The sequence below is a fragment of the Pinus tabuliformis genome, chromosome 2_1 (assembly GCF_031772625.1).
Source record: "Pinus tabuliformis cultivar Carrire ecotype Pingquan chromosome 2_1, CPIR1, whole genome shotgun sequence".
NCBI classification, from domain to species: domain Eukaryota; kingdom Viridiplantae; phylum Streptophyta; class Pinopsida; order Pinales; family Pinaceae; genus Pinus; species Pinus tabuliformis.
Genome location: NC_142299.1, coordinates 842,966,239 through 843,254,596, shown reverse-complemented (window position 1 = coordinate 843,254,596; position 288,358 = coordinate 842,966,239). Strand labels below are relative to the sequence as shown.

General features: G+C 37.8%; 1 pseudogene; it reads left to right on the top strand.

Moving 5' to 3' along the window:
- The first annotated feature begins 158,367 nt into the window (after positions 1–158,367).
- LOC149203285 (11-beta-hydroxysteroid dehydrogenase pseudogene) lies at positions 158,368–159,075 on the top strand (annotated as a pseudogene).
- Positions 159,076–288,358: the final 129,283 nt, after the last annotated feature.

Sequence of the window (288,358 nt, the reverse complement as noted above, 5' to 3'; positions counted from 1 at the left end):
TCATGGAAGTTTTTGAGAAGCCAATTCACTTTAATCATAATTATTAAGTTATATGAAACCCACGGTGTATGCAGATGGGGTCTTACCCCCCGTACTCTTTTCATCTTATTTGGTCTACAGTGCTAATGCATTTATTAGTGTGCATGAAATATCATATTTGCAACACCAGACTTTTTAGCCTCAAAACAGATAAAAGCATATAAACATTGATACTCTGGTCCCAAAACATATACACATACATGCACATGGGCATGATACCCCCACTAGCCTAATATTTGCATGTACATGTTCTTTACAATCGAGGGGTTGGAATTGGGGTGTTAGAAAAATCTCCAACATAGACAAAATTTAGAACCTAAAATACACTAGAGGATGTGCTCCACGGTTGGAACAAGGTAGTTATATTTATCTAATGCTTTATTGATATTTTTTAAATCAATGAAAATATCGGTTTCTCCATTCTTATTCCTAAGAGGGACCATATTGGATATCCATAGGGAATGATGATAATAAAAAATATTTTTCCTCTTATATTCAATTTCATTTGTTATTATATTGTTGAATACATATCTAAGAATGTTTGTTGAATAGGATTATATATTTCTTGAATGATATCACATCCTGAATGATTTTAGTGTCATGGGTCTTTTAATCAGTGTAATTCTATGAGAAAAAATTCTTTATAATTCCTGAAGGAAATGAAAAAATGTAGCCCTCTCAATAGGCACGTATCCAATACCTAGATTAATATTTTGTGGGTATTATTTGTTACAAAGATTTGAACCACATATTTAAGAAATAAGTTGTCACTCTTTGGTTTTTCATCTAGAGGCAATATATCAATTTGTTGATCACAATGTCAATTTTCATCAATGGTTGATCCCCTAAAAGTATCTCCCTATGTGAGCAATTCTAAAATAGGGGCATCATCATCAAAAAATATCTAGTTTGTAATATTGTTTGGTATAGAAGGTCTGGAAATTGTTCATTAGAAAACTTGTCCATATAAAAGTTTCCCAACTAGTATAAATATAGGAGTTGTGTTTGAAAGTAAATTTGCATTTGCATTTTGACTTCAATGTACATAATTAATATTGAATGTTTCAAAATTAGAAATAATAAATGATGCCTCATGTCTATAATTCTTAAGGTGATTAAAATACAATGAATTGAATTTCCTAAATGTTTGATAACTATTTGTAAATCCTTATTAGTTGGAGTTGTTTAACATCCAAATCTATCACTTTTTTAAGGCATTGTATCAAAACCTCATACTTAGTGACATTATTTGTGCATGGGAAATACAAGCAACAAGACATCAAATATTTGTATCCTTTAAGATCTCTACAAGTGCATATACATGTTCTTACATAATTACACTGATAGGCATTCTCTTTGTTGGCTTGGGGTGGGAAAACATTGTTCACCCCTGGCCAATGGGAAAGCTTGAATTTTTCCCTTATAACCAATGGAAATTTTCCATTTTTCCAAATTGCTTTCAGCATGCTTTCTTCTACCTGCGTGTTTCTATAGCTCTTTATGGCATCCTACGCCTTGTTTTGAAACCTTCTACTCCTCTATAGCAAGTTGCACCTGTTAATTTTAGGTATGTTTTATGCTAAGAGCAAATTTACTTCAATTTTCCATATTAACTCAATATTAATTCCAGATTAGCAGTCACATTTGGCATGATAGTAAAATGCAGATAACATAAACAGAAATAGCAGAAAACAAGGCGAGACAAGAAGACACAATATGTGGCACCATCCAGGGACAAACCCCAATGTGCGGAAACCCTTGACCAATTCTTCTTATGTTCTTCAATAGTTTAGCAGAGATCTTCACTAGGAAGATAACACATCAGGTAGCTGATTTGAACTCGGTTGAAGGCATACTGCTTCAATTGATTCTCCAAGGTGATTCCATCACCATGCTGCACCCATCACAATGTTGCACCCATCACTGTGCTACACCCATCACTAAGTTGTTCTGATCACTGTGTCGCTCCCATCACTGAGTTGCACCCACCACTGTGTTGCACTTCATTACACTGTGTTGCACACCATTACACTATGTTGCATTCATCATACTACATAAAATGATAATCATGCTACACCCACCATGCTGCACTTCATCATCACTATGTTGCACTATGTTGCACCATTCATCATCATTGTGTTGCACCATTGTCATGCTACACTATGTTGCACCATTCATCATCATTATTCTGCACAATTCATCATCACTATGTTGCACCCATCATGTTGCACTTCATCATCACTACGCTGCACCATTCATGTTGCATGTTGTTGTACCATTCATGTTGCACTTTCATTCAATACTATCATGGAACAGCCTTACCAGCTTGCTATGGCTTGCAGCCTAGCAAAGTAGGTAGCTACCAAGTTCTTAAATGGCAGCGATACCCTCATACTTCTAATATAGATACAGTTGCACCCAACTTACCTATGCCTTAGAACAGTTGTAATTAACATTGTTGTTGTTAGGCTTCCTTTGCAACGTTAGCTATATTTGTGCTAGCAAATTAAATCTTCTTCAGGCCTAAGATTAGGGCCTCTTCTAGGCCTCCTTCTTGCAGCTTAGGGTAGTGTATGAGTAGCATATAGAAGGCTAAGTATATTCATCCTCCTTGACTACGGCCATAGTGTTTAGGGCACTCAAGGACAACGTTAAGGTGACTGTGTATTCCCTATCATTAGGTCAACTTATAGATCTCAATTCAGTGGATAGAGTCTCCATTATGACAACAGACATTAGGAGTTGTTCAGACATCAAATTAAGGCTCTCTTTTACCACGTTTTGAGGGTCTCTTGTAACAACAAATTGTGACCAGCGCCTAGGGCATTTAGGTTTATCCTTAACCTAAGTGTTAGCCTCTTTTATGAGGGCTTACACTTCACTGCCCTCCTTTACATCATTGTGTGTGCAGCTAGGGCTCAAGACTTTAGGGCAGTGTTAAAATCCTATCTTCATAACTATGTTAGGCCTTCATATCCATGCCAGTGTTAGGAGCTAGGGCATCTTCTCTTAGGGCAACGTATTCTCTTAGGAACTCTTCCTTCCACTAAAACCCAAACAAGTGGGGAGGAAGAGATCACAAGAGGTGTGAGTGTGTGTCTCAAATGACTTGAAAACCTCTTCTATTTATAATAAAATGTTGAAGATAGATGGGGTAATTTGGTTGTTCATCGACCTTGACAAATTGTCACATAACACAATTAAATTCATATCTCCATGAATACATGTCGGAATCAGATGATTTTTAGATCAATCCTACACCTCTTAATGAGAGGAATCTAGGAAAAATATAAGCTACCATGAATAAGTAGACCCACATGTAGTTTGGCCCTAGTTGCCAATTTTAACAGTACCCTTCTCCTTCTTGTTGGTCAGTCTATCATTGTCCGCCATACCATACCTTCGGCATTGAATTATTGCACTGGGCATAGGGTATTAGTTCCAGGTGCCACAGAAAACAATGGAAAACAAATTGTAGCCTAACTCTTATCCAAAGGATTCAATATCAAGGTTGGTGTCTGAAATGTGGAAAGTGCCAACAACATGGTGCTGTTTAACTGAGTGAAGTAATGGGCAATGTTGAAGCTGCCATCTAGGCAATGAGGTTACGCTCTTTTTGGGATTTTCTAGCTCCTTTTTTATGAATGCCAGAGTTTACATCTCTATCATGTTTGCAGTTTTTACTTAACAAAGCGTGGATGTGTTAGAATTGTAAAACATTGAAAGACCTAAGTTCCTCTTCTCCCCATTAATTACCTCTATCTTCACTATTCCAGAGCTCTGACACAGGTGCCATGCATAAGGTTAAGATTTTTTTCATCATAAGATTTGGATTCCCAATTTCCCATTACTCTTTTTGAGAATTGCAATTGATAGGTTTAGCAATCTCAGTTTTTTTGTATCTAGGTACTCAACAAACTATTTATTTACTGTGTGAAAAGGAAGTGGGTCTAATCAAGCACGTCTTCTGCAGGATAGAATGTGGGAGGGTTTTCATCGGATTTGGGCACCTGTGGTTGTTTCGCATGTTGGGGAAATTTACCCCCTTCTTTTCCTTGAGGGCCTAAATACCTATTTTGTGATACATTTTTTATTGTTTGGCATGCTCGGAAAAACTGCCCCCGTTCTTTTCCTTGAGGGCCCAAATAACCCTTTTGTGGTACATTTTCGATCTGGAAAAATGACCTACTCCCCTTATCAGTTCCTTGTTTCTTGAAACCCTTTGCTTCCCATGGTAATCTCTCCTTCTACTACTATGTCAATCTCTTCCTCTGATATCAGCTACAGAAGACAGCTTACTATGAAATGCTATAATGTTACTACTAGTGTTCAGGATTTAAGAAAGGTTTGGTGCACCTAGTTTGGTAATAAAAACATGCGTAGAAAGTAGTGCTTTTTCTTTATATGCCAATTTTGGTCCCTTTAATCCTAATATAACATGCATTTAGTTTCAAATGACCTTGCCTCCAAAGAAAAGGGAAGATAAAAGAGTCCTAGATGTTGAAGCCCTAAAGTCCTTATAATTTGTTCTTGAGATGAAGCAGTGTTTGGCTGCGAGGTTTAGTTTGAGATTAGGAATGAGGCCACATGGTGTAAGTTTCCTAGGTAGCGTGAATATAATATACCCCACTACTAAATTTTCAGCATATAGATAGGTAAATATACAAATAATGCAAATCCAAATTGTGTCATAGCTTTCCTTCCTGCAGTGAGTCAATTGGATTAAAAGATGCCTTGGTTTCAGCAAATAAATGACACCTTTTCAGGTGCATGTAGAACAAACAGTTGGCTATAGAATTTCCAAGACTTTCTAGTGTAAAACTGATGGTTATGTTCTGAACTTAGAATAACCGTGTAAACAAAGATAGAAACCCAAATCTAAAGCCTTATAGCCAACATAAAAGTACAGACATGAATACTGTTATGTAGATGTAAACCAATTCTTTTAAGAATTTTGTAAAATAGTTTTCATTCAAACACGTAACAACTTCAGAGTTATAAATTTTGAGTCATAATTAAGAGAGGATTCTTATTTCCAGGCATTAAAAAAAATTCATAAATGTTTACTTTTCATCTATAGTCATCATCAAAAGAATAAACCAACTTTGTTGTGCATGTACAAGAAAATTCATTCAGAAAATTCATAAAAATTTAAGTCTCTTGTCTAGCCAATTACGACCAGTTTGTACTGGTTAGGTACCAGTCTAGTCAGCAGGTTGGTTCAATACCATGCCCAGTCCAATGGGGCAATTTGACCAGTTCTGATTCTAACAGGACCTACATATGAAAAAGCATTCAAACAATTGCATTGCTTTCTTATGTTGAATAATAAGACCCTGGTGCCTGTTTCTACTCAGAAAAACCACTAGAACACTTGCATGATAAAGATGGGATAAACACCAAGGGGGTTCTATAGAAAATTCTCAAGATCTAAAGCTAAATTACTGGCACTTTTCATCGTTTGAGACTGAGAAAGGGAAGCAAAAACACAGACTGAAATTTCAAATTGTAAACAATGAAAAAACATGGAAAGTCTTACTTCTACTATCACTTCAGTGATCAAGAAACAACCTTCTTCAGTCTCTTAAGAAGACCCTCACGTCTGTCCAAGACTTGTTAGTGATTTTCCTGCCATATCTCTCAATGTGGCTCTCAAAGGTAGAGAGTGTAATATTGATATGGAAATATGCATGGGTAATGAAATTTCTTGAAATAAATATGCACATTCATCACCCAGAAGCATCGAAACCCACAATGGAAAGCTCACATATAGGGAAGATATTTCCTTGTATGACTGGAACAAAGCATGTTGTACAATATGGATAGGACACATCCTTTTGATTGACCATGGTATATAGGTGTAAAAGTTGCTGCACCACCAACAAAAGGATTTTTGAAGTCAAAATCATAATTCAATTTTTTGGCATCCTGCAGCTGTCGTTCGCATGCATGCAGAACTTGTTGTACCTTTGTTGAATGGTGGCAAGGGTTCACTTTCCAATAGTTATCAAGCCAAGTTAGCTGTTGTACTAAAGATCCATCCCTTATAAAAAACACCCATGGTATTTGGCAAATCCAACCTCAAATGGAATTTTTGAAGGTTGCTATGACTAAAATAAACTGCAAGCTCTTTCTGTTGAATAGTATCATCCTTAACTTCCTTTCTCTTGAACTGCATCTAAAGACCTAGAACACAACTGCAAACTCACATATAGCACATAGATTTACCTTTATGATTGGAATAAAGTGTGGCGTACAATGTGGACAAGACACATACATCTAACCACAGAATAGAGGTGTAAAAGTTGCTCCAAAAACAACAAAAGGATTTCTGAAGTCATAATTTTGTGTTTTTTACATCCTGGAACTGCCTCCCACATGCTAGCAGAACTTGCTGGGCCTTTGTTGCATGGCTTGCAGCGAGGTCATTTTCTAGAAGTTATCAAGACAAGTTAGTGGCCCTGTGGAGTTCCGTGCAGGGGGGGTGACAGCGTGAACTTGCTACAGCAAGGTGGCTGAGGACTAAAGGAGTAGTCCAAGGCTTTGAAGTATGTTATTGGAGGACTGAGGAAGCAGACCATGGCCTACATGATGTAGCTGAAGAATTTCTAGATGGGTAGATTTCTAATTGAATGTATATGGGGCATGCCAGGAGGGCTGCCAAGTCACTAGGAGCAGTCCAAGGTGTCCAAGAAGTTGTTTTTTGAAGCTACTAAAGGAACAACAACTATTGCATGTTGGGGCTTCAATTTATATAGAGCTAACAGCTGTGAGTATTGTCTCGTATTTTTCATTTTGTGCAGGGATTGTAAAGGGCCATTATCCCTAGTGAATACAAAAGAAATTATCATTGGTGTTTTCTTTCCAACTGGAATGATGATATGGTGAAGACCTTGTTGTTGTAGTTAAATGTACTGAAAAACCAAGCTTTTATGTTTTGGAAAACTTGAATTTCCCTAGCAAACACCTATGGTGTTCAGCAAAGCCAACCTCAAATGGACTTTTTGAATGTTGCAATGAGTAAAATAGGCTGCAAGCTCTTATTGTTCGACAGTATGATCCTTAACTTCCTCTTGACCCCCATTTGAAGACCCAGAACACATTCTTTATCAATTCTAATCAATTTCTTCACCTTCTCAACCTCCTAAAAGAAATCTACATCAATAATTGGAATGGTGTGCAAGATTGTAAGAAATAACCTTAATGCTTCACTAAACTTCCCTTCTGTTGTGGCTTTGTAAGCTAACTTCCCATCTATTGTGGCTTTGTAAGCTAGTCTAAGTTTCTCATATAATAGAAAAAGCTTAAATACCAAAGCTCATGGACCTCTGACATTTGAGCTAGCAGTCTCACTCTAGCCTCCCTCTATTCCTAAGAAGACCACATTGCAGAAACAAATGTAGGGAGGTATGTATGTCTGCCCATGTAAAGATCCAAAAACAAATGTTTTAACTTTTAATGGAGTGAAATTCTTAACACCAAGTTTTTGACTTGAGAGTTGCATCGCCATATTAATGTTACTAGCAATTGCATTCTCACCTGCAAGAAAAGATTTTTGTATCCATATTTGAATTACTGGCATACGTGGTGATGGCGTAACTAATGACATTATGAGTTGTACCTACAACATTTGCAGCTTAGACATCTGTAGGGAGGTTCAAATATTCTACATCCCATCCTACCTCATCGTCATTGTCTCCTCTCACTTCTCTATCATCGACCACTACAACCTCGACATTTTTTTTTTCAACTCCATAAGTGTCAAGGTCTTAACCCCTAGTGGTTGCAACACCTTCATCCTCTTCTTCATGGACTGCACCCCCTGCATTATCCAACCCACCATAAGTGTCAAGGTCTTAACCCCTATTAGTTGCAGCTCCTTCATCCTCTTCTTCATGGACTGCAACCCCTGCATTATGCAACCCACCCTCAAAAAGGCCTTTGGTAACCCTCAATAACAGCCATTCACAATTGCGACAAATTGATGGAGGAGGCACAATAAGTGATGATTTCTTTCTTGATGGTAGAGTGGGCATATTTCCACCTAACTATTGAGTACAAGCATATCAGCAATCTCTGTAAGCCCATGAACCACTACACTCACATATGACCATTTTGAAACTGACCCATAACATCATTTTATATTTATGCAATCCCCAACATCTTCAAAAACTTATCAATATTGTCCATGACAAGATACAAAATGGAAGCCTTTCAAAATTCTTTAATCTTTAAGCATATTCAACAATGGTAGCATTTCCTTACCAAAGGGCCTCAGTTCGAAGTGTATACCAGCAACCTTAACATCTCTCTATTTTACAGAAGCAACATCAACTTGAATAGTTTCACCCTACACTTCTAAGTTAAATCATGCCTTCTCGTCTTTGAAAAAGTGAAGAGCCGCTTCTGGGAAGCCCTTTAGATGCATCTATGAAATCACTACCTATCCACAAATCAGTTCCTAATCATGCTCATGACATTGTCATACTTCCTTTTTATCAGTGCCAGCTGGAATATATATGCATGCATCAATCTGTATGACACGGTTATTTCCAACTCATTCATGTGATTGACAGAATTCTCAAACACCTTCATTATACATACTTGAACATCAAATGTTCCAATAAGGCCACCATTTCTATTTGGAAGACAGAAAAGTACAATTGTCACCCCGAGCACCACTCTTAAGTTTTAACACAAATAATCTTATGCAGAGAACAATATACAAGCTCCTTGCTTCCAATGACGATTGCATTCTTGCTCAACAAGGCTACATTTTCCATGTCATCTGACTGAATGTATTTAAAAAATGGAATATGGAGGTCCCTAGGTACAATCCTCTGTTGCAAACCAAGGTTGCTGTCTTTTCTTCCTGCATTGTGTCACTCTTCTATCCCAACACTATCTTCTAGCCCAAGAAGAAGGTTTTATGTTCTTGCACAGAATATTGTATCCACAGTTACTCGACAAATAGACTTCTTGATCACCTTATTTCTATGATTTTTATCACTTGGTTATGACTCATGCCAGTGATTGTCAATTGATTACAAGCAAAAAAGGCAACAGGTCCTCCAAGTCACTGTCTTTTCTTCTTGTATTGCATCACTTCTCCCAAGTCCCAACACTATCTGCTGGCCCAAGAATAAGTTCATATCACCCACCATCAACATCCAAATGTATTAGGACAACATTCTCCATGTGGCTAAACAACAATGATCATCATCCTTGATCCAATTCATGGGTCCAGCCCTTCTTATCTATACAAGTTGAGAGTATTTTTGAGTTTCAAATTGATGAGCAAACAAAAATTGGTCATTGTTGCAGTATAGGGTGCCCTCATAAACAAAAAAAAAAAATCTTTCTCTTTCTAACTTGAAAACAATCATCCCACGTTCATGCCCAGCAGTAAGAAGATTCATATCAAGATGTGCTAGAAGGATCCAGAAGCAATCATGGTCTCTACGAAATATTTGGACACCTCTACAATACTTGGATACATCTCAAACTTAGATACTTTTATCTTCTAAATTTTAACAATAATGTCATGGCGTGGATGGAACACCACATGGGACATATAGTTCACATGCCCTCTTAAAAGTTAAAATATCAAACTTCCCAAGCTTGCTACCTGAGAAGAAAAAACATACTAACTTTTCACAAGTGAATTATCTACAAATTTTTCACGTGCCCTCCTAAAGTATTCAAATTCCCAGGCCTTAATATCTAAGAACAAAACTAAATTTTCACAAATGAATTCTCTACAAACTTTTCACATGCCCTCTTAAATTATCCCACTTACCAGACCTTGGTATTCGAGAACAAAACAAACTAACTTTTCACAAATGAATTTCATGCAAACTAAGATGCTACTCGAGAAAGAGGAGTAACAGAGAAAAAAAAAAGGTTAATATATCTCTAATGAAATAGATATAACTTCACCAAGCAATTGAATCTACATGCCATTCAATTTGCTTGGTGACCATCTGCTCCTGACACAATCAATGGCAAGCTGGGATGACAAGCCCAGCACTCCATGGTCATGACATTCCTCATCAATAGCATCACCCTCTCCAAAAATATCTGTGTTCATTTGTGTTAACCTTAATATCATCAGCAGACAGTTTTCCTCCTCGGAGCACAAATATCCCATACACAATCAGTTTGATCCAAGGGGCTTCAAATGACCAAATCTTCCTTAGGATGAAAAGAAACGCACATTACACAAAAAAATGTCACCAGTAAGGTTAGGTACAAGTTCAAGATTAACAATTCCATATCGTTATTGTTTGTTCGTCATTGGCATTGACAAGCTAAGGATACTCATTGTGGAACTTAACTCTTCGAATATAGGCAACGATGCATATTGTAGTTCCATATATTGATCTTAAAGACATTCCCTGTAACATTAAATTAGAGTTATAACAACTTTTCTAATTATATTTTTTACTGTTATGTCAGATGACTTACAGTGAATATCATTTACAATCGAAGGCACTACCCTTTAGATGTCCTAAATATACGCATAAAATGTCTACATAAGAAGCTACATGGCTGGGAAGCTTCGCTAAACCTACCAATTCTAAAATAGCTTTGTTCCTTGGATGGGAGAGGGCGGGATTTTTTCTTGCAGCTCTCCTTTGGCTAAGTGGCTGCACTATGAGAGGCATTTCTAAGTCTACCAAAATCACTAAGGACTTGTCATCTGGCCCAATCTCTGCCCATTCAGAAGGTTTTAAACTAGGTATACTAGTTTGATTACCTTGCAACCTTTTTCCTTGCGTGTAATTTCTCACCCCACCCTCCATCCAATAGTGATAATAAGATATTCCTCATAGCTCCAAACAACAATTGAATCTATTCCTCATAGCTCATGAAGAAGAGCTCCAAACAACAATTGAATCACAAACATGGAAAGATAACATTTTCTTCCCAGCCACCCAAGCTATAGACCCAATTGACACCACTACAAAACTTGCCACTAGACGTGTGTAATTTCCAGACATTTCATAATACAGAGAAAGTAAAGGTAATCTCCTAGTTGATCCATGAAAATTTTGTCAAAATACATGAGGGACTTACACAACACCAATGTGTTCAAGACCCTCTCCATGTCACCAAGGTGTTAGACACCCACCATTCCAAGATATAAAAATGTATCCATTGAAACCCATATCAATCATCCAATTGATGGAACTACTGAAAAATGAACCTTGGTGATCAGTTTCAAAGTGTTGCTCAATCTTTGAAATACATAAAAAAGAGGTTCACATGGACCACAAAACATGCAATAAATATCCAAGCCAGTTGGCTTACCTATAGACATAAATTTACTCCTCTAACCGACCCATCATGCTCATCAAATCTATCAATGTTCCCATCTGATAATGCCATTGTTAGTGTTAGTCTTTGCAGTCTTCCACCAATGATCAAATATGCTCTTATAAAGTGGTCTTGGGGTGTCAAAAATCAATTTTTTTTCATTTCAGTGAGTCTTCAAGTAAAATTTGGTCACTAGGTATTAGGTCTAGGATTGTTTTCACTCCTTCCAAAGTTTTCCAAGTACTGGTCCATGTTGTCATTTGGTTGAGTGTGCCATCATTCAAAGAGTTGTCATCATTATTTCAGGTTCCAATGGGTCATTTTACACCTTGTTTGTGCTTCAGTTGTGCTTAAGTAAGGCTCATTTCCCTCTCCTAGGGTTTTGAAGGTATTTTTTCTTGGATGGTCAAATCATCAAAAAACCTTATATCATGATGTTCATACACCTTCCCCTATCCTTAATATACCTTCTTAAACACTTCCCATCACTTATATCCCTCAAATTCATCATTTTCCCACAAACCTTAGCCTATTGCTACAATTTAACACTTTTCTAGGTTAGGCCTATGTTTTTCCCTTTTAGACTCCTTCCTCTCACTAAATATTTGAAATTATACTTTCCCCTGCTTCCTAACATTCTTCCCTACTTCCAAAAATTTTCTCAAGAAATTAGAAGCCCCTCATCCCCTTCATTTCCCTTCATTTCTACAAATGCCATGTTCCACACATCGGGATAGGTTTTATTCAAATGATGTTTGTAAGAAAGAAAAGATGAATTTGAAAAAAGTGAGAAATATTTTTTCCCATAATAGAATCAAGAAGAAAAACCTCCTTCAGTTTTTACAAAAGTCTCATGGTTTGGGAGAAATGTCCAAAACATCATTTGCCTCGGGAGGGTTGCTGCATTTCTGGAGTGACTTTGGGAAAGTCAAGATTTCTACTAGCTAGATTGACCAAATGACTTGCCTGATGAGTCAAATAATAATTAGACACAAAGATATTTCCATTGAGCTATCATGAGCTCAATTTGGAGTTGAGGAAGACCTCAAAAAGTTGACTGAAACATCACTCTGCATTTTGGCAGCCTCATTCTGCACATTTTGACTAGTGTTGGGAGATTGGGCTTTCGATAGGAAAATGAGCTCCAAATTGAAAAATTAAAAATTTTCTAGAAAGTAGACTTGACAAGATTTCCAACGACCTATCCCGCGCCCAATTTGGACCCCAGGAAGGCACTTAAAATTTTATTTGAATTTGGCATTGCACGTTTCCTTAACGCACTACGCGTTTGTCCAGGAGAGGCGCTGCACGTTTCCTAAAGGAGTTGCGCACTCGACAGCAGCCCAATTTTTCACTCTCCTTGGTTTTTCTCTTTTAACCTATGGGATTTTAATCTTTCCACTAATTTAATGTAAAATCATGATGTAATTAAAGTGTGTTTATGTTACCTAGGGTAGATACATTAGATGAAAGCTTAAATGAGATGAATGAATTAGTTTGCTTCATACTAGGAATGTTTCAGTTTCAACATCCTAGTCTTCAGCTGTTTACTCAAATTTTTGTGCAACTAACTCCTCTCATATAATTAGACCCCCAAGGCTAGGATTAGTTGTTTGGGGGTCTATATCATGTATTTTCTCAGTCATTGTGTGGGTTGGACTCACTTGGATGCTCAGAGCTTGATTATACATCATTGTAAGCAGTTTGACAAGGAGATTAATAAGATTTGCAACTATTTTTATGGGATCCCTATGGTATGGAGTTTTAGCACAGTTTCTTCTTTTGTAATCATTTTTTTACATGTTTTATGTATTCCATAATTCATTTCATTACTTCTTATTGAATGTTATCAAGTTTGATGGGTAGAATGCATCGTAACAATGCTCTGCCTTGTGAAATCATTCAATATTTCATGTTTTCTACTGTTTGAGAAGGATCCATGATTGTCACATGCCCTCCTCAGCTCCTCATCAGTCTTAAACACCTCACACCATTAAGCCTAAAGTGCTAAAGCCTATGGCTACCTTGCCCCATAGAACACCCTGCATTTATGACCTAATTTCCCAGACCTAAACTACCCAGCACCATCTGATCCAGCAAAACACCAACAAATTCAATCAAAACCTTTTGTGATACTATACCTAGCCTAAAATCCTTTACCTGATCCAGTCATCTTGAATGAGATCCTTACGGAGAGAGCCCTATCGCGGCCTATAGGGATAGATATTAGGCTAAGCTTGGTTTGTGGTTACATTGGCATTGCCTCCCTTCAGCCTGAGGTCAATCTAGGTGATAACAGTCATAACTGAATAAGCCCACCATGAAGACTGGCCAGGATCCATGGCCTTTTCATATAAAAGCTCAACCCCTTCACCCAGTTACTCTGGCACTCGAATTTAGTCGACATTGCAAATGATCTTCCAGCCTATATGCCATAAAATGGGTTGAATCAGCATAAAGAACTAGTACAAACCCTAGACCAAACCCCACATGCAATGTCATGAACAATCCAAACCATTTGCCCCATATTTATGTGGTATTGTAGTGATGCATTATTATTTCTCCTTTAAGATTCTTATTTATAACAAACGTTTTGAGGCATTCCCCTCCTTTATGGGGAGAAATTGCTTAATGTGAATTTTATAGATGGCCTTGCTCTCACTAAAAATCTCATTCAGTTGTTTAGTGGAGGGAATAACACATTGTCTTGATACTGTCACTACATCAACATGCATCATGGTTAATTAAAAAATGATAGAGGCCTTTATTATTTCGGCAGGAAGACTTTCTAGATTGGCTTGTCAATTACAGGATTATTGTTTCTTAAGAGAACTTAAGGTTGGGTTCCCTCACTTGCCTTGATAGTTCCTCTTCATAGAAACTTGAGGTAAGTGAATTCAAAGAAACTCTTCAAGTTATGATCATTTATGTATTATTTATGTTGACAATGCATATGTTGGTAATGCAATTAGTGTTGATAAGCAAAATTTTGTAGCTCTCTCGATAAAGGAAATCATTTTCCTTTTCTACAGGGAAATCCCTTTACTAGTGAGTGAAGGATATTCCTTTTCTCTAACTCAAGGAATCAACTTGCCAGTATAAAATGAATGTCCTTTTCTTACAAAATATTAGAGAAGTATAAATCTCAAAAACAATTAAAAAGTAATTTGAAGAACGAACTTGAGAATTGGTTGAAACATGTTCCTGAGAGGAGATCCTAGAAAGAAGAAAAGCATAGTTAATCATTAGAAAAGAATGACTTCTGGAGACAAAAATGATAACTACTAGTACTATAAAAAATACTTCTGGTGGGGCAGTATGTTGCCTCCAAAAGTGGGAATTAGAAGTGTTTTAACATTAGTTGTAGTTTTTTAAACCCTCACTCACCCCCACCCTGCGGCCCCTAAAAGTGTCACCTCTAAAAGTAAAGCCTTTTAGGGGTGGTTTTTTAAGAGAGATGAATTTCTCCCAAATGTGTCACCTTTTAAAGGGGGTTCCAAACTTGAAAAGTGACTTTTGGGTGCAATTTTTTAGACCCCCCCCTCCCTTCAAATCATCACCTCTAAATGTCAAGCCTTTTACGAAAGGTATTTTAACAGATAGCATTGATGGGTAGCCCAAATGGTTGGTTGAAGCCCCCCTGCCAACTCATTGGCCCTCTGTTATGAGGCATTGGTTCAATTCTCCTTGGCTTTGTTAGGGTGAAGCCCTAAAAGTTGGGTCAATTAGGTGTGAGGGTCCTTCAGGTGGGCTAGCCTAAGGGCATTGTTGGGACAAATAAAAAGGTCTTTTAAGAGATATAAACCATCCCCAAAAAGTGACTTTTAGGGGTGATTGCAATATCCCTCAAAAGTCATCCTTCAAGGTTGGTTGTAAATCGCCTCCAAAAATTCACTTTTGGGGGCGATTTGAAACCCCCTTGAAAATTGACCTATGGGGGCAATTTAAAACCCCCGTCGTAGCAACCTACAAGGGTGACTTACAACCCCCCTTGTAGCAACTTATTAGGGTGGTCTAAAACCACCTTGTAGCAATGTTTGGGGACGTTGGGAGCCCCCTCGTACTAACATTTGAGGGCATTAAGAGCCCTCGTTGTGGAAAATTGTGGGGGCATTAGAAGCCCCCCTTATAGTAGGCTATACATACTTTCAAATTTTTAGATTGTGATAATTTCACACTATTATTTTGGGCACGAGTGAAGAGTATCAAAAAGTTGGGTAGTTGTATCCAATTGAGGTTGGCTTACACGACACGTCATTGAATTCACCAAATCATGGAGAGTTTGAAAATGGCATTGAATTATCTTTGCACAAACCTTTATTCAAGCATACGATCATCTCTTCACATTCACTCCATAATGAAAGCACTAAATAAAATTGATGATGTCATTGGATATAGTGTTGATCCCGATGTATTTTATGGGAATCTTAAGAGGTGTTTGGGAATGTTCTTTCTTTTGTTGTTGATTTGTGCTAAAGGGCATGGAATTATCAAATCATGAAGGGGAAAATGCTTTGCATATTGCCCAATAACAACCAAGCAGGTTGAAGGACCAATCCCGCCTAGCCTAGTCCCTTTACCTCTTTGCATTATGTTTCCTTGCCAACAAACTCCTGCACTTTATTTCGATAGCCTTTGGCAAGGAATCACTCATAGTAGAGTTTGTTTAATTCTCAAGGAGCTTTGTCCCCTTAACACAAAGACATGTAGGTATATTTCCATATAATGAATTTTCATTTACTATCTCGTGGTTGGTTTGGTCGCTAACTCTTTGAGTCTTTAGTCTATTGGGTTGTTAGTGCATCTATCATATTTAATTTCCCTCCAAAGTGCATCCCTCAAGTCCAATATTTTCCCTAATGTTCTTTCTCCTCACTCTTTCATCGCAAGGGAGAAATGCAAGGGGTGGTCAAGGTCATAGCCAAGGCCAGGGTTGTGGTTGTGGAAGAACTCAAGCTCAATCTCGAACCACCTGAAATTGGGGTCGTAGAAATAACAATGATTTAGTCGTGGAAGCGACTCGGCCTTATAGACTAATGCACACCCACAGGCTCATTATATTATTTCGAGTTGGGACAATGAACTGAAGCAACAAGCAAGAGATAATGAACTAGAGCTAAATGAATGGCAGGATCTCATCCCTGACCCCGATACCAAAGGTTGATACACCCAGGTCCACTAGATCCTTTACCTTTTCTGGATGATGAAAAATCTCTTGGAGAAAGCTTTAATGCCCGCCTTTGCAGGAATTTTGGAGTTGGAAACAAAAATACTAGAAATCCACAAGGAATTCTAGCTCATTCGGCGCCATATTCAATAGCAAAATGCTCATTTAAGTTGTATTGAGAATCATATTCCCTGCCTTCCACAAACTAAATAAGGACACAACATCCCTTTTATAAAGTAATAAGGAAAAAAATGGAAATTATTTTTTATTATCAAATTGATAATTAATTGAGTTTGTATTGAATAATTGGAAAATTTTTGTCTTAATGACTTGGAACCTTGTTATTAAATATAAACATAAACACACTCAATATACGTGATAAAATTTCTACGGTTTTGAATTATAAATCTATTTTTTCTACACAACCAAAAAGGTGCACCTTTCCTACTTTAATGTTCATAATGATAAAGTTTGTTACCTATTTAGCTGAATGTCTAAGATATTGCTCAAGAAACCTACTCCCAAAAACTAATTTTATTTTTTTGTTCATAACGTGATTATTTCTCATTAATTATCACTTCCCAGTTTTCTTTGGAGATTGAACAAATACAAATGAAATACAAGACCATAGCAATCTCAATTTTGGATTTGAACATTTAGAACTCACTCTTTTTGTTTGTTTCTCATCAATTATTCCAAAGCAATTAGATTTCTATGAGGAAGTTTTAAATATCCCATAGCTTTCATGAGAGAAAATAGATTTATGTACTGAATTTGCCTATGGATTTGAAAATTGAAGTTGCCTCCTCTTATTAAGAAACCTAGTCATATGCTTTGTTGACCTCCAAGACGGTAATAATTCCATTAACTACTGATCACATAAATTTTGTTTCTCACGCCCATCATCTATCGCATTCTCGATGATTTTGAAAAAGTGATTCTCAAAAGAATCTCCGAGAGGCCCTCAAAATAGAATCAAAAGATCCTCTATGCACAAAGATCAAGTTGACCTTCATGAAGGGGTAAGTTAGCCTAAAGAGAGAAATTTGTACCCCTCACAAGCCTATAAATAAGAAGGAACTCAACCTCATTGTGACTCACCAAACAAAAAGGTTCGATCTTCTCAAGATAGAAGTTGGTAAAAGGACAAAAAGGAAGGCAAAGAACTAGATCTAAGTTTTTGGGCCTCTCTCTCTCATGTAAGCGTTTCTACATTTGATGGATAGAGGAATTTGTTGGGGAAGTCGAAGTTGCAGAAGAATTTGTTGGGCAAGTCACAATTACATAAGAGTTTGTTGGGCATATCGAAATCGCAGAAGAATGTGTTGGGCAGATTGAAGTTCCAGAAAAATCTGGTGGGCAAGTCGAAATTGCAGAAGTTGCTGGAATCAACTTCTTGTCATTTTTCCTGTTTCATGCAATTTCATAAAAAGTCTACCCCAAGTTTCTGGCACTTTTTGGACTGTTACCCTACCCATTTATAGAAATTCGTTGCTTAACATTTCCTAATTTTGATTTCCTTCAGTTCCTTGATTATTTTGATTTTGACTTATTTGGGGTATAATGATGGGATTTTTAACTTTCACATTAACAGTAAACCCTTAAAAATAATCTAAATCCTGTTACAACCCTTCATACTAGTTTATCATTTGGTTTCTCATTATTTTTTTGCTAAAATGGAACACTTGAAGAAAGAAACTAACAATCAATTCCTTGGTGAGGAGCATACAATGATCTCTTTGATTTCGGTGGGAACAAGTGTCAAATAATACACAAACTCCTCAACATTTTTGCTATAATATTAGTGTTGACGAATGTACAGGAATGTATCAAAATAACTAATAACACAGTTAAAACCTCAAATTCATCTACAACCCTTTGGAAACAAAATGTTGTTCATAAGTGCATCTGGATAACTAGCAACAGAAGGTAAAACATAATGTATTTTTGATAACCCTCTCGATAAAAAAAAGCTAAAACCTACTATATTTTTGGCAACCCTTCAAAGTTTGGACCATACTGATCCTACCAGCCATTCATGTCTTGATAACGCTCTTAAGCCACTTTGGAAATGAAACAGAAGAAACCCCCACTAAAACTGAAAATACAAACTTAATAAAAAAAATTCAAACGCTAGTTATGGTCATTTTATACTCGAAGGAAATTTTAAGATTATTTCAAATAGTGTCATTTGAATTAGTAAAATGAGATAGGCTTCCTATAAGAAACCATCCATTTTGCATGATGTTATGTAATTTTCGTCTTAATTCCAACAAATTTTATTATTCTCTTAAAATAGCTCCCAAGGTTCTTTAAGAAAATTATTTACCCTTGCAAACCGCCAAGTTCAGGGACTGGTTGCCAAGTTATTCAATCTAATTAAAGTACCACTACAAAATGGCAGTTAAGCAACCCTATCTACTCAACATGGAAACTTATTCTTCGTCATGGGGTTGCATACAGAACAACATTGTCATTGTCAAAGCTTAAAATAAACCAAAAAACTGCAAACCCTAAATTTATCAGACCGTGATGATTTTAATGAGACCTCCGAAAAAAACATATGGAAAACCACAGTCTATTCCAAAATAGTCTATTTACTTAAAAAATAAGATTGAATACCCAATACATTGTTCGATGACTAAAATGCATAGCCAGAAATGGCTCACTTCAGACAACTTCACTAAAAATATTGGGTATGAAACCTCAAACTAAGAAGAAAACATGAAGATACGAACCTCACATCTAGAGAAATATTTTTGACCAGAAGGATAGTGGCCAGAGTGGAGCACATGTCTTTGAACCTATCTCACTCCATGTATTGATCACTATCCTTGCAATCCTAGTAACGTCTTCTATGAGGAGGGCTTCGTCTCCTCTTAGGGATGTCACTTCAGTTGCGTCTCCGGTTTCCTCCCATTTCACCCCCTGCGGAACTGTTTGATACAAATCAAATGTGAGAGAATCTATGAACAAGTATTTACACTGATAGCTTTTGCTCTATCGCTTGTTGTGGCTATCTAGATGATGTGTCAAATGCTTTCTTGCAAGTATTGTGACAGTCCTCGGCTTCAAAAATGGAGAGACGACAAAGGAATGAACATGTGTGGGATAATAATGGCTTATCTGAATTCTTTAGCTTACATTAAATTGATATAATTAATATTATACATAAATAATTTATAAATTAGGTAATTATTTATTATTAAATTGCGATTTTATATAAATTATTTATTAATGTTGATTTATAGTGATTTTTAATATATTTTTGTTAAATAGAATTATTTGAATTATTATAGTATCAATATTTTTTTTTTTCTATTATTATATTTTAATTTGCTTTAAACATGTTAAAAATATGCTTTCATCTTCATATGTGGAGGTTATCTACTTGCATATTCAAAGAGTTTTTTTTACCTTTATATGTGGAGGTTATATATTTGCATATTCAAAAGGTTCTGATGTAGCTTTTGCCTTAAAAAATGACTATTGTGACTCTATGGTGAGAAAGTAATTTATAAATAGAGGTAAGAGTTATTTAGAATAAATAGGAGATTCTTTCTCATTATCTATGACTAATCTTTGAGATAATGGGTATACATTCCCTAATTATCACATAAACAAGATTTTAACCTTGCATTTAGTGTTTTATCTCCATGGAGGTTCGTTGAACAAAGGGAATACCTACTCCTATGTGGCATTGATTATCTCTCTGATGAGCCCCAAAAGTGGATAATTATTTGGGCTCATTCAACCTCCTAATTCGACTTAATCCACCATTCTCATTAGTTTATTGCATGTTTTTTATTATATTTATGCTAATAGGGTGAATTGGGTTAGTCATTATGCCAACAAGCCTAATGTGTGCTTTGTGTAAATGAGCACTTGGCAGCCAAATTCGTGGGAGAACAACGAAGAGGATTTGTAGGAAGGTGTCCCCTTCATTTATGGGCCCTTACCTCGAATTATCCACCATCAGCTCAGAGTTCAAGGGCCACCAAATCAATTAGCACAAGGGCAGCCAAGCAAGTCAAGTAGGACTTCTGTTAACTGCAAGTTTTGGGCAGCCGGGTCCCTAAAGTTTAGGAGGATTGTTGGGTCCTCAATTTGTATAAATAAGAGGGCTTAGGGCCTCATTTCAGTTAGTCATTTTGGTTATCTAGTAGTTGACCAATGGTTAGTCATTTTGTAGGTAGAAGTTAGCTAGTTTGCATTTCATTTTTTAGGCAATAGATTAGCTTTGCTTTCAGCACATTTTCAAGTTTCCCTTGTGGACAGTTTTGATGTAACTCTTCTTTTCTTGCTCAATAAAGATGAATCCAGCTTTGCACCAGCTCTAAATCTCTCTTAGGAGGCTGTAGCTCTTGGGGTTGGGCCCATCTCAAGTGCCCAGTACCTCCTTTGTTTATACTTATGTTTTTTGCTGCATTCTTAGAATAAAATCTGCTATTTAGATTTAAATATTGTGTTGTTATTTAGGTTGCTTTCGATGATTAAAAAGGTTCTTCATGTTCAGATTTACTTGATAGGTTAATCACATGGAATATATTCAGAAAAAGGCTACCAAGTACTTTGGATCTCACCTCCCCTTCAGTGGAATCATGAGCTGGGACCAATGTAACCTTGTTGCCCACAGAAACACATTCTTTGCTTCACCATGCAATTATTAGTGTTCGAATCTCATTTGCAGAACTTGATATCAGTTTTGGATGCATGTTTAGGTTTATGATTGCTTAGTTGCATAGTTTTTTCACATGGTTTCCTTGCAAATAAACTTTTGTTCATTTCCTTTTGCTGTTAGGTCAGATTAGAGTGAAGTAACTAGGTCATAGGTTTTATAAGTGTTTGTTTGTTTAGCTTGAAAAACCACTTGCTAAGTGACTATTACCCTTCCATACCTGCACATACTCCATCCAACCTACCTATTTCATCCTTCACTCAGAATCCTTACCTTACATTTGCCTCATTCGCTTACTTTGCGATGATTCTCATATTCTTGTGCAACATCGTTTCATCCCTCCTTGAACAGATCTCACCATCTACGCTACTCCTCAACTCCATCCTCCAAGTCTTGAACTCCCCTACACCCCTATTTAACCTCCATACTCCTTCCTCCAGCTTTTTTCCTCCATCCATGCTTCAAAACCCCATTTCTGAACATCCTATATAAAAATTACAGAACATCCTGTAGAAATCCTAAACATCCTGTAGAACCCCTGCAGACTTCCTGTAGAAGTTCATAAACATGGTTTCTTGGCAGCCAAACTTTGTGAAACTCTCTGGAAGGGTGTTAGGGACCCCTTAGACCCTCTCTGTACCTTCCCAACCTTTTCCAAGAATTTCTCCTCCTTGATCCACCTCTGCACAGTAAAAAGCTAGTTAAAAGCACATGCATGATAATTCTAATAACTGATTCAAAAATACAAAAAGATGTTTTCTTCAGGTAGAGGTAGTCTAGACACATGTATTTTACCTTCATATAAGTAACGGCATCTCTTTTAGTAGTTTGCATTCTCATATTTGCATCAGTAGGACTAGCTGGTAGAATTAGGGTTTGGTAGGGTTTGCGTTTCTGTTTGGATTTCAGTTTCTTTCCACAAGTAGATTAGCTTCCTTTTAGTTAGCTTTCATCCATCGATTAAAAAGGTTCTTCTAAGAGCTCATAGAAGTTGGCTTAAGCCCCTAGCGGACTTGTGCCAGCTGACTAAGTGACGGCTGCGGCAAGAGCTAGTACTTGTGCATACAGCACTGTCGCTTCCAAGTTTGTTACGAACTGTCGGGTTGATAAAATTAAAGAAGGGAGTTCCAGGAGTTGTAGCATTATTGCTACAATACTGGAGCCCACCATCTTTTTGGCGCCATTGCTGGGGAAGCATCAGAGTATTGGTGATTGCTGCTTTCTTCTATTTTCCACTACAATCTTCTGCTAAGTAGTTTATTTCATTTCCATTATGCAATTTCGTTTCTACAAAAGTAGATTAGCATGTCCCGCTTTCATAGATTAGCATTTCAATTCCGCAATTTCATTTCTGTAAGCGTAGATTAGCATTTCAATTCCGCAACCGTAGCCTAGAATTTCATTCCTGCAATTTCAAATGAGCAAAATAGATTAGTCCTTTCCTGCTTTCATTTCAATTCCGCATTTTCATTTCAGCAAGATAGTTAGTTGCAGTTAAATCTATTTTAGTTTTGCAGGTACAAGAAGAAAAATACAAAAATCAACCAAAAAGATTTCTTTTCATGCCTTGTAGCAGTAGAGATAAGTTAGAAAAATGATTGCACAACGCCCCCACTGCTTCACACAGTCAACCTTCTCTCTTCTTCGACGGCTGTGATTAAAGAACCCTTAGGTGGATAGCAAGACATATTTGAAGAACCTCAAGGGAAGAAGAAGAAGAAACCATTCCTCTAGAGAAAATGGCTACAAGCAAAAATGTTGGAAGTAGTCCCTTGTCCAAAGACGAATTTGAAGATCAGATAGAAGATGTCAAGAGCGAGATGAGGCAGTTTCTTGCCATGCAACTGGATACCTTGCAGATCCAAAGGAAGCAAGAGGAAGCCAAGAGGGCTTTGGCCATTTTCTATCCCAGGTGCATTAGAAAGCATCCTAGGAACGAATGTCCATTGTACTCTATAGAAGTGTGTTTTGTTTGTGAACAATACCATCCTACAGATCAGTTCCCTTCCTTGCCCGGAATTAAAGCTACATATCAAAGGGCCAAAGGTGCCACTGAACCACTCTATTATATGAACCAAAGGAGGCTGCATGGACCTAGATCTTACCAACAGGAACTGCAAGGGACATTCGAGACCTATTATTACCCCTATCAAGCCACTTTCATGCCTTCTTGGGGTCCCCCTGCTCATCCTTCCTGGTTCACACCTCCTCGTTCTTCCTTCATAGATCCATATTATGCCCAACCAGCTACTCATTCATTTCACTCTTATTCGCAGCCACAGCCTCAGTGGAATGCACCTCATCAGGGGTGGAGGCCCCAATACAACACTCCTCCCGCTTCTTTTCCTCCACCACCTGCTCGTCCACAACCATCGCCTCCTGCTCCACCAAGGCAACCCCAAATTCCTGCCCAACCACAACCCCATCCGCATCCATCTCAAATACACACCTCCACTCAACCAACCCATACCACCATTTCCAAAACCATACCATGGAGCATCTCAACACAATTGCAATGCTGGGACACAACATGTCCAAATGACTCTTGAGCTCAGTGATCTTCACCATAGCTCAAGAAGAGTATTGAAAAAAATAGACTATATTGAAAGCATTGAAGGACCACATCAGGCAAAAGAAGATTCAGAAGAGGAAATCAAAGAGCCATGGGATTTACTTGATGAAGAGAAGACATCAGAAGTAGAGATAATGAAAGATCCCTCATGGTTACCATCAAATATTCCATGTATTCAAGAGAAAGATCAACAAAAAGAGGAAGATGAGAAAGTCATGTTAGAAGGTGACATGAAACATGATCCAGATCAGCAAAAGAACCAAGGATATCAGAGCTATATTGAGATATGGTTTCAGAAGGTCACTAAGTTGCAACAGCGCTCTCTTCTTCAGCTATGTTTGATCCCTTCAAAGTCAAATCATTTGGTCTCTGAGATTCGGATAGCTGTCAAAGCATGCATTTCAAGCCTCCACATCAGTTTATCTCTAATCTCGATGTGCACATGGCTCCATTGGAAGTATTCTTATACTTAAGAACGATTTTGTTTTTCAAGTAGGGTAGGGTAGAAAAAAGAAAAAAAAAAAGAAAAAAGAAAAAGAAAAAAATGAAAAAAAAGAGGAAAATATAAATCTAAGGTGAAGACCTCCTTGGAGGCGCCTTAGATTGGCTCATTGATTGAAAACCTTCATGAGGCAGTCAATGGGTTGGGAAAAAAGAGAAAAGAGAATAAGATCTCTGGGTGAAAACCTCCCTTGGAGGCGCCCAGGGCAGGCAATTAGGGTGAAAACCTCCATGAGGCGCCCTAGTTGTTTTTTTTTTTAAACAGAAAAATAAAAAGAAAAATAAACCTAATTTCCGTTGGCTAATTGCAGGTTTCAAGAAGGACATTTCAGGTGAGGAGGATCACTCAAAACAAAGACAAAGGAATTTTTGTGCTTCTTTTATGAAAACTCTGTTTTCTATAGGAAGTTTTGAATTTCTACAGGAAACATCCTGTAGAACCTTTTGACGAACCAAATTCAATTCTAAAATGGAATCTGATGGTGGGAATCTATTGGTTAGGCCTGCAAGCACCTCCGTGTCCATCCCTTGCCTTTCTCCATCATTTTTCCACCTCATTGTGCTTCTAGAGGAAGTTCCTGTAGAAATTGTAGGAAGCTAGAAATGGATTTCAAAAAGGTGGTTTGGTGAACATGGTAGCTTCCTCAAGGGTTCAGAAGTCCTCCTGCAATCTTCAAGCTCCTCCTCCATCATCTCCATACCTGCATCATAGCCCAAGTTCATTTTTCATACCATGCAACAAAATTGCAAAATGACTTGAAGCAAAAATACATAGAACAGAATTTGTTTTTGCCTTAACTTGAAAACCATGCATCCATTTGAAAAACCATTTTATAGAGAATCATACAGGGGTGATGGTAACATGCTTGCACAGTTTCAACAAATTCCGGTCCACGGTTTTGCATGAAATCAACCTCCATCACCATCAGCCATTTTTGCATTTTCTCCATATCCTTGCATCCGTTTCAAAACCTGTTTCATGGGGAGATGCATATGGGTGATAGTAACCTACCCAAGCAGTTTCAGCCAATTCCGATGCACGGTTTCCGAGAAATTGATCTCTAAAATCTTCAGCCATTTTCCATTTTTCTCGCAATCTGTGCATCCATTGATCACGGTTTTGATATGGGAGCTGCATCATGATGATAGGAACATTCTCAACAAGTTTCAGATCAATCTGGTTCACTGTTTGGAAGCAATGGCGAAAACAAGTTCTGGTCCGGTGAAAATTCAGTAGCAGCAGCTTGAAGGTGCAGATTTGAACGTGGAAACAAATGCATGCAGCTTAGATCTGGTCAGAGGACACTTGCACAAGGAAAAGCGACCAAAAATAATCATCCAAGCCCTCATGTAACCAAAGGATACAGGCATGCAGCAGCAGAATATGAGCATGCAGCAGCAAAAAGCACTTCACAGCAGCCATTTGACTTCAGGTACGTGACTAAAACCTGTTCCTCTATTGCATGAATCTAATTAAACAAATGCATGAACGAATGGAATGGTGAAATTAAGCCACGAATATAGCAAGGTTAACTTGACATCCAGTTCTCTAACGCTCAAGGAAAAATCACGCAGCATACGTGTATGGTCATTCATGAGAAATTTGAAAAACACAGTTAGTGGTAGATCTGTTGAACTCCAATGCACAAGATGTCAAATAATTAACAGATAGAGGAGAGCATACAGTTTATAACATCACTTTAGTTCAAATGAAGACAGCACACGTTTTTTCCACCTCACCACAAATCACGCAGTAATTAAAGGAATGCTCGGCTGAAGACTCACGTTAACTGCTGATTCATTTACATTTGCAAACCTTTTCGGCCGAATCCTCTGCCTCTGAATTCTTTCTAAACTGACGTCCTTCAGCAAGTTTTTCGGCTTGTTCAAAGTTCTCCTGCATACCAAGATCATTCAAAGGCGCAAAGACACCATACAGGCGTTTCTAAAGGAAGTCTTCTACAGGAAACGCATAAAAAGACCATGCAAAAAGAAAACCTGGAATTTTCGGTGAATTTTAAGCTCCAAACAAGGTAGGAGTGGGGAAGCTTCGTTGTGCATGATTTGTTGGTGCACAATGGTGAATTGAACATGGAATTAAATTTTAAAAATGAGAGGCAAAGTCTGCCTGCACATTGAAAACATGTGAAAATTCTGCTTGCATATTTTCTGAGTTCTACACAGTACTTTTTTCCTCTGCATTCAAAGCCTGGCTTCTCCCTTCTCACCTTCTTCTGACAAGAGAGATGCAACCATAGGAACTAGGCTTGTGTGAAAGAATGAATTTGCAAGACTGACCACTTTCTAGAAGAAAAAACTATGTTATTTGGTCTCTGTTTTGTCAAAAAAAAAAAAAAATGATTTCTTTTCAAAAACTAAGTAGCAAATTCAGGTTGGAAAGGTTTGAAGAGAGAAAAAATTGGAATTTGTTGTTGTGAAAAAAATGAAAATTCCAGGAGCAATAACAAGTTTACAAAAGGGGCAATGAGCTATCTTTTTAGAAGAAAACACAGGTTTTTGCAAAATTCTTGGCTTCAAGAGAAGAAGAAAACAAATAGTTGTATTTGTTGCATGTTTATACAAAAGCAGCGATGCAATTCTAGGGAAGAATCAGGCCTGGAGAATGTGAAAAAAACCTATGATGAGGGAGCACAAATCATTCAAGCAGAGGGCAAAACAAAGGTAGAACAGAGAAAAAAAGGCTACAGTAGAGAAGGCAGAAGCTAAACAAGATGAGAAGAAAGCCAAAACAGAGCATGAGGAAGCAAGCTAACAGAGGCAGAAAAGACCAAAGAAGAGGAAAAAATGAGGAAGAGACACACCATGAGATATTAGTGACAGTAGACCGAAACAGTTTCTACAGGAAGACATAAAACGACCACTATAGGACTTTCTACAGGAAGTTTGGGGAAAGGGCAGCAGAAGGAGAAATTGGCCGAGATTTTAGCTAGGGAGGAAGTACCTGTGTTGGCCACCCTAAGCACATCCATTCCCTCCATGAACGCTCATTTTTTTCAGGGTTCGGGCACAATTTAGTCATGGTTCAACCTTCTACAGGAAGCTACAGGACTTTCTACATGAAGTTCTGTATTTTTACCAGAAACATCCTGTAGAAGCCTTTGGGCAGGCCAGAATCAATTATGGAGAGGGATTTGAAGCTTGAAGTTTGTTGAGGAGGCATGCAACCACTCTTTTCTTGCATCCTCCACCGGTTTCATCTCCTTTCACCACCACTGCCACCATCAGATTGAATATACTTACACAATCATACCAAAGCTAAGAATTCTCTAGGAAAAGGAGCAAGTAGTGGGAAGAAGCAAAGAGAAAAGCATGGTTTCATGACAGAGAAGAGGACATCACTTCAGAATCTTGGCATGACAAGGAGGCCGCCAAGTCCATCAAAGATGAGGAGATAGATTGGTTGCTCAGAGGATGAGCAACACTTTCAGTAGGGGGGTGATGATGAGCCCCAAAAATGGATAATTATTTGGGCTCATTCAACCTCCTAATTCAACTTAATCCACCATTCTCATTAGTTTATTGCATTTTTTTGATTATATTTATGCTAATAGAGTGAATTGGGTTAGTCATTATGCCAACAAGTCTAATGTGTGCTTTGTGTAGCCTTTTTTGTCAATTTGGAGACAAAATCAAAGGTGTAAATGAGCACTTGGCAGCCAAATTCGTGGGAGAACAAGGGAGAGGATTTGTAGGAAGGTGTCCCCTCCATTTATGGGTCCTTACCACGAATTCTCCACCATCATCTCGGAGTTCAAGGGCCACTAAATCAATTATCACAAGGGCAGCCAAGCAAGTCAAGTAGGACTGCTGTTAACTGCAAGTTTTGGGCAGCCGAGTCCCTAAAGTTTAGGAGCACTGTTGGGTCCTCAATTTGTATAAATAAGAGGGCTTAGGGCCTCATTTCAGTTAGTCATTTTGGTTTGCTAGTAGTTGACCAACGGTTAGTCATTTTGTAGGCAGAAGTTAGCTAGTTTGTATTTCGATTTTTAGGCAATAGATTAGCTTTGCTTTCAGCACATTTTCAAGTTTCCCTTGTGGACAATTTTGATGTAACTCTTCTTTTCTTGCTCAATAAAGATGAATCCAGCTTTGCACCAGCTCTAAATCTCTCTTAGGAGGCTGTAGCTCTTGGGGTTGGGCCCATATCAAGTGCCGAGTACCTCCTTTGTTTATATTTATGTGTTTTTGCTGCATTCTTAGAATAAAATCTTCTATTTAGATTTAAATATTGTGTTGTTATTTAGGTTGCTTTCGATGATTAAAAAGGTTCTTCATGTTTAGATTTGCTTGATAGGTTAATCACGTGGAATATATTTAGAAAAATGCTACCAAGTAATTTCGATCTCACCTCCCCTTCAGTGGAATCATGAGCTGGGACCAATGTAACCTTGCTGCCCACAAAAACACATTCTTTGCTTCACCATGCAATTATTAGTGTTCGAATCTCATTTGCAGAACTTGATATCAGTTTTGGATGCATGTTTAGGTTTATGATTGCTTAGTTGCATAGTTGTTTCACATGGTTTCCTTGCAAATAAACTTCTGTTCATTTCCTTTTGCTGTTAGGTCAGATTAGAGTGAAGTAACTAGGTCATAGGTTTTATAAGTGTTTTTTTGTTCAACTTGAAAAACCACTTGCAGAGTGACTATTACCCTTCCATACCTGCACATACTCCATCCAACCTACCTGTTTCATCCTTCACTTAGAACCCTTACCTTACATTTTCCTCATCCGCTTACTTTGCGATGATTCTCATATTCTTGTGCAACATCATTTCATCCCTCCTTGAACAGATCTCACCATCTACGCTACTCCTCAACTCCATCCTCCAAGTCTTGAACTCCCCTACACCCCTATTTCACCTCCATACTCCTTCCTCCACCGTTTTTCCTCCATCCATGCTTCAAAACCCCATTTCTGAACATCCTGTAGAAAAATTACAGAACATCCTGTATAGATCCTAAACATCCTGTAGAACCCCTGCATACTTCCTGTAGAAGCTCATAAACGCAGTTTCTTGGCAGCCAAACTTTGTGAAACTCTCTAGAAGGGTGTTAGGGACCCCTTAGACCCTCTCTGTACCTTCCCATCCTTTTCCAAGCGTTTCTCCTCCTTGATCCACCTCTGCACAGTAAAAAGCTAGTTAAAAGCACATGCATGATAATTCTAATAACTGATTCAAAAATACAAAAAGATGTTTTCTTCAATTAGAGGTAGTCTAGACATGTGTATTTTACCTTCATAGAAGTAACAGCATCTCTTTTAGTAGTTTTCATTCTCATCTTTGCATCAGTAGGACTAGCTGGTAGAATTAGGGTTTGTTAGGGTTTACGTTTCTGTTTGGCTTTCAGTTTCTTTCCGCAAGTAGATTAGCTTCCTTTGAGTTAGCTTTCATCCATAGATTAAAAATCTTCTTCTAAGAGCTCATAGAAGTTGGCTTAAGCCTATAGTGGACTTGTGCCAGCTGACCAAGTGACAGCTGCGGCAAGAGCTAGTACTTGTGCATACAACACCGTCGCTTCTAAATTTGTTACGAACTACCGGATTGATAAAATTAAAGAAGGGAGTCTCAGGAGTTGCAGCATTATTGCTGCAATACTGGGGCCCACCACTCTCCCTCTTAAAGGATTGCTAAACATTAATAATTGAATCTTCGTTGCTTTAAAGATGCAGTCTTGTCGAAAATACCAAAAACATAGTAGGATTCTTTCATTGTGGACAAACTCAAGTACATGTTAGAGGGAAGTATTCCTCTATGGATGGTTAACAAGTTGATCAATAACTACAATCAAATGCTTCAATCTATATATTTAATGATCTCTAGTCATCATCTAAGGAGTTCAAGAATCAAATAAATTCCAACCTAGCTTCTAAGTATATACTAAGCTTGTACTTTAGAGGTTCTATTATTGTAAAATTTGACAATTATGGAAGTAGTGGCAAGGTCTTGGAGGAGGGACTGTCATTTTGGAGAAAAGCTAGCCTCTTTTTAAAGGATTGTTTCTAAAATTGAACCCATATTCAATGTTTGTCTCTTCAACCCCACTCTAGATTTGAATTTTCAATATCCCCCTACTTATTTTTGGATGAGGCAATCTTTCAAAAGCCAACATAAATATATTGGGGATGAATAACAAGATACAAACCAATCAAGGAATGTTATACACACATGCGCTAAAATTTTCATTTAAGTTGACTTGAGAAAAGGTATAGCAATGCATATTTAATTAAATATTCATGATTTTAACAACCCATCCATTTGATTACAATAATGATACTTTATGCGTATCTATGTGCAAAGAGAAGATACTCGAAAAACACCTTCCCAACAACCAAATGATTATAAGAAAAATTGAAAAATAACAGCTAATGGGTGGTAGGATTGAATGAAGAAACAAAGATCATGAAAGAAGAGGTGTCCAAGTTTGGTACCAATAAAATATTATGTGACACACTCCAAGGAGTGTGTTATTAAGAGTGGCACAAACATGATCATGGATTACATACCAAAATTGTATGGGAAAAACAGGAAGCAACATGAATGAGATATTATGGATTTCAAAGAGAGCATTTTATTCAATCCACTAGAAGCAAGGAGATCCTTATAGGGTTAGGTTTTAAGTATGTGCCTTATAAAGGAGATCCTAAGCCCTATAATTATTGTCGAAACTTGGGTTCCATGTGATCTTTGAAGAATTAACCTTGATAGTGCATGGGACCACACGGGACCAAGTGGACCCGAGGTTTAGTCAAGGGGATAGGATTTAGCAACAAATGATATGCTTGACCTAATTAGGGAGGGGAAAGGGATCAATGAATGAATTTTCAATGAAAGACAATGCAAGGATACCAATGATGTTTCTAGTCTAAGGAAAACCAAGGGAAAAGATTGGTCTTTGAGCTATGGCTTGCGATATCTCAAGATCCCACCATCAAAACCTCGTGAAATTTTGGAGGGCTTATTGAGGAAACAAATGTATGCATATGTATTGATTGTATGCATATGGTGTCACAATCTCAAAGCTATGTATGGTGAACTCTTATCTAGTGGGTATTTGATCCAACCTTATGAAGGCAGAGGAGCATAGAAAATTTTAGGGGCAAATGTGCGCCCTTTGGGGCAATTAAGGGGTTTTAAATTTTTAGTGGGAGAATCTTTTGTATCATAGCACATTTTTACAAATCACCTCAAATAACCCACCTTATTTTAAGGGAGAGGGTAAAAAAGGTAAATTTAGCCCTTGAAACTAGGAGTTACAACCTTCCATTGGCCCATTTTCAAGAATAAGTTTTATTTAAGTGAATCCATTAGCCCATTTTCAAGAATAGGTTTTATTTAAGTGAATCCATTCACCCATTTTCAAGAATAGGTTTCATTTAAGTGAATACTATGGGCCAAATACCATATTTATAAAAGAGGTATGGTAAATTAATAAAAATATAAATAAATGAGAGGTATGGTAAATAAATAAAACATTTTTTATATTTACTCCATAAGTCACCTTATATACATGCAAGGGTGTAAACAAATAAAAATATAAGTAAAGTGGAGGTATGGTAAATAAATAAAAATATAAATAAACTAGACCTATTGTAAATAAATAAACCCTCTCTTTATATTTAGTCCATAACCCTCATTCTATTTATGAAGGCTTAAGAAAGAGGATTTATTTAAGTGAATCCTATGGGCCAAATACCATATTTGTAAAAGAGGTATGGTAAATTAATAAAAATATAAATAAACGAGAGGTATGGTAAACAAATAAAACATTTTTTTATATTTACTGCATAAGTCACCTTATATTTACGAACACTCAAAAAATGTGTTATATTTAGGTGAAACCTATGGGCAAAATACTATGGGACAAATACCATGGACTAGATTGTTATTAATACCATGAAAAAAACATTATTAACCCTAATATTAGTATTAATAAAAATAAAAATGGCACATGGTATTGACCCATGGTATTCACCAAAATGGAACATGGTATTGACCCATGGTATGCACCAAAATGGCACATGGTATTGACCCATGTTATTCACCTGGAATGTAGCCTCTTTAAATTGGGGAATTAAACTGGCATAGATCCATCTTTACTCTGGATCTACTAACCCCGGAGAGGTATCAAATATCATGATATGCAAACTAGCATAGAGTGAAAAAAATATTTGATCCCTCTCGGGGCTTGGTGGATCAAGGGGAAAATTGGATGTTGTAATTTAATGTATGTTAAACATTTTAGCTTGGTTAAAATAAAAAAAAAAATAAAATTCAACTATTAATTTTATTAATTTTTATAAATTACTAATAGTAATTTTTAAGCTCATGATAACCCATGGTAATACCATGGCATTCATGTGAGCATAGACTAATTAAAGGGGAAATTCTATCATCTTAGATCCATCTTAATTCTGGGTCTACCAAGTCCTCACAGGGATAAATAGATTTCATCCCCCTAAGAGTGGTAGATGTGGAGTTAAGATGGATATAGGTTGGTTTTTATGATAATGAAGATATTATATAGACTTAGGAAATTATATTGTAAAAACATCTTAAAGTCAATGGTTAAAGCATAGACATTGGACAAGTATATTTGTATACTTCTATTTTAAACTCAAACAAATCCAGGGCTAAAAGGAATGGATTGATTGCACTAGTCATCCTTCTAAAACTTTCCAACATATGCTAGAGTAAACAGATTGTAATTTGGGTAATTTTTCTAACTGCAAATAGGAACATACCTAAGAGTGGTAGATGTGGAGTGAAGATGGATATAGGTTGGTTTTTATGATAATGAAGATGTTAAATAGACTTAGGAAATTATATTGTAAAAACATCTTAAGGTGAATGGTTAAAGCATAGACATTGGACAAGTATATTTGTATACTTCTATTTTAAACTGAAACAAATCCAGGGCTAAAAGGAATGGATTGATTCCACTAGTCATCCTTCTAAAACTTTCCAACATATGCTGGAGTAAACAGATTGTAATTTGGGTAATTTTTCTAACTGCAAATAGGAACATACTTGTGTATTGGAAGGGTGGTTACCAAGTCCCTAGAAGTGATGGATTTGAATTTTTCATTGTTTTATATATGGTATTAGGTTTTTTCTCGTGCTTTCTATGAGTGACATGGGTGAACTTTATCCTACACCCACTAGGTTATCGATATGTAATTTTAGTAATTTTAGTTTCAAAAGATATTTTAAAGAAATGCAATGATTTCATTTGTGTATTCAATAAACACAATAATCTAATGGAATTTTGCATTTGTGGTTTACCTATATAGATTCCATGGAGAAGTGTTAGTGGTGTGACATCAATTGTCCTCAAGCAGAGGCTTTAGTTTTACTCTTTTTGGAAGCAAATACTTTCTTCCAACATTTTTGAGTTCCATGAAAAATTTGAAAGTCCTAATAGTATTCAATTATGGGTTCAAGAGAGACATAGTATTAAATTATGGGTTAAAAAGATCCACATTGAATGATCTATCAGCCTTATCTTCACTTAGTTTAAGACTATTCACTTGGAGAGCTTGCATGTGCCCCCAGTTCAAGAGTATAGTAAAGTCATGTAGAACTTATAGAGGCTATCTTTAAGCTTTTAGTGAAGAATGGAAAAATTTCTAGGTTTAATAACAACCAATCGAGCATTAAGCTTCCAATAATGCTAAATTTTAACCTGGAGCACTTTTGTGATTTGGAGGAGATGCCCCCTCGTATTTGTGACACATCTTCAGTTGTTAATTGGACTATTACTAACTATCATTTCCTTCGAAAGTTACCTGATGACGTGGGGAACCTCAACTCTTTAAGAATGTTAAGGAAGGAAAGAAAGTACATTATGCTAAGTTATCTTATGCTTTTCAAGTTTTTCTTGGATATCTACAATGTTTCAGGTAGGAAAGCACATTTTGTTAATAAAAATTTGTCTTGATAGAAAGGTCCAATTTGAAATTCTAATGCTTTCAAAAAAAATTTATAACTGTAATGTTTCTAGAAGGAAAGCATATTTTTTAAATTTAAGTATCGTGATCCCATATTCCAACATATTTTTCGGTAACCCATTAGGCTTCGTAGCTTTGAATAAATCCATGTCTTTTGATAAGATCCTCTTCCAAATTAGAACGCAGTTTCCTTTTGGCAATAACCACATAGAATATCTTGATTTTGTTATTGAGAAAATAGAGGTTGTGAAACAAGCTTGTGCCATATAAGGACTTGATTCATTGATTATGTATCAATTATGGCTCTTGATGTAACAATGTCTTGATTTTGTTGCTTGAAAATAGAGGTTGCGCTTTACTATTTCACAGAATTTCTTACAATCTTTCCATAAGCATTGATTTGTAATCTCGGTCACTGAGGGATGACAGTAATGACAAAGGTAATATTCCATGGTTTGAAGTTACCCTCTTATTAAATATTTAAATATATCAACACAATTTAACTATTAGTTAACGTAATTGTATTTGATTTGTAAACAATTCATTGTTTGATTTATAGATTTTGATTTTTTCCCCTTTTTATTTTTTTCTCAGATTTGGTATGAGATATCTTCCAATATTTGGGTTCCCTAGTTTCCCCACCATAGCTATGAGTTTCAGATGCTATCATTAAATATTCTTAGGACATTACAACCTTTCTAGTAAGTGTGCTTTGAAACATTGTTGTTGCTTTTCCATGGTGTTAATGCAAATAAGCACTACAACTAGTGCCATTATTTCGATTAAACGCTGAAATCTAGGTGGTCTTGTAATGATGGAGTGATTTTTTTCTAGCTACTAAGGCCATATGCATTTTTATCTCTTATGTTGTCCTGAGATATTCAAATTCAAATAAGAATTGAGGTCTCGTTTCCACTGTAGATTGCAGTCAGTTTCTTGAACATAATATATAGTAGAATATATTTTACTAATCAATTGTGGATGTGATCCCTTCCAGGAAAGGAAATTCAAAGTGACTTTGATTTCACATTGATTTGTCAAAACATCCACACAGGAAAGGAGATTCAAAGTGACACTGATTTCACACTGATTTGTCAAAATGGAGGCAAGATAAAAGGAAACTTTGTATTCAACAATGCTCTTAATTTCATATGTACATGCACAGACATATTAGTAGAAAATATTGAAGGGTTGCCTAAGTAATATTTTCCATTCCACTACATTCGTTACAGCTTGTAAATAAATAACTCGAAACAATTCATTACACTACTTGTTATTCTTTATTAATCAATGGTTAAGATTTTGATATTGAACTGGCTAAGATTTTTCTTCCTTCTGTGAAATTGTGTGTTCTATAATGCTTCTTTTCCATTCACTATGTATAGCATATAAAGTGTTTCGAATGGAGTAGGAAGATTGGAAAGTCTTGTGATCCTTGAACTATGTTACAAGTCAGAAACCCAACGGGACAAGGTAGCTACATCCCCACAAAGGGGTCATAAATACCAAAGGTTGTATTGGCTAGTGCCTTGAGCTAGAAAATTTCCTTTACCCTTGTATTAACAGTGAATCCGAAGAGGATTCTAATATTATCTTTATAAGATTTATATTAGTTAAGATTGATGAATAAAATTCATGAGACCTGAGCTAGGATGTCCTTGTAAGGTGGTTGTTGATTATTGGAAGCTATGATGGCCATTATGTCAGACTAGGTGGTTGCACTCCCTTGATCGTGAGCACAATTGTGATCAAGATGGAAGACTTCATAGTCTAGATTGATTTTTTAGCAGTGATAATTAGTGGGCTCATTTACAAAAGCTTTTATTTCACTAATCCTTTTTATAGAGTTGTCAGATTCAATTTCCAAAGGTTTTAATTACACTATAGAGTTGAGTTCTGAGAGAGTTGTGATTCACAATGTTAAGTATAACAGCTATGACACTTGAATGAAGATAAGGATAGTAGATGTATCAGACTCTGTTATAAGCTTACCTGCATATTATAAGGGACTTGGCTGGAACTTTTATAATTTTATAAACAAATTCCATTTCGTGGAAATGTGAAAAGAACAGTGATATTGCCACCATGTGGCTCTTGTCATATATGGTTTTATACTTTTTCAAAAAATTCTCTAAGAGTTCACAATGCTAAGATTCAGTAGGACCTTACAAAGTTTTATTATTTAGCGAAAGACTCACCAAGATCTTACAAGATTTTATAATTGATTAAAATATTCGCCATGCCTGGTGAGAGATTCACCAAAAAATTATATATACATATTATATTATTGATAAAATCGCCTTCCATTTTTCCTATATACCATGGAGATTCGCCCATTTATTATACATATAAATTTAGGGGGGTTTCTTAAAATTTTCCCTGCAGAGGAGCATTAGTCATCATGGTTGATCACATGACTTAGAGGCTTCAAATGTACCTGAATCACTTCGTACCTTATATGATTCATTTACAAATTTGTGAGCATTCTTTTTAGATTTATGTATAAACCATGTGAGGGACATTGGTTTGCTACAAAAAGAGTCATGAGATACTTAAAGGGGACTCAAGATTATGGGCTTAAGCACACCAAGGTGGATGACTTCTGTCTTATTGCACATTCTAATTCATACTTCAATGGGGACAAGGAAAACATAGTATCAACTTCAGGATATCTCATGAGTCTTGGATCAACAATGTTCTACTGCATGGGGCTTCACTCAATGAACCTCTCACATATCACGTGCGCTTGTGGCATACTAAACGATACCCCTAATTTCATCACATATTGAAAAAAAAATGTTTAACTCACATTATATAACCCCATTATGAATGAATGCGGTATGGTAATGTTCCCCAAATGAAGCCCTCGTGCTCTCCTAGAGGTCACGCAAACAATCAGTTTCGATAGATTGAACAACAAAAGAATAATATGTGGCATTCGCATAAGCGACAAAGGAAATTGCGTAGCTCAGGAAAATAATTGGCGGCGTGCAAGAGAAACAAGTAAACTCAACTCCTTTATGTTTAGATAATACTTCTGCAATCAAGTTCGCAAAGAACCCAAGATTTTGATTGAACCAAGCACATCAATATGAAATATTATTTGATTCGATATCATGTAGAGGCCAAAACTATTCATCCAATACATTTTTCTACGACTAAGCAAATTATAGACATCTTCACCAAAGCTCTAGGAATGGAAAAATTTGAAAAGTTAAAAATTATGCTTGGGCTAATAAAAACTCCTTCAAATTAAAGGGGAGAATGTTAGAAATTGCAATCCTTCAAGATTATAGTTTAAAATAATTAGATGTAAAATTAGGTGAGGTAATGAATAATGGGTTGGGTTTTAATAATTGTCTTTTAATGTGATAAATTTGTTTTCATTTCTCAAAGAATGACCATTAGAACTATTCGATCGTCAAAGAGTACAACCTTTCAAACCCATTTCCTTTTTATCTTTCCTAAAAAAATATCCTTGCTTAAATGACAATGAGCTTGAAAATAAATACAAAAAAAAATAAAGCACTCTTTAATAGTCAAAAACTTCAAAAAATAAATAAAAAATACACAAATTTTTTCCAAAATTCAAATTTTAAAATTTTACATTCTCTTGCACCTTCCTTGTGTGACCACAATATCTCCACAATTTGAGTAAAAGAAAAATAAAATCTATTTATGAAAAATGGAGAGTATAATGATTCTAAATTATTTCCTCCAAATTTACTAATTTGAATTATTGCCTCCAAATTTAGGAATTTGGTCAAATTTTCACAAATCACTAAATCGTTGTGCAATCTGAATTAAACCATGTGAAGAGTTTCAGATTTTTCCCCAATGAGGGAGAGGACTCTATGGTAATTGGATCCCCTTTCCCCCTTCCCCCATTGATTCTTGTATAATGACAATATGAGGGTAGTGAACTTGATTAATCTGTTTATACTAAGTTTTTTGTAGGGTTGGGTAAGGACTTGCAATTCAAGGATACGATTTTCATTTTGAAAGAGATTCAATGCTTGAAGCTCTAAGGTGCAAAATTATATATATATTCATAGAGAAAATTTCAAAATTTGCATATTTATGTTTCATTGATAAAAAAGGATTTTCCCCCTCTCTTGGGGACATTTAGATGATCATTGCTATGAGGCCCCAACCCTCTACCAGAGTATAAAAAGGGGATTTTTTATGAGTCAAAGAAGGGGGAAACAAAAAGGCGAGCAGAGTATCATAAACTGTAACAAGGAGGGAGGCTAATGAGGAGGACGGTAGCAAGGAAACAAACGTAATAGGGAGAGAAGGGGAATAGAGGGGAGGGAAGGTATGAAGCAAAAAATCAAGGAGGAAAGAGAAAAGGAGAGTATTTGGAAAAAAATTAAGTTGTCCCTAAGATCCAAGGGGGAGGAAGTGATTCATGGAAGGACACTAAAGCACAAAAACACAATAAGAGATAGGCAAGGAACTAGAAAAAGGAGGTTGTTGCTTGGGGAGGGAGGGCCCTACTATGAGGTTGGAGGAGCTTATCTGATAGTGTCTAGCAAACTCGATTAAACTTGAAGATCAGGAGCACTCTTCCATGCATGACACAATGGAGAAAAAGAGGCTCTATATTATGATATTCAAGGAGACACTTGAATGTGTGGAGTTTTGAGAGTTTTGCCATTGATGCCAAAGAAAGGATCATTGCCGAATTGGAGGTAACCCTTAATATGTTGCGTGTATCATGAGTCTTATTGAGAAATTTTCAAGCCTTCTTAAAAGGCTGCCACCAAGGAATTCACTATCCCCTAAAGTTGACTATAATCCCTTGCCTAAAAGAAATCAGGATCACACAGTGTGCTATGCAAAATCTTCAAGCCTCTCATAATGCGAGGAATCAATTGCATAGTAAAAATGCAATAGAGTATGAATAGTGTAAACATGTGCGTAGATCAATAAATAATAAACATATGTATGTCTATGTGTTGATTGTATGCATATGGTATCACAATGTCAAAGGTGTTTATGGTGAACTCTTATCTAGTGGGTATTTGATCCAACCTAGTGAAGGCAAAGGAGCATTAGTCATCATGGTTGATCACATGGCTTACAACCTTCAAGTGTCCTTGAAACACTCTGTATTTTACACGAGTCATCTACATTCCTTGCATAGAAGATGAAAATTGAGGTAGTGAACACATTATGTGATGATGGTTGGATGTCATTGTCAAAACATGGTTTTGGGGATGTCACTATTTCTATAAAGTCTTTGTCAAATTACATAAACCATATATCATCATTAAATAGCCTATGTTCAATAGACATGAGCATCTTGAGTGTAAAATCTTCCCTTCTTTTACAAGAGGTTTATATGGTAGACATCTTGAACGAATGATTTTGAAGTATTTTGATAAAGTTTGTTTGTTTTTTTTTAAGTATAGTTAAAGGCTTCAACCGAAGAGGATTGGTGTCCTCATATTGACTAGGTTGGTGCATGGATTGGCCTAAGAGGCTTTTTGTCCTCATTCAAGGTTGGCGCCTCGAAGAATTAAATAACTTATATTACAAGTTGGAGCCTATATTTATAAATGAGAATCAAAGTCCTCATTATATTTAATAAAATTATTATTTTTGTTCTACTTCTTATGTTCTAGCTTAACCATTTAACTAACATACTATAACAATTGTAAGAAGTATCAATTCACCCCCCTAGTATTTCCAACAAGGGTTGAGGCATATTTTGACATACCAAAGCCCATGATTATGTTGTTATGTGACAGATAAGTATTTTCCACCTGCGTGTCTGCTGAGACCCTTCTCTGGCACTGTAATTCTATAATGGTTAGTAATGGCAGCAAAACTACATGTACAAACTACTTGCAATATGTTTCAAGATATATTATCCTAAGTTGATATTCAGATCTGTGACTAGGTAATGGAGATATTTTGTACTGATTTTTCAAACGATTTATCATTCATAATTTCAAACCCTCATCATATACCCTATATCAACAAGCTCATCTGCTCTCCAAGGTCACCTTCAAATAATTAGGAGGTTGAGAATAAGGGAGTGTTCCACAAATATATTTTTTGACCTCAGAGTGCAATGTACCAATTGTGCTCTCCACATACTCTCGAGGTGGGACATTCCTTCAACCAATCTAACAAACTCTTCAAAATAGAAACATGTGCCAAGATGGTAGCTCTCATTTAATAAATCCATATCTATTTATATTGAGTTCATGATAAACTCATTAGATTCTACTTATAATGGTTGTTCTAGCTTACACCTCAAGCCTTGAAAATGCTCTTTCTAAATTCAACTCAGCTGGTAATCCTCTCAACATTGCCTCAACTATGGTGGATGTTTAAGGGTTTAAAATAGGTCTATATTGGTGCATTTCTATTCTCAAACTGCTTGATTCATCTTCCAACTTACGCTGAATCCAATGATAATTATTAGCATAAATTATTGCCTCCAATAGACTCCCATAAAAGCACCTAAAGCTGGGCTAGTGCTTTCATTCCCTAAGAAAATCTAACAATTTCGAAAATACATCTCAATTTTTTAATTTATATATTTTACTAAAAATATATTTATATTATTAAGATATTTTTTTTAAATATATATAATTAATATATATTGAATCAATAATTTTTTATTGACCCGTTAAATTAAACAAAATAAAATAATTAATAAATATTAAATCAATAGATTTTAATTAACACATTAAAATTATGTAATTATTCCATAAGTCAAAAATCGATTGGCCACTTTTCAAACAATATGGTGGGAAATTTTCAAATTTCAAGCGCTTCTGGAGCAATTTGGTGTTGAAGCATTTTGGTACACTTTTCAGCAAATGGATAAACCATTCAAGGAGCATTAGCTGGTGCACACATTTACAGATAGATGATTAACTCCACTATCCTCGGGGAGTATCGTGGAGCATTAACAGGTATGGTGCTTTTGGCAATAACCCTTCCACACCATAAGACATGTTTACAAGCTATGTAGTTATAGCCATTCCTTCTGCGAGGCTTGATCTTCCGTGGATTTTGCAAGTCCTGATCTTCCATGGTTTTTGCCTAAAACAGGTAATTTTTTCTTCTTCTCAAAAATTATCTCTTTGAAGAAATTATCATCTCTAGTAGGTGAAAACGGAAAATGTTTCTCCGGTCTCTCCTTGATAAGGATTACGCTTTTTCCCTGTAGAAAAGATAGGTGGTAGAACTGCATGGCACTTCAATCGAAAATTTTTCCTTTAAGTTAGATTGAATACACAAGCAATTTCTCCCACTAATGGGAAATGTAATGCTTGAGACAATAACAAGGGTCAAGCTAATTGACCTGAAGTTTAACCTTCAAAACTAGGACACCAGACAACCTGAACTTTAACCCTATTTTCAGAATAGGACACCACGCAGAAGACACATTGGTCTAGATATGCTCTTTAGTAGTCCATGCCACCCATATCATCTCTCATACCTGGGACTTCCCTCTTATCCTTCAGAATCACAACAATGATGCACTCTATTGTGGTTAACAATAAAGACACACTTGCAGCATCAACCAAAACAACTCTGATCACTTTCAGGGGATCAATAATCCCTGCCTTCACCTTATCAATTTATTCACCTTAGTCAGCATTGTAGCTAATGTCAAGATTATATTGCTGAGTAATTTCCCAACAAACACTGCACCTTCCACACAAACATTTGCAACAATTGTACATGAAAACACCTTCAATCGTATATGCAGTTTGACCTTCCTAAGGCAGAGTTCGCCATTTTTTCCTGAGGTAGGATTTGGACCCTTTCCTGAAGTAATTTGGGCCTTCAATTCCTTATTTTTTATGTGATACCAATTCATGCAGATCTGGAGACTGAATTAGAACATCCTTAACAATACCTTAGAGATCATTTTCTTTCAAAAACAATGCTACATTGGCTTTTGATGACACCTATCTGGAGGCACCATCTAATTTGTCCTCAAATCTGAGACTTGATGCTTCTATCTCTGAGATGTATTTTACAAACTTTTCAGATACGAAAATAAAACAACAAAAATATACCTACAACAGTGGTTAGTCCTTCAAGCAACAATAATGAAACCCTCTAACTGTTGGTCTTTGATTCTGGTAGTTGATCTATTGTTGTAAACCCTTGAGGATCTCAATTAGAGATGATCCTCTTATACCATTTGAAATTTTTAATATTCAAGAGGACAACTGTCTTGTGTTTCTTTCTCAAATAACTAAGATCTTGAATTACTTTAATAACTGAATTAAATTCTTAACATGCAACAGTCACACATATAACTGGAAAACCTAAACAATGGACTCATAATAGCTTTTCAAGTACACACATAATTCTGTCCTTCAAATTAGCTTATCATTAATGATCAAAACTTACAAGTACATGTCAAAACTGAGGTTTTTAGCTTCCTTAACACTCAGATTTTCTCTATCTCCTTACTAGATACTCAAACCCGCACTTTACTGAATTGTTGTACAACACTGTTCAATATGGATTCTGATCTGACCTTGGCTCCTCTCCTGTGCTTTGAATCCTCTCAGGTGATCTTTCTCTGATCTCTTGTCTTTTTGATGTCCAAAAATGTTTACATACAACTTCTCTCATCTTGTTCTATTTATGCTCTTAGACTCTAAATGAGAAAATTAATCTCCCCTATCTTAGCAACTAATCTCTTTAATTTGAGCAACCACCTTTTCTCAACAACTATGTGTATAGCTAAGATTAGATCAAGTACAAATCATTAATATTCCAAAAATATCTAGAATATTTCATTTATATTTTGAAGAGTTAGGAGATCTAGTGAAATTGATCTCTCACTTTAATTTACTAAGTGAAATTACAAGATGGTATTATTTCACAGTTTTACTAGGTGGTCACCAAAAGTTGTCTTGAACCACTTCTCACACATTCACACCTTACATGCGTAAGAAGTTCCTACATGAGTTACACTTATCGACATAACCTATATAGCTTGTACCTAGTTCCAAATCAAAGCAAAGGTCTTAGAAGAATGCCATTTCTCACATGCTGATGGTCACACTGGCTTCCTTAAGACATATAACAATAAGAGTACTTTATTTTAGAATGGACTCGAATAAGAGCTGAAAAATATTTGTTGCTTCATGTGAGACTTATTAGAGGAATAAAATAGAGACTGTGAGAAGTCTAGGACTAACGTATGCCTTGCCCATTTTGAATAAAATGTGAGAATCCATTAACATTGTCTTTAGAAGTTTGCCTTAGGCCAAAGGGAAAATCTCCATATTTGTTATTTCTAGGGTGCTACTAACAAATTCTCACATGTTTATGAACTATTCATGCCACATGTTTATAGGCTTCATGGATTTAAGAAAAATCAGTTTGGAGTTAGAAGAGCCAACTAGGTTTAAAGAGAAATTTAAGGCTGAATGGCAGCTTTAGGGTAACAAAAATTAGTGGTATTAATTTGAAACTTTAACAAAATAAATTTTATTGTGTAAAATTGGTTATCCCACATGCAAGAGATAAGTGAGACTGCATGAAGGCTTTAGACGGGCTCTTAAGCCTGATACAAAAGTATATTTGGGAATGTTTTCATGTGGGTAATCTGTGAGAAACAGATTCCTAGGTCAAGTGAAGTGTCCATATTCCTCTTGGATAAGCATGGATTCACATCTAAACCTATCTAGGAAAGCACTTTGGGGTAATGCTTCAAAGAATGTGCCTCGAGTGGTTTCACCATGGAGAAAACTTTCATTAGCGTAAGGAGTGAATTTTGAGGGGTATTTATTGGCGTAAGGTGTGAAATCTGAGGGGTATTTATTCTGTAAACTCTGAGGGGTATTTATTCTGCCAAAATTGCTTAGGACATGCACCATGGAGTAGAGTTTCATTATCATAAGGTGTGAACTTGACAGGTATTTATTTTGCCAAAATTTATCAGGACATACACCCAATCTGATTTAATTAAGATCAAAGTGAGAATGGAACCCTGATGGACAATAAAACACTTGTTCACCTCACCAATGAGTCAATCGCCCATTGGCAAGAAAATCCATTTTATCCTATATATTGTTGAAGCATTTTCTTTTTCATATTAATAAAGGCTCTGTTTTGAGGGTTGCCCACAAATATTTGAATGCTATTCTTCTTTGCTGTCAAATATTCAACATTTTATTCCAAAATTGAGAATTTTGTTTCAGATTTCAAGTATTTCAAAACATTTTCTTTTTTCGTGGGGAAAAGTATCCTAATTTTCATTATCAAGGAAAATTACATGTTTTAAATGCCATAGGAATATGCAGAAAAGTGATCGTGATCATCTAAGAACTATTTTTTACTGTAGAAATCTATACAAAAGACCCAGAGAAGGGTGTGTTGATAGTATCTGATCATATACATTATTATTTACATATTCAATTTTTTTCAAAATTTCACCGATGGTGATTACTGTTCTGTAGACAAAAAATAAATAACAGAAATAGATAAGTTAGGGCTTTTCAACCCTTTGTAGTTCCTGATCCATGCATGGTCTATGGAAATACTAGTAGATCTATTCTGGTGTGTGCTCCTTGATCAACCATTCCCCTCTAGGATGATGCATTGCTGCTTTTGAAAGCCGGTCCGCGGGTTCATTGCACTTCCTGTAGATATGAGCACACGAAACATGATCAAAATGTGTTTTTAAAAACAAAAAATCATCCAATATGGTTATGAGTGTATATGCATTGCATGTAGAAATGCAGTTGAACTAGTTAATAAAAATCTTGGAGTCCCCATAAACTTGTAAATATCTACAGTTCATTTTTATAGCAAAATATAAAAGATGATGAAGTGTAAGAAGCTCCACAAAGTTATTTGCGCTATCTCCCAACACCATACAAATATGGAAATAATGTGTCTCAGATATATGGAGGATAATGCCACTGCCACAACCCTGTTCCTATGTTGATCCGTCGAAATAGGCCCAAGGGTGCGATTTGTCTATGACCTCTGGGGTAATGGTTCAAATCTTCGCAACCTATTCATCAACTGGAATTTCCATATAACTGTTACAAATCTTAGGAATAATCAAAGGCCAAACTATATGCTTCCCATGAAATATATTGTTGTTCCTGCTCATTCATATGTGCCAACACACCATTAATGGAAGATTTTGGGATCTTGGGTTTGGAGCTTCAGCCCACCATTGGTTCCAGGAATTTAATATACCATTTCCAGCCCATGTAAGTGATAAATTAACAGCATGTAACACATGCACCCAGACCTATTGTGTTGTATGGCAGGAGATAAAGAGATGGTGATTTGATTCCTCCTCCTCACGACATAATACACACCATGTAGGTCCCTAAAAATATTGTTTTTTGAGATTATTTCCGGTCGGCGTTTTGTCCATAATGATGTTCCACATCAAAAGATGAGTACCCAACAGACCTTTTAGCTTCCATATGCTGCTCCACCAACTATCCAAAGAATCAAGTTTATGGCTAGCATGGATGATAGGATACCAACCTTTGGAGTGTAGATCCCCTTCTGTGAAAAACCCCAAATCAGTTTGTCATCCTCATCCCTTAGTCTCACATGGGATTCAATTAAAGCGGCCAAATATCTCCTCCACTCCATATGCCACTGATCTGGTATATCCAGGGCCTCCACTAGTATATGTAGTGTTGTATAGGTCCTCGATCTGTGTGATGTTTGCCACTCCATTATGATTTAGGAAGGCAATCAAGCCAAGAGGGAGATGGTATGAGTTTCCGCAACCAATCCATGGATCAGTCATAATGCAGATAGACATACTGTTGTCAATCAGCCAAGACCCCTTCTTATGATGGGAAGGGTATATATAACAACCCTCCAAATCACTGATATTCCTTTCCTGTTCCAAGTAGGTAACCATAACTAGTCCACGACTGTGTGTGACCAATGTATTTATAGGTAACCACCTCTAACCAAAGGCTCTTGTGCTTCAGGAGAAGCCATCCTAAGTTGGCTGCAAGTGCTTGAGGAAAGGTAGAGAGTTTCTTGAGGCCCCAACCTCCCCATTTTTTGGGAGTTGCAATTCTAGTCCATTTGACCCACGCATAGGGTTTTCCCTCCTTGTGACCGTTCCATAAGAAGTGGTAGCAAACTTGTTAAATCCTTTGTAATATACCTTGGGGGATCCATGCTAGAAACATATAGAAGATTGGTGTTGGTTCCAGAACTGATTTAATGAGCACCAGTCTACCTGCACTGGGTAATAGACGATGGCTCCAAATATTTAATCTTCTTTCCACCTTGGGAATCAACCAGGTCCAATATACAATTTTGTATCCATATGTTTTTATCCTGAAACCAAGTACTTCAATCCATCCTCCATTGTTAGGTTTTGGAAGGGGAAGTTTTGGAGTGCATGATAGGTGTCCTGTTGAGTACAAGATGAGAGAGATATAGTGAATTTGGCCCCTTTTATTTCCATCCCAATTGCAGCACAGAAAAGATTTAGCATTTTAGAGAGAGTGTTGTTGTCTTGAATGCCTCTATGTAAGAAGATGAGCATGTCATCCAGAAAGAGAAAATGTGTTAGAGTGCATTTCTCCATGATCTTGAGACCCTTGAGCCTCCCAGCTCTTTTTTCTGATGCAATCAGCCTGCTTAAGCCTTCCATCACAGTAAGAAAAAGCAATGGGGAGAGAGGACACCCCTGCCTGATTCCTCACTCCGCCTGAAAGGAATGGGAGATTGATCCATTGATTAAGGTTCCAAAGGATACAAATGTAATGTAGCACATTATCCATCTGATAAAAACCAATGGAAAGCTCAGGTGAGTAAGGATCATCCTTGAGAATAACCAGCTAACCCTGTCAAAGGCCTTCGAGAAGTCAATCTTGAGCATCACCCGTTTAAGCTTCTTTTGTTTGATGGAGTGTAAGGCCTCTTGTGTTGTGTCGATGGCCTCATGGATTTTTCGGTTGTGTAGGAAGGCAAATTGTTCTGAGGAGATGTTGCTCAATAGGATCAACTTGATGCGGTTAGCAATGATCTTCGCAATAATTTTGTATAGACAGTTACATAGAGATATAGGCTTGAAGTCATTGAAGGATGGCGGTATTTCCATCTTGGGAATGAGGGCTATATAGGTGGAATTTATAGGTTCATACATTATGGCCGATGTACGACATTCCTCGATCACATCGGGTAGATCTGGTCCAATAATTTCAAAGAACATAAGATAGAATTCTGCGGACATGCCATCTGGCCCCAGACTTTTTTCCTTCTTAAACCACTTCAGTGTGCGCTCTAGTTCCCCCATAGTAACAGGTTTTATGAGATCCTCCACCAAGTCAGGTTCCACAAATCTGGGAAAATTCCTTGCAATGCAAATGATATCAGCTAGAGGTGTGCCTGGTAGGACTTTGAACAGATACTTGAAATGAGCGTTACCCAGCCATGTCAGTTGATTATAAGTTTTAGAAATCAGACCCTGTTTCGTAGGCATCCGCTAGATAGTATTGCTGGCTTTCCTTCCATTTGAAAATTTATGGAAGAATTTTGTATTGCCATCCCCCACTTGTAACCAAATTTCCCTACTTCTAGGTCTCCAAGTTTCTTCCCGATCTAGCAGAATCCTTGATCTCTAGGTTTCCAAGTCCACAAGGTGTAGTTTTGCTGCTATATAGGTGTACCCTCTACCCTGTTCATCCATTAGAGTGGCCAGCTGATTTTCAATGTCACCAAGGGTATGTTCCTCCTTGGTTGTTTTCCTTCTGGCCCAATCTATGGATAATCACTTGAGTTTGATCAGGTTACTATAGAAACCCTCAACTTTCCTCTGGACATTTGGTAAGGGATGGGCCTTCCAAAATTTCAAAACCAACCTGAGATATTCAAGGTCCTTTAACCAGGTTGAATTAAACTTAAAAGGAGCCCTAGGTTTTTTGAAGGAGCCTACCACTTCCAGATAAATAGGGGAATGATCTGATATTCCTTTAGTGCCCACCCACTATCTGTAATTTGTGAGGAAATTAAGCAGATCTTTGTGAATGAGATACTTGTCTAGTCTCCTGCCCAGAGCTTCATCTCTAGTCCTTATATTGTGCTAGGTTGGCAGCTCCTTGTTCATAGGGACATCCATAAGACCATGTTGCTCCAAGAGGATGTTGAGCTGATCCAAGAGTGGATCCAGCTATGAGTGGTGTCCCTAGAATTCTTCATGTCCGATGGAGAAATTAAGATCTCCCCCTAGAATAGTGGATTGGTCTATTAGGGGATTCTCAAGGAGTTGCTACAAGAAATCTAATATGTTGAGATTTGGTTGATAAATGTTCATAATACAGAGATTTCCACCCAATTCAGTTGAAAATATATCAATACCTAGAAAACCCTGACCTCCCCAAGCCGATGTAACCTTGATGGTTTGAGGGTTTTACATTTCATAGCACTAATCATGTTCCAAATAGTTACCTAGTGCATTGCCTATGCGCTTAAAAATGACTGGAGTCCAATATTGCATTGGAAGGCTTGGTAATCGAACCCAAATCAGCCCAGCTCCCATCTGTTCCCTTTCAGGATCAAATAAGGGATCCCATATTTTCAACAGAACAAGGGCTAATTCAATGTGCCAGGATCTAGAGAGTATCCAGTCCATGTACTCTTCCCGATGGAAATGAAGGGAAAACCATCCTCGCACAAGCACCCGAATGGTGGGTAATTATTTGAGTAAAGAACCCAAAATCTCCGAGATCTAGTGACGAAATCTCTCCATAGTATAGTTCCACCCTTGAACTCATCCCACTAAGATCTTCTTGGCTGTATCAACAACTTCTCCCATCGAGAGGCCTTTGCCCAAGGATAGGTTGATGTCCCTGTCCACAGCTTTTAGGAACCTTCCTCTCTTCAGCTTGTCAGATCTGCGAGTCATCAGATAGTCCCAAAGATGTCCCTGTATGCCCTAGTTAACCATCTGTGGGGTGGATGGGGTCAATTTAGGGTTTGCGACCAGGGAACTGAAGCATCAAAAATAGATAGGGGTGTTGGAAGATGGGCCACCAAGATTAAGGGTGCTACCAGATAGTGTAGGGACAAGGTAGGTAGCAGTCCCAAGAGGGGGGATGCCAGAGGAGGAAGGGTTATAGGGCAGGGCGGAGATGTGGGGTAGACAGGGCAGTGGCATGTTGAAAGTGGGAAATGGTTGTAGGTAGGTACCGAGGAGATTCAAGGTATCTGGCGAAACAGTGGGCAATCCAAGCTGGAGGCATCTTCGATGTTGACAGAGGGCAGAGGATGGGGCACAGATGGCCCAGGTTGGTCTAGTGCAGAGCTAGGCATTGATAGAGGTCGCAGAGATGTAGCAAAGGGACCAGAGCCCGACACGGCATGATGGCGAGACCAAATGACCTCATGGGGATTGGGGTCCTCGGTATAGTCCACCTCGTCCAGGTCCATTGCAACACATGGGAAAATGGTCAATGGTGGTTAGGGACTAGAAGGAAGGTGGGAGGACCATAGGAACGAGAAATGCTAGAGAGCCCATGGGAAGGAGGTATGGTTGGATGGAGTCTAGCGAGTCGTGGAGGTTAACTTTTACCGTTAGGTGCCTGGAAACAATGCCACAATAACTCCATTATCGCTGACCATCAGAGCTCTGCTAAGGTTTCTTTTCCTCTTCATTTTCTTCAATTTTCAAAAAAATTATTTGTTTGTGTTCTTGTCTATAATTTTTTTGGAATAATTTATAAAGATGTAATAGTTAGGTGGTTTCAGATTTTATATGTTTCATCAAGTATACTCCAGTATAATACTGTATTCCATATTTGTTTATAAGACATTATTTCTTTAGGAACCTGTTGTGGCCACCAACAACCCCCCTCCTTATTTAGTATTAGCAATAACACTAGGTAAGTGGGGACCCTTAGTAAAAAATTCAAAAAATCAATTAAGGCTCTTGTATTTTTACTCCTTAAGAAACATCGCATCGCATGAAGAATGATAGGACATTTCCTTATGAGTAAAAATGATAAACTGTGAGATCGCGACGCGAACTCCATCGCATCGCATGCATTAATAAAAACTCACATTGGAAAACCTTAAAATAAATCGCCGATATGCAATATCGCATATCGCATATTGCAAATTTACATGAAAAACACATAACGATTTAACGATTACAGCGATCTGTGATTTTGCGATACTGCAATACTGCGATCTGCGATCTTGCAATAGCGCGATCAAGCAACCTTGCGATAACACATCACGATGAAATTGCAAATGCGATACAACGAAATGTGATACTGCGATGCAGATCATAAAAACATTCCATCGCAAATTTTCCTGGCTCAATATTCAAGAAACGTTTTCCATAAACCAAGAACTGGATACGCGCTTTAATGATAATTAATGAATTATACGCCAGTTGTTAATGAAAGATGGTTTTGTGTTGTTCGAAGAGTCAGTTTACGTCAGGTGGCATGTTTTTTCATATCCGTAGCATATAAAGCTTTCCTGTCGATTTTTATTATCATTACTCTCTCCTCACTTGTGAACTGCAGGAACGAAAAACAAAAAGTTACACAAAGAAATGTGCAGGAAGCTATGAGGAAAAAGGTAAAACTCCAATGTTCAAAGACAGAGAAAAGATGCCTGCATGCAAGAGAACCGCAGATTCACAGAATGCTGTTGAGCCATCCATTACAGACCTTTCATTTACAACCATGGTTGAATGAGGATGCTGGTATCAATAATCAGTTTAATGCTCAAGGTCAAGAGCTCATGAAAGCATAATTTTTACAAATTTTGAATCTTTATACCTAGTGAAGAAAAAGGCGCCAAAGGCGAAAAATGCATTAGAGAAGCCCGGATCAAAGAACGGAGGCAGTTTCCGATGCGCGATTAGTGCCTAGCGCTAATCGCGCATCGCTGAGAAAATTGCTCAGAAAGCAAAGCCTCTAACTGCTCAGTCACTTGTAAGCCCGGAAAATGCATGAGAGCAATGGTAAAGAACAAATTGGAAACATAAAGCTAAAGAAAAGGCAAAAGCGATTCAAGGGTTAACCAAGTTGAACTTGGATTATTACTGAGCATCCGTGGTGAAGCCACATAGTCAGAAGATGACTCTCGAGTATATCATTGATTTTGCTAAAAAGATGGTGCCAGCTCTTTCCATTTCTGTTTTCTTAGCTCAACCAAGAGTGGAAGACAGTCAACCGACTCTCCCAAGCAAATACTGAATGCTTGCAAAATTAAGGAGCAAATGGAGAAATAGTTAGATATTAGATTTAATTTTTAGAAATAGTTTTGCTTAGAAAAAGGGCGGTCATTTAAAATGTATCCTGAATCTGTGTAAATAAGTTATTTAGTTAGTAGTATTTAAACCCTTCTCATGCATTTAGAGAAGGGTCCATAAATTTATCAAAAACTTGTTCTCAGAACATGAACTTTTGCACCCTAAGAGGAGGTTTTGGTGAATGAATGGATCATGATTTGTTGATGTTTGCATTTGATATCTACTACTGATGTTGCACTTTTGTACTCTTAGTGGATGTTAGAGTAAGGATAGATAAATCATTGTCGCTTGAAGCTTATGAGTAAGACTAGTCATAAATGGTACCTTTATCTCTTGACCATTTCTGCTTATATGTTAAAGTGATATATATTTTCTAGTTGTTTATGTATTATTGCATGAATGCCTGAGTTATCATTTGGAACATTTGTAGGGTGATAGCTATTTATTTATGCTTAATGTATGAATAGCTCATTATGCGATATGTTTTTCACAATTGTTTCGTCTAACTTTTTAAGTGAAGTAGTTCATATTTATTGATTTCGTTTCTTATAATCGCATAATGATCTTTATTACGAGTTGTTATTTGAAATCTCTTTAGATCACATAATAGAAGAATTACATCCCAGGTTACTATAGACTTATATGTAATGTTTATTAGATTACAATAGCATAGAATTATATTAAAGTTAGAATTAGAAAATCTTAATTAGGAACTATTAGATCAGCAACATAAAATTCTACACAGACACACACTCATTGATTTGGAAACTAGTCCCATTATCCCCAGTCGGACCCGCTATACCAAACAGATAAGGAGCTGCCAACCAAGGTCTGGACCGGGTGGGTATCCCCCTTGTTGTCGACCTGATTTTCGGGGCTTCAACATATTTAGCACTAGAAGGAGGGCTTGAAATATGAATGGAAAGTAAATTCAAATATGAATACCATTCTGAGAGTAAATCACCCTCACCATCTCCCACGACTTCTCCATTACACTTAAATCCAGAGTTAGAAGTCGCTCGAGTATCAACTACTGCTACACACCCTGACATTTCAGAACAATCTACCGTTGAACTTCCTGAAGTCGAATATCTGATTCACAAACTTCAACGATTTTCCATTTCTCCTCAAAGGTCTGATAAATCTCAAGGCAGCATGACTTCGCATTACAATCCTGCTCATCCCCTGACCAGGCTAAAGAGTGAAAATTTTGGCATTCAGCCAACCGAATCACCTCTTCCCACCAGGAAAAGAGCGAGGAAATCACCTAAAGAATCTGACAGCGAGACTCTTTCGTCAACATCGTCTATCTCAACTTCTTCACCACGAAGTCAACCACCCACTCCACCACTCCAGATCATCTTCCATCCATCCACTAGAACCCCCAAAACTCTTTCTCAATAATCGACAATTGTCATATCCTCATCCTCCCAGCCACAGGGATCATCTTCTGCACTTTCCTCTGTTAGCAGTTCAACAATGGCCCAGTCTCCATGGAATAACCCTGGGGAAGTCTTAATGCCTGCACCCTTGAGTCAAATACCGACCCATCTTGAGAAATGGCTGCCTAAATTTAATCCCGAGGTAGGCATGCTAGCAGAAGAGCACATAAACAACTTCATGCTATCCATTAATCTCAATAGGGTTACTAATGAAGATCCAGTTGTTCGGATTTTTCCTTATACTCTGCAAGGAACAGCCGGGTCATGGTATTTTTCATTACCCTCCGGATCCATCACTAATTGGGACATCTTCCAGGAGTAATTCCTAACCAAGTTTGGTGATAACAGGTCTACAACGACGTTAATCAATGACCTATCCAACCTTAGAGCCAAAACTAGAGAGCCTATCAAGGATTTCAATTTATGTTTCAATAAAATCTTCAACAAAATTCCTACTGCTTCCCAGCCCAGCAAAGAAGTACGATGTGAGTGGTATATCACCGCTCTACCATCGAACATAGCAATCTTCATGAACAGGGCCAATAAAACAACCTTAGCCGATAACATGAAAGAAGCAATAGTAGTAGAGAAACATATAATAGCCCTCGAAAACAAATCCGTGATAGAGGAACGTAAATCCAAAAAATTAACCTTCAAGGAAGAGTCCAAGAAGAAACAAGAAAAAGATCCATTCGATTTGGAAGGATTACAAAAAGTTCTAAAGACCATGTCCAATGAAATGGTCGACATCAAAAAGCAAGTAGCAGAAACTTCTTCAAAAAAGCCCTACAGATATTTTAAAAGAGGTCCTTCAATGGATTCAAAGCCACCCAATGCTATTTCAAATGCTGAACCCGAGGAAGAGGTAGAGGAAATTGCCACTAAAGGGCAGACTGATGAAGAAGAAGTTGTGGAATTACAAGGAATGTGGGATTTCATCCTCCCACAAAAAGAAGATCAAGAAGTATTTCCAGTTAGCACACTAAGTAAAAATCAGCTTGATCCTCCCCAAACTATCCCTAAGCCAAAGAGCGCAAGCTCTGAAATAAAGGATAAAGTCGCAAGAAAGAAAACGACATCTAAAGCGACTCAAACCAGCCCAGTCCAAATAGACGAAACAACTCCATCTAAAACACTGATTGTGTCGGATGAAATGGAGTACAATATTATAGACGACATGAAGAAGACTAGGGCTAACATCACCCTTTACGAACTGAGCAAGTTGAAGCATCAACAAAAATAATGATGAAAGAATTACATGCTGTGCCAGTTGCACCTTTGCTTGCCGTTGTACTTTCTCAAGCTTCCCATAACATGGGAAGACCTCCAACTAACTCAATCAATAAGGTTGATCTGAAATACATCGCCCTAAAAGGAGGAAGATCAGGATCTCACACTCCCCGTTTCTCCTTACTTATGAAATCTTCGATAAAAATGTGCACAATTGTTTGGTAGATTCTGGTGCTTCATCGAATATTTTACCCAAACCCATATGTGCCAAGTTAAACGTTAAACCACAGAAATTCTTTGTGCGCATAGTTCAGCTAGATCGATCTCAAGTCGAAGTGATTGGCGAACTAAATCAAGTAACCATAAGGCTATCATCCAACCCAAAAGTATGTCAAGTTATTGACATTTTAGTTGTTGACGTTCCTGAATTCTATGGCTTAATTCTTAGCAGCGATTGGTCAGAAAAACTTCATGGATATTTCGCAACTGATTGGTCGCACATGTGGCTGCATTACAATGGTAAACTGAATCAAATAAAAGTTGAACGAGAGCTACACCAGAAATACATAGTAACAGAGTTAGAGGGGGAAAATGAACCAGTAGCATATAACAGCAACATTATTGGCAATTACTTGGTAGATTCTTTCCTCGGCAATTTCAATGCTCATGCATCACCCTATTTAGAACACTCTGTTTTGTCCCAAGTCAAAAAAAAATCTCGAACTGATAGTTCGAATTGTATCATTTTTTTAGATAAAACTATAAATAAATATTTGTTTTGGAAATTATTTTTTGATGGTTCTAGATCTAACGAAGGAGCAGGAGCAGGATGTGTTTTGATTAGTCCAGAAGGAGATAAAATCATGCTCACATGCAGGCTCGAATTTGATTGCACCAACAATACAACAGAATATGAGGCTTTGGTCCAAGGCTTGTACAAAGCAATCGGGTTAGACGTCAAGTATCTTCAAGTTTTTGGAGATTTTGAGATTGTGGTTAAACAGGTACGTAACACTATACATTGCTTATCAGGTCATTTAAAACATTATCAATCCTTAGTTCAAGATCTGACTGAGCATTTCATAGTGTTTAATATCTCTTCAATCCCCAGACTCCAAAACACAAGTGTAGACATTTTGGCTAACGTAGCTTCTAAGCTTATTCCTTCAGAAGATTTTAGTCCAGATAGATTCTCAATAGAATTAATCTTTAGACCATCCATTCCTGATAACATCACAAATTGGAGAGTATTCAATGACGATCCTGATATTGTAAATTTCCTCACATCTAAAGGATCCTACTCCAATCAAATAATTGACGAAGACCAATATGATCGTTAATTGCAACAAGATAGCACTAATAATGTTATACCTAAGTCGGTGGTCAAGTTAGAAGACTTGTACGATTTGAAGGATCGATTTAAGAGGTCTACCAATTCAAAACTCCAAAGTTCAACCTTGAACTACGAATTAGTAAACCTAGGAATCGATGCCAAACCACAAAACATTAATCTAGGCCTCGGCCTAACCCCTTAACAAAAACTAGCGTATATTCATCTTTTGAGACAATATAAAAATGTTTTTGCCTAGAATTATGATGATCTGAAAACATACGACACTTCCATCATCCAACATACTATTCCCATGATCGATAATGAAAAACTTGTCCAACAAAAGCTGAGAAAGATCCACCCCAATTTAGAAAACCAGATAAAAACTGAGCTCAATAAGTTATTTAAAGCTAGAATAATCTTTCCCATCAGACATTCCAAATGGGTCTCCAATATGGTACCTGTTAGAAAGAAAAACAGAGATATTAGGATTTGCATTTACTTTCGAAACCTTAACAAAGCCTTTCAAAAAGATAATTTTCCTTTACCACCTATGGAACAGATACTGCAGGTAGTGGCGGGCTCAGAATTAATGTCTTTCTTGGATGGATTTTCAGGATACAATCAAGTGTTGGTACATCATGATGATCAATTGAAAACCACATTCAGAACTAAATGGGGCACATACTCATATCGAAAAATGCCATTTGGTTTGATTAATGATGGTGCCACATTTCAGAGAGCCATGGACATCGCATTCAAAGGTTTAGTCAATAAATCTGTAGTAATTTATTTGGATGATATAACAGTGTATTCGAAGAAGCAAAGCAACCATCTCAAAGACCTGAAACAAATCTTTCAATGGTGTTTAAGGTATGGAATTTCACTTAACCCAAAGAGATATTTTTTCACACTAAGTGAAGGAAAACTTCTAGGATTCATAGTGTCAAAATCCGGTATTCACATTGATTCTGACAGAATCAAAGAAATTTCTGAAATATCCCTACCTCACAACAAAAAAGTTGTGCAATCTTTCCTTGGTCAGATCAGCATTGTAAAGAGATTCGTTCCAGATTTTTCACGAATCGTGTCTCCTTTGCAAACCATGATTAAAAAGAACTCAAATTTTAAATGGGACCAAGATGAACATGAAGTATTCAACCTGATCAAACAAGCTATTATTAATGCTCCACCTTTAGCAACTCCAAATTTTTCAGAGAATTTTATTTTATACACAATTTCCTCAGATAAGTCATATGCTGCGATATTAACTCAAGCAAATAAAAAAAAAAACGGAGGCTCCAATTGCGTTTTTCAGTTCAAATTTACAGGGTGCTGAATTAAATTATTCAGATGTGGAGAAACATGTTTATGCCGTTTTCAAAGCAGTCAAATACTTCAGACCTTTCTTACATAAAACCCATACTAAGATTATAGTACCGTTTCCAGCGGTAAGGAACCTTCTAGTATAGAAGGATGTGGGTGAGAAAAGGGCCAATTGGGTTACTGCCTTACAGGAATATGACATTGAGATTAAAGGAGCAAACATTGTAAGAGGTCAAGGCTTCTGCAAAATGCTGGCTGGAGCATCGCAAATTTATGAAATTCCATCTGAAGAGGTACAAATGTGCGAGGTAAGCCTAAACGATGCAAAGTCATTATACGCTGATATCATTTATTATCTTAAGAACGGGTATGCTCCTTCACACCTCGATCATACTAAGAAAAGAGCTCTAAGGTTGAAAGCCAAACAATATCAGCTCATAAATGATATTCTTTTTAGAATAAATTATGATTTTGTTCTCCTTAGGTGTCTTGTGAAATCTGAAGCTGAAAATGTTTTGTAGGAACACCACGATGGGCCGGCAGGCGGACACTATGCTGGAGATGCTACTGCACATAAAATCTTGCGCGCAGGATATTACTGGAAAACGTTATTTAAAGACTTGCATAGTTACGTGAGGAGATGTCGAGTCTGCCAAACTACTGCTGGAAGACAAAAGAAGCCATCCTTACCACTATAGCCAGTAAACATTGAGCAACCTTTCAGTCAGTGGGGATCGGACATAATAGGTGAGATCATTCCTCACTCTTCTAAGCAGCATATATACATCCTCATAGCAACATATTATTTTACTAGGTGCGTAGAAGCAGTTCCACTCAAGATGGCTAATGCTAAAAATATCATTGAGTTCATAGATCAGTTTATAATCACCAGGTTTGGATTTCCATCCGCTTTAATGTTTGATAATGCATCATAATTTTCTGGAAATGCAATGACTGAATTCGCACATAAAAGAGGATTCAAACTTAAATATTCGGCCAATTACTACCCACAAGCCAATGGGTTTGCTGAGTCCACAAATAAAAACCTAATCAGGATTATTAAAAGAACAGTTGACCAAAATCATAAAAATTGGCAGAAGGCTTTGATATATGCTTTATGGGTAGACCGAATAATGCAAAAACCTTCTATCGACACTTCTCCCTTTAATTTAGTTTATGGGAAAGAAGTGGTTCTTCCGACTCACTTAGCAATTCCCTCTTTTTCTTTAGTTCAATACATTGATTAAGTACCCACTTCCTCCTTACAACTGAGACAAATGGAAATAATTAAATTAGAAGAACAACGAGAACAGGCTAGGAAAACGCATGCTCATCATCAAGCACTAGTAAAATCCCCTTTTGATTCAAACATGATGACCAGAAAATATTTTCAGATGGGAGATTTAGTTTTAAAGTGGGACAAGGCTCATGAAGAAAAGGGAAAACATACAAAATTTCAAAGAATGTGGCTTGGTCCTTTTCAAATTGTAGAAGTCATAGGTCCATCAACGTTTGTGTTAAGGGATTTAGAAGGTAAGAGGGATCCTTTGCCTGTTAATGGACAAATTCTCAAGAAATATTTTCCATAGAACTAGTTGTGAGTGGTTGCATTAGGCATTTACGAAAAAGACACCAATTCTCTTTCAGATTTTGAACTTTTCGCTTGTATAAATAGAAAATCTTTTGGAAAATTGATCTTTATTATTGATAGATACAGCTAAAGACTCTAGCTCAGATATGATACTAGTTTCAACTTCAAAAAGTTTGATTAAAACGACCTTTAGTGAAGAAATTGTTTTATATCAGTACAACGAAAGGTATCAATAACAAAATAAAGATTCTCTGTAGAACAACTGTTTCCAAAAACTCTATTATTGTCATCCAGAGCTATCTTAAGGAGAAAATGACTTCCTCCCTACTAAGGAAATCACAACTTTCAAAGAAACAACCCAAGGATACACTTTATCTTGAAGAATAAGAGGTCTCATCACGAGCCGGCTTATCATTATCATAGATATTATAACTTGCTAACTTTGCCAATACTGTACACCACAACAGGGCAATGACTCAAGATTGTTGCAATCAAAAGACAAGGGGTCTCATCACGAGCCAGCTTGTTCAGCAAAGTTATAGATCAAGTGAATGACTGTGTCATAATTTGGCTACCAAACCAAGACATTATTATTTAAGAATAAAAAAGAAAATCAAAGCAATAAGTGTGGATATGGATTTTTCTTTGAAAGTTGTAGGTTGCCTTAAGTAGGATATAGGATCATTGTTGGGTAACAGGTAACCCTGTCAAGGCTATAAACGCCTGCTGGCAGTAGAGGCTCTACCTACGACAAATGAGCATATATAAAACTAGTTTACAGAGGAGACTTTGTTTTATCTTTACAAGACCAAGTAATGACTGATGTAATTACAAGGACTAGCCTGAGGAAGCAAATAATCAAAGTGGAAAATGGTTGAAACAAAATATCATTGACAGGTTAGAGCATAATGTACTTTATCTTTCCATAATAAAGTTTAATTTTCTAAAAAAAATTATGTTTTGGAAGTTTAGAAAATTCAATAGAAAAACAGAGATAACTGGTTCTTCCAAGTGAATCGCCAATTGTTGTGGCCACCAACAACCCCCCTCCTTATTTAGTATTAGCAATAACAGTAGGTAAGTGGGGACCCTTAGTAAAAAATTCAAAAAATCAATTAAGGCTCATGTATTTTTACTCCTTAAGAAACATCGCATCGCGTGAATAATGATAGGACATTTCCTTATGAGTAAAAATTATAAACTGCAAGACTGCGACGTGAACTCCATTGCATCGCATGCATTAATAAAAACTCACATTGGAAATCCTTAAAAAAAATCGCCGATATGCGATATCGCATATCGCATATTGCAAAATTACATGAAAAACACATAACGATTTAACAATTACAGCGATCTGCGATTTTGCGATACTACAATACTGCGATCAAGCAACCTTGAGATAACACAACACGATGAAATTGCAATAATGCGATACAGCGAAATGCGATACTGCGATGCAGATCACAAAAACATTCCATCGCAAATTTTCCTGGGTCAATATTCAAGAAAAGTTTTCCATAAACCAAGAACTCGATATGCGCTTTAATGATAATTAATGAATTATATGCCAGTTGTTAATGAAAGATGGTTTTGTGTTGTTCGAAGAGTCAGTTTACGTCAGGTGGCATGTTTTTGCATATCCGTAGCATTTAAAGCTTTCCTGTTGATTTTTATTATCATTACTCTCTTCTCACTTGTGAACTGCAGGAACGAAAAACAAAAAGTTACACAAAGAAATGTGCAGGAAGCTATGAGGAAAAAGGGTAAAACTCTAATGTTCAAAGACAGATAAAAGACGCCCGCATGTAACAGAACCGCAGATTCACAGAATGCTGCTGAGCCATCCATTACAGATCTTTCATTTACAGCCATGGTTGAATGAGTATTGAACGATGCTAGTATCAATAAGCAATTTAACGCTCAAGGTCAAGAGCTCACGAAAGCATTATTTTTACAAATTTTGAAGCTTTATACCCAGTGAAGAAAAAGTTGCCAAAGGCGAAAAATGCATTAGAGAAGCCCGGATCGAAGAACGGAGGCAGTTTCCGATGCGCAATTAGTGCCTAGCGCTAATCGCGCATCGCTGAGAAAATTGCTCAGAAAGCAAAGCCTCTAACTGCTCAGTCACTTGTAAGCCCGGAAAATGCATGAAAGCAATGGTAAAGAACAAATTGGAAACATAAAGCTAAAGAAAAGGCAGAAGCGATTCAAGGGTTAACCAAGTCGAACTTGGATTATTATTGAGCATCCGTGGTGAAGCCACATAGTCAGAAGATGACTCTCGAGTATATCATCGATTTTGCTGAAAAGATGGTGCCAGCTCTTACCATTTCTATTTTCTTAGCTAAACCAAAAGTGGAAGATAGTCAGCCGACTCTCTGAGGCAAATACTGAATGCTTGCAAAATTAAGGAGCAAATGCAAAAATAGTTAGATATTAGATTGAATTTTTAGAAATAGTTTTTCTTAGAAAAAGGGCGGTCATTTAAACTGTATCCTAAATCTGTGTAAATAAGTTATTTAGTTAGTAGTATTTAAACCCTTCTCTTGCATTTAGAGAAGGGTCTAGAAATTTATCAAAAACTTGTCCTCAGAACATGCACTTTTGCACCGTCAGAGGAGGTTTTGGTGAATGAATGGATCATGATTTGTTGATGTTTGCATTTGATATCTGCTACTGATGTTGCACTTTTGTACTCTTAGTGGATGTTAGAGCAAGGAGAGATAAATCATTGTCGCTTGAAGCTTTTGAGTAGGACTATTCATAAATGGTACTTTTATCTCTTGATCATTTCTACTTATATGTTAAAGTGATATATAGTTTTTAGTTGTTTATGTATTATTGCATGAATGCCTGAGTTATCATTTGGCACTTTTGTACGGTGATAGCTATTAATTTATGCTTAATGTATGAATAGCTCATTATGCGATATGCTTTTCACAACTGTTTCGTCTAACTTTTTATGTGAAGTGGTTCATCTTTATTGATTTCCTTTCTTATAATCATTGAATGATCTTTATTACTAGTTGTTATTTGAAATCTCTTTAGATCACATAATAGAAGAATTACATCCCGGGTTAGTATAGACTTAGATGTGTTGTTTATTAGATTACAATAGCATAGAATTAGATTAAAGTTAGAATTAGAAAATATTAATTAGGAACTGTTAGATCAGCAACATCAAATTCTACACACACACACACACATAGATTGGGAAACTGGTCCCATTATCCCCAGTCGGACCTGTTATACCAAACGGATAAGGAACTACCAACCAAGGTCCGGACCGGGCGGGTATCCCCCTTGTTGTTGACCCGATTTTTGGGGCTTCAACATAACCTAACATGTCATATTTGGCCATGATATAACTGTTTACTATTTTAGTATTATAGTGAATTGATCAATGGAAATACGGTGCTTGTAAGAGATTAACTGCATACATGAGATACATTTTGGGCCTGTTTGGGTACACCAAACTTTGTGTATAAGATCTCCAATAAAGAGAGTTACTTTACTTCATTATTACTCCATAATGAAGTCTTTTCTCTTAACATGTGATTAACTCTGTCAGTTTTAAGTATTTAACATGTTCTTTAATTTTTTTAAACCATCAGTAGATTGTTGTTATAGTTGGTGCATTTTTATTGGGAAGATACCATTTTGTTTGAACGCTTTATTTAGTTTATTTTTTACATAAACGTTCTTATGACAATATTTCTATGGATGTCACGGTTTGCTAAAAGTGAGGACTCATAAATAGTGAGCACCTTATTCACATCCACCTACTCATTCTTTAAACTTTATATTGAATCACAATGCAGGAAATTCCAGGGATGCTCCTCGCTTTAGTGCTCTATTCTGATTACCGAAAGAACAGGGATCTTGGCAATGATACAAAATTGGTTGTTATGAGGGGCTGCAAGTATTTTTGGCATGCACTTTTAGGATATATGATTGGTTTGATTGCTATTCTTGCTGTAGGAATCTTGACACGATTACCATAGCCTGAACTTTTGTATTTGGTAATGATCAGCATCATGCACTTTAAATTGGATAACTTGCAAGTTAAAAATATATTTCTTTGGCATCTTCATTGTGCTCTGGTATTCCTCAGTTACAAACTAGAAAGTTTTCATGTCATTGTCTACTTTGAGAATATGAATGAACTTGCATAGATTCACTTTGAGAATATCTTATTGGGAACCTGTTTTAATTTTTTTTTGTCAGTTCACTCACTTATTTCTTCCATTTTCTTTTTAGTATCATTTGATGAAATGACATTTCTTAATTTTTGGAATGGGTTATAGTTGTTAGGAAGTATTGAATAGTTCATAGAATTCCTTCCTTCGTGTATGAATGTAGTTGTTTACCTCTGGACACATATTAATGGAAAGTGTATTATGTATCCAATTAAGAGATTTTTGGAATTGCCTTGCACTATATTATAATCAGAATTTTGACCTTTAATCAAAATGAATGAGTACGTCTTCCATAATTTTCCAGGGTTCTAACATTAGAAAATATTCTGACTGCATTTGATTTCGTGTATAAAATGTATTTTCCCGTTGGATGTTACATGGTATTTCTGATGCCCGCCTCTAGTATTGTTGTCATCTAGAGTCAATGAGTTTACACCAGCTTCTTTGTTTAGAGACTTGAGGTGTATGGATGCTTCTAATATTATGTAATTGAAGTGATGAATGGACTGATAAGTTTGACCCAAGTAATGGTACAAAACTTTTTTTTAAGGTCAATTTTTGTCAATTTAACTTCATCCTATTGCCATTGAAAAATTAGAGCCTTCAAGTTCATGCACATTTGATCTAGAAGACCAATAATACCCACAAATGGTCATTTCTCATTCAAAAATTGAACACACAATGAGGGGAATTAGAAAGATGGACCCTGATTATTTTATAGTGGTCCACTATAAGTAACATCTTAGAGTCTGTTTATGAAATATAATGCCAGAAATTGATACATAGACACAACACTTCATAATGGTGCTTGTATCACCATCAAACCCTAAACCCCATAAGCTGAGTGGTTTGAGCAGCCAGATCTTGTTTATGACTAGGTTAAGGAAACATCCTCTTGCTGGTTTCAAGATCATTTTGACCTATATCATCGATCATTCGAGAGTGCACCTTTTCCAGGCCCCAAAATTGTCCCTCGGCATTGACTTCATGTAGATTTGTTAGAGGTTCGTTGTCTACATTTCCTTTGAAAAATATAGTGCATGAATGATTGTCCACATGTTCATGAAGAAGAGAACATATTTGCATTTGATGTGGTCCAGAGAGAAATTTTTCATTTGTTCAAGCCTGTATTCTTCATCAATTATTTTCTTGACATTGTTTTCATTCTCGGTTCTATAGTTGTATATGTCATCGAGGGTTTCATTACAGGTTTCATCAATATTCTAGGTTTTCCAAATTTATTATTGTAAACAATATAGCCATCTATAGGTGGAAATGGATCTTTATGACTGAAAGCTTCAATAATTGTGTGTTTATAACATACCCTTTGTTCGTCTACCAAGGAATATCCATCACATATGTCAATAACATTTTGTTCCATATGAGTATTGACAGTAAAAGGAAGAGACTTCCCTATCACATCAGGCTTGAGGAATAAATTTAGATTGTAGGCATAAAAAATAGCAGGACTGTTGGATTCCATGATATAGGATCTTTGAGGATTGAAATATAATATTAATTGTTTCTTCAGTCAAATCATAATAATGGTCACATTATTACTTTGCTGGCTTTGAAAAACCTTTCGAGTTTATTGACCTCAAACTGTAGGAAATCATGATTACTTCGATTTATTTCTTACATGATCATGATTAACATCAAAGTGCAACGTGGGGGTTACATTATGTTAGGCCCCTATACTACTAGTGTAACCCCTTATTGTTATTAGTACAACCCACTGATTATATTGATGTACCCATGTAGTGCCCATATTGTTACTATCGTGCCTCATAGAAGCCCAAGATAGATCAACACCTTAGAATTCATCCTCTTCGAGGGGGCAACCTCTTTTACATTACATAAATGAAAAATTCTTGGATGATACAAATGAAGAGACCTCCTTTCTATATATAGGAGTCTAAGGGATCATAACATAATCAAAGCCGACATAACAATAATATTGTAAGGGCACAGTAATAACAATTGTGGGCTTCTATGGGGCACAATAGTAACAATATGGGCACTACATGGGTACATCAATATAATAAGTGGGTTGTACTAATAACAATAAGGGGTTACACTAGTAGTATAGGGTTCTAACATACCCCTCTCCTTCAAAAAGTGTTGTCCTCAACGCTTGAGTAGTTCTTGCTGCTTCTGTATAAAATTCTTGTCCTCCCATGTGGACTCTTCAACAAGTAAGCTCTTCCACTTGATGAGATACTCTGAAATTGATTGATTTTGTAGCTGTCGTGTTCCTTTTTCTGTGACTGCTCCAGGTTCCAATATGATTTTTCATTCCTCTTCAATTTTTTGAAATATTGTTTGAATTGGGACCTTTTGCAACTTTTGAATAAGTGGCCAAGACCGGTGTGCAGTTCCTCTTTGCCTTGCTATTCTGCTGTGGTGTCCTTGGAGGATGTACCTGTCCCTGCCCTCAGCTCCTATAGCTGCAATCTCAGCTTTTGGTTTTCTTCATGTAGGAACACTCGTTGGCAATTTGCCACGTGTTTAGCCATGGAAAATTCACTTCTGGCCTCCTTCAGCTGCTCCTGCAAGGGACCTATGTCCGCCAAACCCTTTGACTTGGCTATTTTCATCCACGTGTGTGTACGGACTCTTTCTTCCTCCAATGCAAAAAACAGTGGCACAATAAATTTCTGAGGTATAATTTTGCCAGCCTCTAAAAAGTTGTAATATGAACTCAGACTCGGCTGAGGGCTGGGCTCTGGTATATGCTCTGTCTCCACTTCTTTTGGTGGCTCTACTTCGCCCTCCCTCGGTGGTGATAAGGGTGCTTTTCCTTCCATTCTCTCAGTTTCTTTAAGCCTGGCTAAGGTTTCCTGTAGAGCATCTTCAGCATCATGTAGCCGAGCTTTTGTAGTCAATTGGTCTAACCTTTCTTGCCATGTAGTATTCTTCGGGCTCCCCCTCTCATAGGTGACTGATATCCTCGAGGGGGACCTTTCCTTGGGCAAAGTAGGGGCATCTTCAGTAATGATTGGGCTGCTGGACGGACGTTGTGGCTTGCTCGTCTTTATTCTCACACTTCTTCTAGCTTTAAAATATAGAGGGGTCTCCCTCTTTCTCTTCTCCTTTGGCTTCGGAGGTGTGCTGAGGGCTGCCAGCACAGCTGATGCCTCCCTCGCAAGAATGTCAGCTTTATTCTCCTTGGGTTTCACTTTTTCAGGGCTTCCTGTAGAAGACCCTGTTTTAGTTAATTTCGGGCTTCCTACAGAAGACCCTTTTTCAGTTAATTTCGGGCTTCCTGTAGAAGCAGGTTTCAGTTTTCCTGTAGAAACAGGTGTCACCGCTTTGGTTTTTTTTGCTGCATGAGTTTTACTTTTTGACTTGGTTGCAGTTGTTGTCGAGGCACTTTTGCTGATGTGGACCTTCTCAGCCTTGCCCACTCTGCTTTGCAATCTTTTCTCTCTTGCCATCAAAACAGGTGTGTCATCTTTCTCTTTGTCACCCTTTTTCTCTTGTTTCTTCTCTTTCTTTTTCTTCTGCTTCGTGGTCAGGGTCTTCTGGCCTTTTTCTTTCTTCGCTACGGGCACTGACTCTTTCTCCTCACTGCTAGATGAACCAAGCTCTTTGGTCAGCATCTTTATATCACCATCCTTGGTCAAATTTCTGAAGGCTTCCCATGAGAGAGGAACCTTGTATGTGTGGAGCGCATCCTGCACGAGGAGTTTGATGAGTCCATGGTGGGCTACCTGGTCTGGTGTGCCTTCTTTCAACTTGGTTGCACACTCAATCAGAGACTGTAGTAGAAATTAGGGGAGACTGAGTTTGTTTTCTACAGGTAGATCCATTTGGTGCCTTAATTCAGTGAGTAACCGAAAATGGTACCCATATACAATGTTAAAACGGCCTTCACAGGTGATGTACTTCATAATCTGCAGGCTAACTTCATTCCACGGTGGCAGTAAACTAGTTCTATGAAACCCATTTTTATCTTCTGAGAATTCCTCCTCTGGTGGAAAGAATTCTTTCTTAGCTTGTTGGCCCAATTTCCTTTCTTCTTTATCCCATGGTAATCCCATTGGGAGCTCAGTAACTCGGCTGATGAATTGTGGGGTGAGTTTGAGACTCAAACCCCTGAAGTTAACGGTGGCCAATGTTTTGGATTTCGGCCTCAGAGCTTGCAAAAACTCCTCTGCCACCTTGTCATCATAGCCCTACAATTTGTCACAGAAGGATATCCATTGCGCTCGCGTGAAGAGCTCCACCACCTCAGGATTTTCTCTTAACTTCGTTGAATCAGTTGGTTCCCTTCTGATGAACCCACCCGGCATGGTGAAACACTGCTGTGTTAGCTGGAGGTGGCGAATGTGGAAGAAATTTTGCCTACTGGGATAGAGCGTAGAATTACACCTCTGTCATGCATATAATTCACGAAGCTTATCTCCTGAGGACCTTAACACAGCTTAATTACACTGACATCCTATAGGACAACAATTCATGCAACGGCAGACAATATTTGCAAAAATTTTCTACGACCAGATTGTAGACGTCGATTCTGCCACCCTCAAAACCAATTGCATGGAGAGTTCAGGCTTACCTTTTTAATCCACCACCTTCTGACGTGAGGAACCCAATTTCCTGTAGAAACAGCTTTCCTGTAGAAGCAACGCGTGAATTCTGGAGGATACTGCAGTGGGTCTGTGCTCTTGGTGTTGCTTAACAGTCGTTCGAATGGCCAAAGACTTGGAGTGTCGAGCGGAAGAGGGATCTGGATAATCACTCGAGTTCCAAATGGTGAATGATAAATGCATGGGGTGGCAATCTAGCCGATTAGATTTGAATTCGGCGGAATACGTGGCGCAGGGGTGGGCTGTCCCTGCCGGACCGTTGGACGACGTCACTCCATCATTCATCTGCGAGTTCCCTTACTGCCGCATCATTCCCCGCAGATCCGCCGCCGTCTCTTCTGTTTAACGCATTTTTCCCGATGGGATGGCTCTCACGTTTGCACTGCCCGTTCCTTTTTGCCACGACCACCGCCCAAACATCCGACTAGACCACCAACTGGTCGACGTGGCCAGTCGAATGGCCATACAACCGCTCAACCCATTCACTTCACACTTGCAAACATTTTCAAAGTTAAATTCATGCAATTCGATGGAAGAAAGGGTCGAGGCACTTACTTGTGCGGCCGCAACATGATTTTTCGATTCTTGGACGACGATGAGTGGATTTATTTGCTGCTGGTGGATTTGCACAGGTCCAGTGGTTCATATTCACAGGCTACTGACGATGAATTTGATGCTTCGGCTGCATGCACCCGCGTTTTCATTGCATGTGGCAAGCACAGTGAATGGTGTACACTCTAGCAGGCTTAACTGTTACGGCACTCCTGCAGGATGTCCTGTAACAGTTTTTTCCTCCTCGGGTGCATGTTGCACGATGAAGGCAGTGGCCTCACAATCACGCTTACAGAGCTCATGGATGGCTGGGATGGATACGGTATGACATCTCAGCATTTTTTTCTTAAAAAAAATTACTTTCTCTTGATAACTCAATGACCTGCTTTGATGGTGCAGGTATCTTCATTGCATGTCGATAGGGGTGGTAGAAAGAGGTGACAGCAGTGTGTAAGGGTGACAACAGTAGCTTGCATGCGTCCAAACCAATCCTTGGTCGTTAGATCTCCTCATACAATGAATTCTGGGCCGTTTCGAACTTCTACAGGAAGTTTCCTGTAGAAGTACAAAACTTCCTGTAGAAAGTTTGCACCTTCCTGTAGAAAGTCTGCGCCTTCCTGTAGAAGACTTAAGCTGTGCTGAAATCGTGCCCATACCTTGGAGAAGATGAGTATTCTTGGAGGAGGTGCTGGTGAGGTCTCCTGGCAGCATGATAAGGATCCTTGGCTTTGAGTTGAAAGACCTCCTCTCCTTCATAGAACACCTGCAACCTGCATGCATTTCCACATTATAAACTTGTTGTCCCTGTCTTTTTTGCATATTGTTTTTTCTTTTTTCTTCTTTTTTTTGAAAGATAACAGGGGCGCCCCAATGAGGTTTTCACCCTTGCCATCTGCCTTAAGTGCCTCAGAGAGGTTTTCACTCAAGGATCTTTTTTCAAATCTTTTTTTTTAAAAGACAATAGGGGCGCCTCAATGAGTTTTTCACCCCTACCACCTACCTTGGGAGCCTCATAAAGGTTTTCACCCAAGGATCTTTATTTATTTTTTTATATCTTTCAGTGTATGCCCAAAGCAGAGGTAGAACCCTTCTCTATGACCAACACTGATTTCTCCATAGTTTTGATGAATTCTTGTCTTGAGAGAGGTTTCCTGTAGATCTTCAATTGATGCCCATTGACAAGCATGGGGATGGCTTCCTCATCAATGGTCCGAATAAGAACAGATCCATTGTCATTGCATTTTTCCACTGCATATGGTCCCAGCCATCTGGTTCTCAGCTTCCCCTTGAAATCTTTGTGCCTGGAGTCATACAACAATGCCCAATCTCCTGGCTGGAATTGCTTGTCATTGAGGTGTTGGTCATGCCACACCTTTCTCTGAAGTTGAACCACTTCTGAGTGAAGGAGGGCCTGCATCCGGTGCTCGTCCAGTCCATTCAGCTGCAATAACCTTTCTTGTTGTGCATGGTTGAGATCTAGCTCTAGCTGAGCTGCCATCCTCAAAGTGTTGTATTCAAATTCAATGGACAACAAAGCTTTCTTCCCATAGACCAGCTCATAAGGTGTGAAGCCGGTGGTGGTCTTCCAGGTGGGGTTGTAAGCCCATGTGGCCTCAACCAGGCGATCTGCCCAATCTTTCCTACTGCTGCTCACCACCTTAGTCAAAATCCCTTCCAATGCTCTGTTAGTGACTTCCACTTGCCCATTTTCCTGTGGATGATAGGGGGTCGAAGTCCTATGCTTGATTTTGTGATGAGCTAGTAAGTCTTCAATTAAGTTGGAGGTGAACTGGCTCCCTTGATCGGTGACCAGCTCCCTTGGGTAGCCAAATTTGTAGAAGATGTTCTCCCTTAAGAACTCAACCACCTTTTCTTCTCGTGCTACCTTGATTGCTTTAGTCTCTGCCCACTTTGTCAGGTAGTCAGTGCACACAATGATGTAAGACCTTTGCCTCGAAGGAGGGTTGATTGGACCCACAATATCCATACCCCACTTCTCAAATGGCTCAAGAGTCACTTGAGGTTGGAGAGGCATCTCATCCCTTTGAGTCGGTTTCCCAATTCTTTGGCATCGGTCACATTGGCTGATATACCTTCTGACATCTTGATGAAGTGTGGGCCAATAGTAGCATACCTGCAGGATTTTGAAGGCAGTCCTCTTTGCTGCAAAATGTCCTCCACAAGGCCCATCATGACAGGTGAGGAGGATATCAAAGACTTCGTCCTCCCTTACACAACGCCTTAAGATCTGATCAGGGCCAAGATTGAACAGATTTCCCCCGATCCAAGTAAATGAGGCACATTTTCTGATGATTCTTCTCTTCTCTCTTGAAGATAAGTGCGGAGGGAACTGTGCTGAAACAAGGTAGTTTGCTATATCAACAAACCATGGAGAGAGTACTAAGATAGCAAATAGATGTTCATCAGGCATCTGGTCATCCACTGTTCCATCCTCATCTGCAGACAAATCCAATCTAGATAAAAAGTCAGCAACGACATTTTCTTTACCTGGTTTGTCAACAATGGTCAAATCAAACTGCTACAACAAAAGTAACCATCTAATAATACGAGCATTCACATTTGGTTTATTCATTAAATATCTAATTGCAGCATGATCCGTATGTACAAAGGTTTGATAGCCAGTAATATAATGTCGGAACTTGTTCAGTGCATGGACCACAGCCAAGAATTCTTTCTCGGTTACAGTGTAATTCAGTTCAGCTTTGGACAAGTTTTTGCTAACAAAGTAAATGGCATATGGAAGTTTTTGTTCAACTTGTCCTAAAGATGCCCCTATGGCTTTGTTCGAGGCATCAGTGTGGATGTGGAAAGGTAGGGCCCAGTTTGGACCTCTCAAGATTGGGGCTGACACCAACTTGTCCTTTAATTCATTCAAAGCCCTCTGACAATCGTCAGTCCATTTAAATTCCACATCTTTTGCCAACAGGCCAAACAATGGCGAGGCTAGCTTGCTGAAGTCTTTAATGAATCTCCTGTAATACCCTGCTAATCCTAAGAAACTCCGAACATCCCTTACCTTTTGGGGAGGTGGAACCTTCTTGATGAGAGCAATTTTGTTAGGATCCACTTGTAAACCTTGGCAAGAAATGGTATGGCCTAGCACGGTCCCTTCAGTAATCAGGAATTCACATTTTTTAGGACTAAGGGACAGGTTCATCTCAATGCATTTGGTTAGGACCTTTCCCAGATTGGACAATGCTTCCTGGAAGTTGGACCCATAAGGAGTGAAGTCATCCATATAGATTTCCACCGCATCATGGACCAGCTCCGAGAAGATGCTCAAGACAGCTCTCTGGAAGGTAGCAAGAGCATTGCATCGCCCAAAGGGAAGAACTTAGTATGCAAAGGTACCCCAAGGACAAGTGAAGGTGGTCTTATCTTGGTCTTCTGGGCTGATTTGGATTTGGTTGTATCCGCTAAACCCATCCAGGAAAGAGAAGAACTTCTTTCCTGCCAGTCCATCCAACACTTGATCTATGAAAGCTAGAGGGAAATGGTCTTTCTTGGTAGCTTTGTTCAGTTCTCGGTAGTCCACACAGATTCTCCACTTCCCATTTTTCTTGGGAACCAACATCAGAGGGGAAACCCATTCACTATCTGAGATGGGGTAAATGAATCCGGCATCCAACAGTTTTTGCAATTCTTACTTGAAAATGTCCTTAAGGGTTGGATTCATTCTCCTTTGAGGTTGCCTAACTGGTTTGCAATCCTCTTTGATGTATATGTGATGGGTACAGACCGAAGGATGGACTCCTTTCACTTCCTTATAGCTCCAATCAAAAACATCTAGATTACTGGCCAACAGGCTACACATATCCTTTTCCTAGGAAGGAGATAGGGAGGAGCTGATCTTTAACGTTCTCTCAGGGCCGAACTCCACATTCTTGACTCTGGGAGTGACAGGGTTGGTGGCACAAAGGTCCACTAAGGTGCTGGCTTGGGCATCCTCCACCAATTTCTCTAAGGATAGTGCACTGGAAGGTGGATTCTGGATCAAGGTCTCAATCAAGTCATCCTCGGTTGGGGAGTCTCTTCTAGTGGTGTCTAGGGTGCACAAAGGTGCTGAGTACACCTCATCCTCTTCTCCTTCCTCCACCCACAATGGTAAGTCATGCTCTAAGGAGGGTTGGGCAGGAGGGTATAGGACTAGCTACTTGGACATAGGACCATTTTTGATGGTCATGTTTCCTACACGGCAACTTATGTAACCATCTGCACTGGTTAACCAAGGCCTTCCCAAAATAAGAGGATATCCAGTAAGCTTTGCCTTGGGTTGCAGAACCAAGAAAACTGCAGGGTATTCCCAAGAGTCGATAGAGACCAAGACATCCTCCACAATCCCTTCGGGAGTCACGGTGGAGCGATCTGCTAGTTGCAGGACTGTCGAGGTCTTCCTCAAGGAACCCTGAAGATTGAGTTTGAGCATGGTATCCCTGGTCATCACATTAATGGCAGACCCCAGATCAATCAAGGTGTGAGGTATGATGGTGCCATTGATGTGGACATCTACTACAGGACTCCCAGGATCTAGGTACTTTGGGCAGATGACTTGTCCTAACATAAGGTCAGACAGTTGCCCTAAGACATTGATGGTTGAAGCATCTCTCTTTTGCCTGCCTGGGTGTTTGAAGCACTTTTCCTTAACCAGTTTGTTGTATATTGGGACATCCTTGATGGCTTGGAGAAGTGGTATTTTCACACACAACTGCTTGAGCTCTCCCAGAAGCTCATCCTCCTCTGGGTTGGGTTGTGTGGTGGATGTTAGTCTCTCAGGAAAGGGTGAAATAGCCTTTGATTCACTTTCCTGTTTGTCCTCCTCGTCCTTTGGGGGAGGAGGTTGGCGATCCGGAAGAGTCTTTCTAGATCGAATATTGATCTCCTGGATCTCCACAGCATATGTAGGGCATGATGTTTCCCCAGTGTATACATGCTGGGCCTGTCTATTGTTGGGGTTCGGGTTCGGTTGAGCAGGCATTTGAGGTTGCCTTGGAGGAGCAGGAGGTAATGGTTGAGGTTGAACTGGTGGTGGAGGCACAATGGCAGGAGGAGTGTTGTAATGGGGCCTCCACTCCGACTGAGGTGCATTCCACTCAGGCTGTGGCTGGGCATGTGAGTGATATGAATGAGTAGTGGACTGAGTAGGGTACTGAGGTGGATAAGACCATGGAGGAGGCATAGACCAGGAAGGATGAGCAGGAGGACCCCAGGAAGGCATAGGAGTCGATTGGTTGGGGCTGTAATAAGCTTGGGGTGCCCCTTGCATCCCCTGCTGGTAAGGTCTAGGTCCTTGTGGCCTCCTTTGGTTGAGGAAATAGAGAGGTTCAGTGGGGGCTTCTGTCCCTTGGTACATGGCTTTAAGCCCAGGTAAGGTTGGACATTGATTTGTGGGATGGTCCTCCTCACAAACGAAGCACACTTCAACCGAATGCAATGGGCATTCGTTCTTAGGGTGTCTCCTTGTACATCTAGGGTAGAAGATAGCCAAGGCCCTCTCAGCTTCTTCCTTTTTCTGCTGGATCCTGAATGTGTCAAGTTGCATGGCAATGGTCTGTCTCACCTCACTCTTAAGATCTTATAATTGATTTGCAAACTCATGCTTGGACAAAGGAATACCAGCTGAGAGGAGGTTTCCTCTACCTCGTTTCCGGGCTACCCTAGAGTGGTTTCTAAACACAGTCTTGATGTCCTCATAAGGCAGTTGGTAAATAACTCCCCCAGCTAACATGTGAAGGGTATCTAAGAGGTCTTCAGGGACTCCTCGGAGCAGGACCAACTTGAGGGATTCAGGGTCAAGTGTGCACCTGGCCCGTTTATAGCTAAGTTGGAACCTCTCCTCATAATCCTCTAAGGACTCATCATTTCCCATGGTCATCCGAAAGATTTCTCCCTTGGTTTCCTTGGACCTATAGTAGTCCTGGTACTTGGTATTGAAAGCTTGCTGCATCTAAGCCCAAGTGGTGATACTATTCCCAGGTAAGCCCATGAACCAGCGTAATGCTGCATCCTTAAGAGTCGAAGGGAATAGTTTCAGCTTCTGCTCATCTTCAGTATAGTCATAGGTTCGACAAAGGATAGAAAACTCAAACAGGAAGGTATCAGGATCTTCAGTAGTCAGTCCATGGAAGTGAGGTAGAGCGGAGGGACTAATGTTTTTCATTTTCATGTCTCCATTGGTTTCTCGGATGGGGAAAGCACCTTCTATTTTCTCATCTTCTCCTCTATTGTCAGCCATAGCTTCAGATGGGATGGTCTCTAATTCTTCTTCTGCTATAGGATCTTCGTATATCTTAGGAGGTTCACCTATAGGTTCTTCTGGATCACTGTCACCGAAGAAGAGAGAAGGGTGACTCAGTGATGTGGTGGGGGTGTTGGGTAAGAATTTGCCTGTTTTATCTTGATTCCTACGAGGCATGAAATGGAAAGACTTTTTTGATTGCTTTTGTTTTTTTCTTTGGTACCTGCAAAACTGAAACAGATTGATCTACAACTAACTATCTTGCTGAAATAAAAATGCAGAATTGAAATGAAAGCAGGAAAGAACTAATCTACTTTGCTCAAATGGAATTGCAGGAATGGAAATGCTAGTCTATGCTTGTAGAATTGAAATGCTAATCTATGCTTGCAAAATTGAAATTGCGGAATTGAAATGCTAATCTAGGAAAGCAGGAAATGTCTATGCTACTTTTGCAGAATGGAAATGAAATAAACTACTTGGCAGAAGGCGAGAATAGGAAAATAGAAGAAAAGAAACAATTACTAATACTCTGACACTTCCCCGGCAACGGCGCCAAAAATATGGTGGGCTCCAGTATTGTAGCAATAGTGCTACAACTCCTGGAGCTTCCTTCTCTAATTTTATCAACCCGGTAGTTCGTAATAAACTTGGAAGCGACGGTGCTGTATGCACAAGTACTAGCTCTTGTCGCAGCTGTCACTTGGTCAGCTGGCACAAGTCCGCTAGGGCTCAAGCCAACTTCTATATGTTCTCAAAAGAAGCTTTTTAAGTGATGAACGAAAGCTATCTCAAAGGAATTAACATACTTTGCAAGAATGAACTGAAAGCCAACAAAGCATGGAAACCCTAGTAAACCCTAATCTCACCAGCTTAATCCTTACGATGCAATAGTGGGAATGCAACTTTTAAAAATGATGCCATTACTTCTAGTGAGATGAGATGCATGAGTTTAAACTAATTTTATCTGAAGAGAACATGTTTTTGTATTTTTGCTCAAGTGGTTGGAGTTATTATGACTGTGCTTCTTACTGGGTCTTGACTATGCAGGGGTAGTTCAAGGGGAGGAAGGCTTGGGAAAGGTCAGGAGGACTCTGAGAGGTTCCAGGGGATCCCTAACATCATTCCACAGAAGTTCACAACGTTCAGGTGCCTGGCAACCGTGTTTGCAAGCTTCTACAGGATGTCTGCAGGGGATCCTACAGGAAGCTCGGGATTTCTACAGGAAGTCTGCTAACTTATACAGTATGTTCTGTAGTCGGAGTTTTGGGTGATGGAGGAGTGAATGAGCTGTATGGGTGGATAGGTAGGATGAGGGAGGAGCTTGTGATGGCCTATGGACAGAGAGATGAGATGGAGAGAGGGTGTGTAAAGCTGGTTGGTCGATAGAAGGGTAGAGGCAATGGAAGGCCGAAAAGATAAAACAACGTGGATAACAGAAGAGATGGTGGGCAAATGATCTAGCTGGGAGGTAAGGAGATGGCTTAGGCACGGCTGAGGAGGATAAGGACGTGATAGAGTGGTGCTGCGCAGTGTAAATGAAATGAATCACCTCTGTCTTGCACAAAACCGAGAATTCATCAACCTATTCTAACTGTTTTTATTAAAAACCAAAGAACAATGATGGAAGTTAAGATAGAAATCGTGCATGGTGCTGAAACAAGGAGTTATTTCTCAAGATCTAAATGCATGGACACTTCTACCAATGGGCATATGACTTTAAAACTTGCATGAACATGTAAAACTGTGTTTTTTGGTGGTTGGCACGGTCTACACTCCCAATCTCTAAACAAAGGTGGAAGTGAGTGTACGATCAACCTTTATTCGAACTCTGATGAATTCTAATCCTCCTACTCTAATATAAGCTACTGAAAGCACTTTATCCATACAACTAACCTACTTAATCACATCAAGAAGTTTGAATCAGCAGACTGTGTTTTCCAAATGCATGTCAAAGCAAAGAAATGAAATGCTGAAAGCAAAGACAAGTAACAATACATAGAAAGGAGGCCTATTGCTCTTAGGTTAGGCCCAAACTTGAGAGCTATAGCTCCTCTAAGAACTCAGGATTGAACTCAAATATGCCTGCCTTTTATTAAAAGATCATAATCATAAGTCTAACAACATGCCAAAAATGGTTTACAAAGAGCAAAACAGAGCTATAGCTCGTGATTCAAAATCTGCAACAAAGGTTCAAAAGTCCCCATCAAAGGCTACAACCTCAATATTTATACATTATGAGGGCCAATCTGGCCTCCTAAATTAGTGGGGCTTGGTTGTCCAACTAAAAGTAAACTGTTGTTCCTGTAGAATCCGTTGGCTGCCTTCTAGGTCGGTGGTGATAGCTGTTGGAGCTCGGAGTTGGGGTAGAGATCACAAGGAAGGTCATTCAAAGCTGTGGACAACCTTCCTACAAACCCGAAATGCCACCTTGGCTGTCTCCTTGCCTCCATATGCGTGGTCTTTGCTCCATTTAATGTCAAAAAACCTGAAATAAACGTGTATTAGCCACATAGGCATAATGACCGCCCTCCTTCCTACAAATAACATGAATATACTAAGAAATGATGCATAAGTGATAAAAAATGAAGGGTTGAGCAAGGTAAGTAGGCCAAATGAGCCCAAAATGTTACCAAAATTTGGGGCTCATCAGACATCTCGAAAAGCAAATATACATTAAAGGAAATTTGCATGCATTATATTGTATCACCTTTCGATGATCGAAGATATTTAAAGCAAGTTTTAAAAGCCTTCCCTTTAAAGATAAAGATATGAGAGATCATGCAGAATCCCGACTGCGATATATTAATTGGGTGGACATCTCAAAAAGCAAATATACATTAAAGGAAATTTTCATGCATTATATTGTACCACCATTCAGTGATCGGAGACATTTAAAACAAGTTTTAAAAATATAAGACACGGTAAAAACAACCATTCGGCATATAAACCATGTGATGGACATTTATGAGGTTATTTACCACGATTGAAAATTTAAATGGCTATTCAATATTGCAGTTAAGGATGGATCTTTCAAAGGATTTCATCCGTGGTAATCGTTAACTATATTTTATTTTATGCCAATTGACATGATTCTATTCATATTGAGTTGCAACAACATTTTTCTGTATCACTGTTTGCAACTGATTGTGCAGAATTCTTCTGAAACCAGAGAACTAGAGAAAATGGGTAAGAAATCAAAGAAGTCCACAGCAGCAGCTCATCCAGTCAAAGATCCCAGACCAAGCAAAAAGGGATTAATCTTAGATAAGACGTGCCTTGGTCTAGGAAACATGAGCTGGGAGAACATTTACAATCTGATAGAAGCAGAGGAGCACGAGGAATTATCAGAGGAAGCCACAGCCGATTCAACTAACAAATCGGAAGGAACTCTTAAAGAATTGGCTTGTTCCTATCTTCACAGGATAGCAGTGCGAGCTAAAATCCTGCCATATACTGATGTAGTGAGATGGGTAGTAGAGGAAATTCCAGTCTCGGATAGAACATTTTGTACATTTGATGGGAGGATATTCGGCTCATTTCAGCCAAAGGATCTCAAGAAAATGTATCGCTTACCTTAACCTAAGAAGCGATACAACAAAGTGTTCTTGGAGGCGTTTGCAAAAGAGAATGATTGAGTCAGTCCCAATAAAGCAATGGAGACATTTTCCCGAAATGCACAAGCACGTGTCATTGGATAAGTACTCAATTGACTCTTTGGCTTCCCCTTATTGTTATGCCGGGGCTATGATGTGTAGGATGTGGGGAATACATGATTCAACCAAATTCACCATAGAAATGGTACCCCTAATGGAAGCTGCAATCAATGGCTATGTGATGGATTGGGGAAATATTTTGTCTGATAAACTAGCCACAACAATTCTAGAGTACAGGACAAATGCACGTAAAACTACCAGGACCATTCCCCCTTTCTATTACAGTGCATACATTATGGATACTATTTGTTTCAATTCTGAATTTCCATTACTCGGATGGAGATGGACTCCCCAAGACCCTAAACCAATCCATATTTATCATGAGCAGTTATGGAAGGCTCACCACAAAAGTCACTTATATAAAATTTGTAATGGTTTTATTTTGCCTGTGTATTATTCTATTTTCAATAAGCCTGCCCCCAGAATTTCCCAAGAGGTAGGGATTGACTTGACTGCAGTAGGTAATTAGTTCGGGGAAGAAAAATTCACCTATGTAAGGCTTTTTGGTAGCTTTACTAAGCCCCGTGTTCTCCCCTTGTATGTGCCTAATAAATTATTAGCTCGGGAATTAGCTTATCAAATAACAATAGAAGGGACATCAAAAACCCTTAGAAATTCTAAGAAACATGTATGGCCTATATTCCCTTTACGATGCAGTGTTTCACTCTTCATGATTACAAACACACATAGAAGGAGGCAGGAAAGATACAAATGTTCAATCTTGCCACAATTCCTAACAGGCAATATGATCCAAGAAAGGTTGCCTGTAATGTTCTTGAACAAGCCAAACTTACAAAATTCGATCATGAGAAGGATTAATTCGATGATCTACTTTCTTCAGCTGAATCATTATTTTAGGTTAAATCATTGGCCAGGATCAGGTATCAAGATGAAGGGCTAGAAACAATTAATATGCTTAGAGATCAGAGATTGCAAACTCTTCCTCTAGACCTATTAGCCACCACACTAACAGTCCAGTCAAGCGAAATTGAAAAACAAACTGTTGACAAAGCTCTTGCAGTGGAAAAAGTTCCTGAGAAAGAAAAAACACCAGAGCAGGAATAAGAATAGGAAAAGGGCAGTGAACTCATTAATATATATGTTCATACTAATCCTAAACTACTCAAAGAATGGCAATAGTTTGACTCAATCATAAGTAATACTAAAAGTATAAAGGGATTTAGCATGCCTAAAGTAACAACTGGTCAGAAGACAAATACTAATACAGTTTCCACTGAAGAAACCAGCAGCCCACCCATGACTCAAAAGGATTTAGAGATGATTCCAAAAGACCCATCCAATGAAATTGTTCTAAATATAGAAGAAATACCACCTTTGGATGTCTTTTATAGCCCTAAGCATAGGGTTGTGACAAAGAGGCAAAGGAAAAAAGAGAAAACTCGATCAATCTTCTATTTTGCCTGCACAGATGGAAATAACTAATGTGGTATGGAGAGAGGAAGTCAACCCTTCTACCTTACTAAACTCTCTCGATATGTCGGTGCATATATAGAAGCTACTATGGACAAGGCATCAGAAGTCAACAATTTGCTTAAAGAAAAGGATCAAGAAATCATCTCACTGTAGAGGATAGAGTAGTTAGAGCAGGAGTTGGCATCACAGCAGCAATCAAACAACCAATTAAATGAGCAACTGCTCAAAGAGAAACAGAGGATAGATCAAGATGTAGTTCAGAAACAAAAGGATCTATCTCTAGCATTGAACAAGGTTAAGATAATGAATGAAGAGTTGAGAAAAACAAAAGATGAATAAATTGCTTAACTGTCATTTCAAATAGAGAGGTTCAAAAAAATTCCTCAAGTCGAGGAATTCAAATCGGAGGCTCTCCAAATAACTAAAGCATTATCTACTCAGTTCAACTTGTTATGTAATAATATTTCTCTTGTTCCTCCCTTCTGTGAAATTTCCTCGTCTATGATTGATAAGTCGGTTGAAAACAGACAAAAGTTGTAACATGCAGATGAAACACTAACAAAGTTTCTTTCCTAGCAAAAAACCAAGGAACGACAAGCTGCAAATCTGCCTCAAATTCTAGAATCACACAAGGAAATCCTGTTCCTTGAGTGGCAAACTCAACTGATGAAGGCAGAAAGGGCGACATCGAGATGCAGATCGACGACCGGTAATCTAGTGGAATTGATTAATGATACTCTATATTTGTCAAACTTAATCTCAGAATGCACTCCAGGGAAATTACCATCAGTCAAAGAATTGGAGCATACATGGGAAAAAGAGTTAGAAAAGAGGGAGAGATTAATTGCGGGCATCCATACTTTTACATGGGAAACCTTTTGGTTCTTCCTTGTGAAACCATATAGTCAAAGGATAGCAATCAAATGCCTAACCGATGCAATCGGTTGTATGATTCCTGAAATTACTGATGCCACATATACTGCACAACTACATTCATGAATGAGTCACCCTCCAGAACTGCAGCCGATGCTCACCATATGCTAGCACAAGCCAATGAATAGTCAGCCGAAACAATGAATCATTCTTACCGACTACAAGTATGTCTATTTTGGGAAGATTTTCATATATTTATGATTTGGATATACCAGCTCACAAATTTTTATTTCATAGTTAGTTATTTTAGATAGTATTTATAGACCGTTTCATGTTTTTAGAAAGGGTCCTCAATTTTTGTATTAAGACTTGGATCGGGAGTTGCACTATTGTGCTTCCGATATATATTTTTTATGAAGACTGGACTTGAATTCTGAATTTTAATGAAGAGTACTTGTATGGGATATGCACTACTGTTTTTTATGAAAGTATTTCTAAGTTGAAGGATGGGATCTAACTGTGATTCATATCGGAGAGGATTCAAATTACATATGGTACTACTATCTATGTCTTTGTTTCATACTTTTATATGAATCAGCATTTATTCATTTTTGCTATCATTTGATATATGTATGTGCTTTCATAACAGTCCTTTAGCTTATCACTATTGAATGTTTAAGGATTGTTACTTATTCATTCATATTTATGTCAATGGTATATGAAGAATAATGCAATAATGTTTTAATTATTACTTTGTTCAACTACTTGAACAAAGTAATTATCATATGAATGAATATTTTTGTTTAAAAGTAGAGTCATCTACATGCCTACTTTTCAATAAGAATCATCAAGAGTTGAACTATCCAAAGATTTCTTGGGATAAATTAGTTGTTTATATTCTACATATTAGGACAATTCATCCATCATTACCATTAGATAATATACAATCAATCACTTGTCCATCCTATTTACAAATCATTGGGAAACTGGTCCCATTATATCTAGTTGGAGCCACCACACCAAACGGAAAAGGAGTTACTTTTAAGGTCCGGATCAGGTGGTTTTCCCTGATGTTGATGCAACGATTTTAGAGGCATCAACATTTTTGGCACTAGAAGGAGGGCATGAACTGTGAATGGTTAGCAAATCCAAATCTACAATCCATTCTGGGATTAAGTCTCCCTCCACCTCACCTCTGACTACTCCTTTGCATACTGGAACTCCAGTCTTCAAGGAAGAAGTAGAGGAAACAATTACCACTGCTCAACCTCAAAATATCCCAGATAAATTAATTCCTAAATCTCTCGAAGAAGAGTCTCTTATCCACAAACTTCAAGGATTCTCAATATCACCACAGAAGTCTGAGGTATCTCAAGGCAGTGTGACCTCGCAATTCATTCCTTCTCACCCCCTCACCAGACTTCAGAGTGAAAAGCTTGGTATTGAACCTACTGAGTTACCTTTGCCTAAAAGGAAAAGGGCAAGGAAAACAACTAAAGAATCTGACAGTGAAACTTTCTCATCATCGTCCTCCATTTCATTTTCTCCATTGCCAAGTCAACCATCCACTCCCCCACTCCAAATTGTCAATCAACAGGGAATTGGAACTTCAACGTTGGCCTCTCAACTTTCTGGAACCTCAATATTTGCTTCCCAACCATCTCGAACTTCATTGACATTATCATCTATAAGTAGCTTGACAATGGCACAAAACCCATGGAACAGTCCTGGTGCAATCACTATGCCTACACCTTTGCACCCATTGCTAGCACATCCTAAAAAATGGTTGCCAAAATTTAATCCAGATGTAAGTATACCAGCATATGAACACATTAACAACTTTATGTTGTCAGTTAACTTAAAAGGAGTTACAAAAGAAGATCTGGTTGTTAGGCTTTTCCCTTATACCCTACAAGGATCAACTGGGTCTTGGTACTTTTCTTTACCATCAGGATCCATTACTAGTTGGAATATTTTCCAAGAATAGTTCTTGACTAAATACGGTGATGACAGATCTGTAGCAACATTAATCAATGATCTTTCAAATATTAGGATAGAATCCAAAGAACCTATAAAAGAATTCAATTCATGATTTAATAAACTCTTGAATAAGATCCCGTCTCCCTCTAAGCCTAGTGAACAAGTTAGAAGTGAATGGTATATAACAGCTTTACCTTCAAACATAGCTATCTTTGTAGATAGAGCCGGAAAACCTGCTCTAGCAGAAAATATGAAAGAGGCAATTGTTGTGGAAAAACGTATCATTGCCTTAGAAAAGAATGTTGTTCTTGAAGACAAAAAATCTAAAAAAGACTCTTTCAAAGATGATTCAAAGAAGAAAATGGCTAAAGATCCATACAATATGGAAGGTCTCCAAAAAGTTCTCAAGACTATGTCAAACGAAATGATAGAAATTAAGAAGCAAGTAGCTAAGACTTCAACTAAAAAACCATTTAGAAACTTCAAAAAGCCAGAATCAAAACCTTTGAATGCTATATCTAATGTAGACTCAGACCCCGAAGAAGAAGAACAAGAAGACGAAGAACAAGAGATAGTCTTATCATCTGAAGAACTAGAAGAAGAAGTAACTGTAGAATGTCATGGGATGTGGGACTTCATTTTGCCTAATTCTGATACAGAAAATGAACAGGAAGATTTCCCTGTAACTACCAGAAGTAATGGCACTCCTGAACCTGTTCAAGTAAATCACAAGAAAAGGAACATGGGTACCACTACAAAAGTGAAAACTCCCATAAAGAAGTCTATGGCCGCACCTTCTCAAAATCAGCCATTAGCTTCAAATCCACCTACAACAGCTAAAACATTAGTAGTTACAGACTCTATGGACTACAACATTATTGAAGACATGAAGAAACAAAGGCAAATATCACTATGTTTGAACTTAGTAAACTCAAACATCAACAAAGGTTGTTGCTTAAGGAGTTAGACGCAGTACTTTCTTCTCCTCTTCCTAATGTTGTGTTATCCAAAGCTACTAATGAAACAGGGAAACCACCTGCTGGTAGAGTAGAAGCTACTGATGTTGTCCTAATTGGAGATAGATCAAATTCCCATACTCCTTTTCTCTTAACCTACGAGATCTATAATAGTAATCTACACAACTGTTTGATTGACTCAAGGGCTTCTTCAAATATAATGCCAGCTTTAGTTTGTTCCAAACTGAACATTGAACCCCAAAAGTCTGCAATCCATATTGTCCAGTTGGATAGAAATAAGGTCCAGGTATTAGAGGAAATAAACTCAGTTGCCATTAGGTTATCAGCTAATCCAAGAGTGGTTTAGAGAATTGACATTTTAATCGCTGATATTCCTGAATTCTATGGTTTGATTTTGAGTAGAGAATGGTCTGAGAAAATTCATGGTTATATTTCCACCAATTAGTCTCATATGTGGCTACCTTATAAAGGAAATCCAAATTAGATAAATATTGATCAGGAGAAACATATGACTCATACTTTCACTGAGTTTGAACAAGAAAACCAACCAATAGCATTCAACAACAACATTCTCGGTAATTACTAATCCGAACTATTCTTTGGCAATTTTACTGCTCAATAATCACCTTTCTCAGTTAATAGTTTCACATCTCAAATTGAAATTTTTTATCAAACAGATACATCATGGTGTTTTAAAATTACTAAGTAAACTGTAAATAAAATTGTAGATAAATATTTGTTTTGGTCATTATATTTTGAAGGGTCTAAATCTAATGAAGGTGCAGGAGTAGGATGTATTTTAGTTAGCCCTGAAGGAGAAAAGACCATGTTATCATGCCGATTAGAATTTGAATACACAAACAATACTGCTGAATATGAAGCCTTGATTTAAGGACTTTATAAAGCAATTGGTCTTAAAGTTCAATATTTGAAAGTGTTTGGTGACTATGAAATTGTTATAAGACAAGTCATAAATACTATACATTGCCTTTCTAGTCACCTTAAACATTATCAATCCTTGGTACAAGACCTTATATCTCATTTTTTAGCATTCAATATTTCTTCCATCCTTAGATCCCAGAATGTAGCAGCAGATTTACTATCCAATGTTGCTTCTAAGCTCCTTCCATCTGAAGATCATTGTCTCGATAGATTTTCAATAGAGTTAATTTTTAGACCATCGATCCCTGATAATTTCACTAACTAGCAAGTGTTAAATTATGATGATGATATTTTAAATTTATTAACTTTTGATAACTCCTATGATGATCAAATTATTGATGAAAGTGAGCATGATCTTCAAATGAAAGAAAATCTTGAAGAAAACTCAATACCCAAACCAGTGGTCAAACTTGAAGATCTTTACGACATCAAAGATAGGTTTAAATAGGTTACTAATTCAAAGCTCCAAAGTTCTACTTTGATATTTGAATTGATAAACCTTGGTACCAAGTACAATCTACAAAACATAAATTTGGGATTAGGACTTACTTCAGAATAAAGGATTACATTTATCAGATTATTGCGTAAATATAAAAGTGTCTTCGCTTGGAAATATGATGAGTTGAAAACATATGATACATCTATCATACAGCATACAATTCCAATGCTTTCTGAGCAAAAACCAGTACAACAGAAATTAAGGAAGATTCATCCTAACTTAGAGAGTCAAATAAAAGTTGAATTAAACAAACTCTTGAAGGCCAAGATAATTTTTCCTATTAGAAATTCGAATAGGGTGTCCAACATGGTCCCAGTAAGGAAGAAAAATGGTGACACTAAAATTTGTATTGATTTCAGAAATCTTAACAAAGCAAGTCAAAAGGATAATTTCCCTCTACCAACAATGGAGCAAACTCTCCATTCAGTAGCTGGCTCTGAATTAATGTCCTTCTTAGATGGTTTTTTAGAGTATAAAAAAATCTTGGTGTAGCCCGATGACAGACTTAAAACTACTTTCAAAACCAAGTGGGGAACTTATGCCTATCAAAAAATGCCTTTTGGGTTAATTAATGCTGGAGATACATTCCAAAGAGCGATGGACATAGCATTCAAAGGTCTAATCAACAAATCAGTAGTCGTCTATTTATATGACATTACTATTTTCTCTAAGAAAATATCAAGTCATTTGCATAATTTGAAACAGATCTTTGAGCATTGCAAAAGGTATGGCATTTCACTCAATCCTAAGAAATCATTTTTCACTCTTGACCAAGGTAAAATCATGGGCTTCATTGTTTCAAAGGATGGTATTTATATTGATCCAAATAGAATTAAAGAGATTTCTGAAATTCCATTCCCATATAATAAAAAATCAATGCAATCATTTTTAGGTCAAATTAACTTTGTAAAAAGATTTGTTCCAGATTTCTCAGAGATTGTTTTACCATTACAAACCATGATCAAGAAAAATTTAGTGTTTAAATGGGGGCCTATAGAAAAGGAGGCATTGATTCCATCAAACAATCAATCATAAATGCCCTTGCTTTAAGCACTCCTAATTTTTCAAATCATTTCATTTCATATACTCTCGCCTCTGATTCATCTTACGCAGCAGTGCTGACACAAATCAATGATCAAAACTTGGAAGCACCAATTTCATTTTATAGTTAAAACCTTCAAGGTGCTGAACTTAATTACTCTGAAGTTGAAAAACAAGCCTTTTCTATATACAAAGCCATTAAACACTATAGAACCTTTTTCTTAAAGGCTCACACAAAATTTATAGTCCCTTTTTCAGCACTAAGACAGTTACTAGTTCAAAGGGAATTGGTAGAAAAAATGGCAAATTGGGTCACATCATTACAAGAATACAGCTTAGAAATTAAACCAGCAAAGATTGTCAAAGGCCAAGGTTTTTGCAGGTTGTTAGCAAGTGTTATAGACATTTTTGTGCCTTACAGCTATAAGCATGAAATTTCCATAATCCAAGGGATCCAAAGTCCCTAAAGATGTTGTTACAACTCCTAAAGGAACAAGGTCAACCAATGACAGCTTCTCCCAAAAGTTATCCACCAAAAACCACTCAAAAACAGTCAATTCAGGATCAATTCAGATGCTCTACTAGCTGCCTACGTTGCAAAGCACCCAAATGCACTGGCTAGGTACGTTGCACTGCACTTGGATACACTACCCAGGTGCGCTGAGCGGGAAATGAAAAATGGCAAGCTCATTCAACGAGGTGGAAAGACCATGGAAGCTTCCAGAATCTTCTCCAGTGACACTTGCCTCAATGAATTCGACTAGTGATGAGTAAGAGGCTCTCAACCTCCAAGTGGAAGCAAGAAATGACAGAGAGAAGCCACAAGTAAAAACATAAGCTAACTCATCCTCTCTTCTTACATCTATATGTGGATCCCTCATCCCAGAGATCCAGATAGAAGTGAGTTCCGATAGAAGTGAGTTCCTTTCTCCTCATTTACATTTCATAAAGAAGAAATAATCAAGTAGTTTTCCTTGTTTGTTGCTAAGGCACTGTCACACCTTAGAGTGGGATAGGGGCATTCCGAATGGATAATTTTCCCAACAACAAATTGGCGACTCCGCTGGGGAGCGTATCTAGTTAGTCTATTTGTGTTTCTATTGTTGTTCTTCTCATAAACTTAGGAGTGTTGAATCGAACTACATTTGCCATTTACAAATGCAAAGTAGAGATCTGTCACTCTAGTCCACTCACTGGGCATGTTTATGATCTGAACAAACTGATCCACAAGTGCTCTAACAACCCTTTGTGATAGATCTTAGTCCTCCTTTAAATCATCCTCCTAATTGTACCTAATTGATAGCTTTTATCCGGCCAAAAATTGTAGATTAAACTACAAACCGTGACCCAGAACCCAGAGACAATTCTCGTTTTTGCTTGAGTGCAGGCTCTGTGAAGAGGTTCTGCATTTCAATGCAGGTCCCGAAAGGGCTACCTGCGCTGAAGTTCAGTTTCTTTTTCCTGGGGGTGCGCTGATCATCCTTTGCCTTGTGCAGCTATGGTTCCCTGCTTCCTTTTGCTCAGTTTTATCTTTGTTTTTGCAGCCTGTTATCAGTGTGTGTACCTATCTGAAACCCCTTTTCTTTGCCTCAATTCCACCTCAGTTGTATAAAGAAACTATATTTGTTCTTTGTGTATTTGTTACATCATTTGCAGTTTCCCATTACAAAAGTAAACTAGTCATACTGTCGCCCTTAGATCTGGACCTGTCATAAGTGTCGTTTTGATCTTAGGAGTAATTTTGTTTGCTGTTGACAGTTGATTGCGCTTTTACTTTCGTCTTTTGGTTTGAATTTGTGAATTTCTAGTGTCGAAACAAGTGTTTACTTCAAAATCATAAAATGTCGTAATCGTCTTTTTGTTTTCAAAAAGAAACTTGTTTATGTTTTCACTTGAAATCGAATTCAAATTTGTACAACAGCTTTCTTTTTAGGCATCAATACTAAGAAAGTGAAAACAAATACATGCATTTGTGAATTTGCATTTGCATGCTTTGATTTAGGAAAAAGTGCATTTACGGTGTGCTCTATGCTCTTTGAGAAAAGATTGTGTCTTTCTTTTCCCCTTGTAGCTAGGATTTTCATTGTTGAAAAGATATAAAAGCTTGCTTATCATCTTTAGACTGCATTTGGGAATTGTATCATACATCTCATGGTGATCCAAAAAGGAAAACTTCTAAGAAAGATCAACCTAAAATAAATTGAATGAAGTTAACAATGCTTTGTAACTTAACGCACAACATAGAGGTCTAGGCTAGAGACGTGTTCTGGCGTCGTAAAACCTGGTCACTGGTTGCCTCACTGATGGTTGGGTGATTCCTCCTGAGAGACGATAAGTGCCAGTACGGATTGTGCTCCCACATACCGTCGAGTATATATTGGGAGACCCCTATAGGCATAAAACCTTTATCCATAGGAAGCCGTGTCGGCCGCCCTACTGATCGCAATGCACTGAACACAGCATTCGGGAAGATTGACCGCCCGTACCTTAAAAAGTATTATGCGGTTTTGCGAAAATTTTGGCACACCCTCTACCTAGAACTCTAGAGCAGTTCCTTTTGGCCTTTTTCAGACTCTATAACGGAAAAAATCCATCCGAGCATTTGTCACTTCGGGCTCGTTAAAACATCGAAGGTGACTAGAGTCATCTTTTGCTTTTTCTCGACTCTTTAAAATTGAAAAAGCAATTTGTGTCTAAAGCGTCTAAAATTCATTTAATTCGAAAACATATTTCCCCTTTTTGTATTTTAGTTGATCGAGTAATCCGCAATCGTGGAAGAAAGTCAATTGATACCCCATCGTTCGCAGAGGCTTACAAGTCAACCGTCTTTGTCTTCGGAATCGAAAACAGTACGGACAAAGCGAACTCGTTTAACCGGTTCGAAATCTCCTATTAAAGTTAGAACAAGTGTTCCAACAACATCCGAGATTCCGGTTACTCCAAACATTTTTGGAAACCCTACCTCTACAGAAGAAGCTCAACAGCCACAGAGGGACAGTGATACTGATCCTAGTCTGAGAGCAAACACTTGTGTTACTGAACCAGTTCCATCTGCAACCGGTTCGGAGAGTCTTGCTCCTCAAACATCTGTCGCTATCGATTCAACCCCTTCTTCGGCACCAGAAATATTTTACGGACCTGACGGTCTTCCCCTTCCACCTGGTTTGATTGCGATAGAGGAAATTGTAGAAGATCCGCAAGCAAGTACTCCAACACATTTTGGAGTCAGGGTCACTCTATTTCCTTCGACATCAGAAGTTCGTCTACCACCAGTGGAAGTTCCTGTAGAATCGCTAGGTAATATTTTGGATAGACTCAAAATGTCTGAACAACCGTCAACATCTAGGACTGTGTCGACTGACACAGCGACATCAGAACTCCCTGTCGTCACTCCGACAATGTTTGTCGGCATACCATCTGTCCCGACTAGCTCACAACTGCTAGAAGGAGTCCATCCAGGGGCTATTTCGACAGTATGGTCCGTTCCTGTTTGTTCCTCCAGAATGATATCCGGCAACTCTTATGTTGAGACTCGCCAAATTGATCCATTTGGAGGTCAATTTGGGCAATCCAGTCCCCAAGGGTAAACAATCCCTTTGAGCTCTGGATTGCCACCGTATGGGGGGCAGTATGCCCTTTCATTACCCCCTCCGGGAGGATATCCATACGGGAGTTCACAACAATATTCAGGTTATACTGGAGTTACGTCAAGTGGTTGGGTACCTATGCTACCTCAACAACCAAGAGTTGTATATTCTATGCAACAATGTGTACCTATGTCAAACATCCCGACAACACCAGCTATTGTAACAGTGTCACAAGTTCAAACGTTGCCTGTTGTATGTCAACCTCAAGTTTCTCAGGTTGTAATGCAACAGCCCCTTGACCCTGTGACTCAACCACAATCGCCAACTGGTGGGACGACACAGGTCCAAACGGGTATAATTACCCCACACCTTGGTCCAACAGTTAGTATAGCACAACAGAGCATGGCTTCACAACCGTGGCTGGTGCAATACCAACAACCACAATTCCAACAAGTGTACCAAGGTTCTGAGCAGCAGATCTTTGTGAACAGTGGACAGTCATACATTCAAAACGGTCAAAATCAACCACTTTACAGTGGTCATATCCACCAACCGTATCAGTCGTACCAGCATCAATTACATTATGCTGGTATGCAAAGGCCAACTGCTCAAGAAATTCCATCATATCTTGGGTATGCTTCACCTAAGCTGAATCAGCAGTTACCATTCGTGGCAACTTTAGAGTTACCTGATTTACACCGGTTAACAAACGATCCAATTGCTTACGCCCCTTGGTGGCCAGCGGTCCCTCACAAACTTCCATCAGACATTCCTAAATTTAATGGAAATCCGGGTGAAGATCCGTCGAATCATGTGATGACATTTCATCTGTGGTGTTCATCAAACACCCTAAACGATGATTCGATTAGGCTTCGCCTTTTTTAGAGGACGTTAACGGGTCTAGCGGCAAAATGGTATATTGAATTTCCTAGAGCTTCGTTCGACAACTTCAGTACCTTAGCCACGACTTTCTTAACCCATTTTCAATTACCAATAAGGTATGAAACGGGAACAGAACTCCTTACCAACTTCAAGCAGACAATGGCCACTCACATATCTGATCATATACATGAGTGGCGATGTCGTCGCAGGATGGTAAAAACGTACGTTCCCGATCAGCTATTAGCTAAATGGTTTATCAAGTCGTTATTACCTTCCATCACGGAAGATGTGGCAAAGGGGGGAGTCGTAATGGAAGAGCAAGTTATAGCTTGTGCGCAATATCTAGACTTGATCTATACTCAGTCTGGCACGCTCTACGACAAAATACCTGACGCCCCTAGACGGAATTCTCAATTCCTCCTCCTCCTAAAGCAAACAATGACTCTCACACCGTCGATGGCGTGATTGGTGCAACAGACACGAAATCGACAAAGGCTACATCTAAAAAGCCCCATAAGATTTCTAGTCAAAATGCAAATGGGGAACTTCTTCCCTCAGAAGTAAATGCCGCATCGACCGACAAGGGCAAACAACTGAAGAAACCAGGGGGCAAGAAGAAAAAGAAAGGGAGAAAAAGGAAACCCCCTGCGAGGTGTCATATATGCGATGAGGATCATTGGATGAGAGATTGTCCACATATAGCTGAAGTTAAGAAACTCTTTAAGAGTTCAAAAACCTCAGCAGTATTGACTGATCCGTTTCCAAGCCCGGGAACCAAACTAGTTGCTAATCAAAATGCTTCCCGATCCCAAGTGCTTATGTTGTCTATCTCAAAGCAGCAAAATGATGCTTTGGCAAGGAATAAATATTACGGGAATCCACAGGTGTCGAATAACAAGGCTAATGAACAACCTAGTAGTTCGACAACAACTTTGACCAAAGTTGTGCCACCCATCATTCCTGAACAAATGATAAAGTCACCAAAGGGAGTAGTACACAAGTCGACATTTAATCCTCATGCAAAAATAGCACAAAATTATAATATAATAGAGGACCTGGCCCAATCGCCGTCCGCTATTTCGACGCTTGAGGCACCGCAAAATTGCCTCTCCCAAGAGCAAGCTTTATTATCAGCAATAGGTGGGATTGACCCAATGGATTCCAATCTTGTGGCCTTTAATCATAAAGGATATGACCCTCAGTTACCAGCTCAACTAGCTTTCCTTATTCAAGTGAAAGCCCTCAACAAAATTGTTCATCGAACAATTATTGATGAGGGGGCTTCTACATGCATTATGTCGATGAGTTGCTGGAAAACTTTAGGACCTCCAACCTTGTCGCAATCTTCGATGAAATTAAAAGCATTTTATGGACGGACATATACCCCATATGGTATTCTAAATAACTTGAAAGTTGAACTAGGAGGGAAAACAGTAGAAATTGATGTTGAAGTAATCGACGGAAACCTTGATTACAACATCCTATTGGGAAGACCCTGGATATATGCCATGGCCGCAGTTTTGTCGACCTACTTCAGGAAGATTGCATTTCCCTTCCAAGGAGGAATTACAATCGTTGACCAACAAACATTTCTCCCCAACAGTTCACAAGTTACGGGAAGCATTCCAATGATCCATGGAAGCAATCATTCGCTCCAAAATATCGGAGTAGGTCTCCTAAAAGACCCTTCCTTAATGGGTACTTTTGCCCTACCACCTCCGAGTAATCTGGCGGAAGTGGCCACAGTGGAATATGAAACCTTATATATCTAATGGATTTGGACTCCGAGGACGGTTCTTATCTCGTGTCAACCTCGTTAAAAAATGAAACAAGGAGTCATGAGGATAGTTCTTTTACTGTGTCAACCTCATTAAAAAATGAAACAAATCCCATTTTTTAATCTCAAAGGTAAACCTTCATTCCAACCACCGAGTTGAATGCAATGAAGCTTCGGGGGCATGCACCTCGATTTGCGTTATTATGCTGGGGGCATACAAACTTATCATCGAGCAGTTTTAGCACATAGTCAGGCTCGTTAAAAAATAAACATAAGATCGAGCAAGTGTTTCAACCCGCGTTTAAGCTCGTTAAAAAATGAACTATCTTCCGATAAATGACCACCGTGAATGTAATGTTATCAGCCATTAAAGCCTTGGTCGTGTTTGCACCGTCACCTCCACTTTTTCATTGGCCGATCATTCACCTCCATATGATTGTTTACCCATTTTGAGGAACAGCTGCGAAGAGTGATTTCACTAGCCATCCTACACTGCCGTGCTTGGAAAATTCCAACCCTTACCTGGAATCAGATGCTACCCATTTTATCACTCGTTCCTCAAAAGATGAGTCTTCTTTAAGCTCTTTTCATTTGACTCGTAAAATATGAAAAGATTGCCGAGTTTTGGCCTTCCAGCTCGTTAAAGCGACCAGAAGAGCTATCCCTCCTCTAGATTTTAATCTTTTTGGACCTGAGGGATTATTGCACAAAAATATCGAGCGCTTTTTTTGTTCGGCTCGTTAAAACTATCGAAAATTCATCCCTTCTGTATTGTTTTATACTTTTTCGGACTTAAGGGATTAGATGATGAAAAAGAAATTTTGGAGTTAACTTTACGTACCTTTTCAGACTCTCTAAAAATGAAAAGGACCGAGTTATCTTTGTCGTTAGACTCGTTAAAAACAGTAAATAGCGACAAACTTGTCTTTAGACGAGAACGAGTTTCACTATCGCTAGGCTCGTTAAAACATAGCGATGGGTTTGCCCGAAGGGAAAATTATAGAACAAGCATATGTTATCCTCCTCAAGCTTGACAAAAATAAAGAGGTACTAGTAAGCAATGACTGGGGAAAATTGGGAAGAAACTCAAAGAACTTTTATTGGTAGCAAGTCGCTCTTGAACATGACACTTTCGCTCCGTGCCTGAGTCGGGTTGGGTTGTTTCATTCACCGGTCACATCACCATGGTCTCGCCATACCATCCAACTTTGGGGTAAATGCTACCAATCCATCACATAAGTGTCGCCGATATGTTCAAGAGAAGTCATCCAGAGAAGTCAACCGTGTCCCATCCACTACCATACATTATCCTTCATTCTTTCATGACCGCCACCCTGAACCATATATCATCAGATCGTTTTCACCTCCATCAAAATCATTTGCTCCGTTCCATGTCACTGATGTGGGATACATCAAGGCCCTCCTTTGACAGATCGCTTCTTGTCGACATCAGCTCATTATCCAAGAAGTTGATCTAGGAACAATCCCTTCAGTACTTTGAAGCTTGCATGCCTCAATGGCAAGTTTCTCACTTCCGGCGACAGGTATACATCAATGACCTTCGACCGAAAGATTTTGTGTGGTGTTCGATGCCAAGTCCTCTATTCACACCACGTGAATTGTACTGCAGTACCTTGAGGGTCATTATCATTATCGGTGATTCCTCTCGTGCTTGTTAACAGTTTACATCATTGACTGGTAATCAAGCGATGTCTTTGCATGTTCGACTTCAAAACATTTCTCACATGGATCGACTTGTACTTAAAGTGAAGATCGGACGAGATTGAAGACACCGGATCTCATTTCATCCATCTGGGCTGCGATATATATTCAGGAAAAATAAAGACATTGACATGTACAGCACTGCAGAACAGATAATTATCCTACCACAAGGATGATGATTTCATCACAATCATCAGTCTACCATCAGACGATTGTCTGTCCTATGTACATAAAATGAATTTATAAAGCTGAGCATGGGAATGCCCGCCTCAGCTAGATCATGAAAACAGTATGAAAAATAATGTATTGTATTGTATCTTATTACAGGTCTCCTCCCAGCATTGAATGAACTTTGGATCCTCCTAATAAAGCATTTCACCCGATAAACGGCCTCATACTTTAGGGGGCAACTGTTATAGACATTTTTGTGCCTTACAGCTATAAGCATGAAATGTCCATAATCCAAGGGATCCAAAGTCCCTAAATATGTTGTTACAACTCCTAAAGGAACAAGGTCAACCAATGACAGCTTCTCCCAGAAGTTCTCCACCAAAAACCACTCAGAAACAGTCAATTCAGGATCAATTCAGATGCTCTACTAGCTGCCTGCGTTGCAAAGCACCCAAAAGCACTTGCTAGGTGCGTTGCAACGCACTTGGATACACTACCCAGGTGCGCTGAGCGGGAAATGACAAATGGAAATCTCATTCAACGAGGTGGAAAGACCATGGAAGCTTCCAGAATCTTCTCCAGTGACACTTGCCTCAATGAATTTGACTAGTGATGAGTAAGAGGCTCTCAACCTCCAAGTGGAAGCAAGAACTGACAGAGAGAAGCCGCAAGTCAAAACATAAGCTGACTCATCCTTGTTGTTGGGAAAAGTATCCAATATGGAATGACCCTATCCCACTCTAAGGGTGATAGTACCTCAGCAACAATCAAAGCAAAGCTATCTGAAATTACTTCTTTATGAGATGTAAAAGAGGGGAGAAAGAGATCCACTAACCGATGTCTTCTGCTAATGATTGATCCAATCTTCTCTCCTTGCTGCTTGCTCCCAGCTCCTTGTTCTTTCACTGGCCCAGCTACACCAAGATCCTGCAAAATGGAAAAAGAGGGAAACTACAAGAAGCATACATTCATAATTGATTCAAGGATTAGAATAAATCAAATACACAAGTATAACAATACATCATTGAGACACATGCATATAGAAGAACCTCAAATGCTTTATTAATGGAAGAAGTAAAGTTCAGGAAGTGATACAACCATAAGAGGCCCAATCCAGCATCACCTTCCCAGCAAAAAGAAATCTCCTCTTCACCTCCTTCAAAGCAAATCACCCAATAGTTCTAAACTCAAACCAACAACAATTCTTTACATTCACAAGATTCCAGCCTCCCTAGACCTCATGAGAGAGATCTATATATAGGAGTTTTGGAGAAAGGATGAGTCAGCTTGAGGCTGGCATGAAGCTGACTAGTGTCCTCTCTCACTTCAGTTATTCTTCAGTTCTTGAGTCCACTTGGAGGTTCTTGCTTCCACTTGGAGATCTAGACCCTCTTACTCAGCACCAGTTGAATTCCCTGATCCAAGTGTCATTTTGGAAGCTTCCTAGGCATTGACACCTTGAGGAATGACTGTGCCACATGTCCCAATTCGCCCAGCGCAGGTAGCCTTCTTTGCAGTTGAAATTCAGCGTAGGTAGACAGTGGAGCAGTTGACATTCAGCGCAGATGCTCAGTGGAGCAGTTGACATGATCCAGAATTGCCTTGTTTTTGAGTGTTTTCAGGTGGAGAACTGTTATTCAGTGCTGTGGTTTGCTGACCTTGTTCCTCTAGGGGTAGGAACAACATGTTTAGGGACTTTGGATCCCTTAGATTATGGACATTTCATGCTTCATGCTGTAAGGCACAAAAATGTCTATAACAGTTGCCCCCTAAAGTATGAGGTCGTTTATCGGGTGAAATGCTTTATCAGGAGGATCCGAAGTTCATTCAATCGCTGAGAGGTGACCTGTAATAAGATACAATACAATACATTATTTTTCATACTGCTTTCATGATCTAGCTGAGGCGGGCATTCCCATGCTCAACTTTTATAAATTCATTTTGGTACATAGAACAGACGATCGTCTGATGGTAGACTGATAATTCTCTGCTGAAATTATCATCCTTTGAGTAGGATGATCATCTGCTGCAATGATGTACATGTCAAATGTCTTTATATTTCCTGAATATATATCGCAGCCCGGATGGATGAAACTAGATCCGGGGTCTTCAAACTCGTTCGATCTTCACTCTAAGTACAAGTCGATCCATGTGAGAATTGCGCTGAAGTCGAACATGGAAAGACATCGCTTGATTACCGGTCAATGATGTAAACCGTTAACAAGCACGAGAGGAATCACAGATAATGATAATGACCCTCATGGTACTGCAGTACAATTCACGTGGTGTGAATATAGGACTTGGCGTCAAACACCACGCAAAATCTTCTGGTCGAAGGTCATTGATGTATACCTGTCGCCGGAAGTGAGAAACTTGCCATTGAGGCATGCAAGCTTCAAAGTACTGAGGGGGTTTGTTCCTAGATCAACTTCTTGGATAATGAGCTGAAGTCGACAAGAAGTGATCCGTCAAAGGAGGGCCTTAATGAATCCCACATCAGTGACACGAAACGGAGCTAATGATTTTAATGGAGGTGAAAACAATCTGTGAAATATGATTCAGGGTGGCGGTCATGAAAGGATGAAAGATGATGTATGGTAGTGGATGGGACACGGTTGACTCTTTCTGAACGACATCTCTTGAACATATAACGACACTGATGCGATGGATCGGTAGCATTACCCCAAATGTGGATGGTTTGGCGAGACCATGGTGATGAGATCGGTGAATGAAACAACCCAACCCGATGTGATACGGAGGAAAAGTGTCATGTTCAAGAGCGACTTGCTACCATTAAAGCTTTGAGGTTCTCCCAATTTTTCCCCAGTCATTTCTGACCAGTACCTCTTTATTTTTGTCAAGCTTGAGGAGGATAACATATGCTTGTTCTATAACCTGCCCTTCGGGCAAGCCCATCGCTATGTTTTAACGAGCCTAGCGATAGGGAAACTCGTTCTCGTCTAAAGACAAGTTTGTCGCTATTTAATCATTTTAACGAGTCTAACGACAAGGAAAACTCGGTCCTTTTCATTTTTAGAGAGTCTGAAAAGGTACATAAAGTCAACTCCAAAATTCCTTTTTTGTCATCTAATCCCTTAAGTCCGAAAAAGTATAAAACAATACAGAAGGGATGAGTTTTCGATAGTTTTAACGAGCCGAACAAAACAAGCTCTCGACCTTTTTGTGCAATAATCCCTCAGGTCCAAAAAGATTAAAATCTAGAGGAGGGATAGCTCTTTCGGTCCTTTTAACGAGCTAGAAGGCCAAAACTCGGCAACCTTTTCATATTTTACGAGTCAGTTGAAAAGAGCTTAAAGAAGACTCGTCTTTTGAGGAACGAGTGATAAACAGGGATAGCAACAGATTCCAGGTACAGGTTGGAATTTTCCAATCACGGCAGTGTCACAAGGATGGCTAGGTGAAATCACTCTTCGCAGCTGTTCCTCAAAATGGGTAAACAATCATATGGAGGTGAACGATCGGCCAAATGAAAGTGGAGGTGGCAGGTGCAAAACACGACCAAGGCTTTTTATGGCTGATAAATTTACGATCACAGTGGTTATTTACCGGGATAGGTTCATTTTTTAACGAGCTTGAATGTGCCAAAACACTTCTCAATCTTATGTTTATTTTTTAACGAGCATGAACTATGTGCTAAAACTGCTCGGATCTCACTTTTCTATTTTTTAACGAGCATAAATTCCGCGGTAAAACTGCTCGATCTTATGTTTATTTTTTAACGAGCATGAACTATGTGCTAAAACTGCTCGATATACCAGTCATAAGATAAGAAATGTCCCCTGTGAGATCTCTATTTTTTAATGAGTTTCATCTTCACTAAGCTTTACTCCATATCCTTTCTTTATGCAAGTTCGGAAACGACTAATCCCAAAAACAGATAAATAACCGCTCTTAGCTTGCACTCCAAAAGGTTTGCATGCCCCCAGGTATAAAATACAATTTCAAGGTTGCCCCTCCTCTCCCCCACCTCCGCTTTTCTTTGGGTTTTCACAGCTACTTGTCGTCTTGCTAGTCTAATGTTAACGATACTTGTCTTCTCGTTATTTTTAACGGGTCTTATGCGGTACTTTTCTTCCCGTCAGCCCAACTTTTAACAGATCTTTTGCAAGATCGCAAGAGAACAGCTACTTGCGACAAGAGAGTAGCTACTTGCGACAAGAGAAGAACACTACTCAAAGACAAAACATTTGTGTTATTGAGGGAGGCTTACCTCTTTCTGGTTACCCAAAGATTGTTTCGTTAACTTTTCTAACAAAACACTTCCTCGGCAATGTCTACCGAAATAGACAAGGGTGAATGACCTTTGTCAAACATGTAACTTTAACAAAAGAATCTTATTCTAGAACAACCCCTCTTCCACCCTCGGACGGGGTACGGACTAGTCATATTCTCTCGCGAAAATTCTACCCTATACCCAGAGTTTTCTCTGCCTAAAGCAGACCAGGATGCATGCCCCCTGGGTTCTAGTCCCATCTTTCCGAATCAATCGCACTCATCGGGAAGGAGGACTGGGGGTGGAGACATTTCTTGATTGAATAGACCATTTAGGGTTGGTATGTGACTATTTGCGATGCGTGATCCCGGAAATGAAAGTTGGTCTACGAGCTTGACCATTCTTCCTTCGTGTGGAAAACACATTACTCTAAAGAGTGAGGAGACTATTGCTCCCATGCAATATATATAGTCTCGTCCAAGGAGTAGGTTATAATCCAAGGGTCCTTGAACGACCATCACGTTCATTTGAACGGTCTTCCCTTTCAATGTAACAGGCACATTGGGGAGGATCCCTAATGGTCGACTGGTTCCTTTATCGAAACCCGAGAGATTTCTTATCTCAGGCAAAAGCGCCGGGGAACCCGGTGCTTTCCAAGCAATAGAGGAAAGGATACTCACAGATGCCCCTTCATCAATGATAGTGCCAGCCATTACCATTCTGTATATTTGGACCATGATTCTGAATGGTATACTGGCTGGCAACCGGGGTCTGCCTAGTTGGTTCCAATCAAAGGATACAACCAGGTTGCTTGGTGGTGGGACCGAATACACGGCCGGATATGACCCTGACGATGTTCCTTCCTGCGATAAAGGAATGGGCGCATTGCCCTGACGCTCATCAGGGTCTGTGTTGATGAAAAGAATCTGGATGGTGTCATCCTTATTCTCTTCAGTGAGGGTGTCATTTGAAGATGAATCTTCAGTGACGGTGTCATTTGAAGATGAAACTTCTGAAGGGAGAACCGGGTCAACTGCCGTTTCGACCTTTGGACTTTCGTCCGGTCTGGATTCAGTAGGTTCATTTTCAATGACTGACGCTTCAGCCGACCACTTGAGCGGGCCAGCTGTATTCTCAACCAACGAAGGACTTGGCACGAGTTTTTTGTATCCAGGAGGAAGTCTCAACGGTGAAACCGGACGATCTTCCAAAACTCTCTTCGCTTCGTCTAAGAAGGGACAACGGTGGATGGCGTGATCGCCTTCACACAGTCTGCAGGGGGATCTCGCTCCCCTTCTTTGTCTTGAACCTTCACTTTCGCTGGTTGGCGGTAAGCATTCAACATGGTTATCAGAGGTTGATGCTCCCGAACTGTGCAAACGAGGGGACCAGTCCCTTAGTATCCGTGGAATACAGGGACAATCTCTATGGAAGTGGTCTCCTCTACATATGACACATGGCGATTTAGGCCCGGTCTGTGCTGTGTGTGGATTTTTGTCAGATGTCTTTTGCTTGCCCCCAGTCGCCTTAGGCTCCTTCTTCTTCTTCTCTCTTCTTCTTCTCCTTCTTCTCCATGGGATCTTGGCTTTTGCCGGCTCTACCTTGCGAAGATGAAGGATTGGAGGAAGAGTTATAGGAAGTAGAAGGCTGGTGGGCAGCTCTAGACTGATCTAACTGTTGACTCGACTGTTCAGGAACCATGGTGTTCTGAACTACATTGGTTGAGAATAGCCAAATTGGCAGGCCAATTGTCAGTCCTGGAAGCGACAATGTGGCCATGTGGGGCGCACCAACTTCTCCCCAAGAGGAGAAAGGACTAGGATTTCCATCATGTGGAATTCCTTGGTTGGTGCGTTCCATGTTCTCGACCTACAGATCAACGCAGGAATAGGAGGTGATTATGTTCCGTTTAAAATAAATTTTATAACGACGCTTTAGACACAACTTGCTTTTTCACTTTTTAAGAGTCGAGAAAAAGCTAAAGATGACTCTAGTCTCCTTCGATGTTTTAACGAGCCCGAAGTGACAAATGCTCGGATGGACTTTTTCAGTTATAGAGTTTGAAAAAGGCCAAAAGAAACTGCTCTGGAGTTCTAGGTAGAGGGTGTGCCAAACTTTTCGCAAAACCACAGAATACGTTTTACGGTACGAGTGGTTGATCTTCGTGAATGCTGTGTTCACTGCATTGCGATCAGTAGGGCGGCCGACACGGTTTCCTATGGATAAAGGCTTTCTTCCTATAGGGGTCTCCCAATATATACGCGACGGTACGTGGGAGCACAAGTCCGTATTGATACTTATCGCTTCACCGTGGAGGAATCACCCAACCACTCAACGCTAAGATATCACGTTTAACGACGCCGGAACACGTCTCTAGCTTAGACCTCTATGCGTTTGCGTTATGTTTCAAAGCATTGTTATGTAAATTCAATTTATTTTAAGGTTGATCTTGTTTAGCAGTTTGCCTTTATGGATCACCACGAGATGTATGGTACAACTCCTAAATGCAGTCTAAGATGATAAGCAAGCTTTTCAATCTTTCAACTTTGAAAATATTAACTACTGAGGGAAAAGAAAGACATCATCTTTTCACACAGATCATAGAGCACACACTAATGCACTTTTTCCTAAATCAACATGCAAGCTGTCAAAATGCACATGCACAATGCAGGTATTTCTTTTCTCTTTCTTAATGTTGATGTATTACAAAAAGAAAGCTGTTGTATAACTTTGAATTCAATTTCAAGTGAAAGCAAACAAGCTTTTGTCCAAAATCAAAAGACACCTTAAGATTTACTTGTTTCAACACTAGAAATACATAAATTCAAACCATATGACGAAAGCAAAAGCTCAATCAGCTACGAACAGCAAACAAACTAACTCTAAAGATCAGAACGACACTTATCACAGGTCTAGATCTAAGAGGTCACAGCAAGACTAGTTCACTTTCGTTATGGGAAACTGCAAATGATGTAAGAAATACACAAAGAACAAATACAGTTTCTTGATACAACCGAGGCGGAATAGTGGCAAAGAAAGGTGGTTTCAGATAGGTACATTGACTGATAATAGGCTGCAAAAACAAGGATGAAAACAGGGCAACAGAAAGCAGAGAACCCCAGTTGCACAAGGCCTAACTGGTTCAGCGCAGGTAGTACACTGTCAGTTTGACATTCAGCGCAGGTAGCCCCTTCGGGACCTGCGATGAAATGCAGACTGCCTTCACGGTGCCTGCAATGAAGAGAGAAACTCTCGTTTTTCTCAGGTTCTGGGTCACAGATTGCTCAAAAATCAATAGTTTTTGGCCAAATCAAAGCTATCAATCAAGTACACACTAAAGGATGAAAAGCTATCACTAAGAGCTATTCAGAGTCCTTGTGGATCAGCTCTTCAAATCATAAACATGCCCAGAAACTGAGCCAGAGTAGCTGCCCTCTACTTTGCATTTGAAAGATTCAAATGCAGTTCGATTCGGTACTCCCTGTGTTTAGGAAATGAATAGCAAAAACACAAACAACCAACAAGATACGATCCCCAGTGGAGTCGCCAATTCGTTGTTGGGAAAAGTATCCAATACGGAATGACCCTATCCCACTCTAAGGGTGATAGTACCTCAGCAACAATCAAAGCAAAGCTATCTGAAATTACTTCTTTATGAGATGTAAAAGAGGGGAGAAAGAGATCCACTAACCGATGTCTTCCGCTAATGATTGATCCAATCTTCTCTCCTTGCTACTTGCTCCCAGCTCCTTGCTCTTTCACTGGCCCAGCTACACCAAGATCCTGCAAAATGGCAAAAGAGGGAAACTACAAGAAGCATACATTCATAATTGATTCAAGGATTAGAATAAATCAAATACACAAGTATAACAATACATCATTGAGGCACATGCATATAGAAGAACCTCAAATGCTTTATTAATGGAAGAAGTAAAGTTCAGGAAGTGATACAACCATAAGAGGCCCAATCCAGCATCACCTTCCCAGCAGAAAGAAATCTCCTCTTCACCTCCTTCAAAGCAAATCACCCAATAGTTCTAAACTCAAACCAACATCAATTCTTTACATTCACAAGATTCCAGCCTCCCTAGACCTCATGAGAGAGATCTATATATAGGAGTTTTGGAGAAAGGATGAGTCAGCTTGAGGCTGGCATGAAGCTGACTAGTGTCCTCTCTCACTTCAGTTATTCTTCAGTTCTTGAGTCCACTTGGAGGTTCTTGCTTCCACTTGGAGATCTAGACCCTCTTACTCATCACCAGTCGAATTCCCTGATCCAAGTGTCATTTTGGAAGCTTCCTGGGCATTGACACCTTGAGGAATGACTGCGCCACATGTCCCAATTCGCCCAGCGTAGGTAGCCTTCTTTGCAGTTGACATTCAGCGCAGGTAGACAGTGGAGCAGTTGACATGATCCAGAATTGCCTTGTTTTTGAGTGTTTTCAGGTGGAGAACTGTTATTCAGTGCTGTGGTTTGCTGACCTTGTTCCTCTAGGGGTAGGAACAACATGTTTAGGGACTTTGGATCCCTTAGATTATGGACATTTCATGCTTCATGCTGTAAGGCACAAAAATGTCTATAACAATCCTCTCTGCTTACATCTATATATGGATCCCTCATCCCAGAGATCCAGAGGCTGGAATTTTGTACTTTGCAGAGAATTGTTGTTGGTTTGAGATTGAGATTAGTACATTGGGTGATTTATGCTTTGTTGGAGGAGAGGAAGGGATTCCTTTGCTGGGAGGTAGATGCTGGATCGGAACTCACTTGGTTGTATCTCCTCTTGGACTTTCTTATTCTATCAATAAACTATTTGAGTTTCTCCTACATGCTGTGTATCAATGATGTTTTGTTATACTTACATGTTTAGCTTAATCTAATCTTGGGCTTTTTACGAATGTATATCTGTATCTTCGTGTAGTTTCTCTCTCTTGTGATCTTGCAGGAATTCGGTGAAGTTGGGCCGGTAAGGGAGTTGGGAGCTATGGAAGAGAGGAGCAATTGGATCGACAAACTAGCGGAAGACACAGGTTAGTCACATCCTTTCTCCTCATTTACATTTCATAAAGAAGAAATAATCAAGTAGTTTTCGTTGTTTGTTGCTAAGGCACTATCACACCTTAGAGTGGGATAGGGGCATTCCGAATGGATACTTTTCCCAACAACAGCAGGAGCTTCTAATATTCAGGAATATGAAGGTACAAATGATACTGAAGAAATCAATCAGATAAGTACCACTAATCCTGAATACCAATATGCAGATTTGATATTCTATTTGAAAAACGGATATGATCCTTCTAATATTTCCTATAAAAACAAGCGTGCTATAAGACTATAAGCAAAAAACTTCATGATTGTTGATGATGTGTTGTTTAGACGCAATTATGATTCAATTTTGTTAATATGCTTAGAAAAACCTGAAGCGCAAAAGGTCTTGCAGGAGCTACATGATGGTCCGGCAGGAGGACATTTTGGAGCTAATACAACAGCGCACAAAATCATTTATGCTGGATATTACTGGCGCACCTTGTTTAGATATACTCATGAATATGTAAGGAAATGCCAAATATGTCAAACTACTAGTGGAAGACAAAGGAAGCTAGCTTTTCCTTTGCAGCCAGTCAACATTGAACAACCTTTCGAACAATGGGGATTCGATATCATTGGAGAAATCACTCCACATTCATCCAAACGACATAGGTATATCCTTACAGCTACCAATTACTTTACTAAATGGGTGGAAGCAATTCCTTTGAAGACAACAAACTCTGAGGCAATCATTGAATTCATCGATCAATTTATCATTACCAGGTTTGGTGTTCCAAATGCTCTTATTTTTGATAATGCATCTTACTTCTCTAGTAATTCTATACTTGAATTTTCTATCAAAAGAGGATTCAAATTGAAATATTATGCAAACTACTACCCTCAAGGTAATGGTTTAACAGAATCTACCAATAAGAATCTTATCAAAATCATTAAGAGAACTATTGAGCAGAATCATAAAAATTGGCATAAGTCTTTGATATTTGCACTATGGGTAGAGCAAATAACACAGAAGGCCTCAATAGGAACTTCCCCATTTAATCTAGTGTATGGAAAGGAAGCTGCCATACCATCAAATTTAGTACTTCCCTCACTAGCTTTAGTGCAGTTTATTGAAGAAAATCCCTCATCTTCTATTCAATTGAGACATGATCAGATCCTGAAACTAGAGGAAGAAAGGGAGAAAGCCCGAGTTACACATGCATAACACCAAAAAATTATTAATTCTTCCTTTGATACAACTTCAACCGGCTCAAAACATTTACAAATTGGTGATCTAGTTTTGAAGTGGGACAAAGCCCATAAGGATAAAGGAAAACATACTATGTTTTCGAAAATGTGGCTTGGACCATTCCAAATCAGCGAGGAGATAAGCCCTTCTACATTCATATTGCAAGATCTATTAGGAAAGAGAGACTCTCTTCCTATTAATGGGCTCATTCTGAAAAAATTCTTCAATTGAGGAGGTAACCCCTTCTCGCTTTGTAAATATTCAATTTTCAGCAGGATTTGTGTGAATAATTAGTTATTTTTCTCTTTGGAATTAACATTGTGAATAGCCTTCCATTGGTCTTTACTATATTGAAAATTTTTCTCAAAAGAAAATAGTTTCAATATTTACTTTTAAGAAATGGAAGCCTTGAAGGAAAAGGAAAATTCTAGGAAATTAGGTGTAATTAGATTCTGAAAACCCCATTTTATTTTTGTAAAATCTTCTCAAAACTCAGAAATACTATAAATCATTATAAAGTTTTAGAAACCTAAAAATGGTTATCAATACAAAACAAAGATTGATTCAATATTAGCATCTTCAACTCTTAAAAATGTCATCTATGTTCTCTTAAGGAGAAAATTGTTCATCCCATCCATCAAAGTTTTTAATTTTTTAGAGTGTAATTGTAAAATATATTTGATATAAAAGATAAAAGGTCTTATTACAAGCCTACTTACCATAATCATAGGGGAATAGTTCAACTAACATTACCAACACTGCATACCAAAATAGGGTAATGGCTTATAATTATAAGACAAGGGGTCTCATGACGAGCCAGCTTGTTCAGTTAAACTATAACCAGTGAATGGCATTGTCAACAGCTGGCCACCAAACCAGACAATGGCTTTTTATCTTACAAAATAAAGAAATAAGGAATAAAGAAAATACAATACAAAAAATGTGGAAACGTATATTTTGGATTCATTCTTTTAAATTATACTCTGAAAAGGATGGGACAATGAATGATTAAATGGTTAAAAGGTAACCCTGCCGAGACTATGAAATTTGCTGGCAGCAACGGCTCTACCTATGACAAAGGAGTCATTATACAAGCTAAGTTGATGAAGTCTTTTGTTTTATCATTATCAACCAAGTAAGGTTTACTTAAAACTTAGAATGTATTTAATTTTGAGATAAGAGAGAAATAGCAAAAATAGTCTTCATTATATTCAGAATTTATGATTACCTAGTTATATTAGATTTTCTCTATCTATTAAGGATTTCAGATTGAGAAAGTTAAAGTATTATATTATTTTCTCAGAGATAACTGTTTCTTCCAGTGAATCGCCAATTGTTGTGTTGTACAACAACCCCCCATTTCATTAAAAAACTTTACACAAGATCATAATATGAAATGGGTCCCTTTTAAAAAATAAACCTAGTTAAATGTGTATGTACCTCATCATAAGGAAAATCCTTGTTAAAACCCCGATGTAAATAAATCATGTTATACAAACCGTTTAAATAAGAAATAAAGTGTTTCTTTATAAAAGTAAAAAATCATTCTATATTTCGATAAAGTGATCGGTGATCGCATATCGCAATATTAAAGGAAACACACATAAAACCACATCACCCAATCCTTTGACCCGAAAAGGTAATCGCTATCGGAAAATCGGGGAAAACAAATGCCGACGCACAATAAAGCAGAGCCCCTCAACTCCTCCGATGCGATAAAGCAAATCACAATCGGCAAATCGGCGGTGTCAATGATAAAGGAATATATGTAAAGAGGCCTAACCAAAAAACTCCCGATGCGATAAAGCTAATCGCAATCGGCAATTGGCATTCAGCGAAGTCACATGATAAAGGTATGAGAGATCATGCAAAATCCCAACTGTGATCTATTAATTGGGCGCACATCTCGAAAAGCAAATATACATTAAAGGAAATTTTCATGCATTATATTGTATCACCTTTCAATGATCGGAGATATTTAAAGAAAGTTTTAAAAGCCTTCCCTTTGACATTCCCAATCGCCGATCAGTGATTTATCGCTGATCATCGATTAAAAAATCTAAGACACTCTTAAAACAATCATTGGGCATATAAACGACGTGATGGACATTTATTAGGTTATTTACCACAATTGACAGTTTAAATGGTTATTCAATATTGCAATTAAGGATGGATCTTTCAAATGATTTCATTTGTGGTAATCCTTAATTATATTTTATTTTATGCCAATCGACATGATTTTATTCATATTGACTTGAAACAACATTTTTTTGTATCACTGTTTGCAACTGATTGTGCAGAATTCTTCCGAAACCAAAGAACCAGAGAAAACAGGTAAGAAATCAAAGAAGTCCACAACAACAACTCATCCAGCCAAAGATCCCAGACCAAGCAAAAAGGGATTAATCTCAGATACGACGTGCCTTGGTCTAGGAAACATGAGCTAGGAGAGCATTTACAATCTGATAAAAGCAGAGGAGCCCGAGGAATTATCAGAGGAAGCCACAGCCGATTCAACTAACAAATCAGAAGGAACTCTTAAAGAATTAGCCTGTTCCTATCTTCACAGGATAGTAGAGTGAGCTAAAATCCTGCCATATACTGACATAGTGAGATGGGTGGTAGAGGAAATTCCAGTCTCAGGAAGAACATTTTGCACAGCTGATGGGAGGATATTCGGCTCATTTCAGCCGGAGGATCTCAGGAAAATGTATCACTTACCTCAACCTAAAAAGCGATAAAACAAAGCATTCTTGGAGGCGTTTGCAAAAGAGAATGATTCAGAGTCAGTCCCGATAAAGAAATGGATACATTTTCCTCAAAATCACAAGCACGATTCATCAGGTAAGTAATTTGTTGACCATTTGGCTTCCCCTTATTGTTATGTCGGGGCTATGATGTGTAAGATGTGGGGAATACATGATTCAGCCAAATTAACCATAGAAATGGTACCTTAAGGGAAACTGTAATCAATGGCTATGTGATGGATTGGGGAAATATTTTGTCTGATAAACTAGCCACAACAATTCTAGAGTACAGGACAAATGCACGTAAAACTATCAGGACCATTCCCCCTTTCTATTACAGTGCATGCATTATGGATACTATTTGTTTCAATTCTGAATTTCCATTACTTGGATGGAGATGGACACCCCAAGACCCTAAACCAATCCATATTTATCATGAGTAGTTATAGAAGGCTCACTACAAAAGTCATTTGTATAAAATTTGTAATGGTTTTATTTTGCTTGTGCATTATTTTATTTTCAATAAGCCTGCCCCCAGAATTTCCCAGGAAGCAAGGATTGACTTGACTACAGTAGGTAATTGGTTCGGGGAAGAAAAATTCACCTATGTAAGGCTTTTTGGTAGCCATACTAAGCCCCATGCTTTCCCCTTGTATGTTCCTGATAAATTATTAGCTCAGGAATTGGCTTATCAAATAACAGTAGAAGGGACATCAAAAACCCTTAGAAATTCTGAGAAATAGATATGGCCTATATTCCCTTTATGACGCAGTGTTTTCACTCTTCATGATTACAAACATGTAGAGAAGGAGGCAGGAAAGATACAAATGATGAATCTTGCCACAATTCCTAACAGGCAATATGATCCAAGAAAGGTTGCCTATAATGTTCTTGAACAAGCCAAACTTACAAAATTCGATCATGAGAAGGATGACTTCGATGATCTATTTTCTTCAGCTGAATCATTATTTCAGGTTAAAGAATTGGCCAGGATCAGGTCTCAAGATGAAGGGCTAGAACAATTTAATATGCTTAGAGACCAGAGGTTGCAAACTTTGCCTCTAGACCTATTAGACACCACCTCGACAATCCAGTCAAGCAAAAATGAACAACAAACTGTTGACAAAGCTCCTGCAGTGGAAAAATTTCCTGAGAAAGAAAAAACACCAGAGCAGGAATAAGAATAGGAAAAGGGTGGTGAACTCATTGATACAGATGTTCATATTAATCTTAAACTACTAAAAAATGGCAACAGTTTGACTCAATCATAAGTAATACTGAAAGTATATAGGAATTTAGCACGCCTGAAGTAACAACTGGTTAGAAGACAGCAACTAATACTGTTTCCACTGAAGAAACCAGCCACCCGCCCATGACTCAAAAGGATGTAGAGATGATTCCAAAAGACCCATCCTGTTAGTGTTCGAATCTGCCTCAGGCTGAGGAAGGCCAAACTCGAGGCCACATCAAACCACGCTCAGCCTCGTAGCTAGCCCTACGAGGACAGGAGAGGGCTCTCTCTGGGTCTATCTCGGCAAAAGGTCTTCAAAGGGGCTGAGATGACTCAAATTTAATACTGATTTTAGGCTAGTAAAGAGATAGGAATGTTTGTTTTAGTTTTTTGAGTTTTTTGTTGGAGAAATGGGAAAACAAATTTTGGGTGCGGGGATTGAGGTCATATTTTTGCAGAGATCGAGTTTGGGCGAGGTAGGCAATAGTCTTGATGCCTTTTGATCAGGTGTATGGATGGATCAGAATTACAAGGAGTTGAAGAGGGCAAAAGAGAATATGGATCCTCTTCAAACTGACGAAAACATGGAAAATTAAACAAACTTAAAGGCATAGCATAACAATCTATGGATTCTACCTTAACATTTCATTTGTCCAATTGCAGAAGATGAAAGAAGGAAAATGATACATATTAACAACTTACAATTACAGAAAGAAACACACCATCAACATCCAAAGCCACAAGGATCCCAACAGGTGCTGCAAAATCTCTGATCTTTCCTTAGCCAAAATATGAAAAAATATGTACAATAGTGTCCAAAATCTTCACAGGAGTCCAACCTCTGCTACTGAATAAAAATTTACATATATAGATCAAGCTAACCTCATTCCCTAACCTCTAGGGGTCAAGCTCCTCCTTCTAAGAGCAGTTTCAACAAATTCTAAACATGGAGCAGGAATCTAGGTGACCAAAACAACCTGCTTCTGAAAAGAAGGAAACTGATTCATTACATTAATTGTTTGCTAATTTGCAAATGAATCATCTAGAAGAAGGTAGATAGGTGCCATGTTACCTTAAATACATCAAATTACATCATTTTGGGTCAAAAATCACATCAAGGAGTGAAACTGGTGAAAATTGGCCGAATTCCTGAGCTGGAGGATGAAAACTGGACCAAAAACCCCAATGCGTAGCGCCCTGATCCCAATGCATAGTGCACATTTCATCCTGTTTTTGGGGCACTTCCCGACATCCAAATTGAGCTCATGATAGCTCGTTGGAAATCCCTGTATGTCTAATTTCCAACCCAAGTGGAATTTCCAATTTGGAGCTCATTTGCCCCTCCAAAACTGCATTCTCCCAGAAGTACTTCCTGTTGTTGCAAAAGGTGGCAGCAAGGTGGTTTTCATGGTGTTTTTAGGCCTTTTGATCATCCAGAATTTGATGAAATGCCTTGGAAATAACTGAGCATGTATAATTCACCATGAAAAACAAAAAAATATAAGGTTTTTCTCCAACAAGTGCCCCAATCAAAAGAGAGCGCGCAGGCGCGCTACCCATAGAGCGGGAAAAACCTGTTTTTGAGACCAAACATTTCAAAATGACAAAAATTTCTCCGAATTTGCTCAAATTCAGAGAAAACACCCTCCATCATGTGTCATGCCCATCTAGTGAAGCCTCGACCAAAATCTGGAGTCTATCCTGCCTTTTTCGATGTTTTAGTGTCCTTCTGGTGCATGCAGTTTCAGTTGTAAAGTCACTGTCTATCCGCCTTCATGGTGTTTCAAAGTCTGTTTGGCTTTCAATGAGATGAAGAATGAGAGTTTGGCACAATTTACAAATATTTCACATGTGTATCAAAGTATCATAGGAAATCCACAATGAAAATAGTTTTGTCAAATGAGTTTGCATGAAAAAACAGTCATTGCTTTGATTATGAAGGAATTTGACAAGTGTGTAGAAAAGAGGTGGAAATGACAATGGCCATAACAATGACAGCAGGGTTGTAATGGAAAAAAGAGAGTATGAGGCTAAGGTTAACAATGAGCATGGACACCACTGAAAATAGATGACATAGGCATATATTAACCCACACAGTCCCTAATATTTGTTTCAAACCCTAAGAAGTGAATTTGGAAATAAACATAGGGTTTTACATTTCACACTTGTTTCTCCACTTCAAAACACCATAATCATGTCTAAAATTCACTGAGAAAACATAAAGAACCTACTTGCAAGCAGTTGGAGGCAATTTGACATGAATATGGATGAAGGAGCAAAAAATTTTACCCAATGCATAGCGCACACCTAAGTGCGTAGCGCCTGTGTATTTTTACACTGGCAGTGAGGCCCAGTGCGTAGCGCCCATCTTAGTGCGTAGCGCCTTTTACAGGAGGCTGTTGGAGGCCTTTGCGGTGTCAAAATTGGGCACAGGATAGCTCGTTGGAAAGGTCTCTGAGTCTACTTTCCATTACTTCTAGAATTTTTCAATTTGGAGTTCAGTTTCCTTGTCAAAAGTCAAATCTTCCAAGACTGGTCAAAATGTGCCAAATGAGGCTGCCTCAAGGAAGAGTGTTGTTGCAGTCAACTTTTGAAGGCCTTTCTCACCTCCAAATTGAGCTCATGATAGCTCATTGGAAATCTCCTTGTGTCTAGTTATGATTTGACTCATCAAAAAAGTCATTTTACCAACCAATCTAGGAGAAAAATTGATTTTCCCAAGGTCACTTCAGAGGTGCATCAATTCTCCCGAGGCGATTGTATTTTTGACATTTATCCAAAACAATTATATCTATGTAAGAATTAGGTTTTTCTTCCTTGTCCTATTTTGGACAAAAACCTCTCTCAGGTTTCCCAAATTCATCTTCTATTGCTCAGAAACATCATTTGAGTAAAACCTATCCTGATGTGTGAAACAAGGGATTTTGTCGAAATGAAGCGAAATGAAGGGGCTAAGGGGCTTCTAAATTCTTGGGGAAATTTTTGGAAGTAGGGAGGGATGTTAGAAAGTAGGGGAAAGTGGAATCTAGGAGATCGAGTGAGGGGAAGGGGTCCAAAAGGGAAAAACACAGGCCCAACCTAGAAAATTGCCAAGTTGTAGCAAGAAACTAGGGTTTGTGGAAAAATGAGGAATTTGGGGAATCTCAGTGATGGGAAGTGTTTAATAAGGTACATGAAGGATAGGGGAAGGTGTATGAACATCTGGATACAAGTTTTTCTAATTATTTTACCATCCAAGAGAAATTACCTCCAAAACCCTAGGAGAGGGAAATGGACCTTACCAAGGCACAACTGAAGCATGAATAAGCTGTAAAATGACCCAATGGAACTTGACATGATGATAAAAGCCATATGAATGATGATAGACTCAGCTGAATAGTGACATGGACTAACATTTGGGCAACTTTGAAAAGAGTGAAAGCAAACCCTAGACCTAATGCCTAGTGACCAAATTTTGCTTGAAGACTCTTTGAAATGACAAAATTGACCTTGACACCTTAAAATCACTTTGTACGAGCATATTTGATCACTGGAGGAAGGATACAAAGGCTGACACTAACACATCCGATGGAATTTTTCTGAGTATAGAAGAAATACCACCTTTGGATGTATTTTATATCTCTAAGCATAGGGCTGTGATAAAGAGGCAAAGGAAAAAGAGAAAACTTGATCAATCTTCTCTTTTTCCTGCACGGATGGAAATAACTAATGTGGTATGGAGAGAGGAAGTAAACCCTTCTGAAGACCTTAATAAACTCTCTCAATATGTCGTTGCATATACAACATCTACTATGGACAAGGCATCAGAAGTTAGTAATTTGCTTAAAGAAAAGGATCAAGCAATCATCTCACTAGAGACACAGGTACATGAAAAAAAGCAGAGGATAGAGTAGTTAGAGTAGCAGTTGGCAGCACAGTAGCACTCAAACGACCAATTAAGCGAGCAACTACTCAAAGAGAAACTGAGAATAGATCAAGATGCAGTTCAAAACAAAAGGAGCTATCTCTAGCATTGAACAAGCTTAAGATAATGAATGAACAGCTGAGTAAAACAAAAGATGAACATATTTCTCAATTGTCATTATAAATAGAAGGGTTCAAAAAATTTCCTCAAGTCGAGGAATTCAAATCAGAGGCTCTCTAAATAACTAAAGCATTATCTACTCAGTTGAACTTTTTATGTAATAATATTTCTCTTGTTCCTCCCTTTTGTGAAATTTCCTCGTCTATGATTGATAAGTCGGTTGAAGACAAAGAAAAATTGGAACAGGCGGATGAAACACTAACAGAGTTTCTTTCTTGGCAAGAACCAAGGAAGGACAAGCCGCAAATCTGCCTAAAATTATAGAATCACACAAGGAAATCATGTTCCTTTAGTGGCAAACTCAACTGATGAAGGCAGAAAGGGAAACATCGCGATGCAGATCAGCGACTGGTAATCTAGTGGAATTGATTAATGATACTCTTTATTTGTCAAACTTAATCTTAGAATGCACTCCAGGGAAATTACCATCAGTCAAATAATTGGATAAGACATGGAAAAAAGAGCTAGAAAAGAGAGAGAGATTAATCGTGGGCATCCATACTTTAACATGGGAAACCTTTTGGTTCTTCTTTGTGAAACCATATAGTCAAAGAACAACAATCAAATGCCTAAACGATGCAATTAGTTGTATGATTCCTGAAATTACTGATGCGACATATACTGCACAACTACATTCATAAATGAGTCACGCTCCAAAACTGCAGCTGATGCTCACCATATGCTAGCTCAAGCCAAAGAATAGTTAGCCGAAACAATGAATCATTCTTACCGACTGCAAGCATGTCTAGTTCACGAAGATTTTCATATATTTATGATTTGGATATACCAGCTCACCGCATTTTTATTTCATAGTTAGTTAGTTTAGATAGTATTTATAGACCCTTTCATGTTTTTAGAAAGGGTCCTCAATTTTTGTATTAAGACTTGGATCGGGAGTTGCACTACTGTGCTTCCAATATATATTTTTTATGAAGACTGGACCTGAATTCTAAATTTTAATGAAGACTACTTTTATGGGATATGCACTATTGCTTTTTGTGAAAGTATTTCCAAGTTGAAGGATGGGATCTGAATGCGATTGATATCGGAGAGGATTCAAATTACATATGGTACTACTATCTATGTCTTTGTTTCATACTTTTATATGAATCGGCATTTATTCATTTTTTGCTATCATTTGATATATGTATGTGCTTTCATAACAATCGTTTAGCTTATCACTATTGAATGTTTAAGGATTGTTACTTATTCATTCATATTTATGTCAATGGTATATGAAGAATAGTGCAATAATGTTTTAATTATTACTTTGTTCAAATACTTGAACAAAGTAATTATCATATGAATGAATATTTTTGTTTAAAAGTAGAGTCATATACATGCCTACTTTTCAATAAGAATCATCAAGAGTTGCATTATCCAGAGATTTCCAGGTATAACTTAGTTGTTTATATTCTGCATATTAGGACAAATCATCCTTCATTACCATTAGATAATAGACAATCAATCACTTATCCATCCTATTTACAAATCATTGGGAAACTGGTCCCATTATATCCAGTCGGAGCCACCGCACCAAACGGAAAAGGAGTTGTCTTTAAGGTCCGGACCGGGTGGTTTTCCCTAATGTCGATGTAGTGATTTTCGAGGCATCAATAGGTCTCTATTGAAACAAATACACACTGCATGTAAAATAAAGTCTCTGGTATAATACAATGATTACTTAATGGGAACCTCTCAATACTGAATGCAGTGCTTTAAGTATTTCCCATTGATACGCAATGAGGAATATTGTCCCTCCAAATTCTATAGGTTGAAAGTGGTATTGTCCCTCCAGAGGTTGTTGAACTTGCCATGTTTTCATTTGTCGTCTCTTCTAGCATCCCATCTTAGTACCAAATCACCTTCCCTAAAATCTCTTTCCCTAGATTTCCTACAAACAAACTTTTCATTTTATTTTGATATTTCTTAAGCTTGTAATGAACTTCTATATCTTCATTTAGTTCTATGATCTGATTTATTCTTCGAGAGAAATCAGCAGGCTCTTCATTTTACTCTTGTAAAAACTTCATGACATGAAAAGCTAAATGTGTGGGAAATATAGCTTATTTATCATAAATGAGCTGAAGAGGAGATTTACCTATTGATATTTTTGGTGAACTCTTGTTGGTCCAAAGTGCATAAATTAGATGACTGTCCCAACTCCTTTATGATCCTCCAATGTTTTCTTTATAACTTTAACCAAACTTTTGTTCGAGGACTCTACCAGTCCATTTCCCTATGGATATTATGGAGTAGAATGATACAACAAGATTTGATATTTCTAACAGAACTCAATCATCTTTGTACTATTGAAAGTTATTGCATTGTCTATCACTATTTGTCTGGGGCATCCAAATCTAGACAATATGTTTCTTTAATAAATTTGATAACAACAATATCAGTTGCATTTCTAAATGTAATGGCATCTACCCATTTGGTAAAGTAATCTATAGCATTCAATATCCATCTATGATGATTGCTTGATGGAGGATGAATTTCACCAATGAAATCCAATCCCCATTGAAGGAAAGGTGCTTGGACTAGTACTAGAACCAATGGAAGCACTGCTAATCTCTGCTTTCCAGCAAACATTTGACATTGTGTACAACTTCTAACCTTTTCTCCCACTTGTGAAAATAGAGTAGGCCAATAAAATCCTGCCCTTAAAATCTTATATGTTGTAGCCCTCCAAGCATAGTTCCTCCACAAATACCTGCATGAAATTGATCAATGATCCCTTCTATCTCATTTTTTGTTAAGAAAAGTAAAAGGATGTTAAGAGGATCCTTCCAATATAGATTTACATTAACAATACAGTATTTTATGGCCTTCAACTTCAGTGTTTTACATTGATTCTTGGTAAATTCAGATGGAGATTCAAATTCTCTAAGAAAATTCACAATATCAGAGTACCAATATGATAATAAAAATTTCTCATCAATGTGAATTGGAATTGACCGATCTGATGTAGAAGGTTCTTGTGGATTCTCCTATGTTGGAATTTCATAAGGTTCTTATGGATTCTTCTTGATTGGGTTCTCAAAAGGTTCTTGTGGATTCTCCTGTGTAGGGGTTGTAGAAGTTTTTTTTGGATTCTCCTGTGTTGGAATTTCAAAAGGTTCTTGTGGATTTTTCTCAATTGGGATTTCAAAAATAGAATTTATTCCTAAGATCTTATAATTGGACTCAACAAGGAACTTAGCTAGGCCTTGACCTTTTACCAGCTTGGTAGTCTTGATAACGAGATCATACACTAAAATCTTTGTTATCCATCTCCCTATCCTTCCATCAGTATCAGGCTGAGTTAAAACGGTTTTGATAGCACTATTGGGTACATAGGAATAATAGAAGAGTGGAGAAGATAGACTCTAAAGGCTTTCAGATCTTGAACTAAATAATAGGCATGTTTTTCAATGATGTCATACTTTAGCTCAACATCTCTCATGACTTTTCTAAAAAAGGAAATGTGTTGGTCATCTCCATCTTTATTCTTTTTCAAAATAATGGAAGCTAAGGCAGTTTCAGAGGCAGAAGAAAAGATACTAAATGGTTAAGAGTAATCTAGACTAGCTAAAATGGGAGCTTCTGCAATGGCCTTTTTAATCTGATCAAATGCATACCTTGTAGGAATATTCCATTTAACTTCATGATTCTTTTTTAGCATATCAGTTATATCCTTAACTATTTTAGCATAATTAGGGATAAACCTTCTTAAAAAAATAATTTTCCTAAGGAAAGCCTAAATCACCTTCTTATTCCTTGGTAATGTAAGTACTTGTATAGCTGAGACTCTTTTAGGATCAATGACTACTCCTTCTTTAGAAATGATGTGGCCGAGTAGTTTTCCTTCTTGGAGTGTAAACAAAGACTTCTTGGGATTAAGGGAAATCCTAAATTTTCTACACGTGTCAAAAACCTTTCTCAAATGCTTTAAATGCTTTTGGTCAGAATTGGAAAAAACAGTCAAATCATCTAAATAAATAACAACAAATTTGTTTGTCTTACCCACAAATTCTAAGTCCATAGCTCGTTGAAATGTATCTCCAGCGTTAGTTAAAGGAATCTAGGCATACATGAATGTGCCCCAAGGAGTTGTGAATGCAGTCTTTTCTCTATCCTTTGGACTAACCATAATATGAATCTATCAAGAAAAACCATCTAACATGGAAATTTTATTATCTCCTTAAACTTTCTAAAGTAATTGATCCATTTTGGGTAATGGATAATTATCTTTCAGAGAAGATTTATTCAAATTCCTAAAATCCATACATAATCTAATTTCACCATTCTTTTTTCTCACTGGAACTAGATTAGCTACCCAATCAGAATATCTCAATGGAACTATTATTTTAGCATCAAGTAGCTTCTTAAGTTCATTTTCAATAACCAAAAGAAGGACAGGATTAATTCTCATCAATTTTTGCTTCAAAGGTTTTGCCTCTAGTTTTAATGGAATTTTGTGTTGAATAAGAGATGTATCATATGTTTTTAATTCATTATAAGACCAATAAAATACATCTTTCTCAACTTTAAGGAGGGATAAATATTTTTCTTTGGCTTCCATTGATAGGGATGCAGAAATTTTAACATTTCTGATTTCTTCAGAACTTCCAATGTTACATATTTCAATATTTTCCTCGGGTGAATTTGATAGAGGATTTTTGGGAACATCATTATGATCAAATATCTTCTAAAGAGGGACTAACCCTTGTGGAATAAAATTGTTAGATAATTGAATAATGCTATGATCAACAATTTTTTAGTCAAATTGTGGTGTTTAATTTTCATTGTAAACTTCAAGATTATCAGGTTGTTCTTCCTCAGCGTGCAGGTTTGAGAATTCATCAGTGACTTGCAAAATGGATTTTAGCTACTCGTCATAATCAAATATTTTCCAGTGCTTAAGATTTTTAGGTATAGATGGTCTATACTTGACTTGAATTTTATACTAGATAAGCATTTGATCTGGAACTTTATAAGAACTTGAAAAAACAGCCAAGGAATCTGCATGAATGTTTTGATCTCTAGGAATAACAGTGATATTGAATGTAAGAAGAAATTTTCAATGAAATCCAAAATCTCATTCCTATAAGATATAAGTCTATGGTTCTTAGTTTGACATTAATTCCTAACTTGTCTGACAATAAGTTCAGAATCAGAAAATACACTTAAATTATGCACCTTAAGACTTCTTGCTAATTCCAATCCTAGCAGAAAAGCTTCATACTCTGATACATTATTAGTTACATCAAATTCAAGCTTATATGATTGGGCAATATTTTATTTATATGGTGAAATTAATACAATTCCATATCCTTCTCCTTCCTTTGAGAAAAAATCATCAAAGTACAATTTCCAAATATCATTGTTGATGGTTTTAGGATTGTCAACAATGTTTTCAATAGTAAGCTAAGTGTTTTGTGAATTATTAGCTAATAATTCAAAACAACCACAGTCTTGGTCTACCACATAAATAGAATGATCCCTAGCTTGATCAGATTTAGAAACATTATTCATAAATCTAACTTCTCTGTATAATCGAAGATGCTCACCCCAATATACTAGAATAGTGGCAGTCTTCCCCCTAATTTTTCACATCAAGATCTTGATAACATCATGACAAACTCAGGAATGATGTCACTGACTACAATGTCTAAACCACACTTTTGATAGGGATCTAAGCTAAAGTAATCAACAGATATTTAATAACGCCAAGACAAGGTACTTTCTTGGAGTCGAAAGTGAAAATATCATGATAAGTTCGAGTGACATATAAATGTAGCTCATCCATGATTACCTTTGGCATCAGTTATGGGAAGCCCTAGAATCTAACATGCATTTATATAACAAGAAATCATGAATTTTCAGAGTCACATAAAAAGGTGGTACATTCTCATCAATCATGTCTGAGCTAGGACCAAAGACTACTGAGGGTTTTTCATCTTGCAGGCTTATCACATCCCCTTCAGCATCAACACTGGATGACTGAATCCATTTAGAAACTTGGGTTTTATATCCTAGGTTATTTGACAGTTCAGATAGGGGAATTAGTATTTTAACTCTTTCCAATTCTCTTTCAACATTGAATGTTGTCAAAACAATTTTATCAATTAGACTTGTTTCAGTTGCTTGATTCAATGGTTGAATGGTTGTTGTTTGAGTTTCAGTAGATTTGATCTGAGGTTCATTTACAGTGGGAATTTTTGGAGGTGTACCAAGCCCTGACCTAGGTCTTAGATCATATCTCCTATTCAATTCTACAATTAAAAATTACAAAAGTCCTGATATTTAGAAATTTGAGAGTCTTCTTGATCTGATTTAAAGGGTGAGAAACAATAGAATTTTGTACAGATGTATGATCTAGATTATTTATATATTTAGAAATTAAAGGTCCAATGTCATCTGGTTGTTGGTCATCAATCATCAATGGGGGTTGGATCTGTTGATCAATATTCGGTCTCTGCAAAATTTGAGTTTGAGGGGCTCTTCTAAATTGAGTTTGAGGTCTAGCAGCAGTTTGTTGTATCGTTCTAGGCTGAGTTTCTATCTTATAAATCCTATTAGAAAGGTTTCTAAGTAATTATGTTATCTCATCGATCTTTTGATCTTCATTTTTAGTTTTTTAGGAAGATCCTTCTTCCTTAGCTTTCCTTTTTCTTTCATCCTTTTTAGCCTTGCCTTTAAGTTTAGATGATGCTGAACTATTAGCCTCAACTTCTATAGCGTTAGTTTACATGTCTTGTAAGGTAGGGGATGTCCTTTCCCTAATCATGACTGCAAAGTCATCATCAAAGGCTTTGGAAAACCTAACCTTTGTTGTTGTATCTGTAGGTTTACAGTTAAGAGGCATCTTATGGTAAAGTTTATTGAATCATTTAATGAAATCTGCCACTGGTTCACCATGGTTTCTTTTAAGCTCTTCAAATTTTGTAAGATAGTAAATTGGATCCTTTTTAACACCCCACTAATTCTTTAATATGGTAGTTAATTCATTCCAAGGACAAATTTAATTATCTTTTAGTTGTCTAAACCAAATCCTAATGTTTCCCTCTAAAGATTCTGTGAGTAAGTGCATATCTACATCCTCATGGTCTATGTTCATATTATCAACAAAATCTAAAAAGACAGTTAGATGATCTTTTGTAGACAAACTAGTTTCCCCATTAAACCTTGGTAGGTGTTTTGATTTAACTAATATTTCCCCATTATTCGTAGCTTGATCATATTTAGAAACATTATTCATAAATCTAAATTCTCTGTATAATTGGAGATGCTCACCACAATATACCAGAATAGTGGCATAAGACATGTCCATTTGCAGTCTTCCCCCTAATTTGGCACAGCAAGATTTTGATAAAATCATGCCAAATTTGGGAGGGATGTCACTGACTACAATGTCTAAAACGACACTTTTGACAGGGATCTGAGCTAAAGTAAGCACTAGATCTTTAATAAGGCCATGACATGGTACTTTCTTGGAGTCAAAAGCGTAAATATCATGATAAGTTCTAGTGACTTCTAATTGCAGCTCATCCATGATTACCTTTGGAATCATATTATGGGAAGCCCCAGAATCTAACATGCAATTATATAACAAGAAATCATGAATTTTTAGAGTCACATAAAAAGATGGTACGTTCTCATCAATGATGTTTGAGCTAGGACCAAACAATACTAAGGGTTTTTCGTCTTGCAGGCTTATCACATCCCCTTCAGCATCAACACTGGATGAGTGAATCCATTTAGAAACTTGGTTATTATAGCGTGGTTTCTTTGACAGTTTAGATAGGGGAATTAGTATTTTAACTCTTTCCAGTTCTCTTTCAACATTGAATGTTGTCAAAATGTTTTTATCAATTAGACTTGTTTCAGTTGTTTGATTCAATGGTTGAATGGTTGTTTTTTGAGTTTTAGTAGATTTGATCTGAGGTTCATTTACACTGGGAATTTTTGGAGGTGTACTAGGCCCTAACCTAGGTCTTAGATCATATCTCCTATTCAATTCTACAATTAAAATTCAAGAAAAGTCCTGATATTTAGAAATTTGAGAGTCTTCTTGATCTGATTTAAAGGGTGAGAAATAATAGCATTTTGTACAAATGTATGATCCATATTATTTATATATTTAGAAACTAAAGGTCCAACATCATCTGGTTGTTGGTCATCAATCATTAGTGGGGGTTGGATATGTTGATCAGTATTCAGTCCCTACAAAATTTGAGTTTGAGGGGCTCTTCTAAATTGAGTTTGAGGTCTAGCAGCAGTTTGTTGTATCGTTCTAGGCTAAGTTTCCATATTAGAAATCCTATTAGAAAGGTTTCTAAGTATTGATGTTATCTCATAGATCTTTTGATCATCATTTTTAGTTTTTTAGGAAGATCCTTCCTCCTTAGCTTTCCTTTTTCTTTCAGCCTTTTCAACCTTGGCTTTACGTTTAGATGATGCTGACCTATTAGCCTCAACTTCTATAGCATTAGTTTACATATTTTGTAAGGTAGGGGATGTCCTTTCCCTAATCATGACTGCAAAGTCATCATCAAACGCTTTGGAAAACCTAAACCTTGTTGTTGTAACTAGAGGTTTATAGTCAAGAGGCATCTTATGGTAAAGTTTATTGAATCGTTTAATGAAATCTTCCACTGGTTCACCATGGTTTATTTTAAGCTCCTCAAATTTTGTAAGATAGTAAATTGGATCCTTTTTAACACCCTAATGATTCTTCAATATGGCAGTTAATTCATTCCAATAACAAATTGAATCAACTCTCAGTTGTCTAAACCAAATCGTAAATTTGCCCTCTAAATATTGAGAAAATAATTGCATATATACATCCTCAAGGTCTACGTTCATATTATCAACAAAATCTAAAAAGACAGTTAGATGATCTTCTGTAGACAAACTAGTTTCCCCATTAAACCTTGGTAGGTGATTTGATGTAACTAATATTTCCCCATTATTCCTAGCTTGATCAGATTTAGAAATAGTATTCATAAATCTAACATCTCTTTATAATCGGAGATGCTCACCCCAATATACTGGAATAGTGGCATAAGACATGTCCATTTTCAGTCTTACCCCTAATTTGGCACAACACAATCTTGATAACATCATGCCAAATTTGGGAGGGATGTCACTGACTACAATGTCTAAAACCACACTTTTGACAGGGATCTGAGCTAAAGTAGGCACTAGACATTTAATAAGGCTATGACATGGTACTTTCTTGCAGTCAAAAGTGTTAATATCATGATAAGTTCTAGTGACTTCTAATTGCAGCTCATCCATGATTACCTTTGGCATCAGATTATGGGAAGCACCAAAATCTAACATGCATTTATATGATAAGAAATCATGAATTTTCAGAGTCACATAAAAAGGTGGTACATCCTCATCAATCATGTCTGAGCTAGGACCAAAGACTACTAAGGGTTTTTCATCTTGTAGGCTTATCACATCCCCTTCAACATCAACACTAGATGACTGAATCCATTTAGAAACTTCATTTTTATACCCTGGGTTCTTTGACAGTTTAGATAGGGGAATTAGTATTTTAACTCTTTCAGTTCTCTTTCAACATTGAATATTGTCAAAACATTTTTATCAATTAGACCTATTTTAGTTGTTTGATTCAATGGTTGAATGGTTGTTGTTTGAGTTTCTGTAGATTTGATCTGAGGTTCATTTACAGTGGCAATCTTTGGAGGTGTACCAAGCCCTGACCTAGGTCTTAGATCATATCTCCTATTGAATTCTACAATTAAAAATTAAGAAAATTCCTGATATTTAGAAATTTGATAGTCTTCTTGATCTAATTTAAAGGGTGAGAAACGATAGCTTTTTGTACATATGTATGATCGAGATTATTTATATCTTTAGAAATTAAAGGTCCAATGTCATCTAGTTGTTTGTCAGAAATCATCAATGGGCGTTGAATCTATTGGTCAGTATTTCGTCTCTGCAAAATTTGAGTATGAGGGGCTCTTCTAAATTGAGTTTGAGGTCTAGCAGAAGTTCGTTGTATCATTCTAGGTTGATTTTCTATCTTAGAAATCCTATTAGAAAGGTTTCTAAGTAATGATGTTATCTCATCGATATTTTGATCATCATTTTTAGTTTTTTAGGAAGATCCTTCTTCCTTAGCTTTCCTTTTTCTTTCAGCATTTTCAGCCTTGGCTTTAAGTTTAGATGATGCTGACCTATTAGCCTCAACTTCTATAGTGTTAGTTTACATGTCTTGTAAGGTAGGGGATGTCCTTTCCCTAATCATGACTGCAAATTCATCATCAAAGGCTTTGGAAAACCTAACCTTTGCTATTGTAACTTGAGGTTTACAGTCAAGGGGCATCTTATGGTAAAGTTTATTGAATCGTTTAATGAATTGTGCCACTAGTTCACCATGGTTTCTTTTAATCTCTTCAAATTTTGTAAGATAGTAAATTGGATCCTTTTTAACACCCCACTGATTCTTGAATATGGTAGTTAATTCATTCCAAGAAAAATTGAATCATCTCTCAGTTGTCTAAACAAAATCCTAATGTTTCCCTCTAAATATTGAGCAAATAATTGCGTATATAATCCTCATTGTCTATGTTCATATTATCAACAAAATCTAAAAAGACATTTAGAGGATCTTCCGTAGACAAACTAGTGTCCCCATTAAACCTTGGTAGGTGTTTCAAATACCCATCAGGAAAATTATTGAGTTGGTTAGGAATATGTAAGGCAACATACATAGCTTGAATAATAGGTTGAAAGGCCATATTTGAAGATGAAGATGAAGATGATTCAGTAGAAGAGGTAGGAGATGATGTAGTGGAGAATGAGGAGGAAGATGGTGAAGTTGTAGGTGAAGTAATAGTAGGAGGAAGAGGATGGGAAAGTGGAGGATCCATAAATGTTTTAAAAGGTGTTTTAATAACTAACTTCTAAACCTCTGTTTCAACTTGTTCTTTATTTTCAAACAAAGAGTTTGAATATACAGAAAAAGTTTCTTCAAGTTGAGAAAAAGTAGATGGAAATGTATAATGAGTGGGGGAGATAAAATCAGTAGGTTTTATCTCTGGTAAATGTACATCTACTTCTTCATATGACTTGGGTGAATTTGAAAATATTTCAGGGAGTTTATATGATTCCAAATATTGGAGTACGAGAGTTGACTGCAGATCAACTCCTTTATATAATAGTTCTAAGTCCATAGGTGTTAGTTCAGCCAAATCTAATTGGGATGGAACAATGCTAAAGGAATTAAAAGTTGAGATATCTTCAGGTTGTAAAGGTACAGAGGAAGAAGAAGAAGCTTCAAGTCTCCTTATGCATGAGGCTTCTCTCACCAGTCTCTATGGATCAAATAAATGAGAAACAATTTGAGAATCAGAGTGAGATCTGGTATGTTTGGAAGGACCCAACTTGGTCTTGTGGAGTCACCAGGTGAAATATTTTAACCTACAATTTCTTTATTAACCTTAAAGAAAAAGTCTTAATTGTTGTCCCAGGGAAAATACTTCAATTTTCGCTCCCTGGCAAAGGCGCTAATCTGATGTTGTCCCTAATATGAATCTATGTTAGTTAATCATGCCGGAGCATCTAAAATGTTTTGTTTGTTTTTTAAAGTTTTTGGATGACCAATGTTATGAACAATTTGAAAACATGTGCTTAAGCCTTAATAGTTACTAAGTTGGATGAAAGGGTTGTCTATTTGTCTAAAATAGTTAACTAATTTAAATTGGGTGAATAGCATAGTCTTGATAAAATATAACTTGCTAAATATTCAGATAGAATATTTGATTTTTTATAAGAAAAGAATGCAGGCAAAAAAAAATTCCTGTATAACAACATATATTTAATCTAATGCAAATGGGTGTGACAATTAATTTATATAGAGGAGTTTATAATAACATATTGTTTTATAAACTATTCCCTAATTATTGTTTATAACTTCACAGGGTATTTAAGACTAGCTGATACTCAGTATGATCTTACCCAGATTTATGCATAAAGGCTTTAATACATGAAGAAAGACATAATGAAATAATAACATACGAAAAACTTACAAGGAGACAAACTATAGGAGGAAAATTCAAAATCCTTTCATTAACTTGAAGAAAATCTCTGGCTCGATTACAATTCTACTTTGAAAGTTCATCCAGGGGTTCAACCCTTAATAACTCGAAGGAGGATTTATTTATACAAAACAAAAGTTCTTCTAGATATTTTTAAACAAAAATACAAAAATAGGACAAAGCTATTGGAATTTTAAAACTGCTAAGTGATGGTAGTATCTTTCATGAATTTGTTGATGATATGGTCCCAAAAAAGTGCTGCCCAATTGTCTGTCAGTTGATTATAAAAGTTACTCGATAGTTTCACATAAGTGATCCCACCTGCCTTGACTTGGTATAGAAAGATTTACCAATTTCCTATAAACTTCATTAACCTCATTGTACTTTTCAAAAGTGGGCTTATTTACAAAACTGTGTTTAATCTCATGCTTAATTTTCAAATCAAAATCTAAAGCCTCTAACATTTGTTTCCCACTAATATTGCTCTTTACACCTACAAAGCTAGCTTTATCAGTTGCTATTGTATAAAGCTTCTGACAATATTCCTCCAAACTAATCAACCTTTCATGTGGTGCCACTAATCCTAGCAGTCCTCTCTGATTGAGTAAGTTGAATTTAAAATGAAACCCTTAAGAAACAGTCTTCAAGGTTTGGTACTTGGTCTCTAACTAACTCATGAGGTTCTTTTTCTGCAAAACCTTCTTAATCTCCATAACTGTTTCTGTTCTGTCCAAAATTTGAATCTACTCCAACTCGCCCTGGTTTTTGAATTAAGAATTTTGATCATGTCAATGGCTTCACTTGTTTTGTATTTAAGAAGTTCTTTAACTTATTCAATAGCTATCTAGCATCTATTTATAAGTTCTTTTTGCTCAAAAATGATCTGTATGGAGAGCCATACTTAAGTTATGGTCTGGCTAATATCTGCCCAAATGTTTTTCTTACCTTGGCCCAAGGCCTGAGCCATTAATGACTCACATTCCAACTCTTGTATTCTTCTGGTCAAGATGTGGGTCTTTTGCATCTCTTCAGCATAAAGACTGGTATTTTTAATCTTTTGAGTCTCTATATTCTTCAATCTTTTGTGAAGCCCTTCATTCTCTTGTTTCTGGTGAATCAGCTCCAGTAAGACATTCTTAAAATCTCCTACTGTTGATGTAGATTATGTTTTTGTTGATGTTGATACCTCGGTTGTCCTTGACACTATAATAGGTATAGTTGTGATTGGAGTTATGGCTAGTTGAGTAGATTGCTCTTTTTCTTTAAGAAATTTCTCAATTTTCTCTTCCATTGTCTTTATGTGTACATTTTTCTTAATGACCAGATTGAGCATCTCTTCCTTTTGTTGTTCACTTTCTACTATCTCCTTGGTTTGATGATCCTCTGTAGAAGGTAGTCTGAGTTGTTTCATTAATGTAGAAATGTGTGCATTCTTCCTTCTAATAATGTCTTCTGCATCTTTAACATCAGTGGGATCATACCTAATTTTAATCACTAAGTATTCTAATGTTTTGACCCTATTATCCTTTGCCAAAGAGGATATATTTTCTATCTTCAATTGTGATTGTACATTTGAAAGAGTTTTTTTTATTTTTGATAATGCCATAGCAATGTTTGTCATGGTAGAGAAAAGTATCTCACCAGACTGCCTATGGATATCCATTTAATTGATTGGATGTATCTGGTTGGCATCAAAAGAAAATACAGTCTTCTTATAATCTAAAGAAGCCTTTGGAAAAGGCACTTGGGCTTGAAGGAATGCCATTTTCATCCTGCCTTTCTCACTGTCAAAAGTTGTCAATAACCTGTGTTGTGAAGTAGATGTTTGTTTCCAAAACTGAGCATATACATTTTCCTTTAAAGATTCATTCTTCTGCTTAATTTCAAGGAAATTAGTGAAGATGTTTGACTCCTCATGCTCACTTTCTCCTAGAGACTAAGTGATCTCCAATAAATTCTATGAAACTGAAGAGGAAGATGGAGTAGTGATTGTAGCTTCTTCTGTCCTTGTAGAAACCTGTGAATCATCCAAATTGATGATTATAGGCTCCTTCTAACCATGAGTAGTAGTAGTGTTTTTGGAGTCAGTCCTTGATTTCTTCTGATAATGAATAAATTCCTTTTCACCTATGGTTGATGATGAAGATCCTTCTTTGGGCCTCTTGTCCTGCTTGGTTTGAGAAGTAGGAGTCTGGAGAGTAGAAGGAGGTAAAATTTGTTCTTCTACTTCTTGAAGTGTACTCTCCTCCCATTGTTCTTGATTCTTATACTTCTCAATCTCTAGTCTTGGTGTATGATTGTAAGGTGTGGTTTTGAGTTCCACCCTTAATTTGGAAACAATATTGAATGGATCATAAGACCAGGTGAAACTAGGTTGAAAACCCATCTGTTTTAGGATTGCATCTGCTTCAATACCTCCTGATCTTGTATTACAAATGAATGATCCTATCTTTGTCTTGATCTTAAACTGATTTTTCCTCTTCCCCAAAATGAAATTAATTTCATCCATATTAATCATTTGCCTAATATATTCCAGAGAGAAATTTCTGATTGGAACATATTTGGGCAATATATTTGGGGCCAATTCCCAGCCATGTACTCTAATCTATCTACAATTCTGGTAAAGGTATCGGTCTCCTGTTCTAGCTTGATCACTGAGGTGTAGGATCCTTTTGATCTCTAGGCTTATCCTGGGCTCACTTTGGCTTTTGAGAAGCTATGCAACTGGGTGAATGAAACATCCAATGAAGTTTGAAAGTTTGAACTTAGTTGAGTTCCTTCTGATCAATGAGGTCCACAGTGTGACTGCTTAATTCACTTGTTTTCTATCCTTCTTGTGTAGAACAATAGGTAACCTATCTCCCTGCTGAAAAATAATCATATGTACTATTACAGAGGAACATTTAACACTCCTTCAGTAGTGATTTTCATCAATTGCTCATGAATAGTCTCAGCCAAAAATTGACTGTAATTATGCATCAAGGCGGGTTTTTTTTCCTTTAGAGATAATGGATAGATAACCTAGGATAGATTCATCTAGCCATTGCTCTATTTGGTAGCCTAACAAGAAAGAAACAAGGGAAATTATGTGTTTAGATCTCTTAGGGAACATGGATGTTGGATAGGGAGGATTCTTTTTAGGAATTTCAACATCTTTTGGCAGAAAGATCTCAAAGATCTGCGCTCTTCAAGGGAAGGTAAGCTTATGATACAGGTCCAATAAAACAGAAGTGGAGAAAAAGTTAAGGGAATTATTTCCAGGGATCAGAAGCATCTTGTTGATAATTTCTAGAGTGATAGATATGATAATGTCTCCATTTTAAGGTACTATAGTTCTCTGCAAAGGGCTATACTTAACTTGGCATCAAATGACTAGATCAAGAAATGAATGGGTTTGAGGAAACATATACATGGGAAAAAGGGATTCCCATATATTGATTTCTTCTTCAGAGTCAATATAGGTCTGTTTTAGCCAATTATGCAATTCAAACATGTCGAATTTGCACTCTATATCTTTGATTTTGAAGAACTGATCAGCCAATGGAATGTGATCCAGGTCTAAGGCATCATAGGCCTTTGGGTTTTCCTGTAATGAAGATGAACTGGTAAATGGTTGATATTTTCTCTTAGGAGCCATGATTACAGAATTGCAATGAAAAGATAACAAAAAATAGGGATACAAATACCTCAAGGTGATGCGTTCTCGTAGTAAACTCGGTAGTGGCGTAGAATAAAAATAGGAAAAACTAATCGTATGAAACAGTGAATCAGGATTAAAGACGAATTATAGAAAAGATCTAGCCTAACGGGGGTGAGGAAATTATTTATAACTTGGATAAGTAAACGTTATAGGAAATTCGTTACTGATCAGGAGATTGGCATTAATGGCAAAAGACATAATAGTAACGACAGGCAAAAATGGATAGCGACAACGAATAGGGACACATGGCATGCAATGGTTGGGAATGGAGGGCACGGGATGGATATTACCATTGGCGAGGTATCATAGGGTTGGGGTGGTGGTAAGCAGCAATTAGTGAGGGGGGTGCGAAGTGCGGAGGAGGTGAGACATAACAAGGGGCCCATAGGAATGAAACTACTTTTCAGACCCCCTTACCGTTATCACATAACATAGCAAGGGGGTGCGAAATGGATTCCCCACAATTGATCTGGAAGGGGAAACAAATAGTCATTTGATTGTGTTCGACCTTTAATACTTCACGATAAAACAATTTAGTCCTTTTTCGACTTTGACTAAAAGTATTTGCAATGTTTATTTACATAGAAATTAATCACCAATTAAAGGTAATTAAATCCTAAACAAATCTTAATATAGCTTTTTGGCGCATTTGTACTAGCAACCATTATTTTGCATAGTTTACTTATAATCCCAATCTAATACATCTATAGCCAAATTTTGAGCATATTAGGCCATATTTATTCTATTATAACCTATCTAATAATTTTCTACTAAGATTAAACAATTTGGTGAACTTATTCTCTAATCTAAAACATAAATTTAAATGATTTGATCGAGATTAAATTGTATGGTTCAAATCAGAAGAAAAGGTTGTGGAATTTAAACAAGCTACACATGAAACCTTAATTTATTACAATGCAATTTATTTCTCTGAATTGGAATTTAAATAGGCACACTTACACAAATTTTGATTTTCTTTTGATGGGGTTTTATTTCAACTCTTTTTTTATTTTCCATTTTTTCATATTTCCATTTTTATACTTTATTTTTTTCATGCACTCTTTTATAAATAAAAACTAACTTATTGAAAATAAACATCTTACAACAGTCACAATAGAACTCCTTAAAATTCCTCTTTTCCACCCACACAGAGCATCATGGAGCCATTTATGAAGTAGATAAGTGGCACATCACCCTTAGGAAGCAATCCATACACTCCACTAGCAGTAGATTGGACATAGGGAAGGGACTTGCACACACAACAAAGTTATCAGTCAAACTACCATCAAGTTATAAAGACCTGAACATAAACAAGAAAAGAAAATCAACACCCTTAAGATCACAATGTTATGTGATCCAACTCTAGCATGAAAGCATCTCCAGCAATTCGAGGCATAGGTAGGCTCAAGTATGAAAACCCTCACCTATTTCCTATGCATATAATACTAAAATGTGTTAAGAGTCACGAAAGGAATTATAATGGGCTAGAGGTGGCCAGTGAACTTGGCCACCCTCGACTAGTAAACTCAAGTTCATTCAATCATACATGCAACGTGGAAATGTCAACTCAAGTGAGGTGTTGATTACAAGGAGTGAGGTGATGATAATGAGTAAGGTAATGATTTCAAGGAGCAGGGACAATGGTTAAAAAAAGTAAATTTGTGTATGATCCATGTAACCAAAGTGCTCTAAGCCTTTACCACAACAGGAAATATTAAACACTAGGCTCGACTCCATTTTCACAATTGCTCATTTATAGAAAACAAATTCATTAAAGGATGAGTTAGTGGTATCAGACATCCTAGGGTTCCACCGATCTACTTTGAACTATGGTTGTAGGTGTTATAAGAGAAGCCACAAGAGGAGCTAAAAGAGGGAATTGAAGGGTGAAAGAGAGCCAAAGTGACCCAAAGTTGTCCCTAAACGCTCATGCACATGAAAAAGCTATTTTTAAAGGAGTAAACGGATTTCTCCCTCCTTTGCCATGTAATAAACAATTGAGAAGTAGTTCCTTTTGGAAATTTTTGTGTGTAAAGGCAAGATAGGGACAAAAGAAGAATTTTCTCTGATATAAATTCTAGCATCCTTCTCCCTCACTAAAAAAAAGGAATTTGAACATTTTTTCTACCACTGAGATTGCTTTGAGGAAACTTTAAAATTCACACCTAAGTAACACCAAGAAGGAGAAGTAGAAGAAATGGGGGTTGGAATCAATAGAAGAGAACCTAGAGACACAATGAGAATTCATCATCACCCACATGTAGTAAAAAATTTTCTAAGACATTAATGGATGGGTTTCTTTAAAAAGCTGAAATAGTATGATGATGACATTACTCAAGAATTTTATATAGAACTACAATCTCAAGGAGAAGATAGTGCCACTACTTTTTTCAGAGGATTGGCTATCTCATTAATTCCTGGAATCATAAGTAGAGTGACCACCTAACCCTTATGGATTCAATGGAGCAAGGAGGAAAAAGAAGTACGTGTTACAGCTAGGAAAAACTTTTTCATTCAAAGAGGAAAACCTGTGGAAGATAAGAATGGAGTAAGAAGAGAAATCCTACCTTACCCATGGGATGAAGTGTCCTATCACATTCTCAAATACATATCTTGCAAAGGGAGGCTGAGCATTGTATATTCCTATATCAAGCTACTCCATGATCTGAGATTCAAAGAATATTTAGCAATCCCACAGAGACTACGTGTTCCCCATTTTCTCCTACAATAAATCATTGAAATGAGCCAGAAGGTGACAGAAGGGAAGCATCAACACATTTCCCACCATGGCCTCATTAATTTAATTAATATGGATGCTTTAAGTCACTTAAGGAATCCTATGCTATGGACTAATTTTGTAGACGTGGATAGGGAGGTCTTCATTGAAACCCAAGGAATCACACTTGGAGAAACACCAAGCTCTAACCTTTGAGATAGGGGAGGAAAAATAGAGGAAGAAGAGGCAGGACAAACAAAGGAATAAGAGGCAAGAAAAATGGAGGAAGTGGAAGCATAGGTTAAGGAAGAAGAAGGAGAGAAACAAGTAGAAGAAAAAGACATCCTTGAGGAGACTTCTAAGCCCTAAGAGATAGAGAAGTGGGGACATTAAACAAGTCTCTCTCCCGGGAGTAATGAGTAAGAAGTGGCTACAACATTGTCTACATTGAGAACACCTATAAATCCCAAAAGGAGGCAGCCAAGGCAAGGTCCCCTATACTTCAAAACAATAAAGAGAACTCGGATTAGGTAAGGGAAACCACATCCTCCTTCAAAAATCCCTATCACTATTGATTATTCACCAAGAAAAAAGGAAGAAGTAGGACCTAGTGAAGGGAAGATTCAGGAGGTTACCTCTCCTAAGGAAAAAACCAAGCCACCTATGATACTTGTGGGAAGACCAAACACTATGAAAATCACCTTCAAGAGACTCAAGAAACAAACAACCATTGGAAAAGAAGAAAAATGGTAGCTACGGGAGGAAATAGAGTAGCTATAGGAGAAATAGGGGCTCCTACAAGAGAAATAAGGGATGATGCAGCAGAAAAAAATGGAGCTACCAGAAGGAGAAGCCACCTCAATAAAGGATGAAAAGAATCCTCCAAGGCTATAGAAGCCTGAGCAAAACCCAATCTATAATCCTACTACAAATTTGTTGATGGAGGAAGGATTGTACCAAAGAAGTTCTCCATCCCACTCTTCTTTCAATTAGAAAAGGAAAGAGGAAGGACACATAGATGTATGAAGATTTCCAAATCCAAAAATGTAGAAGATGTGGGCCTAATGGAGGAAAATATCAATGAAATGGGCAAGGAATTAATTGACCTAAAACTAAGGGAGTCAACCATGAGGGAGAAGCTACAGGAAGAGAACACAAGACTAGAAGAAGATTTGCATGAAAAGGAAACACAACTTACTACTATAGCAAGTCTCTCTATGGAAGTCATGCAATGCAAGCAACCATGCAAATCATATGCTCTTTTCCTCAAGGAGTAGTAGCATCCATTCCAGATAAAGACACTAGCATAGTATGGGTATTTTCCTTTCCAAGACTATAGGAAATTTATTAAATTTTACAAAAAGGTAACTATGGAGGAGATGACAAAACTAGGTTAGTTTTATATGCATAATTTGATCCTAACATATCTGAATTTTTGCGACCCTAATTCAAGATTGGGAGACATGTAACACATGGAATTATCATCTTGGATAACACATGAGGAAACAAGCGATGAAGAGGTAAATAAGGTAAGGGAAAAGGAAGAGAAAGAGACCTTATACATCATAGTTGAATTAGTAGGCCCTACAACTGTCATCAACAATCACAACCTCATCTCCTTTGATTCTGATTTAGAACATCAGTTCATAGAAACTAAAGAGAAATCAATTCTACATTTTGAGGATATTGTTATCACTCGGATTTTCCTAGAAGTTGTTGGGAAGAGGAAAGGGGTCCGAGGTAACCACAAACCAACTTTTAAGTACATATTCTAGCGAATCTATACTCAAGAGGGCTCTCTTTATATGATTTAGCTTGTTTTTTAAAAGATATTAGGCTAGTTGTGAAGTTTGGGGTTTTTGTTTGAGTTTGGGTGGTGAAATTGAATAGCAAAGGGGTAAGACTAAGTAGCTTAGTCCATTGGGCTAATGGAGTAAAAGAAAATTGCTTAACTAGAATTGGTTTCTTCACAAAGGATGGTTTAACAGAGCAAGGTAGTCAAATAGGGAGCAATGAGAGACTGAAAAATGGAATGGGCTTAAAGGGTTAAAGGGCAACTAAGAATCCTTTAACATACTTTAAATGAGTAGAATATGACTAACCATCAGTAAAGAGAAATTAAGAATTCTTCACTAAATGATTAAAATGAACAAACTAGGAAACAAGAGCAATCAAGAATTCACTGTTTATTCTAGTTCAGAAGAAAACATTGAGAATAATAATGATTGAAAACAGAGTGCAGTTAAGCAAATTCTGAGTTACTCTTTTTCGTTTATCATTTAGATGTGAAACATAGATGATATTTTGATTAAGGAAAATTGTAAAACACAAGGTATATATGAACTTATTGATCCGGTGTTTGATTCAAGAATTATGAGAAAAGTCCTTAGCTCCAATTCTTCATCCAGCAAGACACAACGTTGGTCCAAAAAACACATTATTCCAAAATAGTCAATGTGACAGCAATATCTAAGAATCCACACTCAATACTCCAATTGAGGGGGTATTTATACAAAAAATCTTTACAAAAATATCTCATAACAGAGTGAGATATATTCTAGTGATGACTAAATATTTTTACAAAAAAATAGAGACACTTAGTCTCAAAGATAGGAGAAAAGTGAACTAATGATGTGCTATTCCTATTCTCATTGAATATGCTGGAGGCAAGCCCTTTTATTTGGCTTGTTGTTGTCCTCTTTAGTGACGCTGTGCTGGCTGCCTTGTTTTGACCAATACTTTTCACCTGTTCTGATACACTTCGACCTGTTTGACCCCTTTTCATCTTTATTCATCTTGCTATGGTAAAATTCCAAAATTTACCTTTTACCAAAAATAAATTTACAAAATTCTCAATATGTCTTCCCACCATTTTTGCTCTAGCAATCTGTGTTTCTGGAGTTTCCTCAGAGTCTTATCAGTTTCTGTATATCTAAAATAATTAGGCTGGAGTTGAAACAAATGCTTTACCTTATGCTCAATATAGAATAAGTTCTCCAAGCTGTCATACAAAACTCGGCCTGTAGGAAGTGCTTTTATTCCTAATGCATTTGTTGTTGAACTAGCTTGATCTCTAACATACTTATTCAATTTATCTACATAATAAATGTGCTTCATTAATCTTTCATTGATGGCCAAAGGACTTGGTAGCCCTTTATTCTGCAAAAATGTGAACTTCTCCATAAAAGAATTGATTTCCACCTGCATATCCTGGCATCTTCTCTCTAGATTCTGCATCAAAGTTCTTTTAGTTAGCACCCTTTTGATTTCCAAACTAGTGTTAGTCCTGTCAGGGATGCCAAGTGCTTCCAGTTGTTCCCTGTTTCTGTTATTTAAGAAATGTATAAGCCTGTTGGCTTGTTCAGGCATTTGTCCTAACTCTGCTCTTGTTCTTTGAATTTCTCCATGTGCTGCTTTTACTAAATCAATCTGTTCATAAATCACTTGGATAGATGCCCACACATCATTTATATATTGAATTATGTTGGCCCAAAGGATTTTCTTGATCTATGCTAAAAGCTTGTCAAAAGTGAGCTCTTGTTCTAATGTTTTAACTTTCCTTTCTAAGGCTTTAATCTCCCTGGTTTTTTCTACAAAATTTATTTTTGAGGCATCATATTTCTTTTCTAAATTAGCAAATTGTTTTTTTTCTTGTTTTAATTCTGTAACTTGTAATTTCAGTTCTTCCATGCCCTTTCTCAATTCTTCAGTGCTCATATTAGTACTGCTGCCTGATGTTCTTCCTTCTATTGATGTACCTGTAATCACCTCTGTTGTTCCTATTGGGATGTTTGGAGGTAATGTTTTTCCAACTACAAAAGGGACTATTGTTGATGTACCTGTAGGAATTACTTCAGGAGGCTGGGAGGTCGACTCTCCCTGCTTCTCCTTCAGTGCTTTCTCTAATGCCTGCTCTGTATCATTCAATCTTTCATTAAGTTTTAGGAGCAAGTCCATCATATCTTCTTCTGATTTCTGTTGTACAACTTTTGCTATCTTAAGATGCCTTGAAGGAGGTAGCTTCAGCTGTTTCCTCAGGGCAGCAATGTCCTCTTCTTTCTTCTTGATCAGAGCTTGTATGCCTTTAGTACCTTTGGGATCATGTCCCAATCCAATGATGATCTCTTCTAATGATTTTATTTTGTTATCCTTGGCTAGGGAAGAGGCTTTTTCCAATTGAAGTTGAGAAGCTGTATTATCCAAGGAATTTTGTAGCTTGTGGGCCATCATTGCTTTGTTAGTCAGTGTGGAATAGACCATTTCCCCAGTTTTCTTGTGAAGTTCAATCTGGTCCATAGGATGAATATCTTTGGCCAGGAACTCCAAATTTATTCTGATGAAATCTGCTGTTGACTGGACTTGTTGCACGTTTGGCTTAAAATGACTCATTATCATTTTTCCTTCTTTAATATCATAAGCTGACATCAATCGTTGCTGCTTTGAGGGGGCCATCTTCAGATACTGATTGTAAATTTGAAGCCTTTCTAGATCATTCCTGGCTTTTATCTCTGTAAATGTCTTCTTAATGTCTAAGACCTATTTGCTTTGCAGTCTAGTGGATGATACTTCTACATTGTGATGTCTTTCTAGCTCCTGTCTTTGTGAGCTAAGAGATGTTTCTCCCAATGGAGAAGTTTGCTGGCTCACTGCCCTTTCTTCTCTGTGGCTGTCTATAGTCTCTTTCAACATTTCCTCTTCTGACAGAGGATTCGATATTTGTCTTTTAGTCCTAGGTTTTTCCATGGATCCACTCGTAGGAGTAGTGGTTTCCTTGTCCCTCTTTTTGCCTCTTTCCTCATTTAGAGGATTTTGCAACACTGGAGTTTCTAATGCTTTAATTTGAGGTGGAGGAGTTGGTTCTTGACCCTTTTCTTTGGAATTTTTAGGTTGTTCTTTCATTATGGGCTGTTCTATGGTTCTACTTCCTTCCCTTTAGGTGTGCCTGTGACTCGTATGTTGACTTCTAGTGGAGGTTGTTGAGAAGTTGCAGCACTGGATGCCCCCTTTTCTAGCCCTTGAGATAGCTTGAAAAATACCTACCCAAAAGAATCTAGGTCAAGGGTTTTCTCAAGATCTCTCATAGCATTTTCCATCTTTTCTTGTTGACTAATCTCTTATATTAGGGTCCCTTCTACCCATTCATCCTGATTTGCAAACTATTCAATTTCTGGGATCCTATGATGTATATAAACTGATAGCTTGTTTTTTGTCCTTCTGTCACATATGAAACTATTTGGGTCATATGGCACCCACCAAAAAATTTCTTCAATCTAAGGTGATCTTCTAAGATATTTTCAGCTTCTTGCCATGCATCCCTAGAATTGATTACAAAAGGGCCTAACTGGTTCTTGATTCTTAGCTAAGCGTTTTTCTTTGTGCTACAAAAATGGGCTAAATCTGCATTTATAAGCTGTCTAAAATATTCTAGTGCAAATAATCTCATGGGCACATATTTAGGTAACTTGAAAGGGCAAAGTTCACACCCATACATTTTGATTTCTGTGTGATTTTGATACAGGTACCAATCACCTATCCTGTACTATTTAGAGAGCTGCAGATGTCACCAGTGATCCTAGGAGGGGAAACTCCTATCAATAAAGCAGCTGCTGGATGTACAAACCAATCAATGAACTCACTATAAGTATAAGGGGACTCACTTGTTTTATCAAGATGGAACTCCAAAAAATCACAGACCTTCGATTTCCTTTTGAGTCCAATTTCTTGATGGGGAAAGAAAATTTGTCTGGCTGATGATACAACAAAAGATGGTATATAAAAGATGTATATTTGAAGACTCCTTCCCTATCCAAACTTATGAATTGATCATGGATTTTGTTGGCAATGAAAGTGGCATAATCATATCTGACAGCAGGGGGTGGTCCTAGATTAAATATTGATAGTAAAACTAAGGTGATGTCATCAACATATTCACTAGAATTGAATCCCATGATCAGGGATATCATTTCAACAATGAGCCTGCCAGTGTCAGTGAAAAAGGTCTATAGATAAGGAGGTGGACCTTTAGGCTGGTGCTTTGGTAGCATGAAGGTCTGAGCAATATGGGTTATCTCTGATGTGGGCAATTGAGATTCTTTTTCAAGTAGATACCCCATGGAAAGAGGAGCAAGGGGCTCAATGGAGTGGAACTCTATCATTTCATTAATGGACTTAGTAGTTATGGTAAAAAGGGCAGTTTGGGATGGAGACATAACTGCTCTATGGATAGGGTCATAGTTGGCACAACAATGATGAATTATTTCTAGGAAAACATGGACTGAGGGGAGGAAATACATGGGAAGATTAGATTCCCACAGTCCAAAAATGTCAGACTTGTTCAGATAGCTATCTCTAACTTGGCAGAAGGCCTGAAGATGGTTTGAATCACCAGATAAATCTTTTATTTGAAAATATTTATCTACAAGAGGCATATAATCTAAGTCTTTGTGAGGAGCATTAATGGGTGCGACATTCAGGGCTATAGGAGTTTCCATGTTTGGTTCTTGTTTATTCAAACTGGAATTGGGGCTGTTTGTGGAAAAAATGGACTAAACAACAGTTTTGGGGTCTTTTATGGTAATTACAGACTGTCTTTATCTTGAAAGTTGGCTTTCGCTGGTAGAATTCTCGATGGAAACTAAAATTGCAGGTTTACAGGGTAAAATAGATAAATACCTGGATTAAGGAGAAAAACTGTGTAATTTCAGGTTGGTTGGCAGACTGCAGAGCACAACACCACATTTTCTTGGCCAGGTGGTGGGCCGAATGCTCGGACAGTCGACTGAACGTTAATTTGCATGGAGCACAGTTTGCATTGGATAATGGTGAAAATGACGTTTTTATCGTTTATTTAACGAAATTTGGTTTGGCGAGGCTTTTTGGCATTTAATAGGCAGATAACGTCAGCGTAATGGGACGTGTTGTTGTTATGCGGAAGGGTGGTAAGCGGTAAGCATCGCACCACTTTTGGGGCTAGTCGGTTTTGAACGGAGGGCGAGCAAGTATGTGGAGCGAGCGATGCGTGGCGAGGGTACGGTGGAAAATCGCCAGGTGATATCTGGTTAAAACGAGGTGGGAAGGGCGGTTGCGATATCTCCGTCATCCATTGGATAAAAATGTAGAGATCGGATGGCTGACGGGTGTTGGGGATGGCAGGGAGTTATGCAGCAGGGCCCGGCACAATAAAACATGGTTTAATCGTATTGGGGCCAATTTTATTGGTTGATGGGTAGTTTATTAATTAACCCAAATGGTTAATTAATCCCTTATTGTGCAGTGGGGAAAGGTTCTTAATAAGTTTCAAATAAACCTATTAATTCCTATTTTAACTATATAATGGTTATATACCATCGAGGCAGGAATACATAAAATATTGGGGTTTTTGATATATTTACATAATACGGGAAATGGGTAAATGTTTGGGATTTATATAATAATGGTTTTAGCCATTAATATGAAACAAAGTGATAATAAGCGCTCAGCGAATGTTTGTGATTTACATTAAAACTTAGGCTAAAGTGGAAAAGGGGGCCTTTTAAGCGATATTATGCATTTCCTAAGTAAAATAGGTTTTTTACTTAGGCAATATTTATGAAATGAAATGAATGATGGATGGATGATTTCTGAGTACTTAGGCTTTTAGATCATTGGGTCGAGGGTCCGGTCCCTCCAGAATTCTGAGAAATGCTCTGAGCCCCTTTGATTTTCAAAGTCCTTAATACTTTTAGGCAGAATTAGTGAAATCTCTAGGGGAAAATGTGAATGGAAGTTAGTTATTTATCCTTGCCTTGCTTGAATTGCATCAAGTGTAATGTATGCCTTGCACTGGTGAGGAACGTAAAGATCAACACATTTAGAAGCATTTTTCATCACAAGTATCATTATGCAACATCATCCACCTACCCTACCTACTTTAGCCTGACATCTTTTCTTCTTTATTAGGGTGCACTTAGACTGGCAAACCTTTATCACACTTTTTATCTTACATATAGAAACCTATCTAAGTCTAACCTTATTACATCCAAGGGCTCAGATTAAACTGTTGAGCTCCTTTTATTCACTCTACCTATCTACTTATCTGCAAAAATTAAACTATTTGGTCAGATTTTATTCTCTATCTCTACAGCATGAAATTGAAAGATGAAAGAGCCAAGCTTGAACAGTTTCTCCCTTCATCAATTGTGGCATAAGATTAACAAGTTGCACACAATTACTTATTATAGAAAATGAAATAGTAGTGGCATTTAGACTTGCACACTTTCCTAGCCTATTTTTGTTTGGGGTTCATTTCTTCTCATTTTTTCGACCATTTTATTGGTTTTACCCTTTCATTTTTCTTTTAGGGTATACCCTCTTTACATTTTTTAAATTTTTTTATTTCTTGCAACAAGAAAATGTATGAACATATTACAGAGCTCATCAAGTCAATCATGAAATATGACACCTATTGGTATAGGAGCATAACACTAGCTCCACTTGGGGATGGCTTTTCCTGCTCGAAAGTCAAGAACAGTAGGTCAGATGGCCTTCTGAATGAGTTTCACTGTGCTCTGAAATCTCCTTCTGCTAGTTGCTTTATTGTATGTATGACAATACTCCTTTTGAAGCTTAGGTCCTTCTCTCCGGGCTTCAACTCTAGCAACTTACTATCCAATCCAAACTGTGACATTACCAAGGATATAGTATTTACATGTTAAAATCAGAATACATTAAAAAGTGGGATCATAGTAATGCTTTAGCATCCGACCATTAACTGGTCCTTCTTCTGTTTTTGTGTCATCCAAATTTTTGAGATAGTAGGTATTGTTTCCTTGTAAAGCATGGATAACAAAAGGTACTCTCCATAGGAAGTCAAACATCCCATGTTTTCCCTTGTCTTCTCTCCTGGAATCCCATCTTAAAACTTTGTCTCCAATGTAGAAGTCCTCTGCCTTGGTTCTTTTATCAAATATTTTCTTAAGTTTCTCTTGTACCGCTTGATATCTCTGATATACTTCCTCTCTGGTCTGCTGCAAATGGATGGTCTGATTTATTATCCTTTGAATGTCATTGGGTTCCACTTGAGCTTCCTGAAGCAGTTTCATTACTGGAACTCTTAAGGATGAAAGAAATACAGCCTCCATGCCATAGACTAATTCATAAGGACTAGTCCCAATGGATTTCTTTGTAGTAAGTCTGTCTGCTCACAGTGCATTAGTAACTTTCTTGTGCCAGTTTTTCTTGTTTTCTTCCAATAATTTCTTAATGATGTTAATTAGGCTTTTATTGGAAGACACAGCTAGACCATTACCTTGAGGGTAATAGGTTGTGGAATGGCCTAGAGTGATATGGTATTTATTACAGAAACTTATCATTTTCTTGGATTTAAAGGCAGTAGCATTATCCATTATGATCTTCTCAGGACAGCCAAATCTAGACAATATGTTGGTTTCTAAGAATCCTATAATCACAGTATCATTGGCTTATCTAGAGGGAATGGCTTCTATCCATTTGGTGAAATAATTTGTGGTAGTGAGAATCCATTTATGTTGGCCAGAATATGGAGGATGGATTTCTCCAATGAAGTCTAAGCCCCATTGTTGAAAGGGTTTTTCGGTGGAGATTGGTCTCAGGGGTAAAGGTAGTAATTTTCTCTTGCCCTCAAAAATTTGGCATTTATGGCTAACAGTGACAAATTTATTTACATGGGTGAACAAATTTGGCCAATAAAATCTAGCCCTCAGGATCTTGTCTACAGTTGCCTTCCAGTAAAGGTGTCCACCATAGTCTCCTGCATGAAATTCTTGGAGAACTTTGTCAGCCTCTTCTTTTACTAAACAATTCAATAGAATACCTTCATGATTTTTCCAAAATAAAGCATTATCTAAAATACAAAATTTTGCAGCTTTCAGCTTTAAAAATCTTTTCTTTGTCCTGGATAACCCTGGAGGAGCCTGCAGGTTTAATAATACATAAATTATATCAGCATACCATGGTGAATCTAAGAAGGCCTAGCTGATTTGTGGAGTCGCCATCTCCTGTTCATTATCTAGTTCATTAATGTCTAGGGCTTGACAATTTGTTTCAGTCATGAGTTTAGCCAATCCCTGTCCTTTTATAAGCTTTGTAGGTCTAATTTCAATATCATATTCCAATATAGCAGCAATCCATTTACCTCGTTTGCTCTCAATTCCATCTTGAGTCAAGATGTCTTTGACAATAGCATTTGGCACATAGGCTATTACATGAGAATATAATATGTAGACTCTAAAGTCTTTAATAGCTTTCACCAGTGCAAAATCTTGTTTTTCCATGATTTTGTATTTCGGTGGTGCATCCCTAAGTGCTTTACTAAAAAAGGTTATTTGTTTTTCACATCCTTGATCATCCTTTTGTAGTAAAAGAGCAGCTATGGTGCGTTCTAATGCAAAGGAAAAGATTATGAAATCTCTATCAAACTTTGGACTTGTAAGGACCAATGTTCTAGTCAAAGCCATTTTAGTTTCTTCAAAAGCTTGCTTGGCTTCAACTGTCCAACTAGTACTAGAATCCTTTTTCAACATATTATTAAGAAATCTAATTAATTCAGCTAAATTAGATATGAATCTTCTCAAAAAATTAATCTTTCCTAGGAAAGCTTGAAGTTTTTTAACATTTATGGGGTGGGGTATTTGCAGAATAGCTTCTATTCTAGCAGGGTCAATTCTGATGCCCTCTTTGGAGATGATATGGCCTAAAAGTTTGCCTTCCTCTAGACCAAACAATGAATTCTTAGGATTTAAGGAAATACCATATTTTCTACATTTCAAGAATACTTGTCTCAGATGATCGAAGTGTTGTTGATCTGATGTACAAAAAATAGTTAGGTCATCTAGATATATAACTAGAAAATCATGAATTTCCTTTGCAAACACTATGTTCATTGCCCTCTGAAAGGTTTCCCCTGCATTTTTAAGTCCGAATGGCATTTTAACATATTTGAATATACCCCATGGTGTTGTAAATGCAGTCTTTTCCTGGTCATCAAGATGAACCAGAATCTGGTTATAGCCTGAGAACCCATCCAAGAGTGAAATCCTAGAGGCTCCTACCACCCTCTGTAAAATGTGGTCCATCTTGGGCAGGGGGTAGTTGTCCTTCAGAGAAACTTTATTAACATTCCTTAAATCGACACATAATCTAATTTCTCTGGTTTTCTTCCTAGTGGGTACTAAATTAGACATCCACTCTGAAAACTTGATAGGAGCAATTATTCCTGCTTCATACATTTGTTAGATTTCGTTTTCAATTAAGGGCAGAATTACATGATTAATTCTTCTAAGATTTTGCTTGAATGGTTTTTGGTTTTTCTTCAGAGGTATTGTATGTTGAACTATGGACGTGCCATAAGATTTCAGGTCTTCATAACTCTAGGCAAAAACATCCTGGAACTCTCTCATTAGCTCAACATATTTGAGTTTTTGGTCAGGGGACAAAGATTTAGATAATTTTACCATTTTAGGATTATCCTCAGTTCCCAAATTATAGTCCTCAATATCTGCTCTTAAGGGTTCCATTTTGGGTTTCTTAGGAATATCATTGAAATTAAAAAGATCTTCCAAAGGTGTTAATCCCTGAGGCAAATGATTGTCTTTTAAATTGATTACTTTAGATTCTCCTTCAACAATTTCATCAATATCCATCTCTTGAAGTTCTTGCATTATTTGTTTGGTAAATTTTGTGGGATGCAGCATTTGAGTTTCATTTTCATCTGAAATGTTTGTTTCTATCTTATTTGTTTGATCAAATTCATTTATTGTATCTACATCTATGTTTATGTTACAAAACTCCTCATTTAAGGTTAAAAAAATTTCGATCTGCTTATCACCATCAAACACTTGCCAATTCTTCAAATTGTCAGGTATAGCTGGCCTATGTCGAATCTCAGTTGTGAACTGATGATTGGGTTCAAATGGTAATTTGCAGGTGTTAGAAAACATTGCCAGACTGTGACCTTGCAAATTATGTTTTCTTGGGATTTTGGCAAGCTTAGTTTCCAAAAATGTGTTGAGAATCTCTATCACTGTATCTCTGTAATCCTTCAGTCTGGGATCATTTGTTGAATATTGTCCTTTAATCTATTGAGCTATTAACTCAAAATCTCCTAAGACAGATACCCTAATCGCTCCTAATTTCTTAACCAATTTAAGACCTAGCAATAGAGCTTCATATTCTGCCATATTGTTGGTGCATCTAAAGTTTAATCTGTAGGCATGGCCTTTAGCATGGTCGCTTTCAAGATTATGCACCCAGACTCCTGCTCCTGCTCCTAATTTATTAACTAAACCATCAAATTCCAAGTGCCAGAGAATTTCATGTTCATAATTGGTGTCGGGAGTCTCAGGAATCTGTTTAATAGGGAGATTTGGTTCTTTGCTTTCTTCTATTTTCTCTTTGGTGTCTGATGTCTCATTTTTTTTAGAAATTTCATGTATTTGAACACTAGATTTATCATTTGCAATTTCTTTTGGTTCTGCTAAAACTTCCGATTCAGTTAAAGGATCAATTTCAGCATTGTAGAGAATAAAAGAGTCCATATCAGAGTGAACTGAGTAGATAGGGAAATTTTGGGGTTTCTCCTAACTACTTACAACGTATTTCATTAAGGTTTCTCTGTATAGTTTCTTTGGTTAACCAAATACTGAAATAGTAGCATAAGACATGTCTAATTGTAGAGATCCTTGAAGTTTTGCACCCCAAGACATAGACAATTACACACCATACTTCGGTGGAATGTCAGCTACTACTATGTCTATTAGAATTGTTTTGGCAGGAAATTGAACTAGTGACACACATAACTCTTTGATTAAACCTAAACATCTGACCTGACTTGAATCAAAAGAAAAGAGGTCTTTATATGGTTTGGTGATGTCTAAGTCCAATTTCTCCATTACAGATTTAGGCATTAAGTTACGAGAGGCACCATAATCAAAGATGGCATTATGAAGTATTTTATCATGTATGTTCAGACTCACATAGAAAGGAGGGATTCCTCCATCTACTGATTTCCCATTCACTTTAGGGCAAAAAATCAATTTGGGCTGATCATTAAAAACATTTACTGAATCTTCATTAACTGATATTTTGAGTGACTTGTTAATTTGGCTTCTGTAGACATCATGTTTAGCTAGTTCAAACAGTGGAATAACTATTTTTAATTTTCCTACTTCAGCTTCCAGGTTAAAAGGCTTTTAAAACTGAGTTCTTTCATTCTGGACAGCTGGATTCTCTTTTTCATCTGTGTTCTCTGTGTTTCTCTCCTTTTCAGGAGTGGGGTTATGGGCTGAAGTTGTTTCCACATCAACTTCTGGAAGTTCTTCCACGTTTCCTTTAGAGGGAATAGAAGTGGAAAGTTTTTTGTTATTGGGTTGATTATCGAACACATCTTCAATAATTTGGTTAGATGGATTAGGGTCTGTTCCGGACAGAATATGTACAGGGATATTATTGGCCTTACCTTTGTTAGCCTGCTTGGTGGCTTTCTGTTTATTAGTTTCAAGAAAATCTATTCTTCCGCTCCTTAGATTTTATTGTTTATGGACTTCATAAATGGTTGTATCATATCCCTCCCTAAAGTTAAATGATTCACCTGACTGAGTTTGGAATTGTTTTAGAACATAGGCTTCTTGATCGTCTTGGGTCAAGAAAACTTGTTCTCCATTGTTGAGTCCCATCAAATTGATTTGGGTGTCTTTTGTTGGTTCATCAGAAGTGGAGGCTTCAGCATAATTTTCTTGGAAAGGGGGCCTGAAGTTTTGATTAGGGCCAGTCTTCCTAGTAATCTGATTTTGGTTCTTCCTAAAATTTGGATTTCTCCCAGTGTTGCTAGGTTGTCAATGCCAAGGGGAATTCCTTTTGATTGTTTCTACTCTATCTCCTAATCTCTCCATACATTTGATAATAGCATCAAGTTTTTGTTCAAAGGCTAATGGTTCTTCTTTCAAAGGCATCCTCTTTTCAGCTCTGGCTCTAGCTCGTTTGGATATTAGGTTAGCTTCAACGCTAACAACTATACTTTGCATTTCTTTTAAGGTTTGAGGAGCTCTTTCCCTAAGTCGGTATGCCATATCTTAATCAAATCCATCAGGGAATTTGATTAATGCCAAATCTGAAGGAGGTCTAAGGTTTTGGGAGATAGCATTGTAAACATTATTAAACCTAGTAGAGTAATCTTGTACAGCCTCTTGTGTTCCCCTCTTCAAGTTTTCATACTCTAACAAAATATGGAGAGGGTCTTTCTTCTTTTCCCATATGTTCAAGAATGTCTAATAAAGAGCTTGGAGGTCATTAATACTATTTGTAGGGAGGGATCTAAACCATGTTCTGACATCTCCAGTTAAACTTTGAACAAATATCCTCATTCTAACATCATCAGCATCAACTTCATATATCTCAAAGTAGTCTTGTTGGAAATAATACTGAGAGGGGGGGTGAATCAGTATTATCAAGTCAATTATTTTTTTCAAACCCAGATCATATACACTACTTCAGTTAGTTAAATCTGTGTATATACGCAACTACAGATAAGGAAACCCACATATACCATGCAGACTTATAATTTAATTTATCTTACAGATGTTGATCATTAATCTGTGTATCAGAATCAAATAAACAGTAACCAGAAACAGTGAAACAGAGCAGAAGACAATCACACACAAGAACACAAGATATAGGGTGGAAACCCAATGTAGGTGAAAACCGCCTGCTGCAATTTATCTCTATCTTATTTTAGTTAGAAACTTCTTTTTACAATGTTTCCATACTGGTACAGTCCTTTACCAGTACGCATGCTGCTACCTGTAGAGAGCTACAACCCTCTCTCGTTCTCCAGCTTTTCCTGGAAGGCAGCTACAACCCCCTTAGTTCTTGTACTAGCTGGGATACTAGTACGCAAGCTACTACCTGTAGAAGGCTACAACCTTCTCTTTGCTTCCAGGGACCATGTTTCATAAATTTTCAGACTAGATCCATGAACATCAATCAATCATCAAGAATTTCTACATCAAACAATCTCCTTTCCACCAATTAACACTGAATCAACTAGACACTTCTCTGAGAGCTGTACCCAGAACACAGTAATAGTAACCACACACTAATTCTGAACCCAAAAACTGTAGCAATAAACAGAAGCAGCTAGAACAAAATTCAAGAGACGTACACTACTTCAATAACCAGAAACTTGTGTGCATACGCTTCTATGTGTGGACCAACCTGCGTATATGTTGTTTTTACTCACGGAACCAATGTGTATACGCGCCTTGGCTTCATTGAACCTACGTACATATCTAAAAAGGATAATTCACTCTTTGAAACATTCAGACATTAGTTAACCCAGATTACCAAATTTATAGATCAAGCATGCGCCACATATAACAGATCAAATCATACAAAGATACTATTATTCAAGCCTTAATATTTTGACCCATCAATAGAACTTATCTATCTCCTTGTGCTTAGGTTCTTCCTTCATTCAGATCTAGATCTGCACCATAACCCCAATCACCAGTATTCCAGTTCTAGCACTATATCAGATATTCAATATATTTCAGATGATCCTTTGTCAAATGATCTCCTTCCTCTTTTATAGTCTTAGGCCTTTCACAATACCACGGTCCAAAACCATAACAAAAAAATACCATGGACCCAATACTTTAGATCAACACTTCTGACGAGATACCGTGGCACAAAACCATAGGTTCAATTACCAAGCATTAAATACCACGAACCAAAAGCAAGTTCTCCAACATGTACGCACTTTTCCTTGCGTGAAAGTTCGTGTATATGCATACACGCCTTTGTAATGTCTAACCCGCATGTATACGCATCTTAGTCTAGGTGAACCTGCATATATATATTTTTCCTTCATTCTGAGAGCCTGAACTGAGATTTTTCACTAGAGAGAGTTGCCATCAAGGACAATACCTGTGCCATAGCGCCAAACCTGTGACATAATGCCAACAATCTCCCCCTTTGGACTTGATGGCAACCCCAAGATACTTAAATTCATTCTCCCCCTTTGTCATCAAGGGCAAAGGGTTGTGCTCCGCCTGAGTACATGCTGAAATCTCTGCTCTGTTGTGCTGACCATGCTCCTCCTGACTGTAGGTAAGATCTGCAAAAAGATGTCCTTCAAGAAGAACCATGACTTATACATCATAAAGATCTTCCTATCACCAAAAGAATCTATACATACGTCCATCACCCAACCAAATGGGGATGATCAACCCAACTAAGTGGGGATACACTAGAAATTTACATATGACAACCAAGTTCATTACATCAATCATCCCAGGCATAGTGGGGAAACCAAAATAGGTCGTTACATGACCTGGATAATAATAAAAGATATACATGACATATAGAAGAAATATTTAGAGCAAGACTATGTAAGACACTAGTAACTAATATCAGTAGTATCTGTCAATCACTATTCAGATCAGAAACCATGATCTCCTTATGTTCTCCCTCTGCATTTGTTCCACCTAAAATCAACAAAAACTGTGTACTTGAACCAAGAGCTTCTAATGTAATGCCAACAATGCATTATCAGAAGTTTATCTGCTCCCCCTGAACCTGTGCCAAATGATCTCTGTCAGACCCATATCAGACTTTCTTCAACTAGAGTTTGTCCCCACTGATTTCTTTCAAACTACCATATACGCGACTATCTCTGCATAAACTGGCGTATGTATGCGGATCCTCCTCAGGAAACTCGCGTACACCCACTTTTCTCTGAAACAGATAAGTTTCAATAGCAAGATGATGCATCAACTACTCCCAGCTTTTGTCTGAGGTATTCAAAAGTTTCCCTGGGCAGTGGTTTGGTGAGAATATCAGCAACTTGTTCCTCAGAGGGAACATACTCCAATTTGACCTTTTGTTCCAACACTTGTTCCTGGAGAAAATGATACTTGATCGGTATGTGCTTAGTCTTGAAAGCATGACAGGATTCTTTGAGATACTGATAGAACTTTTATTATCACATAAGATGGAGATAGGTGGAGTACAAGTGATTTGAAAATCCTGCAAAGTTTGAATCATCCAAAGGAGTTGTGTGCAACAAGATGCGACAACCACATATTCTTCTTCAGCTGTAGATAAAGCAATCGAACTCTGTTTCTTGCTGAACCAAGATACTAATCTGGAACCCATAAAGAATGCACCACCACTTGTGCTTTTTCTGTCATCCACACTTCTAGCCCAATCTACATCTGTATAAGCATGAAGAGTGAGATCTGTATCTCTCGAATACCATAGGCCATAGTTTTGAGTTCCTTGAAGATACTTGAAAATTCTCTTTACTGCCTGAAGATGGGCTTTCTTAGGATTTGCCTGAAATCTTCCAACCATTCCCACTGCATGCATGATGTCTAGTCGGGTACCTGTTAAATAGAGCAGACTTTCAATCATGGATCTATAAGTTGGTTGATGCATTGCTGCTGATTCATCATTTGCACTGAGGCTGCATCCTGTAACCATAGGGGTACATACTGGTTTCGAATCTTCCATGCCATACTTCTTCAAAATCTGCTTGAGGTACTTGGTTTGAGATGAAAAGATACTGCCTTTATTTTCTTGGATTTGTAATCCAAGAAAATATGCCAGTTCTCCAAGCAAGGACATTTCGAATTCTTTCTACATCACCAAGGCAAAGTTTTGACTCATAGATTCTTCATTGCTACCAAAGATGATATCATCAACATACACAACAAGTATTAGCAATTTGTTATTTTAAATTTTTATATAAGGATTGCTATCTGTTGATTCTTTTGAGAAACCTTGTTGATGAAGATATTTGTCCAGATGATAATACCAAGCCCTTGGGGCTTGTTTAAGACCATAGAGAGCCTTCTTAAGTTTGCATATAAGTTTTGGATCATTTCCAAGGATGAATCCATCTGGTTCCTCAATATACACTTCTTCTTTTATGTCTCCATTCAGAAAAGCTGATTTCACGTCCATTTGAAATACTTTGAACTTCTGAAAGCTGGAGAGAGCAAGGAACATTCGCATGGCCTCAAGTCTAGCAATGGGAGCAAAAGTTTCTTCAAAGTCTATTCCTTCTTGTTGAGCATACCCTTTACAAACAAGTCTGGCCTTGTTTCTAATAACTTCCCCATTTTCATTCAACTTGTTTTTGAATATCCATTTTGTCCCTATGACATTCTTATCCTTTGGTCTAGGAACAAACTCCCAAGTGTTATTCTTTTCAATCTGCTCAAGTTATTCATCCATTGCCTTGAACCAGCATTCATCTTTGCATGCCTCTTTTACATTTTGTGGTTCAGTGGAGGAGAGAAATTCCAAATAGCTTGAAGCTTCTGCAATTGTTCTTCTTGTTTGTATACCTACCTCTTTCTTCCCCAAAATTTGAGATTCTGGATGGTTCTTCTGAACTTACCTGGATGGAGTCTTATCTTCTATCCTTATCTGTTCTTCTGGTGCCTCATGGGTTTCTTCTTCATCATGAATCTGATTTGGTGTTGATGGATAGTCTTCATCATCTTCGAAATCTTCAGATATTACCTGCCTCGGAGTGTTTTCTTCTTCTTCCACCACTACATTAATGCTGTCAAAAATTCTTCCAAGCCTTTTATTGTAACATTTGTATGCTTTGATGTGGGGAGAGTAACCAAGGAGAATGCCTTCATCTTCTCTAGGTTCAAACTTGCCAAGATTTTCATCAGTATTTTTAATATAGCATTTGCTTCCAAAAATTTTGAAATTTTTTACCGTAGGAGTCTTACCATACCAGAGCTCGTGAGGAGTTTGAGTGTTGTTCACCCGGACATTTGTCTTGTTGAGAATAACAATTGTAGCAAATGCAGCTTCACCCTAGAAAGTTGCGGGAGTTCCAAACTCATCCATCATAGCACGAGCCATTTGTTGAACTATTCTGTTCATCCTTTCCACTACTCCATTTTGTTGAGGAGTCCTTGCAGTAGAGAATTCCATTCTTATTCCATGTTCTTCAAAAAAATCGAAAAATTCATTTGAGGTAAACTCGCCACCTCTGTCAGACATGAGGCATTTAATTTTGTGATCTGATTCATTTTCAACGAGGGCTTTGAAAGATTTCAATTATTTGAAGGCTTCGTCTTTGTGCTTCATAAGTCCTATCCAACACATCCTGGAAAAGTCGTCAATGAATAATATAAAGTATTATTCTCCTCAAGGTGAGCTTTTCCTAGATGGACCACATACATTAGTATGGACAAGTTCAAGCAGCCTGTTAGCTGATCCTTCCTTCTCAGGGAAGTTAGTTCCGGTTTGCTTACCAAACTGACATGATTTTCATATTGTATTGTCTAGAATTTGGATGTCTGGAAGACCACGAACTCCCTGGTAATTGCATGCTTTCCTTATCTGTGAGAAGCTTAGATGCCCCAATCTTTTGTGCCATAGCTAGTGTTCATCATCTTTTCTTAGATAGCATTGATGTTTTCCATTTTGAATATGTATAAATTATTTGGAGTTCTTATGCCTTTGATCACTATTTTTCCTGTATCAATATCACGAACACTACATCCATTTGATCGAAATATTACCTCAGTTCCTTGATTGCACATCTGACTGACACTTAATAGATTATGCTTTAAGCCATCAACATACATGACATTTCTAGCTTTGACATTTTCCTTTAACTGAACAGAACCTTTACCTTTTATGAGTGCAAGGGTGTCATTTCCGAAAGAGACCTTCTTCTCCTTCTCTAAGGCACTATATGACTGAAGTTTTTCTTTATCACCCGTCATATGTTTCAAACATCCACTATCGATATACCATTGATTTTCTTGGCATTCCACATATAAAGTTGTACCACATCTCTCTAGTTGTGGTTCCTTCATTCTCCATGTTTTGGCACTTGAGGCTTGCTCCTTCTGAGTTATCTGCTGAAACCTGCTCCTGCATTCAGAATCTTCATGACCGAAATTGTTACAAATAGAACATTCTATTTCATTTTCAAGAGCAGAAAAGTTATTGTAGGTTCTTTTCATTATCCCAGTCATACTCCTTTGTTTTTGAGCTTCTCTAGTCATGAGTGTCTTATAGGCAACACATTGAGCTGCTTTATGACCAAAGTTATGACAAGAGAAACAATGGCCATTGAAGAAACTCCTGTGATTATCAAATCTACCAGCCAAATGATTGTAGTTTCTATTGACATCCATTCTTGAGGAAAATTGAGAAGGTTTTACCTGTGGCTGGTTATAGCTTTTGTTTGTCCTTAAAGTAGATTGCCCCTGATTTACCTGGTACTCTTTGTTCATTCTTGAGGTAAATTGTCCCTAATTTACCTGGTGATTTCCATTGGATCTTTGTTCAATTCTCCTTGCTGCATCAAGATAACTTTTGGAAGTAGATGGTTTCTGCACTTGAGTTGTTTCTTCATTATATCCCAGACCCATCTTGATTAGTGGAGAACGCTACACATTGATAATCTCATCTAACTTTTCAGATCCTTTAACAAATCTAAGATTAAGAGCTTTAGTTTTCTCAATATCTTTTCTAAGTCCCACAATTTCACATTCTAACTTTTCATGATGTTTTTCCCTTTCAGCTAGTTGAAATTGCATAGTATCAATAATCATATTTTTCTCTTATAAACAAATTTTGAGTTTACAAATCCCTTCATAAAGACCTTCTTCATCTATAGCATCCCTGAAATCATCATCTTCAAAAGCCATTAAAAGTCTATAATTATTACCTTGTTCATATTCATCACTATTTGAAAGTCCATCACTGTCTTCATGAGTGTAATAGCTTTTCTTATTTACATTCTGTTTCTTGTTCCATCTAATAGGTTCCTTACCTTTGTCAAGCTTATCTTTATGAGGACACTTGGCAGCATAGTGACCGACTCTTCCACAAGCAAAGAATTTGAAAGCTAACTTACCTCTGAATCTTCCAGCACCCAGTTGAAGGTTCTTAACAAAATTTGATTCTTCCTCTTCTTCTGACATATGTCCTGACTCATAGCAATCTCCTTTCCCTGAAGCCTTGAATGCAACTTCTCTCCTGTCTGATGGTCCTCCTTTCCTCATTTCGTAAGCAGTTAGAATTTCGTGCAGCTGTGACATGGTAAGGTTTTGTATATTCTGTTTTTCTTCTATTGCATAAACTTTTGATTCCAACATAGAGGACAAATATCTTAGAACCTTTTCAACCACAACAGCCTCTTTTATTTCTTCACCCAAGTTTTTCATACAATTAACAATCTCATCTATACGTAGGAAATAGTTAGAAACACTTTCATCATTGTACATTATGAGATTTTCATACTGAATTCTGAGGGTTTGAAGTTTTGCTCATTTTACCTGTTCATCTCCTTCATGGCTCAGAACAATCTTATCCCATATTTATTTTGCGGATTTGTACTGCATAACCTTGACGAATTCTGATTGAGATAGACATCCTAATAGAGTATCGATAGCCTTTGCATTTGTTTCATATTGCTTCTTACCAGCTTGATCTGTAGGAGTTGCTGAAGGAAAAGTGTACCCTGTATCTATGATATCCCAGACTTCTGTACCAAGAGATTGAAGATAGGTTGTGACTCTTACCTTCCAATAGACGAAGTTGGTACCATCAAAAATTGGTGGCCTGATTGATTCTTCTCTCTCGTAGTTGTTCATGATGATAGATCTTCCTTCAAGCGGTCAAGCTTCTTCTGAAGGACCTGCTCTGATACCAATTGTTGGAAATAATACTGAGAGGGGGGGTGAATCAGTATTATCAAGTCAATTATTTTCTTTTCAAACCCAGATCGTATACGCTACTTCAGTTAGTTAAAACCACGTATATACGCAACTACAGATAAGGAAACCCACGTATACCATGCATACTTATAATTTAATTTATCTTACAGATGTTGATCATTAATCTATGTATCGGAATCAAATAAATAGTAGCCAGAAACAGTGAAACAGAGCAGAATATAATCACACACAAGAACACAAGATATAAGGTGGAAACCCAATGTGGGTGAAAACCACTTGCTGCAATTCGTCTCTATCTTCTTTTAACTAGAAACTTCTTTTTACAATGTTTCTGTACTGGTGCAGTCCTTTACCAGTACGCAGGCTGCTACCTGCAGAGAGCTACAACCCCCTCTCGTTCTCCAGCTTTTCCTGGAAGGGAGCTACAACCCCCTTAGTTCTTGTACTAGCTGGGATACTAGTATGCAGGCTAATACCTACAGAAGGCTACAACCTTCTCTTTGCTTCCGGGGACCACGTTTCATAAATTTTCAGACTGGATCCATGAACATCAATCAATCATCAAGAATTTCTGCATCAAACAATCTCCTTTCCACCAATTAACACTGAATCAACTAGACACTTCTCTGATAGTTGTACCCAGAACACAGTAATAGTAACCACACACCAATTCTGAACCCAGAACACTACAGCAATAAACAGAAGCAGCTAGAACACAATTCAAGAGATGTACGCTACTTCAATAACCAGAAACATGTATGCATATGCTTCTGTGTTTGGACCAACCTAAGTATACGTTGTTTTTATTCATGGAACCAACGTGTATACGAATCTTCACTTCACTGAACCTGCATACAGATCTATAAAGAATAACTCACTCTTTCAAACATTCAGACATTAGTTAACCCAGATTACCAGATTTATAGATCAAGCATGCGCCACATATAACAAATCAAATCATATAAAGATACTATTATTCAAGCCTTAAGATTTTGACCCATCAATAAAACTTATCTATCTCCTTGCGCTTAGGTTCTTCCTTCATTCAGATCTAAATCTGCACCATAACCCCAATCATTAGTATTCCAGTTCTAGCACTTTATCAGATATTCAATATATTTCAGATAATCCTTTGCCAAATGATCTCCTTCCTCTTTTATAGTCTTAGGCCTTTCACAATACCACGGTCCAAAACCATAACAAAATAATACCATCGACCCAATACTTGGGATCAACACTTCTGACGAGATACCATGGCCCAAAACCATAGGTTCAATTACCAAGGACTAAATACCATGGACCAAAAGTAAGTTCTCCAACATGTACGTGCTTTTCCTTGCGTGAAAGTGCATGTATACGCATACACGCCTTTGTAACATCTAACTCGTGTGTATCTTAGTCTAGGTGAACCTGCGTATATATATTTTTCCTGCATTCTGAGAGCCTGAACTGAGATCTGTCACCAGAGAGAGTTGCCATCAAGGACAAAACTTGTGCCATAGTGCCAAACCTGTGCCATAATGCCAACAAGTCTGTCATCTTTTTAGTATGTTGTTGTGCAGTGTAAGTACCAGAGCCATCAAAAAGAGTGATTTTGCTTTGATAGTATTGGGGCATAGCCCTTGGATTGGTAGGTAAATGCAGAGGAGTGTATCTATTTTCCATGGATGGAGGGGTAGGTGTGACAGATGGTTGAGCAGGGATAACAATGAGAATGTGAGTTGTAGATGGAGGGGTGGAAGGGGTGGCTTGGGGTTGAGATGAACTTGGAGAGGCTGAAGTGATCACAGAAAGGTTTGATGTTTCTACAGAGGTAAGTTCAGATTGAATGGAATTCTGCAAATGTCTGTCAAGATGTGAAGTGACAAATTCAAGTTGTAAATTTTCGATGAGTAAAGGATCATGAACTCTGTGGGCTAACCCAGATTTAGAAAAAGTTACAAAAAAAGAGGTCTCAAACCATTCATCAAAGGGTTCCTCCTAAAGGTAAATCCACTTATCTGGACAGGATGTTGATCTATGTAAAGGCCGTGAACTGGCAGAACTCTCTTGGCTATCTTGTCTCCTAAGAATCCTAGGGATCATATTAGGGTTTTCAAACACAGGGGGTGGATTTGGATCAGGGTTAGCTCTGGTGTAACAAGTCCTTTCTGAAGCCATGTTTCTAGGTGTATTTTTGGGTTTTTTCTCTAAATGGGTTGGCAAAAACAACTTCTTACAATTTTTTTAAAAAGCTTTTAGATATAGGATTTTAAATTTCTTAAAGACTTATTGGATAATAAAAGGAACTGATCAGGAATTTGAAACTAGATGTTCAATCCATAAAGTAGACCAGAGATAGACTGAAGCAACATTCATTTACTTCTTTTCAAAGGCTACATGGCTAACTTCAGGCTCCGTCTGTAGTTTATAAAGTAAAGAATAGTAACAAACAAAATGTTTAGATCCCCATTGGAGTCGCCACTATGTTATCACTCGGATTTTCCTAGAAGTTATTGGGAAGAGGAAAGGGGTTTGAGGTAACCAAAAACCGACTTTTAAGTACAGATTCTAGCCAATTTGTACTCAGAGAGGGCTCTCTCTTTATGATTTAGCTTGGTTTTTAAAAGATATTTGGCTAGTTGTGAAGTTTGGGGGTTTTGTTTGAGTTTGGGTGGTGAAATTGAATAGCAAAGGGGTAAGACTGAGTAGCTTAGTCCATGGTGTTAAACACACATGGACAACAAACACAATATGAAAGATAAATCATTGAGTACATTTTTTTTATTAACAGAATATGTACATTTATAATACAATGTCGTGACTCTTGGGTTTCAGATCCCAAGGTCTCTTGGACTGCATAGTCTTTTCAGCTTCCACACTAACCCTTTAGGATTAGGTGTCCAACATTCCCCCCCTTAATCCGAAGGGTTATGTATGAGTCCAAGAAGAGAACTGTAATACAAAATGTGCAAAAATGCATGGCAACACTAGGCTGAATGTGCTCTATGAAATGTTGGTAAAAAAGGGCAGTGGTTTAAGGATGACCACCAACACTGGAATGCTTAGTGCAGTTCCCGGAACTCTTCCAAAACTGGCAAGAAACTGAAGTTTTCTGCTAGAGGAAGTGTTCTCTATCTGTGATGGTTTAAGGGTAACCAACAACTCTGGAATGCTTAATGAAATTCCTGGAAATCTTCCAAAACTGGCAAGAAGCTGGTGTCTTCTGCTAGAGGAAGTGTTCTCAATCTGTGATGGTTTAAGGATAACCAACAACTCTGGAATGCTTAATGAAATTCCTGGAACTCTTCCAAAACTGGCAAGAAGCTGGTGTCTTCTGCTAGAGGAAGTGTTCTCAATCTGTTCACAGGCATCTTTGTCTCTGGCTACAACTCTGAAACTGGTGTGGCAGGTTGTGGCTCAGGCTCGCTTGATGTGACTTTGAAGCTTGTAGATGACCATCATTTCCCCCCCTGTCAGATACAAGGTGAGAAGATGGAGAAAACTCAACTGCAAGACTGTTCAATACTCTAGAACAAGTTCTAACATGTGTTTGGAATATCTTCTTGGCTGTTGATGCCCATTGCCAAGAAGCGATCCATCCAAGATGAATCTTTGTTCTTGCAGGACGTTTGTTTCTGAAGCATCTGTGTGAAGAATGGTTGGTTTTATGACAGTGCTCACATGGATGAAGATCAAAACAGTGATCTTTCAGATGGCCAACTCGATCACAGTGTTGGCATTTCACGATCTGTTGTTTTTGTTGTTGTTGTTGTTGTTGCTGTAGAAGAGGGGCAGAGTCTGGAACAACTGAAGCTGAACTGTCATGAGAAGCAGGTGAACTATCATCAATGAATCCAGCACTCTGAAACTGAATGGGCTTTGAGTAGTCTGGAATATGAAAGGACAAGTCCTTGTCATATCCAAGACCAGTTCTGTGCTTGTTGTGGACAAGCTGTTCCCAAGGTCTGATGATGGGCTTGGGAAGTGCAGATTGAGTTTCTGCATCTGCATGTACAACTGCTGCTTTATCTGTAACATTATTAACATGCTGCTGATGGGTGGTTGTCTCAATGTTCTGAACAAAAACAGGTTCAGAATGGTGTCTATTTTGATGTAGCTCTTCTTGCTGTAGCTGTGATTCAAGCTGCAAAAAATCGATCTTTTCTTGTGCATTTTGTAAACATGTCTGAATTTCTGAGAGAGATCCTTTGCTGATTTGTAATGTGTCATCAACAGTAGATAATATCAAAGTTTTAAGGAACTGTAATACTTCACTGGTTCTGGCCATTTTTCTTTCAATGTCTGATTTACACCTTAAAAAACTGATCACAACTACTACTCAATGCAGAAAAGTAATATCTACTCACAGTACACAGCAATATCCTTTATAAATGTCAGCGAATGATCAGTGTGCAATATAAAGGATTACAATCAGCTCACCAAAATCTTTATGCAGCAGTGGAATCAAGGAATCAATGCACTATAATGAGTTTTAAATACAACAACTGGGGCAACAGCAATTGCAAACTTGCTTGGAACCTTCAAGTACTCCTTCAGAAATGATGGTTATCAAAACTTCAATATCAGCAGTTCACTCATGATCAGCATCGAGCTCATGACCAGCATATAGAATGCAACATGTTATGACAATACAAATGACTAAACTTTCCTCCACAAAAGGCTACTTTTAATTGCCAGAACAATTACTGCCTTCATACAACCCACCAAACTCTTATGCAGCGCTTGAAATAAAGAAGATGATCAGAGGAAACAACTTCTTCAATCTGATTACACAGGCAAAAGGGCACCAGAACCTTCCCAAGGACTTCCTTCAGAAATTCCCACAACACTCTCCACTGGCTGTGTAAAAATAAACAATATCCACAACATAAGCAACTCCCTGATCAGTATTTCAATAAAATGAATTCTTTCGCTTTGGATGGATACTTCTGCAATTTCTGCGGTGTTTGTCAATCAATTACACCTTTAATTTCTGTTACTGGATGCAAGGCAATCTTCCGGAATTTTTATCGCACTAGTATTCACACAAGCTTATCTTCTAGATGTGTTTCAAAGGAGATACTATGCACAAGAAGTTCACCAAAGGGGCACGAGTAAATATAATTGAGTACACAACAGTACCAGTGAAACAAACAAAACATTGTACTGATTAGACCGAATACAAAGTTGAAAAGAGAAATCTGAATGCTAAACTAGTCCACAGTTCGAGGTAGTTGATGAAGTTTTGTTCAATGAGATGACCTTTCTTGATTTCTATAGGTAAAAAATACAAAAAGTTGTATGAACACCAGAAGTGCCACAAAAAACTTCTGGTATTATTTTTCTGCAATATGGCCAAGGTCTGACTTCTTCACCGAAGTTTACAATAGCCACAATTATGGGCTCCACCGAGGATACAGTACGCACAATTCTAGGTTCCACCGAGGCTGTAATGATCTCAAATCCGAGCTACGTCTGCCACTGTACGTTCCTGCAAGGAGAGACGTTTCTAAACCAAAGATCCAACCCTTATTCTGTGATGTTCCGGGCCCTTAATTTGTCACATGTCCGTGGATATATGTCTTGGAAGCCTCCATTATTATTTCTTCTGATTTGCGGATGATGGAATTCAACAAAAGCCATGTAACATATATACCAATGTGAATTAAAGAGATGTAAAAGTCTGGCTATTCAAATTCTGCTGGTGGAACCTGGTGGAATTCTGATCTCTCAGGCGACGCCAAGAGTGCATGCAAAACGATGGTTTCGAAGATCTTTCTTCCTTGCGCCCAGGCACCTTCCGACAGTCGAACCAGAAAAACGGAGTTGAAGTGACCAACAATATTCTTCCCTTATTGCGAAAGAAGTTACACACAGCAAATAGTGACCATACTCATTCGAAAAACATAATAGTCTGATAATTGTTATAATATTTGGATGGTTCAGAAAATATTGATGCCTTGAATTATTATAAACTCACAATGCTGCAATAGCAGGTAGTTTCCTGTTTGAAGAAGCGAACACTTCTGCTTTTCCACATGTTATGGATGTCACGTTTTGGGGGAACGTTTACCCGACATACTATGCGCTTCCCCATTTGAAGCGATCCTCTGGTAGAATAGTGGTGACTGCCTCTGCTGCGGGATGGTTGCCGATGCCTCGGATGAGCATCTACAATGCGGGAAAAGCTGCACTGATTAATTTCTATGATAGTCTGAGAGCAGAGGTGGGTTCTTCCGTGAGCATTACTATTGCAACACCAGGATGGATCAAGTCAGAAATGATGATAGGCAAGTTTGTCACCAAACGAGGAGAGGTGGAAGTCGACCAAGAAACTCGAGATGTGCAAGTTGGGCCTTCTTCCGTTGTCTTCACAGAAGACTGTGCGAAGGCTATCGTGGAAGGAGCGTGCAGAGGAAAGCGTTATGTGACCATCCCCATGTGGTATAATGTCATCTTTCTATACAGGATTTTCGCCCCTGAACTGCTACAATGGGTATTCTACATTTTCTTTGTCAAGAAAACTTCTACACCAGGCGGGAAGCAACAACCACTCACGAAGTCGGTTCTGGATGCAACGGGGGCAAAGAAGCTTTTGTGCCCCTCTTCTAACAATTCTGATCTACACTGTGAACAGATTGACAGATCCAAAAAACAAACACACAGAGACACACATTTACAGTAATCGATTCTGTATTCCGGCTACACTTCCAGATCATGTGGAACCAACAAAGACCATTGTCACGACCCTTCCAAATGGTCTCAAAGTTGCATCCGAAAACTCTTCGAGCCCCACTGCATCAATTGGATTGTACGTTGATTGTGGTTCCGTGTATGAGACCCCGTTGTCCAGCGGGGCAACTCACCTCCTGGAACGAATGGCGTTCAAAACCACAAAGAACCGAAGCCATCTTCGGATGGTACGTGAGGTGGAAGCCATCGGAGGGAATGTTACGGCATCGGCATCCCGAGAACAGATGGGGTACACTTTCGATGCTCTCAAAACCTATCTCCCCGAGATGGTAGAATTGTTGATTGATAGTGTGAGGAACGCAGTTTTTCTTGACCAATTTGCTCCTGTTAGGCGTTATGGCAGAGTAGCGCTCTGGACGGAGGCGTTAATTATGGACAGACAGTGCAGACAGCAGTTTCAAGGGAATATGGCAGACAGAATTCGAATGTAACTGATGGACATCATTCGGAATATGAAACGTTTATGATCAGAGAAGCGCAGGAATCATAAATAGAATGTCAGGGCAGCGCAGGTGTGGACATTCAATGGAGGCTAGTTGCAGATCTGATGCGCTCAGGACAGAGGGCGCAGTCAATGGTGTAACGTAGAAGCGTATGGGAGCCAACGCATATGCTTTTTATGGACCATTCATAATTACAACAAATCACATGGAGCAGAGCGCAGATAATGGCAGAGAATGAGAGCGCAGGTAATGTCGTCAGACAGAGAATCTTAAAATAGCCAGAGACCTGCGGATTTCAGAGGTCAGGAATGTCGGGATGGCAGAGCCAGCGCGCCAGGGCTTTTAATGCACACATTGTTGTATTCATTCAAATGCACCGAAAATTGTACATATGCCAGCACAAATATATATAACGAATTCAACACCAGCACATAAATTAATCAACCAAAAATATCACAAGGAGTTCACGACCCACATAACATTAATGGTCAATGCATAGGTCAGGTGAGAGAAACACAACAAAAGGCCACAAGCAAACAGTGACTCAAATATGAGCAGGGCCAGAATTCGGCTGCTCTGATACCATGTTAAACACACATGGACAACAAACACAATATGAAAGATAAATCATTGAGTACATTTTTTTTATTAACAGAAGATGTACATTTATAATACAATGTTGTGACTCTTGGGTTTCAGATCCCAAGGTCTCTTGGACTGCTTAGTCTTTTCAGCTTCCACACTAACCCTTTAGGATTAGGTGTCCAACACATGGGGCTAATGGAGTCAAAGAAAATGGCTTAACTAGAATTGGTTTCTTCACAAAGGATGGTTTAACAGAGCAAGGTAGTGAAACAAGGAGCAATCAGAGACTGGAAAATGGAATAGGCTTAAAGGGTTAAAGGACAACTAAGAATATATTAAAATACTTTAAATGAGCAGAAAATGACTAACCATCAGTAAAGAGCAATCAAGAATTCTTCACTAAATGATTAAAATGAACAAACTAGGAAACAAGAGCAATCAAGAATTCATTGTTTATTCTAGTTCAGAAGAAAACATTGAGAATAATAATGATTGAAAGCAGAGTGCAGTTAAGCAAATTATGAGTTATTTTTTTTCTTTTATCATTTAGATGTGAAACGTAGATGATATTTTAAACAAGGAAAACTGTAAAACACAAGGTATAGATGAACTTATTAATCTGGTGTTTGATTCAGGAATTTGGACAAAGTCCTTAGCTCCAATTCTTCATCCAGCAAGCCACAAAGTTGGTCCAAACAGCGCCTTGTTCCAAAATAGTCAATGTTACAGCAATATCTAAGAATCCACACTCAATAGTCCAATTGAGGGGGTATCTATACAAAAAATATTTACAAAAATATCTCATAACAAAGTGAGATATATTCTAGTGATAACTAATTATTTTTACAGAAAAATAGAAACACTTAGTCTCAAAGATAGGAGAAAAGTGAACTGATGATGGGCTGTTCCTATTCTCATTGAATGTGCAGGAGGCAGGCCCTTTTATTTGGCTTGTTGTTATCCTCTTTAGTAACTCTGTACTAGCTGCCTTGTTTTGACCAATACTTTTCACGTGTTCTGATACACTTGAAGTTGTTTGACCCCTTTTCATCTTTATTCATCTTGTTATGGTAAAAGTCGAAAATTTACCTTTTACCAAAAATAAATTTACAAAATTCTCAATATGTCTTCCCACCATTTTTGTTTTGGCAATCTGTGTTTCTGGAGTTTCCTCAGAGTCTCCTTAGTTTTTGTATATCTGAAAAAATTAGGCTGGAGTTGAAACAAATGCTTTACCTCATGCTCAATATAGAATAAGTTCTCCAAGTTGTCATAGAGAACTCGGCCTGTAGGAAGTGTTTTTATTCCTGATGCACTTGTTGATGAACTAGCTTGATCTATAGCATACTTATTCAATTTACCTACATAATCAATGTGCTTCATTAATCTGTCATTGATGGCCAAAGGACTTGGTAGCCCTTTATTCTACAAAACTGTGAACTTCTCCATCAAAGAATTGATTTCCACTTGCATATCTTGGCATCTTCTCTCCAGATTCTGCATCAAAGTTCTTTTAGTTAGCACCCTTTTGATTTCCAAAATAGTGTCAGTCTTATCAGGGATTCCAAGTGCTTCCAGTTGTTCCCTATTTCTATTATTTAAGAAATGTATAAGCTTGTTGGCTTGTTCAGGCATTTGTCCTAACTCTGCTCTTCTTCTTTGAATTTCTCCATGTGCTGCTTTTACTAAATCAATCTGTTCATAAATCACTTGGATACATACCCACACATCATTGATAGATTGAATGATGTTGGCCCAAAGGATTTTATTGATCTCTACTAGAGGCTTGTTAAAAGTGAGCTCTTGTTCTAATGTTTTAGCTTTCTTTTCTAAGGCTTTAATCTCCCTGGTTTTTTCTGCAACATTTATTTTTAAGGCATCATATTTCTTTTCTAAATTAGCCAATCGTTCTTTTGATTCTTTTAATTCTGTAACATGTAATTTTAGTTCTTCCATGGCATTTATCAATTCTTTAGTGCTCATATTAGTATTGTTTCCTGATGTTGTTCCTGCTGTTGATGTACCTGTAATCACCTCTGTTGTACCTGTTGGGATGTTTGGAGCCAATGTTGTTCCAAGTACAGAAGGGATTGTTGTTGATGTACCTATAGGAATCACTTTAGGAGGCTAGGAGGTCGACTCTCTCTTCTTTTCCTTCAGTGCTTTTTCTAATGCCTGCTCTATATCATTCAATCTTTCATTAAGTTTCAGGAGCAGGTCCATCATATCTTCTTCTGATTTCTGTTGTACAACTTCTGCTGTCTGAGAATGTCTTGAAGGAGGTAGCTTCTGCTGTTTCCTCAAGGCAGCAATGTCCTCCTTTCTTCTTGATCAGAGCTTGTATGCATTTAGCATCTTTGGGATCATGTCCCAATATAATGATGATCTCTTCTAATGATTTTATTCTGTTATCCTTGGCTATGGAAGAGGCTTTTTCTAAGTGAAGTTGAGCAGCTGTATTATCCAAGGAATTTTGTAGCTTGTGGGACATCATTGCTTTGTCAGTCAGTTTGGAAATGACCATTTCCCCAGTTTGCTTGTGAAGTTCAATCAGGTCCATAGGATGAATATCTTTGCCTAGGACCTCCAAATTTTTTCTGATGGAATCTGCTGTTGACTGGGGTTGCTGCACCTTTGGCTTAAAATGACTCATTATCATTTTTCCTTCTTTAATATCATAAGCTGACATCAATATCTGCTGGTTTGAGGGGGCCATCTTCATTGTAAATTTGAAGCCTTACTCGATCGTTCCTGCCTTTTAGCTCTGTAAATTTCTTCTTAATGTCTCAGGCCTGTTTGCTTTGTGGTCTAGTGGATGATACTTCTACACTGTGCTGTCTTTCTAGCTCTTGTCTTTGTGAGCTAAGAGATGTTTCTCCCAATGGAGAAGTTTGCTGGCTCACTGCCGTTTCTTCTCTGTGGCTGTCTATAGTCTCTTTCAACATTTCCTCTTTTGACAGAGGATTCAATCTTTGTCTTTTAGTCCTAGGTTGTTCCATGGATCCACTGGCAGGAGTAGTGGTTTCCCTGTCCCTCTTTTTTCCTCTTTCCTCATTTAGAGGAGTTTGCAACACTAGAGTTTCTACTGCTTTAGTTTGAGGTGGAGGAGTTGGTTCTTGACCCTGTTCTTTGGACTTTTCAGGCTGATTTGTCATTGTGGGCTATTATGTGGTCTCTACTTCCTTCCCTTTAGGTGTGCCTGTGGCTGGTATGTTGACTTTTGGTGGAGGCTGTTGAGAAGTTCCAGCACTGGATGCCCCCTTTTCTGGCCTTTGAGATAGCTTGAAAAATACCTGCCCAAAAGAATCCAGGTCAAGGGTTTTCTCAAGATCTCTCATAGCATTTTCCATCTTTTCCTGTTCACTAATCTCTTCTATTAGGGTCCCTTCTACCCATTCATCCTGATTTGCAAACTGTTCAATTTCTGGGATCCTATGATGTATATAAACTAATAGCCTGTTTTTTGTCCTTCTGTCACATATGAAACTATTTGGGTCATATGGCACCCACCAAAAACTTTTCTTCAATCTAAGGTGGTCTTCTAAAATCTTTTCAGCTTCTTGCCATGCATCCCTAGAATTGATTACAAAAGGGCCTAACTGGTTCTTGATTCTTAGCTGAGCCTTTTTCTTTGTGCTACAAAAATGGGTAAGTCTACATTTATAAGTTGTCTAAAGTATTCTAGTGCAAATAATCTCATGGGCACATATTTAGGTAACTTGAAAGGGAAAAGTTCACACCCATACATTCTTATTTCTGTGTGATTTTGATACAGGTATTAGTCACCTATCCTGTACTGTTTAGAGAGCTGCATAATCTTCTTCATGTCACCAATGATCCTAGGAGGGGAAACGCCTATCAATAAAGCAGTTGCTGGATGTACAAACCAGTCAATGAACTCATTATAAGTATAAGGGGACTCACTGGTTTTATGAAAGATGGAACTCCAAAAAATCATAGACCTTCAATTTCCTTTTGAGTCCAATTTCCTGATGGGGAAAGAAAAGTTGTCTGGCTGATGATACAACAAAAGATTGTATATAAAAGATGTATATTTGAGGATTCCTTCCCTATCCAAACTTATGAATTGATCATGGATTTTTTTGGTAATGAAAGTGGCATAGTCATATCTGACAGCAGGGGGTTGTCCTGGAGTAAAGATTGATAGTAAAACTAAGGTGATGTCATCAACATATTCACTGGAATTGAATCCCATGATCAGGGATATCATTTCAATAATGAGTTTGCCAGTGTCAGTGAAAAAAGTCTGCAGATAAGGAGGTGGACCTTTAGGATGGTGCTTTGGTAGCATGAAGGTCTAAACAATATGGGTTATCTCTAATGTGGGCAATTGAGATGCTTTTTCAAGTAGATACCCCATGGAAAGAGGAGCAAGGGGCTTAGTGGAGTGGAACTGTATCATTTCATTAATGGACTTAGCAATTATGGGAAAAAGGACAGTTTGGGATGGGGACATAACTGCTCTATGGATAGGGTCATAGTTGGCACAGCAATGATGAATTGTTTCTGGGAAAACATGGACTGAGGGGAGGAAATACATGGGAAGATTAGATTACCACAGTCCAAAAATGTCAAACTTGTTCAAATAGCTATCTCTGACTTGGCAGAAGGCCTGAAGATGGTTCCTATCACCAGATAAATCTTTTATTTGAAAAGCTTTATTTTCAAGAGGTAGGTAATCTAAGTCTTTGTGAGGAGCATTAATGGGTACGACATTTAGGGCTATAAGAGTTTCCATGTTTGGTTCTTATGTATTCAAACTGGAATTGGGGCTTTCTGGGGAAAAAATGGACCAAACAACAATTTTGGGGTCTTTTATGGTAATTACAGACTGTATTTATCTTGAGATTTGGCTTTCACTGATAGAGTTCTCGGCAGAAACTGAAATTGTAGGTTAACATGGTAAAACGGATAAATACCTGGATTAAGGAGGAAAACTGTGTAATATTAGGTTGGTTGGCGGACTGCAGAGCACGACGTTGGATTTCCTTAGCCAGGTGGTGGGCTGAATACTCGGATAGTCGAGTGAACGTTAATTTGCATGGAGCACAGTTTGCAGTGGATAGTGGTGAAAATGACGTTTTTATCGTTTATTTAACGAAATTCAGTTTGTCTGGGCTTTTTGGCATTTAATAGGTGGATGACATCAGCGTGATGGGACGTGTTGTCGTTATGCGGAAGGGTGGTAACTGGTAAGCGTTGCACCGCTTTTGGGGCTAGGCGGTTTTGAACAGAGGGTGAGTGAGCATGTGGAGTGAGCAACACGCGGCGGGGGTACGACAGAAAACTGCAGAGTGATCATGGGTTAAAACAAGGTGGGAATGGCGGTCATGATATGTCCGTCAGCCGTTGGATGAAAATGTGGAGATCGGATGGCTAACGGGTGTTGGGGATGGCGGGGAGTTATGTAGCAGGGCCCGGTACAATAAAACATGGTATAATCGTATAGAGGCCAATTTTATTGATTGATGGGTAGGTTATTAATTAACCCAAATGGTTAATTAATCCCTTATTGCACGGTGGGGAAAGGTTTTTAATAAGTTTCAAATAAACCTATTAATTCCTATCTTAACTATATAATGGTTATATACCATCGGGGTGGGAATACATAAAATATCGGGGTTTCTAATATATTTACATAATACGGGAAATGGGTAAATGTTTTGGATTTATATAATAATGGTGTTAGTCGTTAATATGAAACAAAGTGATAATAAGTGCTAAGCGAATGTTTGCAATTTACATTAAAACTTAGGCTAAGGTGGAAAAGCGGGTCTTTTAAGCGATATTATGCATTTCCTAAGATAGGTTTTTTACTTAGGAAAATTTATGAAATGAAATGAATGATGGATGGATGATTTCTGAGTACTTAGGCTTTTAGATCATTGGGCCGAGGGTCTGGTCCCTCCAGAAGTCAGAGAAATGCTCTGAGCCCCTTTGATTTTCAAAGTCCTTAATACTTTTAGGGGGAATTAGTGAAATCTTTAGGGGAAAATGTGAATGGAAGTTAGTTATTTATCCTTGCCTTGCTTGAATTGCATCAAGTGTAATGTATGCCTTGCACTGGTGAGGAAAGTAAAGATCAACACATTTAGAAGCATTTTTCATCACAAGTATCATTCTGCAACATCATCTACCTACCCTACCTACTTTAGCCTGACATTTTTTCTTCTTTATTAGGGTGCATTTATACTGGCAAACCCTTATCACACTTCTTTTTTTACATAGAGAAACCTATCTAAGTCTAACCTTATTACATACAAGGGCTTAGATTAAACTATTGAGCTCCTTTTATTCACTCTACCTATCTACTTATCTACCAAGATTAAACAATTTGATCAGATTTTATTCTCTATCTCTACAGCATGAAATTGAAAGATGAAAGAGCCAAGTTTGAACAGTTTCTCCCTTCATTAATTGTGGCATAAGATTAACAAGTTGCACACAATTACTTATTATAGAAAATGAAATAGTAGTAGCATTTAGACTTGCACAGTTTCCTAGTCTATTTTTGTTTGGGGTTCATTTCTTCTCATTTTTTTGACCATTTTATTCCTTTTACCCTTTGATTTTTCTTTTAGGGTATACCCTCTTTACATTTTTTAAATTTTTTTATTTTTTGACAATATGGAAAACCTTTGCAACAAGAAAAGGTATGAACATATTACAGAGCTCATCAAGTCAATCATGAAATATGACACCTATTGGTATAGGAGCATAACATATACTTTTAGGATGTTAGGAATAGAGTTTCTAGAATCTTCTCAGAGAAGGTGGCATGCCTCACCCCACAGTCTACAAATGAGAGAGTATCACTCTCCTGAAGGGCTAAGGAATTCCTTGGAAATAACCTCATTGTACAAAAGAATCATGTAAATACTGAATATCAAATGATTAGGACTCAAATTCAATCCACCCTTTCTATTGGGCTTTCAAGAAGGAAAAAACCAGACAAAAGAACAAAAGGTATGGACAAATATAGAGACAAATGTTGGTTTATATCCACAGCAAGGCACACCTCTAAGGAACCATGGGATGTCATAGAGGCCACCAGGGCCATGAATGAGCTTCATATGGATGACTAAGTTTCTCATAGGATGAGAAACACATGTAGTAGGAGGGTGATGATGGGACCCATTAATAGGCATATTTTGAAGTTCATTATGCTATCCTCCAACCCTTAAAACTATCATTCTCACATTAATTTGCATTTTTAGCCATAATATGCTTAGTAGGAAGACTAAAAAGTGTTTTTCATATTGTATGGCCTAATGTGATTAATATGCAGGTTAAAGAAGGATTTTTGGAGATATTTACCATGTAGGGGCTTGATGGAGACAACCAAGAGAGAATCTAGGGAGTTTGTCCACCTCCTTAACTCTTTAACTCGGCTTAGGATCATAGGATCCTCACTCATGGCTCGAATTCACTAGCATCCGAGGGACTGAAAGTCCATGTGAAGATCAAGGAGAACCAGATCCACACATTTCGAGATCTTAGAGGGAATTGCTCCTATTTTCAAGGGAAGTGCCATCAGCTACCTTTTTGTATAAATAAACCAGCTGAAAAACTCATTAGGATTGAAGTTTTTGATTGAGATAAGAGTAGCTTCTGATACCAATTCATTACATTCTTATTCTTAACTTTCATGTGATGTATGAGACTACTATTTTATGCTAATGAGAAGTGTTCCATTGATATGCATCTGAGCTAGTTTTAGAAGGCTGAAACCCTTGGGTTTGGGCCCAACCAAGAGGATTTAGTCCCTCTTTTATATTTATTTATTGTTTTTATTTCAAATAATTTCATGTATTTCTCTTGTTTTAGTAGATTTTAAGCTATAAAAACATATGATTGCAGCCTTCCCTGTCACCTCTCTTATGGGAAGAGTGATTGGAAAGATTTACAATCTCAGTCCAAAAAAATTTGTTTATGATTTCTTGGAAATAGATAGATGTTAGTTGTAATAATTTTTCATGTTTATTCTCTACAACTTAGGAGTTAGTTCAATGATTATAGTAGTTTTGTGGAATATAATAGATTTTAGTCAAATTCAACTCATCTTTTACATGATAGTTTATCTCACTGTGTTATTAGTCATTTTATTCATGTATTTGGCTAGTTGCAGGGTTGTGTTTCTCTGAAGGTGTGGGCACATCTTTCCATCCCCACCTGGACCATTCCATATTCTTACTCTGCACATCACACTACTCTCAAACTTTATTTCCACAGTCATTATGTTAAGGAAAATAGAGGACACCATGGGCATCACCCTTGGTGAAAGATAGACCTCTGAGAGGTCTTAGGCTTGGCTTGGGGTATCCCCCAACATTCATTCACTTCCTCCTACTTTTTTCCAACCTCCCCTTCTATCAAGACACCATTTCTAACCTGAAAAGGTTCTCATAACCTCTCATGTAGAAAAACAGGGCCTCATGTAGCAATACAAGACCTCTTGTAGTAGCCCTGTAGCAGTGCTCTTTTCAACCAGTTTTTCTCCCCACTTCGATCCTAGCCTATTTAAGTTGAATAATGGCCCCAACTTGTGATTTTATGATTAAGTAATACTCTTAGACCACTACAACGTCCTCCTTTCCTCACTGCAAAACAAAGTTAGAATTAGTATATTTTCCATAAGCATGTTAAAAGTTAGATTCCTTATTTTCAAGAAAATGTGAAGTAGATCAATGATACATGTAAATAGGTTAATGATTCGATTAAATGTGTAAAGTAGAGTAGCTTTACTTCTGCAAGTATACTATCCCTTTCTCTTTCATGCAATGTCAATTAGCATCTACATTTGAATGAATGACATTTTCACTTTCATAGCTAGAATCAAGTTGAATTATGCTTTCATAAGAATTTTTCACTATAGTTCATTGGAGGAATCCCTGAACACCTTTTATCTGATTTCATGACTGAGGGCGACATGAGTAGAACCTAACCTACTATGCATATAGCAATATCACCTCTAGGTTTGTACAAACCTCTGGTTGATAATTTGAATTGAGGATCCCTTGGGAGTTGCAACACTCTTGGTGAAATACTAGGGCTCACCAACCACCTTTTTTGACCCTACTGAGACTATATTCTGAGCATCCTATGGGAAATATATATTCCTTTTCTACACAATACGCTTCTTCAATTGATCAAATGTTACACTGCATACTTCCATGACTCGATTTATTGGTGGAGGTTTAATCCCAATTTACCCAAATGGAAGATGACCTCCTATAAGTGGTTGTTCACCTAGAGAACTGGGCTCATCATGCATGGGCTAGATGGTATCTTCTTCCTCTAACTGCTCCTCTTCTAGCTCTTGATTCAATCATTCTTCTTCTAGCCTCTGTGTTACTTCCTCCTCCTGAGACTGCCTGTCTTTTCCTTCCTCTATATGTGTCCTATCTTCTTCTTTTATCTGTTTCTTCTCAAGAAACTCATCCTTCTTACTTATCTCCTCCTCTTCTTCTTCTTCTTCATCCCCTTTTCTCCTCTTTGGGTCTATTTTTGTATCTCCTATGTTTAAAGGGTTGGCCTTCAATTTCCTACTTCTCTCACCTGACAAATACCTGATCCTTTTCCTAAGAGCTAGCTTCGTTACTTAAGGTGTTGTTTCCTTATCCTCCTGCTCATTCTCTTTCAAGTACTGAGATGGTGGGTCATGGGGTGAACTAGCTTGTATGGGTAGATGTGTCTTCATTATGGCATTGTACTAGTTCTTTATATTTTAGTCTTCTGGTCTGGACAGTAATTAATACCCTGTGTTATGGCCGAACCTTTAACAATGCATCCTAACAAATCGCCTAGGATCAGAAGCATGGAAGTATTTGATGGCAAAGTTTATGCACTTCAACTCTTCCATCTCAACTTCCAATGCTTTGGGACTCTTTAATTCGTACAATCTAATCCTCAATAAAGCGATAGGCCAAGGGGATTTCTTCCTCCTTTGAATAATTCCTGGTAACCCTTTATCTAACTAATTTTCCACTTCCTGCATGACTACTTGATTTTTCACATATCACAGCATAAGATGAGGGGTTGTTTGAGATATGAAATATCTAATATATGTGCCCTTAAGATTTGTAAACTAGTATGTTATATATTGAAGGGACCCCTTCACTTGATCAATAATGCATGGTGGATCAGTGTTGAATATCAGGAAGAAAGTAGTTGCAAAGAAGTTTTCATCCAATTTGTCATATGCACCTCTGAAGCATCCTTATCATAACTCCCTACAGTGGAAACAAACTTGGAACTTCTCTTTACGAGTCTAGTTCCAATATAGTTTCGGGAATGCATATCATGCATAAATTCTATCTAGGAGATATGAAGGCATGTAGAATTTTGGTGCTTGATTTGCCTATAAATATGCTTTGGCTTGCCCCACCTATCGTTACAATTCATATTATAACATATCTGCTAAATTAAAATATTTACCACATATCCAATTTTTTTGGAACACCTCAGAGTTCTTAAGCCAAAACATTTCAAAATACATAGCCATCAAATACTGATATTCCTCTCTTAAGATATTTGTTGGATAAATTGTTGATGGGTAATGGCGAAACATGGCAGGTTCTCGACACCATTGTTTAATAACATTAGTCATGTCAAGAGTATCCCTTCTTGTGTAGAAAATTTCATTGCTATACTCATTAGGCTTGAGCACTTATAGTATTTCTACATATCCTCACCATAATTGCTGGCGAGGTGACTACCAGTCTCACTATGTAGCACAAGGCGTTTGTCATCCATATGTGTCATGATCCATTCAATAGCTTGAGAACATGGCATGACTGGGAATCTGCATGTGATCCTATGTATCCTGGACTTCTTAATGTGGATATATGCATGAGCATCTTCTAACTCCTCTGAAATATTATCCTTCATGAATGTGTTGTAGATTTTGATCCTGGTAACCTCTGTCATCTTGTCAACAAAACAGTGAGAGTCCACATTTGTAGAAACATTGGTCTTTCCAACATTAAAATGCTCACCAGTGTTTTCTTCTAAAGTTTATTTCAAAGCTACTTTATGAGATGACATATCTCCAATAGATGATGACACAGTAGCAAAATTTGTAACACAATCACTTGTTTGTGGAATCACACTCATAGCAACAAGATTAGCTTCAAACAACTAACTATGCAACAAAACTTGTACATCATGTTCAAAGAGTCATCACATATGATAGATCATGAACAATAATGAACAATAGCCAAAAATAACTTGCATGCAAGAAAAATGCACATGCAAACTAGGAGGGTGCACTTTCAAAGCTCGAAAGGGATATGCATGGTCATTCGGGGCTTCGTAGTGTACTCATGTGCTCAAGAAAGAGGAATAAATTAGCTAGGGCACATTGTAGAACCCTGAAGAGTCGAAGGAAGAGGCTTTCAAGTCTTCCCTATGTGTCCACATGCCCTGGGAGAATGGGATGATGCATTGTCACACTCCAAAAGGAGGAACGATGAAGAAAATAAATCTTTGGGTCTTCAAATTGTTCCTATGAGCTCAAGGTAAAGGAGGGCACACTATCACATGCTAAAGTACTAAATGTTGAGACTTCGTGCCTTTGTGATATGCCCATGCACCCTAAGGGAAAGGATGTGCACTGTATCAGTCCGAAGGGTTGAAGGTAAAATCTTTGTTCCTTCATGATGCGCCCATGCACTCAGGAAGAAAATTGGGTTAAATAGGGAACACTTTTCAAGGCTAAAGGAACTTTGAGCTCAGGTAGTGCGCTTTGCCTGTAAAAATCTCAGCAACAAGTTTAAACAACATAATTTGATCCTAATATGAGGAGACGAATGATCTATAAGGCTTTAAATTTGTTGTCGTAAGCATGGTGGAAGATGAAGGGTTTCAATAATGTGAAGAGTTACTTGCATGCAAGAGTGGATGAATGCTTGCAAGATGAAGATTCAACTAAAAACCTAGGAAAAAATCAAGAAAATAAGAGATTGACAGTAAACAAAGCAAGATTTGACAGCAGAATCATGAGAAAAGGTAACAGATTTAGCATGCAACTTACTTGCTGCATTGGTTGATAAAGCACTTCTTGATTCTCCACCTGTTTACTCAACTAAAATGAAATGATGATTGGAAGAATGATTAACTAAGTTTATTTAAAGAAATTAACATGAAAATTTTCTTCATGCATGTGTACCACTTGTCATCGCATGAAGAATCATTCAGAAGGATTTAAGGTGATTCCTATTCTATAGGAGTGTGCTCTCATGCAACAAGTTAGCTCATGCATGCAACTAACAGGGTGCATGTCTTTGACACATTGGATTATGACCGAGTAGGGCACACTTGCTCAACCTGAATGAGTACACCCAGGTAAGGTGCACTTCTTTATACTGAAGGAGTGCGCTCACATTAATTCCCTGCCTTCATTAACTCAAAGTGCACCTTTTCTTTTGTGAGAGATTTTTTTGGTTTTTTCTTACTTTTCCCACTTTCATGTGCTTTTTTTAGTGTGTGGATGGCTAGAAGTCAAGTTTCTAAGTCAAGAAAGACAGTGAGTTCACCTAACCTCAAACTTACTACCTTGAATGCTTCTAATTATTAAGTGACGACACTTTAGACACATGGAAATAGGAGGATGAGACACTACGAGAAAACACTCAAATAACAAATCAAGCCACATGATGATGCATGGGGGCTTGAAACAACAATTAGCATAGGATTGGAAACAACATAGGAAAAAAATTTGGAGGGTCATTGTCGCAACAACAACACCTTGGTAAAAGGATAATTTCAAAAATTGATGAAGTTAGCCTTGGTAAAAGGTAGAGTTATGATCCTGTGATAAAATGGTTATAAGCATGTTCATATGTATTCTTGGTTCTTGGAACATGTGAAGGACATGAATCCTAGATGCCTGAATAGTTGCAGAACAACATGCTTAATATTATCATGGAACAATAATAGTTGATTTATTTATTTTGATATAACTAATAGTTGGGTGTGTGTGATGGCATAGATAGTGGTATGGTGCAACATAACATGGATCAAGTTCATCGTGAACAAGAAAGGGGAAATTCCCCTAAAAGAGAGGATCCCGCAAGGAGCTATTTAAATTAATGTTAAAATTATAAGGTTGTGATAAAACTTGGAGAACACTCGGTATAATTTTGTTTTTTTTTTTTTTGTGTGTGGTGGTGGTGATGGACACACCAAACACAAGAACTCACGAGATTGAGTTGTTATGGGTTAAAAAAAATTATATGTTTTGTATTTTGTTGATTGACTTCATATTTTCTTTTTTGTTTTCACTATTTCCTTGAGCATGGTAATGCTTCCTTTTTGTTTTGCCTTGTGTTATCACTGTAGTTTTATTTGTTTTCATTATTTCTTGTTTCCTTTTATGGTTTGGGCTTGGTGTTTGTTTGTGTGTGAGAAGTGAAAGAAAAATAAACTTTGGAGAAGATTTGGGTTTAAAAAAAAAATGGAAGTGCAAGACGTTGGCTAAAACTTGTGCATAAGGTAAATGGTAGTAAGGGGATAGAAGAAGATGAGAAAGAAACTAAAATGGATCTAGCTTAGCCTACTTGAAAGAAGTGGGAATCAATGTAACAAACATGAAAACGACATAAGAAGGGAGTTCTCTTCACCGAAATTGTGCTTGGATTCCATATGCATTCTTTATTTTATGAATAAGAGAAAATGCAATCAAAGTATAAAAATACCTTTTAGTTCAAAAGGTAATTGGTTGAGAACTATTATAATAGTAAGATAAGTGGTTAATCTTTAAATTATTATCACTATGTGAATGGTATGAAAATGAAATTTGTATTTTCCATGTTGTGAGTAGCATAATGAAATTAATTTATAAATTCTAGGCCACATGCAATATCCATTGGGCCGGTGTGAAAAGTGACATATTATTGTTAACTATCATTGTTGTGTTGAAAATAATACTGAGAGGGGGGGGGGGGGTGAATCAGTATTATCAGATCAATAAAACTTTTTCAATGCTCAGAGACATATACGCTACTTCAGTTAAGTGAACCAGCGTGTACACGCTACTGTGTCTAAGGAAAACAGCGTATAACCAGAAAACTTATAATTCAGTTAGTTTATCTTCAGTTAAGTGCATCAGGTCATCATTCACCATATTAAGAGTAAACAGATGCAGTATAACAAAACAGATCATCACACAAAAGCCACACACATGAACACCATGATATAAGGTGGAAACCCAATGTGGGTGAAAACCACCTGCTGCAAGTCGTCTCTATCTTTCTTTAATAAGAATTTCAGTTTACAATCTTTTGTACTGGTGCAGCCTTATACCAGTACGCAGGCTACAACCTCCAGAAGGCTTCAACCTTCTCTCGTTCTCCAAACTTCCTTGGAAGGGAGCTCCAACCCCCTTTTCTCTTGTACTAGCTAAGATACTAGTACGTAGGTGCTGGCCTACAATCTTCTTTCCTTCAGTACCACTTTTCATCAATTTTCAGACTGGATACTCCTGAAGCACAACATTACAATCTGAAGAGCATGATTCATTCACAAATTATATAAAACAACCAATACTACCATCATCAATCTTTGAATCATTGAACCACTGAAACCCTGTCAAACCCAGTCACCAGAACACAGAGCAGACTACAGAACTCTGCAATAACAGTCAGATCCAGCTGCAACCCAAAAATCAAGCTCCAAAAGATATACGCTACTACTATGAAGGCAACCCGCGTATACACGTGGTTTTACCGAAGACAACCTGCGTACAGATCTAAAAATAAATTTTCATAACTTGCAGCTGTACCAGATTTCAGTTATACCCAGAACATAACATTGTGTCAGTATGCAGATCTAGAAATTCGCATAATCAACCATATAAATATAGTTCATTTCAAACCATTTGATCCCGATCTCTCCTTAGATCTTGTTCTCCATCAACCGATGAGATCTCTCCTTAGCTCAGATCAAGCAATACACCATCAACCAATAACCTGCATACTGGATCTAATACTTCATCAGATATTCAAGACATTTCAGATACCTTTGCCTAATGATCTTCTTCTCCTTATATAGCCTTAGGCCTTGCTCAATACCACGAGCCAAAACCATAGAAATCCAAAACCATCAACTCAAAACTAGGGATCGACACGTCCGTCGAGACACCATGGTCCGAAACCATAGGCACAACTTCCAAGGAATAACCGCCACGGACCAAAAAAGAGTTTTCCACATACACACGCTTTTACTGAAGCCATCCTGCGTGTACATGTGACTTGGGCTTGATGAACCTGCGTATATGAATTTTCTCTTCTTCTTATAGTCTGATCATCAATTCCTTGTTGCTGACCTTCTGCACTATGAGTTGTCATCAGTGAGGTTTGCCATCAAGGACAACACTTGTCTCATAATGCCAACAATCTCCCCCTTTGGACTTGATGGCAACCCCAAGATCCTTAGAATCATTCTCCCCCTTTGTCATCAAGGGCAAAGGGCTGTGCTCCCCCTGAGTACATGCTGATTTCTCTGCTCTGTTGTGCTGAACATGCTCCCCCTGACTATAGGCAAGATCTGCAAAAGATGTTCTTCAAACGAACCAAGACTTATACATCATAAAGGACCTACCTATCACCAAAAGACTCAATGCATGCATCCATACTCCCAACCAAGAGGAGATACATCAGAAATATAATAACCAATAACATTACATCATTCATCCATCCCAGGCATAGTGGGGAAATCAACATAGGCTGTTACATGACCTTGACACCATAAAAGAGATATCACAGAAGAGATACATGACATAGAGACAACAAATCTAGACCAAGACTTATGAAAGTCACAAGCAGCATCTGATACACCTCTTTTAGATCAGCATCCAAGATTTCCTTCTGAGCTCCTTCTGTTGAAACCAACAACAGTTGTGTACTAGAACCAAAAGCATCTAAATGCCAACAATGCTTTATGAAACTTTAATCTGCTCCCCCTGAACCTGTGCCTGCTGCTCCCCCTGAACCTGTGCCTGAAGGATTCTGGCATACCCATCTCAGACCTTCTCTGACCAGAGTCTGGCTTTGCTGTTCAGAACTCCATATACGCGACTTCTCTTGCAGAAAATGGTGTATGCACGCGGATATGCTTTCTGCAACACGCGTACCCCATACACGCGACTTTCCCAGTATAAATCGGCGTATATACGCGGATATCCCTTACGTAACTTGCGTATACCAAAATTTTTGTAGAACAGACAAGCTTCAACAGCAGGATGAAGCATCAACTACTCCCAGCTTTTGTCTGAGATATTCAAAAGTTTCCCTGGGCAGTGGTTTTGTGAGAATATCAGCAACTTGTTCCTTAGAAGGAACATACTCCAACTTGACCTTCTGCTCAAGCACTTGTTCCCAAAGAAAATGGTACTTGATTGGTATGTGCTTGGTCTTTGACTGCATGACTGGATTCTTTGAAATGCTGATTGCACTTGTATTATCACATAAGATAGAGACTGGTGAAGTGCAAGTGATTTGAAAATCCTGCAAGGTCTGCATCATCCAAAGAAGTTGTGTGAAACAAGATGCCGTAGCCACATATTCTACTTCAGCTGTAGATAAGGCAATCGAACTCTGTTTCTTGCTGAACCAAGATACTAATCTAGAGCCCATAAAGAATGCACCACCACTTGTGCTCTTCCTGTCATCCACGCTTCTGGCCCAATCTGCATTTGTATAAGCATGAAGTGTGAGATATGTATCTCTAGGATACCATAATCCATAATTTTGTGTCCCTTGAAGATATTTGAAGATTCTCTTTACTGCCTGAAGATGATTCTCCTTTGGATTTGCCTGAAATCTCCCAACTATTCGGACTGCATGCATGATGTCTGGTCGGGTACCTGTCAAATAAAGCAAACTCCCAATCATGGATCTATAAGTTGGTTGATGAACTGCTGCTGATTCATCATTTGCACTGAGGCTGCATCCTGTAACCATGGGTGTACATACTGGCTTTGAATCTTCCATGCCATACTTCTTCAAGATCTGCTTGAGGTACTTGGTTTGAGACAAGAAGATGCCTCCTTCATTTTGTTGGATTTGCAATCCAAGAAAGTATGTCAATTCTCCAAGTAGTGACATTTCGAATTCTTTCTACATAACCAAGGCAAAGTTTTGACTCATAGTCTCTTCATTGCTGCCAAAGATAATATCATCTACATAAACAACAAGTATTAGTAATTTTTTATTTTCAATTTTTATATAGAGATTGCTATCTGCTGATCCTTTTGAAAAGCCTTGTTGGTGAAGATATTTGTCCAATCGATAGTACCAAGCCCTTGGAGCTTGTTTGAGACCATAGAGAGCCTTTTTTAATTTGCATACAAGGTTTGGATCATTCCCAAGAATGAAACCATCTGGATGCTCAACATATACTTCTTCTTCTAAGTCTCCATTCAGAAAGGTTGATTTCACGTCCCTTTGAAATACCTTGAAGTTTTGAAAGCTTGAGAGAGCAAGGAACATTCGGATGGCCTCAAGTCTTGCTACAGGAGCAAAGTTCTCCTCAAAATATATCCCTTCTTGCTACGCATACCCTTTACAAACAAGTCTGGCCTTGTTTCTAATTACTTCTCCATTTTCATTCAATTTATTCTTGAAGACCCATTTTGTCCCTATGACATTCTTATCTTTTGGTCTAGGAACCAGTTCCCAAGTGTTGTTCTTTTCGATCTGCTCAAGTTCTTCATCCATTTCTTTGACCCAACATTCATCTTTGCATGCCTCTTTCACATTTTGTGGTTCAGTGGAAGAGAGTAATGCCAAATAGCTTGAGGCTTCTGCAATTCTTCTTCTTGTTTGTATTCCTGCTTCTTTCTGCCCCACAATCTGAGATTCTGGATGATTCTTTTGAACATATCTGGATGGAGTCTTCTCTTCTATTCTTGCCTGCTCCTCTGGTTCTTCTTGAGGTTCTTCTTCTTCATCATTCTGCCTTTGAGTGTAGCCTTCATCTTCTTCAATGTCTTCATGATGAACTTGCCTAGGAATATATCCCTTCTCATCAACCACTACATCAATGTTGTCAACAATTCTGCCAAGTCTTTTATTGTAGCACTTGTATGCTTTGCTATATGGAGAATAACCAAGAAGAATGCCTTCATCTGCTCTTGGTTCAAGTTTGCCAAGTTGCTCATCAGTATTCTTAATATAACATTTGCTCCCAAATATTTTGAAGTGCTTCACCGAAGGAGTCTCACCACTCCAGAGCTCATGAGGTGTTTGAGTGTTGTTTACTCGGACATTTGTTTTGTTAAGAATAATAATCGCAGCATGTGCAGCTTCACCCCAGAAAGTTGCGGGAGTACCTGATTCATCAAGCATAGCACGAGCCATTTGTTGGATTGTTCTGTTCATTCTTTCCACCACCCCATTTTGCTGAGGAGTTCTAGCTGTAGAGAATTCTCTTCTTATCCCATGTTCTTCACAGAAATCGAAAAATTCGTTTGAGGTAAACTCCCCACCTCTGTCAGATCTGAGGCACTTAATTTTGTGTCCTGATTCATTTTCAACCAAGGCTTTGAAGGATTTGAATTTTTCGAATGCTTCATCTTTGTGCTTCATAAGTCCTAACCAGACAAACCTGGAGAAATCGTCAATGAATAATATCAAGTATTCTTCTCCTCGAGGTGTTCTTTTTCTGAATGGACCGCATGTATCTGTATGTACTAGCTCAAGAGGCATGCTAGTTGATCCTTCCTTCTCTGGAAAGTTATTTCTGGTTTGCTTTCCAAACTGACAAGATTTGCATATAGTGTTGTCTGGAATTTTGATATCTGGAAGACCACGAACTGCCTGATATTTGCATGCTTTCCTTATTTGTGAAAAGCTTAGATGCCCCAACCTTCGATGCCATAGCCAGTGTTCATCATCCTTGCTCAAATAGCATTGTTGTGGTCCTTCTTCAAATATGTATAGATTATTTGGAGTCCTTCTTCCTTTGATCACTGTTTTACCTGTATCAAGATCACGAACACAACATCCATTTGATCTAAATATTACCTCTGTTCCTTGATCGCACATCTGACTGACACTCAGAAGATTATGCTTCAATCCATCAACATACAAAACATTTCCAACTTTGACCTTCTCTTTCAATGGAGCCACACCTTTTCCTTTTATGGCTGCAGAGATATCGTTTCCAAAAGAAACTTTCTTCCCTTTTTCTAATGTGGTATATGACTCAAGCTTTTCTTTGTCCCCTGTCATATGCTTCGAACATCCGCTGTCAATGTACCATAGGCTTTCTTGACCTTCTGCATAAAAGGATATCCCACATCTTTCTGGTTGTGGTTCCTTTATTCTCCATGTTCTGACATTTGAGTTTTGCTCCTTCTGAATTGTCTTTCGGAACCTGCTCCTGCATTCAGAGTCTTCATGACCAAAGTTATTACAAATAGAGCATTCAACTTCATTTTCAAGAACCGAAAAGTTGTTATAAGTCCTTTTCATGGTTTCAGTCATTCTCCCTTGCTTTTGAGCTTCTCTAGTCATGATTGTCTTGTATGCAACACATTGAGCTGCTTTGTGACCGAAGTTATGGCAAGAAAAGCATTGGCCATTAAAGAAAATTCTGCGATAATCAGATCTATCATCCAACCGATTGTAGCTTCTATTTATTCTTGGAGCAACTTGGGAAGATTTTACCTGTGGCTGATTGTAGCTTCTGTTTGTTCTTAAGGCAGTTTGTCCCCAAATTTCTTGATGGTCTTTATTTGTTCTTGAGGTAAACTGTCCCTGATTCACCTGATTACTTTTATTTGGCCTTTGCTCGCTTTTCCTTGCTGCATCAAGATAACTTTTAGAGGTAGAGGCTTGAGATGTTTCTCCATGATATCCAAGACCTGTCTTGATCAGAGGAGATCGCTGCACATTGATAATCTCATCCAAGGTTTCAGATCCTTTAACAAATTTAAGATTAATAGCTTTTGTTTTCTCAATCTCTTTTCTAAGACCAACAATTTCACCTTCTAGTTTTTCAAGATGTTTTTCCTTTTCATCAATTTGAAATTGTAGAGTATCAATGATCATATTCTTTTCTTCTATACATCTCTTGAGTCTAGTAATTTCATCATAAAGATTATCCACATCTATAGCATCCATATAATCATCATCTTCAAATGCCATTAACAACTTATATTCATTACCTCGTTCATCTTCATCACTATTTGATAGACCATCACTATCTTCATGAGTGTAGTAGCTTTTCTTATTTGCACTCTGTTTCTTGTTCCATCTAGCAGGTTCCTTTCCTTTATCCTTATAAGGACATTTTGCAGCATAATGACCTACTCTTCCACAAGCAAAGCATTTAAAAGGTAACTTACCTCTGAACCTTCCAGAACCCCTTTGAAGATTTCTGACAAAATTTGATTCTTCTTCCTCTTCTTCTGGGACATGGCTTGCTTCATAATAATCTTCTTTGCCTGATGCCTTGAAAGCAGCTTCTCTTCTGTCTGATGGACCTCCCTTTCTCATTTCATAAGCAGTTATAATTCCATGTAGCTGAGACATAGTAAGAATTCGTAGATTTTCCTTTTCTTCTATTGCAGATACTTTAGATTCAAACTTGGGGGACAATGATCTTAGAACCTTTTCAACCACTATAGCCTCTTTTATTTCTTCACCCAAATTTTTCATACAATTAACAATCTCATCTACCCGAAGAAAATAGTTAGCCACACTTTCATCATTATACATCTTGAGAGTCTCATATTGAATCCTGAGAGTTTGAAGTTTAGCACGCTTTACCTGTTCATCTCCTTCATAGCTCGTGACAATTTTGTCCCATATCTCTTTTGCGGATTTGTAGTGCATTACCTTCATGAATTCCGTTTGGGATATACATCCTAATAGGGTACTGACTGCTTTCGCATTTGTTTCATACTTCTTTTTCTCAGCTGCATCTGTAGGAGTAGCTGAAGGAAAAGTGTAGCCTGTTTCTACGATGTCCCAAACTTCTATACCAAGAGATTGAAGATAGGCAGTAACTCTTACCTTCCAATAATTGAAGTTTGTCCCATCAAAAACCGGTGGCCTGATTGATGCTTCTCTCTCGTAGTTGCTCATGATGAACGATCTACCTTCAAGCGATCAAGCTTCTCTGAAGGACCTGCTCTGATACCAATTGTTGAAAATAATACTGAGAGGGGGGGGGGGTGAATCAGTATTATCATATCAATAAAACTTTTTCAATGCTCAGAGACATATACGCTACTTCAGTTAAGTGAACCAGCGTGTACACGCTACTGTGTCTAAGGAAAACAATGTATAACCAGAAAACTTATAATTCAGTTAGTTTATCTTCAATTAAGTGCATCAGGTCATCATTCACCATATTAAGAGTAAACATATGCAGTATAACAGAACATATCATCACACAAAAGCCACACACATGAACACCATGATATAAGGTGGAAACCCAATGTGGGTGAAAACCACCTGCTGCAAGTCGTCTCTATCTTTCTTTAATAAGAATTTCAGTTTACAATCTTTTGTACTGGTGCAGCCTTATACCAGTACGCAGGCTACAACCTGCAGAAGGCTTCAACCTTCTCTCGTTCTCCAAACTTCCTTGGAAGGGAGCTCCAACCCCCTTTGCTCTTGTACTAGCTAAGATACTAGTACGTAGGTGCTGGCCTACAATCTTCTTTCCTTCAGGTACCACTTTTCATCAATTTTCAGACTGGATACTCCTGAAGCACAACATTACAATCTGAAGACCATGATTCATTCACAAATCATATAAAACAACCAATACTAGCATCATCAATCTTTGAATCACTGAAGCACTGAAACCCTGTCAAACCCAGTCACCAGAACACAAAGCAGACTACAGAACTCTGCAATAACAGTCAGATCCAGCTGCAACCCAAAAATCAAGCTCCAAAATATATACGCTACTACTATGAAGGAAACCCGCGTATACACGCGGTTTTACCGAAGACAACCTGCGTACAGATCTAAAAATAAATTTTCATAACTTGCAGCTGTACCAGATTTCAGTTATACCCAGAATATAACATTGCGTCAGTATGCAGATCTAGAAATTCGCATAATCAACCATATAAAGATAGTTCATTTCAAACCATTTGATCCCGATCTCTCTTTAGATCTTGTTCTCCATCAACCGATGAGATCTCTCCTTAGCTCAGATCAAGCAATACACCATCAACCAATAACCTGCATACTGGATCTAATACTTCATCAGATATTCAAGACATTTCAGATACCTTTTCCTAATGATCTTCTTCTCCTTATATAGCCTTAGGCCTTGCTCAATACCACGAGCCAAAACCATAGAAATCCAAAACCATCAACTCAAAACTAGGGATCGACACGTCCGTCAAGACACCATGGTCCGAAACCATAGGCACAACTTCCAAGGAATAACCGCCACGGACCAAAAAAGAGTTTTCCACATACACGCGCTTTTACTGAAGCCATCCTGCGTGTACACGCGACTTGGGCTCGATGAACCTGCGTATATGAATTTTCTCTTCTTCTTATAGTCTGATCGTCAATTCCTTGCTGCTGACCTTCTGCACTATGAGTTGTCATCAGTGAGGTTTGCCATCAAGGACAACACTTGTCTCATAATGCCAACATGTTGGACTATGCTTATGTTGATGCTTTTGACCTTCGTTGTGTACATAAATGAAAATAACAAAGGTTGGAAGATGACAACATGTTCGTAGCATGGATAAGGACATCTTAGAAATGAATGCAAATAAAAATTCCCTTATGAATATTTCATTGAAATCCATAAATAGTTAAGTTGATGAAATTATGACTAATATGTGTGATGCTAAGACCATTCTAGAACTATTGAGAATTCAGACAATAGGAACATCATAATCAAGTTGGACCCTTCAAAAGGTTTCAGCAAAAGACATTAGGAATGACAACCAAGTAAATGAAGTCAGTGGTGAGCTTAAGTAAAGATGTAAAAATGAAGGAATTGGGTAGGAATTTCTTTAGCTGAAATTGAAAATATGTTGTTTCCAAATTGTGAATGATTGTATGGATACCAGGAAGTGGTATGGTGAAGCCAGAGGGCCTTTGGTATGAATCATTGCATTGAATTTTGCAATGTGTGTTGATTGAAATGGTGAATTAAAGAGATAATGAATTGAGAGATATACATTTTTTTGTCCTCGCTTATTAGTTTGTTGGAATGAAGGTTTAATTGCATTATTAAGTGGATGAAATAAACATGATGCAAATTTATAGTACCATTTCAATTTATTTGAACCCAAGTGATAGAAATGTTATGGATGTAACAATTTCGAAGTCACTTCAGGCTGTTGTGAGTTTATGTAATTATATATGTATATATGAACATTGATAATTGTTGGTTGATTGAAATATAATGTTATATGAAATGTGTCGGAATGGAGGGAAATCAAATCCACCATTACATATTAACACCACCTGCAAAGGAGCCCTACAACAATATTAAAAGTATCATAACTATTAGACAAAGATTCTAGTTGAAGCAAGGATTGGGCAATTAAAATTTCTAGTATGAAATTTTGAGTATATCTCATGAAATATATTAAATGTTGTGATATATGTGGCATGATGGAATTGGGAGCTTGATAATAATATTGAGAGGAAGGTAATTTGTTTTGTGGAACTTTTTTTAACTTAAGGAAGGAAGTCCCAATCAAGGCCTTAACACTAAGACTTCATGAGTAGTGCAAGAGAGCATGCTAGACCATGAGTTTTCCTTGAGACTCCGTGCACATGTCATTAGAGTGTGAAAAAAGGCTAATGGGCAATAATAATATAATGGCTACTCCATGCAAGGGTGGGTGACAAATAGGGGCCCATTGTTATGTATCTATGTCCACATCAACATAAAAACAAAAGAAAAGATAGTCCAATGACACGATAATAAGCCACTTCAAGGGGGAAACCTCCCTTTACATCACATAAATGAATAATTCTTAGATGGTTCAAAGGAAAATACCTCCTTTCTATATATAAGAGTAGTCTAAAGTGTCAAAATATTATTAGGCCTACATAATAAGTATAATGTAAGGGCACAAGAATAACAATAATGTGCTTCTACAGGGGACAATAAATTTATGGGGGATACACTAGTATTATAGTGACCTAACATGGCCATTTCCTTCAAAAAAGTGTTGTCATTAATGCTTGAGTAGTTTGGGATACTTTTGTATAAAAAACATGTCCTCCCATGTGGAATATTCGACAGGTAAGTTCTTCCACTTAATGAGATACTCTAAAATTGATCGATTTTGTAGTTGGCATATTTTTGTTTCTATGATATATTCAAGCTCCGATATGATTTTTCCTTCCTCTTCAATTTTTGAAAATATAGTTTGAACTAGGAGCTTGTCACCTATAACCTTCTTTAAGCATGAAACATGGAAAATTGGGTGTACTCACAAAGATGCAAGAATCTCTAATTTGTATGCCATAGTTCCAATATTTTGCAACACCTTGTAAGGAGCATAGTACTTAGGTGATAATTTATTATCCTTCTTAGCTTGCTTGAGGGAAATTTGTTTGTATGTTTGTAGCTGTAAAAATATCCAATCACCCACGTCGAAACTTATTTCATTGTGACATTCATATGTTTGTTGTTTCATTTTATTTTGTGTTAGAGTTAGGTTATCCTTTAAGAGTTGGAGAACTTTTTATCGATGCTTAGTGTGATCTTCCACTGCTTCAACCTTAGAATTTTCTCTTAAAGTCAATGTTATGGATGGTGGATGATATCCATAAAGTGCCATAAACGGAGTCATTTTTGTTGTGGTATGGAAGGAAGTGCTACACCACCATTCTACTTGACATAATCACTTGACCCATTGTGTTTCTTTATTAGATAAAAAGAAATGAATATATCCTTCAAAACATTTGTTCAATATCTTATTTTTCCTAATATATTGAGGATGCTAAGATGAGTTATGAGATAGTTGAGTACCAACACAAGAAAATAATTCTATCAAAAAATTTCCAGTGAAAAATGGGATCTTTGTTACATACAATAATATTTTGGTTTCCATGTAGATTTTAAATTCTTTCCACAAATGCAGTAGAAATTGTGCTGGCTCTAAAAAGATGATATAATGCACAAAAGTGTGCATACTTTGTATCTCTATTAACTACCACCATGACGACATTATTTCCTTCATAGTTGGGTAAACCTATGATAAAATCCATTGATACCTCCTCCAAATGCTGACTTGGAATGACTAATGGTTTTAAAAGACCTGGGGTATTAATTGTCTCAACTTTATTTTGTTGGGAAAACATACATACTAACACAGACTTTAGAATATCAAATTTAAGGCCATCCTAAACAATTCCTTCTTGACCCTGTGTTAAGTTTTGAAAGGTCCTGGGTGCACTCCTATAGGAGAGTTGTGCAATTCCAAAGGAAACTTTTGTTTGACTTGGAATTTATTACATAAATATAAGTGATTTTTGTACCACGGTGGTTCATTCTTCTAAATAAATGTATTAGATGCACTAGGAACTTGCTACAACTTTTGAATGAGTATCCACACCTCTTCCTGGTTCTTACGTTCATCCCTTTCTTTAGTTCTACAATCTAATTGGATAATACGAATGGAACAAAGAAATTTATCCACATCCTCATCCTTTCTTTAGAGAGCATCTACAATAATATTTTGATTCCATTTTTTGTAGATTATTTCAAAGTGATAACCCAAAATCTTTGTGACTCATTTTTCTTGCTATTTTGAAGATAATCTTTGTCCAAAGAAGTATTTATGACTCTCATGGTATTTTATTACCTTGAAGTGTCTTCCCTTTAGGTAAGGTTTCCATTGCTTCAGGGCATGCAGTGTTACCAAAATTTCCTTCTCATAAATAGGTTTGTGTAAATACTATCCATTGACTAGACAACTTTTAAAAGAAATCAGTCTTCCCTCTTGCATTAAAAAAACACCGATGCCATTTCTCGAGGCATCACATTCAACAATAAAGGTTTTTATGAAGTTTGGTGTAGCTAAGAGCACAACTCATTGCATTACCTCTTTCAGATGTCAAAAGGCCTTAGTTGCTTTTGGAGTCCATAACGATTCATCTTTCTTCAGTAATGTTGTTAGAGGTGATGTTATTTTCCCATAATTCTTAAAAAAATTGCGATAATACCATATCGAATTGAGAAATCCTCATAGATTCCTTAAGGTTGTGTGTATTTTCTATTCCTTTATGGCTCTAATTTTGTTAGGGCATACCTAAACACCTTCACGAGATACAATATGACCCAAATTTTCCATTTCTTGTACCTGAAAGAAACATTTAGAGGTCTTTGCATACAATTGTTTTTCCTCCAATAGTTTGAGTAGATGATGAACATGTTGAACATGACCTTTCCAAGACTTATTGTAGATTAGTATATCATCAAAAAAATACTAAGGCAAATTTTATCAGGAAGGCTTTGAAAGTGGCATTCTTCAAACTTGAAATGTTAAAGGTGCATTAGTAAGGGTAAAAAGCATGACCAAAGATTCGCAATGACATTCATGAGTTATGAATGTTGTTTTCAAAATGTATTATGTTTTCATTCTAATTTGATGATATCATGAACAAAGATCCATCTTGGTGAAGTGAATTTCTCCATGTAGTTCAACCAACAATTCATCAATGACATGAATGGGAAATTTATCTTCAATAGTGAGCTTCTTGAGCTCTCTATAATCTAGACACATATGCCATGATCCATCCTTCTTATGTACCAATACTACTTCAGAAGAGAAATAACTTTGTATAGGTTGAAACATACCAACCTCTAGCATTGATGCAACCATATGTTCAATTTCAGACTTCTATGAATAGGAATATATGTAAGGTATAAAGTTTGGAGGAACACTTCCTAGAATCAATTGAATATCATGATCATGATCGAAAATAAGTGGGAGACCTTTGGGACTCTCAAATACCTTGGAATGATTGTCAAGGACTCTTTGGAAATCTGGAGAAATGGATTACTTAGATGTTTGAACATCGAGTGAGTGTAAATGTGCAATTTTTTACCCCTCATTGTTCCTTCTTCAAAAATACATTCATGGAATTAGATATAATTATCATCCGGAGTTTCCCTATGATACCCCTTAATTCAGTTTCCTTTCCTTTGCCAAAAAAAATTCAAGAACAATTCTTGAAAATTAAAATCTATTTTCCCAAAAGATTGTAACCCATGGACTCCTAATACAACATCAACACCCTCCACTAGAATGGAAAGGATTAGAATATTCAATACACATTCCTATATGGTTAAATTGATATTATGGCACTTCATTGAGAAATTTATAGTTATAACATTTACAACCATCACTTGACACTCTGATGCTAGATATAGAAATCAATTTAAATCCTTTTTCTATCTTCCATTGAATAAAATTATGGGTACTTCCAGAATCAATGAATATTATACCTTTTTCTTATTCATATATCCTTCTACCTTGAGAGTTTGAGTTGTGGTAATTCACACCAATGCATTACAAGATATGTTCAGATTTGTTTCTTCTTTTTCAACCCATGTGGTTGATTCTTGGTTTATATCTTCTTCTTTTGACATTTCTTGTTCCTTTTCTTCGTCTTATTCGCAATCTATGTAAACTAATTTATTCTCAACACATTTATGACCTTTCGTGTATTTTCTATCACAATTGTAACAAAGTCGTTTTGCTCTTTTTCCCTCTAGTTTTTGTGGCATCAACCTTGTATTTTGTGGAAGGCTAGGAGTGGCAACACTTCCATCATTATAGTTGTCAGTGGTAGATCTCTTTCTTTCCATAATTCTTCTTTCAACTTTTCTTGCCAACCTAAATGCATTTTCAAATTAATTATATTCCCAAAGGAAAACCTCATGTTGGATGTTATCCATTAATGTCCCTATGAAGACATCAATGAGATGTTCCTTTGGAGTATCAATTACCTTGATATTCAATCTTTGGAATTCCTCAACGTGTTGCATCATTGAACCTTTTTGTTTGATATTTATCAATTGGCTAAACAAGATATTTCTCGTTGTATCCTCATAATGTGCTATCAATTCCTCCATAAAAATTGTCCAAGTGAAAAGTGATTTACAAGAAAAAAATCCATAGATACCACAAAAACTAATTGGGTTCTAAATATAAAGATGCAATGTGTACCTTTTGTCTGTGTTGCACATCATGTAGATCAACTAATTGATCCACATGTAGTATCCATGTTATCAGATCCTTGCCATCAAACTTCCTCATATAGATATTGGGAATGTGGTGGGTCTTCAACGAAATTTGGAGTCTCTAAAATCATGATTCACATTTCTTTTTCAATCATCATTAGTTTCATGGAATACCTTATCGTCACAAAGAATCATTTCTTGTAGCAACTTTGTCAAACCTTCCCTCAAACCTTCCAATTTTCCTTCTAAACCATCCTTCAAACCTTCCATGTCCCATTTTATTTTTTCTTCTAAACCATGCATATTAACATCCATCATCCATTCCAATTCATTTTTTCTTTCTCTTTGTGAGAGTGAAAATTGATGCACTCGGTCCCTTAATTTTGATATATTTTTTTCTTCTTCATGCGCCATAGTAGAAATTTCTGAGCTTTGAATGGGTGTGTAATTTTTCTGTTTATGAGAAATTTTGGAATCAATTAATGATATTGATGCTCCACCATCCAACTAGAATAAATTAAAACTAATCTTTCAAAAAGGGTTTTATTTTGAGCTTGTTGATAAGGCATCCCTGAAATTGTTGTATCTCTACTATTTTAGCCTCTCAAGGTATAAAATTGTGTCTTGTGGTATTCATATTTGTCTTAACTCCAACCCAACTAGTTAGGCCAATATTGTATTATTCGAGTTAAATTTATTCAAAATCTTCCACGATAACCTAATTATGGGCTCGTTTAGTAGACTGAACTTGTATGAGATGACACACATCACAATTTTAAAATTTGGGCCTGAAATTAATACCTGACAAACTACATTCCACTAAATTCCTCTATATTTCAATTACTTCTTACGAAGTTCAAATATGATGCTCTAAGAAAAATTTATGACAATTTTCCCCAAGCCGCTTGTTTCAGGCTGAATTTTGGAGCACACAAAAACCCTAACTTCCTTGGACCATATATTTGAAAATATACAGAACCAAGGTCCAAAATTGCATCCATATTTTCATTAGGATTTTTCCTCCATGTGTTAATAATTTCATGGTTTTAAACTTCACAAAAAAAATTATAGAAAAAATTCCAAGATGACCCATTTGAAGCGGCAAAACCCTAAGATCAAGAGCTCTAATACAAAATGTTATGTATTCAAATCCAAAAAAAAATAGAAACACAAGAAAAGATAGCTCAGTGACTATATAAGAAGCCACTTTGAGGGGGAAACCTCCCTTTACATCGCATAAATTAAAAATTACTAGATGATTCAAATGATAAGCCTCCCTTGGTATATATAGGAGTGTAAAGGGTCAAAATATAATTAGGGTATACAAAACAATAAGAATGTAAGGTCACAAAAATAAAAATAGTGGAATTCTATGGGGCACAACAATAATAATATGGGGGCTATGCTAGTATTATACAGACATAACAACCACACAGGAAAGCCTTTGGCCAGGCAGATTTCCCATAATGGGGATTTCCTATGCTTGTAAAGGTGAGTAGTTGGTGGGAAAATAAATAATCATATGCTCACTAGGGGATTAGAATGAGGGAGCCAATTGGGATTTATGTATAAATATTATGTGGAGTAGTGTGTCTGACACTAAGTTCAAGTTGATAACCACTTAGTGAACTATGTTTGGGGATAGAGTTGTACAAAAATACTATGTGGAGCAGTGTGACCAACACTAAGTGCTTCCCTTGGGGCTAACAACTACTTAGTGAGATGAATTTGAAGAAGAAGCTGATTGAAAATAGTATGGAGCACACACAACACTAAGTGATTGATTCAATTGATAAGACACTTAGTGAAAAAGCAAATCGGAAGCCACAAAGATAAGTATTAGTCATTAATTTAAAAGATAATTCTATTTTTAATTATGGTTTCATATGTTTTAAAGTTTTTATTATTGAATATCATAGAATTCATATGTTTATGATGTAGGAGAATCAATGAACTTCCCAGCACATGTGTATGAGGATGACTATAAGGTAAACAACATTAATTTAATGACATAAGAGTATAAGCAACCTAATGGCACTAAAGAATTTAGAATTTAGACCATTTTGGTGACATTAGAACCTTTTGATATGCACTAATCACCATGAGGTGCGCCATGACATGTGTTTTGTTATTAATGCAAGGTAGAGTGATGTCTTAGCTAAGATAATTCTTCATGTATGAAGAAGCACTTGATAATTCTTCATGTACGAAGAAGCACTTTGAAGTGACGGATCACCCAAGGGACTGGGGAAGTATAGAAGGAGATTCTTGAGCTTGGAAGGTAAATGAATACATGAAAGAAGAAACATATTTACCAAGGGACTAATGAAGTAGAGAAGGGGATTCTAGAACTTGAAATATGAATTGGTTTGATAGAATCTTCTACATACCAATTGGGATCAAGAATTCATTGGGTGTGTCCCAGAAATAAAAGAGTTAAAATTGTTCCTGAAGGAGGAATGATCACAGTGGATAGTGTGGTTGGAAATTGGAAGAGGATCATGCTATGGAATCGAGTAATCAAGTTGGTCAAGGTGCAATGGAAGCACTTTGGACCTAATGAATTCATCTGGGAGATAGTTCAGTATATAAGGGCCATGTACCCATATTTGTTATTGACTAAGTGGATGTAAGAGCTATTTATAAAGCTCAATATTTTTTTAGTATTTCACTACTAAGAACATTGAGGACAATGTTACCCTAATCCGTAAACTTCCATGTATATTCCACTAGACACATCGTCACATTAGATGTGATATAACTATATTTAAAATATGGAAATATACACTATTACAGTTTTATTAAATTCTTAGATCTATAGATTTTACCATAAATAGTGCATGCACGCTAATGGAAATAATGCAGAAAATAGAGAATGGAAAATAAAAGTGCAGACACACAGAAGACAAAATATTTTCTCTGGGAAACCCTTTAAGGAGAAAAACACAACTGGAAGGCGTGGTCAATCTACTGAGTCTACTCTCTTTCTCTGTTTGGAAATATGGCTGTGAGTACAAAGAAGTATGGCATGTGGCCCGTGGGCTACTATGGTGCACATATCCTCTTTACGTGCTCTACCTCCTATCCTTCTTGGCTATTTTTGATCATCTATGGAACAAATGAGCTTGAAATATTGAAATGCCATTTCCTCCTTTTTAACACCTAATCCTTAAGATTAGGAAAATCCATGTAAATATTTTAAATAGAAAAATAGAGGAAATTGGAAGATGAACAGACATTTGGAGATGAATCCCAATAATCTTACTCTCCTAGTATATATCCATGTTCTCTCTTAATTCTAAAATATAATTTGATTCATCGAGTTACTCTCTTGGCATGTGTTGGGTGTGGAACCTGATTATCTTCTTTATTCATAGATATCACTACATTGGACCCCAGTTCATAATGTGGCGGAAATGTTGCCCGTAATATTTGCGCTGCAAGGGGGGGTCCAGGGGGGCGACAATAATATTTAGGAGGCCCCCCCAGTGGGGGATCAGGGGCAGCACCCCCAAAGCTAAAAATAGATGCAAAATTTCCTTGTAAAATGTTGTAATTTCATATTCAATCTGGGCCATTCATTAAGTGGAGATTTAGGGTTTTTTTCCCTAGAAGGTAACCCCTCACTATATAACATGGAATTGTATTGCGTCTATGCAGATCTGTATTCTGAGTGAGAAAGAGAGAGGAGATTGTGTGAGAGAGAAGAGGGTATTACAACAGATCTATTGTAGGTTGTATCTCTTTAGTTTGTTGGATAATATAAAAGGAAGGACTAGTTGTTTCCCCATCAACATAGCCCAAACTGGGTGAACCACGTATATTTGTGTCTCTCTTGTTTTATGTGTTTTTCGTGTTCATATTTCTGTAGTATTTTTTATGTGTTCCATTGCTCTGTAATATATAATTTTATAACTACTGGTATCAGAGCCCAAGGCCTATTTGGCTGATAAACTCGCAGGAGAGAAGGGTTCCTGGTTCGAGTGGGAGAAATGGCGGAAGGTGGTAGGTTTAGGGTCGAAAAATTTAACGGACAAAACTATGAGCTATGGAAGATGCATATGGAGGATTATATGTATCAAAAATATCTGTACCTACCATTGAGCAGAAGGATAAAGAAGCCGACGAGTATGACAGACACAGAATGGGATGTTCTCGAAAAAAAGGCACTTGGAACAATACGATTGTGCCTACAGCATTGGTAGCGTTTAATATTTCAAAGGAAATGACAACAGAGGATTTAATGAAGGTATTGGCCAAACTATATGAAAAACCCTCGACCTCAAATAAGGTATTTCTTATGAAGCGTTTATTTAATATGAAGATATCATAAGGTCGATTTGTTGTTGATCATTTAAATTAATTTAATACAGTTACCATCCAGTTAAGTTTTGTAGGGGTAACTTTTGATGATGAAGTTAGGACTCTGTTATTTATATGCTCATTGCGAGAAAGTTGGAATGGTTTAGTTATGGCCATCAGTAATTTTGTCTTTAGATCTAATACTTTAAATTTTGATGATGTTGTCGATGCCATCCTTAGTGAGGAAATGCGACGAGAAAAGCTCTAGTGAGACATAAGGTAATGCTTTGACTACATAGAATAGGGGAAGAAAAATGGAAAGAGGAAATAGCCCAATAGATCGCAGTAAGTCAAGGAAAGGCATATCCAAGTCTAGATCAGGGATAGTGTGTTGGAAATGCAGGAAGAAAGGATACCTGAAGAAAGAATGAAAGTCTCAGAAGGGAAAAGAAGGAGATGTGCAGCAAGAAAACAATCATGAAGCGAATATGACAAGTGATGTGTTGCAATATGCTTTTATTATTTCATTAGAAAATATTATTGATGCCTGGGTGGTAGATTCAAGGGCCTCATTCCATGCCACACCTGAGAAGAAACATTTTCACAATTATGTTCAAGGAGATTTTGGACAAGTTCGATTGGTGATGATAAACCCTGTAAAATCATTGGAATGGGTATAGTTTTCATAAAACAACAGAATGGAAATCAATGGCTATTGAAGGAGGTAAGGTGTGTTCCAGATCTAAAGAAAAATCTGATTTCAACAAGGAAATTAGGAGGTGAAGGCTGTGTGACTACTTTTATAGATAAAACATGGAAGGTCACTAAAGGAGACGTGGTAATAGAAAAATGAGAAAAGGTTGGTTCATTGTATTTATGCAATGTTATTTCTAATTCTGTTAATCCTTTAACCTATACATGATAAGATACGGCATTGTGGCATCATAGGCTTGGGCACATGAGTGAGAAGGGGATGGAGATTCTTCACTCAAGAAATTTGTTGCTAGGTTTCAAGCATGTTGATTTAAAATTTTGTGAGAATTGTGTTTATGGAAAATAGAAGAAAGTCAGATTCCTCAGAGTTGGGAAAGAAAAGAAGAGCGAAAAATTAAAACTTGTGTATACATATGTATGGGGACCTTCTCAGGTATCATCTCTCGGTGGATTTTGCTATAATGTTACTTTTATTGATGATGCAACCAAAAAAACCTGGATTTATTGTATTTGAAATAAATATGATGTATTTGAAACTTTCAAGAAATGGAAAGATTTGGTTGAAAATGAGACAGGAAAATGGTTGAAGTGTCTCAGATAAGAGATTGGAGGTGAATATTGAAACAAAGAGTTTGATAGGTACTATTCATAGAATGGAATTCACAGAGAGATGATAGTTCCAAGAACACCACAAGAAAATGGTGTGTCAGAAAGGATGAATAGGACAATCATGGAGCGTGCAAGGTGCATGACATTGCATGCAGGATTGCCTTTACAATTTTGGGAAGATGTTGTAGATACTGTTGTTTATCTAATAAACAAAGGGCCTTCAAGTTCCTTGGATGGTGGTATTCTTGAGGAGGCATGGATAGGTAAAAAGGTAAACTACTCATTTTTAAAGACTTTTGGTTGTGAAGCCTTTGTCCACATTAATAAAGAAAATAGAACAAAGCTTGAGGAAAAATCAAAGAAATGTACCTTTATTGGATATGGTGTTCATGATTTTGGTTTTCGCTTTTATGATTATGAAAAACACAAAATCATTAGGAGAACAGATGTCATATTCAATGAAAAGGTTTTGTATAAGGATCAGCTGCAGGAAAAGAAACAGGAAAATTAAAATAGAGAATACATAGTGCTTGATGAGATCACATAAAAAGTGAAGGTTCCTGAAAATCATAATCATCAACAACAAGAACAAATACAAAAACCACAACAAAAACAAGCACCTCAAATACCTGAAAGTGGTGTTAGAAGATCTACCAGGATAAGTAGACCCCCTGAACGATACTCTCCTTCATTATATTATGTATTGCTGACTGATTCTGGTGAACTAGAATGTTATGAAGAAGCAGTGCAGGTAGAAACCAGGAAGAAGTAGGAGCAAGCCATGAAAGAAGAGATGGACTCCTTAGCACATAACCAGACTTAGGACTTAGTCAATTTGCCTGCAGGTAAAACAACATTGCAGAATAAATGGGTTTAGAGGTTGATTGAAGAAGATTGAGGTAGAAAAAGGTATAAAGCTAGACTTGTGGTGAAGGGGGTTTGCACAGAAAAATGGTATAGACTTTGATGATAGATTTTCTGTTGTTGTTAAAATGACTTCAATCAGAACTATTCTAAGTCTAGTAACAACTGAAGATTTTCATCTTGAGAAGTTAGATATAAAGATAACCTTTCTCCATGGGGATTTGGAGGAAGAGATACATATGAAGCAGCCACAAAGATATGAGGTAAAAGGGAAGGAGAAACTAGTGTACAGGTTGAAGAAGAGCTTGTATGGCTTAAAATAGGCTCCAAGGCAGTGGTATCTAAAATTTGACAGGTTTATGTTGAACAAGGTTATACTAGATGTCACTCTAATCATTGTGTTTATCTCAAAAGGAAAAATGATGGAAACTATATTATATTGTTATTGTATGTAGATGACATGCTTGTTGCAGGTTCTAACATGCAGGAAATAAATGTGCTCAAAAGAAAATTGGAAAACTCATTTGCAATGAATGATTTGGGTGCTGCAAAAAAAATCCTTGGTATGAGAATAACTAGAGACATGAAGAATCGAAAAATAACATTGTCTCACAGTGAGTACATAGAAAAGGTGTTGAAAATATTTAATATGCAGAATTCAAAACCAGTTAGTATACCTTTGGCTAGCCATTTCAAACTAAGTAAGGAAATGTCTCTCGAGACTTAGGAAGAAATGGATTATATTTCTGAAGTCCCATATGCATCAGCAGTTGGAAGCTTAATGTGTGCAATGGTATACACAAGGCCTAATATTTCACATGCAGTGCGAGTTGTAAGAAGGTACATGAACAATCCAGGAAAAGAACATTGGATGGCGGTGAAGTGGATTCTTAGGTATTTGAGAGGTACCACAAATCAAGCATTATGCTTTGGTGGTTCAAACATTTCTCTACAGGGATATGTTGATGCAGATATGGTGGGTGATAGAGATAACAGGAGAAGCATAACAGGGTATGTGTTTACTGTAGGTGAAGCACTCTCAACAATAGAAGCAGAGTATGTTGCTGCTATAGAGGTTGGTAAAGAAATTATTTGGTTAGAAAGGTTTCTAGATGAATTGGGTAAGAAGAAAGAGTTGGGAAGGTTATACAGTGACAGCCAAAGTGCCATACATCTTGCAAAGAACTTTTATTTTCATTCCAAGACAAAAAATATACAACTCAAGTATCATTTCATACGGTTAGTGTTGGAAGATGGATAGTTGAAGCTAGAAAAGGTACACACTAGCTAGAATCCTCTAGATATGTTAACAAAAGTTGTAACCAGGGAGAAACTAAGATTTTGCTCGATTTCAATTGGTCTTCAAGTATGATGATGAAGATGAGAACAACCAAGTCCAAAGTGGAGTCATTGTCCAGTAAATGAAGCAGCGGTGGAGTTGCTATAATCAGTCTCCAAGTGGGAGATTGTTGGGTGTGGAGCCTGATTATCTTCTTTATTCAAAGGTATCACTGCATTGGACCCCAGTTCATAATGTGGCAGAAACATTTCCCGTAATATTTGTGCTACAAGGGTGTTCCAGTTGGAGGCAGCAGCGATCTTAAGGAGCCCCCCCCCATAGGGGATTGGGGGTATCGCCCCTAAAGCTAATAATAGATGTAAAATTTGCCTTGTAAAATGTTGTAATTTCGAAGTCAATCTGGGCCATTCATTAGGCGGAGATCTGACAATAGAAGTTACGTTTAATTTAGGGTTTTTTTCCCTAGAAGCCAACCCCTCGCTATATATGAGGGAATTGTATTGCGTCTATGCAGATCTGTATTCTGAGTGAGAAAGAGAGAGGAGATTGTGTGAGAGAGAAGAGGGTATTGTAGCGGATCTGTTGTAGGTTGTATCTCTTCAGTTTATTGGATAATATAAAAGGAAGGACTCACTGTTTCTCCATGGACGTAGCCCAAATTGGGTGAACCACGTATATCTGTGTTTCTTCAGTTTTATGTGTTTTCTATGTTTATATTTCTATAGAATTTTTTATGTGTTCCGTTGCTCTATAATATATAATTTTCTAACAACACGCCATGGTATCAGAGTACATGTCCCAAATTTGGTTTTCTGCATTATAACTCCTACAAAACCCTGCCATTATTCTCTATATCCTTTTATTGTTCATTAATGATAAGTTTTTCCCCTCATGAGAGTGGCTTGTTGTTAAATTTGACCTCTACCTTAAGTAAAAATAAGACCTCTTCTTTGACTAAACGCTACCTCTATCGATGGTTCAAACACTCTACATATAGTTTTGACACAAGTGTTGAAAAGAAGACAGAACCCCATCCCTACCTACAACATACAAGTGCCAAGGTAGACATTGAAACAAATATTCAAGCCCTCAATGAATTATATTTAACCTCTGCTCAACGCAAAGATATAAACCAAATATATTCAAAAGATTTTTTTTATGTTCGGAAGATCGAAACTGCTCATGCTCATAATTCTCCTGCAAAAGCTATGCATTGAAGTTTTTTCGATGGTTGTGTTCTAATGCTTCTAGTTGTGTTCCTGTATTAAATTAAATATGGTATGTGTTTTTGTGTACTCAATAATGGCCATGATTCCCATTTGAAAGTTGTGTGAATCTCCATGTCATTTTTTCCATGAATCCATGCATTGCAACCGGTTTGAGGTGTAATGATATATGTTGATTTCATTAAATCAATTTATATGTGCATGAATGTTGGGTACAATGAAAGTGAATTCAATTCTTAGGAGTGGTGTTTTATGGTACATGGTGTATCATGTTATGCTTTGAAATTCTTATGGCATATGGTCACTCTTATTCATAATGTGCATATAATTTGAATGGAGTGAATGTATTATATAAAGTGTATATGAAGTGATGGGTTATCTGATAATGGGAGTGAATGTGGCATATAAAATTTGAGTTCATTTCTTGAAGGAGGCCATGAGTGGTACCTAGTATGGTATGTGTCATTCACTCTCTTTTATAAGGTAATGAAATTGCATGGTAATGAAATTCCATATTATATGGTTGTGTATTATGTGAAGCAGTGGAATATTATATGGTGGTGTGACTATTCCTATGCATGGTAAAGGGTAAAGTTTTTTTCGAAAGCATATAGGTTCGTAGAATGCATTCACTGATCTCCACAATGGGAGTCGTTCTCACTGGAAAAGAGAACTACCATGAGTGGGCCAAGAAGATAAAACACACCCTTATTTTCAATGAGCTTTGGAAAGGAGTTTGTGAAGGAGAAGGAGACAATGCACCTAAAAGGCCCGCTTCAGACAAGGAGCTTGCCATTTGGGAAAACAAGAACAAAAAGGATTATGCCTTGATTGAAATTTTAGTCAATGAAGAGGTGAGTCATCATATTTTTCCATTTTCAAATCCTTTTGAAGCATTAAAGAAGTTGAAGGAATTATATGATTCACATTCTGAGCTTGAATTTGTTCAGTTGATGATCAAGTTGCTCAAACTTGAGTTGAAAAATGATGACCCTCTTTCCTTAGCAAAAAAAATAATATCGATTATGCATGACATAAAAGCCACTGGTATAGATGTTCCTCTTGCTCCTTATGTCAAGGCACTATATCCTGCTTATTCACATTATCTTGAGTCATCGCAAGCAAGTGGAAATATTAAGGATATTTCCTTTCACCCCCTTGAGAATAATTTTGCTGAAAGAGAGAAGGATTTTAGGAAAAAGAAAGTTCCTCAGTATTTTGAAGAAGTTGTGTGCCTTGCACACAAACAGAAAAATCAAGGACAAGATTCTTCTAGAGGAGGAGGTGGTCGAAGAGGAAGAAGAAGGAAGAATTTTAGAGGCATGAGGGGAAAATTTTTCCAAGGATAAAGGTATGATATTCATTGCATATGGTGTAAGAAAAATGGACATGATTCTTCCAAATGTAAGCTACCTTGGGATAGAATTGAGCAGGAAACAAATGAAGAAAAAGGTAAAACACCTAGTAAAGGCAAAGGAAAAGCACTCGAGTTCGCTCATTATGTTGTGGCACATTGCAACATTAGAGTAACTGAAGACTTATTTAATGCTTCAATTGCATCATGGAAAGATGTTTGGTTGCTTGATTCAGGATCAACTTGCCACATGACTTTAAAAAGAGATTTCTTTAAAGAATTTTTTGAAATTTTTGGTGGAGCATTCTACTTTGTAGGCAAGTCAAAACTCAAGCCATCATGGCTTGGCACCATCAAGCACAAACTTCCTAGTCTTCCAGATGTTGAGGTATAAATGGTGTCTTTTTAACTCCTATTTATCCTACATTAATTATCAATCCAGGTGCGATTTTCTATTTCAAGAGTGTACTCAGTCTGAGGTGGTCAATTCAATCCAAGAGTAATGCTTTCCAATTTGCAGTACAGTGCTTCAAATATAAAATTAAATGGATTATTGAATAAAACCTACTTGCAATTTAAAAGAAACTCAATGCTCTGAAACTAGATCATTCACTTAAGAAATTAACAACAATTATCAGTCAAGGATGTAGTAGCAATAAATCTTTCCTTTGTCAACTGATGTAAATGAAATCAAACATAAACAAGATCCTCAATCTGAGAACTCTGACAATAATAGCCAATGTTCTTTACAGTTGTTGATCTTACACTCCACACTAAAACAACTAATTGGAAATAGATTAAATCAACAATGTTTCCAATAGGAATGGAATGAATATGCTGACTGTAATAATGCTAAAAGGCAAAACCAAATACGTGCAGAAAGTAAATGAACAACAATGTTATTTAGTAGAAATGAACAACAATCTGTAATGAACAACAAAGTCAGTTTACTGGAATGAACAGGGAGGCATTATAATTGAAATGAACAACATAACAATATATTTTTCAGAAAGTAGTGATATTATTATGATGAAAAGGAACGGTAACACAATTTAGTTATAGTTATAGCAATTTATAGACTCTAGAAACAAACAACAGTAAAGTAATGCGATTTAAATGAATGAAAACCAAACCAAACCATCACACAACTACAATTTTAAAGTAATGGTACAGATAGAAAGTGGATCCACCAGGGTCGGGCCCTTAGCCACTAGTGAAGCACTGCTGGACTACTTCAGTATAAATGAATGGAACAACAATTGACATATGTATTAATCATGTGAAAATGTTACAGGTAATCGTACTCTGTTTTAATCAACGAGAGTTGATGATCAGAGAAATACAATAGTGAATTCTGAATAATGATAAGCGATCCTAATCTTTACAGACGTTGTTTGTTTTATACTGGACAGGCAGATAAAATAAGGAAATTAGATAGACTATAAAATAGTGATCCCTCAGGATCAAGAGATCCTAAAGGATACGCTCCATCCTTTAACTCTAGTTGATCCCTTTGTCTTCTTGTGTTGATGCTGCGATTTTCCATCCTTATCCTTAACTGTGTGCTCTGATCCTGATCTGCTTGTCTGGATATGGCTTCCTAGTGAAGGAACATCAGTTACTATGTTTTGTCTTTTCCTTCAAAATGGTAGTTTTCCATTTCTTCTATTTTCTGCATGGAAAAAGACAATAATCAACTAATTCACAATAATCAATAACTCCCTAGTTTTTTCTATAATTCTTTGATATATTATCATCTTAGGAATAAAAGGAGTTATGATAAAAGGAAAAGATAAGGAAATAAATGGAAAATTCATACCTTTTCCATAGCTCAACACCAGACTTTCTTCTACATGATGTTCTATAACTCCCATAGTTGATAAGAAATTTTTGTCTTTGGTCCACATCCGTCAGCAAGGATAGTCCATTCACATATTTGATCACAAGGTTGAGGTCAAAAAATCATCAAATCACTCACTTGGCATCTATTGGATAGAAGAAGAAAGACTTTTGAAGCTGAAAGGAACCTATGGTCATGCACAAAAAATTTCATACAATTCTCACTAAGATGAAGGTACACTCATATCAAGTCTTTTATGACATGCTATATTTGGATATCTTCACTATGACATCCTTCGCTTGTTGAAGAAAAATGGTGTTACTAGTTTGCCTACAATTCCTAGGAAACATAAGCAACGTGATGCTTGCATCTTATGAAAGCATAGAAAACAATCCTTTCATTCTAGAGCACATACAAAACTTAAACTCATTCATTATGATCTATGTGGCCCATTTCATGTTCCTTCTAAAAATGGTAATAAATACAGGATGACATTTATTTATGACTACACCAATATGTGTTGGGTATATCTATTGAAGAAGATATATGAGGTTTTTGAAACTTTTAAAAAGTTTCATGCATGGATAGAAAATGATGCACAATATCATATTGGATCTATTTGTAGTGATAATGGAAAATAATATACTTCAAATGAATTTTAAAACTATCTTCGCCAACATGGGATCAAACATCAAACAAATATGCCTTATAATCCCCAACATAATGAAGTAGCTAAAATAAGGAATAAGAGAATCTTAAATATGGTACATTCAATGATGTTTTCCAAGAATGATAAGTTGATTTTTTGGGTTGACACAGTTCTATGCATTGTATATATAAAGAATAGGTGTCCATCTCAAGCTATCAAAAATAAGACTCCTTATGAAATGTGGTATAGTCACATTCCTTCAGTGAGGAATCTTAGAGTTCTTGGTTCCACTTATTATTCCTTGATACCTAAGGAATAGAAAAACAAAATCAGTGCAAGGAGTCAAAAATGCATTTTATTGGGGTAGTCAAATACCTCTAAATCATACCATATCTATGATGAAGTGAATAAGAAGTTTATAATATCTAGATATGTGGCCTTTCTTGAATCTTCCAAGCTAACAATGTTGTTTTGTGGTAGTTTGATTGCTTGGATAGATTCATACATGCAAAGTATTTTCAATAGTTTGATAATGAGATTCCAAATCATGAAGGGGGCATCCATATACTAGATCAATCTATAGAATCTCGTTATGAAGCACTCTCTCCCACTCATGAAGCTCCAACCACTAATCAAGATGACACTTTGAGTGATGTGATTGATATAATTGGGAGGCTAAATCTTGATTCATCCTCATTTTAGTCAACTAAGAAGCCTAGGCCATCTCAGAATGGTCCACAAAAATGGATGACAAAGACACTTGAAAGTGTTTGTCCTAATGAGGTTGGAAATATAGGAAGAAGAAGCTTTGTTAGATAAAATGGAGGTGATGTAGACAATCCTGATTCACATGGTGATATGGATGTTTCTTATGATTTTGAACTAAATTTGTCTATAAATTTCGAACAAACTTCCTTTAAAGAAGTCGCTTCTCATGATGAGTGGAAATAAGCAATGCTAAACTAATATGATCCTTTCATAAAAAATGGCACTTGGAAGCTGGTTTATCCTTCACTAGGAACCAAACCAATTGGCTTCAAGTGGTTGTTCAAGAAACAATATAACGCAGATGGCTCACTTGACAAGCATAAAGCCAGGCTTATGGAAAAAAAAATTCACAGAAGTAAAGGGTCGATTATGAGGATACTTTTTCCCCCATAGAAAAATGGGATACCATCCAGACACTCTTTTCCTTGGCAGCTCAAAACAGTTGGAAAGTCCATCAAATGGATGTAAAAACTTATTTCTTGAAAAGAGATCTGAAAGAGAATGATTTTATGTCCAAGCCAGAAGGATTTGTTGTGAAGGTTCAAGAACACAAAGTATGCAATCTTGTCAAATCCTTATATGGCCTCAAACAAGCACCATGAGCCTATTACGAGAAATTGACTTAGTATTTATGAAACTCAATTTCAAACATTTTGATCTTAATGATCCAACTTTGTTTTTCAATAGAGTTGGAGAAATAATTGTATACCTTGTGGTGTATGTACATGATCTTCTAGTGATAGGGAACAGTAAGAACTACATTGCATCCATAAAGAAAGGACTGAGAAAATGCTTTGAAATGATATATTTGGGATATGTTCACTACTATATTGGTATTGAATTAACCCAAAATTTGAGGTTTATATCCCTCTCTCAGAAGAAGTACATTGGAGATCTATTGAACATGTATGGCATGGATGAGTGCAATCCTATAACTACTCCAATGGAACAAAAATTAAAGCTCACATCCACTGAAGGAAAAGAATTTCAGGATGCGACGAGGCATAGACAACTCGTAGGAAGTCTCAACTACCTGACTACTACTAGGCTAGAAATTTCACTTGTTCGAATCCTATCTAGGTTTATGAAAATCCTTGTGAGGGTCATTGGTCTACTGTAAAAAGGGTCCTAAAGTACTTAAAAGAAACTCAAGAATTTGGACTCAAGTATACATAGATGGATGACTTAGGATTCATTAGATACTTTGACTCATATTTTGATGGAGATAAAGAAATTGGAGTATCTACTTCAAGTTATGTTATGAGCCTTGGAAGAGGAGTTGCCTCCTAGAGGTCGCAAAAACAATCAGTTCCAACAGATTCCACGAATGAGGCATAATATGTGGTAGCAGTTGAAGTGATGAAGGAAATTGTGTGGCTAAGGAAAGTTATGGATGATTTCTAGGAGAAACAAATTCCTTCAACTCCTCTTTTGATTGATAAGAATTCTAACAATAAATTTTGCTAAGAACCTAAAGTTCCGTGATCGAACCAAGAACATCAATACAAAGTATCATCTTCTTTGACATCATGTTGAGGCCAAGACAATCCACGTATGACATTGTTCCACAAATGAGAAGACTGTAGACATTTTCACCAAAGCACTTGGACTATAAAAGTTTGAAAGATTCAGAATGATGCTTGGACTCACCAACATCCCTTCAGAATAAGGGGGGAATGTTGAAACCTTATCTCTCGGATTAGGAAAATCCATGTAAATATTGTAAATAGAAAAATAATGGAATTTGGAAGACAAAGAGATATTTGGAGATGAATCCTAATAGTATTATTCTCCTTGTATATATCCATGTTTTTTCTTAATGTAAAAATACAATTTTATTTGTGGAGTTACTCTCATGGCCTAGCACTCTTATTGGCCCAGTTATAACACAACCCAATAGCCTACTAGTGGTTAAGTTTGTGTTGGGTCCTTATAATACTAGTGATTACCCCATTACTATTGTAGTTATACCCCTTATTTATATTTTTGTGCCCCTATTACCCCCATGTTGTTATTTATGTGCCCCATAGAATCCCTCTATTGTTATTTTTGTGGCTTTATATTATTATTGTTAGGTCGACTGGATTATATTGTGACTCCTTAGACTCCTATATATAGAAAGGAGGTTTTGTCATTTGTATCATCAAAGAATTGTTCATTTATGTAATGTAAAGGAGATTGCCCCTAAAAGATGCTGAATTCTAAGGTGTTGATCTATCTTTTCTATCTTTTCTTGCGCTGGTTTCATAACATTTGGTATAAGAGATTTGGATTCTAGGGTTTCGCTGATCCAAACAGGTCATCATGGCATTGTCACTATAACATTTTTTCTGTGACGTTTCAGAAGTCGCAAAAAAAACCCATTTGAGAAGAAATCACGCTAAACCGTGGGTCCGAATTTCAGAGATTTTTGCCTGATATTTGCGGAGATATGATCTGAGGAAGTTGGTCTTTTTGCAGACTCCTGAATTACATTCAAAACAGGTGACCTGGGGAAAATCGTCATAACTTTCTCTCTGGGGATCGGATTGAAATTTCATAAGAAGGTACAGAAAGAGGACGGATTTAGTTTCTTGTATGCGTGTTTTAGATTCAAAGGTTGAAACAGTGACTCGTGGCACGTCGTACAAGTTCGCTCTACTGAACTAGTCTAAAAGCAAGTCACTGTGGGAGATTTCACATAACTCTTCCTTGGAGAATCCAATTTGGGTCAGACTTGTGGCATTGGAAAGAGGACGCAGAAGGATACTACAAGTCACAATTTCAGAACTAGATGATCTGAAATTACAGAGATAGATCAGATTCAATATCAGGCTTCTATAAAGTGAAAAAAGGTGTGTAGTTTTTTTTTTTTTAATTTTTGTGTAAGCTTGGTTTAACGGAATTCAAAGGGCATAGTAAAGCATTATTATCGGTAACTGATGCCCCGAGGAAAGAAAATGCAAACACCTAGTAAGGAACCTGAAAGATCTAGCATGACTCATGAAGAAGAGGAAGAAATGCTACATGATATATCAAAATTACAAGAACAAGTGCAACAAATGTCACGCTCACAAAAGCTAACAGAAGCTAAGATAAGTGGCGTGGAATCTAAGATAAATGGCGTGGAATTTAAGATAAATGGCATGGAATCTAAGATAAATGGCGTGGAATCTAAGATAAAGGGCATGGAAGCTAAGATGGATGATTCGAAGACAGATTTGAAGAGAGACATGGCAGATTTGAAGACAGATTTGAAGACAAACATGGCAGATTTCAAGATAGATTTGAAGAAAGACATGGCAGATTTGACGACAGATTTGACAAATTTTCTACAAGAAATACTTACTAATGGTGAAAAGGTTGTAAAGGAAACTCATGATGTGAACAAAATCAATGTTAATCATGATTCCATAGACGCTAATGTTGGATCGAAGACCCACCATATTCCAAAAATCGATATGAGGAAGTTTGATGGCAAGGATCCCGCCACATGGATATTACAGATGGAGCAATTCTTCGATCTCAATAATGTGCAAAACACACAAAAGGTACGTATGGCAACTGTATATTTAGAGCCAAATCAGTTTGTATGGTATCAATGGCTTTGCTCTCGTAAAAAATTTATCACTTGGGCAATTTTTACGGAAGAATTGATAGCACATTATGAATATACAAAAAGCAACACTTTTTTTAGCCAATTGATAAGTCTCAAACAAAAGGGTTCAGTAATGGAGCACATTGAGGAGTTCCAAAAATTGAACATAAGGGTAAAAGATATTCCAAAGGAGCATAGGATTGATGTGTTCATAGGGTCTTTAAAGGATAATATCCAACATGATGTTCACCTTTGGGAACCTGATTCATTAGAGAAGGCATTCAGGTTAGCAAGAAAAATGGAAAGCAAAATTATGGCATCCAGGAAGCATACCACTCACAACTATAAAGACGAAAGTGTTGCTGCCCCTAGTCTTCAACAACCTATAAGGTTGACACCACAACAATTGGAAGAAAAAAGAGCAAAAGGGCTTTGTTACAATTGTGATAACAAATACACTAAAGGTCATAAGTGTGCTGAGAAGAAATTATTCTACATAGATTGTGAAGAGGAAGAAGAAAAGGAGCAAGAAAGGTCAAAAGAAGAAGATATACTCCAGGAACAAAGCCTAGATGAAGAACAAATAAATCTGACCATATCTTTTAATGCATTCGCGGGAATTACCACTCCTCAAACCATCAAGATAGAAGGACAAATAAAGAAGAAAAAGGTAATAGTGTTGATTGATTTAGGAAGCACCCACAATTTTATTCATTGTAGGGTAGCAAAAGAATTGAATTCCTTCCTATATCCAGCACCAGAGTGTCAAGTGATGATTGCAAATGGAGGAACAATAAATTTCTCTGGAAGGTGCCATAATATCAAGCTATCCATGGGAGAATATGTATTGACTAGCCCAATGCTTTCCATTCCAATGGGAGGTGCTGCTGTTGTACTAGGAGTCTAATGGCTACAATCCTTGGGTACAATAGCTTTTAATTTTCAAGAACTTTTCATCAAATTTTCTACGGAAGGAAAGGAAGTTGAATTAAGGGGTATTGTAGGGAAACCAGGAAAGATAATCAGCTCTAATGGTATGACAAAGCTTCTAAAAAAGGAGCAAAGAGGTGTAATTGCACAATTATGTTCACTAGATGTTTCCACATCAGAATCATCTATTTCTCCAGATCTCCAAAAAGTCCTCGACAATCATTCAAAGGTATTTGAGACTCCCAAAGATCTCCCACCTATGCGTGATCATGATCATGCTATTCATCTGATTCCAGGAAGTGTTCCTCCAAACATCAGGCCATACAGATATCCCTATGTCCAAAAAAGTGAAATTGAACGTATGGTTGCAGAAATGCCAGAGGCTGGTATAATTCAACCAAGTCAAAGTTCTTTCTCTGCTCCAGTAGTATTGGTGCACAAGAAGGATGGATCATGGCGCATGTGTCCGGATTATAGGGAGCTCAACAAGCTCACTATTAAAGATAAGTTCCCCATTCCTGTCATTGATGAATTACTGGATGAATTGCATGGATCAATTTACTTCACCAAGTTGAATCTTCGTTCGGGATATCATCAAATCAGAATGAAGATTGAAGACATTCTGAAAACGACATTTAGAACTCATGAGGGTCATTATGAATTTTTGGTCATGCCTTTTGGCCTTACTAATGCACCTTCAACATTTCAAGGTTTGATGAATTCAATTTTCAAACCATTCCTTAGAAAATTTGTGTTAGTATTTTTTGATGATATACTAATCTACAGCAAGTCTTGGAAGGATCATGTTGAACATGTTGACAGGGTGCTACAACTATTGGAGGAGAAACAATTATATGCAAAAAGATCCAAATGTTTCTTTGGAGTCCAGGAGGTGGAATATTTGGGTCATATTGTATCTCATGAAGGAGTTAAGGTAGACCCTAGCAAAATTAAAGCCATTAAGGAATGGAAAATCCCCACATCCATAAAGCATCTGCGAGGATTTCTTGGGTTGGCAGGGTATTACCGCAAGTTTTTTAAGAATTATGGGAGAATAGCAGCACCTCTAACAACATTATTGAAGAAAGATGCATTTTCATGGACTCCGGAAGCAATAAAGGCCTTTGAACATCTTAAAGAGGCAATGTGCCAAGCACCGGTCTTAGCTACACCGGACTTCACAAAAACCTTTATTGTGGAATGTGATGCTTCAGGAAATGGAATTGGTGTTGTTCTAATGCAAGATGAAAGACCCATTGCTTTTGAAAGTTGTCCAATCAAGGGAAAGTTTTTAAGAAAAGCTATTTATGATAAGGAAATGTTGGCAATACTCCATGCACTTAAGAAATGGCGACCCTACCTAATGGGAAGACACTTCAAGGTAAAAACGGATCATGACAGCCTTAAATACTTTTTAGAACAAAGATTATCCTCTCAAGAGCAACAAAAGTGGGTCACAAAGATGTTGGGTTATGACTTTGATATCATCTACAAAAAAGGGAAGCAAAATGTGGTGGCAGATGCACTTTCAAGAAAGGATGAGGATGTGGAAGCATTGTTGTGCGCCATTTCTATTATCCAACCAGATTGGATAAACGAAGCAAGGGAGGAATGGAAGAATGATGAAGAAGTGTGGGCACTTATTCGAAAGCTACAACGAGATTCCCGTACGTCTGATACATTTAGCTGGCAAAATGATTCATTATGGTACAAAGATCGCTTATACCTCTGTAAGAATTCCCAGCTAAAACAAAAGATTCTTATGGAATTGCACACTTATCCCTTAGGAGGGCACTCAGGACTTTTAAAAACTTACCACAGGGTTAAGAAGGAATTTTTTTGGGATGGCCTTAAATCAGATATTCAAAAGTTTGTGGCGGAATGTTTGGTTTTCCAACAAAATAAAGTTGAAACAATTAAGACACCGGGTCTATTACAACCTTTATCCATTCCAAGCCAACGTTGGGAGGAGGTTTCAATGGATTTTATCACAAGTTTACCCAAGTCTGAGGGAAAGAGTGTCATCATGGTGGTAGTTGACAGACTTACCAAGTATGCACATTTTTGTGCATTATCACATCCATTTAAAGCCAGTACAGTTTCTACTGCATTTATGGAAACTATTCAAAAGCTACATGGAAACCCAAAGATTATTGTATGTGACAGAGATCCCATTTTCACTGGAAATTTTTGGATAGAATTATTTTCTTGTCTTGGTACTCAGTTAGCTCATAGCTCATCTTATCATCCTCGATCTGATGGGCAAACTGAGATAGTAAACAAATGTTTGGAAGGATATCTTCGTTGCTTTGTATCTGATAAACAGACATAATGGGTCAAATGGTTTCCTCCGGCTGAATGGTGGTATAACACTTCCTTCCATACAGCAACAAAAATGACCCCATTTATGGCACTTTATGGGTATCAACCACCATCCATCACATCATATTTAAGAGAAAATTCTAAGGTTCAGGCAGTGGAACATCACATCGAACATCAAAAACAAGTCCTCCAACTCTTAAAGGATAACCTCATGTTGGCACAAAATAGAATGAAACAACAGGCAGATCAACATCGCAGTGAAAGAAGTTTTGATGTAGGTGATTAGGTATTCCTACGGCTACAACCATATAAGCAAATGTCCCTAAAGCAAGCTAAGAAGGATAATAAATTATCACCAAAGTATTATGGTCCGTACAAGGTGTTGCAAAAGATTGGTACCATGGCATACAAATTGGAGCTTCCTGCAGCTTCTCGATTGCACCCAGTTTTCCATGTTTCATGTTTAAAGAAGGTTATAGGTGACAAGCTCCCAGTGCAAACAATATTGCCAGAACTTGATGAGGAAGGAAAAATTATAATGGAACCGGAAGCAGTCACAGAAACAAGAACTCGACAGCTACGAAATCGATCAATTTCAGAGTATCTTATCAAGTGGAAGAACTTATCCACTGAAGATTCCACACGGGAGGATGAGAATTTTATGCAGAAGTATCCAGAACTACTCAAGCGTTGAGGACAACACTTTTTTGAAGGAGAGGGGCATGTTGGGTCCCTATAATACTAGTGATTACCCCATTACTATTGTAGTTATACCCCTTATTTATATTGTTGTGCCCCTATTACCCCCATGTTGTTATTTATGTGCCCCATAGAATCCCTCTATTGTTATTTTTGTGGCTTTATATTATTATTGTTAGGTCGGCTTGATTATATTGTGACTCCTTAGACTCCTATATATAGAAAGGAGGTTTTGTCATTTGTATCATCAAAGAATTGTTCATTTATGTAATGTAAAGGAGGTTGCCCCCTCGAAGAGGCTGAATTCTAAGGCGTTGATCTATCTTTTCTATCTTTTCTTGAGCTGGTTTCATAACAGTTTGACTACCTCGACTCTTAACAAGAGTTACAATCTAGACCCTTCTAGAGTATTTTAAATCATAATCACATGGCTAACACATTTTCCATGAATAATGGGGGTTCATGCAACATCCTCCTGAATTATGGGTGTGAAAACAAGAAGGTCAACTTCTTAGTGGCATAACTTTTGCATATAGACTCCTATTGATGCAATTATTGCACCATTAGAAATATATTTGTGTTTAGAATACCATGAAAAGGTGCATATGTAAATTGGTAATTTTTTACCCCTGAAAAATGTCATTTGATGCCTCAAAATGCTCCCAAAAGGTTTCAGACACTATTTTCACAATTTCGCTCCCGCTGATAAAAACGGTCCCGTAAGTTGATTCCTCCAATTTTTCCACTATGAATCTATTGAGACAGATGATAAACAATATAATTGTACAATCCCCATCATCCCCTTAAGTGGTTGGGTTTTGTAACAACCCTGGTATACTCCACTTGATTTTTGCAATGTAATTATATTCTGATTATAAATAATTATAAACTTATTTCAATTACCTAAAGAGTGGGACCAAAAATTCACGATCTAAGGGGGAAAGGAAGAAGAACATGAGTGTTTTTATCTAGCACAACTTCTTAAAAAAACTAGTATCTAGCAATAAATATATTGAATAATATTCCATGAGGAACATGAAGAGACACTCAAGAAAAAGTATAAAATCCATTCTAAAAACAAACAAAAAGAAGTATCCCATAGGGATGAATGAAATGGAATGAAGGATATAAATAGACTTTTGGGTTGAAAAATCACCTAAAAAGGTGATTCCCATAGTTCTTTCCACAACTGAAAAATGAGATGTAACAAATGAATCCCCATACTCTTAGTGCTCAGCATAATTTCTAGTTGAGGTTGTTTGAAAAATCCCCTTGGATTATGGATCTCGCTTGGGGGTGACTACTACAAGAAATTCAAGCTATAGCTAGCCTATGGTTAGGTGGAAAATTGAAGTCCCACCTTTAGTTTCAACCATCATTATCTTTTATAAGTGTTATTAATATGAGTTGTGAATATGATGATTAGTTCTTTATTGAATTAATGTATAGCTCTGTGATAATATCACATGGTTGTAGAAAACCATTACATGGATTCAATATGCAAAATGCCTTGACTGTTATGTGGATTATATTGAAATTATACTTTGAGGTTGCAAGAAAGATGTCTTGATTTTTTTGTGCAAGTTAATATGTTTCATATGGAAATGCAGTATTTTACGATTACAATTTATCACCTTAAGTTGTATATTTTCTTATAGGAGGTTCCAAAAGTTGAAACTTGGGCCATGATAAGGGGAATCCCACTAATCCTCTGGTCCAACTTTTAAATCTTTGGTTATGATATTTGAGGATATCTGATTATAGGAATTCGAGTTTCTTGAATTCTCCTAAAATTGTGCATTAAATAGGCCATGTTGGAATTTCTACTATAAATTTTCTTCTAAGAGGTTCCAAAATTTGAAAATTGCATCACAGTGAAGTGAAATCCCAATGATCCTCTGGCTGAAATTTCATATCCTGGGTCATCATATTTTAGGATATATGGTCAAAGGAAGAGGAGATTTTTGAATGCTCTTAAAATCATGCACTAAACAATTCATGTTGTCATTTCTTGTATAACTTTTCTTCTATGAAGTTCCAGAAGATGAAAATTGGACCATGGTGAGGGGAAATGTTGTTGATCATATGATCTAAATTTTAGATCCCAGGTCACAACATTTTAGGAGATATGATCATAGGAAGTCGAACTTCCTAAATGTACATAAAATCATGCATCAAACGTGTCATATTAGCATTTGTGATATAGCTTTTCATGTGGGTGGTTCCAGAGGTTGAAAATTGAACCATAGTAAGAAGAACTGTAAATGATCATCTGATTTAGTTTTTAGCACTTGAAATGCTATAATTTAGGATATATTCCATGAGTAATTTTCTATATTAATTTTCATGCGAAGTGTTTGAAGAAATGACTAAATGGTTTAATGGTTCACTACACGCAAACTGTTTGATGAAATGGCCCAATGAAATTGTCGTTTTTGGATGGGGATAGTATTGTTGTATGATAGTATTGTTGAAGTTGATATATTCTTATTTGCGTGAAAATAATTTGAAGAAATGTGTTAAAGGTTTTTTATTACAATTTTCATATAAATTATTTGATAAAATACCTCAAAGACAAAAGTGAAAAGTTGTATGATTTAGTGTTATACTTTAGTTCATTGGAATTATAACAATGTTTCTGATTTGATTTCATACAAAATGTTTGTTAAAAGGTATACAATAAAAATACTACTTAATTGGTTGTGTAAAAGTACTTAAAGAAAGGTTTACATGTAAAGTATTTGATAAAATATATGAGATATGAAAATCAAGTTTTTGCAAGTGTGGTTAGGATAAATTTAGTAGAGGTATGTGATAATTTGGTATCAAATCTTATTGTCAAGCTAGTAAAAGGAAAAAAATAAAATTTTGGGTACCCCATAACCTTCATAAGTCATTGAGGCAACTGGGTATGTTATCATAAATATGGTGATTATGCTCAGAATATCTCCTTGAAACACACATGCATTTGTTAATTATATGGGGATTTAAATAGTCATTTACAAAACAAACTGCATCTATTTAAACTTACAAAGTTTATGAGGCCTGTGTGAAAGCACAATGTCTATAGAATATATGTAATATGAAAGGGAAACCAACTGGTTCTAAACAAAAATTCCACCAAGACCATTCCAAGAAGGAAAAGAAGAGGACAAAATGAAAATAAAATCAAATAAAAACCATTATGCAGTAGTGCGTGGATCCAAGGAAACACCATAACCATTACAATATCTATTATCACACTGAATATAAGTGTTTGAGGCTACATTAAGAGTTGGATCAAAATAACTGCATGAATCATGCCAAGAATGTTGATAAAAATATTATCTACAATATAGGGTAGGAGGATGTGAACTTAAATATCCATCATCATAAGGAAGAGAAGGAGATTACCAAATTCTTCCATAACAATATATTAGGAAAAGAAATTAATGGTCAATGCCCTATTCAATTTTGATTCATATGCCAACATCATAATAGAAAATCTAGTTCACATGCTTGGATTGGAATTTCATGGTCATTCTAATCCATATTTATTTACGATGGATAAAATAATGATATAGATCTCAAGGTCAATAAATCATGTAATATAAAATTTTCTACAAGCCCAAAATGTATTATTGAATTTGAGGTATATTAATGTGTGTATTGTAGTGTTTATAAGCCCCTACATGTATATGGGGGATTTATCCTTCAGAAGGATATAAAAATAGTAAATATTATCAAGAATGGGTGATATTTCATAATTAATGCACACAACAGTAAATCTAGGATATTTTATGGTAAGTGGTAACTGAGCCAAGAAATTAATCACTTATAATAGAAAATTTGTATTTCTTTTATTTAGAGAGGATCAACTAGGTGATGAAATGGTAAAAGTAAATATATATCTAGAGGGATGGACTAAAGAGAAGAAAAGTCATTTGTAGGAGTTGTTGTAAGCACACTAAGAATTTTTTCAAGGTACTAAAGAGTCACCACCAAAGTTGCAAGTGGAGCATGAGATATACTTGTTTTCCAACTTCCCATTCCCAAATATTGGTATTTATAGGTAGTTTGTCCTTGAAGTAGATGAGCTAAATAAATATTTGGAGAAATTTATACAATACGGACTAATTCAACAAAGCACCTCTCCTTCTATTTCACGTTTCATGATATTACCTAAGAAGGATGGTAATTGGTGAACGTGTGTAAACTATAGAGATCTAGAGAAGATCATGCTTAAGAATAAATACCATTTTCCCAATATTGATGATTTATTAGATGATTTGTTGCATTCCAAGTACTTCATTTATTTTAATCTAAAACTTGGATACCACTAGGTAATATTTAAAGAGAAACACACCTAAAATATCGCCTTCGACAGAAGGAACAATCTATATTCATGACTGGAATTACCTTTTGGTTTTTGTAATGTACTAACTATAATCATGTAGTTGAACACCAATAATGCTAATGTGAATCTTATTATCACCAAGAAATCACCTCAAATGATTTAGGCTCTTCCTATAGTTGATGTATTTCACTTCCATTCTTTGTTCAACTCACTCATCTAAGTTGTTTCATAGTTTTGAGAGAGAGAGGGAGAGAGAATGTCATAGTAAATTATAAAGATCCTATACATTATTGTTATTCTTTATTATCCTCTTTTTTAATAATTAATATTGACGGCATTGGTAACTGGAAAAATCTCTCTTACATGGCTCAAGATTTATCCTCAAGGTTGCCACTATAACCCTCAATTTTATCCATGGAGCCTAGAATCTCATGTTGAGGTTAATCTTAGGATTTTGATGAGGTGGGTGGAATTAGAACTATTAGTCCCTACCACATGAGCTACATGTGACCATGGAGTTGGGATTTGATTCACTTATGTGTGCATAAATCATCAAACCACTATCTTAAAGCACCCCATGACTTAAGGTTAAGTGAAATTATTTACTACCTTATTAAAATCAAATCAAATAAATTTTATATTTAACATTTAATATGTTAAAGCACTAAGGGGGCGACTTAATTTGTGATCATGGTAATGTGAGTCTTGAGAAAAGTAAGAGACCCAAGGTTCAAATCCCCCTAGTTTTGAATCGCTTTATGGATAGGAAAATATGTCGTAGACCCTTATAGGTTTATTGGTAGCCACATGTCACACGAGTTGTTGGGTTCCTACGTGATATATAAAAAAATATTTAATATCTTAAAAGTAAAATTTAATACTGAAAATTTATTAGAATGTATAATCTTATTAACAAATTCAATCCAAGATTTTGTGAATTTGTCACAATGCTCTAGGATTCATCAAAAATCCTCCAAATGCTCTCATAGACACTATGTAAAACTCTTAGTCTGCTTGTGACTTCACAATTTAGATGCTTAAATCTTTTGTGAGAACTAACATAAAAATTATGAAGGCCAATCCAAGGTTCAAATCCCCTTGGTTATGACCTGGTTTACAGATAAGAGGATAGGTTGTAGACCTCTAGAGATGTACTGTTAGCCATGTGTCATGCAAGCAATTGGGTTCCTTTGGGATAAAAAAGAAACCAAATAAAAACATTTAATATCTTAAAAGTCAAATTTGATAATGAAAAGCTATTAAAATGTATAATCTTCTTAATAAATACAATCCTTCAAATGTTTTCATAAGCAGTATGTAAAAGCCTCAATCTGCTTCTAACTTCACAATTTAGATGCTTAAATATTATGTGAGAACTAACATAAACATTATAATTAGCAATGAAGTGAAGACCAATTGGTATGCATGTGGTTTAGTCCCTGCGAGTTCACAAGTTCAAACCTTATGAGGAGGGGTTGAGGTGGGGGAATTAAACTTTCCAAGGGGCATCTAGGCTTAACCGAGCCTCACACAATCCAGGTGATAAGCATCCCATTGTGGGTGAAACAATCTTCTTCCATCATGGACCTAGGCTCAACCTAGTCACAAAAAAAACTTTATAATTACGTCAAAATTTTCAAAGTGGTTATTTTTTGTTTGATTGTTAAGTTGTCTGAGTTCTCTAGAGATTACTACAAGCCTGACATGTGGCTTGAAAAACCACGACCTGGGGGCATCTAAGCCATCAAAATCTCCCAAGGATTGCACCTAGTCTAGTCCACACCAACTTTTAACATGGCTAGATTTTTTCCCATGGAATTTCGAACCGGTGACCTTCACATCACAAAGTGACTTAACAATACATCCCATCATTGTCTATTCGACGCCCTATGGGCTATTTCAAAGTGTTTATTAATAATTAAGATTGTCACTATTAATGTTTGTGGATGTGGATTTTAATAACCAACCTAGATACATCTTAACTATGGATTTACCAAGCGCAAAGAAGGATCAAATCTCTCTTCACTCTAAAAAAGGTTTATATCTCAAGAAGTTTAATCTCTCTCGGATTTTAGTAGATCCAGAATTAAAATAAATGTAAATTGGTTTAATTATTAATTATACTTACAATCATTAATTTTTTTTAATTATAATTTGACCAAATCAAAATAATAAACCATACATTATATTACAAGTCTCTATCATATTTAAAGCTAGAGTAAACCTCTCCCCACAATAATTGAAAACTTCTTATTAACCATTTAGAATGAAAGTTGTTACACATTTATAATTGAAATTTAATCTTTATCATAAGATATATACTAGCCTTTGGGACAGCAGTTGCTGAAGTTGAAGCTCCTTCTGACCACCGCTATGGAGCAGCACTTTCACATTGTTGGAGATCTCCATCAGCCTCTACCTCATCTCGATCTTCATGTGACCATGCTCTCAGAAGCTGCTGCCTCCGGGGTTTGTTTAAGCTTCATTCTGGTCACCTTCATCATCACACCTTCAATTATCTGTACCCACACATGGCTTCTCAGTGCGTTCCATGCGGGCAAAGCCTAGAAAGATTTTGTGGAATACAGCATCTTTTATTTCATTACATTTTCCACTCCACGCAATCCCTTTACAAAATTCTATTTTATTTGTACGAATTATTCACAGTTTGGTGCTTATGAGTTGGCATATTCGTATGTGGAAATTATTAATGCATTTGAGCTTGCGTGGCATATTCTAAGTAGTGTTTGACTGTATTATATAGGCAAGAGCTATTTCCAACACTATAGAATATTTATGACGCTTGACATGCTTCGGAGATAGTCCCTTATAACGGGCAGTTTTTTCTTTTTTTCCTATAGTCATCCGGGCACGTGTTATAAGGGACTATCTCCAACACATGTCAGAACATCATAAATATTCTATAGTGTTGGTATAGGACAAGCCGCATTATATATGCCATCTTCCTTGCCTCGTGGCTGTCACGGTACTATATTCTGTGACGCTTGGGCTCCTATAGTTCCTAGCTTTTGCATTTATTCGCGACTGTGGTCGTCTAATCAATTGTCAAGTCATCTCACTAACACGATGTTTGTCCCTATGAAATTATTTCGTCTTCTAGAAAAGCATGAGAATATTAGGGAATTTCTTAACTTTTAATGTAATATTTTTAAAAAAAATTATAACACGTTTTGAACCATTAAATTTGTTTACTAATTTTTTTAATATTATTTTAAAATTAAATAGGTTGTATAAGTGTCCGTGTATTTTGAATATAACCAATAGAATTAATGATACACCAAATATAGGATGGCATTTATTTATTTCCAACAGATATTTATGCTATTTATGCAACAAGGATATTTATGTTATTTATGCAGGAATGGCACCGGCTCTTCTCACATTCTTCTCAAATAATGGGATATAATTTTTTATCTAACAAGAGAATTAGTTTCACACCAAAAAGTCTGTGTTCTCCTCCCAAGACTCTTATTGATTTTCTAGTTGGAAAATATCCTCAAAGCCACAGGGAAAAGATTAGATATTTTCTTCAACTCAAGCTAAAATGGACATCAAAAATTGATCGAAGATGGATCTGGATGAAGGTGGCATTTGATGTCAATAGGGGTCTTCTAAGGGAGATCCAAGCTTTTCTTGACTCCTTCACTTGACATTAGAAAATTGATTACTAGAACCTACCCATATATTGTTACCTTTCCCATGTCATTTGACACCTTAGGCATAAGTGCTTAACATTTGGACCATGACCAAAGGAATACAAAAATATTTGGTCGAAGAGAACAAGCCAAAATAATCCATCGTCAATGGACCACTTTACATCAGTCCTTGCCAAATTTTTATGCTAATCTCTACAATGACTACTTCGATGAAATAGTAGTGGCCCTTGATAGAATGCATATTGACTCTAGGTATGTATTTCCCTTCTTCTCTTCCTCCCTAAAAAAACTATAATAAAAGTATGCTGGATTAATCTTATGCATGTGTTGTTGCTCCACTTTCCCCACACACGAGCATCACACACTAGTTGGTTTTAACTCATTTTACTCCCTCTAGCTTGTTTTCCTTTACCACCATAGTGACACTAGTCCTTCCACCCACATCTTCTTCCCCCTCTCCCCCTCCTCCCCTTCCCTCGACCCTACTCCTAGTACCTTAGATATTTGTGGCCCCTAACCACCCAAAAAGTTTCCCCTACCATGCAGGCTATCTTTAAACACTCCCCTTCACCTTCCTCCGATAGGCCACCTTACCACCTACACTCTTGTATTCATTACCACGATGCTACTCCCTCACAAGGTGATTTCCCTCAATCCCATCTTCACTAATCATGTTGTGTGCAATTCAAGATTACTTAAATCCCAATTGAAAGTAGTTTTCAACATAAGACAAGTCAAAATATTCATTATTACAAGGGTCCTTAGAGTAGGTTTAGTCATTAAATCCTCTCCTCCATTATTATTTTATCCTATAATGCTAGAGGGTTGGAGGGACCTTAGAAATTAACTTCCCTTAAATGTATCATTGTGTCCCACAACTTCAACATCATCTTGCTACAAGAAACTATGGTTGATGGGGCTAGATCTCATCAAGCCATTCGATCAAATATTAGCCCTTCTTGACCATTAGTGTTATAAATCTCTCTCGTGAAGTATTTCTATGTTGGACCCCAAATTTTAGAGCCCTAGACTCCTCTTTCTATAAATCTAATAAATTTGTCCACCTAGAATGTAAGGAACTTCAGACCATTTTTACAATCCTATACATATATGGTTCATACTTGAATAGAATTTCCTTGTTGGATGAACCTATTCTAGTGCTTGTTCAAAACCCTACACTATCATTGGAGGGGGAACTCCATCTTATTATCTCCATCAAAGAGGTATAGGGGGGCTACCCTAGACCTGAACCCATTTGTAGTTATTTTCCTCTCTTTTTGACCTTCTACATCTCATTAGCATAGAACCTATCAAGATCACCCCCACTTGGAGGAAATTTCACACCTTAGATGATGCAATTTCTAAAAGCTTGATCGATTTTTATTATCCATGACTTTCTAAACTCCCAAATCATCTACTAGTCATGGACCACTATAGGTGGACATTCTAATCATCTCCCATTTCTGATTTGTTTATCCTTTGATCAAGAAAAACCTTTCCTTTGTCTCCATGTCAATCACTCCTAGTTCTCAAAGGAAGACTTCGATGGAGGATTCCTAGATTAATCTACACCACTCCTTCCCTGAATCATATATAGTATACTTTGGAAAGGATATCAACGAACTAAAATAAGCCACCAAAAGTTGGTACAACTGCTATGAGAAGAAACAAAAATCCCACCTAAAGGAAATTGAACTAGACATAACCTCTCTTTACAATAATTTGAGTGGAACTTTCATTGAAGATATCATTTCTTCTCCTAGATTGACTTTGGAATAGGGGATAGGGGAATTGCTAAAAAATGAAGAAATAGAATGGAGAATTAACAATAGAGCCATTTGGATAAAAGAGGGTGACAACAATATTATATTATTTCACAAATTTGGAACATATCAAGAAAACAAAAAATTTCATTTAGAAAATTCAGAAAGAAGATGACTCTTTGGTAGAAACCATCATTGACAAAGCTCAAGAAGGAGTTAGGAACTTTGAAAATATATATAAATATCTAGTGAGGTGTCCCACCCAAGAAATCCTTGAGATGGTATTTGAATTTAATTCTATGATTAATGAAGATATCAACTATGATTTGGAGGAAGATGTCGCAGAAAATGAAATTGGATTAATCATCTTCTCCATGCCTCGGGGGAAGAGAGATGGATTTTATGGAGTTCTTGTTAAATTTTATATGCACGCCTTTGATTTTCTCAAATATTATATCCTAAAAGTTATATAAGAAACACAACTCATGGGGAATGTGTTGGGAGCCTTAAATCAAACCTTTCTCACCCTCATTTTAAAGAAACAAGATGGGGTATATTTCAAAGGTTATAGACCTATCTCCTATTGCAATTTTATCTATAAGATAATCTCAAAGTTATAACACACCACATAAAGCCAATATTCGGTGAGATTATCCCTGAGGAATAACCTGGCTTCCTAGCCAATGGGTAGATCCATGATGTAGTCTCTCTCATGGAAGAATCCTTGCACTCCATCAAATAAAATAAGCTCAATGCCCTCGCCTTGAAAATTGACCTCTCAAAATCCTTCAACAATGTCAGTTGGGCCTTCTTGAGGCTATTTCTCATAAAATTATGCATGGGACTAAAGTAGGTAAATTGGATTATGGGATGACTACAATATTCACCCTAGTTGTCCCCATAAACAGATATCCATATACCTTCTTCAATATCTCTTGAGGAGTTCACCAAGGCTATCCCCTCTCACCCTCATACTCTTCATTGATAAAATTATCATGTTCTTGTATAGATCAGAAGAATGCATCTTTATTCTAAAATTCATTCTTTCCCTCTTCATCCAGATATACTAGCATGTTGCTTAATAACTAGAAATATGGCCTCATTTCCCACATTCATTCTAAAATTGACCTCACCGCAACACATCAATCATTTCCCTACCATCTCTTATCTATAGATGAAGGTTTTAAATATTTGGGATTTTGCCTAAAACCCCTAGGTTACAAGTTTGTAGACTAGCTTTGGTTATTTCAAAAAATTGAATAGAGAATCTCCTTTTGGGTCAATAAATTTCTCTCTAGAAGGGGAAGAGTCATCAATGATCATAATCAAGGATAGCCTTGAAATTATTTTGGTCTACTGGTACTCCATTGCATATGTCCCAAAGGGAATTTTCAACAAAATTAAAAAACACATGCTTCAATTTTATTTAGTCTAAAAATAAATGAGAACATGACATCCACTTAGTAAAATGAGACAAATTAGCATTTCCCAATAAACTAGGAGGGTGGGGTTTCAAAATTACTTTTTGGAAACTTGCAATATTATGAAATTGATGCACAACACCTCACTATGGGGAAATGCTTAAAAAAACTACCTCCCCTCCTCGTCATTTATATACTGGATTTGTTAGCTGAGGAAGTGATCAAAACGATTTGGAAGGATTCTTATTCTAGCCTTCCCACTTATTGGGAATTAAATGGTATGGCACATTGGAAATGGTTCAACTATAAAACTTGATCTAGACCCTTAACTAGGTTCTAGATATTCTTTTGAGTTGCAAAACAACCTTATTGAGCAACTTAACAGAGAAGGATTTGTATTTCCTCTTTGATGTTAAAACACAAAACCATTATGGTGGCACAAAGGATGTAAATCAACATTCAACATAGACCTTTTGGGTTAGGATGTTCAGATTTGGGAATTCTATGTAAGCCTAGTTGTTAAAAACTTCATCAGACTTGAAAAGGACACCAAGGATTATTCACAAAAAAATTGGGGTATGAGTCACATGTTGAATCACTTTTGATAGGTGATAAATAGTGGTGATGGAGCCAAATATGGAAACTCCTTTCACCTTTAAAATGAAAAGTTACTCTTTGTTTGACCCTAAAAAATAAATTGTTACCTTGGGATACCCTTATCAAGAGGGTATGGATAGGACCCAACTATTGCAATTTGTGCAGATCTCTTCATGAAAATTCAACTCATTTATTCATCTCTTGTGTATACATAGTGTAGGTTTTTAGAATAGCATTGATAGAAATAGGAAAAAAAAGTCTTCAATAGATACAAGTTTGGTTGAATGCCTTAAAAAATGATTGCAAAATGAGGATGTTGTATCTAGTGTGAAAAGAATTTGGCCATCATCTTAGATAGATACATTCCAATGAAGGTCACAACATACTTGGTAATTGAATGATGTGTGGAACACAAAGTTGAGCTAAAGGGCTAAAAGAGACATGTCCGTGTTGTATCTAGTGCAAAAAGAATTTGGCCATCATCTTAGATAGATACATTTCAATGAAGGTTACAACATACTTGGTAATTGAATGATGTATGGAACACAAAGTTGAGCTAAAGGGCTAAAAGAGACATGTCTGTGTAATGCCTCCCCTCACTTTGGGCACTCCATAGGGCTTTTTCAATGGTGCAACATAAGGCCAACCAAGTAAATATTGGGTTCATGTGGCCCTCTTCCTCACACAATAACACTGTGTACATTTCATATATGCTCTTAGTCGAGGCAAAAACAATTGTGCAAATTTCCTGGCACTGCTCAATCTTCTAAAAATTTCCTCAAAAAATGTCAAAGAAATGTAAGTTATGGGGGACTTTAAGCTAGTCACGGATTTTGCCAACAACAAAATGCAAGTGAAAATATCTTACTAATGATAATTCTCCAAGATTCAAAAGAAGCCATCAATTCCTTTGACTATATCTCATTCCCACATATTATATGTGAACTAACGTCTACCACGAATGGTCTCTCAAAAGATGCATTAGAATTTCTCGAGAAAACCTTTGTCATCTCATATCTCTCAAATAGTATGTAATATGACTAGATAATCGTTCATACATAATAGTTACCTGATCCAGATTTAAGCAGGAACGCAAAAAAATTACAGAGATAACCATAAATACAGAGATGCAATAACCATAAACATATAGATGCAGCGGAAATAATGATTCATTTCATTAATGGAAAATACTGAATACAACCAGAAATGGAACTAAACCAGCTAGGGCGATGGTAGCTATCTCTGAGAAGAGATGTGTGGCTACATGCCTCTGAACTGTTCCCAACTGTATTACAATGAGGCTCGAAGGCCTATTTATTGTTGAGAAACAATGGAAAACCCTTCACATCCCGAAACCTAACCCTAGAAGATGAAACGCCAAATTGTGGGCCCCGTTTGGGTAAATTGGTACATCAATTTCCTAGGGTCGTAACTTTGGCATACGATCTCAGTTTGACGCGTACGATAGCTCGTTAGAAAGATCTATCCGAGGACTACCACTTTGGGAAGGGCAACATCGGTCCATGGACCCATGTTGCCCCCAAATTTCCCAAAAAACGTCGTTTAGGGCCTCAAAACGGCTCCGGAAGTTCAGGACCCGAAAAACTGCTAAAAATAGTAAACTGTGCTACAATTTAGGAAACTGAAAAGACTGAAAGAGACAGTTGTGGGGGTCCAAATGGGTTGGTGGGTGGCCACCAACATCCACCTGGATCATTCCTCCCCCCTTAGGAAGCAATGGTCCCCATTGCGTTGAGTTCCTCCATCTGCTGAACTTGTCCTGCAATCTCTGATGTGTCCAGTGATGGTCGGAAGCACGGTCGCCGATGGTCCACATTGAACATTTGGTGCAGGCGAAGGAATGGAGGAATGATGTGCTCCAAAGCATTGTTCCCCATAGCCTTGGTACCGCTGTAAGGACCATGTCGGAGTGATCTGAGCTTCTGATGGGTTCTGGTAAGGCGTTCTTTCTGTCGATGCAACCAGACTTTGTTGCCCCCCTGAAACTTGTGTGGTACCCATGTGGGTGAGGAGAAGTTGTTCCTGTGTTCTGTCATGACCGTATCCCTTTTCTGCTGCTGCTGTGTATAGGAACCCTTTGCAGGGGTCATGGATGTAGCAACGATCTTCCCCTTACTTTGGGAGTGAACCAGACAGATGAATTTCCTGGTCTGTGATATGAGCTTGCTGCCTTTCTTGGTAGTGATCAAAGATGTGGCGGTAGGTGGGGCTACCTCCGGTATCCTGTATAATGAATTATTCAAAGAAATAATGACAGCACGAGGCCTTGACTCATACACAGCATGTCGCCTCCACAAGTATGGTTGGCCTAATAATACATCGCAAACATCCAGAGGTGTAACATCACACAATACCTCGTCTGTGAATGGTTTGATGCTGTAGGGAAGGCGGCACTGCTGGCGAACTTTCAGATCTCGTCCTTCGTGAAGCCACCCGATACTGTACGGCTGTGGGTGTGGTGTAGTCGGTAGGCCCAACCGCTTCACGACCTCTGCTGAAATCAGGTTCTTTTGGCTACCACTGTCGACAATGAATCGCAGCGGTGAGCCCTTCACCCACATTTGTGAGTGGAAAAGACGCTCCCCCTCCTCTGGATCTTCGGGCTCATTTTTCTTGATCTTGGCAGTGGCAACAGTGGCGCTGGGATCCGCATCAATGATCTGCTTCCCTTTGCCGTTCCCCTTTTCAGGTTCTGGCTCAGGGTCAGAACATGCATCTGATTCGGAAGCCTTCAACTCGGCCACCAGTGACTGCTTGGTCCGACACTCACTTGTGTTATGAGTGGGACTCTTGTGGAACTCACACCACTTCCCTGTGTCCTTCTTCGGCTTCATGGTGTTGTTATTTTCTTGTGGCTTCGACGGGTTATCTTGGGTCACCCCGCCTTGGCTTTGTGCTTTGGGCTTCGGATTTGCAGATCCAAAGTCTCGCTTCTTCTGTTTGAACTTTTGCTCGATTTTGACAGCGTATCGGTATGCTGTGCCGAGTGAGGAGATGTTCAAGAACACCATCTCTTCCTGGATGTATCTATGCAGGCAGCCGCGGTATTTGAGTACCAGATGCAGCTCAGAATCTTTGATACCCAACTGTGTGCGAAGGGTATGAAAAATGTTTGTGAACTCCGGCACATCTTGGTCTCGTCCCTGCCGCAGTGTGGTCCATTTGATGTATTTGTCCTCATAGCTTCCGACAGGGTAGTACTGCTCTTTGATGGCATCCCGGAAGTCATTCCAAGTGGGTGCGGCTGAAAATAGTGAGCCGGTACTTTCATCCTTCTGCTCGCAGTAGGTTTCCCACCAGTCCTTGACGTGGGGGGCTGCTTTGAGAAGAGCGAAAACAATCTTTTCCCGACTTGAAAATTCATGAACAGAAAAATACCCATCTAGCAGATTTAACCATTTATCTACGGCATCTGCGTCTATTTGACCCTCGAAGATGGGGATTTCAAAATTAACTTGTACCTTGAAGGGTGTGGCATTTCCAGAGTCGCTGTTTGAAGCCGATGCGTCGCCTCTGGGTAGCAGCTGAAGGATCTGCGCAAAGCTATCCATCATCGCGTTCCTTTGCCGCTCGAGCGCTTCTTCGAGCAAGATTTTGATAGGATCTCTTGCCCCCTCGTCTTTCTTCTCATCCGCCATGGGAGGCCGTCGGGATTTGCGAGGCTGGTCTTGCAAAGGTTCGACCAGTTCAAGCCCTAACTCCTTATATCCCGACCTCGTTGGGGACATGCAAAGAAAAACAGAGAAAAAGCAAACCGCTCTGATACCACTGATCCGGATTTAAGCAGGAACGCAAAAAATTACAGAGATAACCATAAATACAGAGATGCAATAACCATAAACACATAGATGCAGCGGAAATAATGATTCATTTCATTAATGGAAAATACTGAATACAACCAGAAATGGAACTAAACCAGCTAGGGCGATGGTAGCTATCTCTGAGAAGAGATGTGCGGCTACATGCCTCTGAACTGTTCCCAACTGTATTACAATGAGGCTCGAAGGCCTATTTATTGTTGAGAAACAATGGAAAACCCTTCACATCCCGAAACCTAACCCTAGAAGATGAAACGCCAAATTGTGGGCCCCGTTTGGGTAAATTGGTACATCAATTTCCCGGGGTCGTAACTTTGGCATACGATCTCCGTTTGACGCGTACGATAGCTCGTTAGAAAGATCTATCCGAGGACTACCACTTTGGGAAGGACAACATCGGTCCATGGACCCATGTTGCCCCCAGATTTCCCAAAAAACGTCGTTTAGGGCCTCAAAACGGCTCCGGAAGTTCAGGACCCGAAAAACTGCTAAAAATAGTAAACTGTGCTACAATTTAGGAAACTGAAAAGACTGAAAGAGACAGTTGTGGGGGTCCAAATGGGTTGGTGGGTGGCCACCAACATCCACCTGGATCATTACCTCATATTTTTTTTTGTTTTTTCTTCTACATGAAAAACTAACTCATATATTTTTCTTTTCAGTGCCCTGTTTCCCATTATTTTTATAAGGGAGAAATATACTAGCTTTTTTTAAGTCATGAAATGAGAAAAAATAGTATTCATCCTCCATGATACTTTAGGATGACATTGTAAAAGCAAGAAAGCAGTAACTAATTACGAAATCAAATGTTTGAAAAAGTCACATGACTTGTGAAAAAATTGTCAAAATAAAACACATATGTATATTCTTACTTATGAATATATAGTTAAAAAATAATTTTAAGCAAATTATATATTATTTTATAGTTGTCAAGTGTTATTGGTTTTATGTTCATGCTTATTTATTAAATATGGGAGCTACCTGCCGATAGAACATGTAATTACGTGATTGTAACATGAATGGGTAGATTGGCGGAGTCGGGTTTGGTGCAAATGAACTTCAATCCTCTTAATTTAATTGACTTTTGATATCCAAATAACACCAAATCGAGTGATTTTGATTTCATCTCAATATCGAGGAGAAATCTCAAGACTTTGTAATATATTCACTTGGAACCACATTATGAACTTGTATTAGTAAGAAATAATTTGGTTGGGTGCGTATATTTATTATTACCAAAATCTGATTATCTAGTATTTCCTTCCCACCTTTGTAATCTCATGCTCTGTGCTCTTGAGTGGATCCTAACGTTTCTTAAAAGGGAGGCAATTTTAAGTATTATTAAATCCATACATTTGGTCTTGGATCATGAATTGAATTAAATGACACTGAATTTTGTTGGAAGTATATGATCTTCTTTTTTAATATGTTTGTTAGATGGGAAATTGTAACATTGTGTTCATATAGAATATCTTGAAATAAAAGTGCTTTAGTTGGAGATATTCAAAAATATATACATCCGTATGTTTATTATTTTTTATTTTATTTTTTTTATATTTTATTTTTTTTGTATTCAGAATATAAATTTGTAAATTTTAATGATATTTCCATATATATATATAACTTAATTTTTTTTGGGAAGTAACTGATAAAGCTGAAGATTGTTGTAAAATTCTTTGACACAACGACTCCTAAAATTGTCGATAAGGCACTTAGGAAATGTTGACGAAGTGACTCTCAAAACTTTGAATAATATGACAACAACTATTAAATATTGGTGTAGAGTAATATGACACAACAACTCTGGAAAGTGTCCATGCAACGTTGAGGAATTGACTCTCAACCTCCAAAACTAAGATACAAAGGAATGTATTTGTTAGAAAAAGAAAAAAGGAACTCTATTGTAATAGAAAACAACATGGAAAAGAAAATATCCATTAGTGTATATAATTATTACTCCAACAAAGGATAATTATGCTCTCAAAGGATGCTGCAAGCGAGCAAGGTTACACATATCTTCAGGTGTGTGCACACAACATTCAAGCTTTAAAATTTCAAGCATTTCTACATGCAAAATGGTATAGAGAAGAGAAAATCCACAAAAAGAAACATTCAAACAAAAACACATCGGGCCATACAATAGCCTTGACACATATGCCATACATGTTTCTACTTGTCTACAAAGGAGTATAATTTCACTGAAGTGAGGGATAGTTTTTTTAATATAAAATATTTTAAAATTAATGTTAAATGAAAATAACTTTAGTTTTTTAGTTTTAAATGGTAACATTGCTTGATACTTATGCTAACTTTTGCTTGCATATGAGGTCAAATAAGAAGATGATTTCATTGATTTTTAAAAAGAACTTTTGCTTGCATATGACGTCAAATAAGAAGATGATTTCATTGATTGTTTAAAAAGAAGAAGATGATTTCACTGATGGGTTAAAACAAAAAAGAAGTTCACTCATATAAAAATTAGGTATTTAAAAAAATTACTATAACCTTTACAATCATGGGGATTAATAATATAGGTATTTAATAGAATTTTAATGTCATATTTTATATTTTCATATATGAATGTATTTAAGTTGTTTATTAGTTTAGTGCTTTAATATTTTGAGATTTTTGTAAAAATAGATTTCAGTTTTATTACAACTTATCATCTATTTGGTTCAGAAGTTTTGGTATTGAAATAAAGAATTTCAAGTACTAGTGTGTACTTTGAAAACTTTATTTTGTTATTGGAGATTTCTAAATCAAATATTATTTAAAACTGAAAAGAAAATATGTCAAAAGAAAATTATTTAAAAATTGTACCATAACATAAATTTAAATACTAAAGTATTATCTAATTTTTGTGAGCTACCAAAAATAGTATGCAATAATGAATTGCCCATTTTTTTTTATTTTTAAGTTTTACATTATGTTTCTCTAAGAGATTTTTTTTCAAACTTCTCAAAATGTTGATATATATTTTTTTTATAAAAAAAAAAACATTAAGTTACAACCCTTACCTAAACATAATAAAAAGATTCATTCTTCCCAAATTTATCATGTACCAGAGGGATTAAATCCATCAAAATGTGAACCTTCTTTTTGGAATGTAAAACTTGAAGTAAGGTATCTAAAGTTAAATGGATCTATACTAGTTCTAGTCTATTACAACATCACATTTTTATATTATCATTATTATGTATATATTTGAGATGAATTTAATTCTTTGAAATTGACCTGATTAGAAATGGAAATAGTAATAAATAATAATAATAAATCAATATTTAATGATCAACAAAATGAAATAATTAATATATTGAATAACAAATATACACAAGGATATATAAATCATATATATTTATCATATTTCAATACCTTTACCAAAGTAAAGAGTATAGATATATGGATCAAATCATGTTATGTGTAATATTCCCTTTTGTGGATATGGTCAAAATTAACCGAATCTATCCATAGTATTTCCCTTCATTTTTGAGAGAAAATAATAAAATAAAGTTTCTAAAAAATCCATCAAACCCATAAAAAGAGATATGAACTAGGCATTAGGATTATGAGTCTCTACTTTATTGTGTTTGGTTGGAAATTTGACACCTAGTAACATTTTGGCGGTGAATTCATCCCAGATTCACAAGTAAGCTTGAGTGTGTTAGATTTTTTTTTTTAAATTGTTGAGCAGCCATACACAAGTAAGCTGGAGTGTCATAGATTTTTTATTTTTATTTTTTTTTATTGTTGAGCAGCCAAGCGGGAATAAATTAAGGCTTGTGGGCATTACGAGTAAGTCGTGATCAGAAAAGTTTGATCTCGTTAGAGTGCTTATTTTGACTGCTCAGATTGGGAGGAGCTGTCTTGAAGATCGTAGCCAGCGTGTCCATAAGAGTAGCTTCCACGAGAGGGGCGACATATTGTGAGGAAGCAAAATTCATACCAGAGCCAAATATGGTCGTTGCGCCGTTGAGGTGAGAGTTTGGTGCGACATAAAGCCCATGGAAAATTGATATAAGATCTTACATGCGCGGATAATTTCGTTTTCTCAGCCGTGGAAAATCCGAATTGAGTTGCATTTAGCCTAAGAGAGAATGATTCTGGTTTTCTTTTTCTTGTAGTTTGCGTCTTAACGTCTGATTACATTCGAAGCTGGAGAATTTCATAAAGACGGCACTCGAACAACTTTCTACCAAATAAGCTGAGGACACAGCAATGGTCACACCAACTGTTAAAATTTCCCACAAGCACTTATATGAGTATTCTGTCTAGCATCCCGGATAATGTTATTATCACTCGCGCTTCAAGAATTGACCTCGATGAAGGTGTGTTTTTCGGAGCTTGGTTTTCAGAGAGTCACAGTCGGCATCTCACTTCCTAGTGGGCGGTGATCGTCCAAGCAACAGGGCCATAAATGCTTCAAATTAAAGGTCGCCTTGTAGATCTAAAGATCGTTGCTCTCTGCAAATCCTCAAGGTGACTTATCTGTCGTGGGTGGTAAACCCGACAGGTCGTTTCTTCGTGCGCTGCATTGGGCAGACAAAGCCTTCCATACAACCGAACTTCTTGGAGCTAGCATTATCCGCAGAACAGCTACATAGCCACCACAGACGTAGATGCAAACAATTGTTCCGGGCCGCATGTCAACACATGCGGTCCAGCCACTGTGCACCTCCTCGTAAATTACATTAAAGTTAATACATTATTTGTTCCGCATGATTGGAGTTACTACACACCTAAGACTTTCATTGGCACATGTGGATACTTAGTTAGAGTATTTACTGACATGCAACTCTTCAACATTAGAATTTTCGCCAGATTGGCGCCTTTGACTGTCTATGCATTCATCTGACTACATGCAAGATCCTTTATGCATAATTTACTACCTGATTTGCTCCTCCTTTCACTCCGCAACTTGCTAGTTCTATCGGAAACTTGTTGTAGGTGTTGAGTCCTCTCATTGATGCCCACTATGGCGCATTACATTGAGATCTTCACCCAATAATGCTATATCATGAGCATTGTAACCTATTTTATCAATCATTCTTTTTTGTTCTTTTGACTTTTTTAGTGTTTTTGCTCAGTAACACTGTGTGTTCAATTTTTACTAGCTAGATTCATCTCTACAGGTTTTCTAACACAATTACAACTTTAATCAAATAAAATGTTTGAACCCTTTTTAATTAAAATATGGTGAAATTGTTGATGACATAATGAAATAAAGTGCATGGGATAAGTTAATTTGATATAGGAACGAGTTCTTTTCTCGCCATGACATTCCAACCCCCAAGAGTCGAAGCAGAGTACATCATATCCAAAACCATGATGAGACATTCCTCAACTACATTGTGGACATACTTGAGTGGAAGAAGCAACTAAGCGGAATTCTAGATAGGTTGGCATCAAGATGTCTCAGATTCGGTGCCTAAATAGAAGTTTTAAATGAACCATAGAGAATGGTAGAAGGGCCAGAGGATTATTGAGCAATGCAGAAGGATCGACAAATAGAGCTCACAAGTTGTGGGCCTCGTATGTCGTTTGCCCACATTGATTCATAATTGAGTTGTATCCAGAAGCCTCTTCAGGTGTGCGGTGAATAACAGCAGTGTCCAGCTGTGTGTATTGAAACGCTCTTTAGCAACAGAGCCAAGATTATGGTTGCATGCCCAACCGGACCCAGTGCTGAGTGGAATTAATTCGGATGTATAATTTACGGTGGGGCTAATCTTGGTATTGGTAAGAAAGCACATGGATTAGACTTTTATTGTGGGCACCCTCATAACTTGTGTTCACTGTGCCGACTATTTGGTTGTAAAGTTATATGCTGGGGCCATTCACATCCACTTAATTGGTGGGCTTAATTGCCATTTTTAAAACTGAACCATGCGATTTGGGTGACAATGATAATTGTATTCTTGGGCTTATATTTTTGTGTACCCGAACTGCTCCCTATTTATTATATATAATTATATAATAATTATGGGCCAAATTTGTTGAAGTGAAGGCTTGATCGATAGAATGTTGATATAATTTCTCCATGAAAAATTAGTATTTTCTTGTTTTGGTATGGGAGAAGATGGACTGTCTTGAAGAGATATTGGAAAACACTCTGAAAGTACTTGATGAACTAGTGAGAATATATGGTCTTTTACGCAACAATAACTCTATAGACCAAAATGATGGTCAAAGCAACAGACCATTCTCAAAAAGGGTCGATGTCATTCTACAACAGAAGCACCCATGGGAAGTGAAGGAAGGACAAGGAAGAGGAGCTAAGCTCTTCGCACTTAGATCTAAATTGCAACGAACAAAGTCAGCCATAGACCTTAAAAAATTGGAGGGATTAGACACATGTCTCTTTGAGGCGGGGCAGCTAGAATGGAAGAAACTCAGTTGGTCTCTGTGCTTGCATTAATACAACCCAAACTCTGTGAGAAGCCTTGGGAAGAGGTCAGGTTCACAGTTTCTTCTTGTCTTAGAAGGATCATAGCTTTAGCATTGCCACTACTGCCTTACAATAATGATCTCATGAGGGAGATATTGCAGTCGATAGTGGAATCCCATCAAGGGTTGAACAACATGATGCATCCTACCTTTCAGAAGCGGCACAAAATCTTAGAAATCATGGAAGAGTTTAGCTTTGACACATTCATGCTGAATCTGGAATGTGACGACTTAGTCTTTTAGGTGTTCCAAAACTTTTCCACCAACAAAACAACAATTCATTCAAACCATGTCAAAACAAGCGTGCGAAAGATTGTGTCCCTATTCCTAGAAGGAGATGTTGATATAAGCAAGATACTAAGATCCAAACTATTGACCATTTGGAGGAAGAAACTAATTGTGTCACCAACGACCTATGATCTAGTGGAGAAGATGGTCATGCAAAACATATAATTTCTCAGAAGGGTTCTGAATAAGAAGGAGCTTAAAACAATTGATGGAGGAAGCAAGAACAAAAATTGTAGCAAGAATGAACTAAGGAGGAGAGGACTATGCTTTATTTGCAAGGGACCTTGGGCCCTTAACCATTCATGTCCAAGTGATAAGAAGGAGGCAAGAAAGACAGAACAAGAGGGGAATCCTTCAAATCATAGGGGGTCTTCTGGAGTTAGGTCTATTGTTTTTAAGGATGGTGAGCAACAATGTAATATTATTCAGAGAGACTTCTCGGATGACAAGCATTTGGGAGTGCGTGAGGAAATTCTTATACCAAATGGTATTGATGAGGTAGACTCCTATGCAATTGAGTCCATAGGTCTCCAATGGGATGTCCATAAAGAATATGAACAATCAACTATAGATTGCAATCCACCAGTGCATATATGTTCGACATTTGGAGAGGATGAACAACATATTATCTTCACAAACAGAGAATGCTAGAGAAATTTGAGTGAGGATCCAACAATAGTGAACTAGAATGATGAGCATGATAATGAGGAGCATCATGACAGACATAATGTGCAAAATGAACCATTCCCAGAGAATCGGTCAAAGGCTCAAGTTGAAGTTGTGGTCATGGGGCATCTGGTGAAAACATGTAAAGAGACATTTAACAGGGCACCAAAATGGGCAGTAAAGGAATTTCGGGGAAAGATCACCCATTTCAAGAAAAATCTTATGATGTTGTAGTAGAGAGTTTGGACAACTTGAGACACTATCTTATAGGAGAACAAAAAAATTGAGGATCTCATAGGGGTATGTGCTGAGTCAGCAGCCAAGTTATCTAGTATAGAGAAACATCTGAAGTCCCTCACAAGGTAGCAAGAGGAATATAGTTGGGAGTTCCAAAGCAACACTATACATGAGTACATAGATAAAGCTTGCAGTAATACCAACCCACCTTTATACATTGGGGATAGCAGAGCATAGTTCTACAAATGGATCATGTTGGGATATCGGGTGGAGCAACATGAGTTGAGCATTAGGCAACATCAACATGGTAGACTTATTCCATATTTAGGCATTCATGCTTTATATCCTTCCCACGAGATGGATTGGTGAGAGATTATGAGTTGGAACTCTATTGATGGGATACTCTTAGATAAGGGCATATTGCAGTTTGGGCACAGGTTTTCACTGACAAACCAATATTATATCACGTGTGTTCATATTTGGGTATTAAAAATGGAAAAATTACAAAATGATATAATGGGGGTTATAATAGGTGCCTAAAGGGTTTTAATATATAATATAATAATATATATATTCTAAGGTATTGTTTATATTTTTTTTTTGGCCAAGCAAACACAAAAAACACGATTTCATTGGAAGGATGTTGGGAGTGGTCTAGAACAACAACAACCTTCGTAGATGAACAACAATGGCAATTGAACTTACATCTTCATATTTACTTTGTGTGAATCTGGTCAAACACTCGTGAATGGTGCTTAGTATAGGCCTTTGCCTCAATTTTCATCAGGAATCAGGTCTGAAGTAAGTATATGGTGGCCAATATCGACCTTACTACACAACATTTATCTTACGAAGTATACACTCTGTCATACTCTCTATTACAGGTTTTGTCATATCTTGATCATACTAAGTACAAATTCCATCGTTTAACCTTTTTATTTATTAATTGTTTCAGACTTAACTTGTGGGAAATTGTAAGGGTTTCAATCATTGGCATTGCAATGGATACATAGTCAATCCAGGTAGACCTAATTTGTTTCTTATATTTTTTTAACAGTTCTTGCCCATTGGTTTTGTGCTTATTTGAAATGAACTGACATCTCCATAATTACTTTGTGTGAAGTTGGCGTACACTTGTGAATTACTTCGTGTGAAGTTCGCGTGCAATCGTGAATGGTGCTTCATACAGGCCTCTGCTTCAATTTTCGTCTGGAATCAGGTCTGACTCTATGAGGTAAGTATACACTCTATCATACTTTATGTATTGCAAATTCAGTTATATCTCTATCATACTCCCTATAAGTACAAATTTCATCATTCTTGGTTTCTCAAAAAGAGAAAAAACCTTCCCTAATCTGGAAGCCTATTTTATGTGCTCGTTTTTCTTTTACTCGAATCCATATACTCACAGATATAGGAATAAATATTATATCAAATTTAAACTAGGATATACATTGTCAAACCTTAATGCCTATGTGAATATTGTTTATTATCATTTCCCAGTCAAGCAATTCGGCCTGAAAACGCTTTTACCTATACTTGATGCCTGCGTAGTTTATCAATTATAATCGTATTTTTATAAAGATACTTTGAAGCAGAGATATGTATACTAGACATCAAGTTTCAAATACAGTGACAAACATCCATTCAAGTATATGCTCCATCTTTGGCCATCCACCGGAGTTGGCAAGGCTACACTTTGTAGAATATAGGAAGAATGGTAGCTTTGGACATGAACATAAGAACCATCTCATCCAACCACCATTTGGATTCTGCATAGATTGGAGAGAAGATAACGATATGAAGAGAGGCGACTTCAATAGCGGCACATATTTGAGGAGTAATGGGGTGGCCTTCCAACAATTCAGGTTTGTCTAAAAATACATGCAATCCATGATCCAAAAGTTGACGATAGAGATGGGCGGCGAATGTGTTCTTTACATCAGGTCTCTTGTGATTAATAAACATGTCATAATAGGGATAACGAGTGGAGTTAGAACAAGAGGGTGAAGAGGAGGAAGAAGCAGCAAAAGCTTGGTTTTCCATTGGAATTGAAATCTAAATAAAAATTGATTGATCCACATAAATAAAAACACGATATTGCAGCAGAGACACAATATAAATTTAGATTATGGGAAATTGCAATAAATAAATAATGTGCATTAGAAAAAAAGATTATATTAATTTGATCGTCCCTGGTTGGGAAGTTTCCAAAAATACTCAAAAACTTGATCCAAAACTTATGACTTAACTGGTATGATTTCTAAGAAATGCATAATCCTTGCCCAATATCAGATACTAATGGCCAAACAATGCTAATATGGTGTGAATTTGATATGATGATGAACGATTTGACATGATATTCACAATGAAGACTACTCGTTTTGCACTTTTCCATGGATGTGATGTGGGCGTTGGTGGACGCAAATGAATTATTACATTTAATAGTGATACAAAACCATATTTTCCTTGTGTGGGCACCCACACATAAATGGATTAGTGTGTTTAATAGTGATAGGGCACCATATTTTCTTTGTGTGGAGCACCCATCATGAAGGCTAAGGTATAGGCGTGATAGCGCCAGATTACGGTGGGAAAGGGTGGGAATAAAAAATGACTTAATAAATTATATTTTCAAAAAAGTTGGATATGAACATAATTTGCATAGTTTGATATTTAAAATGCTTTTCATGCACATAACATATGTTAGTATTTAGAAGTGAACCTTAGCCTATCCAAGGACACCCTGTCAGACTCATACCATGGAGATCATGTTCACACACCTAACAAGTTTTGCAGCAAGAGAGAGAAGATAATATCCACTTCCAAGCAAATTTAAGGCACAAAGACATCGTTATATGGGTCTACAATGGATAATACTCTGCGATTATTGTGATATGAATGGCTCAAAACATAGTTGCTAGTAGTTGCAACCTTGAGTATATTGGTATCCATCTCCAAGAACATGAGAAAAAACCCTTAATAGGCCCAATGGAACATAAAGCGTTATGCCAAGAATCTCTTCATGAGAAAATGGTATGGTTTTTCTAGGCCCCACTAGACACTTAAGGATAATCTATCCACTTTTTTCAAACAACTTAGTAGTGGGTAGAACATTGTTATACCATTTGAATGCATTCAATGTTGCATTCAATGTTGCATCTTTATATCATGATATAAAGGCACATTAGGGTTTCTACTTATTAGGTCGTTGTTTTCCAACCTTTTCTTATCCCTATTTTTCCAATGGTGATTGTTACCCACCAAAAGTACTTTTTTTACTTGAACTAGCTATGCTGGTCATGAGTTAGAATTATTTTTTGGGACATTTCTAATTTGGTTGATTCTAAGGAGAACTTGAAGCAACATGTGATCAAGAGAAGGCAACAGATTGCATTATGCTGCTAAGTGATGAACAACAGGCAAAGAAAATGATAATGTAGCAAGTTAGGAAATGGTGGGGGCCATGAGTGACTGGAAAATGGAGTTGTAACATAAATATGAAAAGTAAATAAATAAAAGTTAGTATGAGTAGAGTTAGCATTAAAAGTTAGTAGGAGTAAAGTTATCGTTAATTGGGATTCAAAGAACTAAAATAAATAGGACAGGAGTAAGTATACATTTAAAATTGGAACAAAATCCCACCATATGAACCATGCCACTTTAGTCATCACACAAATAAAACCCACAAGACTGAGAGAGCCCAGAAGGCATGATACTAGCGATGTCAGTCCCAGATTGAGAAAATATGCTTTCGCAGTAAACCTAGATACTTGCGCCTTAGATACTACCCAACAAATCGAGTGCAATAGCCAGGTTTCTATTAGGAGATTTCTCCCATCATCCTCTAATGTTAGGAGAGTTGGGATCCCTTGTTCCCTCATTCATGTGCCTACGCTCCCCTTGATCATACAATCATGCCCCTATTGTAACGGCTAAAACCACCCTCCAAAATTTTGACTTAGCTTCATTTTGGAGCCTCCCTACCAACCTTTCACAACAACGTGTCTTGCTTTGTCAAGTACACAAGCTTCAATGATTTTCTTGTAGAAAGGCAACCTTTCTATCAGAGCTTGGCGCATTCCCCTCACAAGCTATTTCTTTGGACATTGTCCAGTTGTAGGCTGAGCAACTCCTTCAAGAAATTGTGAAATTCTAGAGGGCAACCAACCTTCCCTCCATAAATTGTGCAATTCAGACTGGCAGCCTACTGGGCTCCAAAATTGTGCAATTCTGCCAGTCAGGCTTCATTTAGAAAATTGCGCAACTCTTCCCAGCAGGGCTGCTCAACCCAAGAATTGTGCAATCCTGGGTTGTGGTTAGTTTCTCTGCCCAGAAATTGCGCAAATCCCCTAGGTAGCCAGCCCAGCTCCCTTCCAGAAATGCACATTTTCTCCCAGCAATTGAGCAGCCTCTTGCATGTGTAGTTGAGTTGATCGGTTCCCTTCAGGACTGAGAAAAAATGATTTGCATGCATGGGCTACCTCTCCTAAGGCATCATGCAAAGGCATCCCTTGATTAAGGGATCTACTTTTAACAGCTGGAGGTTGCATGCAAGGATCATTTCAGAAACCTCCCACTAAGTGTCTCTCTTCCTATATTTGTGGCATGTGTGTCACATCTTCGATTTTATCAAAACTCATGAACTGGACGCTGCAAAGCTCATTCCTCACATCAATCTTATAGCTCTAACATCCCACATCGCATCTAGGAGTTGTCAGCACATTCATCTTAGTTGTTTTGGGGTAAGCCCGCCTTCCATGTCTTGTGCTGCATTTCTAGCCCTTTTTGTGTTTTTCTTCGTATGAATGTTGTCTGCTTGATTTCAATGAGCACTTGCTGTCATTTTGATACATACTAGCTTGTACCAACATCATTTTATTTTTCATTAACATGTCAATGTTGTCGCATGCATGAAACTATTTTTCATGAACAATCGTTGATTCAACGACTTGCATCACTCACATGCGCGTTGTTCCGTTTTCAAAATCTGTCATTCACTATTTTCATGCATGATCATTCACTTATTCTTACACTTAGTATCACAATGCATTCACATTCACATTCGATTTCAGTTGCCTGTCAGTGGGTCTGGGCAGCCTTGGCCCGGACTCTGCCTCACCAAGACAACATTGTGCAATCCTGAAAGGGAAGGCTTTCCCTTCCTCCTAGGAAATATGCATTTCTACCCAGTGACTATCCTCTAGTCTTGCATTGTGCTATTCTGAGGGACAGTGACTGCTGGCCCAGAAAATTACGCAATGCAGTCACTAAGCCTGCAACCATTACTAGATAATATTGTGCATTGCGCAATTCCAACAGTTAGCAGCCACACTGGACTGTTCATTATGTAGTTCCAACAGTCATTGGTCCTCATGGTAGCCCAGAATATGTTTGCGTAGTCTTGGTAGTCAGTCTCTTGACCTCTCGGTGGAAATTGCACAACCTTCATGATCAGTCGCACAGGTATGTTGCAAGTCAGTTCTCAAGTTCATTTTGGTTTTTGACTGACAGATTGCTTGCCATGAGCATTGCCATGTCTCTAGGTATCACATGTATTCATTTTCCTCTCAGCAACACAAGTACAATGGTTTCTAGGAGAGCAGAGTCGAAGACACCGTTCAGAGCACACTTGGCGATGCAATCAATCAGGTGTATATGAACTTTCCTACCCACGAATACATCAAGTTGTTCGTAGACAATGACATCAAGATATTACGATAGCAACATCACAGCAAGCAACACCATGAACAACAGCTGAAGGTAGCATACTAGATGCAATAAATGCAAGAGGAAGGTTGTTGACAACGCATAGGTGGAACAAACTTGCAATCTCAAGCAGATCCACTGGTGATAAAATAAACTTTGGAGATTCAGGCTATGAGGTGATGGTGTGACATGAAGATCATGTGAAGACAAAGAATGAAACAGAAAAGGAGTTGTATGTGCTCAAGAAGAAACTCTAGGAAGAACAGGAGTTTCATAGACAAGAGAATGAGTTGCAGCAGGAACATGTACAGCAGGGGGCGCATCATGCATAGATGGACGAAACTGCTCCCGTACAAATTATGGATTCACCTAGCAGCTAACACGGAGCAGACATGGTGAGTGGTTTTTTTGATCACATGCAAGGGAATTCAACAGCATGCATGTCATTATGTGCATGCATGTGATCTAACCCATTTGGCACACTCACCAAGCTAAAGACAAGAAGCAAGTCCAACTAGAGATGAACATGTAGTTGACAGTTGATGCGCATGAGCACCAGCACACACTGGAAAATCAACACGAACACTATGCATCAGTGTGTTGCCAATTTGTCCACACCCTATAAGACCATGTGCATGCTAGCAGACAATTTGGATGGAGGAGCCATACCAATGCACCTGGATGCAATGGAGGCAAGAGTTCACTTCAACAAGATGTCACCATGGAGCACATGCACACCATCATGGACAAAAAATCTTGGCATCAACTCACCACCTTCACCATCACAAGCATGTAAAAGAGTTTGTCTCACCACAAAAAACCGAGTTCCAGTGATGTATTACATGGCTTGCTCGAGCCATTTTGTCTCACATGGGCACATGTGCATTGTAATGTAACGTCTTGTCAAGTGAAAGTGAAAGTGTCAATAATTGGATGTAACAGTCATAGAGTAGATGAAGTGTCATGAGGGTAGATGAATCGTCACAAAGGGGAATGTTAAGGGGCACCCCACCCTTTGCTATAAATAGAACCTCATAACTCATTGGAAGGGCTTTTGGTCAGCCAAGATTCAATAGGAGTATCTTAGAGAAAGATTTGACAATATTGTAATGCATCTTGGCTTCTCTACTGCACAAAGCTAATATATATCTTTGGAGGAGCAGGTGGTTGTGGTTGTAACGTTCCTCTATCGAAACTTTTGGTTGGACATGGATGTATTTTATGAATGTAACTTACACTTCTTAATATAACAAAGCCAACACATTTCATGCATTTTTTGTATTGTATTCTATGCTATCTGGTTTACTCTAAATGGTATATGTATTTTTTTGCTTACGCATGCATGTATGGGCTATTTTGTATAAGTATGTATGAATCTCTATGAAATGTGTTGTTGGTTTAACCATCACTTTGGATTGCTTGCTAACTTCCTTTCCAGCTTGTGATGCATCTTCGCTCGTGTGTTCCCTTCCAAGCCGCGTACTATTACAGGTTTCTAAGGGGTGCACTCACCTCACTCTCCGTGTGTTAGAACATCTCATGCACCTTCCTTGGCTGACTGCAGCTGTCACACCCTTGCTACCAACAAATTTATCTTACTTTCCTCTGTGTGAAATCGCGGTCAAGGAATTACCGTACGATCCACTGTTGGGACTCCAAGACCAAATGGTCAGAAGTCTAATTAAGACTTCTTATTGGGGAGATCCCCCGACATGTTGGTGGGTCCAACGCTGTCAACATTTCTGGTGCTAGAATGAGGGCCAGATGACAAGCTGTGTCCTCTCATCCTATTTTGAACCTTTGCATATCTATCATGGATTCTTGCACTCTTATCCCTCTGTGATGTTTTTCGAACAATGAAGATGTCACCATCACGAGGGAGTTTTTCGATCAATTTTCCACTTACATGTATGATGGTGAAGGCGAAGTGGCATGGCTTGAGTTCTTACATGACTTCCTTTCCATGCTTCATGAGGAAGATGGATGTTCTGATGAACAGGCCAGCTTGTTGCTTGCAAACACACTTTGCAAATCTCCAGATCTGTGGCTGTACAACCTACCAGCTGACAACATGCACTCACTTGAGCACTTCTGTGATCTCATTGAAGACATTTTCCATGATTTTGATCCAGAACATCTTGACCAAAAACTGTTACAAAAATGGAAGGCTTCGCATGAATCAACTATGGATTTTTGTCAGCGCTTCCTAGATTTGCAGTTTCAAGCTCCGAAGAGCCAGATGAAGTTTTTCTATTTTTGGGACCGATTCGAGTATTGTGTTAAGAAAATTTCTCGTCCCAAGAAGAATTTTGAAATCAATCCTCGCTCATCATTCTTCAGTGATGGAGTTGCGCAATATCAGACGGATGCGGTCACTGTCACAAGTGACTCTCCGCTATCCCCTCATCAAACAGATCCACCACTGCAAAGTGATGTTGAGGATCATGCTCACACACTAGTTTAGCTGTCACATCCTCACAACATCACTTCTCTTAATTATCATGTAGATTTGGTTGTGAGTCCATCGAGTTGTCATATGCATTTTCTTCCACAACCTCCATCTTCACGCTCGGTTGTTCCTCTGGATGATACTATACTATGTTCTTCCATTCTAGACTCTACAATTGTTGTGAATGAGGAACAAGCCACTAACATAGTTGGTGTTGCAGAACCAACATGCATTGTGATTCATGAAGAGTATGAGTGGGAGCTTGAGCATCAGCACTCGGTGAAGGATGACTCCCTTCTATTCGAGCCTCCTCTGTTATTCCCTGACATCTTTGGTGAACCTTTCATCCATGAGTTCGCATGTGTATCTTCATCCTCAGATGCACCCACTGTTGATCACTCGCAGGACACACTGGATGTTAGTCCATCATCTGACAATGGAGAGGAAAATTTATTCATTGAAAATCCACTTGATCTTTCATCTGCCTTTTCTGGAAACACAGAGGATGAATTTGTTCACTTTTCATCTACCCCTCTGTTTGATTCATTAGATCATCAGGATGCCAATGAAATCATTGATTTTTATAATCGTAGCTGTTGTGATCCATTTGCTCCCATATTTGATCACGATCATGATTCTACCATAGTTGATTTTTTGAAGCCACCAGTTTATGATGATCTATCTGACGATGAAGTTGAAATACCCAAGATTATCGAGGCACTTCAGCCCAAGCTGATGGTTATGTCAGGCCCTTGCTCTCTTGGGGTTAGTTTCACTTTCGATCATGAAACTATTCAATTACCCAAGGCTCCTCATCACTCATCTATATGCATTGAAGATCAATCTCACACACAAATCATGCTTCCTCAACTCGTACTCCATGATCCTATTACTCATGCATTGGATGAATCTTATGTTGCAAGCATGCGTGCACTACACAAGTTGTATTTGTTTCTTTTGTTTTATTGCATGTTAAATTCAAGAATGTGCATATGCTTCACAGCTACACGTAGTGTCGCACAGTACCATGATAAGTCCACAGACTTCTTGTCATGTACTTGCACTCACTTATGCCTTGTGGGCACTTTTAAGCATGAAGTGTGTTTGTCTTCATTGTTATATCTTTCTTGCTTGCTAGTTCGCACAACTGGGTTGCTCGAGGATCAAGCCTTCACCAACATGGATCAACCAATGCGCCGATGGCTGCATTGGAAATATCACTTCAGGTGATTAGGCCCATGCGCCGTTAGCTTAGGAGTAGGAGTAGTGTTTTCTTTGAGTTGGTTTTCTTGCATGCTTATTTTCTTACTTGTTTTGTTTATTTGTTTGTCTGCTTTCTTGTTTTATTACTCACTTTGATTTCACTTTTGCTTTTGCTTCTGCTTTGCTTTGTTACTTGTTTGCTTGTTTTGTTCATAGGTTAGTCTCGAATGAAACCATGTATGATGCTTGGAACAAGCTGGGTAAAGTACAAGAGGCCTTGTAGAGTTATCACTACTTGGTTATCTGTCATCCTGCATCTGTATGAAGAACTTATTACTTTTAGTCTGTGATATGTTGATGGAAAATATGTACTGTTCGAAGTGAACTTTGGTGAAAACACAACACCTGCATGCTAACTAGTGTCACCTACTCTAGTCGGTTGTTTTTGGGTTAACCCTTGTCAGCTCAGTTAGGTAGAGTAAGGTGAGGGGGAAAACCTTAACAAGCACATCAGAGGTATATACATAAACTACTTCTTTGAAGTAACAACCTCTTCTTCTCTCAATAAGTTGAGATCCCTCTTCCACCTCTCAAATGAATAAGTAATATGCATAATTATGAAGATGAAAAATGAAAAAATGAAAAAGGGAAAAAAGTAAAAAAAAGATGAAAAATGAATAAGGCAAAAGAAGAGAAAGGCTTCTTGTGAAGAGAGGTAATGCAAGCAACTTCGTCGGGGTATCGACCAGGCTCACTGGTAGTGGAGCCATGCTTTTGTTCCCATGTGACTCTGTCGGGGTACTATCTAGGCCTACTAGCAGCGGAGCAACACCAGAGATGAAACTAAGACTTTGACGACTATATTGCTTATGCACCAATATACTACTGAACTCCAATCGAAGCAACTGTGTTGCCTTGGCTTGGAATGTGTGTCAATCAACCAAGAGTTTGACAGATGCTACAACTTAGAATCAGGCTAGTGTGAAACCAAGACCAACTAAGAACTGAACAATACTTCTGAACGTGTTAGACTTGTTTTTCACGAAAAAGGTCCATTCAAAGAGTTGGAGTTATACCAGTCTGTTACCAAGTGTTGTAGCAACTACAACCACCCTCCAAAATTTTGCCTTACCTTCATTTTGGAGCCACCCTACCAACCTTTCACAGCTGCATGTATTGCTTCGTCAAGTATACAAGCTTTAGTGATTTTCTTATAGAAAGGCAGCATGTCTATCAGAGATTGGTGCATTCCCCTCACAGGCTATTTCTCCAAACTTGGTCCAGCTACTGGTTGAGCATCTCCTTCAAGAAATTGAACAATTTTGGAGGGAAACCAACTTTCCCTCCATAAATTGTGCAATTCAGTCGGAGAGCTTACTGGGCTCCAGAATTTCACAATTCTGTCGGTCAGGCTTCATCCAAAAAATTGCGCAATTCTTTCTAGTAGGGCTGCTCAGCCCAAGAATTGCGCAATCCCAAGTAGTAGTCATCTTCTCTGCCAATAAATTGCGCAAATCTCCTGGGAAGCCAGTGATCCCAATTGGATCCAAGAAGAGTTATCAGAGAACCATGACTGTATCAGGTCGGGACAGGCTTCAAATAATTAAGAGCAGTGATCAGAAACACCTCTAAATAGTGGTAGTTAGTAGCTGGCATGGAACGATGAGGACCTCGATCAAAGCGCACTGACGGAGGCCCATGGAGACTACGTAGAAGGTGAAACTAGCCCCTGGGAAGCCTGGATCCGGAAAAGGAGGTAGTTTTTGATGTGCAATTAGCACATTGCTAGGCAAATTCCCTCGAGAAGGAGAGGCCTTGAGCGCTCGGTCGCATGGTGGCTGGGAAAACCGTGGGGAAAAGGCTAAAGGCTAAGGCGAGACCCACGCTCCAAAAACCGGTGGTATTTATCAGGGGCACCCTTGGGCGGTAAGAAAATTTGGTGAAAACAGAGTGATTCCATAGTGCCCAATGCATGGAAAGCGGAGGAAAGAGAAAATCGCCGCTCATCATGTGCTAACAGTCGAGAAATTCAACCGCGTGAAATGTGTGAATCATGTCAGATCTGGAGGCCCCAGATCTAACCACTGAGATTGTGCCTGATGGGGAAACCGGAATTGACAGGGGAATAAGTCGTGATTTATAAGAATTTGAGGTCTGATTTGATCGCCAAGGTGGCAAAGGACGCATTCCATGACGTAATTGAAGAATTGATCTGATGAGGAAAAAGCTGGCGTAGTTCGTAGGAGGACAAGTGGCCAATCCCTGTGAGCTTGATGATGACGCCGAAACAGGGAACTCCAAGCGAAGCTGCAGTAGGCAATCCGATGGAAGTGGAAGGGGAATCGAACAACAATGAGCTCGAATGGCTTTAAAGCCATGAACAGAAAAATCAGAAGACACCCGAAGATAGGAGACGGAGAAAGAGAAGAAAGGAAAGAAGACAAAGAAAACGAAGAAAAGACAGTGAAGCGAAAGGCAGAAAGAAGACAGAGGGCCAAGCTGACCAAAGGCAGCATCAAGCACCAGAGAGCTTTAGAGATTTAAGCCATCCCTAAGAGGATCTATCAGGACTGAGAACCACACTGGGCTCCTTCCACTAAAGACCAGAGAGGTCGAAGAGCTAGTGAGGAGAAGAGTTTGTGCACTCTAGTGGCTTGGGGAATCCAAGAACCACCATGCCAAGAAAATTTTGTTCTAGGAGACTCATATTGAGCTCCTTCATTGTAATTATTTTATTTAAGACACAATAAAAGAAGGCCACCACTAAGAGCTAGACCAGAGATGTAGCCCTGGAGGATAGGGTGAACTCCTTATTAAGTTCTTATATTCTTATATTTTCTTACTATATTTCTCTGTTGTTTTCCATTTCAAGTGTCTGTGTATTTGCAATCTAATCGATCCTTTGCCTAAATAACATAGACACACACCAGCACATGGGTCTGTAACACCTTTATTTAATAAATATTTAACTGAGATCACTCATAGGGTGATTTTCAGATCAAGTGGTATCAAAGTTTTAGGTTGTTAGGGTTAGAAAAGCTTGTGTTGGTTTAGCCATTGAATGCTCACTAGATCAAAGCTCAAATTAGGAGAAGGAGAGTTGGTCAAAACTAATCCTAAAATAGGGAGAGTCTATCCTTGGAAGACAATGTCAGAGGAAGGTTCTGTGGGGCCAAACCCTCAATTGATAGAAAGTTTCCTAGCCATAAAGTCCATGGTAGAAGAAATGTATAGGGACTTTAGAAAGCATAAGGATGAAGACTCATCAGGCTCTAAACAAGACAAAGAAGAAGTCGAGTCTCACTTCCATGACCACTCATAAGGAAAAGGGAAAGAGGAATGCTTTCTCACACCTCCTAATAGCCATGTGCATAACAAGAAAACATCTTTGATCAAGCTATATGTTAAATTTGATTTGCCTATATATGATGGTGAGCTAAATGAAGAAAAGTTGGACAATTGGATTAGACAAATTGATGTTTATTGCAGAGTACAGAACATTGACTCAGACAAGAGAAAAATTCAGTTGGCATGCCTACGCCTAGCAGGCACTGCCTTGGTTTGGTGGGAAGTGTTAGGTTCCTATACCAATAGGTTTCATTTTTCATGATTGACTGTAGAAAAGCCAAATATGTTCATCCTTGTATGCTGCAAAGGTTCCATATTTTGTAAATAGATAAAGAAAATAAAAAAATGTAAAGAGGGTATGCCCTAAAAGAAAAATCAAAGGGAAAAAAGAGTAAATTGGACAGAAAAAAGATGTTAATGAACCCCAAACCAAAAATACCAAGAAAGTGTGCTAGTTTAAATGCCACTACTATTCCATTGTTGCAGAGTTTAGTTCTGTACATATGGTTGATTTTGGATACAGTTGATGAATAGACAAACAGTCCAATCCTGGCTAGATCATGTTTGAATTTACTTGTATTTAGAATAGAGAATAAAGTCTGTCCAAACAGTTCAAGCTTGGCAGATGGGTAAATAGGTAGAGAAACAAAGGAGTCCAACAGCTTAATCTGGGCCCTTGGAAGAGATAAGGGTAGATTTAGATAGGAGGGCATTCAAAAGAAAAGAGGAAAGTCAAGGTTTGCTAGTCCAAATGCACCCTATCAAAAGGAAGAAAAAATGTTAGGTGTATTAGGTTGGGTAGGCAGTTTGAGGTTGCAGAAGCAAGTTTGTGATCATTCTTGTCTTATCAAGAAAGACTCATCTCATCAAAGACACAAGTACCATGGCAGTTGTTTGGTTGTAGAACAGTGGAAGCATGACTAAATTCCCCTATCATTCCCTAGAAATCATTTACTAACATCCCCTCAAGGACATTGGGATCTGCCCAATAGTCCTATTTCACTTCATTTTATGAGAAATGCCAAGTTAAACTTTGAGTTTACATAGTTAAAAGAAGCCACATTTCTTGTGTCAAAATGATCATTCCATACTCCTTTCATTTCCCTATGCCTAAGTTTTCACTCTATAGACTTAGAATTTATTCATCCAGTTTCATTCCATATATTCATATTAACATCTTAACTTATTATATAGCTCCTTTATCAATATCCCCACCCCCATTTTACAAAAAACTACATAAAAAACCCAAAAAGTATTTAATATTCCCACCCTTGGCAACTATAGCCATATAACATAAGTCCGGGAATTATTAGCCCATTTGGGACTTTAATAAGAACCCTTCCATGTTCATAAACCTTGGGGTTTATTCAACATCTGGTTGAGTAAATAACCACGCTAAACCCTCCCACCTAAACCATATGCTAACCCCACGCGCATGTATATATTGGGATTTGTTAACACTTGGTTAAACGAATAACCGTAGCGCCCACATAAACCCATAACCAAACTTTTTATGCCCCAAAACATTATTAAAACATTTAAATAATGTGCGGGTCCTCTCATTTCAAAACCCCGCTGCTTTTATTTCCCGTCCACCGTCCGATCTCGCGCCGTAGATCTGACGGCTGGCGGCGATATCGGAAGCCCTCGCCTACCGAGCATTAGCGTCCGGGGGATGGGTGATATTGCTGCCGTACCCCCGCCACACGTCAGCTTCTCGGCATGATCGGAGCCCCCTCCTACGAAACCACCCTAGGCCAAAGGCGGTGCGGGGAAAACCGCTTACCGCCCGCCACCTGCCCCCTGACGTCAGGTCCACATCACCCGATGACGTCGCGTCCACGTTGCCCACCACTGCCATGTCATCCACTAACATCACCACCCCACCACCATGTCACTCGCCATGTCATCCGGCACGTCAACTTCCACGTCATCCCCGTACCTGGTACACGACAAAAATGCGTCATGATGACATCATCACAAAAAGCGCCAAAAAGCACTAAAATGTCCAAATTTCGTTAAAAAGTCACGAAAAAGATGGTTTTTGTTTATTTTTATTTATGCGCCTGTGGAGAACATGCATGCCGTTTACAACGAATTTGCCTCCAGAACTCCAATTAGCCAACCAAATGAGTTCATCCTGCAAATTCGCCCCCCCAGCTCAGCACTGTACCTGCAATTTGTACCATTCGCCTCTAAAAATAGGTATTTACCCATTGTTCGCCCCTAAACCCTATTTTTCGAAATTTCTCCATTTGAAATCGACTGTGGGACTACAATTCAAACTAAAATGCACTCCTGCCTGTGAATCACCACCTTTTATTTCATTAGGTGAGCCATTGTTCAAAAGCAAACCGGAAAACTTTGCCCTCCTCTGCAAATTGGCCATTAAAACACACTTCAAGCCCACTTCCGCTGGCAGAGTCTCCAAACTGCCCATGCATTAAGTTCATTTGTCAAAATCCTCTGCAAAGAACACCATTTCCTCTATATATCCAGCCTCCCAATTTAACTGTGCACACTTTGTCCTTCCTGTGAACTTTATCCAGTAAACCCGTTTTTATATCAAAGTTTACTCTGCTAGTTCCCTGACAAAGCCTTAGAGGCAGTTTTCACTATTCAGTTGTTGCACAAATCCAAATTCCCGATTACAAACACATAGAATTTAAATATTGCCACTCCAGCAGCCTTGAATATTACTCCTCTCAATGCACCTCACAAGGAACTAGAATCATTACCTTTGGCTGATAGGGATCACTTAATTCAAGACTTGGCTAGTGACAGAAACCATCTGCAGACTTTCTGTCAGCTGAGGAACAGTTATTTGAACAACAGTGACATTTATGGCATTTGGGAGTCAAACTTGCCCATATACTTCCTCCGTTCTGTCAATGTCTTCCGTGAAATAATTCGCCTCTTCTGTGAAAACTATGACCCAACTCAAAGGGTAGTCAAGTCTCCATATGGGAGCATCCTCTTCCATATAACTCCTGACGCCATCAATCAAATGCTAAACTTCAAGCAAACTCAGCTTCTGGTGCCTCTTTCTATGAAATTCCTACTTGATAAAGGTCCCAAACTCTCCAGCTCAGAGATAGTCTGAATTGCCAAAGTATTCATGAGAGCAGACCGCCACCCTACAAGGCCACCTCCTTTTCTCTATGTATGTTTCAATGAGGTGGGAAAATTACTAGTAGATATGATATCCTATGTTCTAGGTTTCAAGACAAATGAACATATTGATCAAACTATATTGGTCTTGCTATCTGCATTTACCCCAGGACAGCCCCCTGCTGTCAAATACAACTATGCCAAATTCATTGCCAATAAGATACATGACCAACTGCTGAAACTATATAGGGAGGGAGTCTTCAAATACTCATCCTAAATCTATCATCTATTCATGTATTATCAGCCAGACTGCTTCCAATGCCCCATCAAAAGATTGGACTCCAAAGGAGAAAAGAGGTTTGTGATTTTTTTGGACCTCAGTCTTTCGTGAAGGCTGCACCTCTCCCTACTCTTACTATGAGTTCATCGACCTGTTTTTCTATCTAGACTCTTGTCTCCTGATGAGAAATCCTCCTGCTAGGCTATCCTATGACATGCAAAAAATATTGCAGCTTTCAAAGAACTACAAAATAGGTGACTGGTACTTTTACCAGAATCACATTGTCATTAGGATATGTGGCTGTGAGCTCTGTCCCTACAGGCTGCCAAGATATGTGCCAATGAGAATGTTTGCTTTAGAATATTACAGGAAATTTATCAACTCCGATTTAACTCATTTTCATAGCACCAAGAAAAAGGCTTAGTTGAAATTCAAAGACCAACTAGGCCCCTTTGTCATGAACAAAAAAGAAGGATGTCAAGATGCTGATCAAATATTGGGGGAGAAATTCAAGTTAAAAATATTTTTTGGTGGGTACCTTATGACCCAAATGGTTTTATCAATGCCAGAAAAATAAAATATAGGCTGTCAGCCTATGAATATTGCAAAATCCCATAGATTGAACAATTTTCCAACCAAGATGAATGGGTGGTAGGGACACTAGTTGAGGAATTTACCCAAGAAGAAATAATGGAGCAAAATGTGAAAGATTTGGAAAATACTCTTGACTTGGATTCTTTTGAGCAGGGGACATTCAAACTGCCAAAGCAAGTTGGAGAGGGAACATCAGCTGCTGCTCCACAAGCTGCCCAAGAAAGGTCTACACCAACAACAGGGACAACAAAGGGCAAGGAGGTAGTTGATACAGAGCAGGAAACAATGACAGAATAACCAACTATTTCAAAGGAACATAGTCAAGGGAAAACCCCTCCACTGCAGACGGAGGCTCCACATGTACTAGCTTTACAGACTCCTCTCAATGAGAAAAGAGGCAAGAAGTGGGATAGGGAAGAAACTACACTTGCTAGTGACTCAACACAGCAGCCAGAGGCAAAAGGCAAAGAATAGATCCTCAAATTGAAGAGGAAATTAGTGAAGAAGCCATAGAGTGCCCAAGGAGGGAGAGGGAAACCAGTCAGCAAGCATCCATCAGCTCTCAAAGACAGGAAACAAAGAGGCAACATGGTATGGAGGTATCCTCCTCAAGGCAGCAAGGTGCACAACCATCTGGCATTAAAGGAACTTTTATGGAAATCAAGGCCCAAAATGAGTTATTGAGAATACAACTGTATGATCAATTTCTCAAGACAACACCCTCCAAACAGCAGAGATTAATGGCAGCTTATGATATTAAGGAGGAGAAAATGATCTTAAGTCATTTCAAGCCTAAGATACCACAACCACAAACAGCTGCAGATTACATAAAGACAAACTTAGAGGTCCTCACCAAGGACATACACCCGATGGACCAAATTGAGCTACACGAGCAGACAGGTGAAATGGTGTATGCTACTCTAGCATACAAGGCAATGCTGGCCTACCAATTGAAAGAATAATTAAAAAATACAAATACTCAATAGGATTTGGAGAGAATATCTTCATTGGCCAAAGACAATAGAATAAAGAAATTGGAGGAAATTATTATGGAACTAGGGCATGATCCTAAGGATGCCAAGGGCATCAAATCCCTCATAAGAAAAAAGGAAGAAGATATTGATGCACTTAGAAAGCAGCTAAGGCTACCTGCAACCATGCACCCTCAAACTATAGAACTTGTGCAAGAGAAAGAAGGTGAAGATACAATGGATTTGCTCATGAGGATGAATCAAAGGATAATTCAAATGGAGGAAGAGTTGGAGAAATCATTGCAAGGCAAGCAGGGAGAGTCGACCTCCCAGCCACCTGTAATAGCTCCAACAGTCCCCACTACCCTTCCCACAGCAGCAACATCAATTCTTCCTGTCATTCCAGCATCAACAACAGGTACATCAACTACAGATGCTACAGCAGCAGCAACAACAACAACACCAGAATCTAGCTTGAGTATGGAAGAAATGATGAAAGCAATCAAAGAGCTATAAGTTCAAATGATAGAGCTAAAAGAGGCCAAAGAAAAGTTGGCCAAACTTGAAGTAAGCTATGAAAAGTCCAAGGTAACAGTGGCTGAGAAAACAAGGGAAATAAAGGCCCTGGACAATAAAATAAAGTCCTTAGAGAAGGAGATTACTCTAGATAGAACTCTAGCTGAAATCAAGAAAAATTTGTGGGCCAAGATTGGCCAATCTATCACTGACCAATGGCAATCAATCCAAACTATACATGAGCAAATAGAATTGATAGGCCAAGCTCAATTTGACACTCAAAACGCTAGAGCATCATTGGGAAATATGCCTGAGCAAGCCAATAGGATGATTCAATTTTTGAACACTCATACTAAAGAGCAGCTGGTGGCCCTAGATATCAGGAACATGACAGATACCATTTTGATAGTCAAGAAGGTGCTGACCCTGAGAAATTTTGTACAGAGTCTAGGAAGAAAATGTCAAGAAATGCAGTCAGAAATAAATGACTTCAAATAAAGTTTGAAACATTACAAAGAAAAGGACTACCCTACTTATTAACCAACAGTAGAAGGCTGCTAACACATGAACAGTATGACAACAGGGTGAATAATTATGTTTCTAATCAAATTACAACATCCTCAAGCACCTTAGAAGAAACAGGGCCTCCCTCTGGACAAAATCTTTATGACAAATTAGAAAATATGTTCTACATTGAACATGAGATAAATCACCTTTTTGAGGTTCAGGCCAGCTTTTATAGATATACTGAAGCTGATGAAACATGGATAAAAATACAAAGACATCAGTTGCCTACAGAATACTAGTGGCAGAGAATGCTGGAAATTTTACCAAGGTGATTTTGTTTCTGTTTCCTCTTTTTGGGTCAGCTACAGGTCACTAAATTCAAAAGCATGGGCCACCTATCAAAAAAGTAAAAACAATAGAAAGAAGAAGCCAAATTGTGACTGCATCTCGTTAATGAAAAGATCAAGCACTGATGACACAGCAAAGACAACAAGACAACAAACACAAGAAATGCAGAATAAAGACGCAGCCATCAGCCGACTCACTTAGTCCAGAAAGTCAAATATCTCTGACAAATTGGACAACTAGCACACCAACATTTACTGTGGCATTTATTTCTCTTATTTACTTCTTCTAAAGAGTTGGTGAAGGAAGTTATTGCATGAAGACTTATCTACAAGATATTTTGTATCTCATTTTTGTATAAAGACCTCCCTATAAAATGTATTTGGGTTGGTGATTTTCTCTCTGGACTGTGTTGTAAATTTTGAGACTGTCTAATACAAAGGCTGTTGAAGTTCACTGTTGCTGGACCATCTGAATGTGGATTTGATGTTCTGGGAACTTCTACAGAATTCTTGTTCTTTTGATGGATCAATAAGTTGCTCTAACCTACGTTTCTGTTTCTTGTGTTTGCAAATATCATATATGTCTCATGATCTTAGTAGCCCATAATTTGTTTAAATACACTCTGTCTTCAATCTATGCTATTAATTATGTTTTCTTCAGAATTAGTCATAAATAGGAATTCTTAGTTGCTCCTGTTTTCACTAATTCTTTCATTTTGAATACTATTTAGGAATTCTTAATTGCTCCTTGATAATATTCATGCACCTTCCCTCTACCAGCATAATGAAGGATTCTTGACTTCCCTTCATCCAATGGCTTACATTCCATGAACTTCCGGATCTAAAAAATTGTTCCAAGACTTATTATCTTGCTCTGTAGCATTACCCTTTACCAAAGAAACACCTTCAGTAGTACACCATCATTGACCCCATTGCCCAATGGTATAGAATATTTTGGACTTGTATCCCAGCTCTATTTGAGATCACCATCCAACAAACTGAAAACCAAACTCTGTGCATCATAACTAGCCTAAAATACTCCAAAAAAAGCTAAATTACAAAGAGAGAGCCCTCTCTGGTTGTAGATTGGCTAGAATCTGCAGCTACAAGATTGGTTAGTGGTTACCTCGTCCGTATTCCCTTCAGGAGGTAGGGAACAACCTGAGTGATAACATCATTGGCGACTCCATTGGGGATCTAAATGACTGTTTGTTACTGCTGTTTATTTTCTAAAGCTACAGATGGAGCCTGAAGTTAGCCAGGTAGCCTTTGAAACTGCTTTTTCTATGCATTTAGAGGAGTAAATAAAAGCTACTTCAGTCAATATCCAGTCTAGTTTTAGGCTTTAAACAGTTGTTCCAAAGATTTGATCAGTTTCCCTATTTTAACATATTCAAAGGAAAGCCTAGAGTCTCCTATATTTCAAAGAATTTCCTGTAGAATATTGTCAAAGACTGTGATCTTCAAACATTCCCAGAAAATACCAAAAACATATTTAGAAGCTAACTCCAAATAAGAAAACTTGATACACCAGGTCAAATCCTGATCCAGATCCTCCAGCTGTTTTTGAAAATCCTAACTTAATTTCTAAGACCCTTAGAAAACAAGAAAAACTAGAAAAATCTGTTGATTTAGTCCTTGATATACTTCAGCAAAACCCTCCTAAATCTGAGCTCACCCCTGGGAGAGAAGCGGTCCTTTCTACAGCCTCCCTTAGTTCCTCATCCACACCTCAAAGTATCCTCTCCACTCCCCCATCCACTGCACATATTTCCACTCATGTCCCTACTGTTCCAGCTGTTTTATTTCTTCCTGTTGTCCCATTCATCCCTGTAAATATGGAAAACCGTTATGCTCCTCTTCAATTTCCTGGAAATCCAGGGGCTATGCCTCAGGATTATCAGAGAAAAATCACATATTTTGATGGTACTGGCTCCTATACAACCCAGCAACACACTAAGAAAATGCAAGATTATTTTGAGAATTATGAAATTGATGATGATGATGTGAGAATGAAGATCTTTGTCCAAAGTCTAACTGGTGATGTAAGGATTTGGTTTAGAGCACTTGCTGCAAATTCTATAGCTGACTTAGAAGCTCTATATCAATCCTTTTTAAACAGATGGGAAAAGAAGAAAGACCCTTTACACATTTTAACAGAATATGACAATTTGAAAAGAGGCCCACAAGAAACTGTCCAAGACTATTTTGCTAGGTTCAACAATGTCTATAATGCTATTCCTCATAACCTTAGACCTCCACCTGATTTGGCCTTGATCAAATTCCCTGATGGATTTGATTCTGACGTGGCATATCAACTGAGGGAAAGAGCCCCTCCAAGCTTAGTAGACATGCAGAATATAGATGTTAGTGTGGAGGCAAACCTGATTACTAAACGAAATCGGGCAAGAGTTGAAAGAAGAACAACTTTCAAAGAAGAGCCTTCAACATTTGAATAAAAACTGGATGCAATCATCAAAGGCATGGACAGACTTGGAGATAGAGTGGAAACTATTGAAAGGAAATCATCTTGGGAAGGTCAACCAAGCAACACTGTAAGAAACCAAAACTTTAGAAAAAATCAAAATCCAAATGTTGGAAGGTCTGGCCCTGACCAGAACATCAGACCTCCATTTCAAGAGAACTATGCCGAAGCCTCAACATCTAGTGAACCAACAGAAGACATCCAAATCAATCTAATGGGTTTGAACAGTGAGCAACAAATCTTCCTAACCCAAGATGACCAAGAAGCTCATAATTTCAACCAATTTCAAACCAAGTCCGGAGAGTCATTTGATTTCAGAGAAGGGTATGATGCAGCAGTCTATGAGGTCCATAAACAATACAAATTAAGAAGCAGAACCATAGATGTGCTTGAATCTACCAAGCTCAAGGATACCAAGCAGCCAAAGAAAACAAAGGATAAAGCTGTCCTAACAGAACTCCCTGCTAGAACAGATCCCAACCCAAAGGAAGCCACTGTGGAAGACATATCAGACCTACAACCCTAAAAAAATTACCCATCCACATCCCATTCTTCAAAAGAAAATCTAAACGGTCCTCCTGAAAATAATTTCAAATCATATGTACCTCAAAACAACACCCATGATCAAGGGAAGGTCATTGAAAATTCAACTGAAAAGGAAAAGTTTGTTGTCCTCAATACAAAAATTCAGATAGAAAAACCTTTTAACTTAGAAACAGAAATAGGCAAGCTGAAAATAGCTATTCCTCTCTCTGAATTGGCTAAACATGAAATTTACAGAGATCAAATCAATAGGTCACTCCAAATACCAAAGAATAGGGATGGAGTCAATGTTTTAGATGACCAACCAGAACTGATTTTTGGTCCTGAAGTCAATGGTAAAACAGTAGATGGAGGGGTTCCTCCATTCTGTGTGAGCTTAAAAATTCATAACAAAGTGCTGCATAATGCCATGTTTGATTTGGGAGCTTCCCATAACCTAATGCCTAAGTTTGTGATGGAAAGACTCGACCCAGATATAACAAGGCCCTACAAAGACTTATTCTCATTTGATTCCAGCCAGGTCAGGTGTCTAGGCCTAATTAAAGATCTTTTTGTATCCTTAGTCCAATACCCAACCAAGACAATCTTGATGGATGTGGTGGTAGCTGATATCCCACCTAAGTATGGTATGCTTTTGTCCAGATCTTGGGGTGAAAAACTCCAAGGGTCCTTGCAACTAGACATGTCCTATGCCACTATTTCAGTCTTTGGACAGCCAAAGAGATTATACCGGGAAACATTAATGAAATATGTGGTGAGCAGTCAAGAGAAACCCCAAAACTTCCCCATCTACTCGATGCATTCTGATATGGATTCATTCATTTTATAAAATTTTGGGATGTGTCCAAAAACTGATGTCAAAATCCTAAAAACAGCACAAGTAGAAAGCATAGATGAACAATCTAGTGCCCAAGATAAAAAAAATCTTGATGGGATTGATGCAAGAAAGGAAGATGACATATCATATGAGTTACAAGAGCCAAATCTGCCCACTGAACAAGCTTCCAAAACCCTTAAGGCTAGTCATAACCAAGAAATCTTATGGTACTTAGTGTTTGATGGCTCAGTGAAAAAACTAGGAGCAGGGGCAGGGGTTTGGATACACAACATGCAAAATGACCATGCTGAAGGTCATGCATATAAGCTAAATTTCATGTGTACAAACAATATGGCCGAGTATGAAGCCCTTTTGTTAGGACTCAAACTGATCAGAGGTCTAGGGGCAACCAAGGTTTCAATTCTAGGGGATTCAGATTTGATTATCCAACAAATGAAGGGAAATTTCATTACAAATGATCTCACGTTGAGAGCTTACAGAGGGGCAGCCATTGAAATACTTAACACCTTCTCAGAATTCCAGCTCACTAAAATTCCAAGAAAGCATAATTTACAAGCACATAGCTTGGCAACTTTTGCCAGCACTTGCAAGCTTCCATTTGAGCCCAACCTCCACTTCACTGCTGAAATCAAACATAGACCTACTATCCTAGATAATGTCAAAAGCTGGCAGGTGTTTGAAAGTGATACACAAATAAATAATTTCCTGACTTTGAAATAAGAATTCTCAAGTATAAACATTGACACAAGCACCATGGATGATCAACAACAAATAAACATAAGTGAGCAAAGTATATCAACTAAAACAACAAATCTGAATTTGCACCCAACAACCTTTGACTGTAAAAATTTACAAGAGCTGAAGCAATTAGATCTTGATGAAATGGCTGAGGGAGAATCTGAAGTAATTGAACTAAAGGATAATTTTCTGCCCACAGGATTAACTCCTTTGGAGGATATATTTGATTCAAATGATATCCCAAGAAAGCCAAAAATGCAACCACTGAATGTAGAAATTGAGGACTGCAACATTGGAACCACATAAAATCCTAAAATGGTAAAACTCTCCAAAGCATTACCGGCTGATCAAAAGCTGAAATATATTGAGTTGTTTAAGGAGTTCCAAGATTTCTTTGCCTGGAGTTATGAGGACCTCAAGTCCTATGATACTTCTGTCATCCAACACACTATACCTTTGAAAGAGAATCAAAAACCTTTTAAACAAAAGCTTAGAAGGGTGAATCCTTTCGTCCTTCCCCTAATTGAAAAGGAAGTTAAACGAATGTATGAAGTTGGAATAATTTCACCTATCAGGTTTTTATAGTGGATTTCAAATCTAGTGCGTACTAGAAAGAAAACGAGAGCGAAAAGATTGTGTGTTGACTTAAGAAATTTGAAAAAAGTCTCTCTCAAAGACCCCTACCCCTTACCAAAAATGGATAATATCCTACAAAGGGTAGTGGGGGCTTCTAGGATCTCATTGCTAGATGGATTCTCAGGATTCAATCAGATTTTAGTCCACCCGGATGATCAAGACAAAACTTCCTTTACAATGCCCTGGGGAACCTTCAAATATGTCAAAATGCCTTTTGGACTCAAAAATGTAGTGGCCACATTTCAAAGAGCAATGGAGATAGCCTTTGCCAAGGAGATCCATGATTTCTTAGTCATATACCTTGATGATCTCACTGCTTTTTCAAAATCAGAGCAAGAACATTTAGAGCATTTGAGACAAGTGTTCCTAATTTCCAGAAAATATGGCATATCATTGAACCCAAAGAAATCACTGTTTGGCCTAGAAGAAGGCAAACTCCTAGGTCATATAATTTCCAAAGATGGCATTAGAATTGACTCGGACAGAATACAAGCTATCCTCCAAGTTCCTCTTCCAAGAAACATCAAAGAACTGCAAGTTTTTTTAGGAAAGATCAATTTCCTAAGGAGGTTTATTCCAAACTTGGCCGAGCTAATAAGATTGTTGAATAATATGCTGAAGAAAGATTCTAAAGTCAAATGGACAATGGAAGCTAAACAAGCCTTTGAGGACATCAAAACAGCTTAACAAAAACACCAGTCCTCACAAGCCCCAAGTTTGATAGAGATTTCATGATCTTTTCTTTTGCATCTGAGCATACTATTGATGTTGTCCTATTGCAGAAAGATGACCAAGGGTGTGAGAAGCCCTTTGCTTTTTTCAGCAAAGCACTTAGAGATGCTCCACTAAAATATCAGATCATGGAAAAACAAGCTTATGCCCTTGTAAAAGCCATCAAAGATTTCAGAGTTTATATCTTGTATTCTCATGTGATAGCCTATGTTCCAAATGCTGTGGTTAAGGACATTTTGACTCAAGAAGGAATTGAAGGTAAAAGGGGCAAGTGGATAGCTAACATTTTAGAGTATGACATTGAAATTAAGCCAACCAAACTGATAAAAGGACAGGGATTAGCCAAGCTGATGACTGAAACCAATTTTCAAGCCCTTGACATCAATGAACTAGATAACGAACAGGAGATGGCGACTCCACAGATCAATCAAGCCTTTTTACAATCACCTTGGTATGCTGACATATGTTTTGTATTTTTAAACCTACAAGCTCCTCGAGGGTTATCCAGGACTAAAAAGAGATTCTTGAAAATGAAGGCATCAAAGTTTTTTATTATAGACAATGTGTTGTTTTGGAAAAACCATGAAGGTATTTTGCTTAATTGCCTAACATTGGATGAAACTGACAAAGTAATCAAGGAATTTCATGTAGGGTACTATGGTGGACACTTATATTGGAAACCAATAGCTGATAAAATCCTAATGGCTGGTTTTTACTGGCCCTCCCTGTTTGCTGATGTGAAAAAATTTGTAGTTTCTTGCCACAAATGCCAAATTTTTGAAGGCAAGAAAAAGTTGTTGCCTTTGCCCCTCAAACCCATTTCAACTGAAAGGCCATTTCAATAATGGGGTTTAGACTTCATTGGCGAAATCCACCCTTCATCCTCTAGCCAACACAAGTTGATTTTGACTGCCACAGACTATTTTACCAAGTGGATAGAAGTTGCCCCTTGCAGGCAAGCCAATGACTCAATCATCATGCAATTCTTAGAAACCAACATCTTGTCTAGATTTGGCTGTCCGGAAAAGATTATTACAGACAATGCAGCTGCCTTTAAGTCCAAAAGAATGATTAGTTTTTGCCACAAGTACCACATTACCTTGGGCCACTCCATAGCCTATTACCCTCAAGGTAATGGTCTAGCTGAGTCATCCAACAAAAGCCTCATAAACATCATCAAAAAGGTCTTGGAGGAGAATAAAAAGAATTGGCATAAGAAACTGGTAAATGCACTATGGGAAGATAGATTGACCACCAAAAGATCTATTGGAACAAGCCCATATGAATTGGTTTATCACATGGAGGCAAGATTCCCTTCATCTTTGCGAATCCCAGTGATAAAGTTGCTGCGAGAAGCACAAGCAGAACCTAATGATATTCAAAGAAGGATCAATCAAACTATTCACTTGCAGCAGACCAGAGAGGAAGTATATCAGAGAAGTCAGGTTCTACAAGAAAAAATGAAAAAGATGTTTGATAAAAGAACTAAAGCAGAAGATTTCTTCAATGGGGATAAAGTTTTAAAGTGGGATTCTAGAAGAGAGGACAAAGGGAAACATGGCAAATTTGATTTTCTTTGGAAAGGACCATTTCTTATTCAGACTGTGCAAGGAAATAACACCTATTTTCTGAAAAGCTTGGATGGTACACAGGCAGATGAAGGGCCAGTAAATGGTCGAATGCTGAAGCATTATTTTGACCAGATTTTTCAAAAAGAAATCAGCACTGTAGTCTGTACATAATAGTGTTTTCTTTCTGTAAATTTAGTACAGCAATATGATAGGGAATAACATGCAACAAATTTTGAGGAAAGGTGAGGAATTGTGGCACCTAATGGTATGGCACTTTGAGTATATCAAAAGAAGTTAGAAGGAGACTTGGTAACTGTAATAATGATGGCAAATTTTCAGATAGAGTAAGCCAAACAGAGCTGCAACTAAGTGAATGAATTCATGAGAAACACTCAAATTTTGCAGAGCCACTATTTTGTCCACAACAGAAGGCAATTTCAGATTACAGCAAGAGTTGAAAATAAGGCCATCTGACCTGCTGTTCTTGGATTTTCACCAAGAAAAGCCATCCCCAAGTGGAGCCACTGTTAGGTTCCTATACGAATAGGTTTCATTTTTCACGGTTGACTGTAGAAAAGCTAAATATGTTCATCCTTTCATGCTGCAAAGGTTCCATATTTTGTAAATAGATAAAGAAAATAAAAAAATGTAAAGAGGGTATGCCCTAAAAGAAAAATCAAAGGGAAAAAAGAGTAAATTGGTCAGAAAAAATGATGTTAATGAACCCCAAACCAAAATACCAAGAAAGTGTGCTAGTTTAAATGCCACTACTATTCCATTGTTGCAGAGTTTCATTCTGTACAGATGGTTGATTTTGGATACAGTTGATGAATAGCCAGACAATCCAATCCTGGCTAGATCATGTTTGAATTTACTTGTCTTTAGAATAGAGAATAAAGTCTGTCCAAACAATTCAATCTTGGCAGATGGGTAAATAGGTAGAGAAACAAAGGAGTCCAACAGCTTAATCTGGGCCCTTGGAAGAGATAAGGGTAGATTTAGATAGGAGGGCATTCAAAAGAAAAGAGGAAAGTCAAGGTTTGCTAGTCCAAATGCACCCTATCAAAAGGAAGAAAAAATGTTAGGTGTATTAGTTTGGGTAGGCAGTTTGAGGTTGCAGAAGCAAGTTTGTGATCATTCTTGTCTTATCAAGAAAGACTCATCTCATCAAAGACACAAGTACCATGGCAGTTGTTTGGTTGTAGAACAGTGGAAGCATGACTAAATTCCCCTATCATTCCCCAGAAATCATTTACTAACATCCCCTCAAGGACATTGGGATCTGCCCAATAGTCCCGTTTCACTTCATTTTATGAGAAATTCCAAGTTAAACTTTGAGTTTACATATTTAAAAGAAGCCATATTTCTTGTGTAAAAATGATCATTCCATACTCCTTTCATTTCCCTATGCCTATGTTTTCACTCTATAGACTCATTTATTCATCCAGTTTCATTCCATATATTCATATTGAAATCTTAACTATTATATAGCTCCTTTATCAATATCCCCACCCCCATTTTACAAAAAACTATATAGAAAACCCAAAATGTATTTAATATTCCCACCCTTGGCAACTATAGCCATATAACATAAGTCTGGGAATTATTAGTCCATTTGGGACTTTAATAAGAACCCTTCCGTGTTCATAAACCTTGGGGTTTATTCAACATCTGGTTGAATAAATAACCACGCTAAACCCTCCCACCTAAACCATATGCTAACCCCACGCGCATGTATATAATGGGATTTGTTAACACTTGGTTAAACGAATAACCGTGGCGCCCACATAAACCCATAACCGAAACTTTTATGCCCCGAAACATTATTAAAAAATTTAAATAATGTGCGGGTCCTCTCATTTCAAAACCCCGCTGCTTTTATTTCCCGTACACCGTCCGATCCCACGTCGTAGATCTGACGGCTGGTGGCGATATCGGAATCCCTCCCCTGCCGAACATTAGCATCCGGGGGATGGGCGGTATTGCTTCCGTACCCCCGCCACGCATCGGCTTCCCAGCGTGATCAGAGCCCCCTCCTACGAAACCACCCTGGGCCAATGGCGGTGCGGGGAAAACAGCTTACTTCCCGCCACCTGCCCCCTGACGTCAGGTCCACATCACCTGATGGCGTCGCATCTACGTCGTCCGCCACTGCTCTGTACCACTGCCATGTCATCCGCTGACATCACCACCTCGCCACCGTGTTGCCCACCACGTCATCCCGCACGTCAGCTTCCACGTCATCCCCCATACCCGCTACACGACAAAAATGCTTCATGATGACGTCATCACAAAAAGCGCCAAAAAGCACTAAAATTTCCAAATTTCGATAAAAAGTCATGAAAAAAATGGTTTTTGTTTATTTTTATTTATGCGCCTGTGGAGAACATGCATGCCCCTTACGACGAATTTGCCTCCAGAACTCCAATTAGCCAACCAAACGAGTTCATCTTTCAAATTCGGCCCCCCAACTCAGCACTGTATCTGCAATTTGTATCAGTCGCCTCTAAAAATAGGTATTTACCTATTGTTCGCCCGTAAACCCTGTTTTTCAAAATTTCTCCATTTGAAATCGACTATGGGACTACAATTCAAACTAAAATGCACTCATGCCTGTGAATCACCACCTTTTATTTCATTAGGTGAGCCATTGTTCAAAAGCAAACTGGAAAACTTTACCCTCCTCTGCAAATTGGCCATTAAAACACACTTCAAGCCCACTTCCGCCAGTAGAGTCTCCAAACTGTCCATGCATTAAGTTCATTTGTCAAAATCCTCTGCAAAGAACACCATTTCATCTGTATATCCAGCCTCCCAATTTAACTGTGCACACTTTGTCCTTCCTGTGAACTTTATCCAGTAAACGTGTTTTTATATCAAAGTTTACTCTGCTAGTTCCCTGACAAAGCCTCAGAGGAAGTTTTCACTATTTAGTTGTTGCACAAATCCAAATTCCAGATTACAAACATATAGAATTTAAAGATGGCCACTCCAGCAGCCTTGAATATCACTCCTCTCAATGCACCTCACAAGGAACTAGAAGCATTACCTTTGGCTGATAGGGATCACTTAATTCAAGACTTGGTTGGTGACAGAAACCACCTGCAGACTTTCTGTCAGCTGAGGAACAATTATTTGAACAACAGTGACATTTATGGCATTTGGGAATCAAACTTGCCCATATACTTCCTCCCTTCTGTCAATGTCTTCCCTGAAATAATTCGCCTCTGCTGTGAAAACTATGACCCAACTCAAAGGGCAGTCAAGTCTCCATCTGGGAGCATCCTCTTCCATATAACTCCTGACTCCATCAATCAAATGCTAAACTTCAAGCAAACTCAGCTTCTAGTCCCTCTTTCTACGAAATTCCTGCTTGATGAAGGTCCCAAACTCTCCAGCTCAGAGATAGTCGGAATTGCCAAAGTATTCATGAGAGCAGACCTCCACCCTATAGGGCCACCTCCTTTTCTCTATGTATGTTTCAATGAGGTGGGAAAATTACTAGTAGATATGATATCCTATGTTCTAGGTTTCAAGACAAGTGAACATATTGATCAAACTATATTGGTCTTGATGTCTGCATTTACCCCGGGACAACCCCCTGCTATCAAATACAACTATGCCAAATTCATTGCCAATAAGATACATGACCAACTGTTGAAACTATATAGGGAGGGAGTCTTCAAATACTCATCCTACATCTATCATCTATTCATGTATTATCAGCCAGACTTCTTCCAATGCCCCATCAAAATATTGGACTCCAAAGTAGAAAAGAGGTCTGTGATTTTTTGGACCTCAGTGTTTCGTGAAGGTCGCAGCTCTCCCTACTCTTACTGTGAGTTCATCGACCTGTTTTTCTATCCAGACTCTTGTCCCCTAGTGAGAACTCCTCTTGCTAGGCTATCCTATGACATGCAGAAAATATTGCAGCTTTCAAAGAACTACAAAATAGGTGACTCGTACTTTTACCAGAATCACACTGTCATTAGGATATATGGCTATGAGCTCTGTCCCTACAGGCTGCCAAGATATGTGCTAATGAGACTGTTTGACTTAGAATATTACAGGCAATTTATCAACTCTGATTTAACTCATTTTCATAGCACCAAGAAAAAGGCTCAGTTGAAATTCAAAGACCAACTAGGCCCCTTTGTCATGAACAAAAAAGAAGGATGGCAAGATGCTGATCAAATATTGGGGGAGAAATTCAGGTTAAAAAAGAAGTTTTTGGTGGGTACCTTATGACCCAAATGGTTTTATCAATGCCAGAAAAATAAAATATAGGGTGTCAGCCTATGAAAATTGCAAAATCCCATAGATTGAACAATTTGCCAACCAAGATGAATGGGTGGCGGGGAAACTAGTCGAGGAATTTACCCAAGAAGAAATAATGGAGCAAAATGTGAAAGATTTGGAAAAGACTCTTGACTTGGATTATTTTGAGTAGGTGACATTCAAACTACCAAAGCAAGTTGGAGAGGGCACATTAGTTGTTGCTCCACAAGTTTCCCAAGAAAGGTCTACACCAGCAACAAGCACATCAAAGGGCAAGGAGGTAGTTGATGCAGAGCAGGAAACAATGACAGAACAACCAACTATTTCAAAGGAACAGAGTCAAGGGCAAACCCCTCCATTGCAGATAGAGGCTCCACAGGTACCGGCTTTACAGACTCCTCTCAATGAGGAAAGAGGCAAGAAGCTGGATATGGAAGAAACTACACCTACTAGTGGCTCAACACAACAGCCAGAGGCCAAAAGGCAAAGAATAGATCCTCAAATTGAAGAGGAAATTAGTGAAGAAGTCATAGAGAGCCCAAGGAGGGAGAGGGAAACCAGTCAGCAAGCATCCATCAGCTCTCAAAGACAGGAAACAGAGAGGCAACATGGTATGGAGGTATCAACCTCGAGGCAACAAGGCGCACAACCATCTGGCATTAAAGGAACTTTTATGGAAATCAAGGCCCAAAATGAGTTATTGAGAATACAGCTGTATGATCAATTTCTCAAGACAACACCCTCCAAACACCAGATATTAATGGCAGCTTATGATATTAAGGAGGAGAAAATGATCTTAAGTCATTTCAAGCCTAAGATACCACAACCAAAAACAGTTGCAGATTACATAAAGTCAAACTTAGAGGTCCTCACCAATGACATACACCCGATGGACCAAATTGAGCTACACAAGCAGATAGGTGAAATGGTCTATGCTACTCTAGCAGAAAAGGCAATGTTGGCCCACCAATTGAAAGAATAATTAAAAAATACAAATACTCAATAGGATTTGGACAGAATGTCTTCATTGGCCAAAGAAAATAGAATAAAGACATTGGAGAAAATTATTATGGAACTAGGGCATGATCGTAAGGATGCCAAGGGCATCAAAGCCCTCATAAGAAAAAAGGAAGAAGATATTGCTACACTTAGAAAGCAGCTAAGGCTACCTGCAACCATGCACCCTCAAACTATAGAACTTGTGCAAGAGAAAGAAGGTGAAGATACAATGGATTTGCTCATGAGGATGAATCAAAGGATAATTCAAATGGAGGAAGAGTTGGAGAAAGAATTGCAAGGAAAGCAGGGAGAGTCAACCTCCCAACCACCTGTAACAGCTCCAACAGTCCCCACTGCCCTTCCCACAGCAGCAGCAGCAATTCCTCCTGTCATTCCAGCATCAACAACAGGTACATCAACTACAGATGCTACAGCAGCAGCAACAACAACAACACCAGAATCTAGCTTGAGTATGGAAGAAATGATGAAAGCAGTCAAAGAGCTAGAAGTTCAAATGACAGAGCTGAAAGAGGCCAAAGAAAAGTTGGCCAAACTTGAAGTAAGCTATGACAAGTCCAAGGTAACAGTGGCTGAGAAAACAAGGGAAATAAAGGCCCTAGACAATAAAATAAAGTCCTTAGAGAAGGAGCTTACTCTAGATAAAACTCTAGCTGAAATCAAGAAAATTTTGTGGGCCAAGATTGGCCAATCTATCACTGACCAATGGCAATCAATCCAGACTGTACATGAGCAAATAGAATTGATAGGCCAAGCTCAATTTGACACTCAAAAGGCTAGAGCATCATTGGGAAATAAGCCTAGGAAAGCCAATAGGATGATTCAATTTTTGAACACTCATACTAAAGAGCAGCTGGCAGCCCTAGATATCAGGAACAGTACAAATACCATTTTGATAGTGAAGAAGGTGCTGACCCTGAGAAATTTTGTACATACTCTAGAAAGAAAATGTCAAGAAATGCAGGCAAAAATAAATGACTTCAAAATAAAGTTTGCAACATTACAGAGCAAAGGACTACCCAGCTTATTAACTAGCAGTGGAAGGCTGCTAACACATGAAAAGTATGCCAACAGGGTGAATAATTATGTTGCTAATCAAATTACAGCATCCTCAAGCACCTCAGAAGAAACAGGGCCTCCCTCTAGATAGAGTCTTTATGACAAATTAGAAAATCTGTTCTACATTGAACATGAGATAAATCACCTTTTTGAGGTTCAGGCCAACTTTTATAGATATACTGAAGCTGATGAAACACGGATAAAAATACAAAGACATCAGTTGCCTACAGAAGACTGGTGGCAGAGAATGCTGGAAATTTTACCAAGGTGATTTTGTTTATGTTTCCTCTTTTTGGGTCAGCTACAGGTCAGCAAATTCAAAAGCACGGGCCACCTATCAAAAAAGTAAAAACAGCAGAAAGAAGAAGCCAAATTGTGACTGCAGCTCATTAATGAAAAGATAAAGCACTGATGACACAGCAAAGACAACAAACTCAAGAAACACAGAATAAAGACGTAGCCATCAACTGACTCACTTAGTCCAGAAAGTCAAATATCTGTGACAAATTGGACAGCTAGCGCACCAACATTTATTGTGGCATTTATTTCTCTTATTTACTTATTCTAAAGAGTTGGTGAAGGAAGTTATTGCATGAAGACTTATCTACAAGATATTTTGTATCTCATTTTTGTATAAAGACCTCCCCATAAAATGTATTTGGGGTTGGTGATTTTCTCTTTGGACTGCGCTGTAAATTTTGAGACTGTCTAATACAAAGGCTGTTGAAGTTCACTGTTGCTGGACTGTCTGAATGTGGATTTGATGTTCTCGGAACTGCTACAGAATTCCCGTGTCTTTCTATGGATCAATAAGTTGATCTAACCTACGTTTATGTTTCTTGTGTTTGCAAATATCATATATGTATCATGATCTTAGTAACAGAGAAAAAGAATAGCCCAGAATTTGTTTAAATACACTCTGTGTTCAATCTCTTCTATTAATTATGTTTTTTTTAGAATTAGTCATAAATAGGAATTCTTAGTTGCTCCTGTTTTCACTAATTCTTTCATTTTGAATACTATTTAGGAATTTTTAATTGCTCCTTGATAATATTCATGCACCTTCCCTCTACCAGCATAATGAAGGATTCTTGACTGCCCTTCATCCACTGGCTTACATTCCATGAACTTCCGGATCTAAAAAATTATTCCAAGACTGATTATCTTGCTTTGTAGAATTATCCTTTACCAAAGAAACACCTTTAGTAGTACACCATTATTGACCCCATTGGACAATGGTATAAACTGTTTTGGACTTGTATCCCAGCTCTATTTGAGATCACCATCCAACAAACTAAAAAGCAAACTCTGTGCATCATAACTAGCCTAAAATACTCCAAAACAAAGCTAAATTACAAAGAGAGAGCCCTCTTTGGTTGTAGATTGGCTAGAATCTGCAGCTACAAGATTGGTTAGTGGTTACCTCGGTCGTATTCCCTTCAGGAGGCAGGGAACAACCTGAGTGATAACAGGAAGGAAGAACCCAAGCTGATATGAAAATACATGGCAAGACTATCTCTTTCTAGAGTGAATTTGTTTTTGCAATCAAAAAGCAATTCTATCCATTGGCCTACATGCAACAAGCCATGATGAGTTGGAAAACTCTTCGACAGTTGAAATGGCAAAGTGTGCAAGGGTACACTCAAGAATTTAGAAAGAGAGCATTGATTCTAGGAATCTCATTAGACTCACTAGAAACTCTGTTGAAGTACATTGGTGGTCTACACAACTACATGAGGCATACCATCCTCATGTTTAATCGCACTAGTATAGATGAGGTATCTGTACAAGCTACTAATCTAGAAGCTAAAGGAAATAATGGAAGTCCAGAAGTTGGGGGATCATCCCAACCCACTACAAGCAAGAATAAGGAGAAAAGAAAGTAGAAATGGAAAGCAAGGAAGGCTAACACTGCACATAAAAGCAAGGCTTCATGCACTCACTATAAAAAGTATGGGCGTGATGATGAACACTACTGGATTCTGCATCTAGAGTTGAGACCTAAGAAGTTTGAGGGCAAGAAGAAGAAGACTGTTGCAGTTATTCAGAAATATTTGGGGTCAGACTCAGGAGATGAAACAACTATTGCAGCCACAGGTATAAAAAGTAAGAATTCCGAGGCATCTACTAATAATTCTGCTTAATCTGTTATTGATGAAGAAAATGAGAGAAAAAGACATGAGCTTTTCCATATTCGAGTTGTTTCCAAATATCAAAATATTGATACTTTGTTTGATAGTGGCTCAAAAGTAAATTTAATTTCTGAAGCAATCGTAAATAAATTGGGATTAGCAACTACACCTCACAAGAAACCATACCCATTATGATGGTTTGATGATAAAGCACAACTACAACTGACTAGACAGTGCAAACTTAAGTTTTCTTTTGGGTTAGCATTTGTAGATGAGGCTGAGTTAGACATAATTCCTTTGGATATATGTGGAATTGTTTTAGGAAGTCCTTACTTGTATGATAGAAAAGTTATTTTCTATAGAGCTAAGAACAAGTATCTATTTGTTAAAGATGGAATCAAATACTTTGTAAGAGCTCATAAGCTCGAATAATTATACTCTCATAAACTCAGGGCAGATGAAAAGAATGATAAATTCATGCAAACAATTCTTACTGATGGTTGTAAAGGAAAATAAACCTGATAAAACCAATGTATTTGAGGGCTGTAATGCTAAACAACAAGCTGATTTAGAAAAGGTTGTTTCAGAGTATGATATCTTGTTTCAAGAACCTAAAGGTCTGCCACCCAAGAAGGAAATAGTACATGATATTATTTTGCAGCAAGACGTTCCATTTCCTAACATTGGAATGTACAGGTTGTCTGCATTAGAGAATACTGAAATCAAGAAGCAGGTGCAGGAGTTGCTTGAGAAATGTTTCATCAGGCCTAACACATCACCATGCAGGTCACCAATCATTTTGGTGAGAAAGAAAGATGGATCATGGAGAACGTGCATTGACTATTGAGCACTGAATAAGATAACAATAAAAAATCATTATCCCCTTCCTCGCATAGATGATATTTTCAATCAATTGAAAGAAGCTATTTATTTCACCAAGCTAAACTTGCACAGTGGCTACCATCATGTTAGGGTTGAAAAACAAGATGCATGGAAGACTGCTTTCAAAACAAAGCAGGGATTGTATAAGTGGCTGGTTATGCCTTTTGGCTTAACTAATGCTCCTGCTACTTTCATGAGATTAATGAATGATGTACTCAGACCTTTTCTTGATGATTTTGTTATTGTGTATCTGGATGACATTCTGATTTTTAGTAAAATGTAGGAAGAACACTTAAAGCATGTTAAGCAGACACTAGATGTTTTGAAAAGAGAAAAACTTCATGTTAAACTCTCAAAATGTGAATTTGGCAAAACATCTCTAAACTATTTGGGTCATATAGTAGGGGGTTGTGAATTGAAGATAGATCCCTCTAAAGTGGCAGTCATTGTAAACTGGCCTAAACCCAAGTCTACTACAGAGGTGAGAAGCTTCTTAGGAGTATCACAATATTGGAGGAAGTCCATTTCTAACTTTTCCTCAATTGTAGCTCCCTTACATGCTTTAATAGGATTGAACAAGGTGTTTCAGTGGGGAGGCAAACATCAGAAAGCCTTCGACACCTTGAAAGAAAATATTAGTACAACACATGTACTAGCACTACCTGATCTACAAAGACCATTTGAGATCCAAATAGATGCCAGTGACTATGCCATGGGAGTAGTGTTGACACAGCATGGTAAACCCATATGTTATCATTTTGAGACTTTTAGTCCTGTAGTAGTTAACTATTCTACATATGATAAAGAATTGTATGCATTATTTCAGAGTGTGAAAAAGTGGAAACATTACTTAATGGGCAAGGAGACAGTAATACATACTGACCATCAACCACTTCAATATCTACACTCCCAAACTAAGTTGCAGCAATCAAGACATTACAGATGGATGGGTTTTCTACAACAGTTTCATTTAGTCATTAGATATAAAAAGGGCATACATAATAAAATTGCAGACATGTTATCTAGACCTCTTATAAATGCATCTACTATACTTAAGCATAATTCTGTGTTACATGAGAGTTCCATTGAACACTATGTTCAACATATAGATTTCAAAGATGTATATGCAACTTTGATTCAAGGCAAACGGGTAGAAGAATTGGATTACCATGTGAAGGACCGACTCTTATACCATTGTGGGAAACTCTGTATTCCATAAACTAAGAGAGTAGGGATAATTAGAGAAGCACACACTTCTTTGATATCAGGTCACTTTGGGGTAAGTAAAATAGTTGCACAGCTACAAATATTTTGTTATTGGCCAAAAATGAATGAGACAGTTTCTAAATATCTAAGAGGGTGTGCTATGTGTGCTAAAAGCAAGCCTAGCAACAAAAAACTAGGCTTGTACACTCCACTGCCAGTTCATTCTCACCCTTGGGAAAGTGTTTCCATGGATTTTGTTGGAGGGCTACCTAAATCTAGGAAAGGTCATGATTATCTATATGTTGTTGTGGTTAGGTTCAACAAAATGTGTATTTTGATACCTTGTAACAAATATATTACAGTTGAACAAACTTCAAAACTGTTCTTTGAACATGTATGGGTTCATTTTGGATTACCCACTCTATTGTATCTGATCGAGACACCCAATTTGTGGGGAAGTTTTGGTCAAGTCTGTGGGAATTGATGGACACCAAACTAAAGAAAAGCACAACTTTTCATCCACAAACTGATGGCCAGACAGAAGTCGTTAATAGGACAGTGATCTAGTTACTCAGATGATATTGCAGCAAACATCCTAACTTTGGGATGAACATTTGTGTTATGTGCAGCATTCTTACACAGAGAAAAACATTCTTCTACATAGAGATCTCCTTTTGAGATCTGTTTTGGTTTCACACCAAGGTCTCCTTTGGATTTTGTCTTTGGTAAAGATACCACAGTTGAGGGACACAGTGATGTGGACAGGGCAACTAGGTTCATTGAACAGATCTAGGAGATCCACTAGACATTACAGGAATAGCTAGAAAAGAGCCAAGCCAAATACAAGGCTAGGCATGACAAGCATCGGATGGAGCATAGTTTCCAAGTTGGTGACTAGGCCTGGCTGTATATCACCAAGGGTAGGATGCAAGGTCAAGGTAAAAAGCTAAAGCCTATTAGGTATGGACCTTTCAAAATACTTGAGAAGATTTGTGAAAATGATTTTTGCCTTGATCTACTAGCTTACATGCACATCTACTCAGTCATAAATGCAGACTGCTTGAGATTGTTTGAACCCTCACTGATTGAGGATCCTGGAGAGCAAAGTCAGTTGCCTTCTATTAATGAACTGCTACCTGAATATCTTAATGAATTGAAGGAAGACACAGTGCTGGACAGGAAGGTGAGGATGACGCGCAGAGGAGATGTTGAGTACGTCAAAGTAGGGCTCAAAGGTTCAAAGCTAAGCAATGCAAAGTGGATTGAGATTGGACAAGTGAGAAAATAGTACCCTCACTTAGTCGATGCTTGAAAACCAACTTTTGGTGGTCCAAAAGCTTTTTTAGTGGGAAGGCCATGATCCGAATTGGATCCAAGAAGAGTTATCAGAGAACCATGACTGTATCAGGTCGGGACAGGCTTTAAAGAATTAAGAGCAGCGATCAGAAACACCTCTAAATAGTGACAGTTAGCAGCCAGCGTGGAACGACAGGGACCTTAGTCAAAGCACGCTGACCGAGGCCCATGGAGACTGTGCAAGAGGTGAAACTAGCCCCTGGGAAGCTCAGATCGGGAAAAGAAGGCAGTTTTTGGTGGGAAAAACCCCTCGTGAAGGAGAGGCCTCGAGCTTGGTCACATGGGAGCTGGGAAAACCATGGGGAAAAGGCTAAAGGCTAAGCTGGGACTCGCGCTCCAAAAACCGGAAGTATTTATTGAGGGCCTCCTTGGGTGGTAAGCAGATTTGGCGAAAACAGAGTGATTCCACTCAGTGCCCGACATGTTGCAAGCAGAGGAGAGAGAAAACCGCCGCTCATCGCACGCTAATAGTCGATCAAGTCAATCACATGAAATGTGCGAATGGCGTTAGATCTAGAGGCCCCAAATCTAACGGCTGAGATTGTGCCCCATGGGGAAACCAGAATTGACAGGGGAATAAGTCGTGATCTATAAGAATTTGAGGTCTGACTTGACTGCTAAGGTGGAAAAGGATGGATTCCATGGCGTAATCGAAGAATTGAACCGACGAGGAAAAAGCTGGCGCAGTTCATAGGAGGATAAGTGGCCACTCCTTGTGAGCCTGATGATGATGCCGAAACAGGGAACTCCAAATGAAGCTGCAGCAGGCGATCCGATGGAAGTGGAAGGGGAATCAAATAGCCATGAGCTCGAATGGATTTAAATCCATTAATAGAAAAAGCAGAAGACACCCTAAGACAGAAGACGGACAAACAAAAGAAAGGAAAGAAGAAAAAGAAAATGAAGAAAAGATAGTGAAGCAAAAGGCAGAATGAAGACAAAGGGCCGAGCTGACCAGAGGCAGCGTCGAGTACCATAGAGCTTGAGAGATTCAAGCCATACTTGAGAGGATCTATCAGGACTGAGCACCACACTAGGCTCCTTCCACTAAAGACCAGAGAGGTCGAAGAGCTAGTGAGGAAAAGAGTCTGTGTACTCTAGTGGCTTGGGGAATCCAAGAACCACCCTACCAAGAAAATTTTGTTCCAGGAGACCATATTGAGCTCCTTCATTATAATTTTTTTCTTTATGACACAATAAAAGAAGGCAACCACTGGGATCTGGACTAGAGATGTAGTCCTGGAGGATAGGGTGAAATCCTTATTAAATTCTTGTGTTCTTATATTTGCTTATTGTATTTCTCTGTTGTTTTCCATTTCAAGTGTCTATGTATTTGAAATTTGATAGATCCATTGCCTAAATAACATAGACACACACCAGCACATGAGTCTATAACACCTTCATTTAATAAATTTTTAACTGGGATCACTCATAGGATGATTTTCAAATTAGCCAGCCCAACTCCCTTCTAGAAATATGCATTTTCTCCCAGCAATTGAGGAGCCTCTTGCATCTGTAGTTGAGTTTATGGGTTCCCTCTAGGACCGAGCAAAATCGATTTGCATGCATGGACTGCCTCTCCCAAGGCAGCATGCAAAGGCATCCCTTGATTCAGGGATATAATTTTAGCAGCACGAGGTTGCGTGCAAGAATCATTTCGAAAACCTCCCACCAAGTGCCGCTCTTCCTAGATTTGTGGCATGCACGTCACATCCTTGATTTTGTCAAAACTCATGAACAGGACACTGTAGAGTTCATTCCTCACATCAGCCTTGCTACTCTGACATCCCACATCACATCTAGAAGTTGTCGACACATTCAACTCACCTCTTTTGGGGTAAGCCCACCTTCCATGTCTTGTGGTGCATTTTTGATTCTTTTGTGTTTTGCTTCGTATGAATTTTGTCTTCTTGATTTTAGTGAGCACTTGCCGTCATTTTGATACATACTAGCTTGTACCAAAACTATTTCAGTTTTGATTAACATCTCACTGCTGTCACATGCATGAAACTGTTTTTCAAGAACAGTCACCAATTCGACAACTTTCCTCACCCACATGCATGTTGTTCCATTTTATGAATTTTTCATTCATTGTTTGCATGCATAATCATTCACTTATGCTAACACTTAGTATCACCATGCATTCACATTCACATTCATTTTCAGTTGCTTGTCGGAGGGCCGGGCAGCTTTGGCCTGGACTCTACCTCACTAAGATAGCATTGTGTAATCTTGGAAGGGAAGGCTCTATCTTCCTCTCAGGAAATGCACATTTCTTCCCAGTGACTATCCTCTAGTCTTGCATTGTGCAATTCTAAGGGTCAATGACTAATGGCCTACAAAATTGCATAACGCAGCCACTAAGTCTACAACCATTGCTAGTTGAGATTGCACATTGCACAATTCCAGCAGTCAGTAGCCAGGCTGGACTATGCATTGCATAGTTCCAGTAGTCAGTCAACCTCCTGATAGCTCGAACTATGCCTTGCACAGTCTTGGCAGTCAGTCCCCCAACCCCCTGACCTCCTGCGGAAATTGCGCAACCTTCATGATCAGTCACACAGGTATGTTGCAAGTCAGTTCTCAAGTTCATTTTGGTTTTCGACTAACATATTTCTTTCCATGAGTATTGACATGTCTCCAGGTATGATAGGTGTTCATATGCCTCTCATTAGCATAGGTACAATGATTTCTAGGAGAGGAGAGTTTAAGACAATGTTCATAGCACATTTGGGGATGCAATCAATCAAGTATCTATGAACTTGCCTACCCACGAAGACATCAAGTTATCCATAGACAAGGACATCAAGATATTATGGCAGCAACATCAAAATAAGCAGCACCATGAAAAGTAGCTGAAGGAAGCATACCAGATGCAATGAATGTAAGAGGAAGGTTGTTGACAACACAGAGGTGGAACAGAGTTGCAAGCTCAGGAATATCCACTTGTGATAAAATCAACTTTGGAGACTCAGGCTATCAGGTGACGGTACAACATGAAGATCATGCGAAGGTAGAGAATGGAACAGAAAAAAGTTTCATGTGCTCAAGCAGCAACTCAAGGAAGAAAAAGAGCTGCATAAATAAGAGAATCAGTTATAGCAGGAACATGTACAGCAAGGGGCGCAACATGCACATACAGATGAAACTGTGCCCATACAAGTTATAGATTCACCCAGTAGCTAGCACGGAGTAGACATGGTGAGTGGTTTTTTTGATCGCATTCAAGAAAATTCAGCAGCATGCATGTCATTGTGCACACCCATGTGATCTAACCCATTTGGCACACTCATTGAGGTAGGGACAAGAAGCAAGTCCAACCACAGCTAAACATGTAGTTGACAATTAATGTGCATGACCACCAGAACACACTGGATGATCAACATAGACACTATGCATCAATGTGTTTCCGGTTAGTCCACAGCCTAGAAGACCATGCGCATGCTAGCAGATGACTTGGATGGAGGAGCCATACCAATGCACTTGGATGCAACGGATGCAAGAGTTCGCTTCAGAAAGTTGTCATGAGGTAGCGCATGCACACCATCACAGATGACCAAGCTTAGCATCAGCTCACCACCTTCACCATCATAAGCATGTCAAAGAGTGGGTCTCACCACAATGAACCGAGTGTTAGTGATGTCTTGCATGGCTTTCTCAAGCCATCTTGTCTCACATGGGCACATGTGCATTGTTATGAAACCAGCTCACAAAAAGATAGAAAAGAGAGATCCACGCCTTAGAATTCAGCCTCTTCGAGGGGGCAACCTCCTTTACATTACATAAATGAACAATTCTTGGATGATACAAATGAAAATACCTCCTTTCTATATATAGGAGTCTAAGTGGTCCCAATACAATCAAAGCCTACATAACAATAATATTGGAGGCACAACAATAATAATAATGGGCTTCTATGTGGCACAATAGCAACAATATGGGCACTACATGGGTACATCAATATAAATAAGGGGTATAACTACAATAGTAATGGGGTAATCACTAGTATTATAGGGACCCAACATGCCCCTCTCCTTCAAAAAAGTGTTGTCCTCAACGCTTGAGTAGTTCAGGATACTTCTGCATAAAATTCTCATCCTCCCATGTGGAATCTTCAGCGGATAAGTTCTTCCACTTGATAAGATACTCTGAAATTGATCGATTTCGTAGCTGTCGAGTTCTTGTTTCTATAACTGCTTCCGGTTCCAATATAATTTTTCCTTCCTCGTCAAGTTCTGGCAATATTGTTTGAACTGGGAGCTTGTCGCCTATAACCTTCTTTAAACATGAAACATGGAAAACTGGGTGCAATCGAGAAGCTGCAGGAAGCTCCAATTTGTATGCCATAGTACCAATCTTTTGCAACACCTTGTACGGACCATAATACTTTGGTGATAATTTATTATCCTTCTTAGCTTGCTTGAGGGACATTTGCTTATATGGTTGTAGCCGTAGGAATACCCAATCACCTACATCAAAACTTCTTTCACTGCGATGTTGATCTGCCTGTTGTTTCATTCTATTCTGTGCCAACACGAGGTTATCCTTTAAGAGTTGGAGGACTTGTTGTTGATGTTCGATGTGATGTTCCACTGCCTGAACCTTAGAATTTTCTCTTAAATATGATGTGATGGATGGTGGTTGATACCCATAAAGTGCCATAAATGGGGTCATTTTTGTTGCTGTATGGAAGGAAGTGTTATACCACCATTCAGCCAGAGGCAACCATTTGACCCATTGTGTCTGTTTATCAGATACAAAGCAACGAAGATATCCTTCCAAACATTTGTTTACTATCTCAGTTTGCCCATCAGATTGAGGATGATAAGATGAGCTATGAGCTAACTGAGTACCAAGACAAGAAAATAATTCTGTCCAAAAATTTCCAGTGAAAATGGGATCTCTGTCACTTACAATAATCTTTGGGTTTCCATGTAGCTTTTGAATTGTTTCCATAAATGCAGTAGAAACTGTACTGGCTTTAAATGGATGTGATAATGCACAAAAGTGTGCATACTTGGTAAGTCTGTCAACTACCACCATGATGACACTCTTTCCCTCAGACTTGGGTAAACCTGTGATAAAATCCATTGAAACCTCCTCCCAACGTTGGCTTGGAATGGATAAAGGTTGTAATAGACCCGGTGTCTTAATTGTTTCAACTTTATTTTGTTGGCAAACCAAACATTCTGCCACAAACTTTTGAATATCTGATTTAAGGCCATCCCAAAAAAATTCCTTCTTAACCCTGTGGTAAGTTTTTAAAAATCCTGAGTGCCCTCCTAAGGGAGAAGTGTGCAATTCCATAAGAATCTTTTGTTTTAGCTGGGAATTCTTACAGAGGTATAAGCGATCTTTGTACCATAACGAATCATTTTTCCAGCTAAATGTATCAGACGTACTGGAATCTTGTTGTAGCTTTCGAATAAGTGCCCACACTTCTTCGTCATTCTTCCATTCCTCCCTTGCTTCATTTATCCAATCTGGTTGGATAATAGAAATGGCGCACAACAATGCTTCCACATCCTCATCCTTTCTTGAGAGTGCATCTGCCACCACATTTTGCTTCCCTTTTTTGTAGATGATTTCAAAGTCATAACCCAACATCTTTGTGACCCACTTTTGTTGCTCTTCAGAGGATAATCTTTGTTCTAAAAAGTATTTAAGGCTATCATGATCCGTTTTTACCTTGAAGTGTCTTCCCATTAGGTAGGGTCGCCATTTCTTAAGTGCATGGAGTATTGCCAACATTTCCTTCTCATAAATAGCTTTTCTTAAAAACTTTCCCTTGATTGGACGACTTTCAAAAGCAATGGGTCTTTCATCTTGCATTAGAACAGCACCAATTCCATTTCCTGAAGCATCACATTCCACAATAAAGGTTTTTGTGAAGTCCGGTGTAGCTAAGACCGGTGCTTGGCACATTGCCTCTTTAAGATGTTCAAAGGCCTTTGTTGCTTCCGGAGTCCATGAAAATGCATCTTTCTTCAATAATGTTGTTAGAGGTGCTGCTATTCTCCCATAATTCTTAACAAACTTGCGATAATACCCTGTCAACCCAAGAAATCCTCGCAGATGCTTTATGGATGTGGGGATTTTCCATTCCTTAATGGCTTTAATTTTGCTAGGGTCTACCTTAACTCCTTCATGAGATACAATATGACCCAAATATTCCACCTCCTGGACTCCAAAGAAACATTTGGATCTTTTTGCATATAATTGTTTCTCCTCCAATAGTTGTAGCACCCTGTCAACATGTTCAACATGATCCTTCCAAGACTTGCTGTAGATTAGTATATCATCAAAAAATACTAACACAAATTTTCTAAGGAATGGTTTGAAAATTGAATTCATCAAACCTTGAAATGTTGAAGGTGCATTGGTAAGGCCAAAAGGCATGACCAAAAATTCATAATGACCCTCATGAGTTCTAAATGCCGTTTTCGGAATGTCTTCAATCTTCATTCTGATTTGATGATATCCTGAACGAAGATCCAACTTGGTGAAGTAAATTGATCCATGCAATTCATCCAGTAATTCATCAATGACAGGAATGGGGAACTTATCTTTAATAGTGAGCTTGTTGAGCTCCCTATAATCCGGACACATGCGCCATGATCCATCCTTCTTGTGCACCAATACTACTGGAGCAGAGAAAGAACTTTGACTCGGTTGAATTATACCAGCCTCTAGCATTTCTGCAACCATACGTTCAATTTCACTTTTTTGGACATAGGGATATCTGTACGGCCTGATGTTTGGAGGAACACTTCCTGGAATCAGATGAATAGCATGATCATGATCACGCATAGGTGGGAGACCTTTGGGAGTCTCAAATACCTTGGAATGATTGTCCAAGACTTTTTGGAGATCTGGAGAAATAGATGATTCCAATGTGGAAACATCTAGCGAACATAATTGTGCAATTACACCTCTTTGCTCCTTTTTTAGAAGCTTTGTCATACCATTAGAGCTGATTATCTTTCCTGGTTTCCCTGCAATACCCCTTAATTCAACTTCCTTTCCTTCCACAGAAAATTTCATGAAAAGTTCTTGAAAATTAAAAGCTATTGTACCCAAGGATTGTAGCCATTGGACTCCTAGTACAACATCAGCACCTCCCATTGGAATGGAAAGCATTGGGCTAGTCAATACATATTCTCCCATGGATAGCTTGATATTATGGCACTTTCCAGAGCAATTTATTGTTCCTCCATTTGCAATCATCACTTGACACTCTGGTGCTGGATATAGGAAGCAATTCAATTCTTTTGCTACCCTACAATGAATAAAATTGTGGGTGCTTCCTGAATCAATCAACACTATTACCTTTTTCTTCTTGATTTGTCCTTCTATCTTGATGGTTTGAGGAGTGGTAATTCCCGCCAATGCATTACAAGATATGGTCGGATTTATTTGTTCTTCATCTAGGCTTTGTTCCTGGAATATATCCTCTTCTTTTGACCTTTCTTGCTCCTTTTCTTCTTCCTCTTCACAATCTATGTAGAATAATTTCTTCTCAGCACACTTATGACCTTTTGTGTATTTGCTATCACAATTGTAACAAAGCCCTTTTGCTCTTTTTTCTTCCAATTGTTGTGGTGTCAACCTTGTAGGTTGTGGAAGACTATGGGCAACAACACTTCCATCTTTATAGTTGTGAATGGTATGCTTCCTAGTTGCCATAATTTTGCTTTCCATTTTTCTTGCTAACCTGAATGCCTTCTCTAATGAATCAGGTTCCCAAAGGCGCACATCATGTTGGATATTATCCTTTAAAGACCCTATGAACACATCAATCCTATGCTCCTCTGGAATATCTTTTACCCTTATGTTCAATTTTTGGAACTCCTCAATGTGCTCCATTATTGAACCCTTTTGTTTGAGACTTATCAATTGGCTAAAAAAAGTGTTGCTTTTTGTATCCTCATAATGTGCTATCAATTCTTCCGTAAAAATTGCCCAAGTGATAAATTGTTTACGAGAACAAAGCCATTGATACCATACAAACTGATTTGGTTCCAAATATAAAGTTGCCATACGTACCTTTTGTGTGTTTTGCACATTATTGAGATCGAAGAATTGCTCCATCTGTAATATCCATGTGGCGGGATCCTTGCCATCAAACTTCCTCATATCGATTTTTGGAACATGGTGAGTCTTCGATCCAACATTAGCGTCTATGGTATCATGATTAACATTTCTTTTGTTCTCATCATGAGTTTCCTTTACTACCTTTTCACCATTAGTGACCCTTTCTTGTAGCAACTTCTTCAATTCATCCATCTTATCATCCATGCCATCAATTTTAGCGTCCATGCCATCAATTTTAGCGTCAATCTTAGCTTCCATGCCATCCATCTTAGCTTCCATTCCCTTTATCTTAGATTCCACGCCATTTACCTTAGATTCCACGCCACTTATCTTAGCTTCTGTTAGCTTTTGTGAGCGTGACATTTGTTGCACTTGTTCTTGTAATTTTGATATATCATGTAGCATTTCTTCCTCTTCTTCATGAGTCATGCTAGAGCTTTCAGGTTCCTTACTAGGTGTTTGCATTTTCTTTCCTCGGGGCATCAGTTACCGATAATAATGTTTTACTATGCCCTTTGAATTCCGTTAAACCAAGCTTACACAAAAATTAAAAAAAAACTACACACCTTTTTTCACTTTATAGAAGCCTGATATTGAATCTGATGTATCTCTGTAATTTCGGATCATCCAATTCTGAAATTTCTACCTGTAGTAGCCTTCTGCGTCCTCTTTCCAATGCCACAAGTCTGAGCCAAATTGGATTCTCCAAGGAAGAGTTATGTGAAATCTCCCACAGTGACTTGCTTTTAGACTGGTTCAGTAGAGCGAACTTGTACGACGTGCCACGAGTCACTGTTTCAACCTTTGAATCTGAAACACACACAAAAAAAAACTACAGTCCGTCCTCTTTCTGTACCTTTTTACGAAATTTCAATCCGATCCTCAGAGAGAGAGTTATGACGATTTTCCCCAGGTCACCTGTTTTGAATGTAATTCAGGAGTCTGCAAAAAGACCAACTTCCTCAGATCATATCTCCGAAAATATCGCGAGAAAAGATCTGAAATTTGGACCCAAGGTTCAGCGCCAATTCTTCTCAAATGGGTTTTTTTTTTCGACTTCTGAAACGTCACAGAAAAAAAGTTATAGCGAAAATGCCACGATGACCTGTTTGGAGCAGCGAAACCCTAGAATCCAAAGCTCTGATACCAAATGTTATGAAACCAGCTCACAAAAAGATAGAAAAGAGAGATCCACGCCTTAGAATTCAGCCTCTTCGAGGGGGCAACCTCCTTTACATTACATAAATGAACAATTCTTGGATGATACAAATGAAAATACCTCCTTTCTATATATAGGAGTCTAAGGGTCCCAATATAATCAAAGCCTACATAACAATAATATTAAGGGCACAACAATAATAATAATGGGATTCTATGTGGCACAATAGCAACAATATGGGCACTACATGGGTACAACAATATAAATAAGGGGTATAACTACAATAGTAATGGGGTAATCACTAGTATTATAGGGACCATGCGCATGCTAGCAGATGACTTGGATGGAGGAGCCATACCAATGCACTTGGATGCAACGGATGCAAGAGTTCGCTTTAGAAAGTTGTCATGAGGTAGCGCATGCACACCATCACAGATGACCAAGCTTAGCATCAGCTCACCACCTTCACCATCATAAGCATGTCAAAGAGTGGGTCTCACCACAATGAACCGAGTGTTAGTGATGTCTTGCATGGCTTTCTCAAGCCATCTTGTCTCACATGGGCACATGTGCATTGTAATGTAACGTCTTGTCAAGTGGAAGTAAAAATCATAAAGTAGATGAAGAGTCATGAGGGTAGATGAACTGTCACAAAAGGGAATGTCTAGGGGCACCCCACCCCTTGTTATAAATAGAACCTCCACTACAAGAAAAATGACAATGGTGAGGGGCGAAAAATGTCGCCATAAGTTCATTGGTGACGGTCAAAAGAGCATTCGTCACCAAAAACTGAATGTTACCAAAGGTGGAATTGCCAAAAGTATAGGTGTTGTAGTGACATACAAAATCCATCACCAATAATGATTTATAATGATGGATAACGACCATCACCATTTCATATGAGAAATGGTGATGGACCATAGCCTCTATCACCAAAAACTGAACGTCACCAAAGTTGGCGTCGCCAAAAGTATAGGTGTTGTAGTGAAATTCAAAGTTTGCCACCAATAATGATTTATAATGACGGATAGTGACCGTCACCATTGCTCACCAAAAATTGAACATCACCAGAGGTGCCAAAAGTATAGGTGTGATGGTGACATTCAACGTCCATCACGAATATTGATTATAATGATGGATAGAAACCGTCACCATTTCATATGAACAAAAATGATTTATTGTGATGGATCTTTAATGGTCATCACTATTGGTGCATATATATGGTGACGTTCATTGACCATCACCAAAGCCATATTGCTAGAAGTATAGGTGTTGTGGTGACATTCAATGTCCATCACGAATAATGACTATAATGATAGATAACTACCATCACCATTTCATATAAACAACAATGATTTATGGTTACGGACCTTTGAGGGTCGTCATTATTGATGTGTATATATGGTGGCGTTCGTTGACCGTCACCATTTAATATTTTTTATGAGGGTCAAAAAATGTCACCAAAGCTCATTGGTGATGGTCAAAAGAGCTTCCATCACCAAAAATTGATCATCACCATTCCATATGGATGTCAGGGCACGATGGAATCGAACACCAACCTCCTTCTTGTAAAGCAGGTGCTCTTCCATTGAGCTAACACCCTTTAAAGAATTATATTTTTTAAAATTAGACCTTGAAACTTCATAAATAGCAAATTCCACAAATTTCAATAAATTAAAGTCTCAGCAATATTTTACTAAACAAGCAAAGAAACATCGAAGATGTAGGTCCCTACCTAATGGTTATTGAAGTTAAGAAAATTGGGTGGAGGGAAAAGTAGTTATGTATAAAAAAATCAATATGTTCAGTTGAATATTCAATTAGAAGTGAAACTCTGAAGACAGTTATAACCTATAAATTACTTATAACTATCAAATGCACCAAATATTGCAAAGGAAATGTCATAAGTGGATATCATATGGAAGAAGACGAGGCAGGGACTTGGAACCCTTGTACATTTTAGCATGCCCTAGCATTCCCTAACACACTTTGGTAGTCCTGACCTCACAACTAGCATTGCATTTTCCATGACTTGGGAACCTTACATTCACTAGAACACCTTGGAACTCCCAATTTGTCATGCCCTTTGTTATCCTCCATAAAGTCCCAGGTTGATGAAGAGATCGATGGAGGTAACCGCATACCAAGATTTTAGTTTGGTAGCTAGCCCTACCAAACCAGAGAGGGCTCTCTCTATGAAATCACAACCAAGAGATGACTGGAATGTAAAGCATTTTAGGCTAGATAGCTAGGTTTAGGTGGGTTTTTGGAAAATTTAGGGACTTGGAACTCTATCCATCGGTGTCTTGTCTAGTAGGGACTTTGGCAAGGAGGCAATGACTTGGAACTCTTTCTAGGATAAAGAACCTAACATGCATGACAACGACTCCCTAGAATAGAGTACCTCCTACCTAGAAGAGTGTCCCCTGCTCAAAATATAGAACCCTTCTCTACTGTGCACTTTTCTTAAAGATAAATTTGTGCATAAAATAGTACTAAGAAAAACACCTAAATTAAGAAAAGTGAGCATCTAAGTCAAACTATAAAAGTATAATAAATATGGCTCTGTATAAGTTTGGGAAACACTAGACAAGCATGCTTTCATACAACAACAATAAGATGCCTAAAATCGATGCGATTCTTCCATCGTTGCTATACCGTCATAGCAAAAATGGAATCTATAACATGTACCCCAAGGCTATATGCATTTGCTAAAGCTGTAGATTGAAAGGATCTCTTGAGAGGAAGTACTATTGAAGGAGAAACACCTTCAAAACAATAGATAACGTCTACTGTGAAATGATAGATTTGGGCATACTTTATTATTTTTTAGGAGTGTTAGTATAAAAAATGCAAGGTAACTTGTTGCGTCTTTATGTCACGGGCCAAGGATGCAAAGAAATACATAAAATATTAAATAGCATGGTATAAGTCGATTGCAGGTTATTTTGAAACAGGAATGGAATTCTCCTTATGTAGGTTCTAATCTAGTGGGTATAACTTTAAATAAGAAATTGATAGTTATGGGGTTGAAATTGTCTCACAATTCATGAAAAGCCCCAAATTTGTTCACTAGAAAGAAGTAGAGCGATTCGTCAGGTTTATGGAAGGGAACACCCTATTCACAAGAATATAACTTGAAATTAGTTGGGCATATTATTTCTCTTCTTCTTATACATGTGTTCTTTGAAAAGATAACCACATACAAAGACTCAATAACAACTCTGGTAAAGTTTACAGATGTGAAGCACTTCTGAGGAAACCCATCGCTTAATGACAATTGAGCGAGGAATATGTTGAAGGATTCAATCTTGCACTCAGTAATAAAAAGGAAGTTGGAGTATCTAGTGATCTGGATGTAAACAGGAACACAATAAAATACAAAGATAAACATAAAGACAAATATGCAGTGGAAATAATACTTCATTTCATTACTGTAAAATACTGAAATATGCTAACCAATAGAAATGGAAATAAACCAGCTAGGGCAATGGTAGCTTATCTCTGAGAAGAGATGTGGCAGCTACATCCCTCTGAACTATGTTACAATGAGGCTCGAAGGCCTATTTATTGTTAAGAAATAATTTAAAACCGTTAACATCCCAAAACCTAACCCTAGAAGATGAAATGCCAAATTCTGGGCCCCGTTTTGGGTAAGTTGGTACATCAACTTCCCAGGGTCATATCCTTGGCATACGATCTTCATTTGACGTGTGCAATAGCTCGTTAGAAAGATATATCTGAGCACTACAGCTTTGGGGAGAGGAACATCGGTCCATGGACCCATGTTGCTCCCAGATTTCCCAAAAAACGTCGTTTAGGGGCTCAAAATGGCTCTGGAAGTTCAGGACCCGAAAAAATGCTAAAAATAGTAAATTGTGCTACAATTAAGGAAACTGAAAAACTAAAAGAGACAATTGTGGGGGTCCAAGTGAGATAGGTGGGTGGCCACCAACATCCACTTGGAGCATTCCTCTCCCCTTAGGAAGTAATGGTCCCCATTGCATTGAGTTCCTCCTTGAGATGAGGAAGCTTCTGCTGAGCTGGGTGTCTGGTGAGCTGTTTTGCAATCTCTGATGTGTCCAGTGATGGTGGTAAGCATGGTGGGCAACGATCCACATTGAACACTCGGTTCAAGCGAAGGAATGGAGGAATGTTGTGCTCCAAAGCATTATTTCCCATAGCCTTGGAAATGGGATCTTGTAAGACGTTCTTTCTGCAGATGCAACTAGACTTTATTGGCCACCTAAAGCTTGTGTGATACCCTTGTAGATGAGGAGAAGTTTTTCCTCTGTTATTTCATGATCGTATCCCTCTGTTGCTGCTGCTGCGTGGAGGAACCCTTCGTGGGGGTCATGGATGTGGCAACGATCTTCCCCTTACTTTGGGAGCAAACCAGGCAGATGAATTTCCTTGTTTGGGAGATGAGCTTGCTGCCTTTCTTAGAAGTGATCAAAGAGGTGTTGGTAGGTGGGGCTACCTCCAGTATCCTGTATAATGAATTACATAAAGAAATAATGATAGCAAGAGGCCTTGACTCATACATAGCATGTCGCCTCCACAAGTATGGCTGGCCTAATAGCACATCACAAATATCTAGAGGTGTAACATCACACAATACCTCATCTATCAAGGGCTTGATGTTGTAGGGAAGGCGGCATTGCCAGCAAACTTTGAGATCTCGTCCTTCATGAAGCCACTCGATACTGTACAGATGTGCATGTGGTGTATTCGGTAGGCCCAACCGCTTCATGACCTCTACTAAAATGAGGTTATTTTGGCTGCCACTGTCGATAATGAATTGCAACAGCGAACCCTTCACCCACATCTGTGAGTGGAAAAGACGCTCCCCCTCCTCTGGGTCCTCGGGCTCATTCTTCTAGATCTTGGCGATGGCAACAGTGATTCTGGGCTCCACATCAATGGTCTTCTTCCCTTTGCATTCCCCTTGTCGGGTTCTGGCTCAGCGTTAGAACATGCATCTGATTCGGAAGCCTTCAAATTGGCCACGAGCGACTGCTTGGTCCAACACTCACTTGTGTTATGAGTGGGGCTCTTGTGGAACTCTCACCACTTTCCTGTGTCCTTCTTCGGCTTCATGGTGTTGTTCTTTTCTTGCAGCTTCGACGAGTTATCATGGGTCACCCGTCTTGTCTTTGTCCTTTGGTCTTCGGTTTCACAGATCCAAAGTCTTGCTTCTTCTATTTGAACTTTTGCTCAATTTTGACAGCGTATCGATACGTTTTGCTGAGCGAGGAGATATTCAGGAACTCCATCTCTTCCTGGATGTATATGTGTAGGCAGCCGCAATATTTGAGTACCAAATGCAACTCAGAGTCCTTGATACCCAACTGTGTGTGAAGGGTACGAAAAATGTTTTTGATCTTTGGCACATCTTGGTCCCACCCCTGCCGCAGTGTGGTCCATCTGATGTATTTGTCCTCATAGCTTTTGACAGGGTAGTACTGCTCCTTGACGGCATCCCACAATGAATCCCAAGTGGGTGCGGCTGAAAATAATGAGCCTGTATTTTCATCTTTCTGATCGCAGTAGGTTTCCCACTAGTCCTTGATGATCGGGGCTACTTTGAGAAGAGAAAAAACAATATTTTCCTGACTCGAAAATTCATGAACAGAAAAATACCCATCTAGCAGATTTAACCATTTATCTACAACATCTGCGTGTATTTGACCCTTGAAGATGGGGGTTTCAAAATTAACTTGTACCTTAAATGGTGTGGTGTTTCCAGAGTAACTATTGGAAGCCGATGCGTCGCCTTTGGGTAGCCGCTGAAGGATCTGCGCAAAGGTATCCATCATTGTGTTCCTTTGCCGCTTGAGCGATTCTTCGAGCAAGATTTTGATAGGATCTCCTGCCCCTTTGTCTTTCTTCTCATCCACCATGGGAGGCCATCGGGATTTGCGAGGTTGGTCTTGCAAAGGTTTGGCCAGTTTAAGCCCTAACTCCTTATATCCTGACCTCGTTGGGGACATGCAAAGAAAAACAGAGAAAAATCAGACCGCTCTGATACCACTTATTCGAATTTAAACAGGAACGCAACAAAACATAGAGATAACCATAAAGACAGATATGCAGTGGAAATAATACTTCATTTCATTAATGTAAAATACTAAAATATGATTACAAACAGAAATGGAAATAAACCAACTAGGGTGATGGTAGCTTATCTCTGAGAAGAGATGTGGTGGCTACATGCCTCTGAACTATGTTACAATGAGGCTCGAAGGCCTATTTATTGTTTAGAAACAATTTAAAACCCTTAACATCCTAAAACCTAACCCTATAAGATGAAACACCAAATTGTGGGCCCCGTTTTGGGTAAGTTGGTACATCAACTTCCCGAGGTCGTATCTTTGGCTTACTATCCTCGTTTGACTCATGCAATAGCTCGTTAGAAAGATATATCCGAGCACTACAACTTTGGGAAGAGCAACATCAGTCCAATGTCTCATGTTGCTCCCAAATTTCCCAAAAAAACGTCGTTTAGGACCTTAAAACGGCTCCAGAAGTTCAGGACCCGAAAAAACTGCTAAAAATAGTAAATTGTGCTACAATTAAGGAAACTGAAAAACTGAAAGAGACAGTTGTGGGGTTCCAAGTGGGATAGGTAGGTGCACCAGCATCCACCTGGATCATTCCTACCCCCTTAGGAAGCAATGGTCCCCATTGCGTTGAGTTCCTCCCTGAGATGAGGAAGCTTCTGCTGAGCTGGGTCTTTGGTGAGTTGATCTGTAATCTCTGATGTGTCCAGTAATGGTGCGAAGCATGGTCAGTGATGGTCCACATTGAACACTCGATGAAAGCGAAGGAATGGAGGAATGTTGTGCTGCAAAGCATTATTTCCCACAGCCTTGGTAATGGTGTAAGGACCATGTTGGTGTGGTCAGAGCTTTTGATGGGCTCTTGTAAGGCGTTATTTCTATAGATGCAACTAGACTTTATTGCCCACCTGAAGCTTGTGTGGTACCCTTGTAGGTGAGGAGAAGTTGTTCCTGTTTTCTTTCATGATCGTATCCCTCTATTGCTGCTGCTGCGTGGAGGAACCCTTCGTGGGGGTCATGGATATGGTAACAATCTTCCCCTTACTTTGGGAGTGAACCATATAGATGAATTTCCTATTCTTGGAGATGAACTTACTGCCTTTCTTAGAAGTGATCAAAGAGGTGGTGGTAGGTGGGGCTACCTCTGGTATCCTGCATAATGAATTACACAAAGAAATAATGACTGCATGAGGCCTTGACTCATACACAACATGTCGCCTCCACAAGTATGGCTTGCCTAATAGCACATCACAAACATCTAGAGGTGTAACATCATATAATACCTCGTCTGTGAAGGACTTGATGTTGTAGGGATGGTGGCATTGCTGGCGAACTTTGAGATCTCATCCTTCATGAAGCCACCTGATACTGTATGGCTACGGGTGTGGTGTAGTCGGTAGGCCCAACCACTTCACGACCTCTGCTGAAATGAGGTTCTTTTGGTTGCCACTGTCGACAATGAATTGTAGTGGAAAACCCTTCACCCACATCTATGAGTGGAAAAGACGCTCCCCCTCCTCTGGGTCTTCGGGCTCATTCTTCTAGATCTTGGCGGTGGCAATAGTGATGTTGGGCTCCACATAAATGATTTACTTCCCTTTGCCATTCTTGTCGGGTTCTGGCTCAGGGTCAGAACATGCATCTGATTTGGAAGCCTTCAACTCGGCCATGAGTGACTGCCTGGTCCAACACTCACTTTTGTTGTGAGTGGGGCTCTTGTGGAA